The sequence below is a fragment of the Setaria viridis genome, chromosome 9 (genome assembly GCF_005286985.2).
Source record: "Setaria viridis chromosome 9, Setaria_viridis_v4.0, whole genome shotgun sequence".
In the NCBI taxonomy this organism is placed as follows: Eukaryota; Viridiplantae; Streptophyta; class Magnoliopsida; order Poales; family Poaceae; genus Setaria; species Setaria viridis.
The window spans coordinates 50805637-51029300 of record NC_048271.2 but is presented as its reverse complement, the minus strand read 5'-3'; the positions used below and the strand labels follow the sequence as shown (position 1 = coordinate 51029300).

The following is a 223664-nucleotide window of genomic DNA, read 5'->3' as shown; positions in this document are numbered from 1 at the left end:
CACAAATTTGTCCCACGCAACAATTTCAATAAACGGATGAGCCAAGGAAAGTTTGAAATTCAAGAAAATTCATCATTTGTTAAACTACGCGTTGTGAGTTCTCGTGACATTACATGGACGAATTTTTCTGTGACGCGTGTTGGGCCCAAGCTAAACACAGTTAGATTACTGTTACAAGAGACATGAATCTCATATACGAAGCTCTTCTTAACACTTGTGCCAGTGTTTGAAAAGTGAATCCGGTGTTAAGCTGACCCAAGCAAGGTAGCTGGAAAAAAAAACCGAACATGGTCTCTGGCCCAACATACTATTGCTAGGCAGCCTAGTCGTGCAAAATGAAAACGGGCCCGACCATGTCGCTAGCTGTCAAGTTCAGCCAGATGCGCAGAAACATATGTAATCCTCTGAAAAAAAAGCGCACAATGGCATATATGAAGGACAAATGTCCTCTCACATCTCAAAGGGGGAACAAGAGCACGACCGACGAGCGACGAGCCTGAATCCTTTTTGTTCACAGCAAGCATCCATATCTTACACCTGGTGAACCGAAGGCCACAAGCGAGATACGCGCGCCATCGCCCTCGGAAGTCAAAGGGAAAGGAGATTCAGAATCGCGCCCGAAACGCCCGGCACACCACGACCGCGTCGGAACCGCGCAGCTAGCTGCCTTTTCCCAACACACCGCCAAGACTCCGACGGCTCGATCGGCGCCTCGGCCCCGTCCGTTCAGATGGACACTGTATCTGCATGCTTGACAGCCGAACCGAAAAAGTTGGACAACCCCCCCAAAAAAAACGCGTCTTCCCCACGTCGTGCCGTGCTCCCGCAGCCCACCCTGCTATACACGCCCGCCCATCCGTCCGCTGCAAGCGCACACGCCAAGCACTTCTTCTTCTTCTTCCACTCACAGTCGTCGCAGTCCTGCACACACACCACACCACGCCACGCCCGGACAAAGCGAACGACTAGCAGGCGGGCTGCGTGAGAATCCTCTGCGTCTCACGACCGATCGCCGGGGAAGCTAGCAGCGGCGTGGACACAAGCGAATCACAGCGGGTTCGTATCGAGGGTTGCTCGTGGACATGGGAGGTTTAAGGCGGTGGCTGCCGTTTGGCGGCGGGTGCTGCTGCTGCTGTGGCAGCGGCGGAGGAGGCAGGGGCGTGGCGGATGGGCTGGTGTGGGACGTGCCCCTCAAGGCGCACGCGTCGGGGGAGTACTCCGTCGCCGTGGCGCAGGCCAACGAGGCGCTCGAGGACCAGGCGCAGGTGCTCGCCGCCCCCGGCGCCACGCTCGTCGGCGTCTACGACGGCCACGGCGGGCCCGAGGCAGCGCGCTTCGTCAACAGGCGCCTCTTCTCCCTCATCCAAGGTGACCTGCGGCTGTTTGATATCGATCCGTCAAGTCTCGTCCTCGCTCTCTTACGATTGCATTTTCGCTCCCACAGATCAAAACCTTGTCTTGTGAATTCTGACACGCATGTCGTCGTGATGATGTTTTCTGCAGATTTCGCGGCCGAGAACGGGGGCCTGTCGGCGGAGGTGATCCAGAAGGCGTTCGGCGCGACGGAGGACGAGTTCGTGGGCATGGTGCAGAAGTCATGGCCATCCCAGCCGCGGATCATGTCCGTGGGCTCCTGCTGCCTGGTGGCCGCCATCGAGGGCGGGACCCTGTACGTGGCCAACCTCGGCGACTCGCGCGCCGTGCTGGGCCGCCGCGCCGGCGGCGGCGGCAGGGGGGCGGCGAAGAAGCGGGTGGTGGCGGAGCGTCTGTCCCGCGACCACAACGTCGCCGACGAGGACGTGCGGCGGGAGGTGGCCGCGATGCACCCCGACGACTCGCACATCGTGCTCAACAGCCACGGCGTGTGGCGGATCAAGGGGATCATCCAGGTGTCCCGCTCCATCGGTGACGTCTACCTCAAGAGGCCCGACATGTGCAGGGCCAACCCGTTGCTGCAGCAGTCGCTGTGCCCGTTCCCGCTGCGCCGCCCCGTGATGAGCGCCGTGCCGTCGATCACGACGCGGCGGCTGCGCCCCGGGGAGGACCGGTTCCTCATCCTGGCATCGGACGGGCTGTGGGAGCAGCTCAGCGACGAGGCCGCCGTGGGGATCGTGGCGGGGAGCCCCAGGAAGGGCGTGGCGATGCGGCTGGTGCGCGCCGCGCAGCTGGAGGCGGCGAGGAAGAAGGAGGTCAGGTACGAGAAGATCCGGACTATCGAGAAGGGCCACCGGCGGCACTTCCACGACGACATCACCGTCGTCGTGCTGTTCCTGGACAGGTGCAGGTCCGGACCGGAGGACATCGACGGCACCTACGCGCCCGTCGACGTCTTCTCCTGCAGCCCCGCCGGCGACCACGAGGACCCGACCAGGCCCGTCCTGCGTTGAGGTTGATCTCGGATTCTCGGCTGGTGCTCCTCGTGCTATCCAGAGATTGATGAACATACTGTTCTTTCTTTTTTTGCTTGATTTAAACAAGAGGTACGCGTGAATCGAGCCGTTTCCCGTTCAAGGAGAATTTGCCTGCAAAGAAATGCTAGTATCGAATCGAACATACTGTGTCGTAAACGTACTGTAAACCTTCATCAGTTCCTTCTTTCGTTTTAAGAGAATGTGACGATCCTGCTTTCTAGTATCTGTTCTTCCCGGTGTTCTTCATAGCCGCCGCCGGCGAGCTCCTTCAGACGAGAGAGCAGCGAAGCCGTCTGTCACTCGTCAGCGGTCATGGTCGTGACGACGGGTCTGCATCGGAATATGCGCGATGTGGAAAGAGAGGCCACGATCGTGGATCGGTTCAACCGGCATTATAGCGCTTGACTCCTCAGTCAAAGAGAGTGACGGCATCGATGCCCTGACGACCAGGATCACAAAGAAACGGTGGATGAACTGATGATGGAGTTGCCCTGAATGACTGTTGGCAGTGGATTGGGCCTTGGCCGTGGATCGTTTCTACGAGGAACATGTGGCCTTTTCAGTCAACAAAGTTTCCTCCGGATTCAAACGAACGCATCTCCACCAAGAGAGACCGCTTTAATTAGTATACGCACAAGATATAAAAACAGCTTAGTGTTAACGCGTTTCGTGATCTTTGTATCTGAATATAATATATCTGAACTAGAAAAAGGCTAGGCTGTTGCGATGGAGCTATGCTGAATCGGGGAGCACTCGCATGGAGGCCCGTCGTCGACGCAAGCATCCATCGCCATCTCCACTGACCTGTTGACTCGGACCGGGTCCAGGACGGCAGCACGGAGCTTCCTTTTCCTTCCTTCCTCCTCTCGTCCTGCGTTTCTGTTTCTGTTAGCATCACGCGCGACTGATGACCTGGTGACCGGACCATCCGGCAGAAGCGTCTGTCTTTTCGCCCCCTCCCTCTTCCTGATCCGTTCTGGAACCTGGAGTCCTGGACCATCTCTGCACGCAGCAGGGCCTGATGAGCAGAAAAAAGAAATACTCCGAATGGATCCGTTGAGGTTGTTGCGACGCGTTGCTTTCGACAGAGACCCGGACAAGACAAGGACCCTGACGTGCCCCGGTTTGTTGCGTTCCTGCGCCCTCCTGCTTGGCTTCTTGCGCGGCGGTCGCCGTGCGTGTCTGCAGCCACGCCTTGGCTTGGCGTTTTCGTGGAAATTGTAGGCGACGGGTGGAAGAAAATGCTCAGAGAAGTATAGGACGGAGGAGGCTGCACCGTCTGAACGAGTCTCGTCTCGTGTAGATCGATCGGTCGCGGACAGCGTTGCTGTAGCCGACCATGCTCATAGTACTGCAAGTGCAAGTGCACTCGAGAAGCATGACCATGCCACTGGAGATCCTTTAGGGAGATACTCCCTCCGTTCCAAATTATAAGTCATTTTAAATTTTTTAAGAGTCAAATCATTTTATGTTTAACCAAAATTATAGAGAGGATCACAAAAGTTTATTGCACCGAATAGATATACTATGAAAATATATTTAATAAAGAAACTAATGGTACTTATTTGGTATCATGAATGCTAATACTTTATTATATAAATTTGATCAACCTTGAGATATTTTGTCTCTTCAAGAAAGTTAAAATGACTTATAATTTGGAACGGAGGGAGTAGATAGCTACTCCGATTCATTGGATGTGTCTTGGTTCCGTTGATCACGAGGATTTTTTTAGAACCATGAGGAATTGCTCGCGTTGCTTGGTCTTAATGGAATTCTGGATTTGATGCTTGCTAACTCACCGGTGGATGAGTAATCTACAGAAGCTCTGTCTGTTCTCGGTTTACAGCTTAGAAGATGCGAGTGAGAGTTTAACACTTTAACTCACAAAGTCAAGAAATTACGACCGTACTCAATCAAGGCAACCAAATATGGACAAACATGGCCAAACTCAGCTTATACAGGCAAACTAAACATGAGCCTCTTGCGCTAGCCTATCGAGGCTTGGACTGACCTCGCTTAGATTCTAAACCTAACTAGCTTAGCTAGAACAACCAAACACACTCATACTAGTATCTAGCTCTGTTCACTAATCACTACTCCCTGCAGAGTGCAGGCTGCAGCTTCCAAAAGGAAGCAAAGTGGTAACTGCTTATTATTGGGCCCTATCAGCAGGCCATGCATGAATTGAGCTGGGCCTAAGCCCATGCCGGGCCCATGGATAGTTTATTTCTTGCCTTCTTGGCGAAGAGCATGTCTCAAGAAGAGAGAGACGTTATGGGAACTCACCAAAGCGTATCCATGGCGGCTCTTGCCATTGGCTTCCTAAGCAGTTTGATCTGCTCGAGTAATTTGCCCAGGGTATTGTTTAATCACACTATCAAGTATATTAATGGCTTGTTGCCTGTCTATCAGATGGAATAAAGCTGCTTTCATATTCCTTTCTCCTCCTTCTTTTTCTTTGGTGGGCAGCAGACAGCATGCATGCAAATCATACTCTCTTCACTTGAAGGACCACAAGGACCACAGTGTGCATTTTTCCTTTTCGCTATGTATCACTCTTCCCTTTCTGAGTTGGAACTCCACTTTCAGAAATAAACAAGGAAAATATGGTACTACCGTACTACTGCATCACGGTTCATTGGTTAAACTGATTGCAACATCACTTATCATTGGAGTACCTATAACAAACTTGAGAAACCTGTGCAGTCCACCTACAAAAATACAGTTACTTAGTTATGGTTCAGACTTCATCAGATCAGATCAATCATGCATTATTGTTAACTTGTTCTTCAGGTCCTATAGCTAAGCTAAGATCAAAGCTTTGAACGGCTTCCATACCTTTTCATGAGCCTACTAGCATGAAGATTTAACGTTATTTAGAAACAGTTAAGCTTTGATTGGATAAAGTGTATTATTTCTTGCTAAGTCTGCAGTGAGCATATGTTCTTGCAAAAGTAAATCTAGTACGTAGTAAAAATGGTACAGTTACTAGCTGCTACGCCAAGCTAATCAGCATAATTAATTGGGTGGAATCTGACGCGCGCTGGCTACCTTCTTTAGGTAATTGCTGGTAGAAAGGTTTGGTTAAACTAGGCCTGGCTTTGTGGGGATTAACAGCCGCAACTTTAGACCTTCACCACATCGCAAATTATCACGAGTGGAAGCTGGAAATACATTAGGCTTCTGAAGATCAGCGCATGAACACAGCTTCTTCAGTCAATCAGAGACAGCGCTCCGTCGCTAATGAAAGCGACGCGTGCCGAATTTCTGTCGACCGATAACCGATTGGGCGGAACTGAAGCACGCCACGTAGCCCTAGAGCGGTAGTGCCCGGCTTGCCGGCCGGCCGGCCGGCCCTAATTGCTATCTGAATGGAGTAGTGACTAGCGTCAGTCATGCGATTGTCTTGACAGGACTCTTTGTTGTCACTGTCAGTCAAGACATCTGAGGCCCCGTTTGTTCTCCAGGATCTCCTAAAATTCTTGTCACATCGAATGTTTAGATACCAATTAGGAATATTAAATATAGATTAATTATAAAACTAATGTCACAGTTGGAGGCTAATTTGCGAGACGAATCTATTAAGCCTAATTAGTTCATGATTTGACAATATGGTGCTACAGTAAATATGTGCTAATGATGAATTAATTAGGCTTAATAGATTCATCTCGTGAATTAACCTTCATCTATGTAATTAGTTTTATAATTAGTTCATGTTTAGTCCTTCTAATTAACATCTAAATATTCGATGTGACATGAACTCTAGTCCAGAGTAAAAACCCAACACCTTCATCTAGTCCAGAGTAAAGAACCCAACACCATCTGAGTCATCTGACACTAGTACCTGCTGATCCAAATTAAATCTGGCGTAAATTTTAACTGCAACCTCGTACTGTCGAGTGCACAAAACTAAGCACGTGGCAAGTGCGATGAAGTTTCCTGCAGGTAGTACTGTCTACTGATGTCAAGTTTACAACATCTGTCTGACACACCAGTATTATCTGCTCAAGAAAGTTCTCTGTTTCCGGCTTTGCTCTTTCATGAAAAGAAGTTAAGGAGGCTTAAAAAATCCATGTCTAATTGACTAATTGCATCTCTACTCCCACTACTTCTACAAAACCCTACTCTCTCACGCCTCCCCTTCCTTTCTTCTACCTAGCTCCAGTTGCTAACACGGGCACAAGGTTAACTCATTGTACCAAATGGAGCTGAACACCAGAAGCAAGCAATCTAGCAACGGTAAGGGAAAGGCCAAAGCCATGGCCAAGATCGTGGAAGAGGAGGAGGAGGAAGCTGAAGACTTCTTCAGCTCAAGCGATTGCGGGTGCTTCCTCTGCGCCATCAAGCAGCCGGACGCCCGGCTCCGTCGTGCCAGCCTTGCCGATTTCTTTAGGGAGCTGCCATACTGCGACGACGACGGCAGTAACGGCCAGTCATGTGCCGCGGCAGTCGGCGCCGTGTGGCGCGCGGCAATGGCGGCGCCCGATGACCCGGAGCTCCCTTCGCTCGGCGCGATCCGGTGCATGTCCCTCCTCCTCGCCCGCGCGCTCGCCGACGCGGCGTGGTGCCGCCGCGGCGGCAACGTGTACGTGCCGTACTATGCCGCCCACGTCATCGGCTCGTACACCATTCGCTCCTCCGCACACGCCGAGCTGGCCGTCGCGGCGGGGGCCGTGCGTCCCCTGACGGCACTCCTCGGCGGCGCCATGACGTGGGTCGAGCAGCGCGCGGCGGCGCGAGCCCTGGGCCACCTCGCCAGCTACGACGCCACGTTCCCGGCCGTTGCGCGGCAGGCCGTCGAGGCGGTGCCGCTCGCCGTGCGCGCCGCGTCCACCTGCATCGGCGACGTCCACGCGAGCTTCGTCAAGCTGGCACCGAGCCGGCGGCCAAAGTACCATCGCGACCTCATGGCGTGCGGGCTCGCCGGCGGCGGCGCCGACGCCGAGGACAGGAAGGCGGAGGAGTGGGCGAGCCAGCTCCAGTGCTGGTCGCTCTACTTCCTGAGCTGCCTCACCTCCAGGGACCTGTCATCTCATGCCATGATATGCCAGGACGCCGTGTTCCTGCGCGAGCTCTCCCGGATGTGGGGCGGCCTGGCGAACGGCGACTCTCCGGCCGGCGTCGGGCTGCTGCGCCTTCTCTGCAGGAGCCCAGTCGGCCGCGCCGCCATCGCCGCGTGCCGCGACGCGCTCTCCAGTCTCTGTGACCTCGCGCGCTCGTCCGACGACTGGCAGTACATGGCCGTAGATTGCTTGCTCCTCCTCCTCGACGACCGCGACACATGGAACGCCGTTGCTGACGCCACGGCGCCGTGCCTCGTTGACTTGGTCGATCTCCGGCACCTCGGTCCAAGGCGACGGCTAGGCGATGCCATTGCAACTGCGCTGCTCCTTGATGACAGCCGTGAAGTAGGTATGGAAGCCAAAAAAGCGATCGCAAGGTTGAGAGAGGTGAAGGTAGATAGGAAGGAGACAGAGGAAGCAATGCCTAGGGATGAGCTGCTGAAGAGAGAGATCTTAGCCAAAGAGAAGAAGAGACAAGGAAACGACAGCTTCTTGCAAGGCGACGTGGACAAGGCCATTGATCTGTACACGGAAGCTTTGGAGCTGTGTCCCCTGAGCAGGAGGAGGGAGAGGCTGGTGCTGCACAGCAACCTCGCGCAGTGCCGGCTCGCGCGGCGAGATGCCGACGCGGCGGTGAGCGACGCGACGCGCGCGCTGGCGCTGGCGCGGCCGGCGAACGCGCACGCCAGGAGCCTTTGGCGCCGCGCGCAGGCGTACGACATGAAGGGCATGGCCAGGGAGAGCCTCCTGGACTGCCTGGCCTTCGCCGGCGCGTGGCTCGATCGCCGGCGCAAGCACACGCGGAGGGCGGCGCGCGGCGCGAACCCCAAGCTGCCGTACTGCGTCGCGCGGATGATCAGCAAGCAGATGAGCGTGACGGGGCTGTTCGCCGGCGTGGCGATGAGCGGCAACAAGGTAGGGGGTGATGATTACATGCCACGGTGCAGCGAGAATGACGACGGGGACGATGAGGACGACGGAGATGATCGTCGCGATGATGACGATGAAAGCGAGGAGGAATTTGCTGCTGGCAACGCTGCTGGGGTGAAGATCTGCACGTCAGGTTAGTTAGCAATGAAGTTAGATCTGCACGTCATTGTGTGATAGCATATACATTATTATCTTAAATTGATTAGTAGCTTTGCATTGATCATGAAATGGTTTCTTGAATCAGGAAGGGAGTTGCCAATCGTCATGGGAGATGCTTGGAGGAGATTAGCCCGGATGACATAAGGGTGCAAACGTACCGTTTGTTATCTCATGATGATCGACGTCGTAAGCTATAGCTAGCTCACTGATAAGTGCAACGAAATTAGGGCTTCACCGCGACTTGTCAGGTAGAGTCGCTTATCGGTGGTCGTTTCTGTTTTTGTATTTGTAGGGTCAACTGTTTGATGTTAATCATGATCATGAGTTATTAACCTTCTTCGCATATGATCGTTGCAAGTGGCAATTTCTTCATTTCTTTACAGTTTCCTGTCCCATGATTCGAGCAATGTACACTTGTAATTTCGTGTTGATTTCTAAAATGTCTAAGAAAATCTTTCTAGATTTCAATAGATAAAATCTGTGGATCGAAGTAATGAATGGTTACAAGTGTAGATGATACACGATTTACAAAGATGTGTTAAGACACTCGGTCCTAGCAGGAGAGCTCAGGTGCACATTGGTGATGTGCAATGAGCAGGACTTTCAAAAATATTCCTTACTTCTTTTTCCATCATAAAGTTTGAGAAAATAGAGTCATAAACAACATGCTACAAATCATCAATGTCAGCTTTTCTGCAGATACCAGTTTTCTTCAAAGAAATATTTCACACGGCAAACCCCGATTGCAAATGTTGTTATACAGAGATTGGCCAATTTATGTTGAACAAAAAACACTTGAACTATATTAGGTTTGCAGTTCTATAAAATCTGTCTCCGTTCGGAGTATGAATCTGTATGAACTTTAGATGAAACACAGCCATTAAAATTGCATGAAGCTTTTGTTGGAATATGTCCCCTTTTCCTCATTTCTAATCCACTTCAGTTATAAACCTTAGTTGAATAAATTATTGAAAATTACATGATTCAGGCTGGAAGACTAAGTGATGCTGGGCGTGGAGGAACCTGGCTGGGAACACATCTGATGCCCCGGTGGATTTGGTGGTTCATAGATCGATTTCTTACTTCCCTGTCAGTCAGTTGAGGTCTTAGCTGAGGTCTATTTTCTGCAACAGTTTGTGCTGCGTCTTCTGTAACCCCAGTGGGCAGGTCCGAAAACCTGAGAAATGTGTCTTTTTAATGAAGTACTGTAACTTCCGGCCTCTACACCAACTAAGTATGCATACAACAATTGAACTCACAGACATCTAAATAATGTGCACGTCAGGATTTGAACCGGGCCACCACACCAACAGCTTGATAAACGCTATGCACTGTCCTGTTTGCATTGCATGATGGACTGGGGTTTATCCCTGGCATTCTAAAAAGTTATTGAAAATTACCAATAGCATGAGCTCGTGGATATATATTCCATCACGGTTAGGGCCTGTGTGTGATTAAAAATAAAATACCTAGACTGAGCAACTGAGCACATACCGAATAAATGCTGAAGGAAAGTTAACGGCTATCCTGAAAAAAAGAAACAAAAGTTCAGGTAAAATTCCTCTATGCCACTGAAAGTTCACACCGAATGTACAGTGGTTATATAAGGAGTATTATTCTCAGGAATTTTTAATTGTTCCTAGGAAAGGAATAATTCCTTTGCGACATGTCACGTACAGGTCCATACACCAGTCCTGCACCGGATCTCACCAATAATTGCTTTTTTCACAAAGAAGATCACACCAAAGTACATCGATATGATAGTCTGCATTGCCTCTCTAGTTTTCTGCTTTTACTGCCTGAAATCTTTAGTATTTCTCAGTCAGCTATGAATACCGTGATTGACAAACCGAGCTTTAACACATGCAATTCCTGAGTAAACAATACCTTTGTGTTGTAAAGTTACATGCCTGCATATGTACTTAATTTTGTGCCTGGCCATGGAGGACCACCTTAACCCCCCCTAATTCCAATATCACCGAGGACAATTTATTTGGCAATTCAATAAAAACTTTCGGAACATATTTCAAATTTCCTGCAAGATTCTTTTCACCCCTAAAATGGTGTCATCCCTCTTCTTCCGAACATATACAATAATATGTTTCTATTTTTCCCCCCTGAGAACATGCTTGGCAAGAATAGAGTAGTGCTTGTTAGTGCTTCCTTGCGTCATGAGTTATGAGTTTTTCATCATTCACAATGTAATCAATTTGATGTAACCTGAACATTCCTTCTTAGTGCTCCTGCCCCTTTATATTTCAAAAAAAAAACTGATCGGCTGAATTTGCAGGCGGTACATGTTCCATCAACATTAGAACGTGATATTATTAATAAGAGAGAAGGTAGCATAAGTATATACCAAACAAATTGGAAGAAAAAGCTAGCGGTTTACCTAACAATTGAACATACCTTTCTTCCCACAGCAAAGCGAAGAAGATGATAGCAGAATAAAGGAGCGAAGAAGGGATCTCATCGATCTACATCGCAAATAATTGTCCAATAATCTCAAGTAATTTGTTTCATAGTGGTCCTGAAGCCAATCTCGTCTATACTTAATACTGAAAACAAGCACACTACATGTTGTGTATGGTGATAGACTGAACTCTTGGATTGCCTGAAATTTTTAATTTAATCCCTCTCATGCATGCATCTTTGAACATTGTGATTTACAGAGCTTTAGCACATGCATGCAATTCCTCCTAAGCATACAATGCCTTTAATTGTTGTAAAGTTACATACTTGCATGTACACATAATTTGCCGCGTGCTCATGGAGGACCACACTAATCCCATCCCCCTTCATGCCCTAATCAATCACTACGCAGTACATCTTAAGCTTCTCATCATCCATGCCGCTTGCACTTAACAGTTAACACTCCCATTTGAAAACCGAGTAGTATATTACACATCAGGGCCGTACGATGAAAGCAGATGGATCAAAACGGTTGCGAGAGAAAGAAGAGCAAGAACAGATCACGAAAGGGGGAGAAAGATCGTTAGATCGTGCAGAAGCCGACAAGGGCGCATGATTAGGAGCGCTAATGAGTGCCGATCATGCCCTGACTCCTCACTCGATGATGAGCTGAAGAATATTTGCAGCGATCGTACACGCAATTTGCACGTCGATCCATGCCCTAAGCAAAAGCCGGCAGCGATGATTGGCACTGCCAGGCGGTTATATGGTACCAAAAGTGGTTATGCGTGCGGTTTAAAACTAGCGGCCGGTGTGCTTTGGGCGCGCACATGATGGGCAAATGCCCGTAGCCGCTTTCCGGATATAGAAGTGGCCATTGGCCAAGGACTCGCCACCGATAGACTTCTGAGAGCAGGGGAACTGGGGAAGGGAGAGCAACGGTTACCTGCTCTGAACTTTTTTGATTTCAAGCATAGATGTTCAACTCAGCTCATTTTGCAACTTCAGGCGCCGTTGGAGGTATCTCCTTAATATCCTGCACAATCAAAGATTTGGAAGAATTATAGCACTCATCTGTACCTGTTCTGCAAAAGAAAGAAAAAATATGGTCAGTTTGGCCGTCTCTTAATATTCTATCGTTTTTTTTATTTCTAGAACTTCTAATGCTTTGCACCGTATAAGAAATCTTGGATACCATCACTTATGCAATATGCATCATATTAGACAACGATTCCGTACGCGAAACAATCCACGGCATGTGCCCTACTTTTGTATCCAATAAGGCCCCGTTTGGGTCCCTTCATTTTGAAGGAATTGGAATCTATTTAATGGAGTAGGCTAATTTATGTTGGAATGTGGCATTCCACAACTTTCCAAAGTTTAGATATAAGCCTATCTTAAATTCATGGGGTGGGAGATGGAAATTGATTCTATAGATTATGGTTATTAGAATGGAATTCAATTCTTATAGCACGCTCTTAGACTCGCTTCTCTATAGTAGAAGTGCAGCATATAAGTATCTCTCCCATACCACCAACTATAATATACAACTATATTCCACATACAATTATATTAGCTTAATTAATTTATGTCTAAATTATGATTATTAGGATGGAATTCAATTCCAATGATCCAAACGGGGCCTAATATATAAGCCGGCACCTGGCACAATGATAGCTGCAACACCAACAAGCATGACGCAAAACATATAGTACATTTCTAAAATCACAGGTACAGCATTAACCATGTGCTAAATGGGTAATATGACTATCCACCGATATACCCACAGACAAATCGCTCCAGCTTCAAGGAATTACGCTTAACATCTCCAAAAAGAAATATGCAGTGGATCGAACACCTCAAAGAACAGCGAATATCTTTTTCTTAACACAAACTACAAATGTCAACTTACAGGCAATAGCACTGATAGTTAATAGGTTTAGTTTGTCCCAGCACAGAGCATTCTTTTCTCTTTGGGGGGATACAGAACAGCCTTTTATATTCCCCCCAGCTACTGTCCTCGGTCAGAAAATCTAGCTATCAATGTTAATCTCATCATCCTCAGTTGCTTCATCATCAACGGCGGAGCTGTTTCCGTTGGTGGATTCCATCTGCTTGGCACTGGATTTTGCAGACTTGCCGTTGGATTTGTTTTTTGTTGCCGGCTTTTTGACCTTCTCAGTCTGCTGCAACTCGAGCCCCTTCACGGACAGTCGCCGCTTCCGCTTTGAGTTTGGCCCTTCCGCTGGGTCTTCAGCAGTAGAGTTGTCCACTGCCATAGGAATAAAACCATCATGTCCGTGAATGAAGAGTTAGCATTACACTGACGGTAATACTTGAAACAACATGAAATGCTCGGGTTTTCAAGATTCAATCCCTGCCCGGAAGTCCTCTGGAGCAACTTACTCTACTTTAAATATGCTGTAATCTATAGTTTCATTAGTGCATCATCATCGTTTCACAACATTCTGTGACCTAAACTGAGAACCAAATTCCATCATTTTTCACCATGGAGGGTGGCACGACTTAGTTTTCTTGGTATAATGGTCTGCAAGTTTTTTATATGAAAATACAAATGAAGCACACTGCTAGTATAGTCCAATTGGAAAACAAAACATAAGCACAAGGACTATATGGCAACAGTTGCAAAGAATCAAAGCAAATGACACAAGATATTGCAAAACGCACTAGCTATACCTTCCATTGGGCTTGACGCCTGAGGAATGGCTTGACCATTCTGTACAGCATCCATTGAGGATGGGGAACCAGAATGGTTGCTATCCTCCAACTTTGATGAACTTCCAAGGCATTTCTCTGGCTGTTCATCAGGAGCATCTGGGGAAGGAATTGCTGGCAAGAAGACAATCTCATCCACAGAATCCTCCACGTCACTGAACACTGCATTCTTCTCATATGTTTCAATATCAATTTCCGCATTCTCATCTATCACTACTTCCTCAGCCTACATAGTGGATTGAGAGAGAAAATGTTAAGTGCATACCATGAATAACAGTTAAAAAGATGGGTAGAGAAATTTTACTCACCTCTTCTTCACGTGGGTTCAGGTCAAACTCATCCTCTCGTTCAACGTACTCTTCATTTTCTTCTAATTCAACAAAATCAGGAGCAAATGCACTCCAATTCTCTACATGCTCCTTGGCCCAAATGTATACAAAGCCTGTTACAGATACTGTAGCAATTGTAGGTTCAACAGGATGCCAGGCAAGATCAATGAGAGCTTCCTTCGGACCATCAAGGATCTTTACAAGTCGCCCTGTTTGGTCCCATATCTGCAGCCTGTGCTCTCCTTTGTTTGCAGAAGCGCCAACTATCCACTCACCATTACCACTGAAGCATGGTGTCTTCCACTGTATCTTTGTAATGGCATCCGAAAGTTCACAGGAAAGAATAAGGCAGCTTGCACCATTTGCTTTTAACTTATCATAGTGACTTTGATAGTCATTATTGTTGTTGCTTATGTTTCTAATCTCCTCTCCAGAACCTTTAACAGGCATCATATTCTTGTAGACTCTAATGACCCGATCATTAGAATTCGTTAGAAGATATTGACCATCCCGGCTTAAAACAATATCCTTAACAACAGTTCCACCAGGGGTGGGAATTACTGCATGTACCTGGATGGTTTTTGAATCGACGATTAAAATTTCTCCCTTAGAGTTGCCCACATATATCAGATCCCCATACTTATCAAATGTTGCAGCTGTTGGTGTAAAAGGTGGGGTACCATCCGCGAATTTGTTACGGGGATTAGGTGCAGGTGGGTTACCATTCTCAGATACAGAAACAGGGAGAACTGTGGTACTTCCAGTATTCAAATCAACAAGAAGAGGTGCAGAAGACAGAGGACATGCCAAACAAACAGATGGGGTTGGAGAACCAGGTTGAAGACTGGTGCGCAATGGAGTCTGCTGAAGAGTTATGCGGGCAATCTTTTCCCCAGTTGACACATCCCAAAGTGTCAATGACTTGTCAGTAGCAGAGGCAAGTAAACGGTGGCCGTACCTGGACCAGGATACGCTTGTTATAGGTGCAGTGCAATCTTTATCACGAAATTCTCTTGCAAGCCCCCTTGTTTCAAAGTCCCAGATAACACAGCTACCATTTGAGCATCCAGCTGGAAATATGTAACAGACACTGTTAATGACAATTGCAAACAATTTCACAGCTGAAAGATATTTTATACCATCCAAAGATTTAACAGTGCATTTCATAAATAATGTTGGCATTCATATATATCACAAGTTATAGGCATGCAGCACCAACTTCATATGGAACTAAGATATAAAGTATAAAGTAAAAGAAGCTTCTAACTTGACAAATGTACACAGCATTCCCTTTCATACCACCACTCAGTATCATGATATTGCAATCGCAATCTAAACCTATAGAGGGTAACAGGGTATGATAAACTCATATTGCTACCTTTCCGTTTTCTCCCATTTGCATGCAGAAGTGGACCACAGAAAATTAAAGGCACATACAAAATACAAGGTGCCTTACTAATTTAACACAGATTCTTCCCTCCCATTCCCTGACACCCACCAACAGAACCCAATACCCTGGACACTGTATCTCCCGTGTATATTCTTCTGTTTTAGTGCACATGATAGAAGTTACAGTAATTACAATATGAGGAAACTATGAGTTTAAAAGAAACAGTTTGTCCTGAATTAAATGTTTACAGGTTGTGGGTCACCAAATAGGAGTGTATGTTCCACATGGACAGGAAAAATAAAATGGTTCCAAGTTCCATGCATAGTATCAGTGGACCCACTCTAGGAGGCAGGCAATCCCCCTAGTGCTGCCAGTAAACAAACTGATTGAACAGGTAGAGATGAGAACAATGACAGAAATGAAAATTGCTTCACCGGACTAGAAGAAATTTTAATACTTGTTAACCAAAAAAATCTCTCAACAAGTTAAAACTTAAAACACCAATCGACAACTATCAAAGAAACCAGCATGTTTTATATGAAGTTATGAACTGGGAAGATAATTAGACAGGACAGTCACTTGAATGTGCTTGTAGAGGAACAAGCTCAGATAATTACCAGCAAGAAGTGTTCCTGTACGGTTAAACGCAATGCATTTCATAGTACCATGATGCAAGTACTCCTCGATTGTCTCTGGAAATTCCCCCTGATATGGATCTACAAGAATACAGAGCATAGAGCACTTCAATATCTCATAGATAATATTTAGAAGTTTCTTCTCAACATAGAAATCTAAGAACACAATATATGCTAAAGCATTTCCCAGATATCAGGCATGGGTCAACTTCTTTCTTCGATAAAAAAATAAGGGAAGATTTGGTTCTGTGACATAGAAAGATAGTGCCATTTATACAATAATACATTTTTCATCCAATGTTAATCTTCTCCATTGCAGTGGTTCTCCATCTTTCACCTCTAGCCCCTCTGTGTCTGGCGCAAACCGCTGCACCCCAACACCTGAGCCTGAAGCCAGTGTGCAAAAGCCCACATCTACTTGAAGCCATGGCACAGCAAGCTGCCTCTGCCAGAAACTGTCGCACCAAGCTCAGCTCCACCCGATGCCGCCGCATGCCGCACTGCAGCATGGAGCACGCCTCTGCCCAAAACCGGTGTGGACAAAGCCAATATCGGAGCTCACCTCACTCAAATCCGAAGGATCTCCTCTTGCCTAAATTGCCTCCCTCAATTAACTACAGCAAATCAAGCTCCACCTCACCCAAATTGCCTTCATGCTGCATACCTGCACTCAATCGAGCTCCCCCCTACCCAAAATAGAGCAAGAAGCTAGCAAATTGCACGTTGAGCAACCCACCGCCTAGCAAGCAAATCGCAGCAACAGCAAGGGATGGATTGGGCTGAAAAAAAAAAGGCGAGATTTGGTTTGATTGCTCCCTAATCAAGAAAAGAACGAACTAATCCAAAGCCCAGATGGACCTGCATTTTGGGTACCAGCAGAGGATAAGAAGGGCAGTGACAAAAGGGACGGATGGGACGATAGCACCGTGCACCAGTGTAGTGGGTATGGCGTCGTGTTGAGACAAACCTTCAGAGTCGCACCACGGTGACCCTGAAGAGTCGCCTCCCAATGACCCTGACATGTTGCAGCAACGGCTAACGGCGAAAACGGCCAGCAAAGAGGTGGAAGAAACATTCAGTCGATTGTCACTCAAAAGAAAATGGCAGGATGACACCGATGAGGCTGGGTTGATGGAAAAGGTAACTGGCTGGCATTATTTCAAAATTGCCTAGAACGTCAGTGATATCAAAGTGAACCATGAAATTTGATGGTATATTTCTAAATGGCGATCTTTCTGTCAACAGATAAAATTTTCCTTGAATAAAATGTCTCAGACACTTCAAATGCACTGATTAATGAGTACTAGAAGAATATCCTAAAAAGTGAGATGGACACTTCAAATGACAAAGAATGAATTATACACTTATCATCGAAATTAAAATTTCACTAGACAAAATCAGAGATGGCTAAATGCACTGATTCGGCAGGAAAAGTTTTGGCTATCAATTGCTAGCCTCCAACCAAAACTGCCAATTTCTATAACCCACCTGCATACAGATGGTAAGAAACATCTAAAAAAGAACAAATTTACATGTGCTCATCCAAGCAAAGTAAAGCAATCTAAAACCCTGTTTCAAACCCTAGACAGCACTTTATTTTGGTGCCACCAGAACACCCAAACCAACATAAAGTAATTGCCAAAAACAAATAATCACACCAAACTACCAACATTCTAGGGTGAACCAAGGGATTAACCACACATCGAAACCCCAAGTTTTCAAGTCCCAAATCACCTAGTACAAGGGACGAAATCCAGGGCCGAGGCAGAGCCGTCCTAATCCCCACACATCCCCAACCTCCCCCGAAAAGCCCTAAATGTCCACCTCGAATCAGCGCTCCAACCCAAATCCGCAACACGCCCGACCAGATTCCCCCCGAAATTCGACCGAATCAACACGTTCTCAACCGATCCAACAAAAATACACATAATAGTTCCTCAAGATAAAAAGATCCCCCATGGGAATCGCAATGAGAACTCACCGACTACAGGCGCGTTCATCGCGCAGCCGCCGCCGCCGCCGCCGCCTCGGCGCGACGCTACCCTCGCAAACGGGGTTCGTCGGAAGAGACCGGCACAAATGGGAACCCCACGCGCCCGCGCCGCCGCCTTATGCCCTTGTCTCCCTTACCTCCACAATCCGAGTACAGAAGAATCGGAAGTGGGGGGTGGGAGCACGCGGGTGGCGCTGCGCCTCCTAATTCCTAAAGCCCTAGAAAAAAAAAACTCGCCGGAGCGGGAGGGGGCGACGAGCCCAGGAGCTGAGTGTGTTTGAAGCGGAATCCCCCAAGCGGAAGCGCGCGCGTACAAGAGGACCGTCTCGTTCCGACGGACCGGGTGTAGCGAGAACACACGACAAATATGCGAGTGTTTGCGTGGGACTGTGGGTGTATACTGCACACATTGACACATAAACGTGCCAGGGGAGGTCTCGTATGTCTTAAAATATTTTTCGTAACGGAATAGCTAAATCGCGCTTAAACTTTCCTATTTCTCCTTGTACCCGAATCTGCCTAGCCAATCATTCTATGGCATGACATCATCATCTCAGCTCAAGCGGATTAGGGTTCGGTGCTGGATTTGGCGTGGGGATTACCTGCGACCTGTGGTCCTCGAAGATGATCCAGGGTGGCTAGCCTTCCGGTTACGGAGGTGGAGGACGTGGCAAGGGAGCGGAGTTGACGAGGGCGCTGCTAGAGTCGGGTGATGGAAGACCTTATGTGAGCGGCATAGATGATAAGGGGATAGTGTTCCGATGAGGTAGCGTTGACGATGGTAATGAGCGACGGTGGCGGAGGCTGCATTGTGCCGCTCCAAGCGAGGAGGTGACTTCGGATTTAATTCCAGATTTAATGAAGATGATGCTGAGAAATGAGCCATACGATGAGGGCGCCAGCAGCGATGGCGCCATAGGAACCTGGCGGGGTTAAATGGGGTCGGCAACTTTAAGGGACTCTGCTAGAATCTGGCGGAGTTGTATGGGGGTGGCGGTTCCAGGAATAGGGGTACCGTTGGAGCCGACGGGTTAAGTGGTGGGAAGGAGCCGACGACGGGTTGAGTGGTGGAGGAGGAGGGATTCGGCAGCGGGGCCGCGCGCTGGAGCCGGGAAGGGTTTTGTGGCTGTGGGGGTCTTACTCTGAAGGTCCCGCAGATTACCTATATTAGTCCCTGGATCAGTAGGCTAATACAGTTCTCATCATATGTATCACAACAATAAAAGATGCATAAAATTCTAGAAAATAGGTTTTACCTTTACGTAGCGGAGAGCGATCAGTTACCCATTCCACAGGCAGAATGAATTTATAGCACCATATAAGTCTAACCCTGTACAAATGAAAGCAAGTATGAGTACAATTATGAACGGTACTTAGCAAATCCTAGCGTTGAAATTATATCATATGCCGAGGAGATCAAGGGAAGGGTACGAGGTTTGATAATAAACCTATTTAATGCATGGTGAGGTGGAATTTCGGAAAAGAAGAGGAAGAAGACATTTTTATTATGTTGTTGGTCCCGGAAGGGGAATCTTACTTCCTCTACAAGTTCCCAAGTTTTAATGAGCACCAGAGACGACTGTCAGGGTCTTGCTGGGCCGGCTTACGCCTTATTCCAAATTACTCTTTTAGGGTCTTGGCCCCATCTTACCACACTCAAGTTATGATTGTAATCGATGGGAGCTTTAACTATATGGACTCGTAACCGTGAGCCTTGACTATCCAGCTAGATTACGACGAGTTCCTGTATCAGGGGTACCCTCAAGAAAGGGGCTTAAGGTGATCAGGCACCAAAAGGCCAAAAGCCCAACAGCTACAAACATCCTAGAAATGACTCTGACGGTGTTGCGCGCCCACCGCCCGACCTCCCTTGGTTGGGAGGCAAGAGCCATGACTCGCCGGCTCAGCCAGCTTGGGGGCGGGGCCTGCAAGGGGCCCACAACGCCTCACCCACTCGTGGACTCAAGAAAACCTACGCCGTACGAGAGGCATTAAATGTAGGGCGTGGCCTCCCTGACCGCCCCCTGCCGGGGACATGACCAGGCAAGGGGAGCCGACCTTTAACCAGGGGTCTGAGGGTGAGGCTACACCCTTATGACCACTCAGAACAGCCTACTGGACGAGGCCACACACGGCCGTACACGCCCACGCGCCCCGGCATCATCATTGCCTTCGCCGTCAAGATCGAGACCATGCCACCATGCTAGGCCCAGTACGGTTCGGCAAGCGAGGTGGAACCCAATGGTAGATGTTACGGCGAGGAGCGACCGTAAGCGCACTAAAAAGGTTGGGGAAAGCAGGGACGAGCAGCACACCCTGTCCAGACCACTAATCAAGGCATGCACATTCATCACCAGTATGGACGTCAGCAATAGCTCCCGTCCCATTCACTACCATGGGGTTGGCGGATGGGACGGGGGCACGCCACGGAGCAAGCCGGGGCCATGCGTAAGCAGCTCACGCCGCACAAGAGCCACCGTAAAAGGCTTGCGAAGCTCACGACCAGCCAAGGGGATAGGACAAGGAAGCTGCTTGGTGCAAGGAAGACCCAACCATGCCACAACCCCGACCTCTGAGGTCGGGGACTCCTCAATTTCTCAATGTTGTTGCCCGATCCCTAGCCTATATAAAGGGAACCGGGCTTCCTTTCACTCTCTCGCATTTGACACATACACCCACACATCACATGAACATTTGCTTGCAAGCACCCCGTGGTAAGCCCAGTGCACTTGATCCAAGGAACACGACTCCTGCCGAAACTGGACGTAGGGATCTTCCCGAACCAGTATAGTTCCTAGTTTCTTGTGTGCTAGCCATCGGAAGTAAAGAGAGCGCGATGTAAAATCACTTGTCGGCGGTACAAAACATCGATAGTTGGCGCGCCAGGTAGGGGTAGTCGCACATTTCTCGCTAGCTTTCGATGGCCTCTTTCGGTCTCAGCGCCGGCGGTGGCACCGCCCCGGATGACACGATTCATTTCGCGAGCCTCGAGTTCACTAACGATGCTAGGGACGAGTTACAAGTCGTCCCTAGTTTTCTACCGGCTCAGACATTTCATTTCAGAAGTCTGGACTTCGTCGCCGACCAGCTAGGTCACCTGCACCTTCTCGAGGAGGGGTTCCCCATCCAGCCTGAGCTAGAGGGGGCACCGCTAAGAGCCAGCCCCGCCGTATTGCCCATCGATAGCGACACGCTAGCACGTCAGATCGACGTACACCTCTGGGTGGACCCTGAGCCCGAGGCATGCAAGCGCACCTTTATGCGCTGGCCAACATCTTCACCCAGCTCTCGGGGGGGGGGGGGGGTTCACTCCCCCCAGAGAGTGAGTTATGGGACCCTACGGTTCAACTATCGTATGGTCACCAGGACGCAACCTAGCTCTTCTAGATGGACCTCTAGTGCAGGCTCCACCCCAACCCTGCGAACCCCATGTTCATCGGTGAGCGCAGAGTACGCTCTAGAGTCCTTCCACGACCTCATGGAGATCCACTCCGTGAGCAGCTCCTCCTCGGAGATGGACCTCATCCACCGCGATAAACTGTTGAGGGAGTGCTTCATGGTGGAGCTCGCCGAGCATACCACTCCTGACGGGCAGCACGCACAGCCGATCCAGCGCACGCCGGAGAAGAGCGAGGCGTACCTCCGCGAAAAAGCGAAACGCCTCGCCGCCGAAGTGGCAGAGCTCGATGGCAAGCGCACCCAGCTAGAGTGCGAGCGCGTCGAGCTCGGCAAGCAGCACAGAGAACAGGCGCCCAGAGCGGCCCGCGACCATTCCCATCGTGTGCATGAGCAGATCATGCGCGATGAAGACGGAGTCCACTGCTTCGCCCGTGCCAGCTAGAATATTGCCACTGCGGCAATGATTCTGTGCTCAATCCCTGAGCCGTAGGACCTTGAGGGCTTGCGCATCCATCATGAGCTTAAAGGTTTTGCTCAAGACCGTGGTTGTCCAGCAGGCGGACAACTCCCTCCAACGGAGTCAAGAAGTGAGCAGCAGCCACCAGACGCGGAGTGCAGGTGACCCCCAGGGTTCCCGCGTGCCCGCCGCACCCGGAGGTGGCCAGCAGGAAGCTGGCCAACTCGCGGGAGGGGCGCTAGCGCCATGATGCCTCGTGGCCTCGGCGCACAGCCGCTTGGGCGGGGCGCACGACGTGCATCGCATGATCCAGGCATGGCGCCACGACGGATACTACGAGCGCTCATGCTCTCCAACCCCGGATAGCCCGAGGCCGAAGGTGTTTGGAGGAGCATACGCTCCGCGCCCTTCCCTGAGCACTTCCGCGCCTCGACCAACATCAGCAAGTATGCTGGGGACACAAAACCCAGTGTCTGGCTGGAGGACTACTGGCTCGCCTGCTGAGCCGGTGGCGCCAACGATGATGACTTCATCATCCAGTACCTGCCGATTTTCCTCGCAGATTCGGCTCGGGCATGGCTGGAATATCTCCAACCGGACTGCATCCACAGCTGGTCCGACCTCCATCGGATTTTCATCGGCAACTTTTAAGGTACGTACACCCGACCCGGCAACTCTTGGGACCTCAAGAGCTGCAAGCAGAAACCGGGGGAAACGCTCTGGGAATACGTCCGTCATTTCTCCCGGCAATGCAACGAGCTACCCAATGTGGTTAACGCTGGCGTGATCGGGTTGTTTATCCCAGGGACCACCTGTGAGACCCTCATCCACAAGCTCGGGTGCGCCAAGCCCTACTCCACCAAGGAGCTACTGGACATCACCACCAACCACGCCTACGGAGAGAAGGCGGTGGTCACGATCTTTGACAAGGGGAAGGGCGCCATCAGGCGCGATTGCGAGGGAGGAGGCAGCCCCTCCCGCCATGACGGCAAGAAAAAGAAGAACAAGAAGCACCACCAGGGCGACCTCGTGGTGGCCACCGACTGCCCTGGCAAGCAACAGAAGAGGGGAGGGGAAGCCCACCCCCGACCATTTCGAGAAAATGCTCAGGGACCATACCCGAACCACGGCTACCCTACGAAGCACCTCTACAAAGATTGCGACCTCATGAAGTGCTACCTGAGGGGCAACCTCAAGGTCGACGCTAAGGGGAAGCATCCACCTGACGCCAACGTCAACACCGGGGAGGAGGACACCTTCCCCGAACCCTGGGATTGCCGCATGATCTTCGGCGACTCAAACTTCTAAGGGAGCCGCAAGAGGAAGAACACGGCCAGGCAAGTATTAAATGCTGACCCTATCGTCCTAACCTACCTTAAGTGGTCGGATATAGAGATTATTTGACGGATCACCCCGACGACATCGGGGCGCCCGGGAGGCTTCCTCTTCTGGTGGCCCCGATCATCACCAACTCCCACCTGTCCAAGGTCCTCATGGATGAAAGCTCCAGCCTCAACATCATGTACATCGCTACCTTGGACGAGATGAAGATCCCGAGGTCGGAGCTTCGACCAACTGGGGCACCCTTCCACGGGGTCATCCCGGGGAAGTAGGCGGTCCGCCTGGGACAGATTGACCTGCCCGTCACATTTAGCACCCGCGCCAACTTCTACACCGAGATCCTCACCTTCGAAGTGGTCGACTTCAAAGGGTCCTACCACATTTTCTTTGGGAGGCCATGCTATGCCAAGTTTATGGCGATCCCGAACTACACCTATCTCAAGCTCAATTAGGATAGGCGGCACTACGGCTAGGTTAGGATGATATTTGGGGTTTTCAATTGGGCAGCATAACAGCTTAGGTGGGTTGGTATCTGGAGTTTTAGATTGGGCAGCATAACGGCTATGCTGGGAGGATATCTTAGATTTTGATTGGGCAGCATGATGGCTAGGTTGGGTTAGGGGTTAGGGTTTTAATCGTGTAGCATCTCAGCTAGAATGGGTCGGTATACGGAGTTTGGATTGGGTAGCATAAAGACTAGGTTTTTTGGAATAGGTTCTAGGAATAATTTGGGTGCTAGGTGGTGCGTACAAGTTTCAAGGTTCAAGGAAACATGTACGACAAGTTCGGCTTCGACCCTACGGAAGGTGGAGTTGGCCAAGTTTCCTTATCTAGGGTAGGGGTGGCTAGAGGCCGCACGACATCCTCTTCTTCGACCCGTTTGGCACCTAGGGGTTAGGGCACGACAGCGGGTGAAGGCAATGCGGCATCTTTCCTAATAAGATGGGGGCTCTAAGACCTTAATATAGGAAGGTGACATTTGATGTACACTGTAAAGGGTTTTTCTATTATGCGAGAGGAGGCTATTTTGGGAAAGGGTTCTAATGAGATGAACTATGGTAAATGATGGCATGACTAGTATTAGAATGATCCCTAGTGTTTTTGGAAATTTTTGGGGAATTTTTGGAAAAGAGGAAAGGCTTGAAGTGGACTTTGGGGTACACAAGCCAGGTGGATATAGCATTTTTGGAGGGGGCTGACGCTGGGGAGGGGACTTCTACTGCTACTGTTTGGTGGACCAGCTCCGTAGCCCGGTGGACCAGGGTGTGGCCGTGCGTGGGGTTTATGTGGATTGGTTTCATGGAGAGAGGAGAGAGTGGATGGGTGGATGGCGTGGGCGCCGTTAGGTGCGAGCCTCGCCTGTTGGTCAACAGAGAGAGAGGGGGAGGCACACGGACTAGGATGGGATGGGAGACGGTAGGTGCTCGTCTTCCTCCTCACGCCTTGCCGCCATGGGCGTGGGCTCGAGCTCGGGCCAAGCCATGGCCCGACAACTCTACCTCCTCTCTGGCCTAGCAGAGGGCACAGGAAGGGAGAGAGGGAGGTGGCGAGCACGGCCGGGTGGCTGGGGAGTAACAGAAAGGGGAGGGAAGAGCGCGACATTTGAGGGACAGGGCCTGGCCTGCCTCTTTGTCGCACTGAGGAGCAGGGAACTCCGGCGGGGGGATGAGGCACCTTTTATAGGCAGGCCGGCGGCGTGGGAGGCGTCCACGTCGCTCGGGTGGATGAGGCTGGGTGGGTGGCGTGGCGATGAAGGAAGGGGAGGGGGAGGGTTGCACGGTGGCCGAGAATAGTGGCACGCAGGCGGTCGGGAATAGTGGCACGCGGGCGGCCAGGAATAGTGGTAGGAAAGGAGAGGGGCTGCTTGGTGGCTAAGGAAGGAAGGGGGAAGAGGTGGCAACCGGTGGGGATAGGCTTGATCGGGAGGGATGGCCGGCAATGATGGCGGTGGCGGGTGGGAGTGTTGGCAGGGATGAGGTCGCGAGGGACGATAAGGAAGAGGGGGAGAGCTTGCTTGGGGCCGAAGCGAGCCAGGGGGAGTGCATCTAGGTGGTGGCTTGTGGCATGGCGGCATGCGCCCGGGGTGGCGGCGGTGCGCGGCAGCGGGGAGGCAACAACGCCGGGGCGGCGGTGGTTCTGTGCTGTGTGGGTGGCAAGCGGGGGCAGGCTGGGTCGTGGCACGTTGGGCCAAGGAGGTAGGCTACATGCGTGTGGGTCGGCATGTGCGCGTTGGGCTAGAGGGAAGGGAGGCGGGAGAAGAGGAGGTGGGTTGGGCCGAAAGGGTGAGGAGACTGATTGCGAGGTTGTTGGCCTGGTAAGGTTTAAAAGAGTTTCCTATTTGTTTGAATAGAGTTTGGAAACCATTTCAAATGTGATTTAGACTTAAGGTGTAAACTTAGGGTAGGCATGGAAATAGAACTTTTGAGGGAGTTTTGGGTTTGATATCTAAGATTGGGCATAACCTTATAAGGGTTTGGACATAATTAATATCCAATTTAACTTTGAATATTACTCTTAAAGTTTCCTAGAGGAAAGATATTTGGGAGAATTTGTTTCTAGGATTCTTAGGAAGGAGGGAAGGTTTCCTGAAACAATCAAATGCGGCACTCATGTTGATTTAATGCATGATTTATTTGTAAAAAGATTTTGAATGTTTAGGAAAAGAGAGAATATGTTTAATTTAAAGAAAATTTTAAATCCGTATTTTTAAATGCTCTAAAAAGGTGGGATGTTACAGTGGCGGCAGCGGGTTGAGTGGTGGGGGAGGGGGATTCGGTAGCAGGGCCGCGTGATGGAGTTGGGTAGGGTTTTGTGGTGGGGGAGGGAGGGGTTCGGCAGCGGGCCACGTGCTGGAGTCGGATAGGTTTTTGTGGCGGTGGCAGGTTGAGTGGTAGGGGAAGGGATTCGGTAGCGGGGACGCGTGCTGGAGCTGGGTAGGGTTTTGTGGCGGTGGTGGGTTGAGTGGTGGGGGAGGGGGATTCGGTACGCGCTAGAGCCGGGCAGGGTTTTGTGGCGGCGGTAGTGGGGTCGCGCGCTGGAGCCGAGTAGGGTTTTGTGGCTGTGGTGGGGTAAGGGGCAGCTAGCGCGGATTGAACGGATAATGTTGATGGTGGGGGAGGAGATAAGGAGGTTACATGGTTGATTTGTGATGTTGGTTTTAAATCGAACCGACCAAAATTCGAACCGACCAAAATTTGTGTGTGTGTGGGGGGGGTTGGGAGGGGGGGGTTAACCCGGCTACATTATATGCATGAGTCGGATAGGTTTTTGTGGCGGTGGGAGGTTGAGTGGTAGGGGAAGGGATTCGGTAGCGGGGACGCGTGCTGGAGCTGGGTAGGGTTTTGTGGCGGCGGTGGGTTGAGTGGTGGGGGAGGGGGATTCGGTACGCGCTAGAGCCGGGCAGGGTTTTGTGGCGGCGGTAGTGGGGTCGCGCGCTGGAGCCGAGTAGGGTTTTGTGGCTGTGGTGGGGTAAGGGGCAGCTAGCGCGGATTGAACGGATAATGTTGATGGTGGGGGAGGAGATAAGGAGGTTACATGGTTGATTTGTGATGTTGGTTTTAAATCGAACCGACCAAAATTCGAACCGACCAAAATTTTTGTGTGTGGGGGGGGGGGAGGGGGGGTTTAACCCGGCTACATTATATGCATGATACATCCCCTTTCTTAATATGTGCAGAGGCGCACGTGTACCTGTGGGCTCGGCGGTGTGGATGCGGTAAATAATAGAGTAGGAAAATTCGTTGTTTTAAAGACGTACAATATTCATGCTGGAGCGAGAGGATGAAGTAACTATTTCTATTGCTGGAGGAGTAGGACAATAAGCCATTAATAATTTTAGGTTTACTCTTTTGACATCTACACCATTATGTTTTACACACAAGCCACTAGAGAAGCGATCAGAAGGAGAATTGGAGCAGGGAGGGATCGGAGAACAAGAATTTGGGGATCGAAGAGCATGAGGAGGGACAGTTTAGGAGAAGTCAATTCCACGTTTCTTTCCTTTATTTACTCACGTACGCCACCTACTTGGGCTGTACCCATTCCGGACCCATGAATCTCCTGTTGGGCCGTCTCACGTGAGGTTGCCTTCTCGGCTGGCCCATCAGTAGTACCGCAGGAGCAGGACCTTCGGTAGAAGTAGCAGCAGCAGCTAGCATCTAGCAGGCAGTACCAGGTCGAGCGGGTCAAAGCTCTCTGCACCCCTATAGAGCGGCCGAGCGGGTCGTCGATGACGACGACGACGACCTCCCCGGCCGGGGCCTGCAGCCCTGCAGGAGTGCAGAGAGCGGGAATGGATCCCAGTTTTAGAACAGGTTGAGGAACATAAACAAACGGCTTTAGAACAGGTTGAGGGGCAAAAAGGAACAATACATATGTAGATCACAAAGTGCAGTTGCTTCACTATATCTTGCAAGAATCTCCATTCAAGGTGCAGCGGAAGATACGGTGAGATCCTGGAATTCAGGACTGCACCATCAAACTTTACAGATCATTCGGAAAACTTCATCTGCTCAGTCCCAGAAGGAAATTTGCGGCAGCTGAGTAATCAGGCAATGCCATTATGTCAATAGTGTTTTCGCATCACCATAATAATCAGAAATGAGAAAGAAATAACAAATCTATCTACTGCGTGTACCCTCAAATATGAGAGTGCCCCGGTGCCTCAGTCCATCCTAAAGGAGAAGCCTACTACCAGATATCCCATAAATACAAGCATACAAGGGATATGCATATAAAGACTTCTCTGGAGCCAATACAAATGGGCAGCGGTACAATCTTTACATGGAGCAGCAGCTTTCTTCGGGTATAATCCACTATCCCAGTCCATCATGGTGGTGAATGACAATGCTGAAATACTCATGACCTCTTTGGCATTGATGAGCAAAGGCGAGAATACAGCGAAGTATTCCGCACGATAAGATAGACGATGAATGCAAGGTAAACAACCAGCACAACACACAAGCTTGAGCGAAGCACTGCACCCCGGACATCAGTAATGTAGAATGAAACGATAAGATATCCATTGATAAGCATTAGAAAGACCGTAACAATCCAGCTAATCACCTGAGAGCACAAAAGGTGTTAATATAGCAAATTAGGCTGGGCGGTGTTACTAATTGTGTAAAGGAGCCTCATGCCATCAGAGAAAGAACAACAGGTTAACTACGTCTTCGATTAACTGTGAGTTAGGCGAACCATATTGAACAAGGTACATACAAATGCATGTACACAGAATAACCTGTAAATGATATAAGAGTTCTCATGCCTGGGTAAGTTCTATGGCATAAAACATTGAAGAATCATGTTAAGGCGTCTCGATTAATAACACAACTAAGACCAGAAATTGAAACTAGGCATTCTTCTATTAAGGAAAGAACTTAAGGATTCCCATCAGCTTCTAGTTCTTTCAGATACTGAAATAAAACAGCACAGTGAAATAACATATCATGGTCTCATGCAGAAATAATCAATTGGTCATTAACTACCTTCAAACATGATTTTTTAATGAACAAAACTCAAAGAAAAAAAACTTACTTTGGTGATGGGACCAACTACGAATGATCCCATGACTTGTTCCTTTGAAACAAGGGTGATGAGAGGTATTAGTGCAAATGGAATCTGTATGGACTGAAGAACATTGAGTGATTCATTCAGAATATCCATCGTAGGATCTTCAGTATCAAAAAACAGAGCCACAATCATAGTTGGAATAATGGCGAAACTTCGAGTAATCATTGCTCGTAGCCACTTCTTCAGTCGAAGATTAAGGAAACCTCCCATAACAAATTGGCCTGCGTATGTGCCAGTAATCGTGCTACTCTGTCCAGATGCTAACAAACCAATAGCCCAGATATAGAGGATGGGAAAGAATGCAGTTCCGTATTTTTCCTGTAAGTACTGCCCGGCATTCTCAAGACCTATATTACCAGCCTGTTCAGTCCCATAAAATCCTTTGGCAAAAACCGTTGTGACACAGATATTAATAAAGAAGGACACAATGAGTGCAAGAATTGACTCAATGTTGTAGTAGTACACTGCTTCTTGAACACGGGATTTCTTGTTTGTGTCAATCTTCCTGGACTGCACTAGGGCGGAATGCAAGAAAACATTGTGAGGCATGATGATGCAGCCCACAATTCCAACGGCCTGCTTAATGGTCTTTGAACTCAACTTTGGAACCACCAAACCTGCATAAGTAATTGAATGAGCAAACTCCTATGATTCTCAAGGATACAATATAAAGAAAAGCATTCTGCCCACATGTTAGAGTGAGCGTTACCAATGAGAAGTTCCTTTCCACTAGGCTTCGTTTCACCAAACATGACCGCAAATGACACAGCCATGGTTGCAATCAATACAGCAAAAAATGCTTCCAGTTTTCTCACACCATAATTCTCCAGGAAGAGAAAGATGAAGCTGTCATCAGGAAAAATACCATATGAGTCACATCTATCAGTTTTGCTAAATAGTTCTTAATCATAGAAAGTGGGGAAAGGCAGTTAGCAACACACAAACAATGTGTTAGTCAATATTCAGATAAGCTTTGAGTAACAGACAAAAGAAGAACTGTTGTCATTTCATCGTAGCGAGGTGATTTATTTAGCAGAACTGTTTATCAACTATTATTTAATCGTTTCTCTTACTTTCAATGTTACCAATCTCACCATCTAAATGCACCTAACCTTGTTTAGCAATCAGTAACACACAAGGAAGAGGTTTGACCAAGGGAGCAGATATGCAGCAAGTAGTAATGTACGGATAGTAGACAAGGATATGTCCCTAGTTTAATCAATAATCCCAGATAATGGGTACAAGTCTTTAACGGAAGAGAAAAAAAGAAGTATTAAAGCAACCAATAAGCATAAATATCCTCTGACCCAAATAAAGTGATTGCGACCACCGTTGCCCAATAGCTCATAAAGATTCTACAGCCTGCTGGCCCAATCATGCCGGCGTCGACCAAACCAACAGATGAAGCATGTTTTTAAAGTAGAGAGAAAGCAGAGTACGCAAGCAGCAACAATTTCAGGACGCAACCTAATTTGATCAGCGAGCAGAACATAAGCATCTCCAGAAGCTACATCAAAACTCGACCAAGTGCAACAACCCTTAGCCGATAACGAAGCAGATTAAAATACCAAAAACTGCAATTCTTAATACCAGGGATACTTTTATCCAGACTTTTTCTGCATCCAAACAATATGTGAGTGCATTCAGGAGAGCAAAAGCCGTTTTCAGATGGTAGGCATTAGCACACTAATTGAATAGAAACAACCACAAACGATGCCCCCAAAGCACTAAACTTTGAGCAGCAAAGCAACACCAGGAAGCCAACAAGAGGAGTGATCCCACTCGAAATCGATTGACTCCAAGCACACTACACCAAAGAACGCAAGCTTTATTACCTAAAGATAGACGGGACCAAAAGAATCCAAAGCAGAGATCGGATGACAAAGCATTGGACAAAAACACTGAATTGTGCGAAGAGGAGGCATCAGCTTTCCTGAGATGCCATCCGTTCATGTTCCAACATAAGAAAGCAATAGTTCTACTAGCTGCATCAACTCATCAACAGAACGCAACAAAAACTATTATGACCGTAGTTCAGGAGACGAAGAACAGTGATGAGCGGACAAAGCTCCAACTCAATCAACTAGAGGAAGGCATACGTAAGAAAGAATTTTCCAATCCCCAAGCAGTCAACAGAATCTAAACGCTTGCTCGTGAATTTTACTGATCAAAGCCACGAAATAAGCAGAAATCAAGTCAGTTCATTCAATCAACAATGAACCCAAAGAAAATCTAGGACTTGGGTTCAGAACACACAGAGTGGAAAGGACAAAAACGTAAGCAACTTACCAATCGAGAGCGGTGATGACGACGCCGCCCCAGAGCGGCACAGTGCCTCCCGACAGGATCTTGATGGCAATCGCGCTGCCAATCACTTCCTGTATGTCGGCGCCGACGAGCGCGAGCTCGGTCATGGCCCAGAGCGCGCGCGTGGCCCAGGGCGGGTACTCCTCGCGGCAGAGCTCGGCGAGGTGCTTCCCCGTGGCCACCCCGAGCCGCGCGGACAGCAGCTGCACAAGCGCGCCCATGACCGTCGCCCACAGGAGCAGCCACAGCAGCTGGTACCCCGCGGCGGCGCCCGCCTGCAGGTCCCCCTCCAGGTTTCCCGGGTCGAGGAACGCGATGCACATGAGGAAGCCCGGGCCCGTGAAGCGCCAGAGCTTCCGCCAGGAGAAGGGCGGGCGCGACGGCGGCCCGCCGTCGTCGGCTTCGGCGTCGGAGTCCGAGATGGAGATGGAGACCTTGTCGTCGGAGTCGTAGGCGCGCTCCTCGTACTCGTCGTGCGAGGCGGAGGCAGCGGCGGCGGCGGAGCCCCCGCCCCCGCCGGGGAGGAGGCTCTCGTTGAGGTCGCGGGACGCCATGGGGGATGCGCGTGTGGGCGAGGCCGAGTGGGGTGCAGGGGTTGAGCGAGTGGGAGGTTGGGGCCGGAAGTTATGCTCCGGGAATCATGATTGGTTTGATGGTTTCTTCGAGAATTTGTACTGTTTTTAAACGATATTTTATACTCTAGTAGTTTATCTTTATCTGTCGCTGGCAGTTTTCATTTTTACAATAATCTGTGCATTTCTGCGTTCGTTTTTAATAGGCATATTAATATTTAAAAGTCTTTTGATTCTTACTTTAGTATAAGTTTCATATTAAAAGATCCTTGGAAGGCATATATGTTCATATAACTGATGTACTAAGCGTTCATATAATCTGATTAATTATTGATCAAATTTTATAAAGCTTACTGATTTCAAACGGAGAGAATAGTAGTTTCCATTGGAAGTGTTCCGTCACGCACACCTACTGATTGCAGAGCGCGTGCTGGACTCCGTCACCTGCATACATGACACAAACATTTGTGCTTGTTCTTCGTAGCCCTTTTGCAGCCGCGCGGAATCGGCTTTCCATCGAGACGACGACGCGTTTCCCATCGAGAGGTCGAGACCGCCGGTCGCTCGTGTAGAGCGGCGATCCGCGCGCCCCCCATGCGTGCATCATCGTACTAGTGCCCCGAAAATCCCAACCGGAGGTTCTGTTACCCGGTGGGCATTTTCAGCTGCCATTGAATCTCAAATCAACGGCAGAACAGAGGATGACAGGTGAGGAGGGAGATGAGTAATTAGTGGATGCATTAAGGCATTTAATGATTCTTTGTCCGTCTGTTCTCAGCGTACTATCACCTGATGGCCGACACTCCCTCTTCCCCATCGGCGAATCTCCACCATTCTCAGGGCCGGATCTCCTCTGCGCGCATCCGTGGAGACTGGATTCGTGGAGGGACGACCTGCTCATTGTGGATCTACATGCTCCATGCCTAGCCATGGAGGCACACGAGATCGGACGAGGCTTTTGTGAGATTCCCCTCCCCCTCCCCGAACAGAGGAGAAGAAAATGGATTCCTTGTGACGAGCGAGCTCCTCCGCGCGAATCCATGATGAGTGAGCTCCACCATGGTGAATAGCGGCGGCAGCAGTATCCATCGGCACCTTCCCCAACAATATTCTCGACGGCTCTGCTGAGGCATTTTCAACTGGGAGTGTCTATAGCTCACCCAGGTGAAACAGAGACTCTCTTCACATGAATTTCTGAGCCATTGGATATAAAATCGGCGGCTCAGATCCCTCCTCTCTCTCCCTTATCTCCTTTCCCCACCCTCTTCTTCTTCCTCCCCCACCCCTCCGCTGCCCGCCGCCCAGGCCCTCCCCCACCCCTCCGACATGGGCGGGCTGGCGCGGAGCTCCAGCGGACCCTAGCCCGCCCCCGTTGGCCGCCTCCTACCCCTCCCGCCGCTGCCGTCACCATCGACGCCCTCGTCCTGGCACCGCCCAACCGCCATCCTCCGCCACCCGACCGGCGGCGCCCCTGCCCCTGTGCCTCGCCGCCCTCGCGCCCGCCACCTCTGCCGGCCGGCCTGCTACCGCCAGTCCTCCAAGCAGCCCCACCCCAACAACCCCCGAACCCCTAACCTCGCCAGAATCTCGCCAGAGTTGGAGAAGAAAGAGGGATGGGGGTGAAGAAAAATTTAGGTGAGGTGGGGCTCTATTTCACTCGGGTGAGATTTAGCTTTCCCTTCTCAATTTGATGTTGTTGCCGTGATTTGCAATATTCGTGTTCGTGGCTGAGATAAAATGCTTGTTGCTGGGATTTGGGGAAATTTTCAGTGTTATGGAATGTCATTTGAATCTGTTCACGTGTTTGAGATTTTCCATGAACATTCCTGGTGATGCTTGAGATTTATATAAACTGGATGCCTGAAATTTAAACTGTGTTGAAATTTGCTATGAGTATGAAAATATTTTATATTGTTTTGATTCTTTTTACCAATATAAAATGGAAGGGAAACTGTCAAGTTGTAGGATGGCAGATTTTTTGGTGCCATGAGATTTTGAAAATATGTCATCGTGGACACGGATGAAAGAGAGTACAATTGGCAAGACTACCTGTGAAAACAAAAAAAGAATTTTTCACAGTATCGTTAACAATAATATTAATGCCATAATTTAATTGAAAAAATAGCATATATGAAAAAGTATTTTATAAAATATATATAACATTGAGCAATGTAACCTCGGTGTCCATTTTTCACTAATCTATATTCATAGAAATACCCGTGCGTTGCTACGAGTTTTTACTTACTCTCACGTTATTATTCAATTATTCCTAATATGTTAGTGTTGACACCGGATTTTGACCAATCCTATAAATTCGGAGTACAAGATAATTAGAGTCACGTACAACAATAAGAAGCTAGCATGCTTGTATATGGGCACGGAGTCCAAATCGACTTCATTGGATTGATCAGCAAGGAGAGGCAAGGATGATATAAAGGAAAGGCCAGCACGTATGGATAAAAATGATTAGAATATACAACATGGATTCTGGTGCACTTTGCATGCCATGCGTGGGAGGCTTCTAGAATAATTATGCATGCGTCCGTACAGGAGATTATTTCATAGAATAAAATATTTTAGAGATAGAGTTGGGTTAGTTAGAGATAGAGTTTTTTATTAGAAAAGATTGTGTACGTGACTTGCCTTGTGCGTGGTTAGATGCCAATTATGTAACGTCCGCCCTATAAATATAGAGGGACGTGGCCATTGTAAAGAATCATCACATGATCAATAATACAACACATTTACCTTTACCTTTCGGCTTCACGCCATTGCCCAAGGAGTAGGAGTAATGTAGATTCTCGACGAGTTCCTTCTAGCAAGCTGGGCTGCATCGACCTCGATCTCCGCCGAGCTGCAAGTTCCATCACCAGGTGTTCTAGGCTTTAACCACCGGGCGCATCGCTGTGGTTTCGTCTAGTTTCATCTACCAGTTATCGAGTATCTTGGATCTTTGACTTACGGCGCATCGCTTCTGTCTCGATCTACGGTATTCACCAGTTATCCCGCCTTGATTAAGCTTGCATCGGCTGATATTTATCTGTTCTTTCGTCTTGCCGTTCAGTTTGCTTTAATTAGCTTTAGATCGGTTCATCATAGACGATAGATCATTTAATAGCATGTTGCATCTTAATCTTGGTTACCCCTTTGAGTGCTGTTGGGAGTAAGTTCCATTGTGATTGGATTCATCAGCTGGCGGGTTCAGATTAACGTCCTGCTAAATATTTCTATACTGCAACTACCGGGCGCATCGCTGTGGTTTCACCTAAAAATATTGGTGGTGATGTTAGTTTAGATCTCATCGGCTTGTGGCTCTAGCTATGGTGGAGCAACAACTCAACAGCATCGTGTTTCCTATCGGCCGTATGGCTGATGGTTATTGTAAATTATATTAAATCAGCCCGATCGGCCGACTCCATCGAACTTCGAGAGAATTATCTCCACCTTGTCAGTTGAATGGTCAAACTGACTGGCACACCTGCGCACACCATGCGCGCCGATTTGGATTCTGCACTGGAGTTAAACAGATCTCCCAGTTGCTGGTTACTGCACCAAGTTTTGGTGTCAACAGTTAGCTTCGCTTCACAATATGTTGGTGCATTGTCCATAGTATTCCTCTCTTTGCAAGTATAGTAGTAGAAGACATTTATGGGTGGTTTGATGCCATCTATTTATTACGTGAGATCCACACATGGAAATAAAAAAATCACCGCTTAACCCCGTACACATCGTCATCTAGCCAGTCGTTGCCTCTTCATCCATCGGCACCACTCACATATTGCCCCATCCCGTCGCCCAGGTGCTGCGAATTTTGCCGTCCTCGCCGTCGCCCAGGTGCTGCGCATTTTGCCGTCCTCACCGTGCCTAGCCTCATTTCTGCTTCGAGCGCTAGGCCACACCGCCTCTGGCCGTCATGACCAGAAGTGCGTTCTCTACTTCTTCTCATTTCTATTCCCTTCCCTTCTTTATACTACCGAAAAGATATGACGATTTACTACTTAAAAGTCATGCCTAATGTAATTTTGCATTTCATTTAATGCCATTCTCACCTCTATAAAGTACCTCTATATGCGTTTTGTCTTTGTTAAGGGCTATGCTGTAAATTGGCAAAGATATTTCTCATCTCCCTTCTCTCCTGTTGACTTGTTTCTTGTGTCTCCCGTTCCCATCTCTCTTCATGATCCCGATCCTCTCTCTGCGACCCTGATCCCTGCTCTATCTCTCGCTGATCAGCAAGGGAACAAGGAACGGGGCCAGCGACAGGTAGCTCGGCGTGGGCAGCGGTTCGGGTGCCAGTGTGTGGCGGCCCTTCCTGCGGTGGCCAACTCGAGCGAGCGGCTCGGCGACCGACAAGCGGCGCTGCGCGGGCAACTTCTTGGCCAGTGCGCGACGGCCAACGCAGGCAGGCGGCTCGGCGGGGTGGAGGTGGATAAGAGCGGCAACTGTGGGGGAGTTGCAGTAGCAACGACGGTCGTGGAGTTCAATTCAGGAACCACGCCTCCCTCTCCTTCTCCTCCGCCGGATCCGGCTGGCCCCCACTCCCTCTCCCCTAGCTCCTCCTCCCTCTCCCCTAACCAAGGCGGGTGGCAGGTGCAAGCCGGGTGGCGTGTGGCGGGGCGGCGCGGCCGTGGCGAGCGGACGGCAGCTGGACACAGTGGACAAGACCGAGAGTTGACTATATTTACCACAATGACCCACATGTCAATGAGATTAAGTTGGACCAAATTAAAAAAGTGGGCAGAAGCGGTCCACACTTTATAAATAGGTATAGATAAAGAAATGGAGCTTGATTAGTTTTAGGCCCTGTTTGGCACGGCTCCACTCCTAAACTCCAGCAACTCCATCAAAAAATTCAGCCAAACATCCCAACTCCAAAACTCCATGGAGTTGCCAACTCCATGGAGGTGGAGTTTTGGAGCACCTCTTTTGCTGCTCCAGAAACCTCTCTTTTGAACCTCCTCGTGGAGTTGGTGGGTAATTACCCACCAATGCCACTGGTTACACAAAAAAACGTTTCATTCTATTCTCCCTTCTATTCTCCCGAGCCCCACTCACCGCCAGAGCCCCGCCCGTCGCCGCCCCCGTGGCTGGCCGGCCCCGTCGCCGCCCCGCCGCCCAGACCCGCCGCCTGTCGCCGCCAGAGCCCCGCCCGTCGCTACCCCCCGTGGCCGGCCGACCCCGCTGCCCGTCGCCGCCCGGACCCGCCGCTTGTCGCTGCCCCAGCCCCGCCCGTTGCCGTCCCGCCACCCAGCCCCAGCCCCGCCCGTCGCCCGTCGCCGCCTGTCGCCGCCCGTCGCCGCCTGTCGCCGCCCGTCGCCGCCTGTCGCCGCCTGTCGCCGCCCAAGCTGCCCCGCCGCCCGTCGCCGCCCAACGCCGCCTGTCGCCGCCCAGCCCCACCACCCACCCCGCCGCCCGTCGCCGCCCACCCCGCCGCCCGTCTTGCCCCGACTGGAAAAACTATCCAGGGGAAGAAGAAGATGGGATAGAGAGGATGACAAGTGGGGTCTTAATTGGGGGGGGGGCAACAATGGCAATTCACACTGAAATCGATATTTTTTTGGAGCTGAGAGCACCCATCTAGCCAAACACCCTATTTTAGTTATGGAGTTTTGGAGCGCAGCTGACTCCACGTGGAGTTCTGGAGTGGAGCAGCTCCACCCGAAGTGGGAGCCATGCCAAACAGGGCCTTAATAGTACGCGCATGCACTACTTATCCGCACACGTGTCGTGTTTTAGAAACCACCGCCCCGGCACACAACCACCGACTTGTCTGATCCACTAGTGCCCGAGGAGCGAGTGGTTCGCTTGCACGGGCACGAGCACGAGCACGAGCCAGGCAGCTGGGCGCATCACGCGTCGCCGCACAAGGGCGGCGTGCCCAGTGAGAGTCTTGTCTTCCAAGGTCGTGTGATTCCGGCATGATTTGCCACTTGCCGATCCAATCGGAGGGCTCCATCTGAAACGACCACGGTTACATGAGGCCAGGGGGCCGGGGCTGGACCGCGTCGCGCGCAACCCTGGCGTGGCGTCGAATCTCTCTCGTAATTTTCAGTCACAGCGAAGGGAAACGAACGGTGAACGTGAAAACTGCTTCCTAGATTCACTGACGATTACAGAGAGAAGAGAAAAGAGTGTGGTTACCTGCTTCTGTTGGTTTGTTCTGCCACGTGCAACGGCTAGGCGTCAGATACGTGCATCCAAGCTGCAGCGTACGGCGATACCGGCACCACCCGTAGAAAAACCACATCGTGCCGTGCCCTGACAAGGTGACAAGGAGGTCACCAGCGCACGTTCAACGCAATGTTAGCCGTAGCATACTAGCCAGCCAGAACAAGTAACACCCATGAAGAATGCTGCGTCGTGGTTGGTAGGCCAGCCAAACCTCACCTCGAAGCACGTGCAGTCCGACCAAGCAGTGGGCGCAGTTTGTTCAACCTCTTGCGAAATTTCTTCCTATCTCTCCTCTCTTCCCATAAAAAAAAACTTATCAAATCAGTAAAATTGCTGATGTGGTACGGAGTTTAATGCCCATAAAATTTTCACTAAAACTTCTATTGAGACGGGCCTAAATGGCTGCTGCCTGTGATTGTAGTTTTGTTGCGTCACGCGAGAACTCCGCGTCCGCGGGGACCTCCGATCTGGCTGGTTGCGTTGGCCTCTGCGGACGGACGTGGCGGACACGCGGGATGAGGCGTCTCCCGTGGGGCCCGGAGACCAGCGAGAGAAGAGTTGGTGTGCCCCGCCCGCATGGGCCGCATGGCGGCGCTCTCGCCACCGGCCAGGCCGTGGCGGCGGCGTGGCGCCACGGGCGTGCCTCGTGCTCTGCTTGTTTTGACTACGGCTCTGGTGGCTCTGGACGAAGAAGTGTTCTGATCTGATCCCCAGTAAAGCTACTGGTCTAGTAGGGGAATTTAATACTTGTATACACCCCGTTCGTGCGTGGTGTTGCCGTGAGAGCCGAAACTGTCCCACCCCAAGCGGATGCTTCTTCCCTTCGCATGCTTCGTGTGGCTAGGCGCTGAGGCCGCTGGCCGTGATGGGAACAAGCTACAGGCCGTGCAACGCGACGGGGGCTATTCATGAGCGCCGCGACAATCTCGCGTGTCCAGCTCGTGTGATCAGGATCACGTAGACGCTTGAAGAGGCCAGGCACTGGCGGTTGTACTGAAATTTTTGGCTACTTGGCGCGTCACAATCCCAGGCGATTAAAATAACTGGTAGTGGTAGCTTTCTTGTTTTTCTTCGGAGCAATGTGTTGATAGTAGGACTATTGTAACTCCACATATACACGCTGGATTTTCAAATTAATGTCATTGGTACAAATAATCGTTGCCGCTCCAACACACAGCATGTATGAAGAATTCATCCACAGAATACAAAGTTAGCAACTCAAACAGCCCGCGGAAACATAGCAACCTTGAAGTTACGATACGTGCCGGGCAGTGCAATGATGCGTGGTATCACAGTGGAGTGGAGGTCATCCATCTTCCTGTAGTCCTGTTGCGATGGAACGGAGGGAGTATCTTCCTCGTCAGCACCAGGGAGGTGCTGCTTTTTATCAACGACGACCACAGTTACTTGCGATCTATTCATTCATACCTTTCCGGTGAACGTATCTGCACCTAACACTATGGTGCATGGTTGGCAGCGCAATAAGATAACCAAGCATGTGCGGCGCACGATAGAACCAGAGAAGACGGCGGCTCAGGCGTCTACTTGGAAAACATGACAAGTGAACAATCTAGGAGGCTATCCTATTCTGGATAACACAAGGCTGCGTGCACTTTCTTGTGTGGAACGCTGGATAACACAAGGCTGCGTGCACTTTCTTGTGTGGAACGCTGCATGCAAAGATGACGAGTCAGCCCTTGTTTACTTCACCCCCAACTCACAACTTTGGTACTATGCAAAAAGAAGATTTCCCATCACATCAAACTTGCGGTACATGTATGGAGTACCAAATGTAGATGAAATTAAAAACTAATTGCACAGTTTTGTTGTACTTTGCGAGATGAATCTTTTGAGCATAATTAGTCAATGTTTGGACAATAATTCACAAATACAAACGGAACGTTACAGTGTGCTACAGTGTCAGCACAATAATTTGGCACCTCCCAATTTGGCCAACTAAACAAGGCCTCAATCATGTCGACACTGTGTGACGGCGACGCGCGCACACCGGCCGGCCCGGCTGACTTCTCGTAGCAGTTAGGGCCCCGCTAGGCCTTTGCGTCAATTCGACCCAATTAAAAAGCCCATACTCGACGTCCGCGCAAGGCCCGGCATAATTTCATCAGCGGACAGGGGCCTAAACCGCAGCAAACACAGGCCTATCACGACGAGTTCGAGCCGGTCCGCTAAATCGGCTAAAGAGGCAAGGCCCAATACCAACCCAATCAATATCATCAGCCCATCTAGAACGAGCGGCTGAGATCTCCTCCCTCCGCGAAACCCTAGTCCCCACACCGCCGCCTCCTTATAAGTTCCTCCCGCCTCTCGCCTCCCAAAACCCTTTGCCCTAATCCACGCCCGCGCCGCCGCCGCCGCAGCCGCAGCCAGCCAGCGCCAAGCCGCCGCTGTCGTCGCCGAAGAAGGGGAGGGAGCCATGGGTCGCGTCCGCACCAAGACCGTGAAGAAGACCTCCAGGCAGGTGATCGAGAAGTACTACTCCCGCATGACCCTCGACTTCCACACCAACAAGAAGGTGCTGGAGGAGGTCTCCATCCTGCCCTCGAAGCGCCTCCGCAACAAGGTGGCCGGCTTCACCACCCACCTGATGCGCCGCATCCAGCGTGGCCCCGTCCGCGGCATCTCGCTCAAGCTCCAGGAGGAGGAGCGCGAGCGCCGCATGGACTTCGTCCCGGAGAAGTCGGCGCTCGAGGTCGACGCGATCCGCGTCGACAAGGAGACCATGGAGATGCTCGCCGCCCTCGGCATGGCCGACCTCCCCGGCGTCGAGCGCCAGCCCGAGAACACCAACGCCCCCGCCTACGGCGGCCGCCAGCAGTTCGGCGGTCCCCGCCGCGACCGCGTCTAGGCGCACGGCCGGGTTGCAGTGGTTGCCTCTTGATCGCGTATCTCCTCTCGTCGTTATCATGCTACTATGTCAAACTTGTTTTAGATCAGTGGTTGCTGTTGTGGCAATTTAGTCTTGAACCTATCTGTTTTGCCCTAAATTCTGAAGTGTTTTGGTCTGCCTGTGATGGATCATGATTTATATTCTCGCGCCAATGAAATCTTAAGCGATTTATAAACTACAGTTAGATGTTGCTACCTTTATGCTCTTTTGTTGCTTGTCTGATTGAATGCTTCGTTATCTGCGTGTGGTACTGTGGTGATTGAAGTCTTAGGTGCTTGTGACATGAAATTCGTAAGTAGGTAGTATTCTGCTATATAAGAAATCCTTTATTTTGTGGATGTATATGTAAGAAATGCTTGATCCGTATCCTACCAATGAAGTCCAATCTGAAACATTTGGATTTGCCATTGCATATTCGCATTAGTTGATAGAGAACACAACCTGTATTCAGCAACTCATTGTGTGGCTTTTCGATTGTTTAAAGATGTTGAATTGTCCATTGCCTTTCGGAATCAGCAGTGCATCCGAACAACAGTACAACACAATTCTGCTTGTGTTAGTGGACTGGCTGCTGCGGTTCTAGGTGCTAGCTGTGAGAGGGACCGGTTATGCCTTTGATCAAGCTCAAATGGCATGCCAGGTTTCCAAGAGATTTAGGAAGGATGAGACAAAGACTCTGCCCTCTCAGCAATTGTTGATTCACAGTTTGTTAATTTCCTTTGTAAGCTTGAGGCTGATATTATTGAAAACACAGGAATGGGGAGGTTGATGTTCGTCTGCACCGTCAGGCTCACCAACTCTTTCCTGCACATCGTCGGCGCCTTGCAGCAACTCGACTGCACATCGTCGGCTGCACTTCGAATCCTTGTTCGCTACAAACTTTCTTCCGATCCGATAGATAATCAACCTTCGTTGTTCTCAGATACGTTTCCGAGTTTCCGTTGGCTGTTTTAGAGGTGTTTCCGTGGGCTGATTTAGAGGCCTAATATTGTGCTTGTGGCCTCAAGGCCAATAGTATAAAGCACCACCGAACGTAATCGGTTTTATTCGTACTGCTTCGGATCCTACGAATTATTTTGTTACTTTTGCCTCTTATCATGGCGTCTCCATCGCACAACAATGTAAGTCCCCCTACCTTCTCTCGAATTTTTACCAAGGCTCACCCTCGCATTTGGCTGCAACGTTTTCGAACCGATCAATTACAAAATCCTAACACGCCAAATATAGTTCTTTTTTTGGGGTTCACGTCCTCTTCCCCTAATTGTTTCTGTTTTTCTTATAATTTTTTTTGTACAATGTTCTAATTGTTTGTATAATGCCCTAAATGTTTCTGTTATCTTTTCTTTGCGCCACTAGAAAAACGGAACCGAAGATGACGATAGGCTCAGCGCGCTCCCCGACCATATTCTTGTCGATATCATGCACCGCCTTGACTTGAGAACTCTGATGAGGGCCAGCACCCTCTCGACGCGGAGGAAGCAGCTTCCTTATCTGCTCACAAACCTTTACATTCATGTCGACGGATTCAAACCCCGAACAGAGACTTCAGCGACGAGCCAACTCAACGATCTGGTGGATCTCTACACCGAAACGACAAAGAGGTTGTTGGCTCCCACGGCTGATCGATCCATCAACCTCTTGCGCCTCCGTTTCTGCCTGACCGATCCCCACTTGGAATCCATTGGCTCCACGGTGACCAGCGTCCTCGAGCGTGGGAACACCAAGTTCCTCGAGTTCATCGTGGTGACGGAGCTACAGGACCTGCAGGTTCTTCGGCTCTTACCCCTACGCGTTCAGATGTCTTAGAAGCCTCTCTGTTCGGAACATGAGATTCGACGAGCCCGATGTGCCGAATCTGCTGAATTCCTGCGATTCTGGCCGGCCATCCGTTCTGCGGATCGACGCGCCACGGTCTCGGCTGATGGAATTGGTGTTTGAATTCTGCAGCTACGTGCGAATCGAGCTCGTCCGGGTCCCTAAGCTCGTGCGTGTGTGTTTACGATACCTGGACGCGTGAAAGCCCTCCGGTTGTTTTCGGCCACGTCCCAAGCCTTCGGGGCATTGATTTTGGCTGTGCTGCCATGAATTGGCAGCCACCGTTCATGCTGAGCGACTGGCTGTCGGGCACGAGGCTGGAAACTGTCAGATTAGACTTCCAAGATTATATGGTATGAATGCTTGGATTCCTCCTTTTTTAATTTGCCCCTGATTCAATAGGCTGGGCGTCACGGTTGTTCAATTTGTGCCATTTCAATTTTTTGCTGATTGCTTGTTTCAGATTTGGATTAAACCGGAAGACCCCAAGCTGGTCCAACCTGTCTTTGGCAACCTGACGGATTTGTATCTCTCCAACATCTTTGCTGAATGCGACCTTGAGTGGACTGTCTATCTCCTTGAAGCCGCGCCCTTTCTGAAGAATTTCTTCCTCACTGTAAACACCTCTTCTTTCGCAGCAACACGTAGTTATTCCCCCCACTGCGTAGTACTGGATCTATCAGTTACTTTCTGTGTATGACACGTGGCATTGCCTTTTTTCTTTTACATGTATCCCGCCATGTGTGTGGATGGAATGGCTATGCGCACAATGCGGAGAGGGTCAATGTTGCATGGGAAGCGTCATCTGGTTTCAAGCATTGCAACTTAAAACTGTTGGACATAGGAGGTTTCGAGATGGACTGCAAAATGGCCGCTTTGCACTTGCCTTTCGTTGTCTCCTTGTCTGCTACCCCAACTCTACGCTTTTCCGCCCATACACTGATACGCGCAAAGCCCGGCAGAATTTGACCCATAAACAGGCCCAAAAGAAACGCAGCGAATACAGGCCCATTACGAGATCTAGCTGCTCGTCCTCAGTTCTCCCTTTCCCAGCCGGCAGCCGCTGAAGCCGCTCCGCCCCTGCGACGCGACGACGCCTGCCCAATCGCCGGCCGCCTCGCGCAAAATGCCACCCAAACCCGCGCCACGGCTCTTCCGATACGTCTCCAAGCCCCGCAAGCCAGCGGCGCCGTCCGCGGCACCCGAGGCCACCTCCACCGCCGCCGCCCCCGCGTCCGATGCCGACGCCGACGCGGTGTACCGCATCGTCACGTCCGCGCCCACGCCGTCCGCGATGGAGTCCGCGCTCGCGGCCTCCGCCGTCCCGCTCACGCCCCCGCTCCTCGACGCCGTCATGCGCCGCTTCCGCTTCGCGCACGGGGACCCGCTCCGCGCTCTCTCTCTCCTCTCCCTCGCCGCCGACGCGCCCTCGCCCTTCACGATCGACACCGCGCTCTACGTGCTCGGCCGGTCCCGCCGGTTCGCGCATATGTGGGACCTCCTCGACTCCACCCGTCGCATCTGCCCGAACGCCGTCTCCCCGCGCACCGCCATGGTCGTCCTCGGCCGCGTCGCCAAGGTCTGCTCCGTCCGCGAGACCGTCGACTCCTTCCGCCGCCTCGCGCGGATGTTCCGGCGCGCCGACACGACCGGCCTCTTCAATGCGCTGCTCCGCACGCTCTGCCAGGAGAAGAGCATGTCCGACGCGCGCAATGTCTACCACGCGCTCAAATACGAGTTCCAGGTGAACCGCCAGACCTTCAACATCCTGCTCTCCGGCTGGAAGTCGGCCGAGGACGCCGAGGCGTTCGTTGCCGAGATGCGGGAGCTTGGGGTGGAGCCCGACCTGGTGACCTATAACAGCTTGATCGATTGCCATTGCAAGAACAAGGACGTGGAGAAGGCCTACAAGCTGCTCGACGAAATGCGGGAGAAGGACATTTCCCCTGATGTGATCACTTACACGAGCCTGATTGGTGGGCTGGGGTTGATTGGCCAACCTGACAAGGCAAAGGACTTGCTGAAGGAGATGCATGAACTCGGGTGCTACCCAGACATCCCTGCATACAACGCTGCAATACGGAACTTTGTTATAGCAAAGAGACTTGGTGATGCGTTTGCCCTGATGGATGAAATGGCCTCAAAGGGACTGAAGCCGAATCCCACGACTTATAACCTTTTCTTCAGGTGCTATTACTGGGCGTACGATATTGGCAGCGCATGGCGGTTGTATGAGCGGATGCGGTCTGAAGGATGCTTCCTAAACACACAATCTTGCATGTTCATCATAAGGCTGTGCCGTCGGCATGGGGAGGTGGCTCAAGCACTTGAGCTGTGGAGTGATATGGTTAGCAATGGGTTTGGATCATTCACCTTGGTATCAGATGTGCTATTTGACTTGCTGTGCGATGAGGGGAAGTTGGAGGATGCGGAGAGGTGCTTCCATCAAATGGTTGAGCTGGGGCAAAAGCCCAGCAATGTTGCATTTAGAAGGATAAAGATACTTATGCAGCTTGCCAAACAGGAAGAATCTATTGCCAGGTTAACTGAAAAGATGGCAAGATTTGGTCGGCTGGCACCTGAAGATTGCCAAAAGCTCCATCACGCAGCTGAAAGCAGGCACAGTAATGGTGATGGAGCTGATATTGATATATTGAGAGCAGATTAGCATATACATTTGGACGATGACGACCATGAATTAGTGATGATAAATTTTGTTTACGAGGTGAATACATTATTGGATTTTCCTTAGTTCTGTACTCTGATGTGTTCCCTGAAAGTTTCAAGCTACAGATTTATCTTGCGCGTCCACACTTGGTCATGTTGCTTTCATAGCTGCTGTCAAGCTAACAATGACACAATTCAGTATATCTTCTATATATGTTCCATATTGTCTATCATAGATCCCCCCCCCCCCCCACCCACCCACCCACACACACACACACCAAAAAAAAAAAATCCATTCCATGGAGGTGCATTCTAGTGTCATACTGATATGCGAAGTATTGGAACATGATAATGGGTCTTAATGTGCTGCATGTAGAATTAGATGAATATCTCTTGTGACGTGGAAACAAAGAGCTGCAAGACCAAACCACGTAGGAAAACACTCGGAAAACTTTTCTTAGCATGCGTACTTTTGAGTGAAAGAGGGAGAGAGGCAATCGATAGATTGTATTGATTATCCAAGGTGTGTTTTATACACGTACAAGCACACCATGCACGTCCGTTAGTAACGGGCATCATGGCAGCTGAAAGACTAGGCCAAGATCTAACTGATCGAAGGAACCGGTCATGCTACCTTATAACACCCCCCCTCAGCCAGTACATCGGCTGATTTGATGCACAGACTATCTTGGAAATCTTCAAATAGCGCCGTTGGAAGACCCTTCATCATTATATTTGCAAACTGGTGCTTGGTTGGTACATGAAGAACAAGCAGTTGTCCATGCGTTGTCTTCTTGCGAACAAAGTGGATATCGAGTTCCACATGTTTGGTCCTGCGATGGTGCACCGGATTCTCTGTGAGGTATACGGCGGAGACATTGTCGCAGAAGATGATGCTTGCCTTGTTGACGGGTAAGTGCAGCTCACGCAAGAGATTACGCAACCAGCAACACTCTGCAGCCGCATTGGCCACACCTCGATACTCGGCTTAGGCACTGGAGTGTGAGATGATGGCTTGCCTCTTGGATGACCATGAGATCAGTGAGTCTCTGACGAAGACTCAGAAACCCGACGTCGAACGCTGTGTGTCCGGGCAGCCGACCCAATCCGTGTCGGTGTACGCTGTCAGCGCCGTGGACGAGGAGCCGCGTAGACGCACGCCATGCCGAGTAGTACCGTAGACGTACCGTAGTATGCGCTTGATCAAGTTCCAGTGGATGTCCCTTGGCACGTGCATGTGCAGGCACGCCTACTACACGGTGTAGGCCAGCTCTGGTCGGGTCAACGTCAGGTATTGCAGGGCTCCGGTGATGCTCCGGTAGAACGTGGCATCTTCGAATGTCATCCGCGTACTACTGCTGATGGAGGAAGAAGCCATCGGCAGTGTGCTAGACTTGGATGTTGAGGAAGTAGTGTACGGGGCCGAGGTCCTTCATGGCGAACGAGCTGTGAAGTTGATTAATGCTGGACTGTAGAAGTGTTGTCGAGGACGTCGTGAGGAGGATATCATCTATGTAAAGCAGTAGCCACGCCGTGTCGTTGCCATGGTGAAACACGAAGAGCGAGCCCGTGGAGACAAAGCTGAGGCTACGAAGATGCCCAGCAAATCGTTGGTACCATGCACGCGGTGCTTGACGGAGGCCGTACAGGGACTTCGTGAGAAGACAGACGTAGTCGAGCTAGCGATCGTCGATGAACCCGGTGGGATGTTGACAATATACACGTTCCTGTAGTTTGCCGTGCAAGAACGCGTTCTTGACATCTAGCTGATGTATAGGCCACCGGTGAGAGGCGACGAGGGTGAGGACGGTTCGAATGGTCGCAAGCTTGATGATGGGAGAGAATGTCTGATTGAAGTCGATGCCGGGGCGTTGGTTGAAACCATGTACCACCCACCGAGCCTTTCGTCGTTCCAATGTACCGTCGGGAAGGAGCTTGTTCTTGAATATCTACTTGCTGGTGATGATGGGCGCATTGCTTGGTCATGGAACGAGGGTCCACGTGTTGTTCCTATGAAGAGAATCAACTTCTTCTTGCATCGCGTCGCGCCATGCTGAATCACGCAAGGCGCACGGACACTGGAGGGCACAGCGTGATCGTCCACCGTCATGGCAGCCTGAGCGTACCGAGGATTGGGCATGAAGATCCCTGCCCTGACACGCGTCGTCATGTGGTGAAGAGGCTGCTGCGTAGTTGACGATGTGGTCGTTGCTGTAGGTGTCGAGGTGGACGGCACTCCAGACACCATGGGTGACGTTGTGGATGGTGTTGCAGCGGTCGGGTTGCTCGCGAGAGCTGCCGGCGATGCTGATGGTGTCGCCGGCAGTGTTGAGGTGGTGGGCATCATCGGCGCTGGTGAGGTCGTGGACTTCGGCGGCGTCATTGTCGAGGGCGATGTGGTGGTCGCTGGTACCGTAGGTGCTAAGGACGATGTAGCCAGAGTCGCTTGTGCCGCAGGTGCTGAGGACTCTGGTGTCGAGGATGGCCCCTGGGCGATAGGCACATGTGCCCAGCGCGTTGGAATGTGACGAGTCGGAGGTGGTGCTGGAACGAGCTCCAAGATGGGCAGAGCCGCTGGAGGAGTGGGAGCTGGAGGCGCCGTGGTCCTGCAAGGAAACTGCTGCTCATCGAAGTAGACATGCCGAGACACGATGACGCGGCGGGTCGTGGGATTATAGTAGCGATAGCCCTTCGTGTCCGCAGGGTAGCCCAAGAACACGCAAGCGACGGAGCGTGGCGCGAGCTTGTGTGCAGTAGTGGCGGCCAAGTTTGGGTAGCACAAGCACCCAAATATGTGCAGATGATCGTAGGTGGGAGCGTGCCCATAGAGAAGCTCGTAGGGAGTGGCGTTGTTGCGTGGCCGACAGGGGTGGCAGTTCAGCGTGTATGTGGCTGTGGCGAGCGCGTCAGGCCAGAACGTTGGGGGAACGCCACCGTGGAAGAGGAGTGCGCGGACGCTGTCGTTGAGTGTGCGGAGGACCTGCTCAGCACGGCCGTTCTGCTGCGAAGTGTATGGGCACGTGAGGCGCAGGATGATACCGTGTGTAGAGAGAAACGAGCTTAGGTCGTGGTTATCAAACTCCTTGCCATTGTCGGTTTGAAGGCTGCGGATGTTAGCTTTGAATTGTATTTTGACATAAGCATGAAAGCATAGTATAGTGGGCAAACCATCAGACTTGTGCCGTAACGGAAACGTCCAAGCAAAATGAGTATGATCATCGAGAATGACAAGGTAAAATCGATATCCAAAATTGCTTAAAATAGGCGAGGTCCATAGATCGCAGTGAAGCAAATCAAAAGGTGAAGGTGCAACATTATTTGAGCTGGTGAACGGGAGACGCACGTGCTTGCCAAGACGGCAGGCATGGCACGTGTGGTCCTCCGTTCATGAGCAAGAGAAATTGAAATTGCCAAGTAAACTAGAGAGGGGGGCATTGCCCAGATGGCTGAGGCAAGCATGCCAGAGCGCGGATGTGTTGTCAACATGAAGGTTGTGGTTGGTGTGGTTGCCAGTGCTGGGGCGGAGTGGATAGAGGTCGCCAGCAGAACCACATCGGAGGAGCACCGTCCTCGTTTGCAGATCCTTGATAGAGAATCGAAAAGTGTCAAATTCCACATTATTATCACGAGTTAGAGATCTAACTGAGACTAGATTCTTTATCAAAGAGGGGCAAACAACAACATTTTTAAGTTGAATTGGGTTCTTAGGCGTGTGAATGGAGATGTGACCGGTGTGAGTGACAGGAAGAGGTGCGCCATTGCTGACAATAATATGAGAAGAATTGTGAGAGAGCGGACGGTTGTGAGGAATACCAGGGTGTGTTGCCACATGAGAAGATGGGCCGGTGTCGCCGCCACCGTTGTAGTTGTTGGAGTTGAACTGTTGGCCATGGAGTGCGGTGAGAAGATCGTGCACGACGTTGTTGTTAGGTGGAGCTGATGTGTTGCCAGACACCATCAGGGCATGGGATCCACTGCCACTACCACCGGGACGGGCGCCGAGAACGCCTGTGGTGCGCCATTGCGGCATGGGCCATGCCTGGACAACGCCTGTCCATGGGTTGTTGGCGTGGTTCCACTGCATCGGCGCCTGTGTTCCTGTCGACGGCGTGGATGTGCCGCAGCCACGGTCGTCACCCTGCTTGCGCTTCTTCTTATGGTCGCCGCCACCTTTGGTGGGGGAGTAGCTGTGTGGCGTTGTCGACGTCGAGGACGGCGGCTTAGACGGCGTGCCGGTGGGAGTAGTGGAACCGGCAGCGAGAAGAGCCGTGGCTGCCTCCATCTTGTGGGTGCACTCAATGCGCGTTTCCTCCTGGATCAAGTAGGAGCGCACATAGAGGAAGGTCGGAGGAGGGTTGTTGATGGTGCGGAGGACGTTGATGGCGGAGCTGAACTTGGAGTTGAGGCTGCGCAAGGTGTTGACGACGAGAGCTTGATCGCTAATGGGATGGCCGACATCGCCTAGCGTGTCGGCCAACTTCTTGAGCTGGCAGTAGTAATCGGTGATGCTAAGCTCACCTTGATACAGACTGTGGAAGTCCTGTAGCACATAGACGGCGCTCTGCATGGTGTTTTTGAGGAAGAGGCCGTGCACCGCCACCTAGAGGGAGTCGGCGCTGGAACACCATGTCGCGGATGCCCTTGGAGATGGTGAGGTAGATCCAGAAGATGATGTAGTGGTCGATCTGCGTCCACTCGACATCGTGGAGGTGGAGTTGGGCGTCAACCGTGCCGTCGACGTGGTCAATGATGCCGAACTTGCGGAAGGTCAGTTCGAAGAAGGAGCTCTAGGCGGAGTAGTTGGAGTTGTCTCAGGCACATGGGAACGGATGTTCACAAGTTGAACTGTGGAGGCGGCTATCGGCATGGGTGCAGCAACGTGGAAGGGGTTGAGATCTTGGGCACCCACGGTGGAGGCGCCGGAGGAGGAAGAAGGGCTGTGAGCCATTGTTGCAGAAAGAGCAGCGCAAGAATATGATCGAAGGTTAAGCTGATACCATGAAAGAGGGAGAGAGGCAATCGACATATTGTATTGATCATTTCAGGTGTGTTTTATACACGTACAAGCATACCATTCACGTCCATCAATAACGGACGTCGTGGTAGCCGAAAGACTATGTCAAGATCTAACTGACCGAAGGAACCGGTCATCCTACACCTTATCCTATTAACATTGAGAACTCATGGTTCTTATGGATCTAGTTGCTCCTGGGGATGTTGAGCGGCGTCTCATCAGTGCCCAGCAGGCATCTCGGGTGGAGGTTGACGTCGCACACGCCGCAGCGGTATCGCCACACGCAGTCGGCGCCGCAGCGCGTGCACTCCTCGGGGCCGCCCACGCTGAGCATCACGAGGTGCTCCGGGTGCAGCGGCGAGACGGCGGCGCCGGGCAGCTGCAAGCAGACGGGGTGCGCGTCGAAGCCGCAGGGCCGGCAACGGTAGTGCATGCCGTGGATGTCCATCTCGCAGATGTCGCAGTGGCGAGGGCTGCCGTCGCCGCCGTCCTCGACGGCCAGCTCGAGGGCTAGCGGGTGCTGGCCGTGGAAGAAGAACCACGCGGTCCCGGGGGCCGTCGCGCAGAGCTCGTGCAGGTCGAAGTCGCACGCGCCGCAGCGGTAGCGGGGGCCGGCGCCCCGGCAGCCGCAGCCATCGCACGTGAAGCTGCGGCCATTGCCGCCGCTGCTCCCGCCGATGTCGACGAGCACCAGCGGGTGCTCCTTGTGGGCGTCGTACCGGATCGTCTTGGGCATGGCGATTATTGGGTTCTTGTATATATTTAACTGATGTGTTCTTGTATATATTTAACTGATGATGGCGAGGTGATTGCTGGCTGTCTGACTCTGCTCCGGGAATCGGAGGAGGTGGAAGACGAGCAGGCTCCGCCCTTTCTGCTGGCCGCGGCGTCTCTTCAGGTCGGGGAACCGATAGGTTGGGTTCATTATTGTTCTTGCTCGTCGAACGACGCGTCGACGCCCCTCGTGCGGTCGTGCCACGGCAGTTTTGCAAGCTCTGGATACGTGCGGGTGAGGCCGACGCAGCAGCATTGCTGTTCATGCACTTCTCCATCTTCTCCGCGGCCTTCATCTCGTTCGTATGGGATGCACGCGGGACACGGCAACACGTTATCTTGTACGACATGTAGAGTCCGACATGTATCGTATGAGTGTGCACAAATCTGAAGAAGTATTCTAGGTCCCTTTGGAATACAGTATTCTAAAAGCATAGTATGAATAGAAAAGAAAATACAGGAATGGGGGTGCAACAAACTTGCAGTGCTATATGAATTCAAAATGCAGAAAAGTTTCTAAAGTAACCTATGGATGCAACACAGTAAAGACGCGTGAATCCAAAGGGAAGTTCCCATAAAGTCCAGCCTCATGTTCCGTTTCCTCCAAATTTCATATAGCTTCATGTTCCATATGAATTTTGAGATAGTTTCATAGATAAATTCCTTTGTTCCAAAAATTCACATACGAAATTTTCTCATAGAACTATAATCTTCAAAAAATTTCATAGGAACTAGAACCAGTATTCCTTCGATCGCCTGTGCGATCAGGAATCGGGATTCCCGGCTGGAAAAACTGTAGGACCTCTCCAGAACTTTCGCGTTTCCTATTTGCTTCATGTGGGCCCAACGAGTCAGTGACACCGCTACGTCCCCCGTGTGTGTGTCATGGTGAACATGGCGCATTGGCGCATTTCGGCCTGCGGATGCCCCGTGCCCGCCATAAGCCCATCCCCAAAATTCAAACCGCATCAAGCTTCCCCGGAACGAACGCCGCCTCATTCGTTCATTCGCCCGGACCAAAACCCCCCAAACCCCAGCGGAGACCCAAGGCGACCGGCGGAACGGATCCGGGCGGCCATCGCCACCGGCAGCAGCGTCAGGAGCCGGAGCCGGAGCCGGAGGTGATGGAGAGCAAGGAGAACGCCGCGCACTCGGCGCCGCCTCTTCGGCGGTCGCAAGGGAAGCGCAAGGCCCTGGTGGAGCTGCCGATCAACGAATGGCGGGACACGGATGGCGGCTCGGCGCCGCGGCCGTCGAAGCCGAGGACGCGGTCGGCGGCGCGGGCGGAGGCCGAGGCGGAGGATGCGAGGAAGCGGCGGGAGGATGGGGACGCCGCGCGCGGGGCCGGTGTGGCCCGCCTTCTGGACCCGAAGCGGCAGGACGCAGGCGCGGCGCAGGCGGCCGTTGCGCCGTACCACGCGGACATCGACCGGTACCTCCGGTCGTTGGAGGTGAGGGTTTCTCGACTAGTACCTTTTGTTCCCCCTGAGACCGGGGAGCTTGCGCGTGGGCGTATTTGGTGCTTGGATTTGGTTGATTAGGGCTGTGAATGTGTGATGCTAGCTGATGTGATGGAGGCATTTGAGGAGGCGTGATCATGCTGTAGCCTTGAGTGCTCAGATTTGGTCGGTTTGATACTTTGATTTGATTGGGCAATATGTGATTTTAATTTCATTGGAGTGAAATGTTCATTTTGTCTAGTTTTAGGCTTTAGCTGCTGCTGGCTAGGTAAGTGGTTAACTAGGATTGCTAATGCAGCTATGATAAGTGTCCCAGACTGGACTCTGGAGTGTAGGTCGACAGGTTGTGGCTTCACAAAAGAAAATGACTCTTTGGAGCTAAATTCCATTATCTTGGCTTATGTTTCAGCCCACCTACAGTTTGTGACTGCTTCAGGACCCGTGTCATCTTAATTTACTGAACTTACTAGCACTGTTTTGAACAAAATGCAAGAGATTTTGTCCTTTGATCAATTGAGATGCGGAATTTTAGCCATTTAGGTGTGACTCTCTTATTTTGTTGAGATTGTTAGGTTGAACCATTGAGGAGGCCAAGTCCTGACTATTTTCAGAAGATCCAGAAAGCCATCTCCCCCAAAATGAGGGCTGTCCTTGTGGACTGGTTGGTAGAAGTGGCTGACGAATTCAAGCTTCAGGCAGAAACTCTTTACCTTGCAGTTTCATATGTTGACCGCTTCCTCACAATGAATGTCGTTACTCGGAACAAGCTGCAACTGCTGGGTGTCACTGCATTACTCCTTGCTGCGTACGGGACTGAACTGTTTGTTTACCCTTTTTGTTTATCATGTAAAACTATTCTCTGAGCTGCATATTTGGAATGGTGCAGCAAATATGAAGAAATTGAGTCTTCTAAGATGAAGGTGAACAAATACACAGACATTACGGATAACACCTACACCAAACAGCAAGTAGCCTCTCTTCTGCTGAATTTTCCATTTCTTAGTTAGTTCCCCTGGGCCATGGATCATAGGCACACATTTCTGTTTTATGTGCAATAAAGGTGGTGAAGATGGAGGCTGACTTACTGAAATCTCTTAACTTTGAGATTGGGGGTCCCACTGTAACCACATTTCTACGGTATGTCTTCTTCATTTTTTTTTGACTTAGAACGAGCTTCACATTTCACATAACTTCCCCTGGTAATGTAAAAGGGGTCGACATATGTGAATTGTGTTGCATAAATCTTGTGATAATCCTATTATTGCCTTACTGTGCTAACAAATTTCAGAGTCTAATACTTGACAACTATCTGCTGTAGGCGATTCATAGCTTCATGTCGTGGAGGCAATGTAAGTGTACTTTTGGAGTATCCACTTGTACTTTCCTATATATTCTTTTGTTAATCTATTTTTTCCCTTGAAAGTTCAGCGCACAAGCAGCGAAAAACTGGAGTCCATGTGTAGCTATCTCGCAGAATTGAGCTTGCTGGACTATGACTGCATAAGCTATCTACCATCAGTACTTGCTGCTGCCTGTCTGTTTGTAGCCAGGTTCACAATCCGCCCAAGAACTCATCCTTGGGTAAGAACATGGCCTTTATTGTCAACTGTATCTAAGCTGCATACTTTTCTGACATTAGTTTGTACACCTCTTTTTTCTGACTTTATTGTGCGTGATTTTCCAGAACTTGACGCTTCAACGTAACACGGGATATAAAGCCTTTGATCTGCAGAAATCCATTTTCATCATACATGAACTGCAGTTGAGCATCCGGTGCCCGGACCAGAAAGCAATCAGAGAGAAGTACGAGGACCCCAAGGTACATCCATTATCTCAATTTTGTTGTTGTTTTCTGCGTGCTGTATTCTGTTAAAATTTGTCTGCTTAAACATGTTTACAGTTCGGGTGTGTGTCGACAATGGTATCGCCACAAGAAATTCCTGCATCTTTCTTTGAAGACTGCAATAAGTGAAGCTTGAAGACTGGAGAATGTTTTTGGAGTAACTCTGCAAGTGATGCTGAAAATATTTTGGTCATAGGATAATTTAAATCGGTCAAGAAATGTGTCATTCCCAACTTTGTAAATAGCTGCTACTGGTCTTACCGTTCCCGTCCCATTGGCAGTACGCATTGGTATTTTGGTACGCAATTGAAGCGCTTTTGTACAGAGGTTAGCACTACAACCAAACCAGTAGCATTGTCTGCACATTTCACTGAATTAATGCTCTGAAAGCACTGACGAACCGTGTGGCATATATGTTATCTGAAAGGCAGTGAACATAGAGAAGCGCATTGGATAATGTAATTATGCGCCCACCTGAAGATACAATTGGCCTAAGTGCTATTTTGCATTAGCTTAGTAAGAATGAAAATAAATGGTGTTGCAAACTCGGAAGTACAACATGCAGGCAAACAACTGACTTTTAAAAGCAAAGTGTCCATTGAATCATTTTCAACAAAAATGGCGTCACCTGATGACTAGGATATCCAAACTCCAAAGGACAACAAGCAGGTGAACAACTGACATTTGATGGTAAAGTGTTCATTCTCGACAAAAATGGCATCACTGTTTGTACATTTTCTACATCACCACACTAGCCAACCTAACAAGTCATGAAGATTGTGCCGTATCACGCTGCAAGAAGGGTACAAATACAGACTAATAATAATCTCAATCTAACGGAAGCTTATGTGGTGAGAACAAATAAACAGAAACTACGTGATTGGTATTCAGACCTTATTTGGAATAAACAGAAAAAAAATGGTGGCCGTTATAGGATGATCTCCTCTTGGACACTGACATTGAGAGTTTTGTTTGGGAGCACAATGCTGTTAACTACAACTACTTCATCTTCAACATCAACGGCTTCACCTGCGTTAATATAGGATGTCAATTCCAGAAACGAAATGATCACCAAGATTTCTGTGTGAAAGCAACAGTAAATTGTCCAGTTTGGGTCTTACCAAGAATAGTAATACCAAGTTTGGCATTGTGATCACCTTCGCCCTGAATTCAGAACAGAAGTTATATTTACATTAAGCCAACTGATGTTATCTTGACAAATTGTTCTAAGGTAAAGTTATTAAGATTTATAGAAAATGAGGATTCATTAAATTTGAAACTGGATAAAAATGAATGATAAAGAGAAAAGCTTGCCTGTACACGTGACCATTTTCCAATGGATGACTTCCACCCCACAATTGAATGTATAACAACTGCATTCTCCTGATACACAAACAAAAAAGAAAGAAAGAAAACAACTATGAGATATTTCCTAAATATGGTTTACCACTTGGCACAGAGAAAAAGAAAACTAACCATAATTTCAACATCATCCAGAATTATGCAATTGATAAGCCTGGCACCAGCTCCAACACGCGCATTTGCTGATATAGAGACATTGGGACCGATCTGTTTACAGAGTTACAGGGTTAGCTACATTTCGTCTCTTGAATACATTCCTATTAAAAAGTTTAAGCATTTCAGTATCAGTCAACAACAACCAATTGAACATGATCTATGACAATCTGAACAAAATAGGTAGATGAAACGGACATTACCTTTGAAGTAGGATGAACCTTGGCTGATGGATGGATGTACACATCGCCTACAATAGTGGCAGTCCTTATGCCATCTCCTGAAGCTAAAAGATGAGGAGAGGTACGGCGGAACTGAGAAAGATATAACCCAGAGCATCTCAAAGACATCCTACTCAAGATGAAGCAATGGTTAGTCAGAAATTCCAATATAAAGAAAAGCAGGATAAAAAAATATCTGTATACCCTGGGGTCTTGATCTGTTCCCAAAAATCGAGTGTCTGGTATGTGTACAGCTCCTTCTTTCCCGCTAGAGGGGATAAAATATCTTGATCTAACCTAACAAAGTCTGCTGGAAGTGCCCTGTTGGCATTAAACTTATAAGATGGTTTACATAGCAATAAATACTTTGTAATTGAATTTATGGCAGTGCTATCAACTACAAGTTTTTAATGAACCACAACAAAAATGGAGAAGCCAAAGGTAATAACTGTATGCCAAACAAGTTTTGTAATAAGAATATGTGCATAAACATGAATAGAAGAATATATCACAAACACATACTTGGTTGCTGATTGAAGAGCTTCAAAGCTAGATACACGGCGCAAGTTTGCTGAAATGTAGCAATTTAAGGGATTAAGCTTTATGGTGGAAATATAAAGTGTCAATCAAGGGAACTAAGAAGACCAAGTTAGAATATCTACTACAAGCAGCACATTTTAGAACATCCGTGTTAGAACTAACAATTAAAAATATCAATATAGGTGAAGAAAATAATACTTTTTCCATGTGACTTGCAACAAAAATAAAGATGGTATTTTACATCTACTCATCTACTTCTTTAAGATATGTTAGCATTTGAAGACATATAATAAACAAGAATGTTCTGTTTAAACAATAACATACATTTCCAATGGAAGAAGCCATAATAGATAACAGCAGACAATACCTCTGTCTTTCTTCTGTTTTAAGACATCCTCAATGGCGCTAAAGATATTGGGAGTAAATATATATACTCCACAATTTATGAGATCACTCACCTACAGATAGATAAACTGCATCAGTGCCATCAGCTATGCTAATTATTCATTGAGAACCATTACTTGTGAATAGTTGCGATTGATTTAAATCCAAATATGGCATGCAAAGTCTCAACTAAAAATATAGAGGAGCAAATTAAACAACAAAGAGCAGAACTGCACTCACAAAAGTCTCAGGCTTTTCTGTATAGTGCAGAAGTTCATTTGTTTCAGGATCAGCTACCAACTCGCCAAACTGGTTTGCTGACTCTGCAGATACCTGATTTAATGTGTAAGCATATACTATTACAAGTGGGATGATATTAGGAGTAACAAATATGCATGAGAAAGACCAGATTAATCTGCAATGTTTCAGAATAGTATTATCGTACCTTGTTGACTAGTAAAGTACCCATTCCTCCATACTTTTTATGGGCCTCTGCAATGGCGAGAACAGTGAAAAATTTAGCTGTTGGTATCCAATAATGACCAACACTGCAGAAGTTATGCAGATGGTCCATCTTATCAATGAACAGAATTATAGATGGAACATCAATATAAGTTCACAAGTTATTGTGCAGCTATACAGAAAAGTATTAGTTCACAAAAATTCAGAAGCTAAGATATCTGTTTCATATTCTGAGTTATGTCAGAGATAGATATTCATGAATTCGGATGAATGAAAATGGAAAGTCTACCCTGTTGTGAAAAAGAATTTAGTATCCAATGGTTAATTGAATATGCGCAACTAAAGTAAGTTTAAAACACGCTCAACTAAATTGAATACCAGACTTATTAACTATTATTCCCATAATGACCGATCATTTTGTCATCATATATGCTCTATACGATACTTTAAAATTAAGTAGTGAGACGTACAACTGCCATACCACAAGATTGAACAGCGCGTAATCTACAATAGGTACATCAGAGGCGATTGCATCACTTTAAGTATGTAACCAATGATTATGTCAAAAATAAGCTAGCAGTGAGAAGCCCCACGGTTCAGCTTTATTCAACACTAACCCACTACACCTCCTACCACTTGCTCACACTACACTCCATCAGGGGCACAAGAACAGTTTCAGACATGACCTTGATGACAACTGGATTCAGTAATAGTTCTGAACAGCAAAGCTCAAGCTCATGATATTCAATTATTACACTAACCATGCTTGTGGTTAGAGGAACGCGTCTAAGATCATGAAACATCATCACCAAACTGATAATGCGAACCAACATGATAAAATGCTGGGAGAGTATACTTCAGTTACTTGGCAACTTACCCAGCATGTCGGGCAGGGGGAAGCTAGAACAGACGTCGCAGTTCAGCAAAACTATGTGTGACTGCAAAACCACCAGAAAAAAAAACTAAGCTTTAGAGGATGAAGAATTCTTGATCAACCCAACTTAACAATGTAATACAAAATCCCAGCAACTGCATATGTTCTGAATCGGCAAACAATACCCTAGAAAATAAATCTAAATATCTAATCCAATTTCACAATTCAAGCTGACAATCGAGCTAGATCAATAAGGCATTACCGGACTGTCTTCCATGATGTAATCCCTAAAGCTGTAGAGCCCTCCAGCAGACCCATGCGGCTTATCCTCTCTTAGGTACCTAGAATTGACAACACGCTCTCAATGGCACTGCTCTCAAATCTCCAATCGCGCACAAGCCAACCCACCGGAAGCAAACAGCTAGCAGGGCTCGAAACAAACCTGACGGGGATCCTGAGCTCGTTGGAGATAGACGAGACATAGAGCTTGAATTCCCGCTCCTCGTGGAATCCGATGAGGTATATCTGCGCCAGGTTGGGGATCTGCACAGCATCGGTATCCAAAAGCTCATCTCTCATAAAAAAAACCGCGCGCACAGCAACACACGAACGCACCACGATTCCACAGAGGAGGAGGGGACGAAGGAATTGGCGGCGGCTTACCCGGCGGCAGGCGGAGATGGGGTGGTGCACCATGGGCTGTCCGGCGAGCGGGAAGAGCGGCTTGGGCACGTTCAGCGACAGCGGCCGGAACCGCGTCCCTGCACCAGACAAAGCGGCACCAGGGCCGCCAATCCATCAGGCAAGCGAGTTCGCGCGGCGCGCAGCGAGGTGAGGGGTTTGTCTCCCAGTGGGCGCGCAGATCTAGCAGCTGTACTGACCTTTGGTGGGGCCGCCAACCATGATGACGGCGACGACGCGTTGCTCGGAGCCCGCCATGGCTGCTCTTCCTCGGCGGAGCGGGAGCGGGGGGACGGATGGGGAGAGAGAGGAGGGGGGCGCGCGGGCGAGGGCGTGGCGAGATTTATGGCGACGGGATTTGGAGCGAGGGGAGCGTGGACCGCGGGTTCTCTAGCCGAGGCGATGGCGATCAGACGACGAGGAGGTGGGCAGCGAGGCGGGAGGGAGGGCAGCGGTGTCGTGTGTGTTGGTGGGCGGAGCAGAGCGGAGGCGGGCGATTTCCGGGCGCAGCTGCTGTTCTGACTTGGGCCGGTGGGATCCGTGCCGCGCCGGGGTGCGGGCGCGGGGTTGGACGGGCGCGGATACCGGTGGCCGACGGCGAGAGGAAGCTTCTTCTCTGGGTGGCGAGGCGTCAGGCGGTCAGGCCTCAGGCGTGGCATGTACGTCCGGATCTTGAGCTTTTCGTCGGGGAACGGAGCGGGTAACTGAGGTTGCACGGAATATCCCGGGTGGAGTTTGCGAGGATACCGGCAGGGTGTACCGGGTTAGAGTTGGGCGAGATCTGGAAAAATGCCATTGTCCTGCTGGATGGGTACGAGTTAAGCGAGGAATTTCTGCGACATCGTAGAACTGCGATCATCCAGTACCGCTTATTTTGACGTGTTATAAAGAATCTCACACTTATACTAGGCGTAGATTCATTTATATAGTAGCTAAGGCCCTTTGAAATTTTGTTCGAGCAACTTGTTGAACTCACCGAGGTTAGTGACGCCACCCTGATAAAGTTCCAACCTAAAGATTCTTGTCTCAGTACAGATTATAGAGTCTATGGTTCTTCTCGCAAATAACCTTTGAGATTTGAGTAGGTTAGCATTACTTTTTCATTTTGAAGGTGCCATGCTGTGTTCTTTCTATTAGGAATTATTAATAGATATATAATTAGTGAGATGATTGCAACCACTGCTTCTTCTGCCTCTTGATGATTGCAACTTCCATCTACGTGCCAATGATCTAAGGAGGGGCGATCGAACCCCCGCGATTGTGTGCCTAATCGAACAGAATCTCATTATTTTTTAAATCAGCTCATGCAAATTAAACAAAACATTTTTTTTAATAAGAATTTCCAACCCTCACTCCCTCAGCCTTCATCTGCTCACCCCAGGATGTAGGACACGGGTTTTCAAAAAATCTTATCAAACAACCAAACGCGCAACATTTGTCATCCTGCGAAAAAAAGGCGCTTAAACCTCAAGCTACCTTGCCACAAGCTGTGACAGCATCCAGGAACTTGCTAGGATCACCAAACCCGATCAAGAACGGAAAACAAGATGGCTCCGCCTTCGGTCTCAGACGCGCATATGCTCAGGCTCATGCCGGAGCAGCGGCGAGTGCGGTGAAAATCGTCGGACAAGCAGAGCCAGAAGCGGATGCTGCCAGCTTGCGCCACCGACACTACAAGACAACAGGCGCAGCCGTCGGCTGCAGGCTGCATGTCAGCAGGTGCGCGTGGCGTGGAGGTGTGCGGCACTGGCAGCATGGTCCGTCCGGTACGGTGCGGTCGCTCAGTGGATGCAGGTCGTCCACGGGAACGAGGCACCGAGGCTGACGCGGCCCGCGAGAGACGGCAGGACGTGAACCCGACCGTGATGCGGCTTGCGACCTGCACGGCCCGCAGCCGCGATCGCCCGGGTGTGCGGCGGCGGCCGAGTGCACGGCGTTCGGCGGAGCTCGGGCAGGTTCGGCCCGGCACCCCGGCCGTCAGAGTCAGACAGGCAGGGGCTGTACGAGAGCGTACAGAACGAGGCCCAATGCTGTCGCTGCTGCGTTGTGATGGCCACCGGCCTCCGGTGGGATCGGCACGTCGAGCGTTCGCGCTACTGCCAACGGGAAAGAAATTGCCACTCGAATAGTCTAATACTCTAATCTCAACAAAAAAAACACAGAGATCCGAAAATGATTCAGTAATTTATTGGACATCACCACTCAGAACGCAGCATTTACTCGCATTTATCAAGATTTCCTACCATTCCCGGATGGAACGTAACGTTGAAAACTTGAAATTCAAAACTCAAATTGAAAAGGAATATCCACGACTATACATTGCCAACTCACCGAATCCATATATTTACCCGCATTCATCCCGATTTCCTACCATTTACGACGATCTGATCTGAACGTTGGAATTCAAATTCAAACCGTGAGAAAAAAAAGGGGAAACGATTGGTCAAAGCAAACGAAACGAGCATCGAAGCCTCGCCACCACCCGATCTGATAATGAGTAGAGTTGGAGCCACCAACCGATCGATAATGGCTCTGGCCGTTTCGTTGTCGATTGCCATCGCATCGCACTTCCCTTTCTTGAAGCCACCGCAATACCCGAACAAATCCTCAATTACAAGGACGCGTCACCGAAGCCACGCCACCGCTTTTAAATCCCCGCAGGCCGCAGCCCAGTACCGAACGGATCGAGCTCCCCATTCCCCCCGCCTCCGTCCATACCCATCCCTCCCTAGGGTTTCCAGCTTCCAGAAGCTTCCACGCCAATGGCCACCGACGAGCTCGCCGCCGCGCCGGCCCCGGCCCCCTCGGCCCCCGGCGACCAGTCCGCCGCCGCGTTCTCGTTCAGCATCTGGCCGCCGACGCAGCGCACGCGGGACGCCGTGGTGCGGCGCCTGGTGGAGACGCTCGCGGGGGACACCATCCTCTGCAAGCGCTACGGCGCCGTGCCGGCCGCCGACGCCGAGCCCGCGGCGCGCGCCATCGAGGCCGAGGCCTTCGACGCCGCGGCCGCCACAGGCGGGGCCGCCGCATCCGTGGAGGAGGGGATCGAGGCGCTGCAGTTCTACTCCAAGGAGGTCAGCCGCCGCCTCCTCGACTTCGTCAAGTCCCGCGCCGCGGACGCCAAGGCAGAGGCGCCGTCGGAGGAGGCCGCCCCCGCCGCGGCTGAGGGCGAGGCGGCGTGAGCGCTGCCCCGGGCAGCCATTGCGTTTTCTATTTTTCCTGCATCTGGAATTGGTGTGAAGGCTGATGTAGCCTGTGGCTTTGGTCTGCATCTATGCAGTTCCTGTCCTTCGATCGATGAATAGCTTTCTTTAGTGCGTGCTGTGTTTTACCTGCAATTTGTGTCTCTGAGCAAGGATTATGTTCCGTTCGTCTGCTGTGATGCGTGTCAAGATACACCCGGGATATCTGTCCCTAAGATTTGCAGATCAATGCAGCATTGGTCTCTATCTGCTAGCCTCGAGCAATGCCCTGAGGCCGAACGGGTCTGAATTACCAAGCGCGTTTACAGCCACATTTTCGTTCTGAACTCTGATCGTTGAGTTTGAAATGTAATCGTGTAGTCCAGTAGGAATCAGGTGCAAAATCAACCTGGCAGTGGCATCTATGGATTATTATTGATTGCAATTTGTCTGCCTGACACCACTACCCGTTGAAGTGTGGCCTCGCTGCTGTATCTATCTTCGTTCAAGCTGAATGGCTGGATTATATGTATGAATTCAAAGAGCATTTGCTGGGGCTTCCGGAATGCTGAACATAAAGATGCGTGGGACAACTATTCCATGCTGATGAGATGATGTAACACCCCCCTATTCTGTCAAATATTCGGGCAGCTATTGGACTTCTGAAATATTCCAGCAGCATAACCTACCAAATAATGGGCCTGTGCTTTATGCAATCAAGAAATTGTGACATTAGATCTTCTCATGGCAGGTTGCAGGTTCATTCTGGAGATTTGGTCCATCATTGGCTCACGAGGTTGCGGTTGCTATGTTATAGATTAACAGTAGGAAACAATTGAACATAGAACAAAACGTGTTTATGGTCCTCTAGCTGTCCTATTGGCAATTATTGCTGTTCTTTTCAAAAAATGGATGAACATGCATTTTTGTAAAATAGGTGGTTTTTTGTTACCTTACTGCTTACTGCAAATAGGTACCTTTTTGTTGCCTTACTCCTTACTGCTTAGGTCCTAGTTCAAGTCTTAATTCCAAGCTTTCGCTTTAGGTTGCTTCTAGTCATTTTATGACACTAGCTTATTTTTAATGAAATATACGCATCCTCGCATTCTCAAATAAAAGAATTCAAAGAGCATTAAGCACGCCTCACTCAACTCACTGCTATTGTTGCCACATCAGACTGTCAGTACAGATACGATAGTGTTCTCAAACAGAGTTCTCTCAGTCTCACTGCGGCCTAGCCACCCTGCATCACTGAACTAACAACCGGGACCATTGAAGTCTGGCTCTCAACTTTTCACTCATCTTCAAGATTAATGCCGGAGGAGCCTGTATCCAAATAAACCGTACATGAGACTGATTCGGAGATGTGCCAGGTCGGAGGTTGGAGAAATTAACATTTTTTTTTGAAAAGTAACTATAACAAACCTCAATTGAAAGCCAAACTTTGTAATGATCGAAAGTGGAAAGTTTAGGTGGAGAAACTCACATTTGTAGTCCATCCATCCGACAGCTTCGTTTTCCAAGTCGAAGACGACAAGCTTATTTGAAAAGGCCATATCTAAAAAGAAGGTTTAGTGTCATTAGATTCAAAAAAATGGATATGGAGCAAACAAGGAACGATATAGTGACAAATAGTGTCCACCCTCCTAGAATCACCATGTCTCTTAAATTAACAGGTTGAGATCTTCCATTTCGCAGCCCCACAAAGTACCAATCACTCTGTCCGGAATAAAATGCAATCTTAACCATATAATGACTAGTTACATCAAGGTGCAATATTACCAAAGCTAGGAAAAAAAGATGTTACCCCATTATTTAAAAGGTAATCGTGTGGATAAATGTTCAATGCAAGGCCGCCTTCAAAATGTAAGGTGATTTCAGGAAACACATCATCCACTCTACAGAAAGATTACAAAAAATCAGAATTCTAGAACTACAGCATGCTAGCATAAATTAACTAAAAGCGTTGCATACCTTCCATAATGTTTGATATAAAGAAGGTTCTGGATGTCATAGAAAAGGGTGCCTTGGTGTTTATCAAAAATCTGCAAGGTCAAAAAGAAATCGATCAGGACATTTCTTTTCAGCATGAAGATTGATGCAAAAGTATTCTTTTTTACCTCAATCATCATGGCATTGTAAACCTTCTCCGGCAGATACGTCAATGTCGTCCCGATGTCAATGGCAACACTTTTCCCTTCGCCATAATAAGTATTTCTGGGCAGGTCTAGTGTAGTGCCAGCAACTGATACTGATTTCATATTCACAACGTAGTGTAGCCTACATGTATTTTTTTCAAAAAGGATGAATCACTTCTGAAACAGTAGTACATGCTAACCAAAGATGTTAGTCAAAATCCTAACTGTGGCTCCTAACTGATGTAGAAATCAAAATCCATCCTAAACGCCAGTCACTAAACTATGTCAACCCTATACTCAAGATGAGTAGATGACATACCTGTTGGACACCAAGCTGGTCTTCAGAATTGCGGGACACACTATATTTCCAGTCGCAACAACCCCAGCACCATAGGAAGTGTCCAAACAAAGGGCAAAATCTGAGGCTTGCTTCCCCAGTTGCTGCCAGCTGAACACGGAACAACATTAGTAGTGGTAATTAGACCTAACTAACACCGACAGCAGCAGAAACGAAAAACTAGAACGCTAAAGCTGTTCAGCCATCCACACTACTACACTGCCTATCAGATCGAACCAGTTGTGCAAGAACCTCTACAGATGGTAGCATCAATACCAGTTCAACAGTTGGGGCAAGGTTCAAACCGGTACTAATGCTACGTATTGTTGAAGCCACAAACCGTACTAATTATAATGTCAAAAGCATAAAACAGTACTTGTTCTAGCCACCAACCGGTAGTGTAGTTTAGGCTATCACAACTGCGTACTGGCTGATGTCACAAATATATTGTGTGGTTACTCCTCAGGCCATCTGTAAGATCAAACATTTTGTTAGAACAACTGCAGTGTTTATATTAAAAAATAGTAACCAGCATGCCTATATATCTAGAAGTAGTTACAACACATAGATACATAGCACGGCAGTTCTAGTTAGTTGCATCGTCAACAACGACATATATTGTTGTGGTAATCCTATTTTGAAATTTGTTTTCACAGATCAGTTGGTAACTTAACAAGGATCACCGTTGCCACATTTCTTACTCTTTAGTTCATATCACATCCATTTCTAACTTATATCTTGACGAGATATCATAAAGCTAGTACAACACAATCAAATTATGGCAATCTCTCCACAATGCTGCCAACACTCTGAGCAACGCCCTGTACTCAAATAGGTACTCCCTCCGTCCCAGAATTTAGCTACATTTAGATTTTTTTCAAGTCAAATATTTTCAACTTTGACTGCGAATAGAGAAATAATCAAAGAGACTAATAGCATAAAAATTATGTTAGTAGATTTATCATGAAACCAACTATTATAATATGAAATCTTTTTTATTTGAAATAAATTATTTTTAGAGGTATTATTGGTCAAAGTTAAAAAGATTTGACTTTTGAAAAAGCTAAATGTAGCTATATTTTGGGACGGAGGGAGTAAGATTCTAAATATCTAAAGCAAGCTTCAAGAAACTGCTAGAGTTTTAGCCAAAGCTTCTCTACGAGGTTGTATTGATTGGTTGAAAGGCGGTTCCATCCTACTAATTTTTTCAGTAGCGTTTATTAAGTACATCAAGCCATACAATTTCTGCTACAGCAGGATGGAGAGAGCTATACCCCACTGATGTCCTCGCGGGGACAGGAGTCGCGGGTGACGCAGTTCACCAGGGCGCTGCCGCTGCCGGTGTCCACCTCCATGCCGTATGCCTTCGGCGGCTTCCCAATTGTGAGCTCAGCGAAGTACAGACTGCAACGCCGCATCCCAGAGATCAGATTACCACACCCATGGAAGTGCCCTAGATAGCCGTACCAAAAATTCGGCGTGCACGTGGGGTTTTTACTTTACCCAGTTTCTGTTGCCGGGCTGCCGCCGAGTGGGAAATTTGTGCCGGGAGAGAGGCGGCGACCTTGGCGACGGGCATCGTGCTCCACGTGCTCCGCGTAATGGCAACCTCCCCCGCCACAGTGGAGCGGTAACTTGCGGCGTACCTCGAAGACGGCGCCGGCAGCCGCTGCGTGGTTGAAGGCGAGAACCGACGAGATCGCGAGGAGGAGGAGGAGCTGGGTGCGTGAGGAAACCCCCATGGGTCAGGCTGGCTTCAACGCCGCACGCCGGTGAGGTGAGCTGGTGAGGTGAAGATAGGGGAAAGGAGGGGGATTCGAGGCGAGGCAGAGGTGATCAGGCGAGGGCAGACGGGGTTGCCCGACTTGGTAGAGCAACTGAGCAGGGGGGAAAGGAGCGGGACAGAGAGACTCCGGGAATGGTGCAAGAAACCTTTACCTTTGGCCGTTGTGCCAGTACAATGACTTGTAAATTTTGAATTTTTTTCAATTGAAACGCAAATCTTTTATGCTTATAAAAAAAACTAGAGTACCCTTGTACCAACGGGCGCAAAAGATCAAAAGAACTTTACTGGCTTACTACTGATCTTTCTTGCACCATTTGCAATTATATCCCATCTTTGATCTTTAACTACACGTTTAACATCTTTCTTTTTTCAACTTTTGCATTGCATCGTTTGACTATGCTTTTGTTGTTTTAGTTTTACCAATTTTTCTGTCAAAGTAGGCAAAATAAGGGGCAACAGTGCATTGACTTCGTCGAAGCAGGGGCAGTAACGCAAAGTAAAAAAAAAACAGAGAGAGAGGCAAATGTGTAGTTGGAGGTCAAAGTGAGGGCAAATATGCAATTTTCTCATCCTTCCTTTCATATTAACCTACAACAACCTTCTAGGTGGTTTCTGGAATATGTGGTGCATTTTACTACCCTCACTATTTGTTATATCATAAAAGATTACCAAAATGTTTTTTAATAATTAAGTCATACATGTTTTTATAACATCGGATCTCAAAACATAAAGTGTACTTATGATAAAATGGAAAAAAATAACAATTGTACTATACAATGAATTCACAATTTGAATGTTAGGGGAAGTAAAATGTTGATATTCTGTATACGGGATTAATCTAACAAAGTGCTTTGTACATAGTAGTAAAATAAACATTTTTTCTTATAAATCGTGAATGTTGAGCCAATGGCTTGAACACAACTATTTTTTACTAATGAAATCAATGAAAATGAACATCGGTGTTCTTATAAAATGCACAATCGTGAATGCTGGACCAAATGAAATCAATGGCTTCAACACAACTATTTCTTGTAAAATGTTCAACCAGCTATTCTAGAATGTTGACCTAGATTTTTTTAAATTTTAATAGATTTTTAAAGTAATAAAATTTTAATGTACCATCTCAACATTTGGAATTTAAAATTTCAGCATTTTGAGACTACAATTTCAACATTTTTAACATGAAACGCTGGACATATGTTAATTATTGTTGAAATATCTTCCACAAAATGCTAAGTAAACATTCCAAATTGTCGAAAGGCATATATATTTATATATATGAATTAATTAATTATTATAATTATTAAAAGAACGGGATGGAATAAAAAGGAAGAAGTGAAAGAAAGAAGAAGACGGAAATTTTTTTTGAGAGGAGGACGAAAAAGAAATTAAGCAGGCCTCGCGCGCTAGCCAAACCTGAACGCGGGCCGTGGGCCTGTCCCGTACTCCCGTCCGCCGGGCGCTCTCTCTCTCTCTCTCTCTCTCTCTCTCTCTCTCTCTCTCTCTCTTCTCTCTCCCACGCTACGCTGCCACGCACGCCTTCTCTCTCTCTCGGTCTCGGCCTTCCTTTCCTAGCGGCGACGACAGGGCGAGTGGCGCCGCCCGCCAGTTCTTCGTCGGGCGCTTTGCCGGCGACGAGCATCCGACAAGGGTATGCCCGCCCATTCCCCTCCCTTCCCTTCCTGCTGCTCGAAATCGAACACCCAAACCCCTAACGTATGGTATTTGTATTCGGATCTGACCATGATTTTACCTACTATAAATTCTATGTTTTTGCAAAAATTATTGGCGATTAGCCCCGTGCCTTACCCTTAAAACATGATCTTCTTCCTCCTAGTGCCTATTGACTCGGGCAGGGATCAAGCCTAGTGCCTATTGACTCGGGCAGGGATCGGATCTTCTTCTGAGCTCCGACTCTGAAGCTCTGTTAGTACTTCATATTCGGTTCTATCTCTGTTTGCACAAACTATGCCTAATTTTATACTTCGCGCTGTTGCAGTCTTTTGCCCTGATCTCTGCGGTGTCATTGCAAAACAAGATGGTTTCCTTCGAGATGAATGACCTCAAGAGTATGTACACGTCACCATTCTTGTCAAATTGTCTTCCAGTTTTTGTTCCATTTGTCTCTGATAGGAGCATCGATTGCTTGTACTGTACTGCTGTGCAGTAAATGTGTATATGCTTTGCTATATCTACTTTGTTTCTGCTTCTGACCTTAACATGCTTGCACTAAAATGCAACACTTGCCATATCACGTAAACAGTAGTTTTGGTGTGTCGACTATGATACATTAGGGTATATCATGTACTATGTGCTTGTGTGATATGTGCAACATCACTTAACCAGTAGTTCTAATATTAAGAGTTATTGCATCAGGGGTTGTTTCTTCATTTCAGTCCTTTTCTTGAAGGGTGGGTTGGGGATGTTTATTATAAAGAGCTAGTACAGGGATGCATTCAACCCTAGGTAACATGTGTGATACCCTAGAAATTTGTTACTGTGGTTAATCTAATCTGAACTGAGTTGGTTCAATAAATGGAAATATAGGCCAACTGTACCAATTGGGTGAAGATCTACAGAGTGAAAATCTAAGAGTTTCTTCTGGTTAGGCCTATTCCATTACCTTATTACACAAATAACTTCAGCGCTGGGCTGCTGGTTGACCTCTGCAACTCTGAATGGTACTTGGATTATTTAGTTGAAAACAGCACCAGATGTGATACTGCTGTAAGGTCTGTGACTCTATGCTCGTTCTGATTGGGTGACACCACTGTACCTGTCCTTTATTGGCCATAGCAAATAAGGAACAGATACTCAACCATCGGCTAATCTTGGTCAACAGCCACTTAGAAACCAGCTTGCTCTGGCTGGGTTATAGCAATTTTTCGGGAACCTTAGTAGAATCATTGTGTTTAAAATGCCACCTTTTGAGTGTTGTGGCTGTATAAAAAAATTATGTAAAATTCAGCCACCTTAGGATAGGGAGCTGTCCTCAGTGCCACACTTATAGTGTTCAACATTCAAAGCATGGTGAAAAATTTTTGCTTGAAAAATCTTTTGTATTGTTATAGAGCATCATTCCCTGTCTTGTCATATGGTGTTGTAAGAATATTCACCGATTTAGATATTACAGTTTGTTCCTCCCACTCAGTGATTCCGACTACTGATTTTCATCTTGGACAGAGATTGGGCTTGGCCTGACAGGTTTTGGAATATTCTTCTCCTTTCTGGGAATAATTTTCTTCTTTGACAAGGGGCTCATCGCAATGGGCAATGTAGGTTAACGTCTGTTTTGTATTGTTCCTTTGAATTTTATGAAGATCTAAGTTATCTTACTGAGCCTAGGGTTAATCTTTTCTCATCATACCATTTCAGATTCTTTTCCTGTCAGGATTGGGTTTGACAATTGGTCTAAAATCAACTATGCAATTCTTCACCAAGCCTAAGAATTACAAGGTTATCAATCGCTGTTTTTTCCATAGCTGTTGCCCATAAACATGACTAACTAGAAAACACGACTAATATCTAATCAGCTGTTGTAATAAACAGGGTACAATCTCATTTGGTGTTGGCTTTTTCCTAGTCCTCATCGGGTGGCCCTTTTTCGGCATGCTCTTAGAGGCATATGGCTTTATTGTACTCTTCAGGTTGGATTCTTTTTCTGTGTTTTTTTAAAATTCTTGCAACTTGCTGAGACACGGTCTCAAAAAAGATTAAATGCCACAAAATCAATTTGTTTCTTCCAGATTAAATGCCACGAAATCAATTTGTTTCTTCCAGAATTCTAATCGTTCCTGAAAGAAAATTTGCTTGTACCTGGACACTGACTTGGATCCCATTGCAGTGGATTCTGGCCAACACTTGTAGTGTTCTTGCAGAGGATTCCTATCATTGGCTGGATATTTCAACAACCGTTTGTGACATCGGTAAGGACCTCACGACACATAACGTTCTTCATCTGTTCCTGAGATAGAAGCTTGGCCTGTTGCACATTCTGACAACCCCAATTTCCCTTGCCTGCAGTTCCTTGACCGCTACAGAGGAAAGCGGGTTCCGGTCTAGCATCCTTTTTGCTGTGTGTTGCTTGTGGCGTAGTAACTAGCACATGATGTTTTTTAGTGGCAGTAGCAAAATGGCTATGCTTGCGTCTGTCTGGTCCTTATTTCTCTTATGTGCTGTAGTTCCCTATTATAGGATTGTTCTTTGTAAATTATAGCCCCAGACTAAATCCAACTCGATGGTTTCGTGAAGACCACAGACCAGGATGCATATTCACCCCATGAAAAATGAATGGATCGAGGAAACTCTTAAGCTTGCCCTGTTGGTATGAACTGGCAGAGCACTGTGTTGTATCCTGCGTGGCTGGGTGCTTCTTAGGCAAAAATCACACTACACATGCAGCCGTGAGCATTGCATTTCTGCTTTGCTTTACATCACTCGACCCTACCCATCACCGACTGAAGGTCTGAAGCGAGGAAGCGACTGACAGCTCCAAGTAGGAGTCTCCCTCGGTGACGGCTGTGGCCCAATAGGCCTGAAAAGTGCGGCGGCACCAGGCGGAATCATCTCTCCATGATTCAAAAAAGAAAAAAAAAACTGAAGAACGAGTTCGATTGTTCAAGATGGTCCGACTGCACAGCAAGAAATTTAGACAAAGACTAATCCTCACATTCACATTTTGCCAAAATGACAATTGAATGCTAAACCAGCGACCAAGACCGTTTTACAGACATGAAACCTGAAAAACTTAGCACCTAGAATTAATCTAAATTCTAATCCCCCACATATAATCAGATAAAGTAAGCACCTAAACGAATCCTAAGGCCGGAAACTGTCAACACCAGCAGTTTCATATGATTCGCAAATCAGAGACTCGCAAATCAGAGACGGCCTGGAAGCTAGCTTCACTTCAAGTTAGTAACAAACCCTTCAGATGATTGCATGTGCAGATCAACTGCAGGGCCTCCCTGACCAGCATTCAGAATGACATTGTCCCAATTTGACGATCTGTGCACGATTCTTGATGGGATGCAGTCACTATCTTCCCCTCCTGATGCTTCATACCCATCGCTGGATGATCTTGTGAACTCAATGCCCTTGTGAGCTGAATGTGATATGACTCCCTGCATCTCTTCAGCTGTGGATGAAGAAATGCGGAAGGGGTGGAGATCAGGCGAGTCAAAGCTGCTTTCAGGTGACGAAACAATGTTTCTGGCGGATCCTGCAGTACTCGGTTGGAAAGCGCTTCTCGCTTCAAGCTGTAATGGGGCTAAACTGCCCGAGATTTCCATGGCTGCATCACTGAAATTGCTTTCGTTGCCACTTGCAGATAGAGTTGCAAGAGGGTCAAGAGAAAGTTCAGCGGGGAAACCTCTTCTGTCTGGTCGTCTCTTGTTGCTGAGCTTATGATCTGGTTTACTGCCATTGTCCGAAGCATCATATTTTGCAATTGGCTTCAGGATTTTGGATTTCTTCCTAGCCTCTGCAGCTGCTTTAGAAACTTCCTCCGCATTAAGGCGTGCCAGTGTCCAAGGACTGATTTTCACTGGTCCAGGTTTTCTCCTTCCTACTTCCTCTTCTTTCATTTTCTTACTGCCTGAATTCTGTGACATGCCGATCTCTGGAGGAACAACATCAAACTGTGAAAGAATAGAGCAAGCAATAAGCATCGACAATTAAAGATGGGAGTACGATAATGGGTGCTGCATGGTTACAATTTCTTTTTTTCTTCTTCTAAAGATGGGAGTAGGATAATTGATGCTACTTGTTTGTGGGGGAAAAAAGAAGCGTATTGTACTATTCATGATAACTCGAGGGAGCGTATGCATGTTCAAGTGCTGGAATATCAGATGGCATAATCTAAGCAGCCAGCTTCACATATTGATACTAATCAGTTATTCAGTTTCAACTAGCTTTATATCAGAAATACATATTTTTTCTCGAATACATCAGAAATACAAAAAAATGAGCATAATTAGCTTGTTAAAGAGGCAGCACATGCAAGATTCTAACGTTTGATCTATCATTAGAGGCATATCAAGTTGTGTTGTCTTTAGGACTTCCAGGACCTTTATCCTATCTGTTACATCAGGTTTTGACAGAAATGATCCATTATCACATACCTGGTCTTCTAGGAATAATCGTGGTGGTGTGCACCATGAACCACGATGAAGTGGTCCAAAAGAACTGGCTGTGCTAAATCCAGTAACAGAGCTTATAATAGACATCTGTGGACTTTGATGTCCAGGAACCTCTTGTTGATCCTCCTGCTCCCTCAAAGCTATGATGTAATCATATGTGCTAATTCCCTGAACACAATGGGTAAGATATATAAATATTTAACCTCAAGCTATATGGAAAAAAGAACAAGTTCAAATGCACATAGTTTTCTACTTTTCTTGCAAAACTCTCCGACCAATTATAGCAACCTATTGTAGTATGCGACTGACTTATTTCAGCAGAAAATTCAATCGGCTCTGTGCTATCATCACCGGGACAAAGGAAGAGTGTTTTTTGTTTCTAATTAAGGGAATAGTTAATTTGAGCTTCATTACATTATCCATGCAGTAGACCAAGAAACAATGCAAAATAGTAGTGACCAAGCATATATAACTCTGGAAGCAGGGTAAACAAGATTAAGGAGGGCCAAATATGAAATTGCAAGCATGTCTGTTGTTGCCATCGTATGCTATTATTCAAGCTGTCTTCAATTAAACGTCAAGAGCAACTTACCTTCTTGATAAGAAGAATATGGAAGCATAAAAGTTGAGCGAGTGGTATGGTCGCAACCATTGCTAAAATGGTGCAAGTTGCCTGCAAAAATAAAACATCATATCACCAACCATGTAACGGTTTTTCAAGGATAGCAGTGTCATTTTAGTGACACCAACAGAATCTCTGAACTTTAATGCAGTGCCCACGTATTAGACAAGGAAAAAAAAAATTTGATTGAACTCACCACAACAATTAAAAAAGCTACAGTTGAGAAGCTGCTTCCCAACTTTGTGACAATCTGCCTGGAGAAATCTCCTCTCTTAACAATACAGAGAATCAACACAAGAGCTCCTGACAACCACTGCATCACAAGCTGGACCAAATTGTACAGATCATGGAGACCTGTCAATGATCTACCAGAATAGAAAGTAGACATAACAACATTGCTAACTACAAACAGTGCCCCAGATGCTGGAGGATAATGCAATAACACAAGGGTCATTATAAGGTGTACGTATCAATGGCATAATGCTCTTTAATTCCAATTCTTGTCAGTTCCCAAGAGACCAACACTTACTAGGATAACCGCAGAAGCCATTAGAACAAAGAACCCTTTGTAGTTCCTTTTCCCTATGCAATTATTAAGCCACTACAAAAGAACAATGGCAGCAGTGAAACTTGTTACTACCCATTAGGAATTGAGAGTAAATAAGACCAGAATTCTCATGAGGAACCACTTTTCTGAGTATCAGGGAAAATAATAAGAAAAACAGATCTTACTCTGCAATGGTGGTCAAAGCCATCAACACACTTGTCACACACTCTGCAATGCTTACTGTTCTTTAAAACCTGCATAATACTATTCTTCAAAATCCCGCAATGGCATCCAAATTCAAACAGGAAACAACTTATGCTATTATTTATAAAATATCACAAACGTTGAAGATACTAAGTCACAAACCAAGATCACAAATGCATCAGAACACCATACTTTCCATTCATCTATAACCAAATTACAAATTCAGTGCGTAATTAGACAGATGGAAAGACAATTTTACTTGTATAACTGGAAGACACTCAAATAATGGTACTGGAAGACACTTCCAAGTTGCAACATATACATCACAAATGGATTCATTTACGAAACTGGAAACACATGAACATTTGATTCAAACTACTTGCCGTCCTGTTTCTCTGAATTCAGTCTAGTTAGTTACAGTAATTTCTGAATTTTTCACGGGTTGCCCTCACAAAGTTAATACATTAGATTCATTGCAGTCTGTCAACGCTCTACTGAAAATCAAACTGAATATTAGCAAAATTTAAGGTCTAAACATGAAGGCACTGCCTACCTGCCCTCCACATAAGCACATGCCAGGGTAAGCATAAATTGCTGAAAGTAAATGTGAAACTTAATATACAAATTCCACTAAATTTTTGGATACTTTGTAGGTGACCTAAGTTAGTAGTGCAGTGCGCAGACCAGTACAACTTGAAGAAACAGAACAGCATGTTCAGGTATGAGCTCGATACGATGAAACAGAGCAGCATGAAGTGCGCAATTGCAACGCATTTTAATCATTGACGTCTGAGACAAAGAATCCAAAACAAAACCCATCTGATAACATGTCATGAACAAGACTTGTTTGTACTGAACAGCCCAATAGCAATGTACTATGAGCTCAATACTATGAATAGGAAAAGGACTAGTTAACAATACCTCTGCTTCGCATAGGCTGCAGAAAAACATGCCCTCTTCACATATGTTCTGTTCTGAAGGTTCATTATCTGAATGGAGGCATCGCTTGCAAAGGTATGAGAATGGGAAACAAACCAAGCAAAGTATTCCAGAAAATCTGGGCCAAGAGGGTGAATCCTTCCTCTCAAGCATGCTGCTCAGCTTCTCACTGTTATCAGCAGTACCAAAAGCCTCACTTAATGGCCTTCCTCCATGACTAATTCCCTGATCTGAATTTACATTGGAGTGCTTTTCATGCTTATGTAACTTCAAATCCTTTGTTGAACTGAAAATGCCCGGGTCTCCAGGATTTGTTGCGGCACACCATATGTATAACACAACAACACATGTAATCTGCAAAAAGAAGGCATTCATCATTCTCCAGATAAAATTGTTCAATCACCCAGTGACTAACTATAGTCTCTAACCAACGTCATATCGTCATTCTTTTACAACAGATACATGCAAAGCAGATGACATTCTCTACCAGTACTTTTTTTTCTCGAATACGCAGTATCTTTGTATTAAAGGTAGAAGTTTCAAACAATACAACGCACGGCAATGCCTGATGGTCTGAGTACCCAGAACTGTAGAACGCGAGAGGGCGACCAGCGAAACAAATACGTAATGCCAGATCTATGCGTAATAGTGAATTTAATCTCTCAAGTAGGACAGGGACCTCACCAGTGGAGTGTAGATAGCCATGGCCACAATCTGGAAAGGCTTTGTCCCCACGAACGGCACGAAGAAGACATAGAAGGCGAAACCCAGTGCGGAGAACACGGCAATAGCCACCACCTGCAGCTCGTCGGTTCCGGAGCACAGCAATAGAATGCGTGAGTGGCAAGAACAGCAAAAACATCGCGAGGAAAATGGAAACTGAAAGTACAACCCCGCGCGCTGAGCGGACCGTACCTGGAGAGGGTGGTAGGGCAGCTGCCACCCGTGCTTCCTCATGGCCGGATTAACCCCAGCCTGCACCCCAAGAACGATAGGACGGCAATGCCGAGGGCTACCAAGAAGCAGGGAACCCGGATGCCTCACGAACCATGGCTTTTCTTTCTCTGCCCCATCTTCAGAAACCAAGCAAAGCCTTGCTCCCGCGCTACCTCTCCAGAACCAGAGATTGCGGAGGAGGATACCAAGAACCAGGGAATGCTGCTTGGTTCAGCGAAAATGGCGAGGGGCAGAGGCGAGAGTGGGTAGAGGGAGCATCCAATGCGGCGTCTCGGGGAGTATGACGACTGCGGCGCGCCTGCGCCCGTCCCTCCGGCGCCTCTTGGATTTATTGTGCAGGGCGGAAGCGGCAGTCTGCTGCTGCAGCTGCTGAGTCGTTGTATAGTCGTGTTCGTCTTCTACTCTTCTTCCGTTTCGTCTCTCTCCGGCTTCGTTTCTCTGGCTAATGTCTGCGTGTCTCGTTTCCCTAACACTTGCTTAACAGTCTAAAACATCGGTCACTAGGAAATTAGGCACCCTTTTATCTGCTACTGCACAGGAACGATCATCTAATCTAATAGCATTATAACAATATGCAAGTATATAAGTCGCGGCGAATTTGGGGTCTGTTTGACTGAACTTATAAACCGGCTGAAAAGCTGAAACAACTGATTTGTTGTGAGGGAAAAACACTGTTCGGTGGCTGATAAGCCGGCTGATAAGCTGAGGCGAACAGTTCAAGCGCACAAACTTTGTAGAAATTTTTACGCGAAACAGTATGGTACCTGAGAGAACTCTGGTTCGGAGAAGCTTGGAAAACATTGGCGGGAGAACACACGCTGGACAAGAAGAGTACTGCTAGTAGTGCTCAAAATCAATAAGCTTCCCGGCCATTACGGAAGAAAGCGCCTAGGCATGAGCCTCTGTGGCCCTGGATTCCTGCACAACACCACAAAGAGCTTTTTTGCCTCAAAAAAGAAAAGGAAAACAGCACAAGAGCTTTTGCCACTAACGGAAAGGATGATTGCTCCTGTGTAATGCGACCATCACAGTGTACTTGTTCCATGGCTTCATATAACGAGTTGTTTTAGCAGGAACATACGATGCATAGTTAGAACTTAGAAGTACGCTAGGTGAGTTTGATTCCTTGTAATTTGTTTCATTACAAATACCGATCCAGCTATCCCCTCACCTCCATTGCAAAAACCGCCATAGCTAGCGTGCACGTATTCCGTCGACTCCATCGGTTTTCGTCTACGTACAGGCGAATTGCTCACCTAGTCCTTTTTTCTAAACGAATTGCTCACCTATTCTTGTGGTTCAATTCCTTGTGTTTTAATCGTGCAATAAGAAGGTTCGATCGATTTGAACTAGAGTTTAACGTCTTTAAACCAAATGCATTCGCATACCCTTGTATACTTCGATTTACTCGAATTCAACAAACTTCCCGGCCATCACGGAAGAAAGCGGCTAGGCACGACCGCACGAGGCCGGTGCCTCTGCACTCCGCATCTCTGAATTCCTGCACAAGGGCTCTGGGCTCTTGCCAATTACGGAAAGGGATTTGCCCCTCCGTGACACAACCATCACAGTGTACTGCTTCCATGATTGGTGACATTACATTAGACAGGAATTCAGGAAACTTGTTGTTTTAAGCAGAAACCCACAACCCTAACCTACAACTACAATTAGGCAATACTAACCACCTAGCCGGGAAGGGTGGCACACTAGATTAAGGCCCCGTTACTTTTGCTTATTTTTAGCACATGTCACATCGAATATTTTAGATACTAATTAGGAGTATTAAACGTAGACTATTTCTAAAACTCATTATATAAGTGGAGGCTGGCGAGACGAATCTATTAAACCTAATTAATCCATCATTAGCAAATATTTACTGTAGCAACACATTGTCAAATCATGAACTAATTAGGTTTAATAGATTCATCTCGCCGTTTAGCCTCCACTTATGTAATGAGTTTTTGTAAATAGTCTACATTTAATACTTCTAATTAATATCTAAACATTCGGGTGCGGACAAATCAAACCGGACCTAAACCATTTCTAGTGATGCGGCGCTGGGTTGGCGTGTCCAAAAGCCGGGAGGAGGAGCCCACCTTTCTGGCTTGCATGCCGAGGCTCAGCTACGGGATGCAGAGTGCAGACTGGCGTCAGTGCAGCGCGGAGCCTTTCGGCTGCCTCAAAAGCAGGTGCCTCGTGCGCCCGTGCCCACTACCCGGTCGACGGTCGTCGCTTGCGGCGCAGTAAATCCGAGTGGTCAAGAAGAAGCCCTTGTTTACTTTACCCCTAACTCCCAACTTTGGCACTATGCAAAAAGAAGATTCCCCATCACATCAAACTTGCGGTACCTGTATGGAGTACTAAATGTAGACGAAATCAAAAACTAATTGCACAGTTTTGTTGTACTTTGCGAGACGAATCTTTTGAGCCTAATTAGTCAATATTTAGACAATAATTCACAAATACAAACGAAATGCTACAGTGTCGCATTTATAGTAGAATGTCAATTTTACCACTCCCAAATTGACAAGTAAACAAGGCCGAAGTAAGAAAAGAGCGCGAAACTGGCCCTGCGGCTGCGCCCTGGGGCCCCGGCGCCCGCGAGCGCAGTGGCCATGCCGCCGGGTCAAGCCGCGCGGCATGTGCTGATGTGCGTGTGCGCCGCGGCGCGGCCATGGTCTATTGGCTCGGCCCAGGAAGCCAGCACGTATGGTACCACGACGACGGCGTCATCGGACTGCTTCCGCTTCCATTCCAGGACTCGTGTGGTACTGTGTGGAAAAGATAGTGGATTGGTGGAATGGAAGGTGGTGAGGAGCTCCAGTCCCCTACTACGGTATTTGCCCATATTTTTTTTTAAGAAGGGTATTTGCCCATATTATATGTAAAATGCACGGCATATAACCGTGTGGCTTCAAATTTAACAGGGTTATTTGGAAGTGGGCAGAGTAGCACTGCAATGCTTTGCTAGAACTAAGGTATGAAGATTAACCGATCATTACTCCTTAGCATACAATAAAACACTTTATTACAACTATGTGTTGATCATGAAAAACAATTTAACACTCCTTGATATTGCAGTTTGACATTTACAGTTTGTGTTCACTTAATACGATAAAACTCCTATGCATACAACAATTCATAAATATATGACAACCAACAAACCATAAACGGTATAATAGGAAACGCGTGCCTAATAGATAGGCCGCGTAGGCCCCAAGGTGGCGTGTGACATGCCTCCTGATACATCATCTAACCACTATCTTCATGGATTTTTTAATAACCACCTTCATCTTAATTAGGCCTAATTCTTTGGATTATTTTTTAATAACCACCTTCATCTTAATTGGGCCTAGTTCTTTGCAGTCCAGAACGGATAGCCATCTAAACATTATCCGTACCAGTGGTGGTTGGCCACAATAACCACAACAATTTTACGCATGAATAAATGTAATCTCAAAACTAATTTAATATATAGGTGTACAAGAGTATAGATGGAACATGAGGGGGCCATGCCCCCTTGTCTTCCTACAAGCTCTGTCTTGTCTATGTGGCTATGTGTTTTTTAAAATAATACAACACTTCATGTAAGTCATAATTTTGTAATGAAAAATTCATACGAAGCGAGTCACAGTTGAGAAGCTCATGTTCAGAGAAAGGGACCAACTCACCATTCTTTATCTTATATAGTCCTTCCAAAGCCACGATTGTCGTAAGACCCAGCATGATCTTGCATAGTACAAACATGACACAAGGTCTAATGTACCATTGAATCCTTTGGTTGATTAAGAACAATGTACTCCCTCCATCTCAAATTACTATTCGTTTTGACTTTTCTACATACATAGCTTTTGCTACGTATCTAGACATACATACATCTAGATCAATATCAAAAGTTTTGGAAATAGAAAATCCAAAGTAAATAGTATTTTGTGATGGAGGGAGTATGTATTTAGTGCTAAATATTGTAAATCTTGTGTGTAATATAAACTACAAATCGGGCGGTATTGACTAATTTATCATTCCTAGTCCCTGATTCCTCTTCTATCAGTTCGAATCCCCAAATCGTGTCCCTAATATTTGCTGTCCAGAATTGGGTAGCATTGTTGATGGATGCCCTCGAGAGTCGAGGTCTCAATGCCCTCGAAATCGTTCGCGAGCTGGGGCACCTACCGCACGGCGCTGGCACGAGCACGACGACCCCGGCCCGCCTCCATGACCGCTTTGCTGGCCGCTCCACACGGACGCTGACGAGCTCGGCGCGCGCTCTGCGCCGGCGCAGCGAGAACGAGATGCGCTGGTGCCTCATCTGGTGCTTCGGCTCCGTCATCGGCGCCGGCATTGTGCTCACGGGCCAGGGGGCGCACGACCACGCCGGCCTGGCTATCGACCATCGTGCTCTCCTAGGTGGCGTCCGCCTCCGGCCTGTCCGCCACGCTCTCGGTGTTCTGCTACACCGAGTTCGCCATCAAGATATCCCCGTGGGCCGTGGCCGGCGGATCCTTCGCGTATCTCCGGGTCGAGCTCGGCGACGTTGCGGCCTTCATCGCTTGCTTAGCCGCGTGCCGGCCGTGCTCGGCCAGCAAATCCTTTGCAGGACAATGCATGCTAGCAAACGAACGGGCGGCACGGAGGGTGGTCGTCGCTTGCTTAGCCGCGTGCCGGCCGTGCTCGGCCAGGCCTCGGCTCGACACGCACGCCCTGGAGGCCTGGAGGCCGCTTGCGCCCCCCGGCAGCCGGCACCCGCGGGCTCTCGCCCAGGCCGCATGCTCGGCTAGGCCGTGCGCTCGGCCAAGACGCTTCTCCTCCGGCTGGTCCGTCGCCGAACTGTGCAAGCGCGCTCGTGCGGCTGGGAAAGATAACGGAGGGGGCAGGGCAGCTGCGGGCCCAGCTGTCAGCGAGTGAACCTTAACGAAAATTGCAACCAAGGGAATGTAAGCTTAGAATGGTGGCAGTAAAGGCCTAAAGGGAAGTGAGAATTCTATGGTCAGCGCGGGGCAGGGGCGTGCTTGCCGCCTGCGACGACGGGATCGGAGTGCGAAAATTCAAAGCATTGGTGACAACCCCAATAAACATTGGTTAATAGGTAAAATATTTGCCCACATTGGATCTTGGTGGACATGAATATCAATGCTAATTTTGTGTTGATCGTTCGGAAGTTTAATATTGGAGGTCCCAAGACATCCACCACGTTATTCGCATTGACTCTTCAAATAATCGAGTATCAAGGATTTTATTTTGAAACATGGACACAATTGTAACTGAATGTTTACTTTTCGCCCACATGATGGGTGCAAATATTCACATACGTGCATAAAAATAACGGTGGTTCTCTCCGCTCCCCTAATATTTTTTCCCTGAAAGGGAAGCAAAAGCTTTGGTTTAAATTTTATTAGGATAAGAAAAATTATAAGGAAAAGAGTTTTCCCCAGTCCTTTTCAAGAAAAAAAACCTTACGACCAGGGGTATACCACACATCGGTACACGTTCAGATAATTATATTGAGCCAACTTGGTCATGACAAAGACTCCTCTCATATCATGTTTTTAGAATTATTGGGTAAATTTTATCATAGGACTGGACATTACTCTAAAATGGTGGTGGCCAATTATTTCGTTGCAACATGATGAATGAAACAATCACATCATTTGACATCAAAATAAAAAAACGTGAGATAATAACATAGAGCAAAGTCTAATTGTTACGCTAAGTCAATGCTGTGCAACCATTTAGAATGGCCGCCTTCCGTTTTCTTAACAATGATCATGATTCATTGTATGTGTTATCAGACAACAACGTTTTGGTGTTATTAAAGACAAACTTAACCTTCGCGCATACATTAATGTGCATAATTCCCTGTACCACAATTCCCTTATTTTTTTAATGGGTGAACGGACTTGCCTATCACTGGTCTATACTATTCGGCAACTCGGCTAACATAACCTCGGCAACGACGACGTGGTTGCTAGCTGCAAGCATTGGTTGTGGCGCCCATGTCAACATAAATTGGCATCCACAAGTTTAACTTATATTTAAGAATCCAAGTGGGGGCATGTGCCCCTGTTAGGAGTTGTTGGTTCCGTCTCTAAGCCACGTGCATTCTTCATCATCACTTGTTGAACTCCTCTATATACCTCATATTGATATAGTGGTGTTCTAGATCTCACGATAAATCCGTTGGTGCTCGGCTAGGAATGATTGGTCATGCACCACCATCCACTCCCGGAAGCGATGCTTGTAAGGCTCCTCCACCATGAGCCAAACAAAATTTTTTAGCATTGAGCTATTTCGACGGTTTCCCCCAGTAAATCGACATTATTACTTTGCATGTTCTTTTGCATATTTTTCGTTTTCTTAAGACCCAAGAATACGCTATTGAAATGAGAACTAGCATCATCTGTAACTGTCAAGGACAGATTAGTTCTGTCTGCATTTACATGATTTTATTTTGATTTGTATAGCATTTGATCCTCCATTTACAAACTTCAGAATTTAGCAATACTGGCTTGCGATCAGTTTTCTAATTTCAGGGATGACTTCAACAACTGCAACTTTGTTTTTATCCATGTATCATTTCCTTCGTTGTAGAATTGAACATGGCTGAGGTATGTGAATTGCATGTAGTACATATATCAGGTGTTTGATGTGCCAATGTGGTCCAAGTCCCTTTCCTGAACTGTGTTGCTGTGAGTTACCTGCTGCTACATGTCCTTCCGCTTGGTTGCCGGCTGCCTTTTGTGTCTGGTGCTGCATGATTGCTGACGTGTATAGTCCATACATGACATCTTTGAAGAAATTGGGAGTTCCATGTTTTGAATTTGGTTATATTTGTTGTTCTATACTTCATCAAAGATTTGCTAGAACAGATAAGGTCCTACTCCCTCCGTTTCAAACTTTTTTTTGACCTAGTAGAAAACTAGACTGACTTTTGTTCTGGATGGAGGGCGCAGGTGGCAATGGTTTTGACGCGCTAGAGTCGCCTCCAGCCCCAAGCTGAGCCACTAGATTATCTTCTTCGTTTCAGCCTCTCTCTTCTGCCCTCCTCTCTCTGAGCCAAACCTCCCAAAGCAGGAAAAAAATGTTGTAATCCGACAAGACTCTTGCTGGCTCATTCAAATGGGAAAAAAGTTGTACTACATTAGACTGGAACCCATGGGATAAGAAAACTGAAAGTCAGTTATCTCACGATGCTCCATGCCTTGACAGAGCTTTTGAATTGCAGGTGATTTCCTGTTATCTACACAATAAAATATGTGACTTTTTTTGGCTAGGAACAAGTAGGCTACTCCATCAGTGATTTTATGCTTCTACGAGACCTTTACTTTGTGCTTTCTTCTTCCCACCTTTTGCAGCCTTTGAAGTTGCTTGAGCTTCAGCTTCCGTCTCAGTTTCTATCCTTGCAAAGACTGGCTTTGGCTCCATCATTACCTGGCCTGCTTTTAAGCCTCCCCATTTCGTATCCTCCTAAGAACATAATTGACAAAAATTACATGCTCAGGACGAATATTGAGGCACATTTGAAGTAAATGCTTTTGACCTTTTGCATTATGAGGATGTTAGATTGTATTTCGGAGGATGGCCATAAAATATTGCAAAGAAATGGAAATGACATCAGAGCATATATTCGATAGAACATACCCATCTCAATACCCTAAATTGGTCTTCAGTGAAACCAAGCTGTGTATAAATCCTCAGCGAAAGGCTTGGGGTGATAGGAGATAGTGCAATTGCAATTATTCTCATTGTCTCTAAAATAATTACAAGATCCTGTAGATAAGAGGAGACAGAATTAAGAGAGCAGGTCATAACTATAATGCCACTCGACTTTCGAACATCAATACTGTGAGATAAGTGTAATTTCATAAATATGTGTAGCATAACTTGCCCAAGAACAGATGAAATAATAAATATACATTAATTCATCCAAATATTTAACAACAGAACAAATAACGTAGTCAGTTAATGAGTAGCTCAATGTCTCACATCAAATAGCATTATTTAGATCATTAAAAAATTATCTTAAACAGTAGTTTCAAATCGTCACCTTTGCAGCTTTTTCAGTACTCTCACCCCCTTTCTTGAAACAGGACCATGGTGCTTGCTCATCGATGTACAAGTTTCCAAGGTTACCAATCTCTAAAACAGATTCACATGCTGATGACAGCAAAAGATTTTCATAATGGTGCTTTGCCTTGTCCACCTGTATAAATAATTTTCCCTGTGATGCTAACAGATACACAACAGGACATACAAATATTCGCTCAAATAAAAAAACAGGACATACAAATATGTGGTATTTATTACGCATATAATAGTAGACGATGGTCTGAAACATCCAGATGTATCATGGGTCCGGACAACAGATCAAACCAACACATGATTGGCAACCCATAGTGTCAATACAAAGAAAAAAAACCTTCACCACATATTAACAGGATGAACAATTAATCCATAAATTATAACTAGTTTACCTAGTATGACAATGGTTGTTGTCTTTATTTGCCATATGCTAAGAAATAAAACTTACAAGAGCATTACACATTTACTGTAGTCTTGATGTATACCAAAAAGATTATGTGAGTAGAAACCAACCATATGGTATTGTAAACTAGAGAGCAACTCATTACTATTAAGTTTTAGCTTTTCTGACGTATAATATGGAATTATTTCACTTATAAAACAAATTTCTATATGTATTTATATTTAGAACTTACATTTACTAAGTCTTTCTGCAGCCTGTTTCAAACATATCAGACTCTACATTCAACCAAAACTCATGGTTTATCGTTAAATCCTCCACTCCTCTGATAGACCTACTTACCAGGTTTTCTACATTTTCTCTGAATGGTACTCCATCCACTGCAGCAATTGAGTCAACCGCTAGTGTGGATTTACAGTTCTTTTTTAGAAGCCCAAGTGTGCGGTTAAGGAGGTTTCCTATTCAAATGAATAAAATGATATCATTATTAACACATAAAGATGCATAGTTAACACAAATAAGGAACACTGTGTGAAGAAAGAAGGCAAAAGGCACAATAAATTTTAGCACACATAAAGAGTATACACATGTTACAGAAACAAAGATACTTGAGTAGAAATACCAATTGTGTTAGCAAGGTGAGCATTGACGATATTGATAAAGCGTTCTTCTGAATAGTCCCCATCATTGCCGAATTCTACTTCACGCAAGAAGAAGTACCTAACAGCATCACCACCAAATCTTTCTACCAGATCTTTTGGTTCAAGAGTGTTGCCTAATGACTTCCCCATCTTCATGCCATCCTACAATTTCGAAAATAGAAGGCAATGGTGCATGAAGTAAAAGTTATTCGATGAAGCTACCTTTCTTACAGAAATGAAGTTTAAAGAAATAGGCCATCCTCAAATTGTTATAATCTCTTTGGCTTTATACACAATGATTACTATTTCCCTCATTATTATTTACTTATGGTACAGTGTTATATTGTTGCCAGGGCTGTAGAAATGGAAACAGAAACATCAAAATAAGTAAGATTCACCTTTGTCAAGAAGCCATGACCAAAAACTGCATCAGGAACACTTATCCCTGCTGACATCAACATGGCTGGCCAGTAAACTGCATGGAACCGCAATATGTCCTGAAGTACATGCACACAAACACAACCTCATCACAAACCGTAATCTAGGGGCAATTTTTTTAAAAAAAATCAGAAGTCCCTCCAGTATTCTTGCTTGTAAAATGAACATCTGTATCAATGCCCTACATTACTGACCAGCTCTAGGAAAATATGTTAGCACTGCTTAATTTGCATTTCGCAGTGGAGAGGGAATGAGACAATATTCTAAGCAGTAAATAAATATATAAATATAAAAAAGTACAGATGTTTAAAAGACAGTTCTCAAGCACAAATGAAATGCAAGTTTACAGGCATTGGAAGACAAATAAAAGGCTACTAGATTTAACATACAAGAACAAAGGTTCTATTCTATGTGGAGTTAAGTACCAGTATTGTCAGTTTCAGAAACTAAAAGCTACCTCTCACAAATTTGTTTCAGCTGGGACCTTACCACTCAAGTTCTCAACAGTTTTATCAAATTTGCCAATATGCCAATGATCTTTTCAAGATTTTGTGCCATAACAGTACTTAGCTACCATACCACATCAGAGTTTTATTATCCCAAGCCCCAAGTAGATGATTGTGAAGCAGGACTCAATGTAAACAAGGTTAAACTGGGTTCTATTTTAAAAATAGGAAGATGGAGTGGGTGAAAAATTTCTCCATGTACAAAAAAAAAAAAGCTAGGTGCACCAAGTGATGTTAGTTGATTCATCTATAGAACAGAAAAGAGTTCATGCTGTTTTCTTAATTTAAATATATCATTTGCAATTAACAGTATTTTTTTCCTTTAAAAAGATAAGTTAAACCCCAACAAGTAGGCTGGTACTATACAAGTTCATATCCATTTATAGGAGTTCCTTATCATCAAAAGAAAATATCAAGCAACCAAATAAATGTATTAATTAGGAATGAGAAGAGAAGCCCACAGTAAAAGAACATGAATGCTTCAAAATGCTATAAAAATGCTTGGAATAAACCTTTCCGATCAAGTGGAGGGAGGCAGGCCAACCACGATCAATGGCTTGCTGCAAACTTGCCTGCTCACCATCATCTAGTAATGCTGAAATATACCTACAGAGACAAAAACATGTAATAGTCAAACAAAATGAAACCAAAGAGTAGGTTGAGTTGTTGGATTTGGGAATAAGAATTCTAAAAGAGATACAATCTTCATCCCCATTTCAAGACTCAAGTCTTCAATCAAATAGCAGAGTAATAAAGACCAAGAGCTCGCTGTTCTTCCATTGCACGGATAGGCTAAATTATGCTTAAGTAGTAAAGTGTATCTGATATAAAAATGGATTATTAACATACATGTGGCTATGCCAAATATAAAAATGGATTATTATGTCTACTATGAAGTTTAACATACATGTGGCTATGTCTACTATGAAATTTAACATACATGTGGCTATGCCAGAACAGACACACACACAGGAACTTTATTATCTGTAGCACAATGAAACACAACACAACATACGTGAACAGCACAGAGAATACTAAAAAAGCAGTTAATCAGTGTCATAGAAAGAGAAGACCATTAAGAGAGCCTTCAGTGAGACTTTCAGATGAACTCGAAGCAATTAGTCTCCAGTACTTACAAGGGGAAACAACAAGCAGTAATCCTTCTAAAATAACAAATTCTAAGAATTCAGAGCATCCCAAAAGTGTAAACATGGTCGTCAGGTTATCATTGGACTCTTATACCTTACAAACAGAAGCAAGTTGGCAATTTTGGGTGTGGTCATGTGCAAATGAGCAGGCATGAAGCGAGAAACTTACCCTAATAGAGCATCAAACCACACATATATTGTCTGCTTGGTGTCATTTGGCACCGGAATGCCCCAGTCTACAGATGCACGGGAAATAGAAAAGTCTCTTAATCCACTTTTAATCCAGCCTTGGACCTACAAGCTGTGTCTTCATGAGATAGAATAAAGAACATGTATATTCTAAAACAATAAAAATAAGCATGTTCAAACAGCAAGACTGATAAGTAATGAAGCAACCTAACTACCCAGGTTATGCTGTAGCTGGAAATTAAAATATAAATATTTTGCTCAAAATGGGAGAGTTGAACATTTGTGGGTTTAGATATTGGATTCAATTCCTTATTTGCCATTGCAAAGTTTTGAAATCCCTTGTTTTCCATCGATGTCTCAACAACACATGGGGCTCCCCTGGATCACTGATGTCTGACAGTGGTAACTGGTAAATAAGGGATTGGATAAACTTGCAGTAGCAGGAAACAAATTTATTCTTGATATTGTCATCATGCAAGAAAATAACGGTGCACTTCCTATTGCAAATTTAATCAAATAGAAATAAAATATGATCTCGGCACTGACTTAATAAGATGACCAGCCCTTTTTTTCAAACGACTGCGGAATTTGTTACATGGAAAACATTAAGACTATGGTCAGACCTCGCTTGACATGCACGTGCACTAATGCCCATATGAGTCAGCGCGCCTACCTTGAAACAGTAAGGAAAAATTTTCAAACGCTAGGACTAGGCTTGGTTTACATTCATTATCAATGATGTATTAATCTAACTGCACAGTATACAAAGGAACAATTGTGGCCCACAGAGCCCCTTCACTATCTATTAACTACTGAGTCTCCTTTTTTACATATAAAGCAATGCTGGCAGTTTTCTTTTTTCCCGATCTGGTAAATGTTGTCATCTTAGTTTCCATCTTTAACCTAGTCAGGATCTCAATGGAGTTACTACTTGACACGATACTTATAAGAAAATGTACAGCATAGATTTTTATTCAACACGACAACAACACCTTACCCAATGAAATTTCTTTGTTTGGTTAGTACGTACTTGACAACACAAACATAATCAAGAAAATTGTGGCAAAGCTTCATTAAGGCACATGTCAACAAAATTAGTGGCAAAGCTTCATGAATTAATATGTCAAATTCATCTTTTTAAGACTTTTACCTTGTATGTGCTCAAATCATCTGATACGTCTGCATTTTTGTACAAACGATCTACAGTTTCCACCACAATTTGCATTGATGCACAGTAACTCAATAGTCACAGAAAGATAGAACAAAACCATATACAAACAAAAATAAAAATCTCACCTCATTCAAGCGATGTGACGGCCTTACAAAATTAGGATTTTTTGCCAGCAGCTCTTCCAACTTATGCTGGTATTTTGACAAGGCAAAGAAATAGTTGTCTTCTTTTCTTGCTACACAAGGCTTCAAATGCACAGGACACGTATTGTTTTCCGCTAGCTCTTTTTCATCCTGCATCCAGTTGAAACGAAACATTATTACAAGTACTAATAACGAAAATAAGGCCAACATACTTAAGTGCACATGGCATAATGTAATTGCCTACATAAAACAATTAGGAAACTAAAATACATCATCACATAACAATATAGTGCACACCCCTATCTTCATTAGCATAGCAAAAAAACTTGGACTTTCGCACTGTTTATTTTGCATCTAATTTTTTTAAGGGCCAAAAAGCTAATCCAAACTTGCCCTTAAGACAGATTAAGCATGGCAGCTGGCATAGGCATCAGTCCCCCATAAAAATGGATAAATAGCCAAGATCTTTATCCATGTAAAACCAAAAAAGAAGTATAGGAAAGCAAACCCACTTAGTAGGTAACATGAATTAAAATGTCACAGGAAGTAATCAAATGTATTTGTATTGATTAGTATATTTAATTGTACTGCCATATTTGATTGAAAATGGCTTAGTACTATATAAGAAGGTTGAGAAAGAAGCTTACCTTGTACTCCTCACAGCTCACACAATAAAGTCCTTCATAGTCAGCTCTGTAAATGTCACCACTGTTTAATACTCTAGAATAGAATTCGTTGACAACAGCCTCATGCTTATAATCAGTTGTGCGGATAAACTTGTCGTATTCTATGTCTAACTGCAAGAAATGTGAAACAAATTTGGAGGACTGAAGTGAGCTCATGATTTACTCTGTTGTCAACAGCAATGTAAACTGAAACTTGGTATTATGGACGTACATCAGCCCAGAGCATCTTATATGAACTTGAAATAGCATCACAATGCTCCTTTGGGTTTCTACCACTAGCCTCCGCTGAAGTGGCGATTTTCTCACCATGTTCATCTGTTCCAGTAATAAATATAACCTTCTTCTCTAGCAACCTCTGCAACCACAGAAGCATCATCAACAGAGAGCAACTGAACTCGAGTATTAGCTTAAGCTAAATGGGCAAATGATACGAGCTGGTAATTCCAGCAAACTGGATGTAAAATGCAGCAGACCACACTGTTGTGTCCATTACAGTAACACTGTAAACCTAACAAACTTCTTCGAGAGTGCAGCTAGAAACTGAAATAGTATGAAGCTATAACAATGAACTCATTAGAGTTTATGGAAAATATAGAATCTCTCTCTCCATCCGGGAAATGCATGTGCAACAGAGTGGTGCATCACTACCTGATCGTCCAACGTTTAATCGCGTCATACATTTACCACAGTACCACAAATGACCCTTAACAAAACGTGTTTGTATTTTGGACCCATGTTTGTAAAGCATTACTTTATGCAAAAATGTATGTTAAATATTAGTGCTGCAGTGAAATTGATGCAACCCGCGGGCCGCGGATGTGCGGATTGAAACCATTTTACTCGTGCAGGTTCCCAAGTCCGACCCCAAACTGATCGAAAACACAGCGATTGCAGTCGTACGAGGAGAAGGCTTGCCTGGAAGCGAGCGATGGCGTCGGCGGCGATGGTCGTGTAGGCGCTTCCCATGTGCGGCGGGGCGTTGACGTAGTAGAGTGGCGTGGTGAGCACGTAGGGCTCCGGTGCGGAGGCCGCGTCAGGGGACGAGGAGACGGGGGCGACGCAGCGGCCGGCGACGCGGCGGCGGAGCGCAGGGGCGAGCGCCCGGGGCGGAGGCGAAGCAAAGGCGAGGCGGCGGGCACCAGTGGCGAGGGAGGAGCAGGGGGCGCCGAGGAAGGCCCGCCCGGCGGCCATGGCGGTCGACACCGGAGGAGGAGATGGATGTGGAAGGGGTTTTGGGTCGTGCGTTCGTGAGAAGAACAGTGTGTGGATTGGAAGTGTTGGCGTGTTGCTGGGCTGGATCCGGGATGTTCTTGGGCCGGCAATTAGTTTTCCTTGTGTTTACATGCTCGCCCATGCTATTATTTTGGTGGAGTACATTCCTTTACTATGGCTTGTTTAGGTCCACCTCCACCTCAGACTGTGAAAGCTAAATTATAATTACTTCTACTCAAATTATTCTTCATTTTAATTTTTCTAAATATATAATTTTGATATGCACTTAAATATATATATATAATATTTAGAAATATAGTAAAAATTATGTATCTCGAAAAGTCAAAATGAATAATATTTTAGGACAAAGGACTCGCGAAAGCTAAATTATACTCCTTCCGTTCCAAATTGCAGGTCATTTTGAATTTTGTAGGTTCATAGATATTATTAGACACCTAGACATGCACTATATCTAGATGTAAACAAACTAAAACAACATACAACAGAGCTGGACCTCAATCTAAGGGATCACAAGAGCTGGATTTTCACAACTTGGGTGGATCCATACAATTCAAGCCCTGAAATTATCCATAATTCAGTAGATAATGACTAAGACCATGACAAGGTGTCCCATAAAACCCGGATAGCACGGTCGCTATCTCTTATTACATCCAAAATTCTGGATCAACACAACCTAATCTCTCCATGCTAAAATTACGGATTGTCGCTCGCTCACTTGACCCGGTCGAAGGAGAGGAGCTTGCGCGTGTTGGTCCAGATCTGCTCGTACACGACGGTGTTGTACGTGGCGTTCTGTCCGGCGAGGTTCACAGCGACGATGTCCAGCCGGTAGTTCGCGCCGGACACGACCTGCTCCTCGCCGCTCACCACCTTGCTGAACCTGAGCCCGTCGTTGGCGCGCTTCACGTGCTCCGCCACCGCCCACGCACCGATCTCCTGGACGTGAGCGTCCTCGACGTCGGGGATAACTCCCCAACCCCCATGCAGGGTCGCCGTGACGGGGGTGGTGGCCGCGGCGAAGATGGCGGCGGCAATGGCGACGAGGAGGCTGCAGGTCCTCATTGATTTTCGTGAGGTTTCAGGCAGGCTTGGATCCAGTTGGGTTTTCAGTTTGAGACGGAGGTGTGGCTGGTGCTGTGAGGACATTTTGGGGGCTTTGGGCATCGTTAAATAGCACCAAGGCATCTAGTACGAATTAATTTTTTTGAGAGCGTAGTATGAATTAATTATTGGATAGCTAGATGCCTACACTGCAATGTATATATTCACCATCAGATAGCAAGCAACCAATTAATTTAGTGCTACAATATATATATTCACCGCCGGAGGATCAAACACATAGAACAATTCCAATTACATTAATCCTGCAATGGAAAAGCACTGTTGAGTATGCATGGAGTCGTGAACCTTCAACACTCAACAGGGATCAGCAGCCATTTCTACAGAACAAAACCTGGGGAATGGAAACATTCACTTGTACTTCATGTTCAGCACCTTTCCCAGCGTCAAGCCGCGCGTCGGCATGTCCTCCCCTCCCGGCCTGGCATTTCTCAGCGCCCCGGTGGACGGCGTCGTCCCAGAAGGCGCGTGAGGCGGCGTCGACCGCGTCCGCGCGGGCGTCGGAGGAGCCCCCTCGAGGGCCGCCGGGCGCCCGCCGTCCTCCGAATCCGACGGCGCACGCCGCCGCAAGGGGGTATGCTGCTGCTTCCTCCGGAGCTCCTCCCTCAGCTCCCGCTCCAGCGCCGCCTTCGCCTCCTCGGCTAGCTCCGCCCGCCGCACCGCCTCCTCGAGGCTGAACCGCAGGTCGCTGATCTCCGCGCGCGCCGCGTCCAGCTGCTTGTCCCTGGCCGCGACGTCCCCGTCGCCGCTCTTCGACACGAGCACGTACCCGTCAAGCTTGCTTCCTCCCTGCCCCCGCTCGGGCTCCAGCTCCTTCGTGTAGAACTCGTCATCGTGATTGGAGACGATCTCCGTGGCAACGACGCAAGTGTCTGGGTTGCCTTCGCGCGGCGTGGAGGTCGGAGCTGCGGAGGCTTCTGCTCGCTGTTCTTGGGTTTCTACGATCGCGACGTTTCCAGGCTCGGCGATGCTGGTGTCCTTGGCGTCAGAGTGCACGCTCTGGAAATCGTCCCTCGAGCTCTCGAGGACAAAGCTGGCGTCTGCTTTGGCCTCCTCGTGATGTTGCAGGTGGAGATCGTTACCTTGGCACGCCGTGGAGTTTGGAAGCACGCTATCTGATTCAGCTGGTTCTTGATTGTTTTCAGCTAAAATATTTTTGCTGTCTGATTGAATGGCATTGTGATCTTCTCCAGAGATCTCAGCGTCAAGGCAACTTGTCCCTTGATCATCGGAGTTCCCTTCAAGGACTGTCGTGTCCTGAACCATAACATCTGCTCCTTGCTTATCCTCTGCTACATCCTCGGATACCTCGATTTCCATCTTGGTTTCATCACACGTTGTAACATGGCCATCATTTCTGAAGATTTCAGAAACAAAGCATTCTTCCGCAGAGTGCTGAAACGTGAATTCCGTTTGCGCTTCAGTATCTCTCACTCCTAATTCACATGCCTGCACCTGATCATGTTCATCAAAATTGTTGCAGCCAGCAGCAGCTGTTATCACCGTTGTCGCATCAGAACTTTCTGCAGGCAACACGTAAATCTCCTTCACCTGCTGGAGCTCCGACCGCAGGTACTCGATCTCCACCGTCTTCGCCAGCAGCTCCTCCTCCATCCTCTCCGCCATCTCCACCTGCCTCCTCACCACCTCCAGATTCCTGTCAGAGTTAAAGAACTCGAGCGTCGCCTCCTGGAAGAACAACGACCTCTCCTCCTCCGCCCTGATTGCGGCGACCGCCGACGACAGCACCGTCTCGTTGAGCCGGAGGATCCGCGCCAGCGCGTCCCTGGTGCTCTCCCGCTCCAGGATGGCCCTCGTCTCCATCGCCTCCACCTCCCGCAGCACGAAGGCGACCGACGCCCTGGCCTCGCTGAGCTCGGCCCTCGCGGCGGCCAGCTCGTCCCGCATGGCCCCGCGCTCGCCGTCCGCCGCCGCCTGCCGGCTCGCGATCGCTGCGTTCTCGGCCTCGAGCTGGGCGATGCGCGCGCGGTCTCTCTCGTACTGGTCCGAGAGGTCCCGCACGGCCTTCTCGAGGGCCTCGATCTCCAGGGCCGCTTGCTTGTGCTGGCTCTCTCGGACCTCCAGCTGCAGCTTGCAGGCCGCGAGCTCCTTGGTCAGGATGGCGATCTCTTCCTCCTGCGTTTTCGCCAGCAAGTGAATGGTTTTGTCACGATCAAATGGAAGTTGGAAGTAGCGGATTCAACGCACATTTGTGTCCGGACTGATGAGCCTGCTCTGGTCGCCTCCCCGGTCGAAGATGCCCACGGCGGCCTGCACGGATTCTAATGGTCTAGTGTCGATCTCGGCCATCAGTTCTCCTGCGGCTTCCTGCACTCGATAGACAATAAGATTTGATATCTATGTCATCATCCACGCGTGGTCTTGAAGACTGGTCAGTCTCTGTAAAGTTTCAGTGTAGATTGATGAACAGAAGGGTACAAAAATTCGACTGCTCTGCCATAACAAATCGCGTGAACTAAGGGACCGAACGACATAGGAGATTGAAGAAGTTGCAGAACTTTGTTTTCACGTAGATATCGGACAAGAAAGCTCACGTACCTAGTTCAGAGCACAGGTCAGGCGCATCGATCTCACTGGACAAAATAGACTGCCCAAGCACGGGTGTAACGAGAGTGCGACGATGAAATGGGTGGTCAAGGGAGGTTGATATAGGCACAGAGCCGCAGGGACGAGCGGAGCCGGCGAAAACGAGGCGCCGTGGCAAACGAGACGACGCGCTTTGGGTGTGGAGACGCCGATGCGGCCGGTCGTGCACTGGTGCAAGGGCAGGCGCTGTCGCTTTGCTTCTTCATCAGCTAGCCCGCTCAGGCTGCGATGACGCGATTTCATCCTGTGACGCATTATCAGATAAAAAAAACTGTGACGCTGTCGCATCTTTCGGTGCGTACGACCGAGCGCGGCTTATCCGCCTCTGTCGGGCACATATTCTGCCTCTTGCCAGCCGCGGTGGCGGCGCCAGAAAATGTCCCGGCACGTTTTTGAATATATTCGTGCATCGCGATTCTATATGCAACAATCCGTGTAGCATCCGGATATCGATAGCAACAGCGGGGAAAAATCACATTCCAAATGGGCCATGAACCACGAACAGTGCTGATTATGGGATGGCAATTCATAAGCATTGCGAACACCGATATATCGATTATAGCGTTACAGTAGGACGGACAAGCTACGCGAATGAAAAATTCCTAGCGACAGATGCTCGCAAACATAATATTCTGACTATACAAATCTCAGATTTGGACTCGTGATCATCCTCGGTAGCACTACCGCAAATAGCGTCCGGATAAAGGCAAGTTAAACCTCAACGCTGACACCGTCTTCGAGGAACACTAGCCCTACAAAGGGCCTTGCGATACCTTTGGCCTGGTACTTGCTAACCTGCCGAGTAGACTGCAGAAACACCACATGCGTGAAGGCAGATTAACAGGCTCATTGACTCACCGTCTCCAGGATCACTCTACAGATCAGTAGTAGGTTGTGCCATAGTAGGGTTGAGGAGCTGCTGCCGCAGGTTGCTGAGGGTAGGCTGCTGTTGGTGCCGGTGCTGGTGCCGCTGCGGGCACTGGTGCTGCTGCCATTGCTGCAGGTTGTGCGTAGCTTTGTTGTGTGTAGCCCTACAAAATGTTATCCGCAATTTTAATCAGACGACATCCTTCAACACATTACAAGTTAGTGTAGTTGTGAACATAAGGGGGGAACCTCACTGGACAATGAGGTATACCAGGTGCACGAACCAAGAGGCAAGTGTAAGCAGAAAGTGAAGAGATAGCTCCAGTTAAACCTGACTAAGGTTTCGACCAGGTTTAATCTACATGAGCATAAATTACTGCTGGTTCATATCTGCTAGAGGTAATACTGATTGAACACACATAACGAAAAACATGACATGACTAAACAAAACATAGGTTACGGCCATTAGGTCTGAGTATCACTTGTTTGACAGATCAGAAGTAACTATCTTCAGTTACCATCGTTAACCTTGACTGCCAGTTAACATCGCCATGTTTGGGTAAGACTGCCTAAGAACTAGCTTCTTTTACTGAAAAGAACTATTGAAAAAAGATAATTACAACCCAAATGATAATTGATAACAGCTTTTACTCTGCCATGAAATCCCTTTTATCATCAAATTGAAATCCTTATGTAATTTTCCTGATTGGGCATGTGGATATATGTAGGGAATCTAGATGGTGGGAAGAGTGTGACTGTAGCATGGTCATTCCTTGCAACAAATTTTGGAAGACACTAGGAATATTGCTTTGACTTGAATTTCCAGAAGCATTTCCAAAACATATGCAGAAATCAAATTCAGTACCTGAGCAGGGTATGCTTGAGGGTAAGCACCATAAGCAGCTTGAGCAGCAGGCTGAGGCATTTGATGGCTGTAGTCATAAGTTCCATATGCAGGGTATGCAGCCTACAATGCAAAAGACCTTTTAATCAATAAACAACAGTGTATAGTTAATCAATAATAGCATCATTATAGCCAAACAAAAAAAAAGCGACTAATTTTCAAATGAAAAAAAAGAATATCTAAAGCTTGCCCCAGGTTCAATAATTCAAACTCCTAGTTGTGAAAGTAGTAATAGGAATGAACTTTTAGATCTAGCAAAGAGCACGCCAAACCAGATGAACAATTCCAAGTAAAGTGTCAGCTTAGGAAACGTGGATGATAGCTGCAAATTCAGGTAGGCTTAACAGGAGGCATTGAGATATTTAACAATTTATATCTATTGTGTCTGGGAAGATTTAAAGAGACGATTAAACAATGTCCATCTCATATTCTTTTTATTTCAATAGGCTGCCCAGTATCTCGATTAGTGCACCAAAGAAAAAGTATATAAAGCAGCTAAATCTCGCAAATTTATATGAATATATAACCTGAGGTGCATAACCAGCTCCCCATTGTTGCCCTGATGCTTCAGAAGTCGCGGGCCAAACTGGAGGATTGGGAGCATTTGGATCAGTCCCCATAACTGGCTGAGTACCACCAATTTTAGCCAACTTGTCCCTGTCTGACATAATAGCATCATCTGCTTTCCGTTTCTTTGATGGTAGAATGCTTCTCTTACATGAAAAGAGAGCCGTGTGCCGAGTTAAAGCCTTCTTGATTGACTTTGCATCCCCAAAGAGATCCAAAAACTACATGTAGGCAATTTGTAAGAGGCATTAATCTAAAGTATCAAACTGGAAAAATCCAAATGAAAAATAAAAGAAATGAGTTCATTTACATAGCACTAACAATACCAGAATACCATATTTGATAGTACAACAGAGATCATTGTGGTTCAAGAATAGACTAACTTTAAGGAGAGTTCTGCTTATATTCAATTCGTTACATAGACAAAAGCTGCAAAACTACATGACTCAGTGAACCAAAATTCCAAACATTTTCCAAAAAAAGAAAGCACTTCATGTTCCCAAAGATGAGCACCCAAAAAGACACAGACCACAGGAAGTGACGTCCCCTTGGCTTTGTCTTAGAGAGGGGGAGTACCTAGCCCTTTTAGGGAGCTACTCACACGACCTGCGAGCACACAGGTTCCAGCCTGGGTGGGCAGCCTCTCAACTTGAAGCTCTAGCCATCGCTCACAAAATTCTTTATGTTCCAAAAGAAGAGCACACAAATAATGCTACCGAACAGTTGTATGTGATGATTTCACTAAAAATATAGTCAAAGAGCATAAATAGCATAAAATCCTGACAACCATTCGACATAAGTACTGTATACTATAACACTAACTTAATGCACCTAAAGAAAACATTATTATATATGGCCTTCATTAGGGAATGATCTTACTTCACACTTCTAACACCACCTCAACCACAGAATTCATGTTATCTAGCCAAACAAGAAGGAACTCAATATAGAAGGGCTCTGCTTTTGATTATTACCTCCAAAAATATGGAAGATATTTCTTCTTTGTCGCCTAGACTTGACCCCTCTCCTTGAGATGATTCATGTGTAATAAACCTCTCCACAAGTGAATCTAAAAATTCAATACGCTTTACACATGGAAAGATAGACTCTAGATGAATGACAGCCTGCAAAATAAAGAGGTAGTATTAGTCTATTAGACAGATTAAGGGCAAAGATGAAGAGGAATATCGAAAGTCATAACCTCAAGAACTGGTTTTGTTATGTTCAATTGCTCATGCAATTCAGTTAAGGTATCCCTTGCCCTTTCCAAATCTTGGATGGCCTACACATTTCAAGGAACACATCAAATTCCACCAACTGAAATAGTGGATAATAGATAGAAATAGAATAATACCAGAATTTCCACTCAATCAACTACTGAATAAACAGTAAATGAAAAGGAGAGAGGAAAGCATCTCCTAGCTCAAACAGACAAAATTGGAGCACTTAATTTTTTTTTACTGGCTAACCACAATGTTCAGTCAAAACAGTCAGATTCAGATGATACAGCACAGACAGGCATGTAAACACTTTTTTACGTTCACGTACCAAAAATAAGAAGCGTGAGTACTGAATAAGCAACGTTGGCAAGAGCTGGCTCTGTTCCTTTTCCTTTTCAGTTGAAATGGCCTTGTCATAAACTGAACAAGCTGATGCATCATCACCCTGCAAACAGGAGGTGGATTAAACAAACTATACAAGGCTTTAAAAAGGAAAAAGAAAAGGTTATTTGTTCAAAGACGTACCAGTCGGTGCTCCATATTGGAATGCTTCACAATGGCCTCTAGAAAGCCAGGACATAGTACTGAGTAAAGATGCTCATATTCTGCACGTGCTCCAGAAACATCTCCATTAAGCTCCTTAAAGCGTGCACTAAACAGATGCATCTCTGGCTGCTTCTGTTAAAAAATCAAAGAGAAACAGGATGTGGCTATCAGCAAATCTAAAACCACTTAGCATACATAATGTTGTACTGCACACAATCAAACATTATTATCTACGTTTTTCTTCTCAATTAGATTTGTGTTGTTTCTGCAACCTGCTCAAGCCTCACCTTTGGAGGTGATGCGGTTGCTTTTGTAAGGGACCAATTGTTCTCTCTTTCCCTTTAATACAAAGATACGGAGATTTGTTGCATGTTTGAGATAAAAAATTCAGCTCGCATAAACCAAAATTGACCATGATGTATAACATTTTTATGCTTGTCAACATATCCAGCTGTTTAATTGACTTCCTGTTTTGTTCCTTTTATTTGCATTTGTTCATGCCAATAAGAAATATGGACTAAAAGAAACACCCATCTAAGAGGTGCAAAAGCAAGACATAATACAACAGTTAAAGATACGACCAAGAATGTGGACATAGAATTTGGTTACATCCACATTCAAACTTTGTTGATGGTAGATTCACAAAAAGTACAACAGATAAAGAAGAAATAATGGAATCATAAAGATTCACAAAAAGTACAGCAGATAAGGAAGAAATAATGAAATCATAAAGCGCATAAAAATATAAATGGATCTAGTATATTGTTCTACAAGTTATAAAGTGATACCTTGACAAACACATGAGTGGCACGAGCCAGGGCATTGTTTGCTAGTTCTAGACTACCTTTATCCTCCATACATTGCACATAGCGGATCCAGAATTCTGAATAACTAGCACATGCAATAACACATCTTTCGTACAATTTGATAACCTGAAAAGGTAGAAAGTGCCATCAGAGAACATAAGCATGAGGGGGGAAAGGGGGTATCTAAAGGGAATATGAATTTGGTATTGACAAAAAACAAAGAGAAGTTCACACAGATTACTCCATTAGCTGATTACGGAGGCCCCTCCATAAGAAAGGAGGGACCATCCTTGCTTGATAGATAGATGGTTAAGAAGGTGAGCATTAAGCAAATACCTGCATATATGAGATTAAAAATTCAAACAACTGGTATTTGGTACCATATATCATTAACCCAGAACGACCACTGCCAAATGAAAGTTTGGAGTACTTAGCCTCATCGAAACCAAACATTATGTCCACGCTCTATCCTCAGTTCAATATCCCATTATAAAGGAAGCTTCTCCAAAATACTAGCCGTTACAGCATATAATGGAGCCAATAAGACTGGATTGTAAGTTATAAGATTCCAAACGTTCCATAAAATCTACTAAATAAAAAAGACAAAAGGTTGCTATAAGTGCAAAACCATACCTTATTGATGTCTTCTTCCTTCTCGATAAAATCAAGGTAGTTATGCCAATTTTCAAGCTCTGGATTGTCAAGAGGCTTGACGTGAAAATATGGTCTTCTAATAGCTAGCTCAAAACCAATAATCTTAGATTCATACTCTTTGGCCTTCTTGTACATCTCTTCTCTCATGGAGACATACTTTGCAAGGTTCTCTGCTTCAGGTTTGCTGGATTTATCAGGATCATCAGGATGTGTCTCACCATCAAGAACCTGAGCACTATTCTCAGAAGCAACACCATACACAGAAGCTTCCTCCGCAGTCAGTATCTCCGAAAGATCCCGTGTTGAAGCCAATTCCTTGAGGCTGTGTAAAAATAACAGTTAGTAAAACAAGAATTTTTACATAGTTGTATTTTCATAAATGAGATTATATATCATTATCACAATTCAAGTACTTAAAATATCAAGCGCAATTAAAAGCACGGTTATGAAATGAGGAAACGGTATGGTGGAGTATGTGTTTTATTTCAATTCATACATGGCAGAGTGTTGTCAATAATATGTTGCCTTGATCCACTTATCAGCCAATAAAGCTAACATTTATTATGCTGCAGATAAATAACAGGCACAAAAGAAAGCTTCACTTCCAAACTTCCATATAAATAACAGAATTAATGCAAATGACTTACCAATTAAAGTACCGATCAAGCTGCTGTATGGGATGCTCTAATATTCTTGTATATATCACAGCTAGATGACTCCATGCCTGCAGTGATTCTTCATACTTAACATACTCATCCCACAAAATATTGGATCGATAATCTGTTCCAACGTACGCCAAACCTCTTTCAAACAGTCTGTAAAAACAAAAGGTGGGTAAAGTTACTGAAAGGTAAGCAAAGTTGCTAATTCGAAAATGGAACGAGTGAGATAAAAAGAAGTACATCAAACACAATGAATGATGACTGGAATGTGCAAACGCTAGTAGCTACTTACGTCTAGGAAGGACCATTATTCTTGACATAAAAATTTTCGAAATACCTAGTATGACCATATGCAGTACGACGGGTCTAGAGTATTGTTTCATGAAATAAGCATGCTATTATGTCAAATATAACTATTTAGCTAATGATGAAGTATAAAATAACATTTGCTCAAAAGAAATGGCTTGCATAGAGATTTTAAGTCCACAGAAGGTGAATAAAAAGTTTATATTTAGTAATAAGAGGCAGGTATAGTACTAGGCTATTGACCATAGGCCCATTACAACTCAGAGACAAACATATCACTCTGATAACATATATGAAATTTGAATATATCATATTTGCAGATGGAAATTGCTGCCTCGCAGATTGGACAACTAGGGCTCTAACATATTCTAAAGAGCTTAATCAGGAATGCCTAAATACTAAAAAAATCCAAACCCCCAGTCATTGAAAATTAAACCAGGAGACAGAGATTCTAGGCACATAAACTTCATCAGAATATGAACGTTGTGTAGGATTGGTACCTTCTGATGATCTCTGGGTCATCATATGTTGAAATTGCGAACTGACAGTAGTTATACCAAATGTCCACTGAATAAGTAACTGCAAGAACCGCTCGTTCATACACCTCTATAACTTTGTTGGCACCATCAAGTCTACCTTCATGATCTGCATATTTCTTCCAATAACCAAAGCAAAGAGGGAACTCCGCAAGAAATGCATCATACACTTTCCGTATCTTCAAAATATTGCTCTGGATGAAAATATATAAAAACATGCATTATATAAATATATAAAGAATACCATTTTATGATGACTGATTATTCAGATTAAAGTTACATCAAGTGCACTTTATTGAAACAACAAAGACACACAAAACTATGATAGACCAAAAGTATCAGGGACATCATGCAGTTCGAAGTTCAAATTAACTGAAGGAAACACAAGGATCACAAACTATACAATCAGGGTAGCAGGAAGAGGCAATTACTAAAGATTGTAAACTCGTTGTACGAGAAACAAGGATACAGCTGAACATATACCAAATAAATGCATAAAATTACAATATGCCACAAATCCGCCACAAGGAAATAATTGCAGGAACTCATGTTCTACAAATTAAGAAATTAAGAAATAGCATAATTCACAAGCTGTTGTAAAAATTACAAATTGGCTCCTCTACACATGCAGATACAGCAAGCTCCACAGCCAAAGTGTCAAGAATGGTTTACGGACAATCAGCAAGCCAGCATTACCTCAGCATTCTTCTCTGTTTCATCAATAAGTGTGGTCCAAGCATTGAAATCTAAGGAATTTGCAGTAACAACACTCCACAACCTAGCCTCTTCTGCTGAAACCGCAGCTGCAAAAGGTAAACAACACGTTAAGAGCAAACTGCAGGTAGGATACTAAATTAGGGAAGCGTGCATGCCCAACATTCAAAATCATGGGAGCTTGCAAGCTCAACATTACCTTCTTCGTAGGATGGCTCTGGAACCGGCTCGCCCATCTCGTTGGTGACTGCGGCGCCGTTCTCTGTAGATTGGTAATTAGCCATCTCGCCAGCCGTCCCATTCAACGCCGCGTGCTCGGCCGGGTAGGCAGAGCCATCAGCTGCCTGGGCTCCACCGTCAGGGGTCACGGCGCTCCCACCGGTGACAGCCGGTGGATTATGACCGTACGCGTTCGCCTCAGGATTGGCGGTCGTCAAATCGAAAGCTGCGGCACCAGGCTCCGCGCTACCGGAATCGACACCGGCAGCAACGGTCTGGTGTTGCTCCATTGCGCGCGACGTAGGAGTCGTATCCCGCGCGACCAACGCGAAGCCCTAAGCGAAGAGAGAGAGAGGGAGCGAGCGTGGAAGGTGAAATTAACGCCCGAGAAGTGGGAGGAGGCGTGTACAGGTAAGGGGGAGGATGAGGGGCACGCACCGGAGAGCCGCCGATGGGAGGAGTCGCAAGCCGGGAGGGGAGGTAGGGGGAGGAGGCACCGGCAAGGAGGCGGTGGGGGTTCGGCGCCTGCGTGCGAAGTGGCGATGCGGAGGGCGGAGGAGTGGAGGACGGAGGGGTTAGGGTTGGATCGGGGGGACGTCGCGGTTGGAGGAAGAAGAGGCGGATACGTGGGCCGGACAGGGGTAGACGGTAGACCGTAGATGATGGAGCTCGCGGGCTTGCGGCGGATTATATGATTTTGGTGGGCTGCAGCAGGCCGAAGAGGATGTTAGCCCACGGCCTGTGACCGTTGGCCCAAATTACGCGTTGTGTCTTTTTTATTTTGGAAAAAAGTCCTTTCAAGGTCCCACGTCTATTGCTATTGTCCGAGTTTCATCCCTTGCATGCAAAACTAGATATCGGTCATCCCTCAACTTCTAAACCGTTTGTTTTTGTCCCTTAGCTGTTTTGAGGGTGGTTTCGCATAATGTGGCGCTTGATCCACATGTTAGGCAACAAGTGGTGGTGGGTCTTCCTTCCCTCTCTTCCTCCCCCTCTCTCTTCATCCTCCTCCCTCTATCCTCCCTTGAGCGGCCCCCGATACGGTGGTGCCTAGGCACTCCATAGCGGTAGCGCTGCCCAACATCGAGGCCTCCAACCTCCTTAGCGACAGCGACGACATGCAAGTGCGAGCATGAGAAGCACATGGCTACAGTGAGCAAGCGGCGAGGCGTTCAGATGTGGCGAGGCATGGGTAGCGGTGGTGCGGGCAAGCAACAAGGTCTGAGGCTACGGAGGATGACGAATCAGAGGCGGGGAGGATGAAGGATGTTGAATTCGAGGTGGGGATGATGAATCGGAGGCCGGTGTGTGGGCACCGTGCTCAAACGGCATCGGGCATGGCCACGGCGCGCTCTTGCCGGGCGAGGTGAGGAGGTTGTGGTCGTTGTCCACACGGCTGGCTAGGGACCCGAGGTTACCTTCCAAGCTAGTACGGTCATGCCAGCGCTGAGCCTGTACGAGTGCTCATGGTCAATTTGGGGTCGGCAAGGTGGTAGAAGATGGCTGGCGGGGTGGTCCAGTGACTTGGCAAAGTGGACGGCCCGGGAGGAGACTGCCGGCGTGGGTGTCCTAGCGGAAGGAGCAGGAAGTACACGGGAGGGGAGGAAGATATAAGGAAGAGAGAGAACACATTACGGGTGGGCCCATCACCACATGTTGTCTGGCATGTGGGATCCAGCAACACATCGTGTGAAAACCATCTTCAAAACAGCTGAGGGACCAAAACAAACAGTTTTAAAACTTGAGGGACGACCGATACCCAATTTTGTATATGAACGATGAAACTTAGACTACGGCCATAGATGAGAGAGCTTGAAAGGATTTTTCCTTTTATTTCAATCTGGTGGTGATTTGGACAATTGGACCGTTGGCCCAAAAAAAAAATTCTAGGGGGGCGTTTTCTTCCACTGACTTATTTTTAGCACGTGTCACATCGAATGTTTAGATACTAATTAGGAGTATTAAACGTAGACTATTTACAAAACCCATTACATAAGACGAATCTAAACGGCAAGACGAATCTATTAAGCCTAATTAAGCATAATTAATTCATCATTAGCAAATATTTACTGTAGCAACACATTGTCAAATCATGGACTAATTAGGCTTAATAGATTCGTCTCGCCGTTTAGATTCGTCTTATGTAATGAGTTTTGTAAATAGTCTACGTTTAATACTCCTAATTAGTATCTAAACATTCGATGTGACGGGTGCTAAAAATAAGTCAGTGGAAGAAAACGGGGTAAGTATTTCTCTCGTTCTATTTCGTTGTGTTTAGCAGTGGAGGACAGCCGTGCATCATGCCGGAAGACTGCCTGGCTCGAAACCGATGTGCTGCTGAAAGCACGCTGGAGACGCTCATCTATCTCGTTTGCCCTACCCTAGGGCCGCACATTTCGTCTGTAGCTTGGCTGGCGCCCATTGACTCGCTAATCTCCGCTGCCAGCCAAAAAAAACAGTTTGGATAATGGATAACGTGCCTGCGTGCCTATCTGGCTCTGCGTTTTCGGAAGCTCCAACCATCGTGAATTCTCCCAGCAGCCCCGCACCAAGCTGATCAAGGTGTGCGATTCGTGCTCGCGCCCGCCGCTCGCAGGCCGTTGGACGAAACTGATGAAGGAGCGCTCGGCTCGGTTCACGGGCTCAGGGCGCGGCGCGCGGCGGGGGTGCTTCAACGTGCTGGCGTGTGGCGTCACAGTCATGCGGGCTGGCACCAACGGCCCCGCTCCTGCCGCTGCCCGGTGAAGATAACCAAACGTTATCCAGCACGCCAAATTCTAGCATTTTTCGGGCCAATTCAAATTTTGGATAGCCAACGTTCTCAATTTCAATAAGATTAATGGTCAAGTTCGTCCCTCAACTTCTATATTAACCCATCTAATTTCTTAACTTTTATTTTTTGAACAAACTCGTCCTTTGTGCTCATATGGAGCTTCATATTAGCATGAAATTGGTGCGAAAAGTCTTTTATATCCTTGTCTCTTTCTTTCCCTCTTTAATTTCCACCGTTAGAAGTAATAACAGTATGATCCAAATTAAATATGAGCATATATGTATTTATCGAGAGAGTATGAATATATATGTGGAGCATGTATATTGTGCCATAAGCATGTGAGCACATGTCAATTTCAATTTTAAAGCATGCGTACATACATTGAATTATATATATACCAAAATAATATGAGTACATACTTGTTTGATTACATACATTTTGCATATCAAATTCGTATAAGCACATGTATGACTTAGTATGACTAGAAATCATATTATTTTGTGTTAGTTAAAAAAATATACTATTGTGTGTATCTATACTATAAATATCGAAAATAATTGAAAACCTTTCTCACCCAAATCGGGGTCACCGTACCCCTCACGTCGGACCTACCTGTTATATATTTGAAGGAGAGGATAAGGTGCACCCATAAAACGAGTTGGAAAATGTTTCTGCAAAAAAGCTAATGTTTTTTTCACAGCACCTTTTCATACCCGCCGTTGAACCCGTCCGCCGTGCCTATAAATTCCCTTTTATCCCCCCCACCCCCACACACCGGCGACCGCCACCGAGCCCCGTGCCGCCGCCAGGTACCGCGTGTACATCACCCCCCAGCAGTGCGGCGCCCACCACCGCGATGAGCGGGGGGGCTCAGGCTCCTGTCGCCTCGCCGCCCGGGACCGCCCTCGCCGCTGCCGCGGAGGGTTCCGGCGCGGGTCCTGGAGCCGGCGCCGGCGACGCGAATGCCGCTTAGGCATAGGGAGAAGGGGCGAGCTGGGCGGCGGCCGGTGGGGCGGGCGCATGGTGGCTGTGGTGGTGTCTGCCTCTGGCATGATGTGTTGGTGCGCCGGGTCAGTGTGCAGGAGGTACCGCGTCCCTCGCCGCCCGCGAATCACGCGCATGAGACGGTGAGAGGGACGAGCGGAGGTGGGCGGATCGAGGCGTCAATCTTGTCGCCCCTGAAATCACCTCCTCTTGCCGGAACACGTCCTCTGAGCCCTCCCGTGCGCCGGCGCTGTCATCTCCAATGGCTAATCAGTGCCCGACCAGCCGCCTCCCGTCTCTGGTCTCGGCGACAACGACCATGGCGGCGCGCCGGCGACGGCCCTGAGGTACAGCTGCGTGAAGCTCTTGGTGGCGATGGAGGACCCCAATGCAGAGTCGGCCGACGGGGGCGCGGTGTTCGTCAGAGCCACATCGTTCCCCAGTCCCCACCCGCTTCTCCCTCGCCACCTGGGTCGCCGATGCCTCCGACGCACCGACCAATGACCAGTGGGATCAATCCGTGAGCGAGTACCTCGCCCTGGCCGAGCGCTACCTCCCCTTCTACCAGCCCGGCTCCACCTACTCCTTCGGTCCTTCCACAATGCCGCCAAAGGCAATTGCAGGGTCAGTTCGTTCCCCTGCCCTTCATCTTCCTTCCCTGTACGCGGAACTGGGTCATGGATGGGTACATGAGGGGTTTTTTTGATTTTAGTCCGGACTAAAATTTATGTCACATCGAATATTTAAAGGCTAATTAGGAGGACTAAATATGAGCTCATTATAAAACTAATTACACAGATGGAGGATAATTCACGAGATGAATCTATTAAGCCTAATTAATCCATCATTAGCACATATTTACTGTAGCATCACATTATCAAATCATGGACTAATTAGACTTAATAGATTCGTCTCGCAAATTAATCTCCATCTGTGCAATTAGTTTTATAATTAGTCTATATTTAATACTCCTAATTAATATCTAAACATTCGATGTGACAGGAATTTTAGGAGTGACTAAAAACAAACACCCCCTGACTCAACTGAATTAGTAGGCTTACTGATTTTAGAGCATCTTGAAACATGTTATTCGATTTTATTTGAGGTGTACAGTTATGTTTGACCCTCATTTAGGTCGATTTGCGCATAGATTTCAGGGTATTGCTCGTGATGTGTTATCCGTAAACCCCTTCCGTGGCCCATAATCTGGGAAGGATTTTTGTCTTACCATAGACGAGACTTAATTCAAGTTGCCAACTTCTATCTAAAATTTTGGTTATTGAGCTTTAAAGGGACCTACCAATCTGTTCTCAAGTTCATATGCGTGCACAATTATCAGTTTTTTCAGAAAACTAAAATTATAAACACTGTTGGAATTAAGTGCAACTGAATGCTGATTTGGTAATACCTTTAGGCCATCTGATAAACTCCTTTCAAATGAACATTCTGTGCTACTGATTTTTGTTACTATAATGATGGCCCCTTGCAAACTTGCCATAAGTTCCTGTCAAAAAGAGGCGGGAGATTTTTTTTTCATTTTTCATTTAGAAAGTTCAATAATCAGTATTTTCCAAGGGCAATAACTTTGAGCATGGCAGTTTGAGGAAGAGTCAACCACAAATATGATGGAATTAAGGATAAAAAGAAATTAGGCAAAAGACAAACCTTCAGACCTTAGCATATAGACCTCTACTTGTTCGGCATGGCAGTTTGAGTAAGAGTCGACCACAAATATGATGGAACTAGGGTATAAAAAAAATTAGCCACAAGACCAACCTTCAGACCTTGGCATATAGACTACTACTTGTTCGTAGAATGGAGATAATAACTTCTCCACGTAGTATGTGCTCACCACTAGCTCCAGCACCGACGTACTTCGTTCAGATCTTTACATTTGGTTGTCTTGTTTGTTTGGAGCTAGGCTCAACAGAAACTGAATCAGAACCACTTGCAGTTCAGCGGTGGATGAAATTGATTTACCTGCCGTTGTCAAAATTCCTACAGTACTTTCATCTCTGAAAAAATATATTTTCCATGTCAATCAGCTGTAGTTGTCATCAGCATTTAGCCACTGCAAGACCTTAATGCCCTGAATCTCTGCAATTTATTTTACTTGTAACCTAGCTGTTTGGGTAAAATCATGGAGCCCCTTTTATACACGTCAAATTTATCAAAAAAATAAAAGAGAAAAAAGATAGATGCATGACCATACTGTCGGTGTTTTATAGCCGGTAACCTACCGAGGGTATCCTGAGGTAGTAGATTGGTCGGTGGGGGATCACCGGACCTGAAACTTGATGGTAAAAACGAGGACATAAAACACAGATTTATATAGGTTCGAGCCGTCAGAGTAGCGTAATACCCTACGTCCTGTTTGGGATGTTGTATATTGTGCCTTGCGCTTGAGTGTTGTTTGGTATCGAGGATTTGGTCTTCTGTTGTGGTTCTCTATCTGCTGATCTAGATGCCCCTGCTCTCCTTTATATACTCCAGGGGACGGGATTATAGTCGGTTACAAGGTAAGAGTGCTAGTAGGATTACATGATATGAGTCCTAGTAGGATTACAGGGGAATCCTATTAGAAGTCTGTCTTCTTCCTTCCTTGCGGGTACTGGGTATCTATCCTCGACAAGCCCCCGAGTACTTAATAGTCGAATGTAGCAGTCTTCGAGTACTTTTTAGATCCTCGTTGAGTAGTTGTAGTGCTCCTTGAGTACTTTGTCTGGCTGAATCTTCAAAGCTCCTTAAAGATGCCATGAGGCTATGGTATGCTCAAGCCCTTGATCGGCTTGATTTTGTAATTTTCATTATGATATGAAGAGCGGCGAAAGTCGCACTCCATATGGAGTAGCCCCTGAGCCTTATGTTGAATCGAAAAATCAGGTTGAGGGTCAATAAAATCTTGAATCTTCTTTCTATGTCTTGAAAAAATCAACTGTTAGGTGTAGGTTATCAACCCCCGAGCCTTGGAATGATTAAATAATCAATCAAAGAGTCTAGAGAGTAGTTTTGCGGCGCCCAGCCCCCGAGCTTACGAGCCAGGTGAGCCGTATGAGCCACGTCGAGTAGTTGTTGGCGCTTAGCCTCCGAGCTTGAGAGCTAGCGGAGCTACCGGAGGTATTCCGAGTAGTAATTGGTGCTTAGCCCCTGAGTTTGGGAACTAGCTGAGCCGCTGGAGGTACGCTGAGCGTCCTGGAGAGTCGTCGTCAAAATTTGATCTGAAAAAAAGATGCATACATTATGTAGCATATTGTAGAATATTGAAACTACTGAAATTTATTTAGTGATGAATATAATGTAAATGTTGTGTGTCATGTTCTTGTTTCCAACATATTTTTCCCGAGTAGTTAGCCTATTACGTTTAGGCTCTCCGTCCCTGTTTAGCCATTACTACTGCGTGTGAGATCTTTGCCTCGTGTACACGTACTTGCACTGCTACTACGGAGATCTTTGTCTCGCATCCTAGCGTTATCCAAAACTTTCACAGATCAAGACATGTTCTGCTCGAGGATATTAGTTACCACTAAGAGAAGACAATGAAAATAAGTAGTTGACATTGCGATAAAAAAACTGTGCGATTGCACGTAAAGTAGTCTTTGAGACTTCTCTGCCTTCTGGCGAGAATAGCGCGTGTTGCCGCGTATAAGATTTGTGCCTCACTAGGGTGTAGCCGTTGTGAGCCTCCAATACTTGGTGCACCAAAATTTGTGGCAGAGCCTCCTAATTCGGTGTACCAAGCCTATGACGGAGCTTTCGGAACTCAGTGCACCAAACCCATGGCGATAGCTTCCGTAATTCGGTGTACAAGCCCATGGTTGTCGGTCAACATGCCCCAAGTGTAATCGGTGAAGTGTAGCTCTGAAGGGTAATTCCCGTCAAGAGGCGTACACAAATAAATAGTCGACGCATTCACCAGTTATGCTAAAAACAAGCTAGAGAAAAATAGTTATTAATAAAGTGACTTAGCTTGATTAATGGACGATTATTGATGAAGCCGTGATGGTTGTTGATGAAGTCGACTAGTCGGAGTTGATTCTGACTAGTTGTCGACGGTACGAGGCCCGTCCTCGACTATTTTTCTAGTCGAGACCAGTAGTTGAAGTAGTCGTTAGTGAGCCGGCGTAGATGTCTTGCTCTCGCAGAAGTAGTCGATCGCATTGTCTGAGATTTGTTGGTGTTGCTATGCAAGTTGAAGTCTTTCTAGTAGCTTTTTTGGTGTGCACATAGCTGAATACACCATTGATTTCCAGCGTCAGAGGGGACAACGGCTTTTCCGTCTCCTATCAACAAAGCTGGTCTCCACTTCGAACTTGACTAAGGAACCTGTAGGATTCCGTCTTGACGCCGTCCAATTCTATTCCATCTCGATCTTGATGCTTGGAGACGATCAGCGGCAGGTGAATTGCTCCACTCCTGCACTCCATTTCGAATTCCAATTCGGCGAGAACAGATGCTACCTCGGAATTAGCCTATCCGGCGACTTCACCTCGGACTCCTACGCAGTTGCACACCGAGTCGTCGATTGGATGGTAGAACAACGTTCTTGTCTTGTAGAGCATATTGATCTTGATGATGTCCTTCAAGCTCGCCCGATGATCTCGACGATCAACCCTACCTGACGCGTCAGTCGGTGTTTTATATCCGGCAACCTACCGAGGGGTATCATGAGGTAGTAGATTGGTCGGTGGGGGATCGTCGGACCTAAAACTTGATGGTAAAAGTGAGGACACAAGACATGAATTTATAAATGTTTGGGCCGCCAGAGTAGTGTAATACCCTACGTCCTGTTTGGGGTATTGTATATTGCGCCCTGCGCTTGAATGTCTTGTTTAGGGTATTGTATATTGCGTCCTGCGCTTGAATGTTGTCTTGTATCGAGAATTTGATCCTATGTTGTGGTTCTCTATCTGCCAATCTAGGTACATCTGCTCTCCTTTATATACTTCAGGAGGCGGGATTATAGTCGGTTACAAGGTAAGAGTCCTAGTAGGATTACATGATATGAGTTCTAGTAGGATTACATGAAAATCGTAGTAGGAGTCTATCTTTTTCCTTTCTTGTGGGTATTGGGGATCTATCCCTATACATATTGCAAAAGGTGTTGTAGGAATATTAGCTTTGTGATGCTTTATTATCTTTTGTCATTTGCATGTAGGCAGGGACATTGTTACGCTTGTTGTTTGCAACGTAAGTTTACTCGCACATATGCTTTCATGGCTGATCTCTACATCCAATTCATTGTCTTGTAAATATGTGTGCTCTTGCTTGAACATGATAGCAACATCTGTTAAAACAAATTGGTTAGCTGCAGGTTCTGCTTTCATCATTAGTTGGTATGACTATAAAAGGATTTTAAGTTTGTGAAGAAAACCTATGAAGAAAAATAAATAATTTGTTTTACATTGTAAGTTATACCCTAATAACATCTGTTGCACGCTTTGAAAGAAGCAATCAGCCAGGAGCCCAAGAGTATCAGGACGATGTTGATAAATGGTTTATTATGTCATACCCTAAATTCACAAGATGGGGAAGGCTGTATCAGTTGACAGATTCAACCTGCCTTGTTTTGTTTTTTAGTGGTGAAGGTGCTGAGAAGAATGGTATCCGAAATTCGAAGGTAGGAGGGTTACCGAAGACAGAACAGCGATACCCAAGTTGTCGCACGTCCTGTAGCACGTGCGTGTCGCACGTGCATTGTTATTTAATACAGAGTATGAAGCACATAAATGTTTGATCTACAAGAGCCAAGGACAAAAGTGACTTTTAGCATTAGTCTCATGCTAATTTAAAACATCACGTCAACATAAGAATGAGTTTGACTAAAAACAGAAGTTGGAGGATTAAAATGGTCAATCTCAAAGATGAGAGACGAACTTGACCCCGGTGCAAAGTTTAAAGACCACAATCTCTATTTTGCCTTTCAATAACTAGTTGCAGTCGGTTCCTTATTTTGGGGATTTCGCATAGTCGGCAACTAAGAGTGCCTTTCGTTGGACTTTCCAACCTGGTTTTGCTTTTGCAAAAGCTAAAAGTCAACCAAAAGGTTCCTAATGCTTTTGCCCAAAAGTAACTTTCATGGTAGTACAAACCCAAAAGCACATCTTCCCCCTCCTTTCAAGTACTTTTGGGGTAAAGAATTACCCACCTACCACCTGTTATGATGTATAATTTCGTTTTCTCCCGATCTATTTCTCTCCCGCACACGAAAATGAACAGTCCGGCTCCTCCCCCGTCCCCCACAGGACCTTTCCCATCCTCCGCGTGCTCCAGGCGGTCCGCCGCCCCTGCCCGCCGGCCCCCTACCCCTGGACGCCCGCTGCCGCCCCCGGACAGCCACCGCAGCCCACCTATGGACGGCTGCCGCTCTCCGCCTGTCGCACGCAGACTGCCGCCAGCCACCGATCGCCGCGGGCGGCAACTCAATGACACCGAATCTCACCAGCTAAGAGATTGACTAAGAAGCAGTAGCTATGGCCAAGAACCACCACCACCTCGTCCACCTCCTCTTCTTCCTCGCTGCTGTTGCGACGGTACATGCTCCATCCCGACGGCTCCTTCGAGGTGTTCTTCTCCGGAAGCAGCGCCGGCTGCGAGTTCCGCGTCGGCGACCGGTACCAGCTCTGGTGTGAACGCGTATCGTCGGGAACGCGCACGCGGGGTCGATCTGGGAGCTGCGGGGCGTCAACGTGAAGGTGTTGTTCGTGTGGCTCGGCATCACGGAGGTCGACCACGCCGGCGACCAGCTAAGCTTCCGCGTCGGCCCTCTCTCGGCCTCGTTCCCACTTGCCAAGTTCTCCGTGAGCCCCCGCTGCCGCTGTGGCTTCGACTGCGAGGCTGCCGCCGCCGTCGCGGCATCCTGAATCCTTCCTGACCCCGTGATGCATCATCGTGTCCTCTTCTTCGGCCAGCATTACGCTGATCACGCGTCGCTGCTAGCTGCTGCTTGTCACTACAATTGGTGCTGCTGCTGTCGATGTATCAGTGCCATTGGATTATTTGTTGGATGATGTAAGAAAACAACAATCACAGAGACAGGCATAGTTCTTGCCCTGTCGGGATCTGAATTCTAAACAGTTCGATTTGAGTTTGATGCCATGGATGAGTTGACTTCTGAAACTGACCTTCGATCTTAATTGCACTCTAGCTTGCTTGGACGAGGGTGTCTTGATGTTGACTGCTGGTGATTGTTGCTTGCGATTTTCCTTCGATGTTAATTGGGAGATGTAGCTAAAGGAGGATAAAAAGGACTACGAGTAACTCGTGATGCTTTGATTAGTGCGAGAGGACAGTAATGTTTGATGACATTATTATACTGAATTTTTGATGGATATTGTTCTATTTATGTGAACCAATCCCTTTAATGGACGAAGAACATATAATTTTTTTTCTTTCTAAAATAGTCATTTACATGCGAATCAGTGAACACATTATTTTGTTACGAGTAATTTGCATATAAACACACAAATATTTGTTACACAGCCTACAATTTCACAGTTGGTCTAACCAAACGGTCTTCTACTTGTCCCACAACTGTTTTATCACAGCTGCTTTTTTACAGCCCAGCTCACAGCAGTTTTTCCAAAAACCACAACTCAACCAAACACACCCTAAGAGCAACTCCAAGAGTATCCTAAAAAATTCTTCCCCAAAACTATGTATTGGGGGTTCTCCCAAAAAAAATTTCCCCCAAAAACATATCAGTCCACAGCAGATCGCTAATAAATAGTCCCTAATATTTCAAACACAGGCCACGTCATCGTATTGGGCTCATCGGAAGGGACGGGCGGGCGTGCGGGAATCAGAATTGGGGGAGGAACGCCAACGCTAAAATATACGTGGTGGCAGGCTGTTTTTTAGCGTCGCTAAAAAATTGGGGAAGGTTTAGGTGGATTGTTGGAGTTCATTTTTTCTCTCTTTTTTCCTAAAAAAGATATTGGGGTAAGATTAGCAGTCTCTTGGAGTTGCTCTAAGAGCAACTCCAAAAACTCCCTTAAAATTATCCCAAAATCTTATTTAGGGAAAAACAAAAAAAACTTACCTCCAATAGCTTCCCCATCCTTTCCGTAAAAATACGCGGACGCAAAAAATACCTCCGTCGCCCCGCATATATGCGCGAGTCCGATCCTTCCCCAATCGCCCACCTGCTCGGTCTCCCATCTGTTGATGACCACCTCCTCCCGCTCGAAGCGGTTGTTGATCTTGGCCACCTCCAACGTCTGCCACGCCGTGACCTTGGTCTCTACCTTCTCCTTCTTCACTTGGCTGGCCTCCACGTGCGCCGGCGGCGGGGGCGGCGGCCCCGCGGGCACCACCTCCAGCCCGGACGCCTTGGACGTGGCCGGCGTCGCGATGGGGTGGCTGTCTGGCACGATGGCCAGCGATTTGGTCTCCTTCAGCTCGTCCTCGCCAATGCTGGTGAGCTTGTCGACGGCGCTGTTGTCGTACCCGCTGCCGCTGTTGGCGTTGGGGCCGGTCTGCATGGTCGCCCCGACAGCGACCATGGTGGTAAACTCACGGTTCATCGCCATGTACTACTCCTCGGAGGAGTAGGAGCGGTGGCTCCTGATGTCCCAGGACGCGGCGGAGCCCGTGCGCGCGGGGGGTAGTGGCGTCGGCGTCGGTGGGTCGGGGGTCAGCAGATGGATGTCGGCACCCTCGCCCCCATTGCCGTCCTCGTCGTGGCTACTGCTTGGCAACGATGGCACTGGCGGCAGCGCTACTGCGGCTGCGGCTGCTACTGTCGGTGTCTGCTGCTGATCGCGCCTAGGCCGATGCAGGAAAGGTCGGAGGGGGGAGCTGCTGGTGCCTAACAGAGGGATCCACATGCTGTGTGGCCAGTTTTCAAGTATGGAAGAGTTAATTATTGGAAATCTGCTGTGGGATGACAGAATTTTGGGAGAATAAATTTTTAATAAAACCTCCAACAGATAATTTTGGGAGAGATTTTTTTTTAGATTCTTGGAGTGGCTCTAAGGTGCGGAATACGTGCTCAAATGTTTGCAAGAATATATACCATCACACACTACAGAACTCCCGTCTTCTTTCTATTTATAAAAATATAAAATGGCATCAGCATCATTATCCTTATCCCGGTACTTTTCACCCCCAGAAAACAGCAAAAAAAAAAAAAAAGAAGAGAAAAGAGAAGGAAAGAGGACGAAGTCACGGCAGCAAACGAGGAAGCAAGCCGCACTGTCGCAGAGGATCCGGCGGCGCAGGCCCACGGCCCTCTCGATGCGCGAGCCGTTGCTTGGGGTCCGCCCGGGCGGAGCGCCGCGGCTTTGAACCTGGTTCTCGTGTCGCCCATCCTGCGGCACCCCCATCCCCCACCCGCGGCGCAGAGCCAGAGCCAGCCCAGCCGCCCTCGCCCACGCGCTCGTCTGCAGGTTTCACACAAGCGCCTGCGCCTGCGCCAGTTCAGTCGAGCAGAGCGGCCGCGCGGATGGAGGGGGTGGAGAAGGCTCTCACCAAGCTTGGCAGCTTCACCATCTCCCGCAAGGCCAAGAAGGAGCTCTCCTCCATCGGCGGCGATATCTCCGTGAGTGCTCGCCGCCATTTCGATTTTCTCTGTCCCATCTCCGCGCAAACCGTTTCGCTCGAGGCCATTGCGTTGGATCCGTTGCTTTTGATCTTTATCTTGTTCTAAGAAAGTCGAGGTGATAAAGATAAACAGTTGTATGGGTGTGGTAATGTGGGTTCTATTTCTCCTGGTTCTTGACAGTCTGACTACTCAATTCAGAGTTGTGTATTGGGGGCATCTATTTGCCGACCTTCTCGTGTGCATTCTCTTTTTTTTTTTGCCCTCTTTGAGGCTAGTAATAATACTCTGTTGCATGAATCTATTTTGTGCAGCAATGTCCTGTTTGAGTGATGAATGGAAATAACCTCTTTGATTGAACTGGAGCCCCTTTTTTGGGGGCGAGCAAATATACTGATTTCTTCGGTAGATGGAATTTCGTTCACTTCAGCAGCATTGACAAAACCAAACTAACATCCTTTGATCTGATCCGCAGCGTTTCTCCAGCACCGTGGAGGAGAAGGCAAAATGGGTCTTCGAGAAGCTCAAAGGTACAGTTGTTCTGTTCCATCCCACAGTTGGTTTAGTGGCTGTGCTAATAAGAGTGAATCTGAAGATATGTTATATGGTGAATTAGAAACTTCTGGGTGCATGCTTAGTTGTTTTGGCAACATCATTAGTACAAGTGTCCATTGCTGTTAGCTTTTCTTGCATCATGCGTAAAACCAAAGCAATTCAAGAAAAGGGAGCTTTCTTAAATATGATTATATGTACTAGCTGCCTGATTCCTAACCTTTTCTCTGATTTGGATCTAGCTTTTCTTGGATTTCCTGTACCCTTTTGATCTGCAAAGTATAGTGCACATGGGGGCCAAACTGAAATGACTTTTGTGACATTCTGCCCCTCTGCAATGGTTGGCATATGGCCCAGTGTTTGTTGATGCTATTATTCTGAAGTCCATGGAGCAATGGATAGGGGTCTTGCTCACCTAACATCTTGTTTTACTTGCAATCTTTGCATTGGTCCTCCACTCCTGAAATATTTGGCGGTATTAGCAAGGCTGTGCAGTATATGTCATGGTCGTAGGAAACACCAACCACAGCCAGTTGATTTGCCAGCTTGTAATGTCTACTATTTGTCGTAGTACTTGCTTCAAAGCAGCGTCTAATTTAATGTAGCTGTATTCGCATGAACAAAAGCAATTAAAAATGTAGCTTGACAACTTAACTTCTCAGTTCTCATATCAAAGCATTGCAGTACAAGATACCTTTCTTCTGGATAGGCTGGTTGTTCTCTCTGTTTGTACACTGTACTGTACATACACTTGTACATTTGTGCCAGGGCCAGCTCTATAATTTTAAGGGCCCGTTGAACTAATTTTTAATATCAAAACTAAAGTATATAGTACGAATAATAAAAATTACTTTGCAATTTATGTATAGCTCATAAAACGTAACAATAGTGTAACAGAAAAACTAAAAACAATAACCATTATGATTACCTCAAATAAAAATATAATGCTTCAGTGCTTTGTAAAAAACCGTCTTCGGGCATTTCTTGATGCAAAATCTTCAAGAACAGTATCAAGATTAATGTCGTCCAAAACATCCTTCTCAACGTTGCACATAGTCAAGCCATTCGATCTTTCATGTAACATAGTTGATCTCAAACAATTTTTCAATAGTTTTAATTTGGAGAAACTTCTTTCGGCTGATGCTACTGTCACTGGAATAGTTAAGAGAATCGGATATGCAATGGAGACATTCAGGTAGCAATCTGCAGCTTTAACAAACTAAAGAATCTCAGGTGCTGACATCAATTCTTCTGGCAAAGATACTTGCAACACTTTTAATTCAGAGAAAAAATCATCCAACTCAACATCAGACTTGTTGTCATGAGAAAAAGGTTTTGCAAAAGTAGTGCAGCACTTTCGTAGATCATTATCATCCGAGGACTTCAGATTTTTTGAGTTGAATAAGAAACCAAATATTTTTTCAAATTTCTTTAGCTGTTCAAATCGACTAGTCAATGAAGCAATTGCAGCATCAACAATAACTAGGAAGTAACTAACTTTGAACTCATCTATAGTTGAAAGTTGTAATTCTTAAGTTTCATCATTTTGTTCATCAAAATGCTTCTTTCTTTTACATTGACGTTTTGTAGGAAATTTTGGCTCTATGTCCATACTAGATGCAATGGATTTTGCAGTCTCGATACTAGCATTGAAGCCTTCTTCTCTGTACTTCTGGAAACATGAGATGACCCCTTCAATTTGTTTGAGAGTAGCATCTAAGCACACAATCTTAGATTGTAACTTTTTGCTCACCATGTTGATAGTAGATAAAATATCATTCCAGATAACCATACCAACTATAAATTCAAATTTCTCAAGTGCAGTTACCAATGATTGAGCATCACTTACTGTTTTTGGGTCGTCGGTAGAAGTTCTTTCCACTTCCTTCAATGTTGATATTATTTGTGGGGCTTGATACCTGATAGGTTGCATACTCTTTATTCGACTCTCCCAACGAGTATTAGACAAGGGTTTGATAGTAAACCTCTCAACATTATCAGTCAAAATTTTCCACCTTTTAGTAGAGCGTGCAAACAAACAATATAGGATTTGAAGGGAGAGTTACCTACGACATGGGCTGCTTTGTGATTGGCCTTCAAATGCTTACTATGCCAAATAGAAAATTATATGTACTACTTACCTATATGGTCTTGGCCCTCGATGCACTGCCCCCCCCCCCCCCCCCCACCCCCAAAGAGGGGGGCCTGAATTTGTGCTTGCTGTTTTTCTCCTGATTCGTTGAAGCTCTTCACTGCTCTATTGTTATTATCACAATTATTTCTGCTTATTGGATTCAATTTATGTGATGAACAAGAACAACAGCAACAAAGCCTTTTTATCCAAAGCAAGTGGAAACTATGTGATGAACAATCAAAATGTTGTGGAAATCTTAGTCTCCATAACGTCATAGATTTCACTTGTATTCATTAGATATTCCATGTCAAAGTTCAACTTTTCCCACAAGACTCAACATTTTCTGCTTCTGAATTCTGTTTGCTTATCACTTTGTTAACCTCATCCTATAGCACTTTGTCACAGTTAAACCCTGTGCATACAAAGTAGCAGGTGCAAACTGTGATCATCAATATTATACTGACCTTAGCTTCTCCTATCTAGGACACAAGAAGTCACTCCCTGATCTCCTGCGTGAGCACAACCTCCCTCCAGGTCTCTTCCCTCGGAACATCATCTGCTATGAGTACGATGAATCGAACTCAAAGCTGGTGGTGCACCTGTCCAAGCCTTGCGAGGTGAGCTTCAAGGATTCCTCCATAATACGTTATGCTCCTCGCGTCAAGGCGACTCTGTCCCGGGGCAAGCTTTCTGGGATCGAAGGCATGAAGACCAAAGTGGTGGTGTGGGTGAAGGTGGCCAGCGTGAGCCTTGAGAGCTACAAGTCCGATAAGGTGTGCTTCATTGCTGGCGTGAAGAAGCTGAGGCAGAAGGAGGCTTACGAGGTCCCCCGCGAAGCCGTCTCCGTTGAGGAGTTCTGAGCTCGATTGGCCTGCCTTATCCGTCGTATCATTCATTCGTACCATTTTTTGGGTCCCTGATGTGTGATTCTTAAGGACAGATTGGTCATTGATGTGCTGTGGTTCGGTAGATTTGTATATTGGAAACTTGGAGAATTTGTTCTGGCTGGCCGCTAGCAAAAAGACAACCCGTGCATGTTATCTGAGGAGTCGCCCACGTGTATGATGTCTCGGTAACGTGAACATTTGCATGTGTTCTGGTTCTGCATTGCTTTGCTTCTAGGGTGTATGTGTTCCTGTTCTGTTTTGTATGGTACCGCATTTGGTTGGTTGGCTGAATTGTAGAATTTGTTTCAACAAGCATTCAGACATGGGATATTTTCTCCTGATCTTGAGCATTGGCCCTGTTTTATACTTGTTCGACAACAAAGGACAGAACTATGCAGAGACTGGTCCCTTGTACGATTGTTTCGTACAGCAATACGTTACCAAGAGCTGTGCATTTTATACCAACAGTGATGGTGAATTTTGACTGCAAATCACCCGCATGACCGCATATTCCACGAACATGATTCCCCCCTTTTGAGAAAGTCCCATGAACACACCTAGCTGCTATGAAACTGCTATGCATAGCACACAAATTGTAAGCCATAACCGTGTCTGTCATGGAGAATTGGAGGGAACCAAATTAACATACAAGCCAAACATGACTGACTTTCAAGAGAATCAAACTAAATCTGATGAAGAATAAACTTCTGGGAGATGGCCAATGATAAAAATATATCAGATGAAGTTTTACTTAAGTATCCTGAGAATGAATATCAGATTAAAGTGGATACATTGAATATAAAGTAAAAGAATACACAAACTGATGAAATCCTATTACAAACTCCACATCATTCACCTGCTGACAGCATCATGACAACATTCCAGCTATATTATCAAGTGAAACGCAAGAATGACAATCGAATCAGGTGGCATCACCAGGAACAGTAAACAATGAACTGACTTCATTTTATATATGAACTACTACTGGAACGTCTGACTTCTTTTTATACATGAACTAGTACATTCCCTGGAACATAATCCAGGTGTATTTAGCTGTTATCCAGATACTTTAGGTTTTTAGACCCTTATAGACATGATCGCAGTTCCTATCCATGTTGTAGGAGTTTACTGAACACAAACGAAGTACCTGAATAAGTTGACGAATACAGTAACATAAATTGCATCTTACAGATAGATCAATAAACCCTAATTTAAGTTTTATTTGAGAAGCACTGCATCACTAGTGATTTCCAGTTGAAGCAGAATACTCTTGTAAACATGAGGCAATTTATAAAAAGTAAAGGGAGGAATATTATCTTCTAGCGGTTACATTATTGTTCAGTACTGAATCTCACCTGCAACAGCAATATTATTAACCAATGAAGATTCACAATCAAACAAACGAAGGTGATCAAAGATGAATACAGTATTTGCAGACACAAGGGATCAACCAACCAGTACCTTATTGAGGAAATCGGCCAGTATTTCCTCACGAGCCCTCCTCTTATACTGACCTTGCTCCTTCAAGAACATTTGTGCCAACTTCACCTTCACGTTTACAGATTGATCAACATCACCAAAGCAATTACCAGAAACCATGTAACCATGTTTATCAGGTTTCCTATACCAATCATATTTCTCAGAAATTAGCTTGTTGATGCACACTTGTTCATGCTAGAATGATTTTCTTGGTTGTTTGGAACTTTGGATTGTTTCAATCCCCATAATACTCATCATTAATGCCTTAGTGGCAGTGAAGAGAAACCTTGGATCATGAGTGAAACTAGTTGAGGGTAGCCCTCAACAACCTCGATATCATGACAGTTATTTGCCCAGGGGCCTGTCCAGAGTGGTATGAATGATGTCAAATGTTGAATCAAGACGCCCTGATATTGTTTACATCATGGTGGTATACAGTATACTGGTATCTGAAACATAGCAGCCTCTAACACCATCTGAGCACTGATCAGCAGAAACATGGTTACTATGGCTACTCTTATTGCCTCTATTGTTGAAATCTGCTGGGTCAAACCAGTCAAGAAAGATTGACCGTGCAGAAGGATACCGTTGTGCTACTCTGAATGAGAGATCAGAAACCGTTGGGGCAGAAAGGACACATAACGTTCATAGTTGTTCAACTACTTGATGTTCTAGGGGGCTGTTAAATAAACAAATGAGGGACTAGAGACAGTAAGATGTCATACAAAGTGGCTAAAAAAGATGCCCTTTGTGAAATATTCCACCATAGTGGAAGAAGGTCCTTTGGATTTGAGTATTTCACCTGTGCCTTTTTTCCATGCCATGGAATTGGGTAAGTCATAACTCTATAATTGTGACACTGGTTAAAACCGGTGACATAACGTCAGCTGTGAGTCTAATTCAACAATCCTCTTTGCCTTTTGTCTAACTGATTGACTTGAACTTCCAATAGATTACTTCTAGGTTAGGTACTAAATTACTAATGCCAAATGCTTGGCCATTTAACACTGCACGATGGCCAAAACCATCAACAGTTGACATAAATTAGCAGCCTAGCAGGCACTAATCACAAGGGCTAAGCGAGGAAAGAGTCAGCAACTACTTCTAAAAGATAAGAGCCGACACAGCAAAGTAGAAGTTAAATGCACATAAGAACTGTAGTTCAATCTATCCATTGTAAAAAGCTATTTTGTAAGGCAATAAACCTAGAACCAGCACTGAAGCATCAATGAAGTTGAAAGTTGAAACATATATGGCTGATTGGCTTCTTTGTTTTACTCTCTCAGATTTAGCAAAAATGAAATCCAATTCAGGAACAGATGCACAGGAATGCTTTACTATTTAGCATGATAAGATCAAGCACCAACATATCTACACACCAATTTCTCATAATAGAAACCGATCAAAGCGAAACGCTTTTAACAACAACAGCTAATGGATCAACATGTACTCAATAGTCTCATTCATTATAAGTTGCAACAATATATTAATACACAACATGAACACCAAAGCATCCAACCTTTTATTTTCCCAGTATCGTAAGAAGCCCATTAAGCATTCACATTACAACACGGACAACATGGGCAAATACACTCTTATTACATCCTAGGATGGAAACTGTTGAAAATTTCACAACTTGTAAACTTTAGCAGGAAAAGGGACTAGCCAAACACAAGAAAGTCCTTCCTGAACCATGCCATGGGAAAAGATTAATCACCGCTTCTTCATGAACCCTTCTGCAAGCTTTAAGTAGTCACCCATACCACCCCCACTCTCCCCCTCCCCATTCTTTTTGTTCATGAAACCCTGTGCCAGCTTCAGGTAATCCCCAATACCACCACCCTCTGACTCATCATCACCATGTTTCTTCTTCTTCTTGTCATCTTCCTCGCCATACTTCCCTCCACTATGGCCACCAGTCTTCTTGTACCCCTCCTCTTCTTCATATCTTCCCCCTGAATGCCCACTAGGCTTCTTCTTGTAGTCATCTTCTTCGTACCTTCCTCCATGACCCCCACCACTTGAAGCCCCATAGCCATATCCACCACCACTAGGCTTCTTGTACCCATCATCTTCCTCATACCTCCCTCCACCATGACCACCACTTGGCTTCTTGCTGTACTCATCTTCATACCTTCCTCCACCCCCATATCCACCAGCACTAGGCTTCTTCCTATAATCATCTTCCTCCTCATACCTTCCACCCCCATATCCACCAGCACTAGGCTTCTTTTTGTACTCATCTTCTTCATACCTCCCTCCACCATAGGCACCACCGCTGCCACCACTTGGAGGCCTCTTGTATTCATCTTCTTGCTCATATCTCCCCCCACCATAGCCACCACTTGTAGGCTTCTTATTGTAACCATCTTCTTGCTCATACCTCCCCCCACCATAGCCACCACTTGTAGGCTTCTTCTGGTAATCATCTTCTTGCTCATACCTCCCTCCACCATAGCCAGCACTACTTGGCTTCTTCCTGTGATCCTCCTCTTCCTCATACCTTCCACCTCCATAGCCACTCCCACCACCAGGCTTCTTCTTGTACCCTTCCTCCTCCTCCTCATATCTCCCCCCTCCATGGCCACCGCTGGGCTTCTTGCCGTACTTGGTTTCCTCCTCCCCCTGATGCTTGCCGCCGGCGCCCCCTTCCTTGCGGCCGTACTGGTGGAGGTACTCCTCGGCCTTCCCTAGGTACCCTCCCACGGGCTTGCCCTCGAGCTTGCCGTACTGGGAGGCGGCGTGGAGCAGGTCGGCCGCCGCCCCGGCGACCCGGCCCTTGTCCACCTTCTCCAGGCTGTGGTCCTGGAGCGCCAGCTTGGCCGCCTCCGCCACGAGCTTGGCGCTCGATGCGAGGTCCCCGCTGCCCTCGCCGGACGGACGGTGCTGCGAAGGAGGGCGGCGGCGGCCGGAGTCCTCGTCGCCGTCGTAGGAGGCCATTTCCGCAGGGTGGATCTAGAGAGAGACAAGCGAACAGGGGGTTTTGCTTTGGGTGCGAGTGCGCGATGCGATGCGATGCCCGTGTGGCCGTGTCGTCGCGGTGTCGGGTGCGCTTCTTCAGCGAGGCGCACGGCCACACGGGTATATTGCCGGGCGCCGTGGGAAGGCACCACACCACTGCGGCTTTGACACGGAGCTTCCTTCTCGCGAAAGCGTGGGAGCCGCGTCGGCCGAGACGGCTGCGTTGAACGCGCAGTTCTTCCACTGATGCGTGGGCCAGCGGTTTGCAGGGCCCACAAGTCAGTGGTAAAACTACACGTGCAGCGGAACTCTGTCCGGGAGGAAGACGGCGTACTAGCCTGAGTCCTCTGTTCCGGATCCGTCGGCAACTCGGCATGACGCGTAACACATCGGGAACTCGTGAAATAATTACTGAGAACATGACAGGATTGAATAATTATTACTGAGAAACATATTCGTATAATCCTTTGCTGAAAAAAAAAAGATCCCAGGAGTAAAACCCACATCGTCTTATCGTTTAGTGGTTCACAAGAGGACAGCTCGACGGCACCTATCTTTCCCGTCGTCAGCAACTTCCTTCACCCGGGCCAAGCTAGCAGTGCTCCATCCATCCACCACCCCATCCTCTACCAGTACCAGCGAGCGAAGGAGCTAGCCATGCTCGGCCTCGTCGCGGCGCCCGCACCGGCCGCAGCAGCGCCACCGAGGGGGAGGTGCGGCGCTGCCGCGCCGTCGGAGAAGGCCGGCAGGGTTGCCTTGGCCGTCCCCGCGGCCGCCACTCTCTCGCTGGTCCTCTGGTCCAGTCCAGGTACAGAGCCTGCACACTACCTAGCACGCGTAGTAACCAGTAGGAAGTAGCCCATCTCTGTGGCTTACTCACTCCCACACTGAATGACTGATGGCCGGGACATCTTGTCTGCAAACTGCAGCGAACGCCGGCATCCTGTCAGGTTTCTCCGGGTTGGAGTCGAGGCCAGGCCCGGACATGCCCCGGCTCGAGTTCCTGGAGAAATGGAATGGTCAGCTGCTGAGCCCAGTTACCCTGTTCAGTTCATGTAAACGGCTAAACGCCATGGACTTGTCCTTGCTGCAAGCTTCTCATGCTGGCCCTCTTGACTGATGGAAAACCCTTTTCTTTCTTTCTCGCTGTTGCGCTCTCAAGCCGAGAACCAGAAGAAGTACGCCGAGTTCGATAACAGGTTCAAGAACTCCAAGGTGCTGCAGGACCTGCTCGAGAAGTCCAAGAAGAACAAAGAGAAGTAAACCTGTTTGCTTGCACTCAGACTGAACATCTTTTGCTGAGCTTCTTTGGGATGTGCATCTTTGTGCCGATGCTAATGGCATGGATCTGTAATTCTGTATGGGCGGATTTGCAGGAACGAGAGGATGATCCAGGACAAGTACTGCCTGCGGGGCGCCGAGTGGGGCGTCGGGGACTGCTCAACGGAGGGGATGTCTGACCAGGAGGGGGAGGACTTCATTTCGGAGCTCAAGAAGAGAACTGGAGCGGAATAGGGAGCTGACGATCTCGTCTTTAGCAGATATAAACGAGGTGGAGCGCAGAGCACCTCGCCGCTGTAGGGTTCCGGGGAATGGCCTTCTTACACCATCATTGTAGCCTGATTACCATGGGGAATTGGATTCTAGGAAGGCAGGATGTACACCAAGAAAATGCTCTTTTTTTCTCCAGAGGCCATTAGGAGCATCAGGAGAATGTACACGAGCATCACGCGGGCTCAGAATTTACAATGTATATGCGCGCTATGCGTAAAATGCATCTGCAGAATGTAGCAGCAAATTACCGTTGGCACAGCATCGCTAGTTCTTGAAGAAGCGGAAGTGCGTTACTGACGCAATATTGCAAGGTTTTACTGCTACAGGACTGTATGCCCACCTCAGTTCTCAAATCGAGCCGTCGGCATCTCACAAGAGACCCGATGCATCACAGCATTAGAATGCGAAGGCAGAGAAATATGCGGAATTCACAACACATAGAACGCGCATATGGAACAGAGGAAGATAAAGACGATCATTTTTCACTCGTGCGTGAGTGCATCATGGATTCATGTCCCTCCAGCTAGAAACACCACGATAATTTGTAACCTAGGATTCCCACCTAACTCATAGTACACCTAAGCAAAAAGTTTGCTGTATGTGTTACAGGATCTTGATCCTACCTAGAAACAAGAACTCATTATTAGCTTTCAGTTACACATGGTCAGATGATTCCCTGACAATTGTAGTAAAACCCAATGCCTTTTCAAGACTGTATTTGATTTTGACGCAGAAATGCTTGTTTCAGCTCCATTCAACCTAATATCGTATCCTTGAGAAGGCTGGAACTCACAATTCATCCTTGCTCATAATCATAGTTCAATTCAGACTTCTGCATGAAGATATATCTTCTGGGCTTGACAGTTCCGTGATTTGTTCTGAAGATTGTTGCTTCGACTCCAAGAAGGGCATACGTGACCGGTAAAAGAACCTGCTGCTGCTGATGTCTCTTTTGATGCTATTCACTATTTCAATGTTTGTGAGATATCAGAAAGCACAATAAAAACCAGCTAGGGCACATGCTTTTGTTGTTGGCTGCTGATGGCCTCAGCCGTCTGAACCCATGCAGGATGTGGTCACGAGTGCCAGAGCGAAATATTACTATCGCAGGGCTTCAATGCCAGAACCAAGTGACCATGCCATCATTCAACTACCTTGAAAGTGAACAGAAAAATAAATTTCAGTTTGGTGTCAACAAATGTTGCTAAATACTTAAAAGTAAATACATAATAAATTCATGGAAGAAAATTGAATAGCCGGTGGCACAATTACCCATTCCAAACATATCCCCGGTCTCCTGGATGTGGCACTAGTTTAATGTGGCTATACAGTATACACTAATTTCAATCTTTGAGATTGGATACAAGGAGTCACTTTACTAATTACTACCGACAGCAATGGGCGTAAGTAACACACTTGCAATCTGCAAATACTTGGACTTTCATGAAGGCCATAGCCCACAGGCAACAGAAAATGAGCACATATTGATAGTGTATGCAGTTGAGGTTACTGGTCATTACCACCATCACAATAATGTGGTGAAGTAACCATGTCAGAATGAACTGTTCTCAATACAAACTCCGAAAGATCCACTTAGGAATGAAAATTAAATTAAATAATTTAGAACTTTATTTCTGTGGCTTGCATCTTGTCTCTCAACAACATGAACTATGAAGCAAACTATCTCCTCGATTCCTGCTTACCCTATCAAACCTGCACTGGCTGCACTTTCATTTCATGTGCCAGATTCCTCAAACATGGGAACATAACAAATTTGAATTTTCAGCGATCCCACATTGTCTGTCAATTACTCAATTTTAGTTATAGGTTAAGTAACTTACTCGTGGCAACTGCTACCGTGCATTTACTCTGCTTATGTAATGAAATCATGAGTTTCTTTACAGATAAAATAAAGTTCCTCATACAGTTGTGATTTGGATTTTTCAAACTGCTCATACTTAAACATTGAAAATAGAAACAGTGATCAACAAAGAATATAGTAACTAGTATTACCTCCGAGGCTGAGGTGAGGATGGTTGATCAGGAGAGGAATGAGAGGAACCACCCCTATATGGACCACGCCTTTGCCCATAAAACCCATTAGGCATTACTTGGCGCGTGGACCGTGGTATGTCATCACCATCTGCTGCGGGAAGTGGCCCAAGAGAACCAAATTCAATTGGTTCAGATGTGGATGGACCATGATTTGCCCCAGGTTCATATGAGTACACTATAAAAAATGGTGGTCCTGGAGGGCCAGATAAAGCACCAGCACCATTTGAAGCTGGAGATTGTGGTGTATAAACCCCATGCGCAATGTTCCCTGGTTTGCGCATAGAGCTTGCGGATCCAAAAGATTGCCCCTGCACAAGATATTGAGAGCTTGCCTCATGCCTGTATGAGTCATTTCTAAAAGTTCGTCGTTGCCTATCAGACTGACTCTCATCATTGGCCTGTCTATCAGACCTCATGCCAGACCTCTCCGACTGGCTACGTCCATAGCTGCGATTTGGATTTCGTTGTTTTGAGTTTATCCAGCTTCCTTCCTTATCACTATAGTCACTCCTGTCACCATTATAACCTCCTCTGTAGTTTCTTGAATTTGAGTGCCGGTCCCTAAACGGAACCTTCTGAACAGAAGCCACAGAATTGATGGCTTAGTATTTCGCAGTCCAGACTATCAAATTCATAAATCATTGCTTAATAAATCTATCTCTTGTGAAACAAAAAAAATCACTGGCTAGAGGAACAGAAGGTAGAACTACCGTAAGGAAAACCCTACAGCTCCCTTATTCCGTGTCTTGATTCATCAGTCATGAAAACAACTCATTAGTTTTCTACTTTGTACTCCCTCCATTTTTAAACATATGACATTTAGGACAAGCTAATTAGTTCAAAAATGATTTGTACTTCATCCTAATTGTCATACGGAGGGAGTAGTAATCATTTGTTTTAGGAAAATGCTACAGTGAAGGGGGCACGGCCCAGGTTGGCTTAAAAGAAGCTCCACCCTAAATGCCACACCACTAAGTTACTATGCTATGATTACATTCTGATGGTGGGTAACACTTGAGCTTCAAGTTGACTAAATACCGTTACAAATAAAAAAAATCCTTCAAAGAAAGAATACTATGTTGGAAAGATAAACATGTTTCAGTTGGATCTTAGAATACAGCTGGCTCAGACTAAACTGTTTCTAGCATACGACCTTCAGATCGGTATACACGGACTTAATAGTTAAGACAAGCTAGCACAGAACTGTTTTCACCAGTAAGCCACTCAAAGCTAGCAACCTGATAGTAAACAGATCAATGCTTGTGTCTATACAAAGAAGCACAGCTCTATGATATTCATGATGACATAAAGGGAATCTTTCCCACGAATCTGACCAGGTAGACTCATAAACCTTATTAGCCAGTTAAAAATTTACCAAACTGGCCTAGCAGAATCTAACAGAACTAATGGGTAGTTACGACATACGACCATCACATGAGCAATTACATTACCTAAATGGGCGACAGTATTGGTATCAGTTAAACCATGTATCAAAAGTGTAATGCTCAATAAATGGATCAACCTTGTTCAGTTTTCGTTTTTTTTAAATATAGTATTACTAACAAGTTGTCTATGCACGAGATAAAATGCTGAAAGGTATTTTAGGTTCTTACAGGATTTGGCATGTACGTTCCTGTGCCTCCACGGTATCTGGGTGCATCTTCTCCATAGTGCTGGAAAACGCCAGTACCTCTTTCCGCAGCAGGTTGCAGAGGCATCACAGGAAATACTCGTTGACCAGGACCAATCATTTGTGTCCAGTTAACATTTGGTGCACCTGGTCCTCCAGGCCCATCCCATGGCGCATGGCCCTGCAAATACATTGGTGGTACCGGAAAAGGGTATAGAACAGGACCCAGGGAACGAGCATTCTGGCAGAGTCGGGCATACTGTAGATTGTACCAATGGTTAACGAGATCACCTTTCAAGATGTCAGGCTTGTGTTCCCCAGATGGCTCAGTCATAGTACTGATTGATGCTGTTGAGGTAGCACCAGAATCTGGTTGGTGAACATCACTAAGCGAACAGAAATTTTGACACGCAATTTTGGCAGAAAGCTGATCAATTCCTTCATTTCTCTCAAACTGGGGACCAGAACCATCGCTATTCCCTGGAATAAATGGGAGGACAACAAAAGGAACTGGTGTGCCTGTTGGAACAAAAGTCAGTCCAGATTTATCAGCTTGCCTCTGCTGTGGTGAACCAAAAAGAAAAGGTGCACTAGTTCTTGTTTGTGTTGAAAAAGAATCGGACCCTGCTACTATCTCAGAAGCTTCATTAATGATTGGTACCACTGTCCCATTTCTAGGGCCATTGTCAACTTCAGTTGGGAGATGATCATTGGCATTTCCCATCTGCCCACCAGTCTTGCTATGTGTGGATGTGGCCGGTGCCGCAAAGCCAGGTTCTTTTCCCCATTTGTTTCTTGATGACCTTGTTGTATTTACAGAAACTTCATCCCATGAACTAGCATCCAGAGCTTTGCCTCTGGATGAACTGCCATGCGAAGACAGAACGTTCACAAAACCACTCCTCTTAGAGTAATCTACATTGCCTTCTCTACTTGTTTGATTCTGGAACATGCTGTTATAGGTTTCATCATCTGCACCATTATTCTCAAGAGTGAATTCCATCTGCCTTTCCAATGGGGCACCGTGTACACCATTAGGAAAAGAAGGACGTTCCTTCCCATCAATATCATAGATGTGAGGATCTCTCGCTTCAGGATCAAATTGTTTAGAATATCCAATACCATACTGATGCCAACTTTTGTCAGTATCATGGTTTGCATCCGATGTAGTAGGCTTCTCACTCTCACTGCCATCTTCAACACTTGGTGCCAAAGTTGGATTGTGTATGTATTGGGCTGTTGGTGTCACCAATCCATGGAGGAACTGCATATTGGGCAACCATGGTGCCCCAGTTAAGTTAGGTGGTTGAACCCCAGCCAAGTGCTTTTGTAAAAAAGTTGTTGGAGCCAATAAAGGGGAATGTGCTACAGACAGATGAGAAGGTAATTGCATTGGCAATTGAATCTGTCCATTGGATCCATGCAACTTCACGGAATCCATTAAATTAACCAGAAATTGTTCATCATGGCGCATATCTGATGATTCAGAGACAGAAGGACGTTCTCCGTTCATCACACAACCATTATCTTCACGATAGCTGCTCGAAACACTATTTGAGTCAGAAACTGCCTTTGCACTAGGGTGAGATGAACTGCTCAAGGAAGACACTGGTTCATCCTGTGAAGACTTAGTGATGTCGTTGCTGTGACTGTTTGACGCTACAGAAGGTACAACTTTCTGAGGCTGCACATCAGGACGACTTCCACTCCCATGTCTTATCCATGTATTTGTGAAGAACTGATTCAATTCAGTAATTAAATCTTGTTTTGGACATTCAAGTAACTTTCCAAGCCTTTTCGCTCCATATGCAAAAGCACTGCGTATTCTAAAGAAATTGCCTGCAAAATAAAAAGAGGTCAACTCAACAGGTGATGTATTTTTGTTGCTCTTGTAGAGATCAAACTTTTCAGAGAACAACCAAAACTGTGGTAGTCATCCAATCCATATTCTTGAACCTTCTTAAGAGATTGAACCTATAATTCGCATCGAATTGCCAAAAAGATAAAATATTGACAAGGGTACTTTCCAGAGTATACAGCACAAGGAGGAAGAATTATTGTATCAAACACTTGAATCTTCTTAAGAGACTGAATCTACCATTAGCATCCAATGGCCAATAAGATAAAATATTACACACCAAGGAAAATTTTATGATATTTAAGTGCCAGACAATCAAAGTAAAATCGATTGCTGCTCTTAATTACCATATACTCAACATTGTAAGAATGAATAGAAGTATGGCAGGTATGTCTATCCCAACACTTGCTCCAGAAGGTCCTATTACAGGTCGCAAAGAATGAAGTTCTTATTGTTAGTGGTCAGATTTGTTGGTCACTTTATATGCGTATATCAGTAGAATGCCGACATTCTACAAGGAGACAAACTAGCAACCAATTACCAACAGTGAATGAAATAATTGCATGGAACACAACATACCATCAATAGCATGGAAATAGGTGAAGCCAAAGAATATTTACTCTGTTCAGTTCACCTGTAAGATGATCTTAAAGTAGGTCCATAGTTACCTTTGCTGACACTTCTTCCGAGATTATTGTTTGCACGTAAAGGATCAATAACATTGAAGTGTTTGGAAACAAATGGTCGACCCTGATTCTCCTGCGTGCGAGGCACAACTCCATATGCAGTGCTACAGTTATCCAGGAAGGACTTGTCCAGCAACAATTCACCACTGTCCATCAGCGGAGGTTCCGCTGCATGACAAAACATTAATGATCAAAAAGACTATTTTTAATCAATCATTGATTTATCAAAATAAAGTTATACGTATAGATTACCAGTCATATCTGGAAGTGAACTTATAGGAACTGGGCCCCGCAAGCTCAAACAAAATTTCTCCCAATCAAAGTTGCTGAAAAATTCCAAGAAACGGTACATAACCTGCACATGAACAAATAGAAAAATCAAAGACAAGAGAGTAAGTCACCTTCACATGCACAAATAGAAAAATCAAAAGACAACAGAGTAAGTCACCTTCACATGCACAAATAGAAAAATCAAAGACAAGAGAGTAAGTCACCTCAAGAGGTCCAGTAAAAGAGTTGTTGAATATATGAAATATGTACAGAACCAGCGTCTCCAATGCATAAGTAGATATAAGACCATGGTGAGCTCCAAGAATACGACTCTCATAGTAACACCATGCTTTTATCAATATGATACTCCGCTTGAATAAATGATTTCGACTGATCAAGTTGTCGACCTATTAGAACGCAGAATCATTAGGAGGTATGAGCAGAAAAACCAAGCACATCTGAACCAGGTGCTATATGCAATAAGCACAGCTATCAAGTTAATATAAATTCCTTACCGCACAAGATATAAATGGTAAACTTTCAAGCACCTTGCCTGGATATACAAATTAAGCTAGATTTCGAAAATAAGAACATACCTCTTCAAGAAAACAAAGTGTACATAGTCCACCAACTTGATTAAATGAGATGTCGACAGCAATGTTTTCCACAAGACACTTAATAATCTTGACCTATGCATGATACATAAAACATACGAGGATACAAATGAGTGGAGAATAAAATAAAAGTGCCAAATCATTAACGGTGACATATTCCCAAAAGAAGATACAAGAGGAGAGCGATCAGCGATAAAATGACACTGGATACATATTTGTGTACTTAGAAGGATGCTAGAAGTGTCTTCAGATGCATAATCCTCCTAAATGATACTAATAGATTAGACTTTAGCTATTTGGCCACACCATATGGTGCATAGAACTGAGTGACAGAGCAATGGCCATATTACTAAACTGAAGTTTAACTTAAGATCGTGTATTCGTTTCTGTTCTGCCTCAATTCATATAGCACAAAGTACAATAGGCAACTTCTGGTAATAACTTCACACAATCGTAATGTCATAAATGAAGGTACAATGCTAATGAAACTCTACTATATGTACGTACTCCCTCTGTTACAAATTATAAGTCATTCTAGCTTTATCCTAAGTCAAACTTCTGTAGCTTTGACCAAGTTTGTAGAAAAATGCACAAATATCTACAACAGCAATTAGCAGACGACCAATTTCGTATGGAGGTAATTCCGATGCCTATACAACAGCAAAAGGAAAAAAAATCACTCTGAAATTATAACAGGGAAAATTACCTCTGCCTGAATATACTGGACTTCTTTTACATGAAATTCAGAATTTTCACTCTTCTCTTCACGCTCCAACGCATCCCGGACAAGATTTGCCCAAATCTCCTTTAATTCATCACTATTACTAAAAGCAGTGACATCAATGTCACCATCAGGTAAGTAGGTCTTGAGAGGGACTGACCCGAAGGTAAAAACCTGTAGATACAAAGAGATCATTCTCTGTGAAGCACATTTAATCAACAAGATAATTCAGTACTGAAGACAAGAGCAAGGAATTTCCGAAATGCTAGTGTAAAATTCCCCTTGACATGCATAAGGCTTATGGAAATGTCTTTTTCAATCATCCAAGAAACATGAATGCAATAAGATAAAAGTGGTATCTCGATGCACCAGCTAGGCTGTATAGCAAATGCTCATGCCATCAGACAAGCCAAAATTTTCAGACATCCACATATGGCTACTGATTTATGACTATCAAAAAGAAATTACTAGAACTCTTCTGGCTAAAACATGCAAGTTCTTCATATCGTATTATTGGCAGAGGTTAGTTCTGTGGTTCCACAAAACTTCAGTAACAGGGTACTGGATGTGTGCAACACCCTGTGTCATAGGAATGCAATAAAAAAAGAGGAAAATACAGTTTGATTACACACTGTCCAGGATCTCCATTCATACTCTTCCCCCAATGCGCAGCTTAATTTTTGCCAGTCATCCCATTGTATGAAAACCTAATACATCTAAACAGATCGTCAAATATCAGAACCGGAAGTATGGGTGTTAGGTGATCAGAGTCCCTCCTGTTCTTCTGTAACCATGAGTCACCATCTCAAGTGAGCTCTCTCTCCAGAATCAGTTTCTGTTTGTCAGGCAAACATTTGAAAAACAGAAAGTAAAGCATCGGTTATGGTCTAGCACCCTCTTTGTTAAGCAATCGTTACTCTAGTCGGTTCTTCAGCAGCAGTTTCATATATCCATCCCCACAGCGCAGTCCTCACAGCCATATACAAGAGCGTTCTCCTTCAGACAAAAGCTAATCCCTATTACTACCTGCCGTAGCAATCGGGTCACTTGGTAAGCAGTTACTGTACCTGGCACGAGAGGCAGTTCATTATGAGCCGCTGCACGTAGTGGTACACGGCCAGTCTCCGACCCTCGGAGTGTGCGTTGGGCTGGATGCGCGCGATCAGCTCAGCAGTGCGGCCCTCCGCGACCGCCCAGCGCTCGGGGTCGAGCCGCCGGGTCACCCCGGTGGACGCATTCGGCAGGAGCCCGTTGGGCACCATCCCCATGCGCCCTCCGCCTGGCGGAGACAAAACCCTGGACCCCTACACCAGCGGCAGCCAACAGAGGAGCACTCCCCGCAGCAGCGGGCTACAGCGGCGACGGGTGGCTCAGAGCACGGAGCAGCCACCCCCGGCGCGAATCGAGCCGGGCCGGTGGAGCCCCGGGAAGCGGACGGGCGGATAACCTAGAGCGAGCTTTGGATCGATGCGGTTGTGGGGAGAGTGATCGGCGGCGATGAGGAGGGGAGTGGTCGGCGTGGAGGAGGGGAGGGGAAGGCCGGAAGGGTTGATTGAGCTGGGGAGAGCCGGAAAGGGGAGGAGGAGGAGACGTGCGGGTCGGTGTTTGGTTTGGGCCGTGGGAATGTGCCGGGAAGAGGCCGGCCGGCCGACCCGACCTCTACGACGGATCTGTTTGGTTTGAAGTCAAAACCTGACACACTTTACCCTAGCATAAGTTTAGGCAAATTTGATTAAGTCACACTTTACCGCATCATAAGGTTAGCCAAATTTGATTAAGTTTTAATAGTTGTTTGGTTGTACCACTTGATTCCACTTGTCAGTGACTAAGAAAAGCAGTTAAAGTTTAGCAAACAATTTGATGAACTAATCTTACTCGATTTAGCGAGAAAATGTTGCAAACACTGACAACCATAGTATAGCAACCAAACAGACTCGACATCTCTAATACGTCAATGAGACGTGACCACATGAGCAGTGCCTTGGCTCAATGGTGGTGGAATGTGGATTTTTGATTTTTAAGAAATTTGCGGCCAATTGAATTTAAGTGTACAATACCTTTTTAGTACCTTTTTGCGAGGACCTACTCCTAACTTATAATCACGCATCTAAATCTTAATTTCTAATTATTTACTAGGTCATCTAGATTAGATCATAATTTAGAGAACATGGTTACAATTTGAAACATTATAATTTAATGGACCCTATTTTTAAAAGACATGACCCTCTTTTGTGAACATGTATCACATCTCACCTTATCTATTCTTTGCTATTTATAATAGATCATAAAAATACCAAATCAAAGAAGTTCTTGTTGGGTCCAACAGAGAATACGAATCGAAATACTCCGCCAGCTAGAATTCAACCTCTCTTCTCTCCCAGCGCGACCTCCCATGGGCCATGGCAGCACACAGCATGCATGCGGAGGTGGTTAGATTGATTTGTGGGGATGGAGGAGGGGTCCCGTGCTGTGGACACATCGCTGGGCGCTGGCCCCAGAAACGCATGGCGGGTGATGAAGAAAGGGACTTTTTTTTTTGCAAATCGTCAAGAACTACGACGGTTTTAACTCCCAGGACTGCGGGTTGATTAAGAAAAAGATGATGGACTTTTTTGCAAAATGATCATGACGGTTGGAAGAAATACGCGATGCTTTAAATATTAGGTAGAGATTATTCGGATCAAACCTGATAATCCTGATTCTCTTCATCTTTTCTCATCAACTTTCCATCTTGCAGTCTTGTAGATGCTATTAGGAGTGCAACGTAGCCATATCACTAATGGATCACTACAATGTGGTGTCATGTCTATTGAATTAGTTTCGGTCAGACTAAATGCATCGCCATCCCGTCTTTAGCAGCCCACCTTGCCACCCAGCATTTCAAACACGCTGCTACTTTAATATGGTATTAAGCCACACCTATCATTTTCACATGTTGTTGCTTATGGTTCATATACATAAATAACACGTTCACCTTAGTATAATATGATAGTGGCAGGGAGTTACCATTTTTCATCTTACCCGTTCCAAGGTAGCAAGCATGTAAAAAGTCACTTTAAATGAATGTTACAGTTTTTTTTATTTAGAAGTCGACAATAGAAAAAGGATAGTTTAAATGAGATATGCTAGTTTAAGATTATTTGGCGAAATATAATTAAGTAACTACGTAATTACATATACCTAGCCTATTTGGTTCATTTTCTGAGTCGCCACGATGTAATTATTTTTTTTAACGAATGAGCACGAGATTGTGCCTATTTCATTAATAGAGCAGGAGTTTGCAGGAAAGAAACAAAGGTAAAGAAAAAAATGACCAGCCGAGTGACTAGCCGTGCTACTCTCGCGCTAGAAGTAATGTTAGATCTTTTGCCCCGCCAGTAGCCAAGCTGACGCCTTCTCCTTGATTTTCGCCAGCAACGTCGTTGTTGAGCTCTCATGTCCATTGAAGATGCGCTCATTCCGTTCTTTCCAAATCTCCCACATGATGAGTAGAGTCAGACTTCTTTTCCAAATCTCCCACATGATGAGTAGAGTCAGACTTCTCAGAGCCTTACGCGGTGAATTCGGTGTTGTGGTTATATAAGTTCACGATGAACTTGTCCTTGCTGCAAAGCTCTCTCGCTGTCCCTCTTGACTGATGGAAAACCCTTTCTTTCTTGCTGTTGCGCTCTCAAGCCGAGAACCAGAAGTACGCCGAGTTCGATAACAGGTTCAAGAACTCCACGCAGGACCTGAACGAGAAGTCCCGGAACACCAAGCACAAGTAAACCCGTTTGCTTCAGGAGCCCATCATGGTACCCTGATTACCATGGCAGGATGTACACCAAGAAAATATTTTTTCAGAGGCCATTAAGCAGCATCAGGAGAATGTACACCACCATCACGCGAGCTCAGAACTTAAGATGTATGCGCTATACGTAAAACGCATCTGTAGCTGTAGCAGCAAGTTGCCATTGACATAGCATCGCGATTTCTTGAAATTGCACTGGTCCTTGAAGAACTGGAAGTGCGTTACTGAAGCAATGTTGCAAGGTTTTACTGTTACAGGACTGTATGTCGACTCAAGTTCTCAAGAGTCAAAACGGATCCGCCAACATCTCTGTATACCCGATACAGCACACCATCAGAATGCCCAGGCAGGGAAATATGCGGGAATCCCAATACATTGAACGCACCGCACATATGGAACAGAGGACGATAAAGACGATCACTTTTTTTACTCGTGCGTGAGAGTATCCTGGAGTCCATGTCCCTCCAGCTAGAAACACCACGAGAATTGGTAATCTAGGATTCACCTAACTCCTAGCACACTTAAGTGGAGAGTTTGCTGTATGTGTCACATGATCTTGATCCTACCTAGAAACGAGAACTCTTTATTAGCTTTCAGTTACACATGGCCATATAATGCCCCGATAATTGTAGTAAAACCCAATGCTTTTTCAAGATTGTATTTGATTTTGACGAAGAAATGCTTGTTCCGGTTCCATTCAACCTAATAACATATCCTTGAGAAGGTCAGAACTCAATTCATCCTTGCTCATAATCTTAGTTCAATTCTGATTTCTGCATGAAGATATATATTCTGGATTTCTGGGCTTGACAGTTCCACGATTTGTTCTGAAGATCATTGCTTCGGTTCCAGGAAAGTTCATAAGCGACCGGTAAAATAATCTGCCGATGATGATGTCTCTTTTCATGCTATCCGCTATTCCAATGCTTGTGAGATATCAGAAAGCACCATACTTTTGATGGTATTCACTATTTAGTGCTTGTGAAATATCAGACAGCACCATAAAAACCAGCTAGGGCACATGCTTTTGTTGTTGGCTGCTGATGGCCTCAACCGTCTGAACTCATGCAGGACATGGTCACGAGTGTCAGAGCAAAATATTGCTATCTCAGGGCTTCAATGCCAGAACCAAGTGACCATGCCATCATTCAACTACCTTGAAAGTTAACAGAAACATAAATTTCAGCTTGGTGACAACAAATGTTGCTGAATATACTTAGAAGAAAATACATAGATCAATTCATGGAAGCAAATTGAAAAGCTGGTGGCACAATTACCCATTGCAAGCATATCCCCGGTCTCCCGGATGTGGTGCTAGTTTAATGTGCTTATACACTAATTTCTACCTTTGAGACCAGATATCAGGAGCCACTTTACTAATTACTACCAACTGCTATGGGCATCAGTTGAACACACTTGCACTTTGTAAATACTTTGGACTTTCATGAAGGCCATAGCCCACATGTGACAGAAAATGAGCACACATGCATAATGCATGAAGTTGAGGACTTGAGGTTACTGGTCATTATCACCATCACAATAATGTGACGAAGTACCCATGCCAGAATGATCTACTCTCAATATTTTAACTCTGGAAGATCCACTGAGGAATGAAAATTAAATTAAATAATTTAGAACATTATTTCCGTGGCTTGCATCTTTTCTCTCAACAACATGAAATACGAAGCAGACTATCTCTTCAATTCCTGCTTACCCTATCAAATCTGCACATAGCAGCACTTTCATTTCGTGTGCCGGATTTCTCAACTCATGAGAACATAACGAATTTGACCTTCCAGCGGTGCCTCATTGTCTGTCAATTACTTAATGTTAGTTATAGGTAAGTAACTTACTAGTGGCAACTGCTTACCGTGCATTTACTCTGCTTATATATCGAAATCACAAGTTTCTTCACAGATAAAATAAAGTTCCTTATACAGTTATGATTTGGATTTTTCCTTATACAGTTATGATTTGGATTTTTCAGACTGCTCATACTTAAACATTAAAAATAGAAACAGTGATCAACAAAGATTATAGTATTACCTGCGAGGCTGAGGTGAAGACGGTTGATCAGGAGAGGAATGAGAGGAACCACCCCTATATGGACCACGCCTTTGCCCATAAAACCCATTAGGCATTACTTGGCGCGTGGACCGTGGTATGTCATCACCATTTTCTGCAGGAAGTGGCCCAAGAGAACCAAATTCAATTGGTTCAGATGTGGATGGACCATGATTTGCGCCAGGTTCATACGAGTACATCATAAAAAATGGTGGTCCTGGAGGGCCAGATAAAGCACCAGCACCATTTGAAGCTGTTGATTGTGGTGTGTAAACCCCATGTGCAACGTTCCCTGGTTTGCGCATAGAGCTTGCGCATCCAAAAGATTGGCCCTGCACAAGATATTGAGAGCTCGCCTCATGCCTGTATGAGTCATTTCTGTAAGTTCGCCGTTGCCTATCAGATTGACTCTCATCATTGGCCTGTCTATCAGACCTCATGCCAGACCTCTCCGACTGGCTACGTCCATAGCTGCGATTTGGATTTCGTTGTGTTGAGTTTATCCAGCTTCCTTCCTTATCACTGTAGTCACTCCTGTCACCATTATAACCTCCTCTGTAGTTTCTTGAATTTGAGTGCCGGTCCCTAAATGGAACCTTCTGAACAGAAGCCACAGAATTGACGGCTTAGTATTTTGCAGTCCAGACTATCAATTTCATAAATCATTGCTTAATAAATCTATCTCTTGCGAAACAAAGAAATCACTGTGACCAGAGGAAAAGAAGGTAGAACTACCGTAGGAAAACCCAGCAGCACCCATATTCCAAATGTCTTGACTCATCAGTCATGAAAAGAACTCATTAGTTTTCTACTTTGTACTCCCTCCATTTTTAAACATATGACATTTAGGACAAGCTAATTAGTTAAAAAATGATTTCTACTTTGTCCTAAATGTCATATGGAGGGATTAGTAACCATTTGTTTTAGGAAGTTGTACAATGAAGGGGATACATGAGCTTACTATGCTATGATTTCACTCTGATGGTGGGTAACGCATGAGTTTCAAGTTGACTAAATACAGTTACAAATAAAAAAAATCCTTCAAAAAAAGAATACTATGTTGGAAAGATTAACATGTTTCTTTTCGATCTCAGAATACTTTCAAGACTATGGTTCCAGTGAATATCTGAGGTGTATCGTTCTTATAGAGCTCAAAAGCGCCAAAATTGTTTCTAGCATACAAGCTTCAGGATAATAATACAGCTGGTTCAGACTAAACTGTTTCTAGCATACAAGGTTCAAAGCGATCTACAATGACTTAATAGTCAAGACAAGCTAGCACAGAACTGTTTTTACCAGTAAGCGACTCAAAGCTAGCAACCTGATAGTAAACAGATCAATGCTTGTGTCTATACGATGAAGCACAAGCTCTATGATATTCATGATGACATAAAGGGAATCTTTCCCACGAATCTGACCAGGTAGACTCATAAATCTTACTAGCCCGTTAAAAATGTACCAGACTGGCCTAGCAGAATCTAACAGAACTAATGAGTAGTTACGACTTCCGATCTTCATATGAGCAATTAAATCACCTAAATGGGCGACAGTATTGGTATCAATTAACCATGTATCAAAAGTGTAATGCTCAATAAATGATCAACCTTGTTTAGTTTTCATTTTTTTAATATATTATTACTAACAAGTTGTCTATGCACGAGATAAGATGCTAAAAGATATCTTAGGTTCTTACAGGATTTGGCAAGTACGTTCCTGTGCCTCCACGGTATCTGGGTGCATCTTCTCCATAGTGCTGGAAAACGCCAGTACCTCTTTCCGCAGCAGGTTGCAGAGGCATCACAGGAAGTACTCGTTGACCAGGACCAATCATTTGTGTCCAGTTAACATTTGGTGCAACTGGTCCTCCAGGCCCATCCCATGGCGCATGGCCCTGCAAATACATTGGTGGTACCGGAAAAGGGTATAGAACAGGACCCATGGAACGAGCATTCTGACAGAGTCGCGCATACTGAAGATTGTGCCGATGGTTAACGAGATCACCTTTCAAGATGTCAGGCTTGTGTTCCCCAGATGGCTCAGTCATAGTACTGATTGATGCTGTAGAGGTAGCACCAGAATCTGGTTGGTGAACATCACTAAGCAAACAGAAATTTTGACCTGCAATTTTGGCAGAAAGCTGATCAATTCCATCGCTTTTCTCAAACTGGGGACCAGAACCATTGCTATTCCCTGGAATAAATGGGAGGACAGCAAAAGGAACTGGTGTGCCTGTTGGAACAAAAGTCAGTCCAGAGTTATCAGCTTGCCTCTGATGTGGCGAACCAAAAAGAAAAGGTGCACTAGTTCTTGTTTGTGTTGAAAAAGAATCGGACCCTGCTACTATCTCAGAAGTTTCATTAATGATTGGTACCAGTGTCCCATTTCTAGGGCCATCGTCAACTTCAGTTGGGAGATGATCATTGGCATTTCCCATCTGCCCACCAGTCTTGCTATGTGTGGATGTGGCCGGTGCCGCAAAGCCAGGTTCTTTTCCCCATTTGTTTCTTGATGACCTTGTTGTATTTACAGAAACTTCATCCCATGAACTAGCATCCAGAGCTTTGCCTCTGGATGAACTGCCATGCGAAGCGTTCACACAACCACTCCTCTTAGAGTAATCTACATTGCCTTCTCTACTTGTTTGATTCTGGAACATGCTGTTATAGGTTTCATCATCTGCACCATTATTCTCATGAGTGAATTCCATATGCCTTTCCAAGGGGGCACCGTGTACACCATTAGGAAAAGAAGGACGTTCCTTCCCATCAATATCATAGATGCGAGGATCTCTCACTTCAGGATCAAATTGTCTAGAATATCCAATACCATACTGATGCCAAGTTTTGTCAGTATCATGGTTTGCATCCGATGTAATAGGCTTCTCATTCTCACTGCCATCTTCAACATTTGGTGCCAAATTTGGATTGTGTATGTATTGGGTTGGTGTAACAAATCCATGGAGGAACTGCATATTGGGCAACCATGGTGCCCCAACTAAGTTAGGTGGTTGAACCCCAGCCAAGTGCTTTTGTGAAAAAGCTATTGGAGCCAATAAAGGGGAATGTGCTACAGACAGATGAGAAGATATTTGCATTGGCAATTGAATCTGTTCATTGGATCCATGCAACTTCACGGAATCCATTAAATTGGCCAGAACTTGTTCATCATGGCGCATATCTGATGATTCAGAGACAGAAGGACGTTCTTCGTTCATCACACAACCATTATCTTCACGATAGCTGCTCGAAACACTATTTGAGTCAGAAACTGCCTTTGCACTAGGGTGAGATGAACTGCTCAAGGAAGACACTGATTCATCCTGTGAAGATTTGGTGTTGTGGTTGCTGTCACTGTTCGACGCTACAGAAGGAACAACTTTCAGAGGCTGCACATCAGGACGATTTCCACTCCCATGTCTTATCCATGTATTTGTGAAGAACTGATTCAATTCAGTAATTAAATCTTCTTTTGGACATTCAAGTAACTTTCCCAGCCTTTTCGCTCCATATGCAAAAGCACTGCGTATTCTAAAGAAATTGCCTGCAAAATATAAAAAAGATCAACTCAACAGGTGATGTATTTTTGTTGTTCTTGTAGAGATCAAACTTTTCACTGAACATAACCAAAACAGTGGTAGTCATCCAATCCATATACTTGAACCTTCTTAAGAGATTGAACCTATCATTAGCATCGAACTGCCAAAAAGATAAAAATATTGATGAGGGTACTTTTCAGAGTATACAGCACAAGGAGGAAAAATTATTGTATCAAACACATGAATGTTATTAAGAGACTGAATCTATCATTAGCATTCAATGGCCAATAAGATAAAAGATTACACACCAACGAAAAATTTATGATATTTAAGTGCCAGACAATCAAAGTAAAATTAATTGCTGCTCTTAATTACCACATACTCAACATTGTAAGAATGAATAGAAGTATGGCAGGTATGGCTATCCCAACACTGCTCAAGGAGGTCCTATTACAGGTCGCAAAGAATGAAGTTCTTATCATTAGTGGTTTGATTTGTTGGTCACTTTATATGCATATATCAGTAGAATGCTAACATTTCACAAGGAGACAAACTAGCAACCAATTACCAACAGTGAATGTATTGCGGATATCATAGAAATCCCGTTCAAAAAAGCATTAAATCAACCACAGTATACCATCAATTGCTCGGAAATAGGTGAAGCCAAAGAATTTTTACTCTGTTCTTTTCACCTGTAAGATGATCTTAAAGTAGGTCCATAGTTACCTTTGCTGACACTTCTTCCGAGATTGTTGTTTGCACGTAAAGGATCAATAATATTGAAGTGTTTGGAAACAAATGGTCGACCCTGATTCTCCTGGGTGCGAGGCACAACTCCATATGCAGTGCTACAGGTATCCAGGAAGGACTTGTCCAGCAATAATTCACCACTGTCCATCCGCGGAGGTTCCGCTGCATGACATAACATGAATGATAGAAAGGACCATTTTTAATCAATCATGGATTTATCAAAATAAAGTTATACGTATAGATTACCAGTCATATCTGGAAGTGAACTTATAGGAACTGGGCCCCGCAAGCTCAAACAAAATTTCTCCCAATCAAAGTTGCTGAAAAATTCTAAGAAACGGTACATAACCTGCAAATGCACAAATAGAAAAATCAAAGACAATAGAGTAAGTCACCTTCACATGCACAAATAGAAAAATCAAAGACAAGAGAGTAAGTCACCTCAAGAGGTCCAGTAAAAGAATTGTTGAATATATGAAATATGTACAGAACCAACGTCTCCAATGCGTAAGTAGATATAAGACCATGGTGAGCTCCAAGAATACGACTTTCAAAGTAACACCATGCCTTTATCAATATGATACTCCGCTTGAATAAATGATTTCGACTGATCAAGTTGTCGATCTATTAGAAGTTTAGAATGCAGAATCATTACAAGGTGGTACGGGCAAAAAAAAATCAAGCATCAGTTTCAAAAAAAAATCAAGCATATCTGAACCAGGTGCTATATGCAATAAGCACAGCTATCAAGTCAATATAAGTTCCTTACCGTACAAGATATAAATGGTAAAATTTCAAGCACATTGTCTGGATATACAAATTAAGCTAGACTTCGAAAATAAGAACATACCTCTTCAAGAAAACAAAGTGTACATAGTCCACCAACTTGATTAAATGAGATGTCGACAGCAATGTTTTCCACAAGACACTTAATAATCTTGACCTATGCATGATACATAAAACATACGAGGATACAAATGAGTGGAGAATAAAATAAAAGTGCCAAATCATTAACGGTGACATATTCCCAAAAGAAGATACAAGAGGAGAGCGATCAGCGATAAAATGACACTGGATACATATTTGTGTACTTAGAAGGATGCTAGAAGTGTCTTCAGATGCATAATCCTCCTAAACGATACTAATAGATTAGACTTCAGCTATTTGGCCACACCATATGGTGCATAGAACTGAGTGAAAGAGCAATGGCCATATTACTAAACTGAAGTTTAACTTAAGATCTTGTATTCGTTTCTGTTCTGCCTCAATTCATATAGCACAAAGTACAATAGGCAACTTCTGGTAATAACTTCACACAATCGTAATGTCATAAATGAAGGTACAATGCTAATGAAACTCTACTATATGTACGTACTCCCTCTGTTACAAATTATAAGTCATTCTAGCTTTATCCTAAGTCAAACTTCTGTAGCTTTGACCAAGTTTGTAGAAAAATGCACAAATATCTACAACAGCAATTAGCAGACGACCAATTTCGTATGGAGGTAATTCCGATGCCTATACAACAGCAAAAGGAAAAAAAATCACTCTGAAATTATAACAGGGAAAATTACCTCTGCCTGAATATACTGGACTTCTTTTACATGAAATTCAGAATTTTCACTCTTCTCTTCACGCTCCAACGCATCCCGGACAAGATTTGCCCAAATCTCCTTTAATTCATCACTATTACTAAAAGCAGTGACATCAATGTCACCATCAGGTAAGTAGGTCTTGAGAGGGACTGACCCGAAGGTAAAAACCTGTAGATACAAAGAGATCATTCTCTGTGAAGCACATTTAATCAACAAGATAATTCAGTACTGAAGACAAGAGCAAGGAATTTCCGAAATGCTAGTGTAAAATTCCCCTTGACATGCATAAGGCTTATGGAAATGTCTTTTTCAATCATCCAAGAAACATGAATGCAATAAGATAAAAGTGGTATCTCGATGCACCAGCTAGGCTGTATAGCAAATGCTCATGCCATCAGACAAGCCAAAATTTTCAGACATCCACATATGGCTACTGATTTATGACTATCAAAAAGAAATTACTAGAACTCTTCTGGCTAAAACATGCAAGTTCTTCATATCGTATTATTGGCAGAGGTTAGTTCTGTGGTTCCACAAAACTTCAGTAACAGGGTACTGGATGTGTGCAACACCCCGTGTCATAGGAATGCAATAAAAAAAGAGGAAAATACAGTTTGATTACACACTGTCCAGGATCTCCATTCATACTCTTCCCCCAATGCGCAGCTTAATTTTTGCCAGTCATCCCATTGTATGAAAACCTAATACATCTAAACAGATCGTCAAATATCAGAACCGGAAGTATGGGTGTTAGGTGATCAGGGTCCCTCCTGTTCTTCTGTAACCATAAGTCACCATCTCAAGTGAGCTCTCTCTCCAGAATCAGCTTCTGTTTGTCAGGCAAACATTTGAAAAACAGAAAGTAAAGCATCGGTTATGGTCTAGCACCCTCTTTGTTAAGCAATCGTTACTCCAGTCAGTTCTTCAGCAGCAGTCTCATCTATCCATCCCCACAGCGCAGTCCTCACAGCCATATACAAGAGCGTTCTCCTTCAGACAAAAGCTAATCCCTATTACTACCTGCCGTAGCAATCGGGTCACTTGGTAAGCAGTTACTGTACCTGGCACGAGAGGCAGTTCATTATGAGCCGCTGCACGTAGTGGTACACGGCCAGTCTCCGGCCCTCGGAGTGTGCGTTGGGCTGGATGCGCGCGATCAGCTCAGCAGTGCGGCCCTCCGCGACCGCCCAGCGCTCGGGGTCGAGCCGCCGGGTCACCCCGGTGGACGCATTCGGCAGGAGCCCGTTGGGCACCATCCCCATGCGCCCTCCGCTTGGCGGAGAAAAACCCTGGACCCCTACACCAGCGGCAGCCAACCGCGGAGCACTCCCCGCAGCAGCGGGCTACAGCGGCGACGGGTGGCTCAGAGCACGGAGCAGCCACCCCCGGCGCGAATCGAGCCGGGCCGGTGGAGCCCCGGGAAGCGGACGGGCGGATAACCTAGAGCGAGCTTTGGATCGATGCGGTTGTGGGGAGAGTGATCGGCGGCGATGAGGAGGGGAGTGGTCGGCGTGGAGGAGGGGAGGGGAAGGCCGGAAGGGTTGATTGAGCTGGGGAGAGCCGGAAAGGGGAGGAGGAGGAGACGTGCGGGTCGGTGTTTGGTTTGGGCCGTGGGAATGTGCCGGGAAGAGGCCGGCCGGCCGACCCGACCTCTACGACGGATCTGTTTGGTTTGAAGTCAAAACCTGACACACTTTACCCTAGCATAAGTTTAGACAAATTTGATTAAGTTTTAGCAGTTGTTTGGTTGTATTAACAAATTCTACCACTTGATTCCACTGACTAAGAAAAGCAGTCAAATTTTGGCAAACAATTTGATGAGCTAATCTTATTCGAGTTTGGCGAGAAAATATTGCAAACGTTGACAACCATAGTGTAGCAACCAAACAGACTCGACATCTCTAATACGTCAATGAGACGTGACCACATGGGCAGTGCCTTGGCTCAATGCTTGTGGAATGGGGATTTTTGATTTTTGAGAAATTCGCGGCCAATTGAATTAAAGTGTACGGTACTGAGGTACTTCTAGCTTATAATCACGCATCTAAATCTTAATTCTAGGTCATATAGATTAGATCATAATTTACTGAACATGGTTACAAGTTGGAACATTATAATTTAATGGACCCTATTTTTAAAAGACGTGATCCTCTTTTGTGAACACGTATCACATCTCACCTAAACTATTCTCCACTATTTATAATAGATCATAAAAATACCAAATCAAAGAAGTTCTTATTGAGTACGAATCAAAGAAGTTTTTGTTGGGTACGACAGAGAATACGAATCGAAATACTCCAGCGGCTAGGATTCGACCTCTCTTCTCTCCCAGCGCGACCTCCCATGGGCCATGGCAGCACGCACCACGCATGCGGAGGTGATTTGAGTGATTCGTGGGGATGGAGGAGGGGTCGCGTGCCGTGGACACATCGCTGGGCGCTGGCTGCAGAAACGCACAGCAGGCGAGGAAGAAAGGGACTTTTTTGGAAATTGTCAAGAACTATGACGGTTTAACTCTCAGGACTGCGGGTTGACTAAGAAAAAGATGACAGAATTTTTTGCAAAATGACCATGACGGTTGGAAGAAATGCACGACACTTTAATATTAGGTAGAGATTATTCAGATCAAACCCGATAAGCTTGATTTTGTCCTCTTTTCTCGTCAACTTTCCATCTTGTAGTCTCGTAGATGCTATTAGGAGTGCAACGTAGCCATATCACTAATAGATCGCTACAATGTGGTGTTTTCAATCAGACTAAATGCATTCGCCATCCCGTCTTTAGCAGCCCACCTCACCACCAAGCATTTCAAACACGCTGCTACTTTAATATGGTATTAAGCCACACTTACCATTTTCACGTGTTGATGCGTTCACCTTAGTACAATATGATAGCGCCAGTTGAGTTGCCATTTTTCATCTTACCCATTCCAAGATAGCAGGCACGTGAAGAAGTCACTTTAAATAAATGTTATAGTTTTTTCTTTATTTAGAGGTCGACAATAGAAAAAGATAGTTTAAATGAGATATGCTAGTTTAAGATTATTCGGCGAAATATAATTAAGTAACTACGTAATTACTATGTACCTAGCCTAATTTTCTATTTGGTTCGTTTTCTTAGGCACCACGTTGCAATTATTTTTTTAACAAACGGGTACGAGATTGTGCCTATTTCATTAATAGAGCAGGAGTTTACAGGAGAGAAACAAAGAAAAAATGGGCCAGCCGAGCGACTAGCCGTGCTACTCTCGCGCTCGCTAGGTCTTTTGCCCCTGCCAGTAACCAAGCTGATGCCTCCTCCTTGATTTTCGCTAGCAACGTCGTTGTTGAGCTCTCATGTCAATTGAAGATGAGTTCATTCCGTTCTTTCCAAATCTCCCACATGATGAGTAGAGTCGGGCTTCTCAGAGCCTTACGCGGTAAATCCGGTGCTGTGGTTATATAAGTCCACCATTCCAGTGTGTTGGATGAGGGTTGCCATACGTTTGACCTGAGGTTTGGCTGCTCTATCCATGTTGCCGTTAGATTCCAGATTTTCCTTTGTGTACCTGCACTCGGCCAAGATGTGGTGACTAGTCTCCATTATCCGTCTGCAGAGAGTGCAAGTGGTGTTGTGCGGCCATCCGCGTCTGGCCAACCTGTCTGCGGACCAAACGTGGTCTTGTGTAATTAGCTATGCGAAAAATTTACATTTTGATGGTGCCCACATTTTCCAGATAGATGAGATATTCGGTGTTTCAGTGCATCTCAAGACCTGTACTTTACATGCCGATGCTGTTGTATACACGCCTGATGAATCACGATGCAATTGCGGTTTGGCATTGGGTTTGTCCGCAACGGCGCAGAGGCGCTTTCCGCGCTCAGCAGCAAGCTCTAGTTTTTCTTTTTCCTTTTCTGTTCTCCTCTACATCCCGACGCCGCCGACCGTCGCCGTCGCTGGAGTCAACGCCTCTTCCCGCCGCTCGTGGAGGCACCGCTGCTGCTCCTGATGCGTGCGTGAAGCGGCCGTCCTCTGGTATCCTCATCCCACCGCGCGCCATGGCATCCGTGCGTGCCAGTGCCAAGACGCATGACAGGCGCACACGCGTAGCTCCCCCGCGCCCCAGTGTGTGGCCTCCTATGGTGCTGAGCGCCCCAGAAAGCACCCAGAAACAACGGCCGAGGGTGCCATGGACGACGCCCATCAGCTCCTCGAGGAATTGCTTGCAAGGTCTGTAGTTTCTGCAGAGCTAAATTACTGCTGTAAATGAGCAAATCAGATTGGTGTTGCTTAGCGACCTTCGTGTGCCATCGAAGCTGCTTGTACCTCGAGCTGCACCCGACCTGTGTTGAGCTAGAGTGCGCCCGCTGCAGCTGTGTCAAGCTAGAGGAGGAGCTGCGGCAGCTGACCGCCGAGGTCTAGGCATGGGCGCATGGCTGGGTATCGATAAGAGCCACAAGGCCTTTGTCGTGGGCCTCCACACCATGCTTGACCAGCTCCTGCAGAAGCACGTCGTCACGCCAGCGTTCATGGGTTCGTCGGCGCTGTGCAAGTCTTGGCGGTGGTGGCGAGGCTTGTGTGCACCTCTGTGCCTCTGGCTCGCGTGCAACGCCAGCGCCGAGGTGTGCCGGCCCCGAGCCCTCCGGCGTCCTGAGGCGTGGCCGAGGTCGTGGGGGTAGCCGGGTAGGAAGGCATCGGGGAAGAGGTGCTGCACCTGGGCGGCCACAAGAATTGCGGGTGAGCATTTGATGAACATTTTGACGTTTCCACGCCGATGCCCGGAACATAGTATTTGCAAATCGCACAGTGAGCCGGCATCCTGTCAGGTTTCTCCGGGTTGGAGTCGACGCCAGGTCCCGACATTCCCCGGCTCGAGTTCATGGATAAATGGAATGGTCAGCTGCTGTGCTCAGACGCTCAGTTACCTTGTTCAGTTCATGTAAACACCATGGACTTGTCCTTGCTGCAAAGCTCTCTCGCTGTCCCTCTTGACTGATGGAAAACCCTTTCTTTCTTGCTGTTGCGCTCTCAAGCCGAGAACCAGAAGTACGCCGAGTTCGATAACAGGTTCAAGAACTCCACGCAGGACCTGAACGAGAAGTCCCGGAACACCAAGCACAAGTAAACCCGTTTGCTTCAGGAGCCCATCATGGTACCCTGATTACCATGGCAGGATGTACACCAAGAAAATATTTTTTCAGAGGCCATTAAGCAGCATCAGGAGAATGTACACCACCATCACGCGAGCTCAGAACTTAAGATGTATGCGCTATACGTAAAACGCATCTGTAGCTGTAGCAGCAAGTTGACATTGACACAGCATCGCGACTTCTTGAAATTGCACTGGTCCTTGAAGAACTGGAAGCGCGTTACTGAAGCAATGTTGCAAGGTTTTACTGTTACAGGACTCCATGTCGACTCAAGTTCTCAAGAGTCAAAACGGATCCGCCAACATCTCTGTATACCCGATACAGCACACCATCAGAATGCCCAGGCAGGGAAATATGCGGGAATCCCAATACATTGAACGCACATATGGAACAGAGGACGATAAAGACGATCATTTTTTTTCCGCGTGCGTGAGAGTATCCTGGTGTCCATGTCCCTCCAGTTAGAAACACCACGAGATTTGGTAATCTAAACTTCTAGCACACTTAAGCGAAGAGTTTGCTGTATGTGTTACATGATCTTGATCCTACCTAGAAACGAGAACTCTTTATTAGCTTTCAGTTACACATGGCCATATAATGCCCCGATAATTGTAGTAAAACCCAATGCTTTATCAAGATTGTATTTGATTTTGACGAAGAAATGCTTGTTCCGGTTCCATTCAACCTAATAACATATCCTTGAGAAGGTCAGAACTCAATTCATCCTTGCTCATAATCTTAGTTCAATTCTGATTTCTGCATGAAGATATATATTCTGGATTTCTGGGCTTGACAGTTCCACGATTTGTTCTGAAGATTGTTGCTTCGGTTCCAGGAAAGTTCATAAGCGACCGGTAAAATAATCTGCCGATGATGATGTCTCTTTTGATGCTATCCGCTATTCCAATGCTTGTGCGATATCAGAAAGCACCAGACTTTTGATGGTATTCACTATTTAGTGCTTGTGAAATATCAGACAGCACCATAAAAACCAGCTAGGGAACATGCTTTTGTTGTTGGCTGCTGATAGCCTCAACCGTCTGAACCCATGCAGGACATGGTCACGAGTGTCGGAGCAAAATATTGCATTCTCAGGGCTTCAATGCCAGAACCAAGTGACCATGCCATCATTCAACTACCTTGAAAGTTAACAGAAACATAAATTTCAGCTTGGTGACAACAAATGTTGCTGAATATACTTAGAAGTAAATACATAGATCAATTCATGGAAGCAAATTGAAAAGCTGGTGGCACAATTACCCATTGCAAGCATATCCCCGGTCTCCCGGATGTGGTGCTAGTTTAATGTGGTTATACACTAATTTCTACCTTTGAGACTGGATATCAGGAGCCACTTTACTAATTACTACCAACTGCTATGGGCATCAGTTGAACACACTTGCACTTTGTAAATACTTTGGACTTTCATGAAGGCCATAGCCCACATGTGACAGAAAATGAGCACACATGCATAATGCATGAAGTTGAGGACTTGAGGTTACTGGTCATTATCACCATCACAATAATGTGACGAAGTACCCATGCCAGAATGATCTACTGTCAATATTTTAACTCCGGAAGGTCCACTGAGGAATGAAAATTAAATTAAATAATTTAGAACATTATTTCTGTGGCTTGCATCTTTTCTGTCAACAACATGAAATACGAAGCAGACTATCTCTTCAATTCCTGCTTACCCTATCAAATCTGCATATGGCAGCACTTTCATTTCATGTGCCGGATTTCTCAACTCATGAGAACATAACGAATTTGACCTTTCAGCGGTCCCTCATTGTCTGTCAATTACTTAATTTTAGTTATAGGTAAGTAACTTAAGTGGCAACTGCTTACCGTGCATTTACTCTGCTTATATATCGAAATCACAAGTTTCTTCACAGATAAAATAAAGTTCCTTATACAGTTATGATTTGGATTTTTCAGACTGCTCATACTTAAACATTAAAAATAGAAACTGTGATCAACAAAGATTATAGTATTACCTGCGAGGCTGAGGTGAAGACGGTTGATCAGGAGAGGAATGAGAGGAACCACCCCTATATGGACCACGCCTTTGCCCATAAAACCCATTAGGCATTACTTGGCGCGTGGACCGTGGTATGTCATCACCATTTTCTGCAGGAAGTGGCCCAAGAGAACCAAATTCAATTGGTTCAGATGTGGATGGACCATGATTTGCGCCAGGTTCATACGAGTACATCATAAAAAATGGTGGTCCTGGAGGGCCAGATAAAGCACCAGCACCATTTGAAGCTGTTGATTGTGGTGTGTAAACCCCATGTGCAACGTTCCCTGGTTTGCGCATAGAGCTTGCGCATCCAAAAGATTGGCCCTGCACAAGATATTGAGAGCTCGCCTCATGCCTGTATGAGTCATTTCTGTAAGTTCGCCGTTGCCTATCAGATTGACTCTCATCATTGGCCTGTCTATCAGACCTCATGCCAGCCCTCTCCGACTGGCTACGTCCATAGCTGCGATTTGGATTTCGTTGTGTTGAGTTTATCCAGCTTCCTTCCTTGTCACTGTAGTCACTCCTGTCACCATTATAACCTCCTCTGTAGTTTCTTGAATTTGAGTGCCGGTCCCTAAATGGAACCTTCTGAACAGAAGCCACAGAATTGACAGCTTAGTATTTCGCAGTCCAGACTATCAATTTCATAAATCATTGCTTAATAAATCTATCTCTTGCGTAACAAAGAAATCACTGTGACCAGAGGAAAAGAAGGTAGAACTACCGTAAGGAAAACCCTACAGCACCCATATTCCGAATGTCTTGATTCATTAGTCATGAAAAGAACTCGTTAGCTTTCTACTTTGTACTCCCTCCATTTTTAAATATATGACATTTAGAACAAGCTAATTAGTTAAAAAATGATTTCTACTTTGTCCTAAATGTCATATGGAGGGAGTAGTAATCATTTGTTTTATGAAGTTGCTACAATGAAGGGGACACATGAGCTTACTATGCTATGATTTCACTCTGATGGTGGGTAACGCATGAGCTTCAAGTTGACTAAATACGGTTACAAATAAAAAAAAAATCCTTCAAAGAAAGAATACTATGTTGGAAAGATTAACATGTTTCTGTTCGATCTCAGAATACTTTCAAGACTATGGTTCCAGTGAATATCTGAGGTGTATCGTTCTTATAGTGCTCAAAAACGCCAAAATTGTTTCTAGCATACAAGCTTCAGGATAATAATACAGCTGGTTCAGACTAAACTGTTTCTAGCATACAAGCTTCAAAGCGATCTACAATGACTTAATAGTTAAGACAAGCTAGCACAGAACTGTTTTCACCAGTAAGCGACTCAAAGCTAGCAACCTGATAGTAAACAGATCAATGCTTGTGTCTATACGATGAAGCACAAGCTCTATGATATTCATGATGACATAAAGAGAATCTTTCCCACAAATCTGACCAGGTAGACTCATAAACCTTATTAGCCAGTTAAAACTTCAAATATTACTGGATTGGCCTAGCAGAATCCAACAGAACTAATGAATAGTTACGACTTACGATCTTCAATTAAGCCTAAATCACCACATGGGCGACGGTGTTGGTATCAGTTAACCATGTATCAAAGTGCAATGCTCAATAAATGATCAACCTTGTTTAGTTTTCATTTTTTTAATATAGTATTACTAACAAGTTGTCTACGCACGAGATAAGAGACTGAAAGATATTTTAGGTTCTTACAGGATTTGGCAAGTACGTTCCTGTGCCTCCACGGTATCTAGGTGCATCTTCTCCATAGTGCTGGAGAACGCCAGTACCTCGTTCCGCAGCAGGTTGCAGAGGCATCACAGGAAATACTCGTTGACCAGGACCCATCATTTGTGTCCAGTTAACATTTGGGGCAGCTGGTCTTCCAGGCCCATCCCATGGAGCATGGCCCTGCAAATACATTGGTGGTACCGGAAAAGGGTATAGAACAGGACCCAGGGGACGAGCATTCTGGCAGAGTCGCCCATACTGTAGATTGTGCCAATGGCCAATCAAATCACTGTTCAAGATGTCAGGCTTGTGTTCCTCGGATGGCTCAGTCATAGTATTGATTGATGCTGTTGAGGTGGCACCACAATCTGGTTGGTGAACATCATTGAGCAAACTGAAATTTTGACCAGCAATATTGGCAGGAAGCTGATCAATTCCTTCGCTTCTCTCAAACTGGGGACCAGAACCATCACTATTCCCTGGAACAAAAGGGAGGACAACAAAAGGAACTGGTGGACCTGTTGGAACAAAAGTCAGTCCAGAGTTATCAACTTGCCTCTGCTGTGGCGAACCAATAAGAAAAGGTGCAAAGACTGGATTAGGCATGCCAATTTGTGATGAATCAAAATCATTTGGTACACTAGTTCTTGATTGCGTTGAAATAGAATCGGACCCTGCTACCCTCTCAGAAGTTTCATTAATGATTGGTACCACTGTCCCATTTCTGGGGCCATCGTCAACTTCAGTTAGGAGATGATCGTTGGCATTTCCCATCTGCCAACCAGTCTTGCTACGTGTGGTTGTGCCTGGTGCCGCAAAGGCAGGTCTTTTTCCCCATTTGTCTCTTGATGATCTTGTTGTATTTACAGTCACTTCATTCCACGAACTAGCATCCAGAGCTTTGCCTCTGGATGAACTGCCTTGTGAAGAAGGAATGTTCACAAAACCACTCCGCTTAGAGTAATCTACATTGCGTTCTCTACTTGTTTGATTTTGGAACATGCTGGTATAGGTTTCATCATCTGCACCATTATTCTCAAGAGTGAATTCCATCTGCCTTCCCAATGGGGCACCGTGTACACCATTAGGCAAAGAAGGGCGTTCCTTCCCATCAATATCATAGATGCGAGGATCTCTCACTTCAGGATCAAACTGTCTAGAATATCCAACACCATACTCATGCCAAGTTTTGCCAGTATCATGGTTTGCATCTGATGCAATAGGCTTCTCACTCTCACTGCCATCTTCAACATTTGGTGAAAAAGTTGGATTGTGTATGTATTGGGTTGTTGGTGCAACTAATCCATGGAGGAACTGCATGTTGGGCAACCATTGTGCCCCAACTAAGTTAGGTGGTGGAACCCCAGCCAAGTGTTTTTGTGAAAAAGCTATTGGAGCCAATAAAGGGGAATGAGCTACAGACAGATGAGAAGGTATTTGCATTGGCAATTCAATCTGTCCATTGAATCCATGCAGCTTCATGGAATCCATTAAGTTAGCCAGAACTTGTTCATCATGGCGCATATCCGATGATTCAGAGACAGAAGGAAGTTCTTCGTTCATCACACAGCCATTATCTTCACGATAGCTGCTCGAAACACTATTTGAGTCCGAAACTGCCTTTGCACTAGGGTGAGATGAACTGTTCAAGGAAGACATTGATTCATCCTGTGAAGACTTAGTGCTGTGGTTGCTAGACACTTCTGGAACCAATATATTTCTTCTGCTGCTGTAATCAACCCTCAAAGATTTTTCCATACCAACCACATTTGTCCGCCTGCCACGAAATCCTTCAACAGAAGAATCTGTCAGTTCAGGGCTAGATCGGGTTCTTGCAAATCTAGACCTGTTTTGTCCATTTCTGTCATTGATAAAGAGACCATTTGGCACTCTCTTATCCCTTTCACCCTGCATCAATCCAGCTAAGTTATTTCTTTCAAGCTGTTCAGAGACCATGGCATTGCCTTGTGCTGCATAAATTTTTTGGTGCTGAGCATGAGGGGCAGAAGGATTAACTGTTCTAGGCAGATTACGACAATGTAGGTCAGTTTTCTGAATTTGCTGAGAAGGATCAGAATAACTGTGACCAACTTCAGTAGAATTATCTTGATTCACACGAAGATTATCCTGATTAGCAAGAAGCTTAGGATTTTCAACTTTTTTCCTGAATGCTGTTACACTTTTGTGACTGTTTGACACTACAGAAGGAACAACTTTCTGAGGCTGCACATCAACAAGACTTGGGGTAGGCACATCAGGACGACTTCCACTCCCATGTCTCATCCATGTATTTGTGAAGAACTGATTCAATTCAGTAATTAAATCTTCTTTTGGACATTCAAGTAACTTTCCAAGCCTTTTCGCTCCATATGCAAAAGCACTGCGTATTCTAAAGAAATTGCCTGCAAAACAAAAAAGGTCAACTCAACAGGTGATGTATTTTTGATGTTCTTGTAGAGATCAAACTTTTCATTGAACATAACAAAAACAGTGGCAGTCATCCAATCAATAAACTCGAACCTTCTTAAGAGATTGAATCTATCATTAGCATCGAACAGCCAAAAAGATAAAATTTCGACGAGGGTACTTTATATAGTATACAGTACAAGGAGGAAGAATTTATTATACCAACCACTTTAATCTTCTTAAGAGACTGAATCTATCATTAGCATCCAATGGCCAATAAGACAATATATTACGTACCAAGGGAATTTTATGATATTTAAGTGCTGGGCAATCAAAGTAAGATCGATTGCTCGTCTTAATTACCACACACTCAACATTGTAAGAATGAATAGAAGTATGGTAGGTACAGCTATCGCGACACTGCTCAAGGAGGTCCTATTACAGGTCGCAAAGAATGAGAGTTTTTATCGTTAGTGGTTTGATTTTTTGGTCACTTTATATGCATATATCAGTAGAATGCTGACATTCCACAAGGAGACAAACTGGCAACCAATTACCAACAGTGAATGAATTACAGATATCATTGAAATCCCATTCAAAAAATCATTAAATCAAACACAGTATACCATCAATTGCACGGAAATAGGTGAAGCCAAAGAACATTTACTCTGTTCAGTTCACCTATAAGATTATCGAGTAGGTCCATAGTTACCTTTGCTGACACTTCTTCCGAGATTATTGTTTGCACGTAAAGGATCAATAACATTGAAGTGTTTGGAAACAAATGGTTGACCCTGATTCTCCTGGGTGCGAGGCACAACTCCGTACGCAGTACTACAGGTATCCAGGAAGGACTTGTCCAGCAACAATTCACCACTGTCCATCCGCGGAGGTTCCGCTGCATGGCATAACATGAATGATCATAGGGACCATTTTTAATCAATCATCGATTTATCAAAATAAAGTGACACATATAGATTACCAGTCATATCTGGAAGTGAACGTATAGGAACTGGGCCCCACAAGCTCAAACAAAATTTCTCCCAATCAAAGTTGCTGAAAAATTCTAAGAAACGGTACAAAACCTGCACATGCACAAATAGAAAATTCAAAAAAAAGAGAGTAAGTCACCTGCACATGCGCAAATAGAAAAATCAAAGATGAGAGAGTAAGTCACCTCAAGAGGTCCAGTAAAAGAATTGTTGAATATATGAAATATGTACAGAACCAGTGTCTCCAATGCGTAAGTAGATATAAGACCATGATGAGCTCCAAGAATACGACTCTCATAGAAACACCATGCCTTTATCAATATGATACTCCGCTTGAATAAATGATTTCGACTGATCAAGTTATCGATCTATTAGAATGCAGAATTATTAGAAGGAGGTACAGGCAGAAAAATCAAGCATATATGAACCAGGTGCTACATGCAATAAGCACAGCTATCAAGTCAATATAAATTCCTTACCATATAAGATATACAACAACAACATAGCCTTTCAGTCCCAAGCAAGTTGGGGTAGGCTAGAGTTGAAACCCAACAAGAGCCACAAATCAAGGATATATAAATTAAGCTGGACTTCGAAAATAAGAACATACCTGTTCAAGAAAACAAAGTGTACATAGTCCACCAACTTGATTAAATGAGATGTCGACAACAATGTTTTCCACAAGACACTTAATAATCTTGACCTGTGCATAATACATTAAACATATGAGGACACATGCGTGAGAAATAAAATAATATAAGTGCCCAATCATTAAAGGTGACACATTCCCCAAAAGAAGATACAAGAGGAGAGCAATAAAATGATACTGGATGCGTATATGTGTAATTAGAAGGATGCTAGAAGTGTCTCCAGATGTGTAATCCTCCTAAATGATACTAATAGATTAGAATAGCTATTTGGCCACACCATATGGTGCGAAGAACTGTGTAAAGGAGCAATGGCCATATTACTAAAATGAAGTTTAACTAAGATTATGTGTTAGTTTCTGTTCTGCCTTAATTCATATAGCACAAAGGACAATGGGCAACTTCTGGTAATAACTTCAACACAATTGTAAAGTCATAAATGCAGGTAGAATGCTAAATGAAACTCTACTAACATGTACATACTCCCCCCATTCCAAATTATAAGTCCTTTTAGCTCTGTCCTAAGTCAAACTTCTCTAGCTTTGACCAAGTTTATAGAAAAATGCACAAATATCTAGAACATCATACTACTTCGATTAGATACACCATGTATAATATGTATCGGTTGTGCGTTTACATTATGTTAGTACATTTTTATAGAAATTTGGTAAAAGTTAGATACGTTTGACTTAGGACAAAGCTAAAACAACTTATAATTTGGAATGGATGGAGTAGTTAGCAATTAGCTGAGGAGTAACTTCATATGGAGGTAATTCTGATGCCTATACAACAGCAAAAGAAAAAAAAACTCTGAAATTATCACACGGAAAATTACCTCTGCCTGAATATACTGGACTTCTTTTACATGAAATTCAGCATTTTCACTCTTCTCTTCACGCTCCAACACATCCCGGACAAGATTTGCCCAAGTTTCATTTAAGTCTTCACTATTACTAAAAGCAGTGACATCAATGTCACCATCAGGTAAGTAAGTCTTGAGAGGTACTGACCCGAAGGTAAAAACCTGTAGACAGAAAGAGATCATTCTCTGTGAAGCACATTAAATCAACTGGATAATTCAATACTGAAGACATTACTAGAACAGAGATCAGCTCTGTGGCTATTGATTTATGAGTTTATGACTATCAAACAGAAATTACTAGAACTCTTCTGGCTAAGACATGCAGTTCTTCATAACGTATTATTGGCATAGGTCAGCTCTGTGATTCCACAAAACTCCAATAACAGGGTACTGGGTGTGTGCAACACCCCGTGTCACAGGTGCAATACAAAGAGGGAAATACAGTTCGATTACGCGCTGTCCAGGATCTCAATTCATACTCTTCCCCCAATGCACAGATTAATTTTTGCCAGTTATCCCAATGTGTGAAAACCTAATGCTTCTAAACAGATCGTCAAATATCAGATCCGGAAGCATGGGTGTTAGGTGATCAGTCCCTCCTGTTCTTCTGCAACCACAAGCCACCATCTCAACTGAGCTCTATCTCCAGAATCAGCTTCGGTTGGTCAGGCAAACATTTGAAAAACAGAAAGTAAAGCATAGGTTGTGGTCTATTGCCCTCTTTGTTAAGCAATCGTTACTCTAGTCAGTTCTTCAGTAGCAGTTTCATCTATCCATCCACACAGCGCAGTCCTCACAGCCATATACAAGAGCGTTCTTCAGACAAAAGCTAATCCCTATTACTACCTGCCGGAGCAATCGGGTCACTTGGTAAGCAGGTATTGTACCTGGCACGAGAGGCAGCTCATGATGAGCCGCTGCACGTAGTGGTACACGGCCAGCCGCCGGCCCTCAGAGTGCGCGTTGGGCTGGATACGGGCGATCAGCTCCGCAGTGCGGCCCTCCGCGACCGCCCAGCGCTCGGGGTCGAGCCGCCGGGTCACCCCGGCGGACGCATTCGGCAGGAGCCCGTTGGGCACCATCCCCATGCGCGCGCCAACCAATGCGCCCTCCGCCTGGCGGAGACAAAACCCTAGACCCCTACACCAGCGGCAGCCAGCCGCAGAGCACCCCGGCAGCAGCGGGCCGGCGACGGGTGGCTCAGAGAACGGAGCAGCCGCCCCCGGCGCGAATCGAGCCCGGCCGGTGGAGCCCTGGGAGGCCGGCGGGCGGATAACCTAGCGCGAGCTATGGATCGATGCGGTCGTGGGGAGAGTGAGCGCTGGCGGCGATGAGGAGGGGAGTGGTCGGCGTGGAGGAGGAGGGGAGGGGAAGGGAGGGTTGAGTTGCGGAGAGGGGAGGAGACGTGCGGTGCGGGTCGGTGTTTGGTTTGGGCCGTGGGAATGTGCCGGGAAGAGGCCGGCCGACCCTGACCTCTAACGCCTCAAACACTTCGACGAGGCGTGCCCGCGTGGGCAGTGCGCTGGGCTCGCGAGCGGGAGCAGCCGCCGTGCTACGCGGTCGGGATTCCGTCGGGACTACTGGATGCGTGTGGAATGGTGGATTTTGGATTGGGACTGTCTATACGGTAGCCGCGTGTAGCACACACCTGGCCACACTCGATTCCTGATCCATCGGATCAAAAAACCAACGTCTGTGATTGACTCCCCCACCTCCTCATCTCTTCACCACACCGTTTACCCTATCCATCCACCATCACTCGGCATCCCCGACGCCCTCGACACGCCACTCGACCTCGCCGTCGCGACCCTGGCACCGTCGGAGCCACCGCCCTAGCGCCCTCCACCTCCTCCCTCCGTTCGCGTGGCTTCTTCCCCGGCATCCTCTTCATCAATTCCGGCCGAGCTCCCCCGCCGCCATCGGCTTCCCGCTCGGCTCCAACGGCGCATCACCGCCTCTGCCGTCACCCACGACCACGGCCGACACTTCCCTGCCGCCGCCACCACCCACCGGGGGTCTCCCACTGCCCCGCTCCGGCAGCGCCCTCGCCGCTCCCCCACCCCACCCCCACCCCCGCCGACTGGCGAGCCACCCCAAATCCCTCTAAGCCCGGAGGTCACAGGTAACTCCCAACCCCCACCCCAAGCCCGAACCCTAACTATAACCCGCTGGAGTCTCACTGGAGCTGAAGATGACGATGTTGTGGCGCTCAATCATTGGCTAGCAAAATTCGAGTGTAGGAGGTAGTAAAAATGCACAAGTATGATATAGCTTTCCCCTTTGGATTTTAGACGAGTTCTGTTGGCGACCATGTTGAATCCAGGTATATAGTCTATGTTTAGATATATAATAAGATCTACTTCCTCCATTCCAAATTATTATTCGTTTTAGCTTTTCTAGATACTTTTTTACCGGTCACAACATTCCATTGTGATTTTTTTCTTATCCATCTTCTTTTTGACTTTATCGTATACTTGTACATATATATTTTTTTTCTCGGGAACATGAAGTTGAAATCGCTAGTAATCGCGGATCAGCATGCCACGTGTTATATTCGGTGAATACAGATACCCGGTGTTCCAGGGAGGGTCATGGACTGGCTGGCACGAAACTTGCATATCCAAACCTATTTTTCTAGGATATTTAAAAGTCGTACCCGACCCGTAGACTTGTGAAAGTAGTAGCAGCAAATAATCAAGAGAAGAATCAAATAAGTGTTGAAAGCTTTAATAGCGGTATCACTACCAAAGACAACAATACCTACATTCTCATTCTCAAGATTCAAGGCTATTCCTTTCACACCGCTGGCAAATTCCACCATTTCACGCACTTTTTGATATGCACCTAGATATATACTTATATCTAGATACATAGCAAAAGTTATGTATTTAGAAAAGTCAAAACGAATAGAAACGTAGAAAATCTAAAACTATCTACAATTTAAAATGGAGGGAGTACTTTTTTTTCGAGGAGATGCATGGTACTTAGATACTCCTATCTTAGAATCGCATATCTATACCTATTATTAAAGTGAGGAACGTTCCTGCCCACTTTTTTTTGTTTGGTCCAACTTCTATCAATGAGAGGTGGCCTGATGTTTAATAATAGGTAAGATTAACGCATTGATAGGTGGGTCCAGCTTTCTTTCCCCGTCTCCTCTTTCACCCGCCCGTGCCTGACATCCGCCTCTTCGCGCCGCCGTCCACCTCTCCCCGCCCGCCACTGCCAGCCGCACCCGTCCCGCCTCCCCGGCCCCGGCCGCATTGACAGGTGGGTCCAGCTTTCTTTCCCCGTCTTCCCTTTCACCCGTTCGTGCCCGCCGTCCGCCTCTCCGCACTGTCGTTGCGCCGTCGTCCGCCTTTCCCTACCCACCACGGCCGGCTGTGCCTGAGCCGCCTCCCCGGCCCCGGCCGCGCGCGAGCCGCTTGGTGTGCGGGCGGTGCGTGCGGCCCACTCGGTGGTGGTAGCGCGCAGCGCGGCGCGGCCCAGCACCTGTGGCCAGGCCGTCGCATCCGCAGCCGAGAGGCTCCTCGCCGCAGCCCCGCGACCCTCGGCCGCCACCGGCACCCCGCGCCCCCAGGCCGGCCGTGCGCCGCCTTCTCTCCAGAGAAAGAGGGAAAAGGAGAGATAGAGAGTTTGAGAAAGAGATGAGACGAAGAGGATAAGGACCGGACGGATGGGAGAGAGATGAGAAAGGATAAGGATAGGGGTGGGTGCGGTGTGGGACCCATGTGAAATTTTCCTATTCCTTAGATTAGTACCACCTCGCCATCCGAAAAAGCGCTGCACCAGCTTAAATGTTCATCCTCGCAAACCATCCTCGCCGAGTTCGGTTGCATGGGCTTGTAACCCAAGTGGGGGCATTAAAGTGGTGTTGATGTTTGGTGCGGACTCTGAGTTTGGGTATGTGGTGTGCCCTTGCTAGCCCTACCCGTTCCAAGTTGGTAGTGGCATGTGCGTCCAAAGCAAAAGCTCGGGCTTCACTGGACCTGAAGCGGCCTGTATGGCGTGAGGTTGGCTTCACAGAGCAGCGATCACTGCCCGCTTCCAACGGTGGAAGGATAACAAGCCGCTACATCACGGGCCCGACCTGGACCCCGAGGAGCCGGCGGCAAGAATCGGAGAGGGAGAGGGTAGGCACAGGACTAACTGGGCGGCGGGAGCGGGGCGAAGCGGGGCCCGCAACAGCGGCGCTCGTGCGAGCGGCGCGGCCATGGGTAGGGGTCGAGGCCTGATCGGATCGGGAGAGAGGGGGAGGTCTCTAGCTGAGTTCAGGTGGTTCTCAAATTGGGCTCTTTGTTTGCTCGGAGGTAAAAAGGCAAAGTTCTTGGTGCTCAGTTTTTTTTTCATGTTGGTTTGTTTTCTCTTAATCCCAAAAGTAAAAATGTTTCCTTCTTTGTGCAGAATTGCTATAGAAGCTTACCAATCTCAAGTTAGAGAAAGAGATAATAAGTTCGATGGCAAGCGGTCTCCTCACGATTGGGATATGGACACGCTCACGTGATCCCTTATGTATGAAAAGTCTAATACTACTAAAATAAAAAAGTTACACAACACGATAAAAAATATGGTGCGCTACACAACATGATAAAAAACGTTGCTTAGCGCCGTAGCAACATATGGGCATCTTGCTAGTCTAAATCCTAATTCCTAATTATTGAGTAGTCCACTTTCGTTTAGAGGTGGACAGTAGGAAATGACAGGGCTAAATGAGTGGATCTTTCCAAGAAGTGGATTAAAATCAAGTTTAATTGAGATATATACTTAGTTTAAGATTACTCGGTAGTACATAATAAAATATAGAAGGTACTATTTAATTACTATGTGCATGTACCTAGCCTAGTTTACTGTTTGGTTCATTTCCTAAGCTTATCATGATGCAGTTACGGTGGCCCCGCATTTTCGGCACACGAAACGTGCATCCAATTTTCGGCAAAAGAAACTTCACTTTTATATTATGGAGATGTCCACACGGCACACTAAACATGGGTTACAAAGCAGACACTAACCTAAATGTGTGCGGCCCGTCAAAATTTTAGTGTGAATGTGTGATGATCATTGAACACGAACCAAACATGTTTATGTACAAAAAATATTGTCTTCAATTAACACATGTTATACGTGGAGAAATTAACATCGGAGCGTGCGTGTACCGTCCAACAAACTACCCAAATTCTCCCATGATGGGTGGTCAGCCGACAGACATAGACCGCGTTCGGAACCGCGGTGTGACGGCGGCCGCAACGGCCCGCAGCCACCGGCGACTTTTTTTGTTTTTTTACTCTTTTTACGAAAGATTCTTACAAATACACCTCTGATGGAACCAATTCCAAAAATGGACCCTTAACTTGGCGCAATCCACGCTGGTGCCAAGCTTACACGTCTCGACGCCAGCCATCCTGACGCTAAGGTCCATGCGCAGCTGCTGACGTGGATGCCGACATGGCGGAGGCTTGGCGCCAAGCTTGGCGCCGTAGATCTTGGCGCCGAGCAATTTACCCGGTGCCTCCTCGCGTTTCGAACTAAACAAGTATAATTATTCCGAGAAGTATGCAACAAACCACACTACGGTTCAACTGGTTAGGATGTGGGTTTCTTATCCCAGAGATCTGAGTTCAAACCCCCATATTGAATCTTTTTTACTAACTAGTTGAACCCTAGTGTGGTATGTTACATACTTCTCGGAATAATTATATTTGTTTAGTTCGAAACGCAAGGAGGCACGGGGTAAATTGCTCGGCGCCAAGATCCATGGCGCCAAGGCTTGGACCTAGCGCCGCATGGACCTTGGCGCCAGGATGGTTGGCGCCGAGACGTGTAAGCTTGACGCCAGCGTGGATGGCGCCAAGGTAAGGGTCCATTTTTGGAATTGGTTCCGTTAGGGGCGTATTTGTGAGAATCTTTCGCAAAAAAGGTTAAAAAATAAAAAAGACGGCAGCCATCGCGCGGTCGCCCGCGGCAAAAATGGGCAGCTTTCACTGCGTGCCGCGACCGCCAAGCGCGGTCACGTATCGTGGCCGCGATTACGCTGCCCATGGTTACAAACACGGCCATAGTTTGCCCAAGGGCGCAAAAGGCACTTTCCGCGCTCATAAGCGAAGAGTCGAAGGTGTTTGATATGAGATACTAAATTTTAGTAGGGTTATATTGAATATTCGGATGCTAATTAGGAGAACTAAACATGAGCTAATTACAAAACTAATTGTACAGATGGAGTCTAATTCGCGAGACGAATCTATTAAGGCTAATTAATCCATCATAAGCAATGGTTACTGTAGCACAACATTGTCAAATCATGGATTAATTAGACTTAATAGATTCGTCTCGCGAATTAGACTCCATCTGTGCAATTAGTTTTATAATTAGATTATATTTAATACTTCTAATTAATATCAAACATCCGATGTGACAGGTGCTAAACTTTAACACGGTGTATCCAAACATTCCCTTACGCACGGCGTTATGCTAACTTGCCGCCAGAGGGGCTATTCATTGGCCAAGGTGGGCCAAGGCCCTCCCTTGGCCTAGGAAAATTTCTGCAGAACCGAGCACAGATTGACATGCCTCAACCAAAATCAAGTCGTCAAGAATGAAACACAGGCATGATCGATGATGAATCTCACGTGATGGTCCACGTATGACCGATCTAGCGACTAAGGTCCGTTTTCTTCCACTGACTTATTTTTAGCACCCGTCACATCGAATGTTTAGATACTAATTAGGAGTATTAAACGTAGACTATTTACAAAACCCATTACATAAGACGAATCTAAACGGCGAGACGAATCTATTAAGCCTAATTAGTCCATGATTTGACAATGTGTTGCTACAGTAAATATTTGCTAATGATGGATTAATTAGGCTTAATAGATTCGTCTCGCCATTTAGATTCGTCTTATGTAATGGGTTTTGTAATAGTCTACGTTTAATACTCCTAATTAGTATCTAAACATTCGATGTGACACGTGCTAAAAATAAGTCAGTGGAAGAAAACACCCCCCTGAGGAAACAACCACAGGTCCACAGCAAACCGCATGCAGTCGCCCAATCGAAATCAACCTCGGCCTCCGCGCTTGCCAATCTACCATGCTCCAATTGCAATTGCAAGCTTGCTTGGGATGTTTCTTTAGCCCGTACTAAAATTTCGTATCACATCAAATATTTAAATACTAATTAGGAGTATTAAACATAGACTAATTACAAAATCAATTACACCGATGAAGGCTAATTTACGAGATGAATCTATTAAGCCTAATTAGTTCGTGATTTGATAATGTGATGCTACAGTAAACATGTGCTAATCATGAATTAATTAGGCTTAATAGATTCATCTCATGAATTAGCCTCTATCCGTGTAATTAGTTTTATAATTAACTCATGTTTAGTCCTTCTAATTAGCCTTTGAAGATTTGGTGTGACATGGACTAGACTTTAGGTCAAGGATCCAAACGCCCTCTTAGTCGGCTACTTGTTGGCAAATGCAGGAAAACTAGTTGTTCATTTGCTTCTATAGTTTTGTTGAAAGTAAAATTTTACGCTTAGATTAGTTTAGACACGTGTAATTTTTTTTGAATATTCCTATAGCTATCTCGATTGCCGTTGGATAATCCTTGCCGATTAGCTTGGCCAAATAGTTAATTTAGTTCATAATGTCACCCAATTATGCTTGCATTAGTAGGACTTGAGCAGGCTTCTACATTGTTGTAAAGTCAAGACTTGGCCAATATGGATCAACTAGTTTTACCCTAATTTCCTAGTTCATACCATTTGCTAACATTTAACAAGCACATGATGGTGCTAGGCACAGTATGGCAGTAGCATCTGGCCGGCTGGCCCCCCCTTGGGTTGGTTTCTAGCTCCGCCACTGCTTGCCGCTAACACGCGTGTGGCCGAGAAAGAAAGATAAAGCCAGCCGTTCACGGCACACCGCGCCGCCGAACGGCATGCTGCGGTGGCACGCCGGCGCCAGCACCGTCGTCGCTCCGGCCCCGGCCCCGCCCTCTCGCGCGCCGCCGCACAAGCTCGCGCCCCGGCCGGCGGCGCGCCGCCGCCTCTGGCCGTGCAGCGCGAAGAAGGCGGCGGACGACGGCGATCGAGCCGGAGGCCGCTCGTTGCTCTCCAAGAGCGTGCTCCTACGGTCCGGCATCGCGCTGTTCGCCCTCGGCTTCGTCGATGCCGGGTGAGCTTGGCGCAAACGCTGCCTGTCAGACTGCTTGTGCGGCCATTGCATTTGCCTGCCCTGGCGTGAACGTGGCTAGTGATGTGTGGTGCTTGCAGGTACAGCGGCGACTGGTCTCGCATCGGCGCCATCTCCAAGGACACCGAGGATTTGCTCAAGAAGGGCGCCTACGTCGTCGTGCCGCTCTCTCTGGCCCTCATATTTTCGTTGCCCGAAGACAGCAACAGCAAACCTTAGGATTCGGGAAGAGTGAATTGCAGCACGAGTATCTTAGTAGTAGTAGCACCAATTGGTCGTTTTTCTTCTTTTGTGCTATCAATCATTGGTCTTTATCGACGAACTGGAGTAGTGGAGTAAAATCACAATGTGCTTCTGCGATTCTCAGTTTGCTGAAGAGAAAACGCGAGCTCAAGTGAATGTATACTGCAATATGTAAAGTTACAGTGGAGGGATCCAGGAGAACGTCAGTTTTCTGAAGATGAAACGTGTTAGATCATCAATCAGTTCTCGGAAGAAATGCTCCCCGGGTCTCGTTGGGCTCAGGCCCAGCAGGTGTGTTCACAGTTCAGGCACGGAGGCCTCTGTGTGCTGCTGACTGTCTGCAACCCTTTTCTTCATTACTAGTCGCGACGTTTCGTGCTCAACAGGAGAAGGGATCAACCATGCGTGCGGCGTGCCCTAAGGTCGCAAGTAACCACTGCTTGATCGCTAGTTTCAGGAGAAGAATCCTCGGAAAGTGGCAGCACCGCTGGAACATTTTTTTCTCTCCAAATCACACTTCAGACACCGACGCATGAGCGCACTCACCACTGTCAGTACGTCCTAATCCCGGTGAGCAGTACAGCTGATGTTTTTCAGAACCTTGGACCGGGAGCAGCTGACCCGATGGAGAGGGATAGAGGGCAAGAGGCTGAGCGTTTGCCGTTGCTCTCGTTTCTGTTTCGTTCAGCTAGAGTGCTAGACAACACCATCTTGCGGTTGAAGGTCGGCTCAGTGCAGAGATCTTGTTTCAGGTCGCTGCCACGCTCTTCACTGCCACCACCTGCCCACTGACTGGATCCTTTGCATGATTCCGATAATGAAATTTTCTAGTAATTGACAATTAGCAAATGACATGATTAAGGTATGATGTGACGTGAGCATGCCACCGGCCAGTTTGTTCCCTCAACCTATAACAACAGGTGCTTCATCTTAGCCGTCCAGAGCAGGGGGCGAGCGGCCCAGATCTTGCCACCCCTGCACGGGGGCAGAGCTGCGTGTGAATAATACACGAGAGAACACGACACTTCCGAGTGCTGAAGCAGTGAAGCCTGAAGGGGCGTGCATCTTCTTCCTCTTCCGCCCTCGGCCCTCCCCCTGCCTTCCAGTTCCATCTCCGACGATGCAGCAAGTGGGGCGGCGGCCGTCGCCGATATGAACACCTCCCTGATCACCGGAGGCGATCTCCCTCGACACCTCGCCATCCCCGTGCTCTGCTAGACGGGATCCGAGCTTTCCTCGGTAAGCCGCCGCTTCCACCTTCCCCTAATTCTCGGGTAATCTACCCGATTCGCGTCCTGTTCGTGCCTGCGCGTCCGTACTTGGTGGGAATTTCTCGTTTCTGGGCTGCACGCGCTCGTGCTCGAGTTGAATTGGCAATCACGGCATTCGATCCGGTCCCCAGCGCCGGTGAGAAAGGAGACCTTCACGGTTTCAGGTTGCATGGTCCGATGGTCGTACCGATACGAAACGTTCGGCTCAAGGGAATGGGTGCCTTGTGCATACGATAGGGATAGGGATTGGGGGGGGGGGGGGGGGGGGGGGGGGAGGAGGGAGTGGTTAGGTTAGGGTTGGTTGATCCGGCCTCCCTCCCTCCCCCTCTCTCTCTACAAGCTGTCTTAACCAAACCTGTGGAATTAGGCATTACATTGACCAATCAAGATGTCTCTCAAATAGGCTCTGGATACTATAGCAAATCACATCCTTTTTCAGGATTGCTGTATTTGTGTTGTGATGCATTAAAATAACTCAATTTTGGTGTTGGTTCATTTACAAGTAAATTCACAATCCTGCACTTTGTTATTCTATATTTCAAAGTTGGGTTCAGTGCGGCTCTTCAAATTATAGCTTGAAGTACAATATTGGCAATATCTAGCCTTGCAGGATCTATTTGCTCCTTCCAATTCATATGCCTATGTGTCCAGTGTGTTTTAACAACCTACTCCTTCCGTTCTTAAATATATGACGTTTAGGACTAGCTAATTAGTTAAAAAATGAACTAGCTAGCTTGTCCCAAACATCATATATTTGAGAACTGAGGTATACAAAATAGCTTTCTTATTAACATGTTGTAAGCTCCTCCTGTGGTGTCACAAAATCCAAAGGTGGATGTCCCTGTGTTCTACAAATGCGATTCTGGAGCAGTTAATCAGTTTCTTTTAGTTTATGTGTTACAGAATATAATCAACTATTGTTGATTAGTTGATTTTCAACCCAAATTATATGTAGGGCCGGAACCTGATGTTCCATCATTATAGGTGTCCCTTCTAAAAGCTACAAAAGTTAGCAAAGAAGCCTTGTTATTATCATATTGTTGGATGTTGGGGGCTTGGGACATGGGATACTGTTGGCTTCTTTAGAATAAAAGCTATCAACAATTTGCCAAATCTTTTCCTAATTCATTGGGCAATTTGAATAATTGTCATTGCATTGGGATGCCGTTGCTGTTTTTCTGCATGATTGAGGCCATTTATACTCTTTCATCATATTTTTGTTTTTACACATCATTCAAGAACCAGACATAACTATCTCGAGTCATTTTGATCATTTGCCTATCTGTCTGCTTGATGGACTCCTTACCCTTTTCGACCTGTTAAGTCTGAGAAACAATCCTGCATGCTAACATTACTTTGTCCTTAGAACTTAGATTTTGCCTGAAATTAGCCTTATCCATCATTTATAGTGAATTTCGTGGTCAATCATAGTGGAACCAGTTATATTTTTATCTTCTTAAGTATTATACTTGCATTGTAGCAGATACTAAACATTGTTTTCTCAGGTTTGTTTTGTGAGGGCATCATGTGGAGTTTTGCATCAAATGCCATAGCTGGAAGCATAAAGAAAAAGGCACAGCCCTCAAAATGCAACATATCCAATCCAGATTGTTCTGATGATGAAGTTTCATCATGTACAAGCAGAGAGGAAGGCCTTGATTGTCCAATATGCTGGGAATCCTTCAACCTTGTGGAGAATGTTCCCTATGTATTGTGGTGTGGCCACACAATGTGCAAGAACTGTATCCTTGGTCTTCACTGGGCTGTTGTCAAGTTCCCGTCCCTTCCTATCCAGCTGCCACTGTTCATCTCATGCCCCTGGTGCAACCTGTTGTCTTTCCGTCTCGTGTACAAAGGCAACCTCAGGTTCCCACGCAAGAACTACTTTCTTCTCTGGATGGTTGAGAGCATGAATGGTGAGAGAGCAAAGTTCCATTCCACTAATCACAATGAACATCATTCCTCATGGCATTCCAGTGCTGGCCCAAGTTCCAGTCATCACCACCGAAGAAATGCTGTTATCCGACCAGAGAGCTCTTCTGCCAGAGATACAAACGTCATCCGTAACATTTTCCACACTGACAACATCAGTGCGTCTCTCCAAAAGCTTATGGTGTGCTTCATGCAGTTGACAGCGAAGTTTCCACTTGTGATACTCTTCCTGCTGATAGTCCTTTATGCTGTCCCTGCAAGTGCCACTGTTCTGCTGCTGTATTTCCTCGTGACATTTTTGTTTGCGCTGCCATCATTTCTGATCCTCTACTTCGCTTATCCCAGCTTGGATTGGCTTGTCAGAGAGATCTTTTCTTAATTTGTGCTGTCTGAAATGCCAGCCCAATTCACGGCCACCTGCCCTCGTGGGCCTGTATAGTTTCTTCTGATTTCTTGTCCTTTCTTTTCTGGCCTTCTGTGACTTTTTTTTGAAGCAAACCTTCTGAGACTGTGACCCATGTTCTGCTGTAACTGTATCTATTTATTAAATGCTCGGCAATATTCTTATCTGTGGTTCTAGATGTGTTTGTTTCTTAGTTCTGCTTGAACATTTGGGTTCCATGCCATGCTAATCATTCAAAATTGTTGGCTTGTGGTTTCTTATAGGAACCTTATTTCTGTAAGTTACAAGCTTGTAGCGCCAATGCAATGGCTTACATAAGCAATTTAATTTCTGGTATCTGCTTCCTCAGTTGCAATTTGTATCGATGGCTGAATCGTAGGGTACGCTATTCTCGTCAGATCGAGACAGGATGCAGATGCAGCCATGCAGGGATTGGCACCGACCTTTGTTTTTGGGGCCGCACCGACTTAATTACGGAGTAGATCGCTATTGCACAATGCAAATCCGTGACGTTCTGGGAGACATCCCTATACTTTCCCCAGATTCTTCCTGTGGGGAGAGTCGCGCGCGTCCGAGATTGCTGCTATTTTTCACGCAAAGAGGACAGGACAATCGGCGAAGCCATGCCGAAGCGGCGCAGCCCGGAGCCGTCGGATGATGACGATGACGGCAGATCCAGGCGTCCTTGCCGCCGGTGCTCGCCGCAGCGGCATCTCTGCGTCGTGCTGGACGACTGGTCCAAGGGCTACAGCATCTACAAGCTCGACGTGGACGGCTTCGACGGCGACCCCGACGAGGACCTGCGCGCGGAGCGCCTCCCGGGCCCGCCGATCTTCCGCCTGGAGATCCCCACCGACGACCCCCGTAACGTCGCGCTGTTCGCCGCGGCGGGGGGGCATGATCTTCGCCATGGACTACAGCGAGGAGGACAAGAGCGCCCCCGCGCTCGTCTACGACACGGCGACGGGGGGCCTGGCCGTCGGCCCGTCCACCCCCGCCGCGCTGCGGAACCGCCCCGAGCTCGTGCCCGCCGGCGACAGGCTCTACGCGCTGGACAGGGGCTTCGGCCGGGACCACTTCAGGGTGCTTGCCCCGAACGGCCGGCGCGGGTGGGCGTGGAGCACCCTCCGCGACGCGCCGTTCGACACCGGTGCGGCCGCCACCGCCTGCCACGCCGCGCACCCGGACGGGCGCACGGTGTTCTTCTCGGTGCGCGGCGGGGGCACCTTCTCGTTCGACGCCGGGGCCCGGAGGTGGGCGCGGCACGGGGACTGGATGCTGCCGTTCGAGGGCCAGGCGCACTACGACGCCGAGGTGGACGCGTGGGTGGGGCTCTGCAGGGGCGCCGCGTCCCCAGGGCGCGTCTGCTCCTGCGACGTCGTGGCTCCCGCCGGCGAAGGCGACGGGGATCGTGATGGTGGCGGTGCGGAGCGGCCGCCGCCGTCGTGGAAGCTCGCGGAGGAGAAGGTGGCGCGCAGGGACAGCACGCACACCGAGCTCGCGCACGTGGGGAACGGCAGGTTCTGCCTCGTGGAGTGCCGGAACAGGAGAGGCGTGGGCGGGGACGTGCTCGACGAGGACCGCCTGCTCTACGCGACCACGTTCCGCCTCCGGTACGACAAGGACGGCGCGCTGCGCGCCGTGGAGCGCCGGGCGCGCTGCTACGCGGTGCGTAAGAAATCAAACACGTTCGACTGGCGGGCATTCGGAGTTTGAGATTTTAACATAGTTTCATCTTTAAAAAAATAGAGATTTTATGCAGTTCAAACACACACATATGCTGAAGAGAGAAGTAAGTTTTACTATACTCCTTTCAGTGGATTGTACACTCTCTTTAAGTACGTGCCAATCTTGTGTTCAAACCAAGTAATTTTTGAGACTTTAAATTGGATCTATATCTATATCCACAAAATTCAAACCCTGCCCAGTGTGGTAGATGGTGGCATGGCGCAGTTCTTCACTTCTGTGAATTGCTTCGAACTAAAATTTCTCACCACAAAAAGTTACAGCGGCCACGTTCTCGTTAGAAGTTGGGACCGTGGTGCAGGCTTGGCATGACAAGCACATCGTAACGTTCAAGATAGGGCGCGAACGGGCCTGTGGCTGAAAGGTAGCATGTTCAATTCTCGACGGGGACAAATTATGGTGGATTTTTCAAAGGGCAGTAGTCTCTCCAATCTCTTATTTAGTGTACGATGGACACATGCACACGTGCATGTGAGTGTGGTGTGCATGGTGGTTGTCCTATATATGTACCCTCTCAAAAAAAGTTTAAGGATAAGGCCACTACAACAACGAGGAGATGCACCGATAGTGCTCTCTTTAGGGTACTAGGAAGTCACGTTTGATGGTCCCAGTCACAACGTTTAGCTCCTCCATCAGCCGAATGGCCATAAAAAATGGTCTTGTACAAGGGAACGAGCCGCATCTCACCTAAGGTGGCCATGTCGTTGAGGAGGAAGGATACGTACCAGCTTCACCACACGCCATCGCCCATGGTGTGACCATCGATTATGGCTCGAGGATGACAATGTGCAACTGGTACTCCATGGACTTGGCTCCATGGCAACGAGAAATACCGGAACAAGAGAAGCATGACACGCATAAAGCGATCGGTCTGGAAGGAGGCCTTAGGACATGCGGTTAACCACGCACGAGGAAAATATAGTAGGGACCTGGTGCATATTTGGCTCTCCCTCCGTTCCAAATTGTAAGTCATTCCAAGAATCTTGGAGAGTCAAAGTATCTCAAGTTTGACTAAATTTATATGATAATATAATAACATTTATGATGTCAACTAAGTATCATTAGATTCTTTATCAATTATATTTTCATAGTATATCTATTTGATGTCATAAATCTTTATATTTTTCTTTATAATTTTGGTCAAACTTGAAATGCTTTGACTCTTCAAGATTTTTGGAATGACTTATAATTTGGGACGGAGGGAGTAACAATTTAATTTAGATCTAATGGAACATGATGGCAGAGGGATAGAACAATAAGCGTACCAGGCTTCCTAGTCCTAGACACAACGAAGCATCCACCTCCTCCATCAGCCATGCAGTAAAGCTGTCAAAGATGATCTTGTATGAGTCTGAGGCGGTCATATCGTTGAGGGAGGATGAATACATTATAGGTGTGTTTGGTTGCTTGGGTTAGTTATAGCCGGGGCTAATAATTATGCATGGCCCAATGTAGCCTGTGTTAGTGTAACTAGAGCCCATCATGTCGTTGAGGGAGGATGAATACATTATGTGTACATACCATCTCCACTGCACACCATCTTACATGATGGCCGTGTCCGATCGTGGCTTTAAGAGGACAACTTGCACTCCAAAAAATATGTATTCATGCTCCATGGCAATCGCGGCTTTAAGAGGACAACTTGCACTCTAAAAATTATGTATTCATGCTCCATGGCAATCGCGGCTTTAAGAGGACAACTTGTACTCTAAGGATTTTGTATGTATGCTCCATGGCAACACCTATAGCTTTCGTGCCGGATGTGGCGGCAATGTGATTTAGCGTCGTCACAATAAGCTCCTTGGTGGAGAGGGCTTTAATTTCCACGTCGTTCACTGGAGACGAGAATGCTCACGGCATCTTATATATACGAGGCATGTTCTCGCGAGAGAAGAAGAAAGAAGGTTTGGATTTCAACAACTCCGGAGCCACCACTACTAGGTTTAGAACGTATGAGAACACGTGTACCATGCGATAGTCAATGCCGATAGCCATGGAAACAAGCTTGGCTCAACAGGTCCTAGCCCTAGACCGATTTGCACAGGGGGTTCTTGGAGTTCCAGGCATCACTTATTTATCATGTGCATTCTAGAGAGTACGAACCCTACAACATCGATGCACATGTATTGTATCATGGAGTACTCTTTGATCTTCCCTCGAATTGGGGATCATGATATGCAATTTATGTCCAATTTTAATACTACTCCCTCCGTCCTAATTTGGAACGGAGGGAGTATTAGGGTATGTTTGGATGCATGTAGAGTATCATGCTGTCAAAACACGCACATGCTTCGTTTACCTCCTTATAGGTTATACATGTCCGTGTTGTTAGCATAATAAACATTGATCTAGGGCGTGATAAGTGATATATACTGGCAATTGATTATCCTAGACCGTGCCGTGCGTTCTGCTAGACTGACTGCTACATGACCTGGCCTGTAGCTAACGTGCGTCCCGATCAAAAGGTCCGCCTGAGTTCTGACACCTTGGAAGAATGATCGTTGAGCTGTTTCCTTCCGGAACCGGTTCCTCTGCACTGCGAATTGCTTCCTCCCGTCGTCCAGAAGCAGAAAAATCATGGTCCATCAGTTCGATCGCTGCTTGAATTGGCTGTCTGGTCGGCTGAATTCTTATCGCGCCGTGGGGCTGCATTGATCATCACATATACTATTCTTTTATATATCATCGATTATTTCATTTTATTTTCATTTTCCCCACTTGAAGGTCCCAATCAGTCACTAGCCAGGAAACTCTACCTTTAGGTAAGGTAGGTACCTGCGTTGATTGGTAAAAGCGAAAGGATGCAGGGCAGCTAGTTACTGTAGCTCATGCCGCTTCCGTGGTAGAGGAAGGACAGGTCAAGTCATGTTTTCCCGACGAGCAACGGGGTGAATTGCCGGTGGTTGGATGGATGGATGGAGTGGAGGGACAAGCTAGGCTCAGCCTTTGGGTTCTTCAGCCAGTACATGCATTCCCTGATCCTTTCTTTGCTGCTGTCAAAACCCGTAGCAAGAAGAAGTCTGTCCGGACAGGGCTGGATGGGGTGCAGAGACCGTGCAGTCGCGTATGTGATCTCGATCGGGCGCCTTGTGAAAATCTATATTTTGGTGGCGTCGTCGGCAGGCATCAAGAATACCAGATCCAGTGGTACGGTACACCCTAGTATAAAATCTCTGCAGATTTCATGATGCTTCCATGATCTAGCGAGATGGAGCAGCAATGATTCACCAACCAAAAGAAAAGACGAAACGGGAGGAAGAAAAGAAGAGAGCACGGTCATCATGCTTCAGGCCCCCGCCGCACCAATGACTGGGTTGACACTCCTTTTCCTCCCTTGCGTGGGATCTAAGCATGCATGCGTGTTTAGTACTAGTGTTTGATGCGGCGGTGCTGCCATTAGCTTAGCAGCGAACTAATTAGGCATCTTCCGTATTAAACGATTAGTTGCGATCAAAGTTACGCTGCAATCGATCAAGATGCTAATCAATCGATCCTGGCCCAACTAATCATTCGATCTACCATTTCAGTGGTGCTAGAGATGACCTGATGATATTGTTAGGTGCTTGCTTTCGGCAGGCAGGCAGGCCGGCCGGCCGGCCGGCCGGACTGCGCATTGACTCCTTTTCCTTTCCCCCGTTGTAATAACCTACAGTAGTATGATATATTCCTTTTGCTACCGGTGCAGATAATTTTGATCTGTGCGATGCGAGGACAGCTAAAAAGATGCAGGGGGGCACGGGGGAATCTGTCGTGCTGCAAGCCGAAATTCTAGACCGTTCCTAATTATCTTGGACGTGCAAGTCACACTGCTTGGAGCCGAGCGCGATCACGAAGGGGAGATCGACCCGAGATCCGATCGATGTCACGCGTCCGTGCCGATTGATTGGTGTCCCAAAGACTCAACCTTGGTTGCCTCATCTTTGCACCACGAAGGTGCCCGCGCACCTACTGCTTGTGCTTGGAATCAGCGCTGATCAGAGGCAAATTAAAAGCGCACCCATGCCATCCATCTGAACCGGAGAGGAGGAGATGATGGCACGCCAACTCGCCAAGCATGGGCACGTAGGTTCGCTCGGCATCGTCTGCTCCTGTTCCTCGTCCGCCGACCGATCGGGATCCATCGCGGCCTCCCGACGCGGTTGGCCTCCATCGTCGCGCCGTTCGTATCATCGTGCGCAGATCTCGGTCGATCGGTTTGCAAGGACGGGGAGGACATTATTGGCGATGGGATGGGCACGGCAGTTTTGGCAGATCGACCGGTGCCTGGCAGGCTGGCAGCCTGGCTACGATCGTCCGTGAGAGAGCTTTCATGCGCGTCGAGAAATACACTGCCTCCGCCGGGTCGCTTCTTTTAGGCGGGTCCTTCTCCAAATCAAATTCGTTCGTAGCCATTATTCTACCTCAGCGTGAGTACTACCGAAGGCTCCTTACACGTAAATACCTTACGGTTCCAACAGTGTAAAAAGAAGCTACAGTATACGAAACAATAATGCTCTACTCCAGTGTTGCATCATCTAGAAAACCTCTACTATTCAACTGAGCGAACGTAGAGGGTGCATACAATCCGATCCAAAGAACCTTACCCTGCATTTTCGTTATACTGATTCCCCGCGACAAAAGCGGCAAACAGACACCTTCCATCCTCTGATCTCCCATGACAAAAGTTAGGACTAGGTTTGTGTGCGACGCTGAGTCTGGATCCGGTGAGGAGTTCCATGCCGCGCTGGCATCCCCCACCATCCTCCGCGGTCGCGGCGACACCTGCAGCAAGAAGCTAGCACTGGCAGCAGCAGCATTTCCCGCCCAACCGCCTCCCGCACCCCGAAGGCTGTTGAGTCCGGTGACGACAACAACGTGTTCAGCTACCCCTTCTCCTTCGGCGATTTTAAGTTTTTAAACTTGTATTGAAAATTGACGCTTTTCATTTGCGAGATTCAAGAAAAATTTCTGTGTTGGACCATCCTAGCTTCAAATCCTGTATTCGCCACTGACCAAGATACAAAACAAGCACCGTGCATGTACTACCATGGCGCAAGTTTACGCACCAGCCTTAAGACAGACACATCCCCTTCAATTTACTTTAACTTCACCACTATAATTGAAAAATGAAATAACGGAGAAATACCTGCATGCCATTGATGCACACTCGATGATATTTTAGCAAAGCGTAATTTCACTTGGTACGGTGACGGTAAAATTAAATTTGCCTCTGCTGTTTTACAGGAAATTTGGCAAAGCAGATGCAAAACGGCAGGGTCAGCTCAGCAAAGCTACCTGCAAGGCTGCAACAGCCAGGCGTTAGGAAACGAAGCAACGCTGCCACCTGCCAGGACGCGGAAAGCTGAAACGATAGAAACGCCCTTCTTCTTTAGTTGCGCGCACGACTCCCCTCCCCTGTCCCCCCTCCAGAAGAAAAGGAAAAAGGGTGTGGCCGCTGGCCAGCTCCCTGCCCACTGCCCAGCCAACCGCGTCGCCTCCGCCACCGCCGCCTCTCTTCCTCCGCCTCGCCGTCGCTGCTTCGGTTGCCCTCTGCGGTCGCGAGGGCGGGAGGCTCCGCCGGGGGCCTCTGCCTCCTCTCAAAGGTATGATCTTTATCTTGCCTTGCTCCGGTCCGGCGGGGTTTTGACGTTTCGGTCTGGGTTTGTGTGATCGCCTTGATTCGGCTGGTTTCTACGCGTTCTGCGATGTGGCTTGGTTCCTGGGGGTTGACTAGGTCGGCATAAATGCTTGTGTCAGCCGCCACTCCGATCGATTCTGTACTAATTGTTGTTTAACAAAGAGTAAAGTTTTACATATAAAGATGACAGTTTTGATACCAATTCATTGCGTTGCACGGTTTCTTGATTTTTTTGGTTTCCATTTTACCTTGTTTCCCTCTCAATTGGCTGGCTTTTGGCATGGTGCAAAAGTCCCTGGTTATGTACATGTGACTTAACATTTAACAATGATTCTGCTTATTCGAGAGAAAAAAAACATTTAACAATGATTCTGCTTGGTGTAATACGCGTTAAATATGATGTTGGTCTTTCCCGGTTAGCGATTGATTTTCAAGATCGATAAATTACCTTTTAGATTAATGCCGGTGGTCCTCCTGTTTCCGTGTTTTTTTAAACGTAAATTTCCGTGGGGATTTTGGTTGGCATCTCGCGCTTTTACTCGTTCAGTCATTGCAGCCTCGAGCTGGAGAGACTAATGATGGAGCAGTGTGGTCTAAGACAGCTTGGCTAGGAAAGAATTGCTTCTGTTCAATGATCGGTTAGTCGGATGAAGTATCTGTGTAGGCCTAGGATCTTTGCACAATTCTATTGGGTGTTTGTTCAAGGTGGATTGCTCTAGGATATGTAGGGATTGGTTCAGAATTCAGATTTAAACCAAAGGCCAAAGATTTGGATCAAACAGCCCCTCAGAATGATTTCTTCCTCTTATTTTCTTTTGGGCTAGTAGTTGCATGACCAAATCACCTCTTTGCTTGGAGAGTAGTTCAAGGTACTGTAAGATAAATAGTTCTAGGATTGGCCATCTTTTCACTTGCGGCCTTGTAGAGTGATAGGTATTCTCTACTATTCTGATTTCTTACCGTATCAAGTATGACAGGGACAGCTCGTTTTCGAAATGGTTCCCAGTTGTGCCTTCTCGTACGATAGTTTTAGACATGGACAGTTCAATTCTTATTTGGTGTTCTGTCACATTCTGGCTGCTCCATTGCTTCTATCCAGAGGTGCTTGTCAGGATCTTTATGTTCATCGCCTCCTCCTTTTCCTCCTCTTCACATAGAAATTCTGTAATATGGTTGGTGATGGGCACTTTATTGGTTAAGCAAACTGTCCATGATGGGAACTTTTTTTAATATTTAATTTATGTGCGGGGGATGGCTTTGAAATATGCTATCTTGATGACCTTGTTTCCTTTCAAATTCAGGCCACCTACTCATAATGGAATTTGCATGCACTCTTTAACGATCGCTAATTGAGGAGCACTGACTGCAGGAACCTGCTTTTAGGAGGTATGCTTCTGATGTGCGAGTATTTTCTCTAATTCACTTAATTATTTTTCATATGGTTTCAAATAGTTTTTCATTCAAGTTGTTCAAACTAGAGCAGTGTTGATCAAAGAGACTAAGATTTCTTTTTGTTGGTTTGAATAGTTAAGATCTCGTGGTGCAAATCCTGCACTTACTATTCAGTTATCTAATGAAGCATCAGTAGGATATTGATCTGCTCAGTTTGTGTGATTTTTAAGATAGTTGGAACTAGTACAATTACGTGTTGCTCAAGTAATTCAGCTCTTATATTAATTATGTGAATTCTTAGTTTCTGGTCGTGCTAATCTCTAGAAATGACTCATGTTCGTTATTGCAACAGCCTAAAATTTTCGAATTCAAAAGGAAGAACATTCACCTGACACCAGCACCTTCTCAACTTCTGGAAGACATTAATGTCCAAATCTTTGGAAAAGAGTTCATCTGGTGGCACCACACCTACAAGTTCGGCTTCACCTCCAGAGTCAAAAAAGCATGAGAAGACTCTGCCAAATTATCTCAGAGCTTCTAGAGGCTCATGCCATGATTTTTGCAAGTACGGACACAAAAATCCTTCTGAAGAGGAGACAAGTTTATCAGGAGGAAGAAGAAAGAAACTTCCTGCTCATCTGAAAAATTTGACGTTGCATAGATCAGCTATCTTGGATAGGTCCAAGGATGTCAGGAATATGAGTCTTTCACTAGCCAAGTCAAGTATATCTCTGGGTGAAGCTGTGCGGGTTGCACCCAGAATAGCATCAGCAAATCGAAAAGGTGTTACATCCAATGAACATATGGTTCCGCTGACAGCTACAGCAACCGAACATAAAACTTTGAACTCTGATGGCAGAAAGAAGTATTCAAATGCTGCACAGAAGGTCCCAGCAAATCAAAGGTATTCAAATGGAGTTCCACAACTTGATAAAAGGGACACAGTGCCAGCCAAAAGGGCCATATTTCCTGCCAAGTCAAAGTTTCCAGAGAAGACCTCGCTGGAGAAATCTATTACTGTGGACAAAGTCACAGCAGTTAATCAATCATGGCATAAGAGGCCGGCTTCATCTCCCAGTAAACTCAACATGATTAAACAAGTTCCTGTTCCATCTCTCACAAAAGATAAAAATACTCCAAAGTTAAAGGTTACATCTCCAGCAGCAACTATCACTAGAGTGCATGCAAAACCCGGAAAAATTGCTACAAGATCAAGTGATGCAAATAGAAAAGTGAAGGAAGGCTTAGATATGTCTGGGTCATCCTTATCTGCGGAGCCCAAGATAATTGCTTCTGTTGAAAAACAAAAGGATGATATGCAAATTAGGGGCTATTCTATTGAGTCAGCACTAGCAGAACTATCTCCAGATGCCACAGAATACGTAGGCAATTCTCTACCAGCACCAGAAGAAACAAGTAAATCCATTTCGGAGGATGATGGGGTGGGAAGCACTGAAAAAAGTGAATTGGTAGCAGGTGAAGCCCTCCTGGAAAGTGCCGTTGCTCTTGAGCTGCAGCAATCATTAGCTGGCCAGGAATTCAATGCTATGCTAGGTGAATCTAATCTAGAACGCAAACTAGCAGAACAGAATATCGTTCATGGTCAAGCTTCAAAGGGTGAAGACAACCAAACTGATGATCCAGCTGTTTGCCGATTATCAGAACATGTAACAGTTGTCGAAAATGCAGATGTGTATGGCTTGGTATTAATTGAAAGTAATTCAAAAATTGAGGATGATCAAGCTGAAGTTAATGCATCTGTGGAGTCTCTAATCTCTGAATGTAAGGAACAAATGGCAGTTTGTGAAGGTTTCGGAACATCCCCAGAACTACTGGCAGTTGATGAAAAACATGCCGAGGAGCCTGAGTCTTGTCTCGATTTTGCTTCTGGAAATGCAGTAGAGAATGCCAAGGCTGATGAAGTTTTTGATGCTAGTATGGATAACAGTACTTCTCACTGCCAATCAATTTCTGAAACTTCATCAGATGGTGGACTTCTGGAGGAACCTAAGTCCATGCTAATTGAACGAAGTGATTCTGCTGTTGATGAGGTAGCAAGCGTCAGTAACGGAAGTACCTTTGAACAGGACGGAATGAAATCAAAGGTTTTTATTCCACAGTCACCAGAAGAACTATCAAATGATGAATTTTATGAAGAATATGATTTTGAATCAAGTGAATCAGATGAAACTGGTACAGAAGATGAAGAGGCAACAATCAACAGAGATATGGGTGAATCAAAGTCTGGTGACTCAAGACCTAGAAGAATCTCTACGGTCGAACTGGATGATACTAGTATCACACCTTATAAAATGAAGTTTAAGAGGGGCAAAATTGTAGAACTCACACCAGATAGCAGTGGCCCAAGAAGATTGAAATTTAGAAGAAAGTCTGCAAATGAAGGTTCAGATCGTGAAAGCCAACCAACAAGAAGGATTTACAAGAGGAATAGCACAAGTAATGCTGTTCCTACTAACCCAGATATGGAATCTCCCGGTGTGAAACTGCGACACCAAGATGCACAAGAGAAGAAAGATGCACAAGGATTGTTCAATAATGTAATCGAAGAAACAGCAAGCAAGCTAGTGGAATCAAGAAAAAGCAAGGTAAAGGCTTTAGTTGGTGCTTTTGAAACAGTGATTTCTCTCCAAGATGGCAAACCCACATCATCAACACAACAAGCTGGTAGTTCCCAAGATTTATTTCCTGATGATGAGGTGAATGCACCTGAGGAAGCTGAATAGAATGTGCATGTCTTTCAAAGTTTGCCATGTTTGTATTCGGCTTTTGGGTTCCTTTTCTTTTATGTGCTCTAGAATTGAGCCTGATGGAGAGGATTTTGTACAGCAGATTTGTCCTGTAGAACAAAAGCTGCTAAAAAGGTTTTAGTCGATTCGGTTCCATGGAATGAGTGCTTTGAAGTTTACATAATTGTAAATCAATTGAGACACTGTAATACCCCTTTTGTTTGGCTTGGATTTCCCTAAATGCTTTATTAGAAGAGTTGATATTATTTGCCACACCTACTTCTGACATTTTTTGGATGTCAGCCACTAGTACATTTCATCTTGAATATCGAGGCGTTAGATGTTTCCTAATATCAGTCAGTTACGCACCCTTCAAACGTGTTGATGTTGCTTTCAGTGCAATTTGTCAATATGCTGCATGTTGGATCGAATTCTATACACTCATCAGTTGTCAAACCAAATACATATTACAATACATGGCAATTTTGTGGCTTTTACAACCTTCAAGTTACCTCCTTCATTTTGTTTCAAATTTCACAGTATAGAACTGTTCTCAAAAGCAAGCACATGTGCGGGGAACCTTTCCTGTTGATCGTATCTTGTGCGCTTTCTCTTTGATCTTCTTCTCGTCATTATATTTTCTTTCCTCTGCCATTGACCTTGCTCCTCCAGCAATTTTGTTGATCCTTGTCATCTCCTGGTTGTATTCTTCCAGTGCTTTTGCTCTTTTTTTGTCTAGCTCGGTCTGCAGTTTAAGAAGTTCAGTTCTCAGTTTCTTAACCTCATCAATTTAATCAGTCATGATTACTTCCTAGAGTGATCTTTTTGGCATCAAGAGTTTGTATCATAGTTGTTCTCAAAGAAGGGAATATTGGATTTAAAGTGCAGTGTTCTTCAAACTATAAATTAACAAGAAAAACCTCTTTCTGGTCTTTTTGGCGTCTCGCCTTCACCTTCTTCTCAGTCTCCCATTCAGCTATGGTTTCGATCATCTTTTCATACCTATATGGCGGCAATATCAGCATAGCTTCAATAAAATGGAAAAGCACAATGTAGAATAAATCATACTTACTCCTCCCTAACTCTTGCAAGTTTTGCCTTCTCCCAATCATCAGCCTTGGATCCCGTGCCAGTCACTCCTGCTGTGCCTTCTCCATTCCGTCTAGAATGATATGATGTAGCTGGCCTGACGGCTGATGGCACTTTCTGAATCGCCTGTTCTTGCTCAAACTTCTTGCTCCCTTTCCTATCTGCTGCTTTGTTGGAGGATCCTGAACCCTTCTTTACACTCAGAGAAGTTTCAAGCGTCTTTGGTGTCACCTTATGATCTGGAGCTATATCTTCAGGCTTTCCAGGTGCTGGTTTCAGCGGCTTCCTTACAGATACGTTAACTGAAAGGATCATCCATTAATTATCACAAGACTTTTGCAGATTTTGGTACAGCACACGTGGCAAAAGGTTGGGAGTAAGGTAGGATATGTTTACACTACCTGGTCCGTCGTCATCGTCTTCAACGGGCTCTTTGCCACTGAACCATCTTGAGATTTTGCTGCCTCCTCCAGGTTTTTTCATGCTTCCTGCTCTCTTGACCGGAGAAAGGGCAGGTGGCACCGCCTCGATGGGTACAGGCTTCTTCTGAGCTGCAAGCTTCTCTTCTCGAGCAGCAATTGCGAATGTTGCTGCTGCAATTGTGGCTGCGAATGCAGCGTCATATTCCCCGCCACTACTCATCTCAGCTGGGAGTTACAATGATTGTTTGTCAGGTTTTTGCTTTCAATTTTATGGGTTTCTCTCTCGCCATAAAACTGGAGAAACTATGACTGGTTACTGCACATCCATCTGTGGAATGTTTAAATGCTCCAGGCTTCACCTCCAGTTTTTAGAAGTAAATTAACTGATTTGATCATAGTGACTAGAATTGTAATACTATTAGTCGGCAAATACTACTACTTTAAATTCTTGTGCAGTCATTTGACATAATTACAATTACCATCTGAATACTAGAATCACAGTGTTTTTGGATCATTAAGGCACCTTCTAACATCACATATCTCTACGATCTTCATGTTTGTGAAAGCCGAATCATCATATTTTGATCACATACCTCTTCCAAGAGCTGCGTTTTCTTGCGGTGGTATTGCCGAAGTCTGTCTTCCAACTTTATTTCCCTTTCCTACTCCAGAAAACCGAACTCTGCAAAAGAGTCGTGAAATCTTAATCTGCTACTGTCTAATGATCGCAAGAATGCAAGGTGATGTTCTGAATCTGAATCCCTAAAATGTGGCATCTGAGCTACTTTTTTCCTCTCTAGCTATTAGGCTATATAATCTTTTCACTTCAACTCTTAAGGAGAAGGTTTAAGAACCACCGAAATGAAGCCATAACCTTTTGTTTTGGGGAAAAATGAAGCCTTTTAACAAGAACAACATGGCATAAAAGCATTTAGAAGCTCACGGTTAGCCGGCCAAAAAGACGAAAGATCAAACCCTTCAGCAGATCGAGGTGTAGATCCTGCTGCAGGCGCCTGCTTTTACCTCAGCTTCTTCAAGTCGCCGTCCATGGCGCGCAAAGTATTTGTAGAGAAGCCCAATAGCAGCTCCAAGGCACAACAAGCAGCTTCAGCACTAAGCGAAGGCCTCGTATTTAAAACTGCTCGCTTGCATACAGAGAGAGGTGGTGGAAGAGAGGGAAGACACAGAGCAAGCAAAACAGTTGTCGTGGAGGCAGGAAAGAGGAGTGGAAATGGGATCGCTTTACCCCCATGGAAGCCTTCAAGAATCCAGCCTCTTTTTGGCTGCACCAACTTTGGGGCCCAGCGTTTGATATTCTTCCCTCCTTTGTGCCGCCTCCGACCCTGCCGTTTCTCGCCGTTGGCTGAACACTGAAGACAGCTAGCTGATGGAGAGTCTGATACTAATTCCTTGGAGACATTCAGGGAATAACTTTCGTCGGCACAAATCGGCATATTTGCTGGTCACGTTTGGCAACTGTTCGAGGTTCTTGTGCTATGAACATTGCTAGTAATGTATCATGTCGGCTTAATTTGCTCATCAGTTACACATGGCAGTGCAGTATTCAAACCTGTCCCTTGCATTTTTTCAGTATTCAGATCCATCTTTGCCCTCCTTGGAATATTTAAGGAAGAAAAAATGTGCTCTACCAGCTATCACGAAGTGCTACTGAATCTGTTCCGTAATGGTGTCAATCTAGATTAGATTTGCCCTTTTGAAAGAAGCGACTCTGTATCATCGATCTGTCACTGAGGAACAAATGAAGTGCTTTATGAGTTATCACTAAGTGCTGAATCTGTCCTTCGACGGTAGTTGGATGCTAAATTTGCCCTTTTGAAATCAAAGAGGCCACTTTATACCATTTTAGCGCACTGGAAAGTGGGAAAGTTGATCTTTGTTCTGTCCTAACAAGAGGCACTGATTTACAAGATTATGTTCTCGTAGAAGTAACTAGTAGGTCAAATAGATGGGACAGAAAGTACCATGCAAGCCGTCAATGCATCTGTTCTCTTTGTCGTCTTGATGTTTTAGTCTACCTCAGAATGAGACACCATTTAGTAATTAGCAAGGAGTGTTTTACTATCGAGGCCATTAGACATGATCACATGAATGAAGCATATCGGTTTTCATTTTTTTGCTAGAGAAACGCGCGAAATTCATCCATGGAGTCCGAAAATCACGATTTTATATTTCAACTTCACTCGACGCATTTTTGCTAAATTTTCGCGCGAAAACAATTCGAACCCATCCAAACAGATTTGAAACTTAACTGATGCGCCTCAACGACAAAGAATGAAACACGATACTGGGCCAAAACGGAGTTGGGACCGTTCCTTTGGTATTTATTTGTGGGCCAAATAAAATACTCAAGCCCATCAAGAAGAAGAATTCAGTCCCATGTAACCCATCTGATCATCCTAATCCCCTCATCCACTCTGCTCCGAGCCTCCGCCCACTGCTGCCTCGCTCCGACGCTCTCTCCGGCTACTCTCCCCCTTCTCCTCCAATCCATCTGCAAGCACAATTTTTCACCCAATTCCGTCGATTTGCCTTCCCTTGGATTGGGGCCTTCTTCAGGATCAACAAAGAGAGTCTCCTCGTATTGATGAAATATTTTGATTTCGTTACCATTCGCGACGGCCATGGCTACAGTTTGGAGCGGCTGCAGCACGAGCTCCGCCTTCGGCCAAGAGCTCCCCCCGCGCGGCAGTCGAGGAGATCGTTGTGGAACAAGATTCCGTCCGCGAAGCAGAGGCCGGATCAGTGGTGACGCCCGCCAGGTACAAGCTCTAAGCCCCGCCATGGTTACGGCGGGAGCGTGCATTTGTAGGGCGGCTCCATGCTTACTTGAGTCGGAGGTCGGCGGCAAAGAGGACGCTGGCGTAGCGATTTTGGGCGTCGATGGTGAACCACACGGTGCTGATGGCCATGATGGCGGCAAGAGGCGCGGGCTGCGTCGGCGTCCGATGAGACAGCCGGCTGTTGGGGAGAAGGCCGGAGTGGGCGCAGGAAGTGCTCCGCCGGCGACGACGGCGGAGCTGGACATGAAATCTGAGCATGGTGGGTCGAGGCTGCACTTCTTGGAGGAGAGGAATGAGGAGACGCTGTCGAGAAGGTTAATAAAGCTCTGCCAATCGAACAAGGTCAGGAGTGCCACTGAGCTGTTCGACTCAATGCGCGCGTCTGGGCTGCAGCCAAGCGCGCATGCCTGCAATTCCCTCTTGGCTTGCTTCGTGCGAAGAAGTTCTTTGGCGGATGCGATGAGGATGTTTGAGTTCATGAAGGGGAAACGAATGGCAACAGGGCACACATATACATTGATACTCAAGGCTGTTGCAAGCAATGGGGGTTATGTTTCTGCATTAGAAATGTTCAATGAGATTGAAGAGGAGGAAGATTCAAAGAAAAATGTTGATGTGATCGTTTATAATACAATGATATCTGTGTGTGGTAGAGCAAAAGACTGGATGCTTGTGGAGAGACTATGGAGAAGGCTGGAGGAAAATTCTTTGAGTGGAACTTTGCTTACATATGATTTGTTAGTCAGCATATTCGTGCAATGTGGACAGTGTGAGTTAGCAATTGCCGCTTATCAGGAAATGCTCCAGAATGGACTTGATCCGAGCGAAGACATAATGAAGGCTATCATTGCATCTTGCACCAAAGAGGGGAAGTGGGACTTTGCACTGGCCACGTTTAGCAGAATGCTCAGTGCTGGAATGACGCCAAATATCATTTTGTTCAATTCAACGATCAACGCACTCGGGAAGGCTGGTCAAGATGAACTTGCATTCAGGATGTACCATCTACTAACATCTTCCGGCTTTAAGCCTGATCAATATACATGGAGTGCATTGCTGTCAGCATTATATAAGTCTGGGCGATGTTGGGATGTCCTAGAGCTTTTCCAAGGAATTAAGGCCAAGCATCCGACGCTCTTAAATGATCATCTCTACAACATTGCTTTGATGTCGTGCGAAAGGCTTGGTCAATGGGAACATGGTTTGCAGTTGTTGTGGATGATGGAAAAAAGTGGACTGAAAGTATCAGTGGTATCTTACAATCACGTGATAGGTGCTTGTGAGGTTGCTAGCAAGCCAAAAGTTGCTCTTCAAGTGTACCGCCGTATGATTAACCAAAGGTGTTTGCCAGACACATTCACACATTTATCTGTTATACGAGCTTGCATCTGGGGATCTCTTTGGAATGAAGTAGAGGATATATTAGAGGTACTAATTTCCTTTCTCGCTATTTTGTTTCTGTTGAAGTGGCAGAAAAGATCTGAATTTCTATTTGCTTAATTGCGGGCTGGCGTACTGTTCTCATAACTGAACATTGAATGGGTGATACTCTGATTTTGATTCTCAAAGCTACATTGTCTTTCCTTGATTATATAGCAATCTTCTAGGGTTAATCTTGTGGCTAGATATAAATATGCTATAGGCAATAGGCCCATAGTTCCAGGTTTATCAGCAAAGGATGTGAGCAATATAATAGGAGGTGAAAAATCCTCAGCAGATTTTTGGCCTAGGCCTGACTTTCCAAAATTTTCTTGGTACTGAAAGCCTTCTTGTGCATAACTATAGTTGCATTTCAACGATTAGTTACAGATTGCTCCCAGTGCATTTTTGTTCTTTACACTAGTTATATTCAGTTTGAATCGCACGATTAATTTTATCCTCCAATTATTTGGCGTTTGCATTCTTTAGCCTCTGAAACATCAACAGTATGATTTCAGTTTATCTACATTTGGAGAGAGAAAAGGAAGAGTTAGAAAAAGTTACTCGAACCTTCTCACCCTACCCATTATCTGAATATCAAGGATAATAGCTGTCTAAATTACTGAGTAATACTAAGACAACATTATAGCAATTATCAAGTAACATCGTATGGCTGTCGAACCTCCCAAACAACTTATTATGCTGGATAATCTACAGAATCAGTTTTTGCGGAACTTGTTTGCAGCATTTGTGCTTCCAAATCAACATGCTTTTCATGTATAACGTGGTCTACTGATAAGCTCTGAACCGTCTGCAGGAGGTGGATCCAGATTCTTCAGTCTACAACACCGTCATCCACGGGCTGTGTCTGCGAGGCAAGATCGGGCTAGCCAACAAGGTTTACGCGAAGATGCGACGCATTGGGCTGGTGCCTGATGGCAAGACGAGGGCGTTCATGCTTCAGCACATTGCAACGGACTGACACTGGACTGAATGGGATGGACTGCTGTGCACAGTTTCAGATATCTGCACAAATGCTCCGATTTGTAATATTTGTTCGATGATTCTACTGCTTCCCTCGGTATCGCCTGCCTGAGCTTCTCTGCACAATCTCGCGGGGATGAGTTCCTTTGTGCGTGCCCGCTGCCCCCTTCGCGCCGGAACGATACGTAGCTACGAGCACCGTGACTAAGAAATGAACACGCTAATCGGCAGAAAAAAAAAAGTGCGCTGGCCTGTTATCTGGTGGTTTGGCTCGGACTTTCGCTGATTTCCTTGAGGGCCGCACGGCTTGTCAGTACGTACAGTTGTTTTACAGGTGGTTGTGCGGCATCTTTCGAGATGGTAGTAGGCGTGCATGAGCTCTACAAGTTTCCTCGAAAGACAGGTCGGCTTCCAAGGTCGTAACCACCTCGATCGCGGAATACAGTTTGCAAAATCAAAGGAGCATGTGGGACCCGGTAGCCTCAAGACAAAGCTGACGCACTGATTTGTTCATATGTTTTTTTTTTGTTTCCTGCCAAACTGATTTGCCTTTGGATGCATCGGTGCTTTGAGGCGCGTTTGGCAGCATGTGCAGGCGGAGCCAGACGGGCTAGGTTCATACGGGGTGCGTAGAGAGGTTAATTGGCAAATCTGCACCTCATGATGCTAGTTGGATTGGGATTGTGTTTATTATGGTGGGCCGGCTGTGAGCTCCTATAACTATCTCAAACTGCCATCTAGAGATGGCGTTTGGTGGTCTGCATGGGGGACAGGCGCCCTCACCATATGCAGGCTATGGTGAAGGTTACCATCCAGCCACAAGCGTCCAGAAATGCAGAGAACAAAGGATGAATGCATAAACACTTATTGAAACGGGAGATCATTAGTTCAAATATAACATAAATTTACATAGAAAACTAATCACATCAATTTGAGAAAGTAATTAATAAGTAGGTATGTTGCATGACAGTTGCATGTGAACCAACAAGAAACAATGTACACTTGCACAAATGACTTGAAGTAGCGAAATTAGAACCACAAAGAACCACAAAACTAGAATTTTGACATGAAATTAGGTCAACCGAGGTTATTAAGGCCTCCCACCCATAACTCCAACAGGAACATCATATGAAGAAGAAATTGTGCATGCAATATGACTGGAGCTAATCTTCTTAAAACAAACACCATCGAAAACCATGAACTTGGCAGCAACGGGCAACATCTCCAAGCACCATTACCACCAGTCGAAACCACCAAGTCGAAACCACCAGCATGGGGAACGGAAACACAATTCACAAGTCAGGGAAGCTATGTAGCTGTGAATGAAAGTCTCAGAAAGAATGCATTTGGAAAAGAAAATTCTATCATTATTGGAAAAAAAAAGTAAAGCATGGCTCAGGTGAAGTTACTTGCCTACGAAATAGGACACAAGCAGGAGTTGCCTCCTAGTGAGGCAGTAAGAGGAACCCCTGACTGCATCACTAGGAGCTAACACCTACGAGGTTCCTGCAGTTGCTAAGGCGTTCGGTTATCGTCGTGCATCATCATCGCCATGGATATAAACGTCACAACTGATGAAAAACAAACAAGGCAGCACAATAAGAGACAAGGCTTCTTCTTTAGGCTCAGTTCAGGTGTAGATGCACGCGGCATGGAGCTGCCTAATAGTAAGGCAATCGAGGCAAGGTATACCTTGTTTGCCTCAGTATGTAGGTAGCCTCTTGTAGCATGCATGTTACCTACATCATTGCCACTAGGAACACAAAGGTGTTAGAGAGGGTTGCTTGTGTCCTACCGAGAGGTCCTACTCGCCAAGCTCGAGTGGATGTTGGTGAAGTTACCATACGACAACATTACCAAGGTCCACATCGAGCTTGGGGAATAGAACCCTAGCTCGGCACTTGCAAGCTAGCCTATTATCATCCGCATACATTAGTAAGACATGCAAAAAATTCGGCAAAAAAAAGAGCCTCACCATGTTGAAAGCAATTGCCTCACCGGTCTGAAATCGTTCCTGAAACAATTGGATTGAAAACTGCAATTCGATCATCAAAAACCACAATGTCAGATCAAGAATGTGTTGGGTCCGAGCACAAATAACTAAGCTCATCATCCCCAAAGAAGCAAAAATAACATAATAGAAGCCAACACGAGATTGCCTCAGTACAAGTGCATCACATGCATAGAAATAAGTACGGGGACCTCAGATCATAAGTTAAATATCCACAAACTGCCATACAAACAGATAGACTCCAAAGTGGTAAAGTAAAGTAGATCAGGAAAATGTCAAGATGGCAAATTGCTAAGATAAAGCTAACAAGCATATGATGTAAACATGCATACATGGCATCACATCACAAGCATCACAGGCATATAGCAGTACTAGATCCATCATATTACAATACTTACTTACCATGCAGTTCCTTAGCAAATGGTTAGTTCCAATATTCTTAACCTTACCATGCTGCCATAGAACTTAATTAGTAATTAGCCACCCCATGTGAATCCAAAAACCAACACAAAGGCTAGGTGCAAGTGAGTCTACACCCTAACAGGTCAGACCTACGTATATAGAGATCTGTGCAAAAGAAGAGAGTGGTAAGGGATGGAGACATGCTCAACTATTTCCCTGAGCTAAAAGGCAGTAGCAGCTACTACATCACATGTAGTAGTGCTTGCCCAGCCAAGTCCTAAGCTTGGTGGTTCTCGCCCATCTTCACAAAGGCATTGCCCTGTAACTTGTTGTCCAAGAGGTGGCTAAAAGCAACGATGAGGGCCTCCTCAGAGAAGTTAGGGTCAGCATCATAGCATTGCGGAGGTCAGGGTACACCTGCTCAGGCCCAGTATCCCTCAGTGCAACAACCACATTGTTCACACATCTGTTATGTTGGTAAGGATAAATACCTCCTCCTCGGATGTGGTAGCCCACTTCCTCTTATTCCTAGCATAGCATCCAGTGGCCTTTGAATCCTCACCAGAGACAGCAACCTTGGTGTCCGTCTTTTGATCCACCTGCTGCTCAGTTGAAGTTAGGGCAACCGGCTACTGCTTGTCCACCTTCTTCTCTGTTGTCTCCCCAAACCCAAAAAACACACCCAGCGCCTCTCCAGAACCCATGGCCTAGTGGCCTGTTGCCATGCCCCCTCCAAAGATGATCTCCATCTGTGTGTAGTGCTCAATGGGCTTGTTCAGCAGCTCAGCGTCCTTGGATGATCCTGCAAAACAAAATACCAACAACAACAAGCTGAGTTAGTACTTACCAAAGGGAAATAAAAGCGATTAATGAAAAATAAACAGAAACCATAATGAACCACTTACCTTGCAATATCCCAGGTAGTGCTCCTGCTCAAGAGTGATGCTACACGTGTCACTATCCCAGAGAGCACCACTGAGGTCCCTGAGCTTGCATACCCTACCCTACCTCTACCGCCACTTATGTAGATGGTTGTACACTTGAATGGCGGTGACATGCTCCCAAGTCCATTCCCATAGTGCCTTGGCCATCTTGTTCACATGCACCTCCTTGAAGTCCTTCTCAGGCCTCACACTAGTACCAATGAGCTCACACATGCGACGCAGCACAAATCTGGAGGTGGCAGTGGTCCACCTCATAGGAGGGCAAGGCAGACAACCACAAGCTCCACCACCTTGTCCCTGACCACCACCACCAACGGCACCACCCTCCAGTCCCGCAGGACCATTATCACCACCACCTAGAGCCTGAGCAACAGCACCAGTAGCACCACCCACACGAGCCACACCACCACCACCACCACTAGGCAGACCCAGGCCCGAGGTAGCAGGAACAACACCCTGACCAGCAAGTAGCTGACCAGCACTAGCAAACCTAGCAGCAGCAAAACTAAAGAACACGTCCTCCTCAGCCATTAGCCTAGATAACCAATAGCATAGATTGCACCACAAACCATTAAGTACCAGACATATCATAGGTTAGGTCATTGCAACCCTTGTGTCCCCAGAGCAATAGCAAATTAACAGGCAGCAGGGAAAACATCAAAGTAACAAGAAGGTGATGAAAACAAAATAGCAACAGCAAATGTGCAAAAACAAACAGAATTTAAACAATAGCAGATGTAGGGAGAAAGCAAATTAAATTAAGTACAGTTGATTTCTCAGCAAGTTCCAGCCAACATCACATCACTGCCACACCATGGTTCCTTACAGTTCCACTAAAGCACACAAAACACTACACCCTAGAAGACCCCTTGTTCTGCCACATAGCTAAAGCCCACTCATCCCTCTTAGCACCCTAGGCCCTAGCTTCCTGTGACATGGCTGCATGAGTGAGTGCATGCTGTGTTTGTGAGGGTGTTGGGGAGAAATCCTCACGTGGGACAACTTCATCTATCCTAAACCTCAAGATCCAATTATGCAAAATACAACAAGCAATGACAATCTTAACTTGAGAGGGGTATGGATGGTATGGCTTATTGTCTAGCATTCAAAACTTGCCCTTAAGAGCCCCAAATACCCTCTCAACTGTTGTGCGGAGGGATGAGTGTGTTAGGTTGAACAGTTCATTAGCATCACTTGGGGTTCTTCTACCCTCGAACTCGGACATGTGGTACCTAATAGCCCAATACGGAGGAAGGAATCCAGGCTGCAAAGCGTAGCCAGCATCAGCAAGGTAGAATTTCCCTACACATGAATATATTTATGGTACATGAGCTACCTAGTGGAAGAAAATAAAATAACTTGTGCCTGTAACAAGCTGGGTGGACAATGTACCTTATGTCACCCTCAGCCCATCATCCTACTCTAACGCATCAGCTAGGATCAACGCATCATGAGCTGATCCTTCCCACCCAGCAAGGACATAGGTGAACCTCATGTCGAAATCAACAGTAGCTAGCACATCCTGTGTTGTGCTGCTCTTATGGCCTCTAAAAGAAGGCTGCATCTAAAATGGCACTCTAGCAAGAAGGTGGGTGTCATCAATAGCTCCAATGCAGTCCTAGGAGAATTAACATGCATGCATCAGTGTACCATGTATTGTGTAAATAAAAGTGCAGCAACAACGTACAATACAAACTACCCAAGTATCTTGAAGTATGGGTTCCATCTCTAGCTCCCAAGTATGTTGTACTCTAGGAGGTGCCTCTCCCTAAACAAGTTAACCAACTAAAAGAAAGGAGCCTTACGCATCCTTAGCATGCTTACAGATTCAACCTCTGTGCAGTTATTGTCGGATTTAGTAGTCCGGCAGTCCAGGGGTTACCCAAGTGGTAGATTTATAGGCAGTGAGGATTGCGAGATCAAGAACTCGAAGGTAATCACGGGAACACGAAGGTTTAGACAGGTTCGAACCTCTGGAGAGTAATACCCTACGTCTTGTGTTTTACTGGTTTGTATTCTTTGCGCGGGTGCAAAGAATAGATTGAATGCCCTTGGGAGGCGCCATTGGCCGCCTTATATAGGCTGACGACCTAAGGTTACAAGTCGGTTTGAATCTAATTTAGTCGGTTGTTACATGGAAAGCAACCCGAGTCGGATTACAACAAGTATGCCGCAATATTCGGACTGATTTGAATCGTCCGACCTCCTTAACTTGTGCTCCAAGTATCTTCACGTCCTGGGCCCGCACGTTCTGGTTGGGCGAGCCTACTTGCCAGGGCTGGCCAGTATCCTGGTCAGTGGGGACCCATGGGGTACCCATATCCCTCAGTTATATATCTTATCTAGGTTTGCCTGCCTCTCAACATCGACCACTGCCCTAGGAACCCAAACATAGTTCTCTTCTTCATCTGAATCAGACCTGTCCCTCCTAAGCTTAGTGTATAGAAATGCAATGCATACAACAAGAGCAGAAGTTTCAGAAGCCATCTTGGCATAGTAGTCATGCGACTCCATCTACATTATGGCATGTTAATAAATAAATTTTAGAACTTGAGTACTGAAATGGAACTAAAGGCATCCTAAGGTATGGCAGCATACAACAGCATGGCAACAGAGGGGTCATTGCCTTGGCTGCTACCAAAGTAGCCTCTCTCAACACATCATCGACCAAAAACACCCAACAAATAAGTCAACATGTCGAACAGGTATCACTGCCTTGGCTGCTACCAAAGTAGCCTCCCAGAGGCTTCTCCTGAACACATCATCCTTCAAAACCAGCCAGCATACAAGGAAACAGGTCCAACAGGTATCATTACCCTGGCAGCTATGAAAAGTAGCCTCCCAGAGGCTCCTCCTCAACATCATCAAACAAATAAAACCTCACAACAGGATCATTGCCACAGCCGCTACCCAAGGTAGCCTCCTAGAGGCTCATTATTTCACAGAACAACCATATTAGCCCTGGGCAGGCTCCTCGTCATCAACACAGACCGACATTAGAGACTGGTCCATGGCAACAAGTCCACATCCACGCGGTAACTACACATGAATGGTAAATAACCTCATGAATCGACTGTAAACAACAAGCCAAGGCATAGAAGCCAGGACAGTGCATCAAATAGACATGCATATCCGGTGAGGATACCCCACTAACCGCACAAAGAAACCGTAATATCAGATCCATTCCGCGGGAACCCTAACCCAAGGGATTCCACCCAACAAATCGTAAAAGATCGAACAACAATACGAAGACTCCATCGTAGGAGACCCTACCCCATCGCAAACAAGATGAACCTCCACCCTAACTGCAAGAAGATAGTGGATCCGAGCCTAACCCGAGGGATTCCACCCAACAAATCATAAAATATCGAACAACAATACAAAGACTCCATCGTAGGAGACCCTACCCCATCGCAAACAAGATGAACAGCCACCCTAACTGCAAGAGGATAGTGGATCCGGGCCTAACCTGAGGGATTCCACCCAACAAATCATAAAAGATCAAACAACAATACGAAGACTCCATCGTAGGAGACCCTACCCCATCGCAAATAAGATCAAAAGCCACCCTAACTGCAAGAGGATAGTAGATCCGGGCCTAACCCGAGGAATTCCACCCAACAAATTGTAAAAGATCAAACAACAATACGAAGACTCCATCGTAGGAAACCCTACCCCATCGCAAACAAGATGAACCTCCACCCTAACTGCAAGAGGATAGTGGATTCGGGCCATACCTCCATGAAGATGAAGACGACCGTCGTGGGGAAGATGAGGAAGTAGCGCGTGCCAGTGGATGAGCTGAGGGACACCTGGAACAGCAAGTAGATGACGCAGATCTGCTTGGTGCAGAGCAAGAAGTAGGTCACGCCGGGGACGAAGATGTTGCTCAAGTTGCCGGGGACGAAGAGGTAGCAGATCTGCTTGGTGATGAAGACGAAGCACGGATCCAGTGTTCGTTGCTAACAGAGACCCCGCGCTCACCGGTGAAGAAGTACCCGCACTCGCCGGTGAAAAAGTACCCGTGGCCGCCAGTGCAGCGACCATGGATGCCTCCGTATCAGGTGCCCCGCCACCAGTCATGCTGCCACCTCCGCCCTAAAGTCGTCGAGATGAGAGGAGAGGAGTGGAGGAGTCAAGTGCGAAAGGAAGAAAGGAGAGAGGAGTGGAGGAGTCGGTGGAGGCAGCGCGTCTGTGGGGTGAAGGGCGACGCGCCCTGGAGGCCACCGCTATATGCCAGAGGTGGTAACCCTAGCCGGCCCAAATAATGGTGCCAGGCCGCGTCCGTCTCCCGCGCTTCCCTCCGCGTGCGTGAAAACACGCTCGTGCGGGCCTGCACCATGTGAAATGGTCGACTTTTGCGTTCCACACGGTGTAAGCTGGCGGACCGTTTTTACACCGCGCGGGTCTAGCCCGAGAAGCCCTCCACGCTAGCAAACATAGCTGGTTGCAACCAGCTGGGCCAACCTTCGTCCGGGCTGCCAAACGCGCCCTTGTTGAACGCACCGGCAGGCTGGATTCTTGGACCGAAGCTGAAGGAACCGGAAAAAAAAAGCACCCCACCGCTTTCTGATGAGCCGGTGAAATGGAAAACTTTTCTGGAACGTGCTTTGCGTCCCGCTGTATCTTGGTTACGAGCCAACGGGTTCAGGTTAGTCGGTGGGAAAGCACAACAACGATTATGGTGGAGCTAGCGAAAACGCCTTGTACGGCAGCAGCTAAACAAATCCTTTGACCCAGGACACAAGGCAAACCAACCATCATCTCCATGTGTACGTGTTTATGCTAATTGCACATCTACAGACTACAGTGAACAATGGGCAGTGGGCACAGTGTCACTGTCTGGCTGCTCTCGTGTTCACCTAACCCCACCAATTCCCACAAGTACAGCCAGATCTATCTCTGCTTCATCAAAGCAGGTGGTTCTGCTTCTGCACCTGCGTGATGCTCACTCTTGCTACAATCCTGAATGTTCACTCCTACTGTTGCTCTACATGTCTAGAAGAAAATACAGTAGAATTCAGTCATTCACTCATGCTGCCGTCTAGCCAGTTTCAAATGATGAGTTTCTTTGCGAGGAAATCGTAGAAATCGAGACGAACAGACCACCTGAATCAAAGAACCCAACCCCGCTCTGGTCGTGGTGCCGAGAATATCGAGACAAGCGCATCGAGGTATACTCTCCTGTAGTCCTGTCCTCACGTGGCCACGTTGCTCCGTGCGCGAAGCCACCAGCAGCCTGCGACGCGCCGACGCCCGGGCGCTCGGCTCTGCTGCCGCGTAGCAGTAGCATCCCAAAAGGCAGCTCATCTGGCGTTGGTTGGAGCCCGAGGATCGGCGGCCTGAGCTCCCAGTCCGCCTCCGGCATCCCGGATCCGCGGCGGAACTTCCGGGGTCTCCCACCCACACGCCGCTTTCCCGGGGCCGGGACTCCGGGAGCGAGGAGGAGCGTTTCGTCGGCGCGGTCGGCGTCGGAGGGTACACTTACCTCGATAAATCTGCGCGTCCTTCTCCGGCAGATGCGAGGTTTTGCTCGGTAAAGGTGTATTCTTGGCTTCCTTCCCCGGCTTAGCAATGGCATCTTTTACTTGGCATAAGCAGACAAGTGCCGGTCATGCTGTTGCTGCTCTGAATCGTGAATCCGGTTTGCATTTTGCATTGCCTGGTAATCATTGTTCGACTGTTGAATTCGAACAGTCGGGGCAAACTTGGAGCTTAAAATTGAATTCTACTTGCTTTTCGCATCGACTAGTTATGTTCCAAGAATTTGTTCAAGCGGAAAGGTGGGGCGGCTAGTCTTGCGGAGCATAACACATATCTGGTTTGTGATTTTGCCTTCTAGGTAGGAGACGAAACATGGAGGTGAGGCTCCTGCTCCTGCTTGCGCTCATCTGTCTGCATGCTGCTCCTCGTTGGGCTTCGGCTCAGCAGCCGGAGGAGGCGACGGTTATAGTTAAAGGCTCGACTAGGATCGCTGAGACGGATGAGAGCTACGTCTGTGCTACAATTGACTGGTGGCCGCCGGAGAAGTGCAACTACAATCAGTGTCCATGGGGCCAGTCTTCGATTCTGAATTTGGTATGTTATTTTTCTTCTCTTGTTATTGGTGGGTTATAGATATTGCTGCTTGAACTAACTTTTCATCATGCCATCAACGGGTCCATTCAGGATTTGGATCACCCATTTCTGGCTCAAGCTATTCAAGGTAGGCCCTTGGAGTTACATCCAGTGGTTGCTGGTTCCATATTTTTTGTCCCTCGTAACTTTAATAAGGACCTACTCCCTCCATCCCACAAAGACTGTTCGTTTAGAAAATTTTAGACAAGATAGTAGCAATGCTAAAAGTCAAAGTACCCCTAATAACTCTTCTTAATTGGATGGATTGCCGAGTCGAATTAATTATGCATGCACGCTTGCAGTAATTGTCGGACCTATTAGCCTTCCTTATTTAGCGAGTCTGGCTCGAGCATCGATGGTGAGAGTAAATGATCGATTCGTTAACTGGGCTAGAAGGTATTATGATAACCTTTGTTGGATTGTCCGAAAGTTATATGGACACTCTTTGTGGGACGAGTTTTGAAGGCTAAACGAACAGTCTTTGCGGGATGGAGGGAGTAGTAGGCAGGTAGATGGCCGGTTAATTTGCCCCATGTCTCAAACAGTCTTATTTAATTGTTTCTGCAGCATTTGACAATTTGAGGATTAGGTTGGGAGGCTCGTTGCAAGACAGAGTTGTTTATGATGTGGGAGCAGAAAGTCCATGCACCCCGTTCAGAAATATGTCCAATGGCTTGTTTGGTTTCTCAGTTGGTTGCCTTAGTATGGATAGGTGGGACAAACTGAATGATTTATTCCAGAAAACAGGGTGAGACTTCTAATTTTAATCTTCATTCTGTTACCGCTACTGTGAGAACTTAAATATAGCCAGCATAGCTTTTCCAGATGTTAACATTTGAGCCTGCATATTGTGTGTTTCGGGTTTTGACAGTGTATGGATTTTGTGGGTTCAGCACTCAGCAGGTAGTTGAGAAAAATAGGTAGAACTCTAGAAGCTATCCATTTTTACACATCTTTGGGAGTTCTAATTTGTAGCAGATACTGTAAGATATGATAAGTTCAATATATCAATGTAACTGCATGTGCATGGCATGTTAATACATGGGCATCTGCATAAAGATTTGTCATCCCCCCCCCCCCCCCCCCCTCTTCTAATGGACCTTTCAATTCCCTCTTGTTTTCTTAGCATCTTATATAAGGTTTTATCATGCTGAAACAAGCTAATGGGTGAGCAAACATCTACCTGCAGAGCAATTGTGACATTTGGTGTGAATGCACTCTACGGGAGGTACAACGTTAGACGTTCCATCTGGGCAGGCAAATGGAACTCCACAAACGCATATGATTTTGTAAAATACACAATCTCAAAGGGATACCCAGTTGGCTCATGGGAATTCGGTACTACTATATTTTTTTTTCCTACTGAAACCTTTTGTTTTACTCCTTATGCTCCAAGATAAGGAAAGTTTCGAGTTCTGATGCATGCAGTAAGGGATGAGACAGTTTGAGAACTACAGTTTTTACTTTGGCTCTTGTTTTTTCAGGCAATGAGCTGAGTGGGCATGGAATCGGAGCAAAAGTTGATGCTAAACTTTACGGAAAGGATGTAATTGAATTTAAATCCATCCTTCAGCAATTGTATAAGGCACCACTGTCCCAGCCACTCCTGTTAGCCCCTGGAGGATTTTTTGATCAACAGTGGTATTCTCAGCTACTTCAGACTTCAGGCCATGGTGTTGTTAATGCCTTGACTCACCATGTATATAATCTTGGTGGAGGTATGTGATTTATGGTTTTGACTCTAATCTCGTCCAAATAGTCCTGTTTCGGTGTTCCAAAACCATTTCAGAGCCCTTTTGCTTATTCTGAGTGTATCTGTATAGGACATTTTTTAGGCAAAACTGTACTTAACAAAAATCCGTATATAATAAAAATTATTTTGTAATTTTTTACTTAATGCTATGATTTGATAAGCTGCCAAATGATAGGTTACTTAATGCTTCTGTTATTTCAAAGGCACGCCGTTTTAATTTAATTTCTTCCTTTTGTGATATAAATTACTCATGAAGAGTGAAGGAAAAGCTGCATACCGTCATAAGAAGGGGGGAAATATGCTACTCTTTCGAGCTTTTATCTTAAATAGCATGGCATTACTTAGGAGACATAGTATTGATCACTTATATCCAGTCAGAAATATAGCTGCAATGTTAGGCAGGCATTCTTGTTTTATCATCAGCAATGCTAACTTATGTAGTCAATAGACAATGCATCAACAACGACACTTCATTTTCAGGGGATGATGTTCATCTTATAAGGAAGATCTTGGATCCAAAGTACCTAGATCGTGCTGAAGATACTTATAGAGACATGCAACTTACCATCCAAAGGCATGGAACATGGACTTCTGCTTGGGTCAGTGAAAGTGGTGGTGTATTTAACAATGGTGGCCCGCTGGTTTCAAATACATTCATCAACAGCATCTGGTCAGCTCTTATTCCTTGTAATGGTTGACACAAGCATACTCTGTTGCTGGGATCCAGTATGATGTGCTAGTTTTTAATGAACTTTTTTATACATGCAGGTATCTAGATCAGCTTGGAATGGCATCTAAGTATAATACAAAAGTGTTCTGCCGGCAGACTCTCATCGGTGGCAACTACGGTCTGCTTGACACACAAACTTTTCTGCCAAATCCTGATTACTACAGGCAAGGCTACAGTTATGAAATTCTACAAGATGATTTAGTTTGGTTTGATATATATTTTGACCACTTCTTTTGTTATCAGTGCTCTATTATGGCATCGGCTAATGGGCAATGGAGTTCTTTCAATTGATAGCATTGCACCACGTAGGTTGCGTGCTTATGCTCATTGTAGAAGACAACAGGTATGAGCTGCACCTTTTTGTAAATTGGCCATATGCCTTTTCAAGTGAATTGCTTGAGGAGTTACAAAGATTCTGGACTATATTACTAAAGCTTAATTGCTATGGTTACTTTTGTTAACTACTAGATAACCAATTTCATCTTCTGAGAGTTTGTTCCACGGAGATGTCAGCTTATGTGTAGTTTTCAGTCTGCTAGATTTCCCATTCTAAACATGCTTACTTCAAAATGCAGCAAGGCATCACTCTTCTCTTGATCAACCTAAGCAACACTACTGGATACAACGTCACTCTCCAGAATGACATCAACATCGGTAAAAGACCCGACCTCGAGAAGCGCAGTTCTTTCTCTCACAGGCTCCGGAAAGCCGTTTCATGGCTGGGAAGTAAGGCATCAAGCGACACGAAGAAGAGGGAGGAGTATCATCTGACCCCCAAGGACGGGGATGTCCAGAGCAAGACAATGCTGCTCAACGGCGTCCAGTTGGAACTGGGAGATGATGGCAGTGTTCCAGCTATGAATCCAGTGCTTGCTGCCGTTGATTCGCCAGTGTACCTAGCACCAACATCAATCGCCTTCATAGTTTTACCCGAGTTTGAGGCTAAGGCCTGTTCTTAAGCTTACTCTTGAAATAAAGATTTTTTTTTGCTGCAGTTTGCCTTGAATGTCATCGGCATTTTGTGATAGAAATTGCACGACGCGTGACTTTTTTTTTCCGAATCATCCAGTACAAACGCTCACAAACACGCACGCATCCCTACAAATACGAACACACATACATGCAATCCTATTCCTATGAGCACCTCCGAATGACTGAGCCGGCAAAGTTCTAACACATGCAATCCTATTCCTATGAGCACCTCCGAATGACTGAGCCGGCAAAGTTTCTTGTGTTAGAACCTGCACATCAGGATTTGAGTCCTCGACTCGGTACTGATGCTCGCATTTTCATGAATTTATTTTAAGATTTAACCAGCAATATTCTTTCGGTGGTAGGCGACGTGGCTGTCGACAGCGAGACGTAAGTGTTGACGAAACCGTCGATAGCGAGACGTAAGTGGTGACTTCGTCAATCTTAACGCACGACGTGTGACTTAACACATTGCACGCTGAGCCCTCAGAGGCTACAGCCCACAAATTGACCGTGGGCCGAGCCCACGACCGTTGACCGGGCTCTGTTTGGTATTCGCCCACGCTTCACGCTTGCCACGCCCACCCGCCCAAGCTTCCAGGAGAGAAAGGAATCAATTGGCAACTCATAGCTCAGCGAATTGGCAATGAGTCCCGGCAAAACGTTATTGTCACAACGGACGCGAAGGCATCTGACACCGGCAATCTACAAGCTGCCGGTACCCGATAGGCAACTGAGAATCGCGTTCCTCGTTACCGTCCTCTCTCGATAGGCTCAACCATGTGAGTGACGTAAAGTTTGTTCGGCGATTTCTATCAGAGCTCAGCTCAAATACTCTTGAAAGAATTATCTGCACATTTTTAATATGTCAACAATTGTAACAATATCCTGTAGGTTACTCACAAACAACGGCATCTCTACTACAATCATCTCCAACCTACCAAACCAATCACAAAAACTACCAGAACAAAATTTCAATGACTCGAGTGTATCCAAGTAAAAAGAATTAAATGGATGGATGGAAAGCATATAAACTTGCGCCCTCATAATATCCGCCTCCTTTCTTCATCATGATCAACCAATCGTTCAATCTTCTAGCCCTTCTGTGTTATTCTGCGACGAAGGATCAGCCCAGTCCCAGAGCTCCTTTTTGCGCAGTTACAGTATGGAAAAGAATGATGCACTCATATGATACAGATGAAAAGAATTTGTGTTCCCCTATGATACAGATGAAAACTCCATGTATTTGCATGCCGGTCGATGCAGGGGACTGTCAGTTGTATCGAATGCCGATTGCTTTCCTGATTAACCAATATATTCCTATCCGGCAGCAATCAGCCTCTCCAGCCAACAAATGAATCATGAACTATACTCCCTCACTGTGTCCAGTATTTGCTAAGTCACTCTTTGGCATACTGGGGCTCCAAAATATGGCAGTTTCTAACAAAGTCGTTGGAGTAATTTACATGCTTTGCCCAGAATGGTTGTAGGTTCTTAAAAGCAATATCTAGCCATGGCTTGCACTGGCCATTATAATGGATCACTGCAGCCCTCCTGACACTCTCAATATCTGTCTTTTCTTGGTATCCTAAGCCAAGCAGGTGCCAAGATGGATCTATTCCATGCACATGACCCCTGAACGCTATAAGCGCAGGTGGTAAAGTACCAAATTTCCAGAGAGTAAGACCAGATTTTAGATTCTGCAGAAGTGATTGAATTGAAATTATTGTAATGGCAGATAATGGCACACGTGAACAACACCAGATAGAGGAGGGGGGGTGGGGAGGGGGGGATGAAACTGAACCTTCTACATTTAGACCAGATTGTTGAATCATTTTTTTTCAATATTTTGGAACACTGGACACAAGCACAAAATATGCTTGCAAAATACCAGAACTCTTTCAATTCAGAAAAATAGTGAATGAACTACGGAATGGAGCATAAAATAAGGCTGGGAATGGAGATTCATGTAAGGGTAAAATACATTACCTCCTTCAACCAGAAATGATATGTATCCCTGATATTTGTCTTCCTCCAAGCTGCTAGATCAAAGATATTCATCCCATATGCCCAAGCACATTCATCTGGGTCAAGACTTCGAGATATCACAGGGTGAGAGAAGTTGAAATATGTCCTGAAACGCTTAGACATCACCCAGTTGTCTTCACCTCTGCAAGTTTCCACGGCTCCATTTACCTTCCCTTCGAGATTGATCTCCCAAAGGGGAGACAAGTCACGCTGAACGACAATGTCATCATCAAGGAAGACCACCTTGTTGAGGTTTGGAAAGAGCTGGTTGAATAAATGCGAATGGATCAGGTAAAAGAAACTACACCAAAAAATTCACAATGTTTCTTATAACTTGAAGCTTGCAAGGTACAGCTTGTGCAAGTCAATTATTACCAGAATTGAGGAAAATGATAACGGAAACTTAAAAAGAGAAAGTGGAATATACCAGCTTGGCACATTATAGCAGCATGCATACGTGTACAACACCACAACCGACAAGTGATAATGATGCAGAAAACTAGAAACGCATTTGATTGTCATCATTTTAATCACATATAGAAAGACAACTAAGCATGCAACTGAATAGTGGGGTGCTTAGTGTGGGGTATCTGTTCCCACAGTTTCAGCATACATCACGTGGTAATGCAGGTTGGTAACCGTTAAGGTCATTATTGACTAATTCTGCATGCTTCAGCCCATTCTAAACGGTATTGATTCTAATTAAATCAACCTGAAATATGATAGATCAAGTGTATTCAGTACATTGGAGTTAGTTCGAGTATGTCCTACTTCAATTAGTTTGAGTACGTCCTACTTCATTTAACGGTAGACTATCCCTGCCATTATCATGGAATTTGTTGATACTTAACATTGAAATGCTTGAACTGGTAAAAAAAAAACTTTAAAATACTAGAGAATACACCCACTTGTTAATATAGTTGCCTGAGCACGTTCACTAAACTATATTAATTGGAACCGCTGGTAGTAAGTGGAACAGATTGAAAGCCAAAATAGAATGTTTCTGATGGAAAGGCACCTCAGGCAAATAAATGCGGAGATGGTTCAGCAGGGATATGTATTTGGGGCTTCGAGCCTGCAGCTTTGAAGCGAGCACCCTAGGATTGTCACTTGCACTGGAAACTGTTCCATGATCTCCATGATAGTGATTTCTGACTCCGCGATGATTTTCTATAGCCTCTAGTACCGGGACATTTTCTCTTGTCAACCAATCAAACTGGTGAACACCTTTTACTTCAACTATTGCGGGTGATATAGAATTAAGAGCAAACCATGAATGCATCCCGGGATATGTTTTCTTATCAGTAATAACATGAAAGACTACTTTCTCAGGCACTGAGGAGGATCGTACAGTTGAGCTGACAACAACTGAAGCAGCAAGAATGTTATCACTGGCTAGAATATAATGCTGGAAGGAATTATCAGAGAGCAAAGGTAACAGTTCCGGTGGTGGCAACTGTTTCCGTGCATGAGCATTTGAGGAGTATTCATCAGTAAGGCGCAGAGACAAGCAATGGATTCCTTTGGGAATAGCAGTTGCAGCATAATGTTTATACAGCTGTTCTGCCAACCTTGACCTCTTTACCTCCTTATCCATGCTTTCCATCTGCAAGAAAAGCACATGTGTTAGAATATACATGTTGAAGAAACAACACAATGCACTAAAGCACCTTATGAGTAGTAAGAGCCAAAGTTCAATATTGCATTAAGCGGTGTACAACAAGAATGATCAGTATGCTGAAAAAGATTATCCATATAAAAGGTAACTTTTGAAATGGTAAATATATACCAATACTCATGTTATTTATACCAGAAATGGTGTAGACTCACGCAATTGTCAAATACTTCTAACTCTGCTCTTTTAGCGAATCATAATTGCACTTCTATTTTTATCAAAAAAGCAGAGCTCACATCATTCCTTCAGAGAACATATTAGAATAAAACAAGTGTGTCTTTATAGTTTTACAAAGCAAAACATATAATGCCACGGTATCTATATCGTCACAGAATAGGGTGGAGTTCCCATGCACATGCCATTCTTGTACAACTGAAATGGTTTTTGTGATGTGTATTTAGTAGCCCCAAATATGATATCGACTATGTGTCCCAAAAGCAATATACATACATATCATATTTGGGGCAACCAAATAAACATCAAAACTAATTCAGTTTTAGATATTGCTGATGTAAAGGCAAAAGCATATGCAACATTGCAACTTTTTAAATTCAACTGCAACAGTGCGAGATTAAACAAGGGAAGTTAGTTCCATACCGTAGCTTTCAACCTAACAGCAAATGTCCTAGCATCATAATGGTTATCCTTCATCTCCAAAAGAAAATCCCTGAATGATTCTGGTAACTTTTCATTGGAAGGGAATTCCTCATTGTTAACTTGATCAAAAATTCTGTACAGATCTTGCACCAGCCTCTGTTCACATTGAGTAAGAATGACAAATAAATCTTTCTTCACCTTTAAGAAAACCAGTGAAACAAAGAGTAACAAAGATTAACTTACTGTAGAATCACCCCCCTGCCTACCCAGGAAACTAGGCCCTATTCGCCTCCCCAAGCAATCTGCAAAACAGGATTACAAATGTTACAGCAACTCACGCTACAAGCCCTAAAATGCAGAGTCAGTTCCGTATACAGAAACTAGCTAAGCATAATAAAAGCACCCATGGGACAGGGGGGATACCTACAGCAAGCGGTGAAAAGAACTATATAACACCACTAACATGCCAAAAGACCTATGACGCATGAACAAAAACAATTGTCTAGTTGTATCAGCAACTCACAGAAAACCATATACCTACAAGCCTACTAGATAGCTTATTACAATACAAATCTTACACACACAAAATGAGACAATTCGCACATACCACAGAGCCTATTAGGCTAAGATCAAGTTGCAGGTGCTATTATGTCACGCCTTATACATCAAGGGCAAACTTAAGCGCCAAGTCCCAAACTGTTTTTGTTCAGGCTATTAGTAAAAAAAATACCCATGGCATATGAAGGTTAAGATACTTCAAGTACCAAAACTGAAATTCCAAAAAAAATATTGCGCAAAATCTAGGTTTTGTTCCAGTATAATTCCTATAAGCCATGGTGCTGAAGTGTAGCACTTTTACCTAATTTAATAAGTTGGGCAAGTGCATCAAGGGTTTAGTTATATCCCTGTATACATCCTTCATCCCCAATAATCAGAAAGGCACAGATTTTGGAGTCCAGTTGACCAGGTACGCAGCTCGATTGGTATGGTTTCTACTACAGTCATATATACCCATCCTTCACGCCCCAATGGTCAGCTGGGAAGAATTGATAGCAGGTTTCAGGGATCAGTCATAGCATAGTTTCTTCTGTCTTGGAAGATTCAGCTCAAACTACAATAAGAAACTTTCCGAAGCCAACGGTAAAGTTGATAGCACTAAATGCAGTCCCCCAATCTAACCAAAGTGATGGCTTAAAACTATAGCATACGAATGCCACATTTCGGCCAATGCCAGGAAATTACATGCCTAAGATCCACATATTTACCTACCTGGAAACTGAATCATAAACCCAAATAGTCAACTCTCTTCATTTCAGTTCAAAACAGGACATCAAGCAAATGAGATCGCCCAGACCTGATACCTTGAATCTCAAGCTCGTTGGCGAACAAATCACACGTTCTCGGCAGGGAATCTAGACCAGAACCATTTCTACATTACCACATTCCCACCGACACCACGAAATCCTACGCGCAAAGGAGCTGAGATCCAAGCTTTGCCTCCCCAAACGCACCAAATCAACAACTCAACCCCCCACGACCAAACCCAACGAAAAACGCCGCGGGATCGCGCCCCGTCGATCTTACCGATGGAGGAGCACTTGCTTCCGCCGGCCTCGAGCGCGGGGACGGCGGCGAGGATGAAGGCGAAGGGCAGGAGGCAGCCGAGCGCCACGACGGCCGGGAACGCGACCGCGCGCCAGTACCAGCCGGCGCCCCAGCCCCCTCCCCCTCCGCGGCGGCCCGGCCCGAGCGGCGGCGGCGGCGGCGGGGGCGGCTGCGGCGCGACGCGCACCTTCATGGAGTCGACGACGCCATTGCTGCTGGAGATGGTGATGCTGCGCATGCTCGGCGAGATCCGCAGCTGCATCCTCCCCCTCCCCGTCCCCCGCCGACGGGAGCTCCGACTCCGGCGGCCTAGGGTTCCGGCGACGGCGGCGGCGAGGCGGTGGCATTGGGCAGAGACATGCTGATCGCGCGGGTGATACTAATAGGGAAGAAAGAGAGGAAAATAATGGAAAGGAATTACAATGCGCGTCGCCGCGTGCGAGGAGTGCAAATACGGCGCGGCGCGGGGGGCTATCGGCGAAATCCGCAGGGGATTTTGGGGCAGAGGATTTGGGGATTTCTCTTCCGGGAGGCGGGCGGCTAGGCGATGGCCGGCTATGGGTTGCTTGCCTGCCTCTCCCCTTCCTCTTCCGTCCGGGAGGAGAAAGAAGAGAGAGAGAGAGCAGGGGGGATTTTGTTTGGTTCTTATATTTTTCTCTCTCTCCCTTCTTTTTCCTTTCTATAAATATGCTTTTATTTTTGCTTTTAAGATCTTCTGTAAAATTATTAGGTATCACCGTGCATCCTTTCATTGTACCATTGTACAATGTTCTATAAATAATTGAAAAAAAATGCATAGCAATAGTGGGGTGTGTATCAATATTAGTTGATACTAATGATCAAACTAACATTGTAAGCAACAAGTGAAACAACTCATAATCTTTTATTTTTAACTTTGTCGAGTATTTTTTTTTACACTGTAACATAATATTTCACCAAAACAACGCACGATGGGGTTATACGTGTGAATGAAGTACACGCCATCTCCATGATCGGACTGTGTCAACCTTTTGAAGTCCGAACGTTTTGTAGCGCGAGCTTCTTGGAAGGCCAGGAAAGAAGAAAAGCTAGGCCGAGAAGAAGCGGAGTCCCCAGAAGAGACGAAACCAACGGAGGCATCGCGTGAGCAGGTGGAACTACACAATCAAAGCTTTGGAGCTGTCAAATTGACTCACCTGACAGCGATTCCTCATCGACCAGAGAAGAAAGAAACGCTCGTATATATTGCGCGGCTATTAATTTCTGCGTAAATGATCCTTTTATTCTTCTTCTTCTTCTTTTTTCTGTGTCGTGCAGAAACATGTCCATCAGTGCTAAAAATGCGATGGTTGTTGAGAGAAAGAAACAAAAAAAAAAACACGCTGTGGATTTCTGCACCGACAGAATTTTGCCCCAGTTGAACGGCCTGGAAGAGCTCAGGTTGACCTGTAAAACCAGCTCCGCAGCTCGCATCGATCGAGGCTTCCAATTGACATGCGAAGGGAACTTGTGAGGCCTTGTTTAGTTGGCTAAATTGGAAGATACAAAATTACTGTGCTAGCACTGTAGCACACTGTAGCGTTTCGTTTGTATTTGTGAATTATTGTCCAAATATTGACTAATTAGGCTCAAAAGATTCGTCTCGCAAAGTACAACAAAACTGTGCAATTAGTTTTTAATTCCGTTTACATTTAGTACTCCATGCATGTCCCGCAAGTTTGATGTGATGGGGAATCTTCTTTTTGCATAGTGTCAAAGTTGGGAGTTGGGGATAACTAAACATGGCCTGAGTTTGACTTGTGCAGGGTCTTATGCATTTTACCACTGAGAGATTTGACCAGTAACTGATGTTTAAGTGTTTAACCGTACAAGTACCTGCTTTGCTCCGTCATCAAGGTAGAAGATTGAGGTTGCACCTGCACAAGGTTGACCAAAGCTGTACTAGCCAGTACTACGCTGTGCTTAAGAAGACAAAAAATAACCCTAGTACATTATTGGCTGGGAAATCTACTGCTCCCTTGCACTAAAAGTCCAAATGTCTTGCTTCAATTCAATGGCAAAAAAAAAAAAGTTTTTTCTTGTGAATAATCCTTCTATAAAAAGGCGGATGAGTAGAACCATGGAAGCAAGATTCTACAGATTGACATGGATGTCTCCTCTCAGTGCTGACCGCAGCTGTTGTGCTTGTGCAAACGTGCAGTGCAGGTGTTAGTGCCCACCCATGCAAATACAAGATGGTCCAGGCCTGCATGCCTCTGTAGTCTGTAGAGTGGCGCCTACATGACTACACGTCTACGTCTACTTTCGGAGGAAAAAAAATTATAGAGTGAGGCAGATATTTTCAATGCACTTGATAAAAAAAATGCACTGATGCAGCTAGTCGCTGTAATATTTAAAAATTTTAGAATATTAAATTGAGTGAAATTTCAAAAATTTAAAACTTTTTGTTTGAATTGTGTGCTCATTTAAAAATGGAAGATAAATTCTACTCTCTTCTAAAATTTCCCTAATAAATTAAATCTCAATTTAATTTTAGAACTTATGTGCTAGTTTGATTTGGCTCTTTTTGATTTTTGTTGTATTTCAAAAAAGAGTATGTTTGAATTTTGAATCTAATTCAAAATTCAAACTATATATAAATAAAAACAAAACCTAACCTAACATCTAACCTACCCTGGCCGGCCCGAAGCCAAACCAGCCTGACCCGCTCTAACCTTCCCTCACCCGCGTGCAGCCCAGCAGGCCGGACTGGCCCAACCAACCCGCCAGGCCACCGCTCTCTCTCCCTCCCTCTCTTTTCCCTCACCGTCAAGTGGAGACATGTGCCCTCACCGTCAACTGGAGCCCGCCTGTCAGCCGGCCATGTTGCCCCTTCTTCCACCTCGCAAGCAGGGGTACCTAGATCGGCAGCTCAGAACCATCATCAATAGCCAACAATCAGGCTACACAACACCCAAGCGCAGAGCATGATATACAACACCCAAAACAAGACGTAGGGTATTACGCTGCTCTAGCGGTCCGAACCTGTATAAATCTGTATCTTGTGTCCTCGCTTTTACCTTCGAGTTTCAGATCCAACAATTCCCCACCAACCAATCTACTACCTTGGGATACCCCTAGGTAGGTTGCCGGGAATAAAACACCAACACACCGGCCGCGTCCGCGCTAGCGCGCACTATCACGGCCGTGCGCGCGCCCGTGACCCTTCCCCCGCGCCTTCGCTTTCGCGCTAGCAGCCTTAGATGTTCGCCACGCCACCTTGCCTTGCCGCCACCGCATCTCAGCCGCCCGCTCACCGGCGCCGCACCCCCCAAACCCTATCCCTAGCCGCGCCCCGCACCGCTACATAAGGAGGCAGAGCCCCGACCTCTCGCCATCCATACAGGGTTTTCCTATGCCGCTGCCATGCTCGCCCGAGAGGAGAGAAGGGAAGGAAAAGGAAGAGGAGGAGAAGGGAGGAGAAGAGGAAGGGAGGTCGTGCCGGAAGGAAGAGGAGGTCACCGCCGTGGGAAGGAGTCGGAGCCGCCGTCCATTGGAGCAGCTGCCGCTGGAGCGAAGCCAAGGACGCGTCGCCACCATCGTCGTACCGTGAATCACCACCGATCCGACCACGCTCTACTCCTCCGTCCTATCGTGAGCACCACCGCTCCCTCTTCTCTCCACTTTGGCACCCCTGTCTGGCCTTCGAGCCGCTGTCGCCTTGACCGCCGCCGCTTGCCATCATCGTTGTGCTGCCGGCCTTCGTGCCGTGCTTCTTGCGCAGGTGATGCCGCCGTCGTCCAAGCAGTCGTACCCTCGCCACGGCCCTGGAACCCTAGGACGCCAAGCGCGTGGCCGGTCATGCCGTGAGCATGGAGCTTCCCTGCACCGCGCACAGGCGCAGCCTCGCCACGGCGAAAGGCAGAGCGTTGGTTGGGCATAGCCATGCCACGCCACCTACAGCGCCGCCTGTAGCCTCGTCACGCTGCGCTGCCCGCCACGACGTCACTCCATGCCATGACATCGTGGGCGCGGTCACCACGCGCCCTTAGCCGCGATGCCACGCACCCGCCTCGCCGCTGCCCGTAGCTGCGCCAGCCAAACACGCCTCATGCTCGGCTACACGAGCGTGGCGCACGGGATCCGATCGGCACAACGTATTTCGGGCTAACCCTGTGCGACCACGCGTGTGCCACGTGGCCATGCCATGTAGGATAGGTTGGCCACGTGGAGCCACGTAGTGCTGATGTGCCATGGGCCAGGCCCACACATGGGGCCCACTAACCAATGGGGCCCATTGACCAGAGGGGCCCAACGACTGACCGGGTCAACGTTGATCGGTGGGGCTCAGTTGATCGTTGACCATGTCAGTGGGGCCCAGTTAACCATTACTGGGTCAACACTGACGTCAGCCGACACGTGGCACCCTCCATGCTGCCACGTGGTGCAACTAGGAGCTGACACGTGTCACCCTAATTAATGTTTTCCCTAAATTAAATAGATTGTTTAATCTTTAAAAATTATAACTAATTCAATTGAACTCCAAAAAATATGAAACCAGTTGCATCTAAGTTTGTAAAATCGAGCCTGTGCTGTTTGTAGCTAGTTTGATGTTATTTGGATCTTCTAAATTTAGCTTTCTTAGAGTTTTTGCCTAGATGTAATGCTGGTTAATTTATATTGCGCCGTATCTCATTTTGTTCAGACTCGAGCTATGACCCGGAAGACTCTCAAGACCCCGACTACACCGAGGAGGATCCTGACGACTGTGGACAAGGTGTCATGTCAGTCCCAATCATATAGATCCTATGAATGCTTATTTGCTAGCGCTTTATTTATGGTGCTTAGATGATGATTGACTACATAGCCCATGATTCTAGCTATGCCTTGATAATTGTTTACCCTGTTTTCCTTGTTACCTACCTGTGGGCTAGCTAAAGACTCCTAGATAGTGCACCTTACTTATATTCATATACATGATTTTGAGTTATGGATGGGCATATGCCATGATTTTGGTGATGAGATTCCTTGTACACTCTCGTGTGTATTTTAGATGAGTGTGGTTCCTTGGCGTGTTTTGGCAGGAGTGAGCCGTAGTTGGTACTGAGGAGTGCCTTGCCAGGAGAGAGCATTCTGGACTCTCTCCACCCTCCTGTGCGTGTGGCGGGTACCTTGTTTGATATTGAGGAGCAAGTGGTGTACTTGTACGTTGCAGGTGCTTCGGCACATACTTTGTAGAGTTGAGTGTTTGCTCTCGGTCCCTAAGGACCGAATCAGTTTACCACCAGTCACAGTATCTCTTTACGTACATACCGTTCACCTTGTTATGGGTGTGGTTCAGTCCGAGACTAGTGGTGGATAGCGCTCAGCCTGTAGGCGGATTGGAGGATCAGTGTAAGGAGTTCAAGGCGTTGACTTGCTCCGACTGACTGCACCCCGGTGAGGGTAGGTTTCATAGCTTCAAGGTCTTCAACTGGTGATGGCGTGCCCTGCAGTTGAGGATAGTTCCAGACTCGAGGAAACGGGAGAGTGCTAGCCACCTACTAGGGCTCCAGCCGTTAGGTGGGGTTTGGACGGTTGATTCTTGTTCAGGCTTCATCCATGCGGGTACAGTTGTACAACCTCTGCAGAGTGTGTAAGCCTATAGCTATAGTCCGTGTCCACTGGTTATGGACAGTGTTGTTGACTACCACTACTTCTGACTAGACTTATATTATTCTTCTACCTCCCCTTTTTGAGATAGACCGGCGTTTGCCATTGAGATGTAAGGGGATGGAGCTCTCACATCGCCTAGAGTATTTAGGTGTTGCATTCTTGGGTAAAGGATCTGGTGATTTGTGACGACTTCCTTGTTGAGAGGTGTTGACCTCGGAGATGGTATTGCTTGATGCAACTTTGATCGCTGCTGCATAAACCTCTACAACCATATATAGGTTTATCCATGCATATAGTAATATTTTCCCATTTTCTTGGTTTGCTACTTTTGGGAGTTGACATGGCCTATCCGCTTCTTGGGTAGATGGTGCCTTTTCAGGGTCGGAGCCCGACTACGATTCGACAACGACGAATGGAAAGATTAGGGATGGTCCCTCGCTCAAGTCGCCTCTAGAGACGTTGTTTGCCACGCTACATGTTTCCGTTGCGTAGATGCTTTACCTTTCATGATTCAGTTCTGATGGACTTGTACCGGCATGAGTCGAAGTGTTGTATTCGATATTTATGATATTGTTACTCTATTGCTATTCTATATTTCTGTGTTGGTTTATATTTGTATTATTTGAGACAGGGATTCGTACGTGATAACTTTTCTGGAACTATCATGGAGATACATAGGCTTAAATTCTCGAAAATGGGAATTCGGGTCGTTTCGGTGGCCATGCAGAGTTGATGGGTGCAAGCTACAAGGTGCATGTTCCTCCGTTTCCTAGCACTCAGATCTGGCTTCTCACCAGATTGCCGAGCTAACCACGTGCCCGCGGCATAAAATAAAGCGCCGCTCGCCTTCTTTATTACCGCTGATGGCACCCCCCTGCACGCAGTTTGCAGTATTCTGTTGCTTTCTGGCTTCTAGCCTTGTGCCGGCTCTCGATCGATTCATTATACAATTAGTTCATCCCGATGGCGAACCTCTACCCGGTTAATCGTAATGTAATGTGGTCTCTACCCTACTTAGTGGTAAAGTGTGCTTACTGGAGTAAGTGAACGAGGTCCCGGTGGTTGAGCAGATCTGTGCTGGGGACTTGGGTCCCTTGCTTTCAGTGACCTTTTTAATCTGGTTCTTTTGTTGGGAAATTAAACAACCAATCAAGAAAATGGAGTGGTGTAGTAGTGACATGGAGTGAATTCAATATGCTTCCTTGTCCGAGGGGACGCCGCCGGCCGTTTGGTTCGGTGGAGGTGGTTTCGGTGGCCTTGGGTTGGTGCCTGGTCTTGCCAGCCACTGATGACTGACTAGAAGGAAGCAGGGACACTAGACCTGAAGATAAGCAGACTTGACATGGTGTCTGTTCACGTCAGAAGAAACCTTGATTATTTGCTGATTAGTACATAAATTCTTTTTTAACTAGGACCATTCTCCAATGTCGAAACCACTCCATGATCCAAACCTACCATACGTCCATACCTCGTACCTTTTTTCGACGAACACCAAACCTCATACCTCGAAGCCCGTCCTCAGAGGGAATGGCGGTCCGGTTACGCAGAGAAAATGTCCCTGATTTCTCATGCCCAGAGCAATGTCCAAACGGGGGTATCGTATCTTACCACCAGATTCTGATGACGCTGGGGCTCATGACTCGCATCACAGCGGCCGGGCCAGCCGGCCATGGAGAGTTGGCTGGTGGTGTTTGGTGACAAGAAAACAAGCGCAAAGCTGCCGCGTGCTCCGGCCCCCAGGCGACCCCATGCACGCATCGCTCGTCCCCATCCAGCCATCCCCACGCAGACCCAGCGGCAAAGCTTTGGCCTGGCCTGTGCGCGCTCTGTGTGACTCGTCGCAGAGACTGGGAGAAACAAGTGAAAAAACAATGTTGGATTGAGCTGGTCCCTCGGCCTGCAGCCGTGGCAACCATATCCAACAGGCGCATACACAGTCCCGCCAGTCGCCACTGCGTGCATTCAGCATTTCAAAAGTTTCTTCCGTACCTCTGATTCTTCAGGAAATGTAGATTATAGAGGCCAAAATGGCTGGTGTTTCAGACTTTTGATTCATGTTCAATCCAGGAAACATGAGCTCATAATCCTAGGAAGCACCACTCGCCAATCCGTGTCGGCAAACCTAACCCTCCGACATTTCCCTGAACTCTGTAGATCACCTGTCTGTCTGTGATGTATGCATCGTCTCACGACTCTTACTAGTTACTAGCTAGCATACAGTGTGAAACAGTTGTGTTTTCTGCTGTAGCATTTTTACTATCTTCCAGAACTTTTTTACTGCTAAAATAAAGCTACAAGTGTGATGAAGCAGCTAGCTAAGGTCCTGTACTCCTGATTCCTGAGGAAAGGGAAGCCTCAGGAGAGAGCAGACTGCTGTAGATCACAAGCCCCAGCCACGGTAGTCGGTAGTCTGACATTAGTTGGCTTAGGGTTTTGTTCATATTTTGAAGGGAGGATTAGCCGTGTATGTCATGTCGAGCATGCCACTGCCATCACAATGATGGTTGTCCTCCATGTGCCTTGGGCAGCTCCATGCCTGAGACAACTCTTTTGATCCGGCAGAAAAGATAGCACTGGATTTGCGAGGGGACTGGAGAACTGGACCATAGGGTGGATGGTGACACTTCATGTGGCTAATGAAAAAACTGAATGGAAATGTTTTGCTAATGCAAAAAGATCAAGAATACCAATACAGCCATCACCATAGACTGGGCTGCTTAGCATATCCAGAGTTCAGGGAGCACTGACAGAAACTCGTATGGTACAGCAATAATAATGGGCTCCAAAACGTAGGGTGCACATTTGGCATCATCCTAGGGTTTGTGCCAAGATTCAGTTTGTACATGATAACGCGATTTTATCATACGATGCCTTCAGTATCTTATCTATTGAGGAATCAACATTTGCAAATTGCAACTGTGGCGGCTTCGATCCGGACATGGATTTCCGAGATGCATCCAATTTCTTGAGATGCACCAATCTTGATACTACTGTGTGAATTCAGAAGGAAACGCAGGAGACAAAAAAAGCAGCATGGACCACTAACAACAAAGGTAATATCGCTAAAGTAATAAATGGTGTAGGAAATGCATGTGACCTTGACAGTATTCTTTGCTGCAGCAATCATCCAATCAGACTGTGCAGCATATGAACAGCTGGATCTTCTGCGCCCAGGTTTCTAGTAGGAGACATAGTGCTGTGTGCACCACAAAACGCCCAAGTTTCTCACTTCAGTTATCTTTCTCAACTGCTGAACTGCATGCATAACCTCCTGAGCGTTAACCCAACTTTTCTGTTTAGAAATGAAGGGCACGTCTGGAATGCAGTGATTTCGCATGAATTTTGGCCAAGTTGTACTAGAAACAAATCCACTATAGTAACATCGGCAAGCAATTCCCGTCTTCTCAACATGGCAAAAATGGGAAGGGAATGGGATGCTCAGCATTTTAAAGAGCTGTGACTCGAGTGCCCCCTTTCTTGTTGGGTAGATCCAGCCTGGTATTAGCAGATTCCCCTCCCCACATGTCCACGCTTTCAAGTATTGATGGCACCAAATTTGGTTCCAAAAAGGCCAGATCATATCCAGTTGTGTATCATTGGCCACTGGTTGAACAGGATTGTCGGTGCCAATGCAATGCGCTGGCGTTACATCTGAAGAGCATCGCCATCACACAGCAAAGATACAGGGTAAACAGTACAACACTACAACCTGTACACTCATCTTATGATGACGGCAGTATGAAGTGGCCTTCACTATCCATTGATTTTTCCATCTCTCTGTTTTTTCACAAGAGATTTTTTGCTGATGTAAATTTGTCACTGAATAGTGCAGTGAGAAACATAGCTACATATATATATGCCCTACAAATAATCGTGCTCTCTGTAGTAGTCTACTGCAGGATCCCAAACGAGCTTGCCTAAACTAAAATGTCAGCATCAGGCAATTCCAGCACCTTGTGCGTTCCTTTTGACCTGGTTCCTGGTCTGAAGTGGTTTCCTTCAATGTACCTGCAGCAAGCATATCGACGCACTTCAATAACTGTACAGTGCAAGTAAAATGGATTTGTTTCTGAAATAAAGTTAGATTTTCTTTTAATTGAGATTCAGAAGCCAACTTACAGTTCCTTCAGAAATGGATGCTTATATAATCCTTCCGGTATCCTTCCAATGAAGTTGTTATTGTCCAAGTACCTGCCACAAACCATTGTAACATGAGAACATCAGAACCAGATGAACGCTAAAGAACTGCAATGATTACTCCTCCCCATATGGAATTCGATAAATTAAACAGTGAGACTCACAAGTAGATCAGTCTTGGAATCTGAACTAGCTTCGGCGATATTGATCCGATCATCTTATTATTGGACAAGTGTCTGCAGAAGGTACAAGGATGATCAGATGCTCTACTATTTATTTTTTAAAGGAAATATGTGTGAAAGGTCTTGGTGCAATGATGCCTTAAGCTTCAGAGAAAACTTACAAAATCTCAAGGTTTGTCAAATTTGCAATCTGATCTGGCAGCACACCAGTCAATTCATTATTGTTAAGGTATCTGTGGGACACAATTTAGCAGTCAGCAAAGGAAGACAACACTCACCATTCCGGAGGGAAACATAAATTTGGTAGCAGGTTTATATTTATACTTACAGATTTCTCAAGGAGGGGAAGCCATTCCCATTGCTGATCAAATCCCTGAGAGTGCCTGTCAGGTGGTTGTTGCCAACATCACTGCAAAAGAAGAATTTATCATTTGCCACAATCCCACATTTCACAGATTGAGGTAATAAATATAACTTGATTTTGCTTCTAAAGATACTCCCTCTGGTTTTAAATATATGACGTTAGAACTTAATTAGTTCACGTCATATATTTAAAACCGGAGGGAGTATTTTCTTTTCCCTGTGAACAAGAAATAGAAGGAACCAGGTAAGATGTTTACAGGTGTCGTAGATTCTTTAGAGTTCCAAGTTCAGGAGGGATCCGCCCCGTGAAGCGGTTCTCATGAAGATAAAGGTAACGAAGTTCTGGCAGGTTTGCAAGCTCTACTGGAATCTCGCCTTTAAAGTTGTTGAAGCTCAAGTACCTATAGAATTCCCAATAACACTAATAGAAGTCAGAAGTGAAGCTTTTATCTATCCAGATAAACTCCAGTACATTCTAAACATGAACTTACAAGTGTGTCAGTTTCTTCAGTTCACCAATTTCAGGAGGAAGCACATCTTGAAGCTTATTCCACCTCAGGTTCCTAAGATTACAGAGACTTACTTAGATCAAGAGCAGCTATATTCAAATTAACAATCGACTAAAGGGTGAAAAAGTACTAGACACCATTGATTGAAGGGTATTCATTATCTGAGGCAATTGGAGGATTTCAGAGAATAAGAGACTTATGTTATGTAGCTAAGTTATTCCATACTTACAATATCCTCAGATGTTTCAACCTTCCAATCTGCGGAGGAATTGGCCCCGTCAACTTGTTATTGTGGAGATCCCTACAATTGAGTAATTAAGTTACATAATGGTTCGGGGATACAATAAAGATGCTGTAGGGTAAGGTCAAAGTCATAAAGATGTTTTGCTGAAGCCGTTCACACGATCATTCAATAATGAGATCGCTTTCAGTCTTTCATCTTGCTTGGATGGGAAATGAAAGTTGCAAGTTTGCAACCCAGAGACAAATAAACAAAACAGAAGTTGACGTAGTTAACAAGTGATGATGGCTAAGGGATAAATCTAGCTTTCCATTGTGGCAATGATCTCTCCATACTCATTCTTTTACATAGTTAACTCTCCATTGTGGTTAGGACTTCATCTTTTTTTTTACCAGAGTATATAAATCTAGCAGATGCCTTGCCATGCACGCTAAGTCTCTTACTAATGGTTATCTTAAAACCAACAGACACTTAACAAGAAGTATATAAAGAATATGAACTCCAATCAGGTTATATCAAATAATTGCGAAATATCAACAATATTGTCATGTGCCTCAACAAGATAATATTGAACATAAGAATAAAGCAGCATTGACAAGGAAAGGTTCTTACAATCTTCTCAGATCCAGCAGGTTAGTTACTGCTGTTGGGAAAGGACCAACTATTGATACAGCATAGACTTCCCTGAAATAAGATGCACAATATGGCACTCAGGCATGTATGCGTAGAAACAATGCATAAAGCTTCAGAAAAGCAGTCAACATGATTTTGCGATTCATAAAGTTGAAATACGTAACCAGCACGCATGTATTAGTCATAGATGCTTAGTATCTTATAATCTCAAACCATGGGGGGAACCCGCAGTAGACAAGTAGGTAATACTACCTTGTTCTAAGTTCTAGCAACAGTTTTCTTTCAAGTTGCAGTTTTTTGGTAGCTTTAACAAAAAACCATCTCAAACGGCTACATCATGGAGATGTGCGTGCAGCTTAATAGTTTTTTTTTTATGCTATTTGCAAATGTGAGGAGCCATTTCAATTTACTAAGTGATAAGGAGTTTTCTATGTTGGAGAGAAACATAATTTTTGACCTTTGAAGCTTCAAGTATTACATGTTTTTTATCTTTGGGAAGAAACTTTGCAATCATAAAAAAAAAACTTCAAATGCTTATGTATGCCAGAAACAAGGAACAATCAAGAAAAAGACAGAATGGTTCTTACAGTTCCGTCACAACTCTGTAATCCCCTTGCTGAGAGCATGTCACACCAGACCAGGGGGGTAGAGAACCATGCCCGCATGGGTCATCACCAACCCATGAGTATACGACTCTCCAGCCTAGTGAAGATTTGATCTCATTCAATGCTTTCACTGCATAAAAAGACCGATTTCAGTTCCAGCATTTAAGCATTGAGCACCTACTGAACCGTTTACAAACGTTTGCGAACTCTGACTAATATCTTTGAGCACAACTACCTTCCTGAGTCAAGAAATCAGGAACCATAACAGTCGTTGGTGGCAATAGGAAATGATACGCTAGACAGTGCATGGGACTTTGTGGGCATTCGTTCAGTTACAACTGAATCACAAAGTCTCATCAGTCACCCCTTTGTACTGTTCGGCCCCAATTCTGTAATGAGCATATATGCTATAATATGAACTAAAATTACCACTTTTTTCGAACAATAACTAAAATTACCACATGTGGAACAAATTGAGAAACTACAAGATGGATGCCGCTAGTGCGACAGAGTTTATGCAAGAACAGACTAACAGTATATCACATGGCTCAAGAAATGCACAGCCGAGCCCAGCCATGACTGCAATTGCAACTGCAACTGCAAGGGAGGGCCAATGCTACAATACAAGCAGAGCAGGCGCCCAATTCAGCGCCGCCGAGCAAGGAAACGCATGGTCCCGGATGGAAGGTCGGGTCAGATCTCCAATGCCGCGGCCAAAATAAACGATCTTTATTTTGCGATGCCGATTCAACAGTAAGCAGCCAGGACAGTTCACGGACGGGATCGGGAAGGGCCACGGGTGGGAGGAGAATGAGGAGCAGTCACGTACCGTCTCTCTTCACCGTCTTGCCCCGCGCCGCGCCGGCCAGGAGGAGGAGGACGACGAGGAGGGACAAGGCGCGGGCGAACGACGCGGCGGCCATGGACGGACGGGGGAGGAGCAGCGCGCTAGTGGTGGCGCAGCACGCGGCGGGGCACCATAAGAGAGGGGAGTAGGGAGGGAGCTGAAGGGGAAGGTGGCGCCGCACTGGGGGTGGGGTAGTGGGACTCGACTGGGACTGGGACTCTGGGTGTGTGGAGTGGGCGGATGGGCACTCGCGGTCACGGAACTGTCACAGGGGGGCGCTCGCGCGTTACGCTTGCCGCGTCGGTGGGTGGGGCAGGTCCCGTGCTCCGGTCGTTGCGTTGGGCGGGAGCGCACCGTGGCGGGGCGCGGCCATGCTCGCCGACCGGACCGGATCGGCGCCCGCTCCGGGGCCGGAGACGTGGAATGCCGCCGAACAGCCCCAGAAGTGTCACAGCCTGTTTAGCGTCTCAGCTTATCACGCAGGATGCCGCTGGGAGTTGAGAATTCAACTCAATACGGCATCGAAAAAAAATTAAACGGAGTGAAAGTAGCAATAATAAGTGATTAGGAATGGTGACAGTATTTTTAGGAACGATGCTTTTGTCGCGATGTGGGGAATATAGAAGCTGTGCATGTGCAACGTGTTTGATTTCATGGGTACGGGAGGAAATTGCACATAAATAATAAGAGTATAGTAATACTGTGGTACTATACTGTCAAATCAAATGTTACTGTTCATTTTGGACCGTTTGTTCAGTTATGAGGCCCATTCAAGTGAGGACCAGAAATCCCCCACCTCGCTGCTGGACCAGAAATCACGGCCCACGGTCCAAAGCGCAAGCCCGGAGCGCGAGCGAGAACTTGCTCCTTCCGCCTTGCGTTTCTCTCCTCGCTCCTCAAGCCTCAACTGGGCAGGGCGCACCTCTCCTCCAGGGTCTCACTCTCACTCTCACGGTCTCACCGGCACGCGGTCAGCTACAGCTGCCGTCTGCCGACCGCGCCGTGGATTGCCCTGCCAGCTGCGCGTCCCGCGTCCGCCCGCGCTGGCACGCATGGCACTGGAGCCGCGTCCTCTTCGGTTCGGTCCGTCAGAACTGGTTGGCCGCCGCAACAGCAAACCACGCGGTTGGCGGACACACCGCACGCAGCACAGTGCACACCGACACCAGTGCCACCGGAAAAGAGTCAAAAGTGTGCTGCTTCTCGATTCCGGTCAGACTCGATGGACGTCGGGCCCAGTGCCGAACTTTTCACCTGAGCTGGCACCCAGGCGCCCAGCACTCCAGCTTCTCCTTTTCCTTCCAAGCCAAATTTCGCCAAAACTTGCCGGTCAGGCTAGCGCCTGCAATGTCAACGTACCCAAATTTTGGGCTAGTAGCTTCCATTGTTCTTTTGTTCCGTAAAACTCAAATAAAAATAGGCTCACACAATTAACAGCAACAAGTACCTACATTCCCCATCAATTGTGAGTTGTCCATTTTCTTTGCGAGGAAGATTTGTTGAGCTTTATTAACAAGCAGACGCAGCACATTCAAACAAGCAAAAGGAGAATCTGATCCTACATACACCAAACTGAAAAAATAACACCTCATCTAGTCATTTTCAAGCTGGTGTGGCTGCGCCATCCTTTTACCAACAGCCCTGGCTGCACGCTATTGCCCATTGCCGCTTGCCGGTGTAGAGTGTAGACACTATAGGCGTGCAATAGAAGCAGCCGGGCATGGACACGGTCACACCGTTCTTTCTGGTGCCAGCCGCCAGCCGGTGGAACGGCTGGTCCCACCTCACCTCTAGAGATGAAAATGGACGGGAAGGAAACATATCTCCCGTTTCCATTACCACATTTTATCATAGAAAACGGGACCGGTTCCGAAATAATCGGGAATGGGAGCGGGAGCGGGATGAACGAGACTACAAAAATGGACGGGAACCGGGTACTAAAACGGGAACTCATACTTTGATACACACGCACATGACATTGTTGATTTTTGTTGTTTGCTAGTTGCCAACCACGTTTTTTTAAACGAGCCAAGTAGGAGAGCTCCCGATTATATTAAAAAAAAGAATAAGCTCAGACTGAGCAAACAAAAAAACAACACCGGCCGGTTGGATTGGGACATCAACCCACGCTGTACCATGCCAACGCACAACTCAAACTCAACTCAACCACACAACATTGGCCGGTTGGATTGGGGCATCAACTGAGTCTCTCACAACTCTGCCCAGTCGGATTGGGACATCGACACGAGTCTCGACGAAGACTCCGCCCGGTTGGATTGGGACATTGACCCGAGCCTCCATGAATTCTGCCCGGTCGGATTGGGACGTCGACAGGAGCCACCACACAACCAACGCCACGTACTGGATTTTTTTTTTAAAGGAGAGAGAAAGAAAGGAAAAGAAAGAAAGTACCGTCTCAGAAGCAACCATCGCCGAAGCAAGCCACTTTGCCGGACATGCCTGACATCGCCTTTAAGAGGGTCATGACGCCGAAGACGTCATCGATGCCAGCCCAAACTGGGTTGGATTTTCACCCGCCTCATCCGACAGGGAAGACCGGCATCCAAGCCGTTGGCCTCAGACAGGAGCCAAGGCCTGCGCAAGAGATGCCCAACGTCGCCTTCAGGAAGGACATGACGCCAATGACGCCATCGACTCCATCCCAAGGAGGGATGGGTTTTCACCGGCATCGTTACCACGGTGTAAAGAGATGGTCGGCGCCACCAACCCCACCACCATGACACTGCTGGTGAGCCTCCACATGGTCACAACCGACGACACTACCACGGCGACACTAGCATACGCCCGAGCAAACCGTTGTCGGCTACACCACCGCAACACCACCGACACACCACCACAACACCTTGGAGCCTGCTTGCTGCAAGGGCAGGCCGCGATGCCACTAGAGTGACTAGCCGCCGCAGAGCCCGGCCATAGCCCTAGCCACATCGCCATGGAGCCGTTGGGTGACGCTGCGCGCCGGCAGCG

The 223664-nt window shown here is 46.1% G+C and overlaps 33 protein-coding genes, 2 long non-coding RNA genes and 1 pseudogene across 49 annotated transcripts; 18 read left to right on the top strand and 18 right to left on the bottom strand.

Moving 5' to 3' along the window:
• Positions 1-822: 822 nt before the first annotated feature.
• On the top strand, positions 823-2634 carry LOC117836822 (probable protein phosphatase 2C 29). Its single transcript, XM_034716332.2, has 2 exons — positions 823-1368; positions 1504-2634. Exons 1-2 carry the CDS (start codon positions 1083-1085, stop codon positions 2385-2387), a joined length of 1170 nt encoding a protein of 389 aa, XP_034572223.1. The 5' UTR covers positions 823-1082; the 3' UTR covers positions 2388-2634.
• A 3847-nt stretch (positions 2635-6481) lies between these two features.
• On the top strand, positions 6482-9785 carry LOC117835795 (uncharacterized). Of its 2 annotated transcripts, XR_011897102.1 has the most exons (3): positions 6482-8537; positions 8649-8811; positions 9552-9785. XR_011897102.1 is itself a non-coding variant. In XM_034715116.2 (2 exons), the coding sequence occupies exons 1-2, from the start codon at positions 6614-6616 to the stop codon at positions 8705-8707; spliced, it is 1983 nt and encodes a 660-aa protein (XP_034571007.2). In that variant the 5' UTR covers positions 6482-6613; the 3' UTR covers positions 8708-8906. The 2 variants fall into 2 exon arrangements, 1 of the variants encoding a protein (XP_034571007.2); XM_034715116.2 differs by lacking the exon at positions 9552-9785 and having other exon boundaries at positions 8649-8906.
• A 3049-nt stretch (positions 9786-12834) lies between these two features.
• Positions 12835-18428, bottom strand: LOC117839516 (protein RBL). Its single transcript, XM_034719858.2, has 5 exons — positions 18047-18428; positions 16048-16146; positions 14020-15110; positions 13673-13937; positions 12835-13247 (listed from the first exon to the last, which is right to left on the bottom strand). The coding sequence occupies exons 1-5, from the start codon at positions 18063-18065 to the stop codon at positions 13009-13011; spliced, it is 1713 nt and encodes a 570-aa protein (XP_034575749.1). The 5' UTR covers positions 18066-18428; the 3' UTR covers positions 12835-13008.
• A 9347-nt stretch (positions 18429-27775) lies between these two features.
• LOC117839155 (metal transporter Nramp2) lies at positions 27776-31753 on the bottom strand. The gene is made up of 4 exons (XM_034719423.2): positions 31116-31753; positions 29536-29672; positions 28791-29443; positions 27776-28319 (listed from the first exon to the last, which is right to left on the bottom strand). Exons 1-4 carry the CDS (start codon positions 31685-31687, stop codon positions 28113-28115), a joined length of 1569 nt encoding a protein of 522 aa, XP_034575314.1. The 5' UTR covers positions 31688-31753; the 3' UTR covers positions 27776-28112.
• Positions 31754-40206: 8453 nt separating this feature from the next.
• On the top strand, positions 40207-40978 carry LOC117839208 (small ribosomal subunit protein eS17y). The gene has a single exon (XM_034719485.2). The coding sequence runs from the start codon at positions 40311-40313 to the stop codon at positions 40740-40742; it is 432 nt and encodes a 143-aa protein (XP_034575376.1). The 5' UTR covers positions 40207-40310; the 3' UTR covers positions 40743-40978.
• Positions 40979-41540: 562 nt separating this feature from the next.
• LOC117839207 (uncharacterized) lies at positions 41541-43425 on the top strand. The gene is made up of 4 exons (XM_072290554.1): positions 41541-41651; positions 42141-42588; positions 42732-42952; positions 43063-43425. Exons 1-4 carry the CDS (start codon positions 41541-41543, stop codon positions 43297-43299), a joined length of 1017 nt encoding a protein of 338 aa, XP_072146655.1. The 3' UTR covers positions 43300-43425.
• Positions 43426-43586: 161 nt separating this feature from the next.
• Positions 43587-45494, top strand: LOC140220035 (putative pentatricopeptide repeat-containing protein At1g02420). The gene has a single exon (XM_072290835.1). The coding sequence runs from the start codon at positions 43726-43728 to the stop codon at positions 45265-45267; it is 1542 nt and encodes a 513-aa protein (XP_072146936.1). The 5' UTR covers positions 43587-43725; the 3' UTR covers positions 45268-45494.
• Positions 45495-50464: 4970 nt separating this feature from the next.
• On the bottom strand, positions 50465-51516 carry LOC117835794 (protein VACUOLELESS GAMETOPHYTES). The gene has a single exon (XM_034715115.2). The coding sequence runs from the start codon at positions 51014-51016 to the stop codon at positions 50465-50467; it is 552 nt and encodes a 183-aa protein (XP_034571006.1). The 5' UTR covers positions 51017-51516.
• Positions 51517-51973: 457 nt separating this feature from the next.
• LOC117839743 (G2/mitotic-specific cyclin C13-1) lies at positions 51974-54663 on the top strand. Its single transcript, XM_034720150.2, has 8 exons — positions 51974-52505; positions 53087-53319; positions 53401-53482; positions 53575-53651; positions 53833-53863; positions 53943-54095; positions 54199-54333; positions 54415-54663. The coding sequence occupies exons 1-8, from the start codon at positions 51978-51980 to the stop codon at positions 54484-54486; spliced, it is 1311 nt and encodes a 436-aa protein (XP_034576041.2). The 5' UTR covers positions 51974-51977; the 3' UTR covers positions 54487-54663.
• Positions 54664-55027: 364 nt separating this feature from the next.
• On the bottom strand, positions 55028-59581 carry LOC117839744 (uncharacterized). Its single transcript, XM_034720151.2, has 15 exons — positions 59235-59581; positions 59017-59114; positions 58796-58896; positions 58616-58694; positions 58357-58417; positions 57463-57509; positions 57258-57350; positions 57001-57091; positions 56616-56664; positions 56298-56414; positions 56076-56223; positions 55834-55926; positions 55672-55740; positions 55479-55521; positions 55028-55386 (listed from the first exon to the last, which is right to left on the bottom strand). The coding sequence occupies exons 1-15, from the start codon at positions 59290-59292 to the stop codon at positions 55286-55288; spliced, it is 1248 nt and encodes a 415-aa protein (XP_034576042.1). The 5' UTR covers positions 59293-59581; the 3' UTR covers positions 55028-55285.
• Positions 59582-61586: 2005 nt separating this feature from the next.
• LOC117836157 (MFP1 attachment factor 1) lies at positions 61587-62490 on the top strand. The gene has a single exon (XM_034715535.2). The coding sequence runs from the start codon at positions 61797-61799 to the stop codon at positions 62214-62216; it is 420 nt and encodes a 139-aa protein (XP_034571426.1). The 5' UTR covers positions 61587-61796; the 3' UTR covers positions 62217-62490.
• An 858-nt stretch (positions 62491-63348) lies between these two features.
• On the bottom strand, positions 63349-66656 carry LOC117836156 (aspartic proteinase 36). Of its 2 annotated transcripts, none has more exons than XM_072291141.1 (9): positions 66195-66656; positions 65966-66095; positions 65085-65162; positions 64674-64802; positions 64337-64496; positions 64191-64261; positions 64024-64114; positions 63703-63935; positions 63349-63542 (listed from the first exon to the last, which is right to left on the bottom strand). In XM_072291141.1, exons 5-8 carry the CDS (start codon positions 64475-64477, stop codon positions 63756-63758), a joined length of 483 nt encoding a protein of 160 aa, XP_072147242.1. In that variant the 5' UTR covers positions 64478-64496; positions 64674-64802; positions 65085-65162; positions 65966-66095; positions 66195-66656; the 3' UTR covers positions 63349-63542; positions 63703-63755. Both variants share the same exon structure in this region, with proteins under 2 accessions (XP_072147242.1, XP_072147243.1).
• A 1311-nt stretch (positions 66657-67967) lies between these two features.
• On the top strand, positions 67968-70792 carry LOC117838551 (vesicle transport protein GOT1). 2 transcript variants are annotated; one of them, XM_034718620.2, is made up of 8 exons: positions 67969-68128; positions 68315-68403; positions 68477-68546; positions 69661-69752; positions 69853-69933; positions 70027-70124; positions 70322-70403; positions 70501-70792. In XM_034718620.2, exons 3-8 carry the CDS (start codon positions 68516-68518, stop codon positions 70537-70539), a joined length of 423 nt encoding a protein of 140 aa, XP_034574511.1. In that variant the 5' UTR covers positions 67969-68128; positions 68315-68403; positions 68477-68515; the 3' UTR covers positions 70540-70792. The 2 variants fall into 2 exon arrangements, with proteins under 2 accessions (XP_034574510.1, XP_034574511.1); XM_034718619.2 differs by lacking the exon at positions 68315-68403 and having other exon boundaries at positions 67968-68128.
• Positions 70793-71063: 271 nt separating this feature from the next.
• LOC117838550 (probable protein S-acyltransferase 22) lies at positions 71064-76281 on the bottom strand. The gene is made up of 9 exons (XM_034718618.2): positions 75845-76281; positions 75614-75727; positions 74912-75283; positions 73972-74040; positions 73769-73840; positions 73436-73564; positions 73210-73290; positions 72600-72785; positions 71064-72116 (listed from the first exon to the last, which is right to left on the bottom strand). The coding sequence occupies exons 1-9, from the start codon at positions 75884-75886 to the stop codon at positions 71382-71384; spliced, it is 1800 nt and encodes a 599-aa protein (XP_034574509.1). The 5' UTR covers positions 75887-76281; the 3' UTR covers positions 71064-71381.
• A 6686-nt stretch (positions 76282-82967) lies between these two features.
• Positions 82968-90511, bottom strand: LOC117839624 (methionine--tRNA ligase, chloroplastic/mitochondrial). The gene is made up of 12 exons (XM_034720009.2): positions 90203-90511; positions 89499-89642; positions 89249-89398; positions 88584-88751; positions 87268-87392; positions 86463-86556; positions 85405-85503; positions 84988-85168; positions 84708-84823; positions 83931-84086; positions 83525-83653; positions 82968-83350 (listed from the first exon to the last, which is right to left on the bottom strand). Exons 1-12 carry the CDS (start codon positions 90476-90478, stop codon positions 83186-83188), a joined length of 1803 nt encoding a protein of 600 aa, XP_034575900.1. The 5' UTR covers positions 90479-90511; the 3' UTR covers positions 82968-83185.
• A 366-nt stretch (positions 90512-90877) lies between these two features.
• LOC117837733 (cysteine proteinase inhibitor 8) lies at positions 90878-91705 on the bottom strand. Its single transcript, XM_034717483.2, has one exon. The coding sequence runs from the start codon at positions 91703-91705 to the stop codon at positions 91232-91234; it is 474 nt and encodes a 157-aa protein (XP_034573374.1). The 3' UTR covers positions 90878-91231.
• A 91-nt stretch (positions 91706-91796) lies between these two features.
• LOC117837732 (uncharacterized) lies at positions 91797-94549 on the bottom strand. 2 transcript variants are annotated; one of them, XM_034717479.2, is made up of 3 exons: positions 94199-94549; positions 93848-93967; positions 91797-93775 (listed from the first exon to the last, which is right to left on the bottom strand). In XM_034717479.2, exons 2-3 carry the CDS (start codon positions 93947-93949, stop codon positions 91991-91993), a joined length of 1887 nt encoding a protein of 628 aa, XP_034573370.1. In that variant the 5' UTR covers positions 93950-93967; positions 94199-94549; the 3' UTR covers positions 91797-91990. The 2 variants fall into 2 exon arrangements, with proteins under 2 accessions (XP_034573370.1, XP_034573371.1); XM_034717480.2 differs by having other exon boundaries at positions 93848-94549.
• Positions 94550-94737: 188 nt separating this feature from the next.
• LOC117837731 (pre-mRNA-processing factor 39-1) lies at positions 94738-102854 on the bottom strand. The gene is made up of 14 exons (XM_034717478.2): positions 102686-102854; positions 102228-102582; positions 102011-102117; positions 101279-101508; positions 100458-100625; positions 99790-100132; positions 99139-99282; positions 98330-98482; positions 98133-98249; positions 97786-97866; positions 97559-97708; positions 96545-96805; positions 95979-96080; positions 94738-95277 (listed from the first exon to the last, which is right to left on the bottom strand). The coding sequence occupies exons 2-14, from the start codon at positions 102535-102537 to the stop codon at positions 95128-95130; spliced, it is 2316 nt and encodes a 771-aa protein (XP_034573369.1). The 5' UTR covers positions 102538-102582; positions 102686-102854; the 3' UTR covers positions 94738-95127.
• Positions 102855-105511: 2657 nt separating this feature from the next.
• On the top strand, positions 105512-111404 carry LOC117836347 (uncharacterized). Its single transcript, XR_011897212.1, has 2 exons — positions 105512-106628; positions 110924-111404. It is a non-coding gene; the product is annotated as an uncharacterized lncRNA (long non-coding RNA).
• Positions 111405-112370: 966 nt separating this feature from the next.
• Positions 112371-115068, bottom strand: LOC117840839 (remorin 4.1-like). Its single transcript, XM_034721376.2, has one exon. The coding sequence runs from the start codon at positions 114530-114532 to the stop codon at positions 114014-114016; it is 519 nt and encodes a 172-aa protein (XP_034577267.1). The 5' UTR covers positions 114533-115068; the 3' UTR covers positions 112371-114013.
• A 183-nt stretch (positions 115069-115251) lies between these two features.
• Positions 115252-119456, top strand: LOC117839532 (uncharacterized protein At5g01610). Its single transcript, XM_034719881.2, has 3 exons — positions 115252-115542; positions 116018-116072; positions 118712-119456. The coding sequence occupies exons 1-3, from the start codon at positions 115447-115449 to the stop codon at positions 119086-119088; spliced, it is 528 nt and encodes a 175-aa protein (XP_034575772.1). The 5' UTR covers positions 115252-115446; the 3' UTR covers positions 119089-119456.
• Positions 119457-122041: 2585 nt separating this feature from the next.
• Positions 122042-123671, bottom strand: LOC117839531 (uncharacterized). The gene has a single exon (XM_034719880.2). It carries the CDS (start codon positions 123532-123534, stop codon positions 122308-122310), a length of 1227 nt encoding a protein of 408 aa, XP_034575771.1. The 5' UTR covers positions 123535-123671; the 3' UTR covers positions 122042-122307.
• Positions 123672-124091: 420 nt separating this feature from the next.
• LOC117839533 (uncharacterized) lies at positions 124092-125370 on the top strand. The gene is made up of 4 exons (XM_034719882.2): positions 124092-124363; positions 124485-124574; positions 124718-124814; positions 124932-125370. The coding sequence occupies exons 1-4, from the start codon at positions 124213-124215 to the stop codon at positions 125068-125070; spliced, it is 477 nt and encodes a 158-aa protein (XP_034575773.1). The 5' UTR covers positions 124092-124212; the 3' UTR covers positions 125071-125370.
• Positions 125371-125562: 192 nt separating this feature from the next.
• On the bottom strand, positions 125563-134572 carry LOC117839528 (uncharacterized). Of its 3 annotated transcripts, none has more exons than XM_034719872.2 (9): positions 134011-134570; positions 132929-133117; positions 132205-132297; positions 131833-132015; positions 131591-131693; positions 131321-131506; positions 128778-130633; positions 127123-127739; positions 125563-126263 (listed from the first exon to the last, which is right to left on the bottom strand). In XM_034719872.2, exons 1-9 carry the CDS (start codon positions 134209-134211, stop codon positions 126260-126262), a joined length of 3432 nt encoding a protein of 1143 aa, XP_034575763.1. In that variant the 5' UTR covers positions 134212-134570; the 3' UTR covers positions 125563-126259. The 3 variants fall into 3 exon arrangements, with proteins under 3 accessions (XP_034575763.1, XP_034575764.1, XP_034575765.1); XM_034719873.2 differs by having other exon boundaries at positions 127123-127736; XM_034719874.2 differs by lacking the exon at positions 125563-126263 and having other exon boundaries at positions 127492-127786; positions 134011-134572.
• A 2569-nt stretch (positions 134573-137141) lies between these two features.
• LOC117839529 (uncharacterized) lies at positions 137142-146300 on the bottom strand. Of its 3 annotated transcripts, none has more exons than XR_004636842.2 (10): positions 145739-146300; positions 144657-144845; positions 143933-144025; positions 143524-143706; positions 143329-143431; positions 143059-143244; positions 140491-142337; positions 138780-139393; positions 138448-138546; positions 137142-137889 (listed from the first exon to the last, which is right to left on the bottom strand). XR_004636842.2 is itself a non-coding variant. In XM_034719877.2 (9 exons), the coding sequence occupies exons 1-9, from the start codon at positions 145937-145939 to the stop codon at positions 137886-137888; spliced, it is 3423 nt and encodes a 1140-aa protein (XP_034575768.1). In that variant the 5' UTR covers positions 145940-146299; the 3' UTR covers positions 137142-137885. The 3 variants fall into 3 exon arrangements, 1 of the variants encoding a protein (XP_034575768.1); XR_004636841.2 differs by having other exon boundaries at positions 138780-139396; positions 145739-146299; XM_034719877.2 differs by lacking the exon at positions 138448-138546 and having other exon boundaries at positions 138780-139396; positions 145739-146299.
• A 1822-nt stretch (positions 146301-148122) lies between these two features.
• Positions 148123-150079, top strand: LOC117839534 (uncharacterized). Its single transcript, XR_004636844.2, has 2 exons — positions 148123-148886; positions 148973-150079. It is a non-coding gene; the product is annotated as an uncharacterized lncRNA (long non-coding RNA).
• Positions 150080-150194: 115 nt separating this feature from the next.
• Positions 150195-159894, bottom strand: LOC117839527 (uncharacterized). 2 transcript variants are annotated; one of them, XM_034719871.2, is made up of 9 exons: positions 159337-159894; positions 158423-158611; positions 157551-157643; positions 157126-157308; positions 156931-157033; positions 156661-156846; positions 153525-155944; positions 151807-152420; positions 150195-150945 (listed from the first exon to the last, which is right to left on the bottom strand). In XM_034719871.2, the coding sequence occupies exons 1-9, from the start codon at positions 159535-159537 to the stop codon at positions 150942-150944; spliced, it is 3993 nt and encodes a 1330-aa protein (XP_034575762.1). In that variant the 5' UTR covers positions 159538-159894; the 3' UTR covers positions 150195-150941. The 2 variants fall into 2 exon arrangements, with proteins under 2 accessions (XP_034575762.1, XP_034575760.1); XM_034719869.2 differs by having other exon boundaries at positions 151807-152423; positions 159337-159893.
• A 6425-nt stretch (positions 159895-166319) lies between these two features.
• LOC117840281 (uncharacterized) lies at positions 166320-167105 on the top strand. Its single transcript, XM_034720765.2, has 2 exons — positions 166320-166628; positions 166727-167105. The coding sequence occupies exons 1-2, from the start codon at positions 166393-166395 to the stop codon at positions 166863-166865; spliced, it is 375 nt and encodes a 124-aa protein (XP_034576656.1). The 5' UTR covers positions 166320-166392; the 3' UTR covers positions 166866-167105.
• Positions 167106-167900: 795 nt separating this feature from the next.
• On the top strand, positions 167901-170659 carry LOC117840280 (uncharacterized). Its single transcript, XM_034720763.2, has 2 exons — positions 167901-168128; positions 169666-170659. The coding sequence occupies exon 2, from the start codon at positions 169686-169688 to the stop codon at positions 170469-170471; it is 786 nt and encodes a 261-aa protein (XP_034576654.1). The 5' UTR covers positions 167901-168128; positions 169666-169685; the 3' UTR covers positions 170472-170659.
• A 149-nt stretch (positions 170660-170808) lies between these two features.
• LOC140221381 (uncharacterized) lies at positions 170809-172759 on the top strand (annotated as a pseudogene).
• A 4863-nt stretch (positions 172760-177622) lies between these two features.
• Positions 177623-182270, top strand: LOC117838942 (uncharacterized). The gene is made up of 3 exons (XM_034719148.2): positions 177623-177823; positions 179160-179244; positions 179603-182270. The coding sequence occupies exon 3, from the start codon at positions 179676-179678 to the stop codon at positions 181992-181994; it is 2319 nt and encodes a 772-aa protein (XP_034575039.1). The 5' UTR covers positions 177623-177823; positions 179160-179244; positions 179603-179675; the 3' UTR covers positions 181995-182270.
• Positions 182271-182418: 148 nt separating this feature from the next.
• On the bottom strand, positions 182419-184756 carry LOC117838943 (uncharacterized). 4 transcript variants are annotated; one of them, XM_034719150.2, is made up of 6 exons: positions 184532-184756; positions 184102-184190; positions 183488-183733; positions 183070-183388; positions 182951-182999; positions 182419-182742 (listed from the first exon to the last, which is right to left on the bottom strand). In XM_034719150.2, the coding sequence occupies exons 1-6, from the start codon at positions 184555-184557 to the stop codon at positions 182551-182553; spliced, it is 921 nt and encodes a 306-aa protein (XP_034575041.1). In that variant the 5' UTR covers positions 184558-184756; the 3' UTR covers positions 182419-182550. The 4 variants fall into 4 exon arrangements, with proteins under 4 accessions (XP_034575041.1, XP_034575042.1, XP_034575043.1 ...); XM_034719151.2 differs by having other exon boundaries at positions 182918-182999; positions 184452-184753; XM_034719152.2 differs by having other exon boundaries at positions 182918-182999; positions 184484-184753.
• Positions 184757-185919: 1163 nt separating this feature from the next.
• LOC117839914 (pentatricopeptide repeat-containing protein At3g29290) lies at positions 185920-188812 on the top strand. The gene is made up of 2 exons (XM_034720350.2): positions 185920-187737; positions 188546-188812. The coding sequence occupies exons 1-2, from the start codon at positions 186151-186153 to the stop codon at positions 188708-188710; spliced, it is 1752 nt and encodes a 583-aa protein (XP_034576241.1). The 5' UTR covers positions 185920-186150; the 3' UTR covers positions 188711-188812.
• Positions 188813-196963: 8151 nt separating this feature from the next.
• LOC117839915 (heparanase-like protein 2) lies at positions 196964-201663 on the top strand. 3 transcript variants are annotated; one of them, XM_034720353.2, is made up of 10 exons: positions 196964-197605; positions 197912-198147; positions 198238-198274; positions 198754-198934; positions 199376-199524; positions 199671-199904; positions 200420-200609; positions 200708-200833; positions 200913-201012; positions 201245-201663. In XM_034720353.2, exons 2-10 carry the CDS (start codon positions 197926-197928, stop codon positions 201626-201628), a joined length of 1623 nt encoding a protein of 540 aa, XP_034576244.1. In that variant the 5' UTR covers positions 196964-197605; positions 197912-197925; the 3' UTR covers positions 201629-201663. The 3 variants fall into 3 exon arrangements, with proteins under 3 accessions (XP_034576244.1, XP_034576243.1, XP_034576242.1); XM_034720352.2 differs by having other exon boundaries at positions 196964-197611; XM_034720351.2 differs by lacking the exon at positions 196964-197605 and adding an exon at positions 197623-197734.
• An 810-nt stretch (positions 201664-202473) lies between these two features.
• On the bottom strand, positions 202474-208157 carry LOC117839917 (probable galacturonosyltransferase 14). Its single transcript, XM_034720354.2, has 6 exons — positions 207526-208157; positions 206185-206243; positions 205942-206097; positions 204688-205275; positions 203631-203933; positions 202474-203341 (listed from the first exon to the last, which is right to left on the bottom strand). The coding sequence occupies exons 1-6, from the start codon at positions 207806-207808 to the stop codon at positions 203042-203044; spliced, it is 1689 nt and encodes a 562-aa protein (XP_034576245.1). The 5' UTR covers positions 207809-208157; the 3' UTR covers positions 202474-203041.
• An 8724-nt stretch (positions 208158-216881) lies between these two features.
• LOC117835055 (uncharacterized) lies at positions 216882-220895 on the bottom strand. Its single transcript, XM_034714405.2, has 11 exons — positions 220659-220895; positions 219812-219959; positions 219204-219275; positions 218580-218651; positions 218333-218404; positions 218099-218242; positions 217807-217887; positions 217640-217711; positions 217461-217532; positions 217279-217350; positions 216882-217167 (listed from the first exon to the last, which is right to left on the bottom strand). The coding sequence occupies exons 1-11, from the start codon at positions 220750-220752 to the stop codon at positions 217077-217079; spliced, it is 990 nt and encodes a 329-aa protein (XP_034570296.1). The 5' UTR covers positions 220753-220895; the 3' UTR covers positions 216882-217076.
• Between the last annotated feature and the right edge of the window lie 2769 nt (positions 220896-223664).

What these genes read in the sequence shown, in the direction of transcription:
- LOC117836822 (XM_034716332.2), top strand. Translation starts at nt 1,083, where the DNA reads ATGGGAGGTTTAAGGCGGTGGCTGCCGTTTGGCGGCGGGTGCTGCTGC. An exon ending in CCTCTTCTCCCTCATCCAAG is followed by an intron (nt 1,369 to 1,503) that starts GTGACCTGCGGC and finishes TGTTTTCTGCAG; the next exon opens with ATTTCGCGGCCGAGAACGGG.
- LOC117835795 (XM_034715116.2), top strand. Translation starts at nt 6,614, where the DNA reads ATGGAGCTGAACACCAGAAGCAAGCAATCTAGCAACGGTAAGGGAAAG. An exon ending in GGTGAAGATCTGCACGTCAG is followed by an intron (nt 8,538 to 8,648) that starts GTTAGTTAGCAA and finishes TTCTTGAATCAG; the next exon opens with GAAGGGAGTTGCCAATCGTC.
- LOC117839516 (XM_034719858.2), bottom strand. An exon ending in TACAGGAACACTTCTTGCTG is followed by an intron (nt 15,111 to 16,047) that starts GTAATTATCTGA and finishes ACATATTTCCAG; the next exon opens with CTGGATGCTCAAATGGTAGC. An exon ending in GGCGTCAAGCCCAATGGAAG is followed by an intron (nt 13,248 to 13,672) that starts GTATAGCTAGTG and finishes TTCCTATGGCAG; the next exon opens with TGGACAACTCTACTGCTGAA.
- LOC117839155 (XM_034719423.2), bottom strand. Translation starts at nt 31,687, where the DNA reads ATGGCGTCCCGCGACCTCAACGAGAGCCTCCTCCCCGGCGGGGGCGGG. An exon ending in TGGAAAGGAACTTCTCATTG is followed by an intron (nt 29,444 to 29,535) that starts GTAACGCTCACT and finishes TTACTTATGCAG; the next exon opens with GTTTGGTGGTTCCAAAGTTG. An exon ending in TAGTTGGTCCCATCACCAAA is followed by an intron (nt 28,320 to 28,790) that starts GTAAGTTTTTTT and finishes TTGTGCTCTCAG; the next exon opens with GTGATTAGCTGGATTGTTAC.
- LOC117839208 (XM_034719485.2), top strand. Translation starts at nt 40,311, where the DNA reads ATGGGTCGCGTCCGCACCAAGACCGTGAAGAAGACCTCCAGGCAGGTG.
- LOC117839207 (XM_072290554.1), top strand. Translation starts at nt 41,541, where the DNA reads ATGGGGAGGTTGATGTTCGTCTGCACCGTCAGGCTCACCAACTCTTTC. An exon ending in CGGCTGCACTTCGAATCCTT is followed by an intron (nt 41,652 to 42,140) that starts GTTCGCTACAAA and finishes TTGCGCCACTAG; the next exon opens with AAAAACGGAACCGAAGATGA. An exon ending in TAGACTTCCAAGATTATATG is followed by an intron (nt 42,953 to 43,062) that starts GTATGAATGCTT and finishes TGCTTGTTTCAG; the next exon opens with ATTTGGATTAAACCGGAAGA.
- LOC140220035 (XM_072290835.1), top strand. Translation starts at nt 43,726, where the DNA reads ATGCCACCCAAACCCGCGCCACGGCTCTTCCGATACGTCTCCAAGCCC.
- LOC117835794 (XM_034715115.2), bottom strand. Translation starts at nt 51,016, where the DNA reads ATGCCCAAGACGATCCGGTACGACGCCCACAAGGAGCACCCGCTGGTG.
- LOC117839743 (XM_034720150.2), top strand. Translation starts at nt 51,978, where the DNA reads ATGCCCCGTGCCCGCCATAAGCCCATCCCCAAAATTCAAACCGCATCA. An exon ending in ACTGCATTACTCCTTGCTGC is followed by an intron (nt 53,320 to 53,400) that starts GTACGGGACTGA and finishes GGAATGGTGCAG; the next exon opens with CAAATATGAAGAAATTGAGT. An exon ending in CTTCATGTCGTGGAGGCAAT is followed by an intron (nt 53,864 to 53,942) that starts GTAAGTGTACTT and finishes TTGAAAGTTCAG; the next exon opens with CGCACAAGCAGCGAAAAACT.
- LOC117839744 (XM_034720151.2), bottom strand. Translation starts at nt 59,292, where the DNA reads ATGGCGGGCTCCGAGCAACGCGTCGTCGCCGTCATCATGGTTGGCGGC. An exon ending in GAACAGATCAAGACCCCAGG is followed by an intron (nt 56,224 to 56,297) that starts GTATACAGATAT and finishes CATCTTGAGTAG; the next exon opens with GATGTCTTTGAGATGCTCTG. An exon ending in ACTTGGTATTACTATTCTTG is followed by an intron (nt 55,387 to 55,478) that starts GTAAGACCCAAA and finishes ATATTAACGCAG; the next exon opens with GTGAAGCCGTTGATGTTGAA.
- LOC117836157 (XM_034715535.2), top strand. Translation starts at nt 61,797, where the DNA reads ATGGCCACCGACGAGCTCGCCGCCGCGCCGGCCCCGGCCCCCTCGGCC.
- LOC117836156 (XM_072291141.1), bottom strand. Translation starts at nt 64,477, where the DNA reads ATGAAATCAGTATCAGTTGCTGGCACTACACTAGACCTGCCCAGAAAT. An exon ending in TATATCAAACATTATGGAAG is followed by an intron (nt 64,115 to 64,190) that starts GTATGCAACGCT and finishes ATCTTTCTGTAG; the next exon opens with AGTGGATGATGTGTTTCCTG. An exon ending in ATTACCTTTTAAATAATGGG is followed by an intron (nt 63,936 to 64,023) that starts GTAACATCTTTT and finishes TATTCCGGACAG; the next exon opens with AGTGATTGGTACTTTGTGGG.
- LOC117838551 (XM_034718619.2), top strand. Translation starts at nt 68,516, where the DNA reads ATGGTTTCCTTCGAGATGAATGACCTCAAGA. An exon ending in CGAGATGAATGACCTCAAGA is followed by an intron (nt 68,547 to 69,660) that starts GTATGTACACGT and finishes CATCTTGGACAG; the next exon opens with AGATTGGGCTTGGCCTGACA. An exon ending in AACAACCGTTTGTGACATCG is followed by an intron (nt 70,404 to 70,500) that starts GTAAGGACCTCA and finishes CCTTGCCTGCAG; the next exon opens with TTCCTTGACCGCTACAGAGG.
- LOC117838550 (XM_034718618.2), bottom strand. Translation starts at nt 75,886, where the DNA reads ATGAGGAAGCACGGGTGGCAGCTGCCCTACCACCCTCTCCAG. An exon ending in TGGCTATCTACACTCCACTG is followed by an intron (nt 75,284 to 75,613) that starts GTGAGGTCCCTG and finishes TTCTTTTTGCAG; the next exon opens with ATTACATGTGTTGTTGTGTT. An exon ending in ATATTCTTCTTATCAAGAAG is followed by an intron (nt 72,786 to 73,209) that starts GTAAGTTGCTCT and finishes CATTGTGTTCAG; the next exon opens with GGAATTAGCACATATGATTA.
- LOC117839624 (XM_034720009.2), bottom strand. Translation starts at nt 90,478, where the DNA reads ATGGCCGCCGGGCGGGCCTTCCTCGGCGCCCCCTGCTCCTCCCTCGCC. An exon ending in ACGCCATCGCTCGCTTCCAG is followed by an intron (nt 89,643 to 90,202) that starts GCAAGCCTTCTC and finishes CTGTGGTTGCAG; the next exon opens with AGGTTGCTAGAGAAGAAGGT. An exon ending in TGGTTTGATGCTCTATTAGG is followed by an intron (nt 86,557 to 87,267) that starts GTAAGTTTCTCG and finishes TTGTCTCTGTAG; the next exon opens with GTATATTTCAGCATTACTAG.
- LOC117837733 (XM_034717483.2), bottom strand. Translation starts at nt 91,705, where the DNA reads ATGCCTTGGTGCTATTTAACGATGCCCAAAGCCCCCAAAATGTCCTCA.
- LOC117837732 (XM_034717480.2), bottom strand. Translation starts at nt 93,949, where the DNA reads ATGGCCGAGATCGACACTAGACCATTAGAATCCGTGCAGGCCGCCGTG. An exon ending in TCATCAGTCCGGACACAAAT is followed by an intron (nt 93,776 to 93,847) that starts GTGCGTTGAATC and finishes GCGAAAACGCAG; the next exon opens with GAGGAAGAGATCGCCATCCT.
- LOC117837731 (XM_034717478.2), bottom strand. Translation starts at nt 102,537, where the DNA reads ATGGAGCAACACCAGACCGTTGCTGCCGGTGTCGATTCCGGTAGCGCG. An exon ending in AAACAGAGAAGAATGCTGAG is followed by an intron (nt 101,509 to 102,010) that starts GTAATGCTGGCT and finishes ATTTTCATCCAG; the next exon opens with AGCAATATTTTGAAGATACG. An exon ending in CTCAAGCATACCCTGCTCAG is followed by an intron (nt 95,278 to 95,978) that starts GTACTGAATTTG and finishes AACATTTTGTAG; the next exon opens with GGCTACACACAACAAAGCTA.
- LOC117840839 (XM_034721376.2), bottom strand. Translation starts at nt 114,532, where the DNA reads ATGGCGATGAACCGTGAGTTTACCACCATGGTCGCTGTCGGGGCGACC.
- LOC117839532 (XM_034719881.2), top strand. Translation starts at nt 115,447, where the DNA reads ATGGAGGGGGTGGAGAAGGCTCTCACCAAGCTTGGCAGCTTCACCATC. An exon ending in CCATCGGCGGCGATATCTCC is followed by an intron (nt 115,543 to 116,017) that starts GTGAGTGCTCGC and finishes TCTGATCCGCAG; the next exon opens with CGTTTCTCCAGCACCGTGGA. An exon ending in GGTCTTCGAGAAGCTCAAAG is followed by an intron (nt 116,073 to 118,711) that starts GTACAGTTGTTC and finishes TCTCCTATCTAG; the next exon opens with GACACAAGAAGTCACTCCCT.
- LOC117839531 (XM_034719880.2), bottom strand. Translation starts at nt 123,534, where the DNA reads ATGGCCTCCTACGACGGCGACGAGGACTCCGGCCGCCGCCGCCCTCCT.
- LOC117839533 (XM_034719882.2), top strand. Translation starts at nt 124,213, where the DNA reads ATGCTCGGCCTCGTCGCGGCGCCCGCACCGGCCGCAGCAGCGCCACCG. An exon ending in GTTCCTGGAGAAATGGAATG is followed by an intron (nt 124,575 to 124,717) that starts GTCAGCTGCTGA and finishes TGCGCTCTCAAG; the next exon opens with CCGAGAACCAGAAGAAGTAC. An exon ending in TCCAAGAAGAACAAAGAGAA is followed by an intron (nt 124,815 to 124,931) that starts GTAAACCTGTTT and finishes GCGGATTTGCAG; the next exon opens with GAACGAGAGGATGATCCAGG.
- LOC117839528 (XM_034719872.2), bottom strand. Translation starts at nt 134,211, where the DNA reads ATGGGGATGGTGCCCAACGGGCTCCTGCCGAATGCGTCCACCGGGGTG. An exon ending in CGGAAGAAGTGTCAGCAAAG is followed by an intron (nt 130,634 to 131,320) that starts GTAACTATGGAC and finishes TTTATTTTGCAG; the next exon opens with GCAATTTCTTTAGAATACGC. An exon ending in GAACGTACATGCCAAATCCT is followed by an intron (nt 127,740 to 128,777) that starts GTAAGAACCTAA and finishes GCTTCTGTTCAG; the next exon opens with AAGGTTCCGTTTAGGGACCG.
- LOC117839529 (XM_034719877.2), bottom strand. Translation starts at nt 145,939, where the DNA reads ATGGGGATGGTGCCCAACGGGCTCCTGCCGAATGCGTCCACCGGGGTG. An exon ending in TGAACTGCCTCTCGTGCCAG is followed by an intron (nt 144,846 to 145,738) that starts GTACAGTAACTG and finishes TTGTATCTACAG; the next exon opens with GTTTTTACCTTCGGGTCAGT. An exon ending in GAACGTACTTGCCAAATCCT is followed by an intron (nt 139,397 to 140,490) that starts GTAAGAACCTAA and finishes GCTTCTGTTCAG; the next exon opens with AAGGTTCCATTTAGGGACCG.
- LOC117839527 (XM_034719869.2), bottom strand. Translation starts at nt 159,537, where the DNA reads ATGGGGATGGTGCCCAACGGGCTCCTGCCGAATGCGTCCGCCGGGGTG. An exon ending in CACTTTGTTTTCTTGAACAG is followed by an intron (nt 157,309 to 157,550) that starts GTATGTTCTTAT and finishes GCATTCTAATAG; the next exon opens with ATCGATAACTTGATCAGTCG. An exon ending in TTCACTTCCAGATATGACTG is followed by an intron (nt 156,847 to 156,930) that starts GTAATCTATATG and finishes TATGCCATGCAG; the next exon opens with CGGAACCTCCGCGGATGGAC.
- LOC117840281 (XM_034720765.2), top strand. Translation starts at nt 166,393, where the DNA reads ATGCTGCGGTGGCACGCCGGCGCCAGCACCGTCGTCGCTCCGGCCCCG. An exon ending in CTCGGCTTCGTCGATGCCGG is followed by an intron (nt 166,629 to 166,726) that starts GTGAGCTTGGCG and finishes TGGTGCTTGCAG; the next exon opens with GTACAGCGGCGACTGGTCTC.
- LOC117840280 (XM_034720763.2), top strand. Translation starts at nt 169,686, where the DNA reads ATGTGGAGTTTTGCATCAAATGCCATAGCTGGAAGCATAAAGAAAAAG.
- LOC117838942 (XM_034719148.2), top strand. Translation starts at nt 179,676, where the DNA reads ATGTCCAAATCTTTGGAAAAGAGTTCATCTGGTGGCACCACACCTACA.
- LOC117838943 (XM_034719149.2), bottom strand. Translation starts at nt 184,557, where the DNA reads ATGGACGGCGACTTGAAGAAGCTGAG. An exon ending in GGCGACTTGAAGAAGCTGAG is followed by an intron (nt 184,191 to 184,531) that starts GTAAAAGCAGGC and finishes ACTCTTTTGCAG; the next exon opens with AGTTCGGTTTTCTGGAGTAG. An exon ending in AGACGATGACGACGGACCAG is followed by an intron (nt 183,389 to 183,487) that starts GTAGTGTAAACA and finishes TGATCCTTTCAG; the next exon opens with TTAACGTATCTGTAAGGAAG.
- LOC117839914 (XM_034720350.2), top strand. Translation starts at nt 186,151, where the DNA reads ATGGCTACAGTTTGGAGCGGCTGCAGCACGAGCTCCGCCTTCGGCCAA. An exon ending in AAGTAGAGGATATATTAGAG is followed by an intron (nt 187,738 to 188,545) that starts GTACTAATTTCC and finishes AACCGTCTGCAG; the next exon opens with GAGGTGGATCCAGATTCTTC.
- LOC117839915 (XM_034720351.2), top strand. Translation starts at nt 197,644, where the DNA reads ATGGCATCTTTTACTTGGCATAAGCAGACAAGTGCCGGTCATGCTGTT. An exon ending in TTTGCATTTTGCATTGCCTG is followed by an intron (nt 197,735 to 197,911) that starts GTAATCATTGTT and finishes TTTGCCTTCTAG; the next exon opens with GTAGGAGACGAAACATGGAG. An exon ending in CCAAATCCTGATTACTACAG is followed by an intron (nt 200,834 to 200,912) that starts GCAAGGCTACAG and finishes TTTTGTTATCAG; the next exon opens with TGCTCTATTATGGCATCGGC.
- LOC117839917 (XM_034720354.2), bottom strand. Translation starts at nt 207,808, where the DNA reads ATGCAGCTGCGGATCTCGCCGAGCATGCGCAGCATCACCATCTCCAGC. An exon ending in GGCAGGGGGGTGATTCTACA is followed by an intron (nt 206,098 to 206,184) that starts GTAAGTTAATCT and finishes CAATGTGAACAG; the next exon opens with AGGCTGGTGCAAGATCTGTA. An exon ending in CTGTTAGGTTGAAAGCTACG is followed by an intron (nt 205,276 to 205,941) that starts GTATGGAACTAA and finishes CTTTTCTTGCAG; the next exon opens with ATGGAAAGCATGGATAAGGA.
- LOC117835055 (XM_034714405.2), bottom strand. Translation starts at nt 220,752, where the DNA reads ATGGCCGCCGCGTCGTTCGCCCGCGCCTTGTCCCTCCTCGTCGTCCTC. An exon ending in TTGAAACATCTGAGGATATT is followed by an intron (nt 218,405 to 218,579) that starts GTAAGTATGGAA and finishes CTGTAATCTTAG; the next exon opens with GAACCTGAGGTGGAATAAGC. An exon ending in CTAAAGAATCTACGACACCT is followed by an intron (nt 217,888 to 218,098) that starts GTAAACATCTTA and finishes CTTCTTTTGCAG; the next exon opens with TGATGTTGGCAACAACCACC.